Source organism: Dama dama, chromosome 12 (genome assembly GCF_033118175.1).
Source record: "Dama dama isolate Ldn47 chromosome 12, ASM3311817v1, whole genome shotgun sequence".
NCBI classification, from domain to species: Eukaryota; Metazoa; Chordata; class Mammalia; order Artiodactyla; family Cervidae; genus Dama; species Dama dama.
The window spans coordinates 85,632,837-85,921,194 of NC_083692.1; the positions used below are offsets into that span (position 1 = coordinate 85,632,837).

The following is a 288,358-nucleotide window of genomic DNA, read 5'->3' on the forward strand; positions in this document are numbered from 1 at the left end:
CATTTATTTAATTTCAAGATTTATTAAAGATAGTAATCAAGACTGTATGTTATTGGCAAAGGGATAAACACTAAACCAATAGAATAAAGTATTCAGAAATAAATAGATCTCTGCATACATGCCTAATTGATTTTTTAAAAAGATACAAAAGCAATTCAATGGCAGAAAGATAGACTTCTCAAAATATGGTGCTTAAGCAACTGAACATTCATAGATTAAAAACAAACAAACCCTCAACCTTAGCTTCACACCTTATATAAAAATTAACTCAAAATGGATCATAGACTTATAAGTAAAATGTAAAACTATAAAACTTTAGGATAAAAACATAGGAGAAAATCTTTTGGGTACAAGGCTACAGAGCTCTTAGTCTTGACACCAAAGGCATCATTCATAAAAGGATTAACTGGACTTCATCAAAATAAAACTTGTGCCCTACAAAAGACTATGTTAAAAGAATGAAATGAAGGGGGCAAAGTATTTGCAAACCACATATGCAACAAAAAAGACTAGTAACTAGTATGCATAAAGAGCTCTCAAAATTCAACAGGGGGAAAAAAGGAAAAGGAAATAAGAAAGAATCCAATGAGAAGACAAAATACACAAAGTGACATTTCACCAAAGAGAACATAGTGATGGCAGATAGGCACATGAAGACGATGAATAACCATTATGAAAATGCAAATTAAATCTACCATACCCATTATGAAAATGCAAATTAAATCTACAATACATACCCATTAGAATTTCTAAAAAAAAAAAAAGGATAACAGCACCAATGCTGACAAGGATAAAGAGAAACTGAATCGTTTACATATTCCTGGTGGGAATGTTAGATGGTATGACCTCTATGGAAAAGAGTTAAGAGAGTTTCTTTGAAAACTAAACACACAGCTTCCATACAATCTAGTTATTGCACTCCTGGGTATTTATCCCAGAGAAATTAAGACTTACGTTTACATAGAAAGCTATATAAGAATCTTATACAGCTTTATTTGTAATAGCCAAAAACTGGGAATAACTCCCATGTCCTAGAATGGGTGGAATGGTTAAACCCTGGTATACCTGTTTCATGAAATACTACCCAGCAATGAAAAGGAGGGAGCTATTGATACAGCAACCAGGGTGAGTCTACAGATAATTGTGCTGAGTGAAATTAGGCAATCTCAAACATTTACAATTACACAATTCCACTTATGCAAAATTCTTAAAAGACAAAATTATAGAAATGTAGAACACAATCATTGTGTCAGGGGTTAATGAAGGATTGGGGGCTGGAGAAAAGTGTGGCTATAAAAAAGGCAAGATGAAGGATCTTTGTGCTGATAGAAATGTTCTGAAGATTGACTGTATCAATGTTAATATCCTGGTTATGATATTTTACAATAGTTTTGTAAGATCTTACCATTGGGGGAACTGATGTAGGGTGTACAGAATTTCTCTGCATTATTTCTTACAACTACTGTGAATATACAAGTATCTCAAACTAAAAATTTCAGTTAAAAAAAAAGAGAATAAACTGGGGAAAATATCTGTAAGCAAGCATATAAGGCATAGGATAACAAAGTCATTTTACAAAAAGCTTTAAAATAAACATTTCTTAAAGTTTTAGTAAAAAGCTTTTTAAAAAGCTTTAGTAAATTAATAATTAAAATAGTAAAAGTTTTCCAGAATGATAGGGAAACAGATGTGTATATATAATTCAAAAAAGAAATACAAATTACTATTAGAATTTGGAAAAAGAAACATTTATCAGCATTCAAAGGAATACAAATTAAAACTTTAATAAAGTATAATCGTCTTTCTATGAAATTGGCAAAAAAATAAAACCCTAAATTTAAAAAATATATCCAAAGGTGACTAAGTTGCATGAAAAAGTGCTCTTGTATACTCCTTGGAGTATGTAAATTTGCTAGTGTTAACTGTAAAAAACGTTTCTAAATTTTGACTTAGTAACCCAAATTCAAGAATCCATCTGAAGAAACATAAAAATGTCGTCAAGGATGTACAATCAGTAATGCTCACCCCAGCTTTGTTTGCAGTAGAAAAACTTGGAAACAAGCCCATGTTTAACAATAGGGAATGATTTTACAATTTATATATAGCACATACAAATGGAATTATCTAAAAAATATGCTTTTAAGAACACTTACTGACAAGAAAATGTTCAAGATATATTAAGTAAGAAATATACACTAATTTGTCACTAAGTGATTCTCTTTGGGTCACGGGTTTACAGATTTAAATTTTTTTGTTTCTACTCTTGATATTCCAAATCTCAGAGTGGGAAGGGTAAGACACGAAGCATAAAGACTCTCAAAGAAAAATCTGTAAATTGGTTTTATAAATGTTTTAAATTTCTACATGGGAAATTCAAAATACAAACAGTAAGCCTGAAAAAAATATTTGTAAGACTATGACACAAAATTCTAATTTCCTTATTATATAAAAGGTTGTATGCATCACTAAGAAAGAGCAAACCATAGAGAAATAGACATGAACAGACTATTTCCACAGATAAAATATAAATAGGAAAAAATGTTCAACTCATAACTAAGAAATATACTATAATGTATATTATACAATAACTAGCTGGCATTTTTTCATTTATCAGATTGGACAAATGTAAAAATTTGACAAAGTATCTCACTTTCAAAGGTGTGAAAAAACCAGCACAACTGAAAGTGCATGTCTACCCAAAAAAACATGCACATGGATGTTTATAGCAGCTTTATTCATAACTGCCACATCTTGGAAACAGCCAAGATATCCCTTCAACAGGTGAATGGATAAACTGTGGTACATCTGTACAATGGAATACTATACAGTACTGAAAGAAATGAGTTGTCAAGCCACAAAAAGACATGGAGGGGCCTTAAATGCATATTGCTAAGTGAAAGAAGCCAATCTGAAATGGTTATGTACTATATGATTCTAATTATATGATATTCTGGAAGAGGCTAAAATATACAGTAAAGATACCAGTACTGCCATGGGCTGGAGCAGAAATATCACTTTGCCAGCAAAGGTCCATATAGTCAAAGCTATGTAGTCACGTAGGGATGTGAGAGCTGGACCACAAAGAAATTTCAACACTCAAGAATTGATGCTTTCGAATTATGGTGCTGAAGAAGACTCTTGAGAGTCCCTTGGACTGCAAGGAGATCAGATTAGTCAATCCTAAAGGAAATCAACCCTGAATATTCATTGGAAAGATCAGTGCTAAGCTCCAATACTTTGGCCACATGATGCAAAGAGCCGACTTATTGAAAAAGGTGGGATGCATGAGACAAGTGCTCGGGCCTGGTGCTGGGAAGTCCCAGAGGAATCGGGTGGAGAGGGAGCTGGGAGGGGGGATCGGGGGTGGAGAATACATGTAACTCCATGGCTGATTCATGTCAGTGTTTGACAAAACCCACTGCAATGTTGTGAAGTGGTTGGCTTCCGGCTGATAAAATAAATGAAAAAAATAATAATAAAATAAAAAAAAATAAAAACAAAACAAAAAACAAAAACAAAATAAAAGCAATGTGAAGATATTCGAAAAAAAAAAAAAAATAAAAAGACCCTGAAGCTGGGAAAGATTGAAGGCAAAAGGAGAAGGGGGCAGCAGAGGATGAGATAGTCCAATAGCATCACCGCCATGAATCTGAGCAAACTCTGGAATAGTGAAGGACAGAGGAGCCTGGCATGCTATAGTCCATGGTGTTGCTAAGAGTCAGACACTACTTAGCTACTGAAAAACAAATGGAGGGTTGGGAGAAGGAGAGATGAGCAGATGATGCACAGGCATTTTTTTAAGATAGTGAAACCATTGTGTATGATATTGTAATGGTGAATACGTGGCATTTTACATTTGTCAAAACTGAAAGAAAGTACAACACAAAGAGTGAAACTTAAGGTACTATGGACTTCAGTAATAATAACATATTAACATTGGTTCATCAATTGTAACAAATGTACCACATTAACATAAGCTATAAAAAATAGGGGAGATATGGGGGGATGAGAGCAAGGAATGTAGGAACTTTGTACTCTTTTTAAATTTTTTTGCAAGCCTACAACCGCTCTAACAGAATAAAGATCTGATTTTTTTTTAAAAGATCTGATTTTTAAAAACTGGTCCCATTGGAGGATTCTATGAACTAATTGTTCTGAAAATTATTAAACATAGAGGAAGATTCAAGCACGTGATGCCTTTTCAACACACTGGACCACTGGGGACTCAAACAACATATGGGAGGCACTTTCGCGTTATAAGACATATTTCAGCTAATAAAGGGAGGAATGACATCCCCTTTTTAAACACCTGATCGATTAATCTATCCATGTAATAATCATCAAAGGCTGCTAAAAATATAAAAACAGACATACCAGACTGACAACACATCTTGACAAGAAACAAAACAATCAACCTGAGTCTGACAAAGCCTCTCTAGATCTAACTACCAACTTACCAAAAACATACTAAATGGCACTATGGGGATACAATCAGCCAAATCCATGCTGTGTAAAACCACAGGTCCAATGACCAATTTCTTTGACAAATTTCAAGAAGGGGAAAAAGAAGAGGTGTAGGTTAAAAGAGGTTTAAGTCAACTAATCTCGATGTGTAAACGTTATTTGGATCTATTTAGTTTGTTTCAAACAAACTAAATTTTTTATTATAATTTTATTTATTTACTTATTTTTGATCTTCGTTGCTTTGCACAGGTGTCCTCTGTGACACGCAGGGGCTACTCTCTAGCTGTGCCTGCACTTCTCACTGTGGTGGCCTGTCTTGTTGCACAGTTTCACTAGCGAGCACACAGGCTCAGGAGCTGCAGCAGGTGGGCTCTAAGGCACGTGGGCTTTGCTTTAGTAGCTGTGGCACACAGCCTCAGCAGGTGCAGCTCATGGGCCCTAGACGGGGGCTCAGCAGTTGCGGCACACAGGCTTAGGTGCTCGGGGGCATGTGGGATTTTCCCAGACCGAGGATCAAATCCACGTCCCCTGCATTGGCAGGTGGATTCTTATCCACTGCACCACCAAAGTCCAGGCTGATAACATTTTAAAATTATTACGCAATCAGAAAGTTGAACATTGACTAGATTTGATGATGTAAAGAATTATTAAACTTTCATGTGTGGTATTTTTGGTAGTGTTTTTTTAAAAAGCTTATAGAGCTTCACACTGTCGTATTTACAAATAAAATGAAAACGTATCTGGTACTTAATCCAACATAAAATAGGAAAGAGAAAAGGGGGTTAGGTGAAATAAAATTAGTCATTAGTAGATAATTGTTGAAACTGGATGCTGGGTACATGGGTTTATTAATCTGTTTACTTTTGCACACGTTTAAAATTTTCCATAGCAAAATTATTTTAAAAAAATAAGCAACAGTGGACTTCCGTGGTGGTCCAGTGGTAAAGAAATCCCCTGCCAGTGCAGAGGACACAGCTTCAATCCCTGGTCCAGGGACATCCCACGGGCTGTAGAGAAGCAAAGCCCGAGTGCCACAAGTACTGAAGCCCTTGCACTCTAGGGCTCACACACCGAGACTACGAAGACCACATGTTGCAAATATTGAAACCCACTCTAGAGCCTGTACTCCACAACAGGAGAAGCCACTGCAATGAGCAGCTTTTGCACTGCAACTAGAGTAGTCCCGACTAGTCACAACTAGAGAAAGCCCTCACCCAGCAACGAAAAGCCAGCACAGTCAAGAGTAATAAACAAATCAATGATTTTATAAAATAAAATAAGCAACAGTAGCAAACAGTAAAAGTGTTATGAAACAAAAGTTTTATACTCCTTTTTATAATACAGGTAGCTGTGTGGGAGCTATTTTTGATCCCTCCTACTCCCCCAGTCACCATATCCATTCAATCACCAAATCCTGTTGATTCTACCTCTTAACTATCACTTCTTCCCATCCAGTCCAAGCTAAATTTGACCTGTGCAGAGTACACTTCTACTTCTGCCTACTTTCAAAACTGTAGCCAGAGTGGGGTTTTTTAAGAACACAAATCTGATCATATCTAGCCTTTGCTTAGAATCTACTGATGACTTCATACTATCAGATAAAGGCTAAAATTATTCAATATGCAATTTGAGGATTTGCAAGATCTAGTCCAGCCCCATGTACCTTACCAGCTCCATCTGGAGGTGCTCTCTCCTACCTTTCTTTCTTTCTTTTTTTAATTTCATTTATTTTAATTCTCCCCTACCTTTCTATACTCTGGCTGCTTCTTGAACTTGCCATTACTCATTCTCACCTCATAGCATTTACACATGCTCTTCCCTCTAGCTGGAATGCCCCCTTCTTCCTTACATACAACCTTATCCTACAGATCTCACTTTAAATGCTACTTTCTCTGGGTAGTTTTCCCATAGTTTTGATAACAACTTATCAAAATTGAAATTTAAAAACTGCTGAAGTTATGTCTCTTTGATGCTATAATTTCAAAGAGAGAAGGAACTAAACCCTACTGTTGCATTCCCAAAGTCTAGCATTTTGTCCTACACAAGGTCAATAAATGTTTATTAAACTATAAATGACTGGGTTGCACTCCCAAAGTCTAGCATTTTGTCCTGCACAAGGTCAATAAATGTTAATTAAACTATAAATGACTGTCCTGATAAATGAATAAATAAATTAAATACTTCGTAGCTCAGTCGGTAAAGAATCTGCCTGCAATGCAGGAGATCTGGACTCGATTCCAGGGTCAGGAAGATCCCCTGGAGAAGGAAATGGCAACCCACTCCAGTATTCTTGCCTGGACAATCCCATGGACAGAGGAACCTAGCAGGCGACAGTCCTTGAGGTCACAAGAGTCTGACATGACTTAATGATGAAACCACCACAAATCATGCAACAGAATTACCTGTACCATAATTACAAAATTACAGTTAACCTTAATGGTGTTAGTCATGTGTGTGTGCATGTGAAGTCACTTCAGCTCTGACTCTGTGCAACCCCATGAACTATATAGCCTGCCAGACTCCTCTGTCCATGGAATTCTCCAAGCAAGAATACTTGAGTGGGTTGCCATGCCCTCCTCCAGGGTATCTTCCTGACCCAGGGATCGGAACTGCATCTCCTGAAACTCTTGAACTGCTGGCGGATTCTTTACCATTGAGCCACCAGGGAAGACCATGTTAGTCATACTCCCAAATACAAAATTTGGAAAGCTTCCATGTATATGTGTATAAACTAACAAAAGGAGAAAATAAGTGAGAATGATCACATTACAAATCCAGGTTACAGTCCTTCACTGACACTTCAGAAGTATTTAACAACAAAGGAATAGGGATGTATCTTAATATATCATCCACCTTTCAAAGGTGGCACATATGTACTCAGATAGTAGTTTTGATACAAGCTCCAATTATGCTATTTAGACAGAATACTCAGATCCTCTAAAAGAGAAATAAGATAGCATATCCTAAAATTTTACATTTATATGCAATTATTTAAAGCCAGCTACTCTGGAGAAGGGAATGGCAACCAACTCCAGTATTCATGCCTGGAGAATCCCATGGACAGATACCTGGTAGGCTGCAGTGCAAGGGGTTGCAAAGAGTTGGACACGACTGAGTGACTAACACGACTACTACGACATATATAGTGGACTGCACAGTCTCTTAAGTCTTATAAAATGGAAGAATTTACTAACCTATCAACTAAAATCAAAGTTTAAACACTTTAAAGATTAGACACTCATAACTTTTAAAATTAATGAGAGAAACTACAAACTCCTGAATCAAATTTTTATTTTAAATTGTTAGGTTTCAGTGCATATGAAAATTTTTCATAACACATGACATATAAAGATGTTAACACAGTAAACTACAATAGAAAATATTTTCATACAACTTTTGAATCACTAATATGCTTATTTCTCCCACAAATGAATGCACAGTTAGCCTGAATCATCTTTGTCATGAGTATCAAGTATGTGTAAAATTTTTATATTATTATTTATTAACTGCTTAAGGAGGTTGTGAGTTTCTTCTCCATGACCAACACATAGTATTTTTTTCAATGTACGGACTACTACAGTAGCTTTCCCTCTCATCTCTGATGGAACATATTTTATATCTAAATATTCAGATAATTTATATCTAGAATTATACAGCATGTTAATAACAGTTACAATGTCATAAATTCCACCACTGCTTCGTCCTTGTGGTAACATCTGGGATTTATACATTTTTTCTAATTTATGTTCTGCTGCTACTGCTAGAGCAAGGCTTCGTTTTAGGTGTTCTTTAGAGGCTCGAATGTCCGCTCTATATTCTGGCTTGTAGCTCTCAGGAAGAGGTATGTGATGCAACTGTGAATTAATATCTGCAATTCTTTTCAAAACGTCTTCATTATACACATCATGTGATTCAAGATAATCCATTCCATTGTCACCTGAGAGCTGAGGAACATCTTCTTCTTCCATGACGGTATCAAAGTCAGTGCTCCTACTTAAAGAGGTGACGTCTTGGCTTGGTTCAGTAACACTTGGCACTTGCTTTGGTGCCTCAGTGCGACGTTCAGTTGGCTCTGGCTCTGGCTCTGGCTCTGGCTCTGGCTCTGGCTCTGGCTCGTCTTTCTCAATATAAGGCTCTTTTGCATGTAAAACAACAGAAACATTATTTGGTTTAATCGACCAGAATGCTGTGCTTTTAGTACGTTTTTTCTTGTCTATTTCCAGTGTGAAGCCCCTAGTAGGGAAAGTTGTAGTTTCTTCACTGACAGGATTGATTAAAACATCATTGTCACCTGGACTTACATCATGTGTATAATTTATCTCCTTAACTCTTGATACTCTCGGTCCTATGGAATTAACATTATTTGGAGACTTTGATTTTTTCTGACGACCTGGCTCCTTAGTGGGAACACTTAGTATTAGGTTCTGTAAAACTTGTACATAATGATTCAAGTTTTGTTCTTCATCAGGCGTCACAGTTACTCCTTAAGGAAAAAAAAAAAGTAACATTTATTATTATATATGACATACTGACAGTATTTACTCACCTAAATTTACTTCATATGCTATCACTTAAAAGTTGAGATAAAGAACCAAGAAATAAAGCACCTCTGACACCATCAACTCTCACCTAAATGAACAAAATTATTTTTTCAGATTCTTATTAAAATACATGAGCAAGATTACTGTAAAAGTTGCATATTAACACAATTCTGTATATCACTTTGCTTTTACTCTCTCATATAACTTGTGATTCAGTAGGTAGCTTATTAAAAAAAAAATTCTTGGTTATGTTCTCTTACACAGGGGTGGGTTATAGTAGACTCACAGTGGCTCATTAGAGCCAATTAAACTTTAATGAACTTCATGAGCCAGATGGTAAACATATACATCATTAAAAATTAAATTCTGTATTTACAATTAAGTAAATATATTCATCAAAACAAGGTAATAAATATTCAAAACTCATCCTTTCTTATTATTTTATCTTATCTTACTATTATTTATGCTCTTGAGGTTATTTATATCTCAGTTCAGTTCACGTCAGTCGCTCAGTCATGTCCGACTCTCTGCGACCCCATGAATCGCAGCACGCCAGGCCTCCCTGTCCATCACCAACTCCCGGAATTCACTCAAACTCATGTCCATCGAGTCAGTGATGCCATCCAGCCATCTCACTCTCTGTCATCCCCTTCTCCTCCTGCCCCCAATCCCTCCCAGCATCAGGGTCTTTTCCAATGAGTCAACTCTTCACATGAGGTGGCCAAAATATTGGAGTTTCAGCTTCAGCATCAGTCCTTCCAATGAACACTCAGGACTGATCTCCTTCAGGATGGACTGTTGGATCTCCTTGCAGTCCAAGGGACTCTCAAGAGTCTTCTCCAACATCACAGTTCAAAAGCACCAATTTTTCAGAGCTCCACTTTCTTCACAGTCCAACTCTCACATCCATACATGACCACTGGAAAAACCATAGCCTTGACTAGATGGACCTTTGTTGGCAAAGTAATGTCTCTGCTTTTTAATATGCTATCTAGGTTGGTCATAACTTTCCTTCAAAGGAGTAAACATCTTTTAATTTCATGGCTGCAGTCACCATCTGCAGTGATTTTGGAGCCTAAAAAAATAAAGTCTGACACTGTTTGCACTGTTTCCCCATCTATTTCCCATGAAGTGATGGGACCAGATGCCATGATCTTGGTTTTCTGAATGTTGACCTTTAAGCCAACTTTTTCACTCTCCTCTTTCACCTTCATCAAGAAGCTCTTCACTTTCTGCCATAAGGGTGGTGTCATCTGCATATCTGAGGTTATTGATATTTTCCCGGCAATCTTGATGTTATAAATGCTATATAGTGGTTGGCTTCCCAAGTCACTTAGTGGTAAAGAATTTGCTTTCCAATGTAGGAAACGTGGGTTCAATCCCTGGATCAGGAAGATCCCCTGGAGTAGGAAATAGCAACCTGCTCCAGTATTCTTGTCTGGAAAATTTGTATCTAGTACGTTATAAATCCTATATAATGGTATGCCTCTGTTTATCTCTTTCACCTCCGTGTTGAGTGATGTCAAGTAGGTCGAGTAGGTCATGTGAAATCGACCATGGTGAGAGTATTTATACCATGTAAATGGGCAAATGCTGTAAGTCAGGGTGTACTCATCTCTCAGAAAAGCCAGTTGTTAAACATTTACCAGTATATCAGTCGGACACAACTTAGCAACTAGAACATCACCACTCCTTTCAACCCAGAAAAGATCTAATTACAGCCTGTGAGTCATATCCACCCAAATGTTTTTATAAATAAAGTGTTTGTTTTTTTTAACTCAAGACAGTCTTGCTCCTTTGTTTATGTATTGTATACAGCTGCTTTTGGCTGTTCAGTAGAGCTGAATAGCTGGAACAGAGACTTTATGGCCTAGAAAACTATCTGGGCCTTTACAGAAAAAGTTTACTGATTTCTGGTTTAAATCATCAACATTTTACTCTTACAATAAAATGGCAGTCCTATTTACACTGGTATTTTGTAGCATCTTCTCATTTCCAATGTGGAAAACAGAAAAGATTACTGAATAATATACTCTGAAATTCTGTTCAACTCCCCTACTCTAGAGTCAGAAGTTTTTTAAGTGCTAGAATCTTGTATTACAAGTAATTTTGAATTTATTTTGCCACTATTATGGATATAAATTGATTTAATTCAAGGAGGTAAGTTACTTTTTCCCAGACACTAATGAATAAGTTCTAACTGAACATTCCCTCTGCAGGCAAATGAAATAGCAAACTTTCTGCCCAGGAGGCACTTTTATTCAGCTCTTTAGCAAGCACAAAGTAGTCCCCAAATGCTTTTCCTCCTCTCTTTCTTAACTCACCTGTTAAATTTAGACCAGATGGAATTTTAGTCAAACTTGAAAGCATATTTCTAAATTTAAAAAAAGTCTTAATCATAAGTTTAATAGGCAATGTCATAGTGGAAAGATATTAGACATGTCTGCTAGAGATCTAGATTCTAAAAGCAGACTCTGCATTTTATGTCATGTTTAGAAAAGTCTGGCATATTTCAAGATCCATTTGATGATAGGTGAAAAAAGAAAGAGAACATAGATTTATTTGTATATTATCCTCATAATTTTTTATGAACCAATGATATAGCATCATACATTTGTCTGGGAATTGAGAAATTTTAATGATTAGAAGGATAACATTATCAAATTCATGTGGGCATTTGCCCCTGAGGAGAGAGAATGGGACTGAAGTTGGACATTAAAGGGGTCTCTGGACTTATCTATAAACTTTTACTCTCTAAGCACAGACACCCAATCATTTAACACAGTAAACAATTAAAGGCCATACTTTTTAAAGAAAATAATTATTTATGTATTCTTATGTGTATAAATTAGATTAGGTCCAGTAGACAGAGTACCAGAAGAACTATGGATGGAGGTTAGTAATATTATACAGGAGGCAGTGACCAAAATCATTCCAAAGAAAAAGAAATGCAAGAAGGCAAAGTGGTTGTCTGAGGAACCTTTACAAATAGCTGAGGAAAGAAGAGAAAAAAGGCAAAGGACAAAGGGAAAGATATATCCAACTGAATGCAGAGTTCCAAAGAATAGCAAGGAGAGATAAGAAGGGCTTTTTCAATGAACAATGCAAATAAATAGAGGAAAACAACAGAATGGGAAAGACTAGAGAACTCTTCAAGAAAACTGAAGCTATCAAGGGACTATTTCATGCAAGAACGGGCACAATAAAGGACAGAAACAGGAAGGACCTAACAGAAAAAGAAGAGATTAAGAAGAGGTGGCAAGAATACACAGGAGAATTATACAAAAAAAAAAAAAAAACTTAGTGACTCAGATAACCACAATGGTGTGGCCACTCACCTAGAGCCAGACATCCTGAAGTGTGAAGTCAAGTGGGCCTTAGGAAGTATTACTACCAAGAAAGCTAGCAGAGGTGATGGAATTCCAGCTAAACTATTTAAAATCCTAAAAGATGATGCTGTTAAAGTATTGTACTCAATATGCCAGCAAATTTGGAAAACACAGCCATGGCCCCAGGACTGGAAAAGATCAGTTTTCATTCCAATCTCAAAGAAGAGCAATGGCAAAGAATGTTCAAACTACCATATAATTGTGCTCATTTCACATGCCAGTAAGGTTATACTCAAAATTCTTCAAGCCAGGCTGGAGCAGTGTGTGAACCAAGAATTTCCAGATATACAACCTGGGTTTAGAAAAGGCAGAGGAATCAGAGATCAAATTGCCAAAATGCTTTGGATCATAGAGAAAGCAAGGGAATTCCAGAAAAAAAAATCTACCTGTGCTTCACTGACTAGGCTAAAGCCTTTGACCTTGTGGATCACAACAAACCATGGAAAATTCTTAAAGAGTAATACCAGACCACCTTACCTGTCTCCTGAGAAACCTGTTTGTAGGTCAAGAAGCAAACAGTTAGAACTAGACATGGAACAGCTGACTGGTTCAAAATTGGGAAAGGAGTATGACAAGGCTGTATATTATCACCCTGCTTATCTAACTTAAATGCAAAATACATCATGTGAAATGTCAGATTGGATGAATCACAAGCTGTAATCAAGACTGCCCATAGAAATATCAACAACCTCATATACGCAGATGATACCACTCTAATGGCAGAAAGTAAAGAGGAATTAGAGAGTATCTTGATAAGGGTGAAAGAGGAGAGCCAAAAAGCTGGCTTGAAACTCGACATTCATAAACCTAAGATCATGCCTGCACATCCCATCACTTCATGCCAAATAGAAGGGGGAAGAGGAAGCACTAACAGATCTTAACTTCTTGGGAACAAAATCACTGCATGGTGACTGCAGCCATGAAATTAAAAGGCACTTGTTTCTTGGAAGGCAAGTTAAGACAAATCTAGACAGTATATTAAAAACCAAAGACCTCACTTTGCAGACAAAGGTCCATTTAGTCAAGGCTATAGTTTTCCCAGTAGTCATGTATGGATGTGAGAGTTGGACCATAAAGAAGGCTGAGTGGTGAAGAATTGATGTTTTCAAATTGTGGTGCTGGAGAAGACTCTTGAGAGTCCCTTGGACTGCAAGGAGATCAAACTAGTCGTCAATCCTAAAGAAAATCAACCCTGAGTATTTATTGGAAGGACTGATGCTAAAGCTGAAGCTCCAATACTTGGACCACCTGATGCAAAGAGCTGACTCAATGGGAAAGACCCTGATGCTGGGAAAGATTGAGGGCAGGAGGAGAAGGACAAGATGGTTGAATGGCATCACTAACTCAATTGACATGAGTTTGAGCAAATTCCAGGAGATAGTGGAGGACAGAGGAGCCTAGTGAGCTGCAGTCATGGGGGTACCAAAGTTGGACCCAACCTGGTGATTGAACAACAGCAAATATTTATAAAATGCATTGTCCTGAATCTAGGGGTTTTTCTGAAGGAAAATGCTAAGGAAAATTAACTTGTGACCTAGTGCAGTGAAAAATTATCTTTCATTCTGGTTCTGGTTCTACCACTTTCTAGTATTACGACCTTATTTCTCTACTACTAAATTACTACCTACTAAATTTCTCTTAATATTTACTTAACTATAAAATTAAGATACTAAATCTGCCCTTTATCTCATAGGCTTAAAAATATTGGTCATTTGAAAACACTTTAGGGGGCAGTCCTAAGATGGCACAGGAATAGGACGGGGAGACCACTTTCTCCCCCACAAATTCATCAAAAGAACATTTGAATGCTGAGCAAATTCCACAAAACAACTTCTGAATGTTTGCAGAGGACATCAGGCACCCAGAAAGGCAGCCCATTTTCTTCGAAAGGAGATGGAGAAGTCTTGAGGCTACTGTAAGAATCAGACTGAAAACCAGAGGCAGGAGGCTTGAATCCAAAATCTGAGAACACCAGAGAACTCCTGACTCCAGAGAACATTAATCGATAGGAGCTCATCAAAAACCTCCATACCTACACTGAAACCAGGCACCACCCAAGGGCCAACAAGTTCCAGAGCAAGACATACCACACAAATTCTCCAGCAACATAGGAACATGGCCCTGAGCTTCAAATACAGGCTGCCCAAAGTCACACCAAACCCACTGACATCTCAAAACTCACTACTGGACACTTCATTGCAATCCAGAGAGAAAAAATCCAGCTCCACCCACCAGAACACTGACACAAGCTTCTCTAACCAGGAAACCTTGACAAGCCACCCGTCCAACCCCACCCACAGCGAGGAACCTCCACAATAAAGAGGAACCACAAACTGCCAGAATACAGAAAGACCACCTCAAACACAGCAATATAAACAAGATGAAAAGGAAGAGAAATACTCAGAAGGTAAAGGAACAGGATAAATGCCCACCAAACCAAACAAAAGAGGAAGAGATGAGGAACCTACCTGATAAAGAATTCAGAATAATGAGAGTGAAAATGATCCAAAATCTTGAAAACAAAATGGAGTTACAGATAAATAGCCTGGAGACAAGGATTGAGAAGATGCAAGAAATATTTAATAAGGACCTAGAAGAAATAAAAAAGAGTCAATATATAATGAATAATGCAATAAATGAGATCAAAAACACTCTGGAGGAAACCAACAGTAGAATAATGGAGGCAGAAGATAGGATAAGTGAGGTAGAAAATAGAATGGTAGAAATAAATGAAGCAGAAAGGAAAAAAGAAAAAAGAATTAAAAGAAATGAGTACAACCTCAGAGACCTCTGGGACAATGTTAAATGCCCCAACATTCGAATCATAGGAGTCCCAGAAGAAGACGACAAAAAGAAAGACCATGAGAAAATACTTGAGGAGGTAATAGTTGAAAACTTCCCTAAAATGGGAAAGGAAATAGTCACCCAAGTCCAAGAAACCCAGAGGGTCCCAAACAGGATAAACCCAAGGTAAAACACCCCAAGACACATATTAGTCAAATTAACAAAGATCAAACACAAGGAACAAATATTAAAAGCAGCAAGGGAAAAACAACAAATAACATACAAGGGGATTCCCATAAGGATAACAGCTGATCTTTAAATAGAAACTCTTCAGGCCAGAAGGGAATGGCAGGACATACTTAAAGTGATGAAAGAGAAAAACTTACAGCCCAGATTACTATACCCAGCAAGGATCTCATTCAAATATGAAGGAGAAATCAAAAGCTTTACAGACAAGCAAAAGCTGAGAGAATTCAGCACCACCAAACCAGCTCTCCTACAAATGCTACAGGATCTTCTCTAGACAGGAAACACAGAAAGGGTGTATAAACTCAAACCCAAAACCACAAAGTAAATGGTAACAGGATCATAGTTATCAATAATTACCTTAAATGTAAATGGGTTGAATGCCCCAGCCAAAAGACAAAGACTGGCTGAATGGATACAAAAATAAGACCCCCATATATGTTGTCTACAAGAGACCCACCTTGAAACAAGGGACACATATAGACTGAAAGTGAAGGGCTGGAAAAAGATATTCCACACAAACAGAGACCAAAAGAAAGCAGGAGTAGAAATACTTATATCAGAAAACACAGACTTTAAAATAAAGGCTGTGAAAAGAGACAAAGAAGGACACTACATCATGAACAAAGGATCAATCCAAGAAGAAGATATAAGAATTATAAATATATATATGCACCCAACATAGGAGCACATCAATATGTAAGACAAAAGCTAACAAGTATGAAAGGGGAAATTAACAATAACACAATAATAGTGGGAGACTTTAATACCCCACTCACACCTATGGACAGATCAACTAAGCAGAAAATTAACAAGGAAACACAAACTTTAAATGATACAATAGACCAGTTAGACCTAATTGATATCTATAGGACATTTCACCCCAAAACAATGAATTTCACCTTTTTCTCAAGTGCACATGGAACCTTCTCCAGGATAGATCACATCCTGGGCCATAAATCTAGCCTTGGTAAATTCAAAAAAATTGAAATCATTCCAAGCATCTTTTCTGACCACCATGCAGTAAGATTAGATTTCAATTACAGGAGAAAAACTATTAAAAATCCCAACATACGGAGGCTGAACAACACATTACTGAATAACCAACAAATCACAGAAGAAATTAAAAAATAAATCAAAATATGCATAGAAATGAATGAAAATGAAAACAACCCAAAACCTATGGGACACTGTAAAAGCAGTTGTAAGGGGAAGGTTCATAGCAATACAGGCTTACCTCAAGAAACAAGAAAAAAGTCAAATAAATAACCTAACTCTACACCTAAAGCAACTAGAAAAGGAAGAAATTAAGAACCCCAGGGTTAGTAGAAGGAAAGAAATCTTAAAAATTAGGGCAGAAATAAATGAAAAAGAAACAAAAGAGACAATGGCAAAAATCAACAAAGCCAAAGGCTGGTTCGTTGAGAAGATAAATAAAATTGACAAACTATTAGCCAGACTCATCAAGAAACAAAGGGAGAAGAATCAAATCAACAAAATTAGAAATGAAAATGGAGAGATCACAACAGACAACACAGAAATCCAAAGGATCATAAGAGACTACTATCAGCAACTATATGCCAATAAAATGGACAACTTGGAAGAAATGGACAAACTCTTAGAAAAGGACAACTTTCCAAAATTAAACCAGGAAGAAATAGAAAATCTTAACAGACTCCTCACAAGCACAGAAATTGAAACTGTAGTCAGAAATCTTCCAGCAAACAAAAGCCCAGGACCGGACAACTTCACAGCTGAATTCTACCAAAAATGTAGAGAAGAGCAAACAACTATCTTACTCAAACTCTTCCAGAAAACTGCAGAAGAAGGTAAACTTCCAAACTCATTCTATGAGGCCACCATCACCCTAATACCAAAACCAAACAAAGATGCCACAAAAAAAGAAAACTACAGGCCAATATCACTGATGAACATAGATGCAGAAATCCTTAACAAAATTACAGCAAACAGAATCCAACAACATATTAAAAAGATCCTACATCATGACCAAGTGGGCTTTATCCCAGGGATGCAAGGATTCTTCAGTATCCACAAATCAATCAATGTAACACACCACATTAACAAATCAAAAGATAAAAACCATATGATTATCTCAATAGATACAGAGAAAGCCTTTGACAAAATTCAACATCCATTTATGATAAAAACCCTCCAGAAAGCAGGAATAGAAGGAACATACTTCAACATAATAAAAGCTATATATGACAAACCCACAGCAAACATTATCCTCAATGGTGAAAAATTGAAAGCATTTCCCCTAAAGTCAGGAACAAGACAAGGGTGCCCACTCTCACCACCACTATTCAACATAGTTTTGGAAGTTTTGGCCACATCAATCAGAGCAGAAAAAGAAATAAAAGGAACCCAGACTGGGAAAGAAGTAAAACTCTCACTGTTTGCAGATGACATGATCCTCTACATAGAAAACCCTAAAGACTTCACCAGAAAATTACTAGAGCTAATCAATGAATACACTAAAGTTGCAGGATATAAAATTAACACATAGAAATCCCTTGCATTCCTATAGACTAACAATGAGAAATCAGAAAGAGAAATTAAGAAAACAATTCCATTCACCATTGCAACGAAAAGAATAAAATACTTAGGAATATATCTACCTAAAGAAACAAAAGACCTATATATAGAGAACTATAAAACACTGATGAAAGAAATCAAAGAGTACACAAATAGATGGAGAAATATACCGTGTTGATTGGAAGAATCAATATAGTGAAAATGAGTATACTACCCAAAGCAATCTATAGATTCGATGCAGGCTATCAACAGTATTTTTCACAGAACTAGAACAAACAGTTTCACAATTTGTATGGAAATACAAAAAACCTCGAATAGCCAAAGCAATCCTGAGAAAGAAGAATGGAACTGGAGGGATCAACCTGCCTGACTTCGGACTATACTACAAAGCCACAGTCATCAAGACAGTATGGTATTGGCACAAAGACAGAAATATAGATCAATGGAACAAAATAGAAAGCCCTAAATCCACACACCTATGGACACCTTATCTTTGACAAAGGAGGCAAGAATATACAATGGAGAAAATTATATTTAAAATCTCATATTATATATTTAAAATCTCTTTAACAAGTGGTGCTGGGAAAACTGGTCGACCACTTGCAAAAGAATGAAACTAGAACACTTTCTAACACCATACACAAAAATAAACTTAAAATGGATTAAAGATCTAAACATAAGACCAGAAACTATAAAATTCCTAGAGGAAAACATAGGCAAAACACTCTCCGACATAAATCACAGCAGGATCCTCTATGACCCACCTCCCAGAATATTGGAAATAAAAGCAAAAATAAACAAATGGGACCTAATTAAACTTTAAAGCTTTTGCACAATGAAGGAAACTATTAGCAAGGTGAAAAAACAGCCTTCAGAATGGGAGAAAATAATAGCAAATGAAGCAACTGACAAAGAATTAATCTCAAAAATACACAAGCAACTCCTGCAGCTCAATTTCAGAAAAGTAAATGACCCAATCCAAAAATGGGCCAAAGAACTAAACATTTCTCCAAAGAAGACATACAGATGTCTAACAAACACATGAAAAGATGCTCAACATCACTCATAATCAGAGAAATGGAAATCAGGACCACAGTGAGGTACCATTTCATGCCAGTCAGAATGGCTGCTATCCAAAAGTCTACAAGCAATAAGTGCTGAAGAGGGTGTGGAGAAAAGGGAACCCTCTTACACTGTTGGTGGGAATACAAACTAGTACAGCCACCATGGAGAACAGTGTGGAGATTCCTTAAAAAACTGGAACTGCCATATGACCCAGCAATCTCACTGCTGGGCACACACACCGAGGAAACCAGAATCGAAAGAGGCACATGTCCCCCAATGTTCATCGCAGCACTGTTTATAATAGCCAGGACATGGAAGCAACCTAGATGCCCATCAGCAGACGAATGGATAAGGAAGCTGTGGTACATATACACAATCGAATATTACTCAGCCATTAAAAAGAATATATTTGAATCAGTTCTAGTGAGGTGGATGAAACTGGAGCCTATTATACAGAGTTAAGTAAGCCAGAAAGAAAAACACCAATACAGTATACTAATGCATATATATGGAATTTTAAAAGATGGCAATGATAACCCTACATGCAAGACAGCAAAAGAGACACGGGTATATAGAACAGTCTTTTTGGACTCTGTGGGAGAGGGCGAGGGTGGAATGATTTGAGAGAACAGCACTGAAACATGTATATTATCATATGTGAAACAGATCACCAGTCCAGGTTCAAGGCATCAGACAGGGTGCTCGGGGCTGGTGCACTGGGATGACCCAGAGGGATGGGATGGGGAGGGAGGGAGGAGGGGGGGGTTCAGGATGGGGAACACATGTACACCCATGGCTGACTCATGTCAGTGTATGACAAAACCACTACAATATTGTAAAGTAATTAGCCTCCAATTAAAATAAATTTTAAAAAATAAAAAATAATAAATTTCTATGTAAGACTTCAACTATTTCTATATGTTAAAATATAATGTTTGCAAACTAAACTAGTTGGAAATATTTTGTTTCTTGGTTTACGCATTGGTTACCCAGAAACATTAACTATAAAAATTAATTAAACTATGCATTAGACTGTGCACTTTATTCTATGTAGATTATATATTTAAAATCTCATATTGGTAACTGGTTTGCATTACACTTACTGAACATTAACACAAAGGTTTTAAAAATCATTTTAAAAGAATTAGAATTAATAAAATTTAATTTTATCAATAGACGTTATTTTCATTTTAGTTAGCAGAGCTAACTGAAGGCATACATAAACCAAGAGTTTTATTTACCAGTTTAATTATGCTATCTCTTTTCATTATGCCATTATGCCATAATATATGCCAAATTTTACTATTTTAAAGCACGAGGAAGTTAATATAAAATTGCATGAATCTATCTAATTGAATGAAAACTTCAACTCATAATAGGTGTAAAAACAATTTCTTCCACAATATCCATTTAAAAGAATGGAAATATATAAATGTATTGTTTTGTAAAAACCTCAATGGTTATACCTTTATCTGTTCCTGGAGAGATTTCCTACTTAGTAATACTAAAGTGCATTAATTGTTGTAACAAATTTTTCTGGAAACCTTACACTAAAAAGGGGGGTGGGGCAAGAGTTTCTATGCAACTAAAAAGTGACTGCATGCCAAAAATAACAATAAAAAGCAATGACACTAATGCTAACGTTAAAAGGCTTATTAGAAAGATATCTAATTCTTTACTTCCTTTGAGACTAAAGTTTTAAGAAATAAAAAAAAGTCACCCTAAATCTTGATCAAAGAACCAATAGCTTCTAAGCTGAATAAAAAGGAAAACTAAACCAAAAACTCCAGCTTTTTGGTTAAAAAAAAGGAAAGAAGCTACAATTTTTAAAAGATGTATAACCTCAAATTTGGAAGCTTTAATATGAAAAATCTTTACTTCAAAGGGTAATAAAATGTAGGACTATAAGAAAACTAGGCAATTTTAATATTTCTTTGGTTAGTTCCTTATTTAATGTAACAATTTAAAATCTCAAAAGAAAAGTGGTAAATCTTAAGACTTTTTTTTAAAGACTTTTTAAAAAACTTACTTTTAGAAATGTATTCTTATGTGTTTTATTTATGTGGTCATTGTGTAGTTATCGCAGAATACAAAACTGGAAAGTAAGGACACATCCAAATCTATATGCAGAATTTGGATTTTTGCACTTGAGGTCCATATAGCTAAACTTTTCAAGAACGGTATCAAACACCACATACATAAAATGTGAATATGGGATTTCACTTGAAATGTATTATAAACCAAACACTTGGAATCTCAAAAACTGGTTATTATAAAACACACAATTCTGTAAAATCATAAGGACCAATAGAATTTTTCCATTAAAATGTTCTATATATAGTCTTTAACTGCTATAATTCTCTGGCAACATTTAATATGAATTGTATTTTATTTTGACATTAACTTGGTTATAATTCCTGACATTCTTAATTATGAACCTGCAAACTAAAACAATTTTAAATTAATAGCATATATATTAATCTAAAGACTTTTAAAAGGCAAAAGCTTGAGGTTTGGTATCAAACATTTTAAAGTAAAAAGAATATTGCTAGTAAAATAAAGTATACTGGTTAATTGCTTATAATAATAAAAAATTAAAGGACAATTTTAAACAAACTCTCAAAATACTGAGTTTATTTACAGTCTCTTTCTAATTTAGAGTACTATGAATCAATACTCAGATAAAATTTTATCTAAATAACTTAAATACATATCTGATAGTCAATTAAGACTTCTCTCTTCTTTCCAATAACTAGTACCTATCAACTACAAATTGGCATTTGCCACTGGCATTTGCCATCCACCTCTACAAGGATTAGATCATGTGCTGCTGTAGCTGCTGATTTTCAAATCCTACCCCCCTCAAAAGGTGTTCAGGGTGGAGAACAGAAATGAGGCACCCTACTCAGGGAAAAACTGGCAAGACAGGTCTTCAAATAGTTAGATATTTTCAGGAGCCGATTTTATGAGCCCAATTCTTGTATCTACTCATATTTTAAAAAGCACTAAAATCCTCCATGGTGATGAATGACCCTCATGACAGGCAGAAAGCTTCACAAGACTAGCAGAAACTTTCTGGAAAAATATGTGTCTGGTTGCATATATTCCTCCTTCACCAAAATCACATATATACTAACCATCCCTCCTGCCTCTTTGGAGCAATTACTCCAAAATCTGAGGTGCTGTCTCCCGGGCTGCACGCCTCATTTTTTCCCAAATAAAACTTAACTCACAACACTTACATTGTGCATTTTTTTAAGTCGACATACTTTATACACAAACTGGAAAATAATATAGACAAAAACGACTGTAAACTTAATTCCAACATATTTTGACCAAAATGAAAAGTAGGGCATCACAGTCATCACAGTGTGTTCTACTTAGGTAATCTTGTTTACTTGTAAAACATAATGCCTCTTCCATAAGCCCCAAATAAAATGTTTTAAAACAATATATTTGGACTTCTACTTCCAAACAGATAGACAATATATATTTTTCCTCTATCCTTCCTACTAAAACAGTTAAAAATCCTGAACACTATATGTAAGACAAGCATGAGATGAGAAGACTCTGAAAGGTAGATCAATGAAGGCAGACCAACTAGGGACTTCAGGACCTGAGTAACGACACAGCAGTGAGTTCCCTGGGTTTTCTTTTTGCCATATACATCCTAGACTGGGAACTGGAGATGCTGGCAATGCAAAAACACCAAGGACACAGACAAAAAAGGCTCAAAGAAAAAGACTGCTCTCTTCATGGCCAAAGGACCAGGAAAAGAGTAAACTAACAAGACAGAAAAGGGAGGGGATATATGTATACCTATGGCTGATTTCATGTTGAGGTTTGACAGAAAACAACAAAATTATGTAAAGCAATTATCCTTCAATTAAAAAAAAAAAAAAAAAAAAAGGCAAAAGCACAGAAAACCCTGCAATCCTACCCCCACCAGCAAAGGCTGAGTGGAGAACATAGACTTTCACCCTCATCAAGTTTCATTAAGCTTCCCCAATTCCTCTGCCCTTATCCCACAAAGTGCTGCAACAAATATGAATACCTCTTCTTTTCAAGTAGAGAAGGCCAAATAAGGAGCAAGGACTTTCAGCTCCTTCCTGTGGTAACAAAGCAACACCCCCCATCCACCACTAAAGTGGTGTCAGAGATCTATTTAAATCTGTAGCAAAAGAGTTAAATAAGGTCCAGAGTCTTACAACATAATACCCAAAATATCCAGGTTTTAATCAAAGGCCACTGGTCATTGTAAGAACCAGGAAAAATCTCAATTTGATTAAGAAAAAAAACCCAACAGATGCCAACACTGAAATGATGCAGATGTTAGAATTATCTGACAGGGATTTAGAAGTAGCCATCATAAAAATGCTTCAACAAGCAATTATGGAGTGCTTAAAACAAATGAAAAATAAAAGTCTTAATAAACAAGTAGAAAATCTCAGCAAAGAAATAGAATATATAAGGATGAATTAAGTTTTAGAATTGAATAACACAATAACTGAACTGAAAAACTCAGTGGGTAGGTTCAACAGCAGAATGGAGGGGAAAGAGGAAATAAGCAGTGAACTGGAAGATAGAATAACAGCAATTATCCAATCTGAATAAAAGAGAGAAAATGAAATGCAAACAAATGAAAAGAGCCTCAGGGTCCTGTGAGACTGTAACAAAAAGATCTAACATTCATATCACCTGAGCCTTGGAAAGAGAAAAGAAAAAGGATAAACAGAAAAGGTATTCAAAAACGTAATGACTGAAAATTTCCCAAATTTGGCAAAAGACATGAATTTACACATTCAAGAATCTGAATCTCAAAACAGAATAAATCCAAAGAAATCCATGTTAAGATATATCATGGTCAAACTTCTGAAAACTCTAAAGACAAAGAAAAAAATCTTGAAAGAAGCAGGTTAAATTACAATTATAATTCTCAAGAGAAATCATGAATGTCAGAAGGAAATGGCATAGTATTTTTCAAGTGATAAAAGGAAAGGACTATCAATCTAGAATTCTTTATCAAGGGAAAATATCCTTCAGCAATGAAAGGATAATCAAGACCTCTCAGATGAAGGGGAATTAAGATAGGTTGTTGCCAGAAGACCCATTCTAAAAGAATAACTAAATTAAGCTCATAAAACAGAAAGGAGGGCATCCCTAGTGGGTCAGCAGTAAAGAATTCGCCTGCAATGCAGGATACACAGGTCCAGTTTCTAGGTCAGGAAGATTCCCTGGAGAAGGAAATGGCAACCCACTCCAGTATTCCCAAAAGACTGTAATAAGTTATGTATACATAATGTAATACCCAGGCAGTACAAAGAAATATGCTCAAAAACCATACAAGTCAAGATAGAATCCTAAAAGATCCTAAATCCTAAAAAGAAAAAAAATCTCTCTCTCTCAATATAAGAGGAGTTCCCTTGCAATCCCATAGAAGAAATGGAGTAGCCCTCATAATTAACAAGAGTCCAAAATGCAGTACTTGGATGCAATCTCAAAAACAGAATGACCTCAGTTCATTTCCAAGGCAAACCATTCAACATCACAGTGATCCAAGTCTATGCCCCAACCACTGATGCTGAAGAAGCTGAAGTTGACCAGTTCTATGAAGACCTAAAAGACTTATGGAACTAATACGAACAAAAAATGTTCTATTCATCATAGGGAATTGAAATGCAAACATAGGAAGTCAAGAAATACCTGAAGTAACAGGCAAGTTTGGCCTTGAAGTACAAAACGAAGCAAGGCAAAGGCTAACAAAATTCTGCCAAGAGAACACACTGATCATAGCAAATACCCTTTCCAACAACACAAGAGACGACTTTACACGTGGATATCACCAAATGGTCAATACTGAAATCAGATTGATTATGCATTCTTTGCAGCTGAAGATGGAGAAGCTCTATACAGTCAGCAAAAACAAGACTGTGAGCTGACTGTGGCTCAGAACTTCAGATCCTTATAGCAAAATTCAAGCTTAAACTAAAGAAAACTGGGAAAACCACTAGGCCATTCAGGTATGACCTGAATCAAACCCTATCTAAATCAAATCCCCTATGATTATACAGTGGATATGATGAATAGATTCAAGGGATTAGATCTGGTAAGCAGAGTACCTGAAGAACTACAGACAGAGATTTGTAATACTGTACAGGAGGCACTGACCAAAACCATCCCAAAGATAAAGAAATGCAAGAAGGCAAAGCAGTTATCTGAGGAGGCCTTACAAACAGCTGAGAAAAGAAGAGAAGTGAAAAGCAAGGGAGAAAGAGAAAGGTACACCTAACTGAATGCAGAGTTCCAGAGAATAGCGAGAGACAAGAAGGCCTTCTTCAATGAACAATGCAAAGAAAGAGAGTGAAACAATGGACGGGAAAAGACTAGAGATCTCTTTAAGAAAATTGGAGATATCAAAGTAACATTTCATGCAAAGATGGGCACAATAAAGGACAGAAAGGGTAAAGACCTAATAGAAGCAGAAGAGATCAAGAAGAGATGGCAAGAATACATAGAAGAACTGTACAGAAAAAGATCCCAATGACCCAGATAACGATGATGGTATGATCACTCACCTAAAGCCAGACATCCTGGAGTGTGAAGTCAAGTGGGCCTTAGGAAGCACTGCTGCCAATAAAGCTAGTGGAGGTGATGAAATTCCAGCAGAGCTACTTAAAAATCTTTAAAAAAAAAAAAAAATGATGCTATTAAAGTACTACACTCTAAATGTCAGCAAATTTGGAAAACTCAGCAGTGGCCACAGGACTGGAAAAGGTCATTCTTCATCCCAATTTCCAAGAATGGCAGTACTAAAGAATGTTCAAACTATCAGACAATTGTGCTCACTTGCCATGCTAATAAGGTTATGCTCAAAATTCTTCAAGCCAGGCTTCCATAGTACTTGAATCAAGAACTTCCAGACATACAAGGTGGGTTTAGAAAAGGCAGAGGAACTAGAGACCAAATTGCCAACATTTGCTGGATCACAGAGAAAGCAAGGGAATTCCAGAAAAACATATACTTCTATCTCATTGATGATTGTGAAGCCTTTGACTGTGTAAAAAACTCTCAAAGAGATGGTAATATCAGCCCATCTTACCTGTCTTCTGAGACACAACTGTATACAGGTCAAGAACCTTATATGGAAAAGCTGACTGGTTCACAATCGAGAAAGGAATATGACAAGGTTGTATATTGTCACCCCGTTTATTTAACTTATATGCAGAGTACATCATGTGAAATGCTGGGCTGGATGAGTTATAAGCTGGAATCAAGACAGCCAGGAGAAATATCAACAACCTCAGATATGCAGATGACACCACTCCAATGGCAGAAAGCGGAGAACTAAAGAGTTTCTTGATGAGGATAAAACAAGAGTGTGAAAAAGCCAGTTTAAAACTCATTACTAAAAAAACTAAGATCATGGCATCTGGTCCCATCACTTCATGGCAAATAGATGGGGCAAAGGTCGAAGTAGTGGCAGATTTCCTCTTTTTGGGCTCTAAAATCACTACTGATGGTAACTTCAGCCATGAAATTCGAAGATGACTACTTCTTCGAAGGAAAGCTATGACAAACCCAGACAGCGTATAAAAAGCAAAGACATCACTTTGCCGACAAAGGTCCATATAGTTAAAGCTATGGTCTTTCCAGTAATCACATATGGATGTGAGAGTTGGACCATAAAGAAGGCTGAGGGCCAAAGAATTGATGCTTTCAAACTATGGTGCTAGAGAAGACTCTTGAGAGCCCTTTGGACAGCAAGGAGATCAAACCAGTCAACCCTAAAGGAAATTAACCCTGAATATTCATTGGAAGGACTAATGCTCAAGTTGAAACTTCAATACTTTGGCCACCTGATACATTGGAAAAATCCTGATGCTGGGAAAGATTGAAGGCAGAAGGAGAAAAGGGCAACAGAGGATGAGGTGGTTGGATGTATCACCGATTCAGTGGACATGAACTAGGGAAAACTCTGGGAGATGGTGAGGGACAGGGAGGCCTAGCGTGCTGCAGTCCACAGGGTCACAAAGAGTCACACACAACTTGGTGACTGAGCAACAACAAAATAAGATGAGTGCTATCTGATCATGTGCTTAAAATGCAATTTATGTTTTTAAAAACTAAGGCCTTAAAGCCCAATAATATTATTAATTTAAATTAAAAATACTGGCATAACAATAAATACCTGGTAAGTTAAAGGTAACAACAAAATGTTCTATATAACTGGGGGAAACATAGTAGCTCAGTAAAGAGGGAAAGATAAATTTTTAAACTTCTCAGATACAGACAAAAGTAGTTAAAGTTCAACGGAATATGATTGGTCATTGTGCTTTAGAACTCATATGTTTTTACTGTAATCTTAACATAGTACTTGGTGATTGCACCCAATTTAAAACAAGAACCGTGGATGCTCATCTTTTAAAAAATTCAAATATAACTAGGATTTGTATTACCACAAGTGTGAATGGCTTTGTCAACAAAGAATTCATGTATATAAAGCTTAACATATACCCACGCATTGAATCATTTATAGATGGGCCAGACTCTGCCTGAATGTCTTAGCTCTGGAGAACAAATTGCTTTTATTTTCCATCCAAGTCATGTAATGAGCTCATAAAGAACAGACTTCCCATACTCTACAGAAGTGTTGCAAGTAAGAATTAATACCTGAAAGCTGTCAGCAGGTAAGAACTTCCATCTAAAACACCAACACCTTCAAATTAAAAGAAACTTGAATAACTGAGCTGAAGTACTTCCAATTCAAAGCTGTAATAACTATGCTTCATTAGTAGGGTATACTCAAAGAATGATGAGAAAAGGAAATGTTGCATCTTGTTATTCATGCAGCAGTTTTCCTATAATTTGTTCATTCAAATTTTAACTTTTGGTAGCAGGTAAAACAAACAAGTAACTATGTTTATATTAATTAAGTGTTCATGTTAAGGAAACATAACTTCAGGGTTAGGGATGGGGGAAATGGGGAGAAAGACTGGTTAAAAAAAAAAATACAAACTTTCAGTTATAAGAAAAATAAAGCCTGAGGATCTAATGTATAATATGATGATGATAGTTGATGAAACACACAAAAAGGTAAAGATGTGAGGTGACATGTGTTAATTAATTCAATGGTGGGAGTTAATATATATATTAATACATATGTCAAATTATCATATTGTACACTTTAAATATAATTTTATTAATCAATTATGTCTCAATGAAGCTGAAAACAGAAGAAACATAACTTTATGGCTTTGCTCTTCTTGATATTTATGTTCTGGGTTAATGTGTCTCTTCCCACACTGAATATAGGCTCTTCCCATGTGACTGTCTTGGCCTATTATAGGACACTAACAAATCTGACGTGGCATAGGCTTTATAAAAACTTGCATATTGAGGGCTTATAAAGTTCTGTCTTGGAATCAAGCTCCCATGATATAAGGACACTTGGGCTAGATTACTGAAAAATGAGAAGTCATGTAGAGAAAGACCCTGAAAGATGAGCAGCCATGTTGGATGTTCTCATCCAAACTGAGCTTCTTCAGTTCCACCACATGAAGCAGAACTGTTCAGCTGAGTGCAGACAACTCACAGAATCGTGAGAAATGATAAAATTTGAGGGTGGTCTTTTATGCTGCAACAGAAAACCAAAATAACTATGCTAAATTATATTTTGAAAAAGGAATACAAATTTAGTTAAGGTGAAGAGTCAAAAATCAGAACATTATCTTATGAGTCATGTTAAAGTTTAATCAGAACCCAAATAAATTCATGACCATGAAATATATCTCTTCTAGTTCTGTTGAGTAAAATGACCTAAATAATAATATTACCTCAGCATTGATATATATCCCAAGTACTCGGGTCTCTAACACCATGTACTATTTTGTCTTCTCAGAAGGGTGGTTAATCCCATTCAGAACACAGAATATACAAAGTGGTCTTGGTACAACTGGTTACTGTCAGAAAACAAGAAGTCTTAAAAAACACAAGACCCTATCAAAAGAACATGGACAACAGCTCCAAAGAACAGAAAGACAGAATTTTTCCCGTAAAATATTAATAGGCTAATGAAACTACTATACCCCCAGAGGCCATCCTCTGACGTCTGCATTAGAAGACACACTCCTCATTATCTAAAACATTAATGAAGAGTGTCATAACATTCCATTCACAAGTTTGAAAGACTCTCCCAAGTGCCATGGCCTTGAGCCTTGAAATAGTGAAAAATGAACTTGCAGCACCAGAACCAAGTGAATTTCACCTTCTCAGTGTTCTTGAAATAAAAGCAATTTGCTTTCCCTTTCAATTCCAATCAGTCGCCAATAGATATGAATATTTATTGCCTTACTACTTCCCTTGCCTTCTATGGTCTATTAGGACTAAAGCCTTCCTAAAGACAAAGACAGATGCCAAAGAAGTACTGATGTTTTCAACAAATATAATAATTCCTGTGATGTTTGCATAAGATAACCTCAAAACTATCTTGTATTCCAAAAAAATTGTTAAAGAGGCACTTTTCCTTAAAAAAACCAGTGTGTCTTTTATCTGGCATGAGAGAGCAGTTTTTTATATGGCTCTCTTGACAATACTGTTGGAAGAGTAGACATACAAAACAGGGTACATACCTGATTTAAATCGAACGCAATGATAAACCTGGTTTCACAAGAAAAGTAGCCATGTTAGCACTGCCCTACATATCCCTTAATCTACTTCTATGGAAAATATGTAAATTACACTTTCTAAGATATCTTTGTGATCTATGACCTGTATATATATATTTCCTTTTCTCTTGTATCATCTGTATCTTCAACACAATATCATTCCTTTGTCTGAGAAGTATCTTTTCATTTCTTACAAGCCTTAAGAAAGTTTAGGTTAAGAGGGTACAAAGAAAGTGCACAGGCCATGAAGTTTTGGAGTTAGACAAGAGATCGAACTGAGTATCCAGGTATTGCTCTCAAGCAGTCTCAGAGAGTGCTGTGTGACAGTATTAATTTCACTTCAGCTGAAGTCTGCATACGTATTAGTCAGTTGTGACCTACTGCTCTACAACTACCAAAATTCAATCTCTGGTGTTAGTAACAATGACCACTAGTAACAGCAAGAAAAGACAATTATCATCTTCAGTATGCTCTGTTCTTTACAGCAAAAAAAAAAAAAAGAAAGAATTTTACAAAGACTTTTGTTTAAAACAACTAACAATCATTAAGTGCTAGTATTGAAAAGGCTAACTTTAGTTACCTAGGGCAATTTATCCAGAACTTTATCCACTACTATTTATGACTTCGATTGTGCTGTGTTTTCATTCTAGAAATTTAATTGTTAACTAAGAGCTTTTAACAAGTCTGAAATACAGCTCTGCATGACTAGCATGCACTTTAGTACTTTTTTCACACCTACTTGTTAAATTTTATTTAGTTAGTTAAACCAAACCCCAACATCACTAGATACTACAATGAACTAAAGTTAAGCTAGATGAATAGACCGCATGGTCTATCTGGAATACCAGATATCAGACACTTAAATACCTCAAGGTGTTCATGTGATATTAATTTAGTAGTCTCAGCACCCCTGAATATGACCTTATTAGTTTTCAGCCATCGGAGAGGGACAAGTAATTAAGTCATAATCCTGCTCTACTAAGGTTTTGAATCCTGTGCGCCTGAGGATGCTCCGTGGGCGTGCATAGGAGGTCAGCGAGTGTCCTAGACAGCCGTCCACAATTCACACACTCTCCTTGTTTAAACATGGGCTCAAAGTCTTTCTATCAAGGGCCAGAGAGAGAATAGTTCAGGCTTTGCAGCCCATCCTGTCTCCGTAGCAACTACTGAACTCTGCTGTTAAACGGTGGGAAAGCAACCTGGACAACAGGCTGGCTGTGTTTCAAGAAAACACGACGAACGATGAAATTGGAATTTATGCTTTTGCACATGTCACGAAAGATTACATTTACAGCAAAAAAGGTAACGAACAATGTAAAAAAACCATGCCCAGCCAGCCAGGCAGCCATCCAAAACGCGGGCGCCCCGACCTACTGGCCGCAGGTGCTCCCATCCTGCTTTACCACACCTGCAGCGACTCTCCGGCAAACGACGCCAGGTGAACAAGGGTTGTCTCTGCCCAGGGTGAGGTCACTTGCACAGTCCCAGGTGCCCAGCCCGGTTCACCCCAGCCACGCTTGGGACCCAAAGCCTTGATCACTGCCTCACCGTGCGCAGGTGGGGCGGACCAGAACTGGGACACAACTTGGCACCTGAGGCCGAGCCCCTGGAGAATAGGGTTTGGGTGGCATGTAGGGCCAAGAAAAGGAAGAGCTGGGTCTCAGGCGGGCCCGGGAACCCATGGAGGTTCCCCCACAAGTGTCCCCTGGAGTGGCAGCCGCCTCTGGCCAGTCACTCACTTCGATACGCTGGCATGGATGAAGGCCATAGCAGCAGCGCAACTATAAGGACTAAGAACTTCATGGGCATCATCCACAGCACTCCGCCATGCGTCGGGAACGTCCTGGGGCCACCAGGCCGGGTACCTCAGTCCGAAAGGGGAGGGGTTGGCAGGACGACCGTCCTTCCTCAGGGCCCCATGCGCCCCGCAACGGTTGTCCCCAGCACGCAAGCGCAGAAGCCCTGGGTGGGGTAAAGGGGTCGCGAACGGCCGTGGCCCCGCCCCCTATTAGCGCCACACACAGGGGGTGGGGCCACGGCGCCTGGCCCCGCCCTCCTAAACACAGTTGCTAAGCCTTGGAAGCCCTTATCAAGAGAAAGTTAGAAAGTTAAGTCGCTCAGTCGTGTTCGACTCTTTGCGACCCCGTGGACTATAGCCCACCAGGCTCCTCCGTCCATGGGATTCTCCAGGCAACAATACTGAAGTGGGTTGCCAAGGGAAGGAAGGGGAAAATCTTGATGCCCAGGGGAATACTGAGGCTTTAAAGGGTGGGTGTGGTGGCCTTGGCCTATTCCAGGAACTGGACTTGCTGTGCCTAAAACACTGTCGCTGTGCAGAAGGAAGTGACTGGGGAAAGACAGACAAATAACCTGGCCGTTACAACAACTTGGAAGTGTCATAATGGGGGAAGCATAGTGGCCAGCCATCTGAAGTTAACAACTGACCAGCTGCGAGCAGTCATTGAAGATGATCCTCTTATAGCTACAGGAGAAGTTGTCAAAGAACTCAGTGTCAATCATTCTACTGTCATTTGGCATTTGAAGCAAATAGGATAGGTGAAGCTAAAGCTAAAGGCAAAGGAGAAAAGGAAAGATAAACCCATTGGAATGCAGAGTTCCAAAGAATAGCAAGGAGAGATAAGAAAGTCTTCCTCCATGATCAGTGCAAAGAAATAGAGGAAAACAATAGAATGGGAAAGACTAGAGATTTCTTCAAGAAAATTAGAGATACCAAGGGAATATTTCATGCAAAGATGGGCACAATAAAGGACAAGAAACAGTATGGACCTAACTGAAGCTGACAATATTAAGAAGACGTGGCAAGAATACACAGAAGAACTATACAAAAAAGTTCATCATGACCCAGGTAACCATGATGGTGTGATCACTCACCTAGAGCCAGACATCCTGGAGTGCCAACTCAAGTGAGCCTGAGGAAGCATCACTACGAACAAAGCTAGTGGAGATGATGGAATTCCAGCTGAGCTATTTCAAATCCCAAAAGATGATGCTGTGAAAGTACATTCAATATGCCAGCAAATTTGGAAAACTCTGCAGTGGCCACAGGACTGATAAAGGTCAGTTTTCATTCCAATCCCAAAGAAAGGCAATGCCAAAGAATGTTCAAACTACCACACAATTGCACTCATCTCACATGCCAGCAAAGTAGTGCTCAAAATTCTCCCATCAGGCTTCAACAGTATGTGAATCATGAACTTGCAGATGTTCAAGCTGGATTTAGAAAAGGCAGAGGAACCAGAGATCAAATTGCCTACATCTGTTGGATCATTGAAAAAGCAAGAGACTTCCAGAAAAACATCTATTTATGCTTTATTGACTATGCCAAAGCCTTTGACTGTGTGGATCACAACAGACTGTGGAGATTCTTAAAGAGATGGGAATACCAGACCACCTTATCTGCCTCCTGAAAAATCTGAGTGCAGGTCAAGAAGCAACAGTTAAAACCATACATGGAACAATGGACTGGTTCCAAATTGGGGAAGGAGTATGTCAAGCTGTATATTGTCACCCTGCTTATTTAACTTATATGAAGAGTACATCATGCGAAATGCCAGGCTGGATGAAGCACAAGCTGGAATCAAGATTGCAGGGAGAAACATTATCAATAACCTCAGATATGCAGATGACACCACCCTTATGGCAGAAAGCAAAGAACTAAAGAGCCTCTTGATGAAAGTGAAAGAGGAGCGTGAAAACACTGGCTTGGAAACTCAACATTCAAAAAATGAAGCTCATGACATCCGGTTCCATCACTTCATGGCAAATAGATGGGGAAACAATGGAAACAGTGACAGACTTTCTTTTCTTGGGCTCCAAAATCACTGCAGATGGTGACTGTAGCCATGAAGTTAAAAGACGCTTGCTCCTCGGAAGAAAAGCTATGACCAACCTAGACAGCATATTAAAGAGCAGAGACATTACTTTGCTGACAAAGATCCATCTAGTCAAAGCTATGGTTTTTCCAATAGTCATGTATGGATGTGAGAGCTGGACTATAAAGAGAGCTGAGTGCAGAACTGATGCTTTTGAACTGTGGTGTTGGAGAAGACTCTTGAGGGTCCCTTGGACTGCAAGGAGATCCAACCAGTTCTTTCTAAAGAAAATCAGTCCTGAATATTCATTGGAAGGACTGATGCTGAAGCTGAAACTCCAATTCTTTGGCCACCTGATGCAAAGAACGGTCTCATTGGAAAAGACCCTGATGCTTGGGAAGATTGAAGGCAGGAGGAGAAGGGGATGATAGAGGATGAGATGGTTGGATGGCATCACTGACTCAATGGACACGAATTTGAGCAAGCTCTGGGAGTTGGTGATGGACAGGGAAGCCTGGCATGCTGGAGTCCATGGGGGTTGCAAAGAGTTGGACACGACTGAGTGACTGAACTGACTAACTGACGATTGTGTAAATTATACAAATTCAGGGTGAGGGGGAATATGTCATAAGATAATCATAATAGATCATCTATAATATAATTTTTTAAAATAAGAGAATAGTAAATTATATTTGTTGGTTAGAATGCTGGGCAACCATTAAAATGATGCTTACAAAGTATACTTAATTTGGGAAAATGTTCAAGTTCTAGTAGATCATATTTGAGATATCATCTGGGCTTCCTTGTCCTGTTCCCTTTCATTCCACCATTGAGATATCAACGTACTTGCCTTAGGGAAGGCCAGCTAGAATCTCAGAGAGTTAAAAGAGGACCTGAGTTTTTACCAATTCATGGTGGGATTGAAAGTCAAAACACAGTTGTAGGAGCTACTGCTTAGGTAAAAAGTTTTGTTTTGTAAACTTGTTTTGTTGGTGTTTTAGTGGACATACTTGCTTTGGATATCAAAAATCAAGGAAATTGGACAGTGGGAGAGCAAAATGCATAGATTGGGGTGGATTCCAGTGATGGAGGGTCTACTTCCCCCATGCAGAGTAAAATTTCTTGGAGTAGAGAAGAGGGTTTGCAGTTTGCAGACAGAACCCTGGACAGGTTTGGAGGTTGCGAAGATTGTGTCTCTCTTTCTAGGTAGAGTTCAAGGAAATTGGGTGAGGAGCTTTAAGTGAGAGTTTAAAATAAGATATCTATTTGAGAGACATGGATAAAGAAAATGTGGTATATTATGTATACAATGGAATACTACTCAGCCATAAAAAGAATGAAATAATGCCATTCACAGCAACATGGTTGGACCTAGAAATTATCATACTGAGTGAAGTAAATCAGACAAAGATAAATATCACATGATATCTCTTATATATCTAAAATATTATACAAGTGAACTTATTTAAAAAACAGAAACAGACTCAGACATAGAAAAGAAACTTATGGTGACCAAAGAGGAAAAGTGTGGGGGAGGGATAAATTAGAAGTTTGGGATTAGCAGATACAAACTACTATATATAAAGTAGATAAAAGCAAGGTCATATAATATGTCACAGGGAGCCATGTTCAATATTTTGTGATAAACTATAGTGAAAAAGGAATATAAATATATATATAACTGAATCACTGTGCTGTACACCAAGAATTAACACATTTCAAATCAACTATACTTCAATAAAAATAAATATGAAAAAAAAGATGTCTGTTAGGTCCAGAGTGGAGGTGGGTTCTTTTGCTTGCTTTGTTTATGCAAATAAGATAAGACCTTAGTTGCTCTCACTTTATGGACCACCAAAATGGACATGGTGAAAGAGCCTTACTGTGAAATTCTAGTTAAGGAGGAGTTTAAACTGTATGTACTAACATTAAAAAATCTCCAAAATATGGTACTGAGTTTTTTCTGAAGTGCAGAAAAACACATATATCCATTTACGTAAAATCACAGCAGACTTATATATTCACATAAATACAGCAGAGATCATTCTGAAAAAAACACAGTAAGCTGAGCGTTGTTTGCTTTTAGGAAAAGAAATGAGATTGGCCAGGGAACCACCGATTTTAAAGGGAGAATTTTACTCTATTTTTCTTATCCCTTGGATTTTTCCACATGTGCATTGCTCATATAATAGAAAATAAAAACAAGAACTTTTTTTTTTCCAAAGTCTGGAAGCTTAGAGGAGGTGGGGGCAGTGGTGTGTGTGTGTGTGCTCACTCAGTCATGTCCAACTCTTTGTGACCCCGTGGACTGTAGCCCTCTATGCTCCTCTGTCCACAGCACTTCCCAGGCATGAGTACTGGAGCAGGTTGCCATTTCCAACTCCAGGGGATCTTCCTGATTCAGGAATCAAACCCACATCTCTTGTGTCTCCTGCATTGGCACGCAGATTCTTTACCACAGTGCCACCTGACTCAAATATTTCAAGTCTCAAATATAACATCTACTAGGAATGCACCCCTCCCTTATCTCTCTAATTAGAATGAACTGTATCTTCCTTGGAGAAGGCAATGGCACCCCACTCCAGTACTCTTGCCTGGAAAACTCCATGGACGGAGGAGCCTGGTAGGCTGCAGTCCATGGGGTCGCTAAGAGTCAGACACGACTGAACGACTTCACTTTCACTTTTCACTTTCATGCATTGGAGAAGGAAATGGCAACCCACTCCAGTATTCTTGCCTGGAGAATCCCAGGGACCGGGGAGCCTGCTGGGCTGCTGTTTATGGGGTCGCACAGAGTCGGACACGACTGAAGTGACTTAGCAGCAGTATCTTCCTTATGACATATTTCCATAATGCTGTGTTATAGCCATTATTTTACTGAATTACTGTAGCTTATGTTTTTACAAGTCAAACTTCTCTAGACCAAGGTCTTTGAGTGCAAGGAACCAAATCTAAATCATCCCTTCATTGTTCTTCCCAACGAGCCAAAGTCTTAATTCAACAGGAGCTCAGCAAATGAATGTTTGAGGTCAACTGAAATTAAAAGGTTGGGGATTTTATAAACGTTTTTACAGAATCATAACAGGAGATAAGAGTAGTAACCAGCCACAGAGACAACTGCCAACACAATTTCAATCTCAAAAAGGAACCCCTGAGGAACTCTAAGCATCTGTGATGCCATCTTTTAAGCCTAGGTGAAATGAAGGGCACGTGGTCTTATCATCTGCTCTTTTCTCTACCTACCTCTACAAGTAGTTCTGGACAATGAATTCCTAATGCTGGATTTGCTATGTCAAATGGAATGCGCCAGTTTCCATACCCATCAATACTACAGTGACTTACTAACACTGGCTGTCATAATCTCTGAGGATAAGCCATGTTAAATATGGTATCCTGTTTTTTTTTTAATCTGTTTTGCTTATTTTTTTCAGTGAAGCAAAGGGTTTTGCCTATTCTCTCTTCCTGTCCCCACCTCAAACTTTCCCTGTATAAACCTTCTAGTGTATATCTAACGCTCACATTTACCTACTTTCTATTCTTTCCCTTGTTAACCCAGTGGATTTCAATTATTAATAATAGTCTATAAGATACGCTTGTGCCCCTGGGGGAAGAAACATATTTGGAAAATCCTGCCTCCATTATCATCGGTCACTTCCCCAGTACTTGCTACCTCCTACTGTTCTCCTGAGACCAATGCCCGGAGCAGCCCTGAGCATGGCCCTTGACTTCTTAATGATGAGGCAGTTTCCAGATCTTGGATCTCAAATGTCATTTCCTAACAGCACTTGGCACAGTTCCTGGCAATATAGTTGAAATTCTATATTTATTAATTGAATAAATAAATGAACGAATCCCAGTCATCACCGTATCCATCCATTCTCTCCTCCATTCAAAAAATCACTCTTCTGCACTAGAGCACTAACTAGAGTTGTCAGAGACAGGCTTCAGCCACCTGGGGGCAGCAGAGCCCCACCAATGGTTAGGATGGTATTCTACTTGGCAGTTGTTTCCAAATATCCCTCCAGCTAAGAGTCTAGGAACAGGATTCTGATCTTGTTGCGCGGAAGCACGTTTTGCTATTGTGTGTTTTATTTTATGCTCATGCTTTGTTTTCTAAATGCACCAAGTATCATGTAAAAACACTTTCAATGACAATAGCCTTTATTCTCCAAGTGAGATTTTCTTTATTGCAGGCTGTCTAGAGGAATGATGCATACCAGTCTTTCTCTGACTGTTAAAACTACTTCATTTTACAAACTGATTTCAGCAATGTACAGTGCAGACAAGGGACTGAAGTCAATTTGTAAAATGGGACATGGGAAAATAGACATGAGGCAGGCTGACCCTTTCAACAGGTTCTGTCTTATTTGAGGTAGGCAAAATGTGTTTTTTATTCACAGCGTACAGGACTCTAAATTGGCTCCATGAGATGTTTTCGTTTCATTTTAATAAATGCATGGCAAAGAAATGGAACTAGAGATGGAACTAGCTGGAAAGGGTGACAAGAATGTGAGCCTCAGAGTGTTTTTACTTTTGTCCAGGAAAACCCTCCCCCTTTCCTTTTGGCTCCACCAAGGTCAGTGTGCAGCCCCTGAAAATATGAGGATGGTGTATAATTTGTATTAAATATGCTGTGAATTTGGCTTCCTAGTATTTTGTTGAGAATTTTTATGTCTATGTTTATATACTGTTCTATAGTCTTTCCTGTGACATCGTTGTCTGGATTTGGCATCAAGGTAATACTGGCTCTGTAGAATGAATGAGGAAGTATTCCCTCCTATTCTATTTTTTGGAAGAGTTTGAGAAGAATTAGTATTAATTCTTCTTTGGAGTTTCATAGAATTCACTATGATTTTTTGCTCCATGGATCCATCCACCTAGAAAGGTCCCAGAATTCTAAAGAAGTGCTCAACATACATTTAATTTGAATTCACTTAACTTTTGAAAAATGGAATACGTTCCCACAAAAAAGGAAAATTCGTAAGGACAGGACTATGTATTTTTGTATCTATGTCCCACAGACTTTTCACAGTGTCTGGAAGAATGTATCTGTTGAATAACAAGTGAAACTTTCTGGCTAATGCTACCTAACCAAATTGAAGATGACCTTAGGTAAGAAGGACCTTAATGTCTATTGTCCTTATCCCTCAAATAATAACCCTTTTATTTGAATACTGGATTTAGTCTAAACCTTATAGACTCTATATTTTCTTTTATGCTCACAAGGATACTGGGAGGGTAGGCTACCCAGGTATTAGCATCTCAATTCTATGGATGAGAAAAATGAGTCTCAGACTAAATGATTTGGCCAGGTCACCCAGTCACATCCCGATGCAATAAGACTACAAAACCCAAGACTTTTGAATCTAAGTGCAGCAAACTTTTCATCAAATGTTATATCTCTTGGGACCTTTTATCCAACTCCAGCAGTCCTTACTGCACTTTATAATTAGTGCAGAGCTTTAAAAATGTTAACCAGTAATCAAGACTATGTGGTACTGGCAGAACAGAAAAATCTAGAAATAGGCTCAGACATATCTGCACAACTGATTTTTTCCAAAATGCAAAAACAATTCAATGGAAAAGGATAATTTTTTTTTTTTTTAGAAATGGTGCTGAAGCAATTGGACATTCATAGTTTTAAAAAAATGAAATTCGACCCAAACATCACACCTTGTGTAAAAATTAACTTCAAATGAATTACAGATATAAGTATAAAACTTATAAGGAAAAAAAACTGGATAAAGTGAAAAATTCTTAAACTTGACGCTAAAAGCATGACCTACACAAGAAAAAAATTTGATAAGTTAGACAACATAAAAATTAATAACATCTGCTCCAAGAAAGACCCTGTTGAAAAGATGAAAAGCTACCAACTTAGAGAAAATATCTGCAAACCACAAATCTGACAAAGGACTAGTATCTAGAATATATAAAGAGTTCTCAAAACTCAAGATTAAAAGAAAAAAATTCAATTAGAAAATAAACAAAAGATATAAACAGACATGTCACTGAAGAGGATATAGAGGTGACAAATAATACATATGAAAAGATGTTCAACATAATTGGTCATTAGAGAACTGCTAATTAAAATCACTATGAGATACCACTGCCCACACATCAGAATAGCTAAAATAAAAATAGTGACACCATCAAATGTTACTGATGATGAGAGATACAGGATCACTATGAATTGCTGGTGGGATGTAAAATGATGAAGCCATTCTAGAAGACAGCTAGGCATTTTCTTATAAAACTAAATATGAAACAATTATATGACTCAGGAATTTCAGTCTTGGGCACTCATCCAAGATACTTAAGAACGTATTTATACAAAAACTGAATGTGAATAACAACTTTGTTCATAATAATCAAAAAATTAGAAACAACTCGATTGTCATTCAATGGATAAATGGTTAAACAAACTCTGGTACATCTATGCCACAGAATATTACTCAGCAATAAAAAGAGTTATTGATGTGACAACTTGGATGAATCTCCAAAGAATTCTGAATGAAAAAAACCAACCCACACTTGATCATGGTGCATAGTCCTTATTAAATATGCTGCGAATTTGGTTTCCTAGTATTTTGTTGAGAATTTTTATATCTATATTTACATACTGTTCTATAGTTTTCTTTCTTATGACATCTTTGTCTGGAATTGGCATCAAGGTAATACTGGCTTTGTAGAATGATTGAGGAAGTGTTCCCCCCTCTTCTATTTTTTTGAAGAGTTTGAGAAGAATTAGTATTAATTATTCTTTAGAGTTTCACAGAATTCACTATTGAAACCATCTTGTTCTGGACTTTTCTGTATTGAGAATTTTTTTTTTTTAATTACTGATGCAGTCTTTTTCGGAGAAGGCAATGGCAACCCACTCCAGTACTCTTGCCTGGAAAATCTCGTGGATGGAGGAGCCAGGTAGGCTGCAGTCCATGGGGTCGCTAAGAGTTGGACATGACTGAACGACTTCACTTTCACTTTTCACTTCCCACTTTCATGCGTTGGAGAAGGAAATGGCAACCCACTCCAGTGTTCTTGCCTGGAGAATCCCAGGGACGGGGGAGCCTGGTGGGCTGCCATCTATGGGGTCACACAGAGTCGGACATGACTGAAGTGACTTAGCTGCAGCAGCAGCAGTCTTTTTACTTGTTGATGCTCTGCTGAGATTTTCTATTTCTTCTTAAGCCAGTTTTGGTGGGAGTTTGTCCATGAGTTTGGGTGCACTCCGGGAGTTGGTGATGGACAGGGAGGCCTGGCATGCTGCAGTTCATAGGGTCGCAAAGAGTCGGACACAACTGAGCGACTGAACTGAACTGAACTGTCCATTTCATCTAGGTTATACTATTTGTTGGCATAGAGTTGTTTACAATATTCTCTTACAATCTTTTTTATTCACGTAAGATCAGTATTAATGTCCCACTTCCATTTACGATTTTAGTTGTTTAAATTAATTCTTCTCTTTTTTTTTTTCTTGGTAATTTTAGCTAAAAATCTGTAAATTTTATTGATCTTTTCTAAGAACCAACTTTGGATTTCATTGATAATCTCTGTAAAAATAGGTAATTCTATTTTCTATTTTGCTTATCTCCTCTCTAATCTTTATAACTTAATTCATTCTGCTTGTTTTGGGTTTAATTTTCTATGCCTTTTCTAGTTTCTTAAGTTGTAAATTTAGGTTATTGATTTGAGATTGTTCTTCTTTTTTAACACGGCATTTACAGCTATAGATTTTTCCTCCAGGTACTGTTTTCACTGCATTCCATATGTTTTGGTATATGGTGTTTTCATTTTCACTCATCTCTAAATATTTTGTGATTTTCCTTTCTTCTTTGACCCTTGGTTGTTTAAGACTACATTGTTTAATTTGCACACAGTTTTTTTTTTTTTTTCCATTTATTTTTATTAGTTGGAGGCTAATTATTTTACAATATTGTAGTGGTTTTTGCCATACACTGACATGAATCAGCCATGGATTTACATGTGTTCCCCATCCTGATCCCCCCTCCCACCTCCCTCCCCATCCCATCCCTCTGAGTCTTCCCAGTGCACCAGCCCTGAGCATTTGTCTCATGCATCCAACCTGGGCTGGCGACCTGTTTCACACTTGATAATACACATGTTTCAATGCTATTCTCTCAGATCATCCCACCCTCGCCTTCTCCCACAGAGTCCAAAAGTCTGTTCTATATATCTGTGTCTCTTTTTCTGTCCTGCATATAGGGTTATCGTTACCATCTTTTTAAATTCCATATATATGCGTTAGTATACTGTATTGGTGTTTATCTTTCTGGCTTACTTCACTCTGTATAATGGGCTCCAGTTTCATCCATCTCATTAGAACTGATTCAAATGTATTCTTTTTAATGGCTGAGTAATATTCCATTGTGTATATGTACCATAGCTTTCTTATCCATTCATCTGCTGATGGGCATAAGAAATACAGATGGCTAACAAACACATGAAAAGATGCTCAACATCACTCATTATCAGAGAAATGCAAATCAAAACCACAGTTAGGTACTACTACACACCAGTCAGAATGGCTGCTATCCAAAAGTCTACAAGAAATAAGTGCTGGAGAGGGTGTGGAGAAAAGGGAACCCTCTTACATTGTTGGTGGGAATGCAAACTAGTACAGCCACTATGGAGAACAGTGTGGAGATTCCTTAAAAAACTAGAAACAGAACTGCCATATGACCCAGCAATCCCACTCCTGGGCATACACACTGAGGAAACCAGATCTGAAAGAGACACGTGTACCCCAGTGTTCATCGCAGCACTGTTTATAATAGCCAGGACATGGAAGCAACCCAGATGCACACAGTTTAAAACTTTTCAGTTTTCCTTACATTGCTCAGCTCTAGTTTCATTCCATGGTGGTTGAAAAAGATACTTCAGAGGACTTCAGCCTTTTTAAATGTACTGAGATTTTTCTGTGGCCTAATACTTGGGCTATGCTGGAGAACGTTCCATGTGCCCTTTAGTGGAATGTGTATTCTGCTGCTATTGGGTAGACTGTCCAATATGTCTGTCAAATCTATTTGGTGTATAGTGTTGCTCTATTATTATATTGTCGTTCTATTTTCTTATGACCTTCTGTTTAGATGTTCTATTCATTATTGAAAGTTGAATATTGAAGTCTCCAACTACTATTGTAGAACTATTTCTTCCGTTGCTGTTCACTTCATATATTTCGGGGGCCCTGTCGTATGTTTATTTTGGCTGTGTTGGATCTTAGTTGCAGTACACAGGATCTCGTTGAAGCATGCAGGATCTTTCCCTGTGGCACATGGGCTTCTCTCTAGCTCTGGCCTGGGCTGTATAGTATGTAGGCTTAGTTGCCTGCAGCATATGGGATCTTAGTTCCCCAGCCAGGTATTGAACCAGCATCTCTTACATTGGAAGGTAGATTCTTAACCACTGAACCACCAGGGAAGTCCCTGTAATTTCTTGATGAATTAACCCTTTTACAAATAATATATAATGTCCTTCTTTGTCTCCGGTAATAGTGTTTAACTTAAAGTCTATTTCAGTTTAGTTACTCTGATTTCAGTTTAGTTCAGTTTCAGTTCAGTTTAGTTACTCCAGTTCTTTTGGTTAGCATTTGCATGGAATATCTTTTTATGTCCTTTTACGTTCAATCCATGCATGTTTTCAGAGTTGAAGTACCTCTGTTATAGACAACATATAGCTGGATCATTTTTTAAAAGTTCTGCCAATCTCTGCCTTTTTTAAGAGTCATTTCATTCATTTACACTTAAAGTAACTACTAATAAGGATGGACTTATTTCTGCCCTTTGCTATTTGTTTTCTGTATGTCTTATACCTTTTTGCTCCTCATTTTCTCTATTACTGCCTTCTTCTGCACTTAATTTTTGTAGTGTGCCATTTTTACCTCCTTCTCATTTGCTTTTGTCTGTAACTTTTAGATATTTTCTCAGTAGTTTCCATGGGGATTACAATGAATGTTCTAAATTTATAACAATGTAGCTTGAATTTATTCCAACTTAATTTCATTAGTGTACAAAATTGTTCCTATACAGCCCCATTTCCCCCTTTATATTGTTGTTTTCACAAAATATACCTTTATATGTTTGCACCCTCTGACACAAATTTATAATTGTCTTATGCATTTGTCTTTATTCATGTAAAATGTGGAGTTAGAAACCAATAATACTGGCTTTTATATTTACCTATGTAGTTATTTTTACAAAAGATATTTCTTTTCATATGGCTTTGGGTTACTGCTAGTGCCCTTTTTTTTTCAACCTAAAGAACACCTTCAGTGTTTCTGGTATGGCAGTTCTATTACCAATAAATTATCTTATCTTGTATCCATCTAAGGATGTCCTAGGGCTTCCCCAGTGGCTTAGTGGTAAAAAATCTGCCTGCAATGCAGGAGCTGCAGGAGACATGGGTTCATTCCCTGGTTCTGGAAGATCCCCTGGAGTAGGGCACGTCAACCCACTCCAATATTCTTGATTGGAGAATTCCATTGACTGAGAAGCTTGGTGGGCTACAGTCCATAGGGTCACAAAGAGCCAGACACGACTGAAGTGACTTCACACACACACAGGGATGTTCCAATTTCTCCTTTCAGTTCAGTTCTGTCGCTCAGTCATATAGGACTCTTTGCGACCCCATGGACTGCAGCATGCCAGGGTTCCTGGCCCATCTCCAGCTCCAGGACTTTGCTCAAACTCATGTCCATCGAGTCGGTGATGCCATCCAACCATCTCATCCTCTGTCGTCCCCTTCTCCTCATGCCTTCAATCGTTCCAAGCATCAGGGTCTTTTCAAATGAGACCATTCTTCGCATCAGGTGGCCAAATATTGGAGCTTCAGCTTCAGCGTCAGTCCTTCCAATGAATATTCAGGACTGATTTCCTTTAGGATGGACTAGTTGGATCTCCTTACTGCCCAAGGGACTCTCAAGAGTCTTCTTCAACACCACAGTTCAAAAGCATCAATTCTTCGGCGCTCAGCTTTCTTTATAGTCCAACTCTCATATCCATACATGAGTCCTGGAAAAACCATAGCTTTGACCAGATGGACCTTTGTCGGCGAGGTAATGTCTCTGCTTTTTAATATGCTGTCTAGGTTGGTCATAGCTTTTCTTTCAAGGAGCAAGAGTCTTTTAACTTCATGGCTGCAGTCACCATCTACAGTGATTTTGGAGCCCAAGAAAAGAAAGTCTGTCACTGTTTCTATTGTTTCCCCATCTATTTGCCATGAAGTGATGGGACCAGATGTCATGATCTTCATTTTTTGAATGTTGAGTTTCAAACCAGCTTTTTCACTCTCCTCTTTCACTTTCTTCAAGAGGCTCTTCAGTTCCTCTTCACTTTCTGCCATAAGGGTGGTGTCATCTGCATATCTGAAGTTATTGATATTTCTCCCTGCAATCTTGATTCCAGCTTGTGCTTCATCCAGCCTGGCATTTCACATGATGTACTCTGCATATAAATTAAATAAACAGGGTGACAATATACAGCCTTGATGCACTCCTTCCTGACTTGGAACCAGTCCATTGTTCAATGTCCACTTCTAACTGTTGCCTCTTGACCTGCATACAGATTTCTCAGGAGGCAGGTAAGGTAGTCTGATATTCCCATTTCTTTAAGAATTTTCCACAGTTTTTTGTGATCCACACAGGATCCACACATCTTTCTTGGAATTTATTGAGTTTCTTGAATGTGTAGATTCACATGTTATATCAAATTTGGGGAGTTTTGGACCATTATTTCTTCAAATATTCTCTGTGTACCTTTCTCTCTCTTCTCTCACTATACATACATTGGTATGATAGATGGTGTCCAAAAGGTCTCTTCAGCTCTGTTAGATTTTATTCATTCTTTTTTCTTTCTGTCCCTAAAAATGGGTATTTTCAATTGATCTATTTTCAAGTTTACCATTTTTTTCTTCTTCCTGCTCAAGTCTGCTTTTGAAATCTTCTAGTGAGTTTCCATTTCAATTATAGTAATTTTCAGCTCCAGAACTTCTGCTTGGCTCTTTTTAGCATTTCTGTTTCTGTGTTAATATTTCATATTTTGTCATATTGTTCTCCAGCTTTCCTTTATCTATTTGTTCATGGTTTCTGTTACCTCTTTGAGAATAATAAAGACAATTGATTTAAGTCTTTTAAGTTCAATAACTTCCCTAGGGACAGTTTCTGTTAACATCTTCTGTGAATGGGCTATATTTTCTTGTTTCTTTTCATGCTTCATAATTTTTGAAAAACTGAGCATTTTGAATATTATAATGTAGCAACTCTAGAAATTCAGATTGTTCTTTTTTTCAGTGTTTGTTTTCATTGTTTGCTGTAGGCTTTAGGTGTTTGTTTGCTGAATTGCTTTTCTAAATTAGTTTTGTAAAGTCTGTAATCTCATTATATGTGGTCTCTGAAGTCTTATATGGAATTCCATCACCTCCATTAGCTGTGTTCAGCTAGCATTTAACTTACATTCAGCTAACATTTTGACAGATTTCCTTGGATACCACAAACTGAATGGGAGACAGACATAGAGAGATACACAGAGAGAAAAACCTTTCTTAACCCTTTCACTCTGGCTTCATCCTAGGGCACTCCTCCAATGCTTCCTCCACTTGTTTCAACTCCTAATTGCTCTGGCCAGAACTTCCAGTATAATGTTGAATAGCAGTGATGAAAGAGGACATTCTTGCCTTGCTTTGGTTCTGATCTTAAGGATCAAACTTTCAGGAGAAAGGGAGAAAACTGTCAGTCTTTCACCATTGAATACGATGTTAGCCATGGGATTTTCATAAATTCCCTTCTTGGGACTTTTCTGTTGTTTTGTTTCTGTTTTCTTGTTAAGTTCATACAAAACCACTGATCTGGTTACCCAAAAAAAATTAAGTGGAAAGGACCTCAAATTTAAATCTCCCGTTGTACAGAGAGAGAAGCTGAGGCCCAAAGAGGACAAATGTCTTATCCAAGGTTACTAGTGTTATTAAGGCTTCCGTGGTAGCTCAGCAGTAGAGAATTAGCCTGCCTATGCAGGGGACTCAGATTCGATCCCTGAATCAGAAAGATCCCTTGGAGTAGGAAACGGCAACCCACTCCAGTGTTCTTGCCTGGGAAATCCCATGGACAGAGGAGCCTGGTGAGCCACAGTCCGTGGGGTCGCGAAGAGTCAGACACAGCCGAGCAAGTAAACAGCAAGAACACTAATGGTGTTAAAGGCAGAGCTTGGACCAGTAATGACAAAAGATGCTGCAACTCCTTACCTGCCTACTGAGTGTCAGTTTTCATGCTGAACAACACTACCTCATTTATTCTTCATATCAATCCTATGAGGTAGGTACCACTACTAGTATCTTATAAATGAAGGTGCTGGAGCTTGGAAAGTTTAAGAAACTTGTTCAAGCTGATGAACTGGTGAGCCTGGGTGATCGTGTCATGTCAGAAAGTAAAGAACTTTCGAAGCCTTTTAAGTTTGTCAAAGGAATAAGCCAGCTTGAAGGGGTTTTCCTGGCCAAAAGTATAACAATGTGAACGCCAAAAACTACTTAATGTTATTGTTTGAAATATTTAGAATCCATAATGATATCATACTAAAAATCCACAAAAATATTCAAATAAGAATAAAACAACAAACTTACTTCTTATCAGTGGTGGTGGCTATAACAGTAACTTTGAAAATTGGTAATTACTTTCTTCTTTTGAAAACAGGTTTTTAAAAGAAAGTAATTAGGCATTTACTCCACTTTCCATTAGGAATTATTATCAGCATAATCAACTAAACCTTGCTGATGAGAGAGAGTCTTAGTAATGGAAGAATGTTAGATAATAAATGTAAAAGATAATAGAATTAGGAAATCAATTTACAATCCCTTAGTGATATAGTTTATTCAGGCAAGGATCAACAAAGATGTGAAAAGCGTTATGTGAAAGATCAATGGGGAACCAGTGTTTTACATATTTGCAAAATTTCACCTCAAAGATTACTTGCTATGCACAAGCAAGAAAATGTAATTTTATAATCCTAGGATCAGGCTGTTATCATCTTAATCCAAGGATCAATCTTAGCATTGCAAATATTAAGAAAATCAGATTCATGTGCCTTCTAATATGATGAAATAGAAAGTATATATCACCTCTCCTATGAAGTATTTTCTGCCGAAAAATGTTTAACTTCTAGCTAAAAGGAAGTAGAAGAGATGAAGAAGCAATTCACACTGCTGAGGAAGCAAACAGACAAATCTAGACGGTGCTTCAACAAGTGAATGGTAAGGTAGTTCAAGGTGAAACAGACAGGGACTTCCCTGGTGGTCCAGTGGTTAAGACTTTGCCCTCTAATGCAGAGAGTGAAGGTTTGATCCCTGGTCAGGGAACAAAGATCCTATAGGCCTTGTGGCCAAAAAAAAACCAAAAACATAAAAATCAGAAGCAATGTTATAACAAATTCAATAAAGACTTTTAAAATGGTCCACATAAAAAAGATACAATGAAAAAACATACAATGAAATAACATGAATAAACCAGGTATAAAGATATTTTGAAAACAGTTGGAAAATCTTAAGTAACTTCTAGATATTAGATTATATGAAGAAATTATTGTTAATATTGTTAGAGGTGATAATGTTTTCTGGTTATGTAGGAAAAGGTATTAACTTTAGAGATGCCTTCTGATATTTAGGGTAAAATATGATAATATCTGTATTTACAACATCTTAACAAGATCAGTGTGGCAAATATGGTCAACATTAACAGTTGTTAACTCTAGCTTATTTGATGAACTATTCAATTTTTTCTTTTTTTATGTTAAAAATTTTATCATGGAAATTAGGGGGAAGTATTTCAGGTTAAGAATGTATCCCTTTTGGCTCATAGAGTTCAGCATAAAAATAACAAACAACCCAATAAAAAAAATGGGCAGTAGACCTCAATAGACACTTTTTTCAAAGAGGAAATGCAGATGTCCAACCTGCACATGAAGAGATGTTCAACATCACTAATCATTAGAGAAATGCAGAACAAAACCATGATGGGATATCATCTCATACCTGTCAGAATGGCTATCATCCAAAAGAACACAAATAACAAATGTTGAGAAGAGGTGGAGAAAAGGGCACCATTGTATACTGTTGGTAGGAATATAAACTGGTACAGCCACTGTGGAAAACAATATGGTAGTTTCCCAAAAAACTAAAAATAGAACTACCATATGACCCAGCAATTTCACTCCTGCATATAGATCCACTTATAGCTATATCTACAGATATAGAAAATAAACTTATGGTTACCTTGGGAAGAAGGAGAAGGGATAAACTGGGAGATTGGAATTTACATACACACACTACTATATAAAATAGATAACTAATAATGACCTACTGTATAGCACTGGAAACTCCACTCAGTACTCTGTAGTGGCCTATATGGAGAAAGAATCTAAAAAAGATGGATATATGTATTTGTATAACAGATTCACTTTGCTCTACACCCAAAACTAACACAACATTGTAAATCAACTACACTCCAATAAAAATTAAAAGACTAATTCAAAAAGATACATGCACCCCAATATTCAGAGCAGCATTATTTACAATTGCCAAGATATGGCACATGGAACATGCCAAGATATTTGTTGACATCCATCAACAAATAAATGTATAAAGAAGATGTGGTATACATATGCACAGTGCTATACTACCCAGCCATAAAAAAAAAAAAAAGAATGAAATGTTGCCATTTGCAGGAACATGGATGGACATGGAGGGCATTATGCTAAGTGAAATAAGTCAGACAGAGAAAGACGAATACTGTATGGTATCACTTATATATGGAATCTAAAAATATACAAGCTAGTGAATACTATAAGAAAAAGGACAGACTGACAGACATAGAGAATAAACTAGTGGTTACCCATGGGGAGAGAGAAGAAGGGAGGGGCAATATGGGGTAGGGGTTAAGAGGTACAAACCATTAGGTATAAATTAAGCTACAAGGATATATTATACCACACAGGGAATACAGGCAATCTTTCATAATAACTATAAGTGGAGTGGAACCTTTAATAGTTGTGCATGCTATGTTGTATACCTGTGACTTATATTGTGCATCAAGTATACTTCTACAAAAAATAAGAATATATCCCTGTTTGCCCTGAACACATACTTGTATGAGGAACACATTTAGGAAAGCTCCTGGATAGGAGGTCAAAACCCACAGGAAACAGCCAGCAGCATCACTAGAATGACCGGCAAAGCAGGAGGCTGGACCAAGAGCCCCACACTGAGATGGAAGATCACCCAAGTGCGTTGCTCTGAGCCAACCTAAACATTCTCGGCAGAGGAAATGGAGGGCATAAGATGATGGAGTATGTTCTGTGCATGGAGGAAGACAATGAACACCTGCAGTGACTGGGATGGTAAAATGAGAGCGATGGCTAGAAAACTGGAGGCTCCACCTGGCAAGTCTACCCATACCATGAAGACAGGAGCATATCCATATCCTTCCTGGAGGAAGCAGTGAAGCAGGACATCTTCCTGCAGGGACTCTCAGAAGAAACTGAAGAACTTAGTCACTCTTCCTGATTTTCCAGCATTTCCCAGAAAGGCTGTTAAATTACAAAGCTTCCCTTTTTAAGAGATAAACCACCTTCATAAATTGGAGAATTCAATATTGTGACATTGATCTTTCCCAAGACAATCCAAAAACAGGCCCACGAATTTATTGTCCCCTGACATTTAAAAAAAATTAGGTGTTTCTGGGGTATTGATAATGTACTGTTTCTTAACCTGGATGCTGCCTATATGGAAGTGTTGCATTTGTGAAAATTTAACAAGCTGTTCATTTATTATATGTGTAATTTTGTGTTTAAATACTGCAATGAACATTTTTTAATCCCTTTAAAAGAGTTCAAATGATGTTTTCCAAGATTAAACTGCTATTATTCAAAGTAACTGAGAAATATGTTTTTAATACTTTCTGTTAGCTCTTGGGTTGCTTTCACAGGTACTAAATTGATAGACAGGCATTGTTAACAGGTGGAGATACAAGTGCCATATTGGTGAGTTACTCTTGGTCTTTGGTCTTTGGGTAGTTGCTCTTCAGTCTCTTAATAATTGTTGGGTTACTTGTTGGATCCCACAAGTATGTGCTGACCCACTCTATTCCCTTAGCCCATTTGGAAACTTCCAGAAATAAGACTTCTTTTAGAACCATTCGTGAGATAGCTTCTGCCTCCTGTTTTAAAATATCTTAAAATTTATTTTAATTGAGTAGTGTCTAGAGAGAGACAGATGTAGGCCTGGGAAGAGAAATAAATTGGGTAAGAAGAAAAAGCATCCTTCATCCTCCAAACTTGAAATAGAGCAATATAAATAGATACAAATAGATAAATTTAACTCCTTAAATAATATATTATCTTTATTTGATAAGTGATTTTAGTATATTACCTGGTTGAAGCCTTTTGCCAGAAGTACTGTAAGATAGAGCAGCTCTCTCTTTAGATGGAGAGGACTGATTTTACCTACTGTCCACGGTGTCTTTTTATATCCAGTCACCACTGCCATTTGTCTCTGATATGGTCAGTGCAAGAAAGAAGTACAATGCTTTTCAGTCAGGACCTAACTGACAACATGCTTCCTTGTTATTAAAAGAAACAAAAAGGAAATTCTGCCTTCAAACAGAAAAAGTAATGTAAGTACATCCTAAAAAATTCAAATGAAGCACCTCTGTTCCCATTTCTAAGCATTAACCACTCAACAGTTTGCCATGAACATATTTCCTAAATGATTTATGAGTGTACACACAAATATGTATTCAGATTGTTTTCTTATATTTATTTTACAAAATAAAATCACATGATGCATGCTGCTTTGCAACTTGTCATCTTCTCCCCAGTATATTCCAGCCTTATTCCCAAGCCAATGCACATAACCTACCTCCTTCTTCCTGGTGCCTAAATAGTATTCTTCAGTGTGGAATGCCAATAAAGTTGTTTTTCTTCCAGTTTAATTGACATGCAATTAACATACAGCACTGTATAAATTTAAGGTGAGGCAGCTCAATGATTTGACTTTCATACATATGAAATGATTATCACAATAAACTTAGTGATCATAAGGGCAACAATAGTAGAGATAGAAAAAATAATATTTTTCATATGATGAGAACTCTTTGGATTTACTCTCTAAACTCTTATATAAATTAAAGCAGTGTTAATGACATTTATTACATCCCTAGTACATTACATCTCTAGTACTTTATAACTGAAAGTGTCTACCTTTTGACTATCTTCATCCTATCCTTCCTACCCATACCTCTGCCTCTGGTAACTACAATAAAGTTCTTAACTCTACTGTTAGATTTAGATTGTCTAGATGGACAACTGTCACAAATATTATCAATGTTCAGCAATAAGCTTTCCTTGTTTTGCAGATCTGTGCCATTATGTCAGTGTACCAAATTCTTAGAAATGGCCTTGCTCAATCAGAGGACATTGCATTTAAAATTTTGTTTATAAGGTCAAAGCACCTTCCAAAAATTTGTACCAATATACCATCCAACAAACACAGATGCTAGTGTTCTAGTAGTGGGACCTTCCTATCTGGTGCTCCAATTTCACAAAGCTAATGCATGTTCAATCATTCATCAACAACTGCCTTTGTTTTGACTGACCTTGCAGTTTAAGTCTCACAGGTGTGGCAAAAGGCCAAATTTTAAGTAGTCAGTTGATGAATTTTCTGTAACCTAGTCTTTTTTTTTTTTTTTTTTTGAGCTTACATCATGGCAATTTAACAGAGAACAATAATAATTTGAGGAGTCCTGTTCACAGATGGCAATCAGAGCAACCCTTCTGGTGAGTGCTGTCAGAGGGGATGGGTGTGACATCCTCAATCTGCCCAGTCTTCATTGCTGAGCAAGCAGGCTTCTGAGGGCTGGTTGAGACCCCTGTCCAGGAGTCTTGGTCCTATTTCCTCCTGTGGCCTGGAGCTTGATGTGGACAGCAATGATGCCCAGCTCCTTGACCTCTGGGCTACATCCTGGGCAGCCAACATAGCAGCATATGGAGATGATTCATCTCAGTCGGTCTTCACCTTCATCCCACCAGTTACACAGTAGATGGTTTCCTTGCCAGAAGCATCAGTGACATGGACAAAAGTGTCATTGAAGGATGCAAAGATGTGGCACATACCGTATACATTTTCTCTTCAGCCACCTGAGGGCCAAACCTGAAGGAGAAAATGGCCTGTTCTTCCTTCTTTTCATTCCCCTTGTGAAGTATCATTTCTACACATCTTTTCCAGACTCTGCCACCAGAAAGCTGTAACCTATTCTTTAAACATTATCTTTCAAGCTTAGATGTCTTTTATTTTACTGTTTTGAAAATAAAAACAGGCAAAGATGTTCATCAAACTTTCACAAATGACTTTATTTCAATGCTTAAGTCCTGCCACAAATCATTATTTATAGATCATGCTGTTGGTTTGAGGGCAACATATGATGCATGAAAAACACCATCATTCTCTTTTACAACTATCTGTTTCAGCACAAAATCACCAAAAGACAATAGCTTGGTTGTCAGTAACACTATGTATTGATTTTTTAGTTATTTAGCTCACATGGGGTACAGTTTTAGCAGGATAATACGCTCTCCAAGCCTCTTATTTCATTATATATTCAAGGGTTTGGGTCCCCCATCTTGGACACTTCAAATTTCAACTCTGGAACCCCAAATCTAGGGCTTTCTGATTTACATCACACAGGTGTGGCAGCAGCCTCGGGGATCTTCAGAAACCTAAGTCTCTGCTACATTCTTTAAAAATTGCAAAATTTCTACATTCACTGTGTGTTTAGTTATAAAACACTCTACGGTGACTTATATAAAGGACATTCCATAATAGCATTTGCTGTTGTCATCAAACAAATGCTCTGTTTGAGTCAGAGAGAGGTGGTCAGTTTAGGGAGGAAAGGACATTGGTATATAGAGGCGGCCATGCTTCTAGGCTGAAGCCTCCTAGTCTGAGAGCCTGTTTCAGCATCAAGGAGAAATGTCTGGCTTCTCCATCCCTCCAGAAAAAACTCAGTCAGTGAGAAACCAGTCTTCTATGAGATCACGGTGTGCTGCTCTCTGAGGGGCTCAGGTAGGGTGGCTAACCACCTGGGTTTGCCTGAACTGTCCCAATTTTAGCACTGAAGTTCCTATATCCTGGAAAACCCCTTAGTCCCTGGAAAACTCATAGAATTGGTCACTTTAGCAGTGCTTACAGGCTCAATACGCCTATTACTTTGTCACTTTGTAGAAATGACAAAATGGTTATTAAAAATTGTGGTACATTTTAATATTTACTTATAACATTTTTCAAAAGTTTTATTGGAGTATAGTTGATTTACAGTGTGGTATTAGGTTATGCAGAGAAGGCAATGGCACCCCACTCCAGTACTCTTGCCTGGAAAATCCCATGGACGGAGGAGCTTGGTAGGCTACAGTCCATGGGGTTGCGAAGAGTCCGACACGACTGAGTGACTTCACTTTCACTTTTCACTTTCATGCACTGGAGAAGGAAATGGCAGCCCACTCCAGTATTCTTGCCTGGAGAATCCCAGGGACATGAGCCTGGTGGGCTGCCGTCTATGGGGTCACACAGAGTTGGACACGACTGACGTGACTTAGCAGCAGCAGCATTAGGTTATGCTTTGGGTAGTATGCCTATTTTAAATACCTCAAATGTACAATCCATTATGCCTGTGCTAATCACAAGAAAATTTCAGATTTTTAAACAAAATTAATGTACATGTAGCAGTCCAATAATGACACAAGTCAAATATTGTAAGGTGAATATCTTCCTTCCTTCTTGCTGGTCTATCTCTGTGGCCACAAGTGTAGCCTCATATAGATGGCACATCTAAATGTAAAAGTCTCTGTGAATATGAGGTCTGGGCCATGATAGGCTGGCTGATGGGTGAGGGTGGGAGTGAGTCAGTGGTTATCTCACCATTAAAGTCACAAAATGCAAGTAACTTGGGAGGGTGGATTACCAAGAGCAAAAGAAGCAGGCAACAGGGAAACACTGAAGAGAATTTTAAAATAATAAAACTGACTAAAAGCTGATCTGTTTTTTGTAATCACTACTTCTGACAATTCTAAAAAATGTCAATGATAAAATACTCTTCTCCAGGGGGAGAGAAGCCTTGGGAGCTTGGGATTGCCAGATTCAAACTATTACCTTAATATCTAGGATGGATAAACAACAAGTTCCTACAGTATAGCACAGAGAACTATATTTAGTATCCTGTGATAAACTAATGGAAAAGAATCTGAATTATATCTATATAGTGGTGGTGATGGTGGTTTATTCACCAAGTCATATCTGACTTGCAACCCCATGGACTGTAGTCCGTCAGGCTCCTCTGTCCATGGGATTTCCCAGTCAAGAATACTGGAGTGGGTTGCCATTTCTTCTCCAGGGATCTTGCTGACCCAAGAAGACTATATATATATATTCATATATTTATTTTTATTTATATATGTATAAATATATTTATATATATTTATATTTATATATATGCTTCAGATATATATATATATATATGACTCAGATATTTATCTGAGTCACTTTACTGTATAGCAGAAATGAACACAACATTGTAAATCAACTATACTTCAATAAATTTTTTTTTAAAAATACTCTTCCCTCCCCCCCCCCAAAAAAATGTTATTGGTCTACATTCTAAACAGTAGTAGTTATTGTTGAATTTTAAGAACATACATGTAAGCTATGAATTAGCACACCTGTTTATCATATACTTTGGTAAGCATCATACTTTATGTGGAGACTAATTTGAAGAACTCTCAGTTATATAGTTGACCCCAACACTCACCTAAGCACTTTTGGTTTGAGGTTCAGTTCAAACCATTCATGATTCTTCAAATTCTCTTTGATGTTGTATGTACCCACAGAGCTTGTGATGTGATTTTAGGTGCATTTAGATGGTAAATTTGACATAAGCAAAGATGACACAAGTTATAAAGATGAAGAAGCAGAGCCTGAGGTACTGCAATTTCATCACTCTTCATGATCTCTGAGTTTTTTCCTTGTTATTCAGTGGCTCAGCCATGTCTGAATCTTTCAGACACCATGGACTGCAGTATTCCAGGCTTACCTGTCCCTCACTATCTCCTGGAGCTTGCTCAAACTCATGTCCATCGAGTCGGTGATGCCATCCAACCATCTCATCCTCTGTCATCCCCTTCTCCTGCCCTCAATCTTACCCAGCATCAGGGTCTTTTCCAAAGAGTTGGCTCTTCTCATCAGGTGACTAAAGTATTGGAGATTCAGCTTCAGCATCAGTCCTTGAATGTTCAGGGTTGATTTCCTTTAGGATTGATTGGTTTGACTTGGAGTTTTTACTTGTGTTTAAAATTGAAAATTGAAATAGTGTGTCCATTGTGAAATATATTTTTTATTGATAAGTGCACATTTTACTTCACGTGTGAAATTTCTTTAAGGTTTATATTGATTATTCTTTTTAAATAGTTGTTATAAAGCTAAAGAACAAATCAAAAAAATATTATTACTGATTATTACAGAAAACAATCTTGTAAAGGTTATTTAGAGGATATGGGATGTTAAATACATTAGTGTGTATCTGTTAATGTTAACTTTTTCTTCTATTTTGTTTATGTCTTTTATGGGTCAAGTGGCTTGCTCAAGATCACACAGTTAGAAACTAAATGAACAGAAATTTAAACTCTGTTCTTCTGACTCTGACGTCAGTACTTTCCACAACCTTGCAGACATCTCTCACCATCTGTTCTTGTTCATTTTTCAAGTGTAATTCAAGGTCTAAAAAATGTGGGTCTAGAAGTTCAGCAAAAGAATCTATTGTTTAAAAGGCAAAACATCATTTTGTGCAAAATTTTATTCTGCACACAAAAGTAGTCATGGTTCTCCCAAATGTTTTCTTTTCCTTTTTTTCTAAATATAAATGAATGTCTGTGAGACCTTCCAGACAGCGTCTCTGTAAACTGTGGGCCCCTCTGGAATGCTCTCAGTGAGTGCGTAGAGAGTTTGCTGGGAGCTAGACCAGAAGCAAGAATATTCAGGGGCTAGTGCCCCATCCCTGTCAGTTCATGGGCAAAGTGAGCCCCACAAAGGGTCCCAGGAGTTAATGGTTGTGGCTGGGGAGAGACCTGTAGCATACACTTGAAGACGCTGCGTTGTATCACTCGTCCGCATGGCCAATTCCACCTTGGTCCAATATATAAACAGACCTGAGGCGCTGTCAGAGAGTATTCCATTATGCTGTTAATGACATCAGGTGGAGATGTTTTACATGTCCAATGAAGGCACAGGTTATTCCAAAGCTTTCCATTTTCTTCCCAGGCTACCCTTCAGTGATGAGTCATACAGATATCATTAATACTCTCTGCTTCTAAGGACAGACATTTATGGGGTTTTTTTACCCCCCGTGGGGAGAGAACGTAAAATACAATGTCAGTACAAACACTTATATTTATTATGGAAGCATGGTAAACTAAAGTGCATCTTTAATTTATTTAGGCATTCCGGTCTAGCTGGGTGTGTGCCCTCAATGAACATTTTCTGCTCTTACCTTTGAAAAGTTTGTATAACTTAGCTTGAACAACTTGACTTATTTGTTTACTAATGTGCAAAGGAATGCACTCAGAATGTCAGGTGTGTGAAGAGTGAAATATTTTAATACTGTATTAATAATTCAATGGATGACACAGCTCCACTGTCTTCACAGGATGGTTTCTCTACTCAGCCCCTCTGCTCAATTCTGACACGCAGGGGTGGCTGTAGAAGGTGCATATAAACTTGGCATATGCTCTGTCTTTGGCATCATTTAGTATATCTAAACCCAGTGGTATATCTGAGGCAGACAGTGTTTTCACCATGGGCTTTTAAATATATTAAAGGACGTCTTCCAGCAGCATACCAGAATGCAGCCCTGCTGGGTTCTCCCTGGATCTCCCAGCGACTCTGGAATGTCTGGGCAGCCCGCTCTGCCCTGGCGCTGTCCCCAGGCAGCCAGCCCTCTTCTCCCCTCCTCCCATGACAAAATTCACCTTCTCTTTATTTCCTATGGTCCTTTAATTCAATAGACATGCTGGCTGTTATTTATTCTCACTGTGAATTGATTTTTTTTTTATTTTGAACTTCCCTTTAGGAGTATATTTTAAAGCCAGAATCAGTCAGGATCTCACCTTTAGAGATTTAAGAAACTGACTTTCCTAACTTTAGACTAGTGCATGCAAACAGAAATCAAAATGTGATTGCTACCAGTGAAAATTAAATGATATTAACTTACAAAATGTGAAACAGGCAAAAATATTCACTAAGATACAGTGCCAATGAGTTGATTTCCTTATTTGTTAGTCAGTAATATAAGGGAGGAAAAAGCTAGTCCCCATTTCCACCTTAAAGAAACAATAAAATAGAGCAAAATATATTCAGACAAAAGCCATTCAGGTTTCGGCAAAACTGCTCTTTCTAGATCAATAATATAGAAGGAACATGGGGTCTTAATAACATTATAACTTCACTTACTAATAATTACATGAAAATAGGAATTATTCAATATAGTATTTAAGCCTCTGGTTTTTTATTTGAGGGGAAATAAGCTATTTTCATACCTATTTCATATCTTATGGCAAAAAATGTGTAGGTAGATCAAGGAGTTAAATATATAAGCATCAAGCCATAAGTAGAAAAAAGAGTTGCATATCTAAAGAGCAAAATTCAAAGGAAAGTAGCAACATATTTAACAACATTAAAATGTTTGAAATCTATATGAGACTATAAACAAAATTAAAAGACCAACTAGAAGCTAGAAAAAGATTGCAACAAATATGATGAATAACAAATGTCTTTACCAAATAAAGAAATCATGTAGAAATAAGAAAACCATCAAGGATCAAACAGATCAACAGGCAAAAAATAGAAATAGTTCCAAAAAAGGAAAAAATAGCTAATTAATAGGTAAAAATATATTTAGCCTCAACTGTATGCAAATTAATATAATAACAAATGCCATTTTGCTTAATTCAAATAGTGTACATATTAAAAATTAATTACAATAAGCAATTCTAGTCAAGGTGCAGTAAGATGAATTCTTGTTGACTATAGTGAATTAACATTTTTTTTAATTTTCTGAAACTAGTTCAAATGTGTATACCAATTATCTGAAAGGTAGCGATATTCTTTATCATAAAAGTAGCTTTAGGCCGATTATATCCTTGTGATGTTGTTTAAAGTGTTGTTGGATCCACTGGTTGATTAAATTCAGGTTCAAGATTGTTTCTTTTTTAGGCAAGAGTACTGCCTATGTGCATGCTGCATCTCTTCAAGAGACACAGGACAACTGGTTGTCCCATTCTTAATAATGCCAAGTAGCATGGCATAAACCACTCAGCCTTTATATGTGGGATGTAACTCTATTTCTTTTTGATACATGAAAAATAATCAAAATTATATAAAAAGTTATCTTAAAAAGGAATTAAAAATATAAGTTCTATTTGTAAAATATGGAGGGGAGTGTTTTTTCTAATGTGTACTGTAAAAAATTGTTTTTTAAAAATTTTATTGAAGTATAATTGATTTATAATGTTGTGTTAATTTCCACTGTACAGCAAAGTGATTCAGCTATACACATATATTCTTTTTCATTATAGTATAGTTCCCTGGGCTATACAGTAGGACCTCGTTATTTATCCACTCTATATGTGACAATTCACATCGCTAATCCCAAACCCCCAATCCTTCCCTCCCCCTCCCTCCTCCCCCTCTGGCAACCACAAGTCTGCTCTCTATGTCTGAGTCTGTTTCTGTTTCGTAGATAGACTCACTTGTGTTGTATTTTAGATTTCACATATAAGTGATATCATAAGGTATTTGCCTTTCTCTTTGTGACTTTGCTCAGTATGATAGCCTCTACGTCCATCCATGTTGCTGCAAATACATTGTTTTACTCAGAAAAAATAAATCTTGATGTTAAGCATGCAGTTGGTCATATGTACCTTTTAAATAATTCAACTTATGAAGTGGTTAATTCAAATTTGGTACAATTAAAATGCCATCCAGGGAAGTCTTCTTTCAATGTTCTAGAACACATGGAAGAATCATCACCAGGATGGGTGAAGCCAGGACGCTTCTAAAAACAGAACTATTATGCATTGGCTTCTGATTTGATTATCAGTCTAGGAATTTTCCAACACCAAATTCTACCACTCAGACTAAGGAAGGACTCTGTGCATTTATTCCATTTATCCTCATTTACTCTCTATATCGGGAGTTCCAGCTCCTAGGTAACCCTCTCCAATCTTTTTACTACATGAAATAAGCTGTTTGCCTCTGCTGAGAAGAGGGAACTGGTAGGGTTTTAATAGATTTCTCTTTTGGGAAAGGCACACTATCCTACATCACATTATAAGCTCCATGGTCCTAGGCATAACTTTAAAAGTGTTCTTAAGGATGTACATTCACCATCAAAGAGACTACAATTATGAGACAATACCTTAAGGGCTACCGGGCTACAAAAATTCCACATACCATATTGAATTATAGCATTTGTGAGGGTCAACAAAACTCACCCTGTGGACATACAATGGATGGAATTTAGGGAGAATCAAATCATTTTATGGCACAAGATGGCTAAAATCTAGTTAGTAATGTTAGGTTGTCTAATACAAACCTATTTTGAAAATTTGAGGTTGCAATTTCAGTCTTTAGTTTCCTCCCCAACACCCTCCATGCCCCTATCCTCCCCCTTCCAACATCATATGTTGAAGGGGCAGAAAGTCTCATGAGCATCGTCACTGACAATCTATGGGAAGAGTCTTAACCTTTTGTAAGGGTATAATGAAAACATCCTGAGAATATCCTTTCAGTTGATATTTTTCTTTTTCATTATGCTTTATTACCTACAGTTAAATTTAAACAAAATATTTTTGACCTGAATAAAATTAACCTGAGTATAGGACTATTTATTTGAAAATAAAAGAACTTCTCTATTTGGAGTCATTAGGGTCTCATGGCTTTTTAAATAGACTTCAGTTCAGTTCAGTCGCTCAGTTGTGTCCGACTCTTTGTGACCCCATGAACTGCAGCAGGCCAGGCCTCCCTGTCCATCACCAACTCCCGGTGTTTACTCAAACTCATGTCCATCGAGTCGGTGATGCCATCCAGCCATCTCATCCTCTGTCGTCCCCTTCTCCTCCTGCCCCCAATCCCTCCCAGCATCAGGGTCTTTTCCAATGAGTCAACTCTTTGCATGAGGTGGCCAAAGTATTGGAGCTTCAGCTTCAGCATCCGTCCTTCCAGTGAACACAAAGGACTGATCTCCTTTAGGATGGACTGGCTGGATCTCCTTGCAGTCCAAGGGACTCTCAAGAGTCTTCTCCAACACCACAGTTCAAAAGCATCAATTCTTCAGCACTCAGCTTTCTTCACAGTCCAACTCTCACATCCATACATGACCACTGGAAAAACCATAGCCTTGAATAGACAAATCTTTGTTGGCAAAGTAATGTTTCTTCCCTGATAGCTCAGTTGGTAAATAGACTTAGCTTGTTTTAATAAACTACAATTTTTTTCTGAAGCTTGAATTGTCACATGTTAGAAATGGTGATTCAATGTGAGATCAAAAACCTTATTTGAATTACTTTATGAAACTTGATAAGCTCACTCAAAAACTCACCTGGAAAATCAAATGTACAAGAGTGTTCAGGAAATTTTTTTAAGAGCAATGAGGAAAAATTTGACTTTCAAGAGAGCAGAAGATACTATAAAGAGATCAAAACTCAAATCTCTGGGGTACCTTATTTTGTTTGTTTCTTTGTTTGTTTTGCTGTGTAGGGTCTTAGTTTTGGCACTCAGAATCTTTGTTGCATCCTGCAAGATCTTTTGTTATGGGGCAAAAACTCAAGTTTCGGTGAGTGGGCTCAGGAGTTACGGCATGCGGGCTTAGTTGCTCTGTGGTGTGTGGGATCTTAGTTTCCCAAGCAGGGATTGAACCCATGTTCCCTGCATTGCAAGACAGATTCTTAACCACTAGACCACCAGGGAAGTCCCCTTGGGTACACTGGAGCAAATTCACAGAGACAGTAAGTAGAATGGTGGTTGCCAGGGGCTAGAGGAATAGGCAATGGAAGTGATTATTTAAGGATACAGAGTTTTAGTTGTGCAAAATGAAAAAAAGTTTTGGGGCTGGATGGCTGCATAATGAGGTGAATGTAAATAATAGCACTAAACTGTATACTTAAAACGGTTAACATGGTAAATTTCATGTTATCTATATTTTACACAATTAAAATTTTTCTTAAAATATTAAGAATAACAACAAAAAGCCTGTGGTAACAGCCCAGAAAAGTTACAGTTACAGAAATATTAGGCTATGTAAACAGTAGCCTTCACACTGCTTGTCCTAGGCACTTCATAGCCCAGTTTTCCACAGACACAGCATCGTCGAATATGCTGGGCCAGAAAGGCTAGGTGGCAGATTACTTTCCTTGCAGCCTGGTTAGCTTGAGAAGTGTTCCATCTCCCCAGGCCTCTCTCAAAGTTGGCAAGGTTTTGCTTATCCAAAAACGTCCTATAAAGTATAGTATCTCAGTGTGTACATGCCCATCCTAAACTCCCTAAGTATTCCTCATTGCTATTTTTAAAATGGATAACCAACAAGGTCAGATTTGTATAGCACTTGGAGCTCTGTTCAATGTTATGTGGCAGCCTGGATGGGAAGGGACTTTGAGGGAGAAAGGATACATGCATATGTATGGCTGAGTCCCTTCGCTGTTCACCTAAAATTATCACAACATTGTTTAATTAGCTATGTGTGAGTGTTCCGTTGCTCATTCATGGGAATGAGTCATGTCCCATTCTTTGCGACACTCTGGACTGTAGCCTGTGAGGCTTCTCTGTTCGTGGAATTTTCCAGGCAAGAATACTGGAGTGGGTTTCCATTTCTTCCTCCAGAGAATCTTCACAACCCAGGGATCGAACCCATGTCTCCCGCATCTCCTGCATTGCAGGTGGATTCTTTACCAATGAGCCACGTGGGAAGCCCCCATTGGCTATACCACAATACAAAGTAAAGTGTGTTTTTGTTTGTTTGTTTGTTTGTTTTTAGAAGTATGGTGTCTCTGTCAAGATTGTAGAAGGGTACAAGATGAAGAGACTAATCTTTCACTCTGGAGCAAGTATCCATCATGACTCAGACTACTGGACTCCCTGAAACTTTACTGACATGGTTGTTTCCTGATTTTTCTTGGTATTTATCTGCCACATTTGGTATGCCTGCATCTTCCAAAGCGACCAGCAGACCTATTCCTTCCCACTCACCAGGCCCTCTTAGCATGATGACATCTATGTAGAGGACCAGGACTGTATCCTGTGGATTGGTGAGATGCTCAAAGTTTCTAAATACAACTCTTTGCAACCCCATGGATTATACAGTCCACAGAATTCTCCAGGCCAGAATACTGGAGTGGGTGGCCTTTCCCTCCTCCAGGGGATCTTCCCAATCCAGGGATCAAACCCAGGTCTCCCGCGTTGCAGGCAGATTCTTTACCAGCTGAGCCACAAGGGAAGCCCTCTAAATACAAAACTGAATCACAAAACCATGGAGCTGATACAAGTCTAAGGCAAGATGTTGAAAATATTCTGCAGTCCCTGCCATGTAAAAGCAAGCTGCTTCTGGTATCACTGTTTCTTGAGATGGAGAAAGAAGTACTTGCCAAATTGATAATACATATCAGGGGCCATGAAAGAGACAGCAGCTATAAAAGCAGATGCAATTGAAGTCACTGTCATTACATTCTCCAAATTCTTCTAAACTGTCAGGTAAATTGCAAGCTGGGATAGAAATCATCACTTCTGCATCTTTCAAGTTTTAGACAGTGGTACTAATTGCTACAGTTTTCCCAGGGATACCATATTACTCTCTAACTTGTTTTAAAAAAGGGGCAGCCTGGGTTTTCCAACTGTAATAGTTCTAACTCCATGCTTCAGGGATCCAGTGTGAAGATTCTGCTAATTTCTAAGTATATCAGTTTCAACTATACACTCAGGAATTTGGGAAATAATTACCAAATAGGTTCAAAACATCTTACCTCAGAGGTTGTTTAATCCCAAGGTATAAGTAAAATAGATGTTTACCAGCTTCTTTCAGGTTCTTCTATGCATCAGTGAAGGTAATTCTAAGGGATAATTCCTAAAAGTGAGGATGCTGGGTCAAAGGGAAACTATCAATTTCCATTCCATAAACAACGTATTAAATTAGCAATCAGCTTGGGGATCTTGTTTTAATCTTCATTTCCTTAATTTTTAGTGAGGCAAAGAGCTCCATCTAGCTCTCCCTTCCCCAACCCAAACACTTTTGAATATCTTTAAAGTCCATGTCCCAGTCAGCCTACTGTGAGATGGGATCAAATCAAAGCATCATTTATTCCCTTGCCCACTAGGAGTCCCCACCCTCACTGGTGGACAACGATGGCAGATAAGCTCTTGGTATTTCCCTTTCCTCAGTCCTCTGTTACTTAGCCAATGGCCACTAGTTTCTTTGGGGATGGCTTGAAGTAAGATTCTCAGTTCACTCTCTTAGCACCATCACTGGGATCTTATTCAGGGGTCCCCAGCTTCCCCTCCTCCTGGGATCTGTGAATTGATTCAGATCTTGGGATCAACAATGGGTCCATGACTCTCTGGAATGGTGGCTTAAGACAAGACTCCATTTACTAAATCCAGACTAGGATTAGTTGTGGTTGTTGTTGTATACATCAAGAAGAGCCTGAATGGGTTGCCCGTTTTGTGGTTGATCAGATGGAAATACTTAAGTAACTAAGTCAGATGCGCCATACCACGGAGTGCCAGTTTTAAAAAACAAGGTGTATATAAATGGAACAACACATAGAGTTCCCTAAATATACTGGAATAAAAAAACAGTTGATGAAAATGTTCAGAATATTACCATTTCTATAAAACACAGATACAAAAAACTATATATATTTTTATATACACATAATTGTATGTAAATGCATAGACAAAGTTCTGGGAGGATCCATACCAAACTCAATGGTAGTTATATCTGCAGAGAGATGTGGGCTTGGAGGGAGTTGGAAATGATAAAGGGAGATTCTGATTTTTTTTTTTTTGTACTTTTTATGCTTGAATTTTTTGCCAAAAACATTTTCAGATATAATTCATAAACATTAAGAAATAATGATACATTTTAACCCAAAACCTGAGAAGAGGTAATGATAACAATGTACCTCTCATCTTGCCCTTTGCCCTCAGCAAGCTGTTTCCACTATGCTGCAAATATTTAGGGCAATGGCTCTATCTCATTCCTGGATCCTGCTGACAATATAACTGTCACTGTAATTACACACTGTAATTTAACATCATACCTTTTTTCTCCTTGTGATGTGTTTTGGCTCCTTTCATGGTAGAAGGTCCTCCTACTTCTACACCCCACACAGTATCTATACCATGTTCAGTATGAGCGCAGCAAACACTTTTCAAGTAAAAAAGGCCTCGTGCAGTTCTTAAAGCAGAAGCTCCTTCCCCTCTCCACTACTCCTATGCCAAATCTATCAAAATCCAATTAATTCTTCAAAATCTGTTCAAATATCATGTCTTCTGGGAATCATCCTCACTCACATTTCTTCAATTACAATTTATTGTGCTTTTCTTTTTGTATAACACATGTAAACACATATTCTCATACCTAGGACTTCCCTGGTGGCTCAGACGGTAAAGCGTCTGCCTAAGGTGTGGGAGACCCAGGTTCAATCCCTGGGTTGGGAAGATCCTCTGGAGACGGAAAGGGCAACCCACTCCAGGACTCTTGCCTGGAAAATCCCATGGACGGAGGAGCCTGGTAGGCTACAGCCCATAGGGTCGCAAAGATCCGGACACAACTGAGCAACTAAACTTTCCCTTTTCACTTTCTCATATCTGTAATATACCAAGTGTTCTGGGCTCAGTCGTGTCCAACTCTTTGTGATCCTTTGGACTGTAGTCCACCAGGCTCCTGTGTCCAAGGGACTTTTCAGGTAAGAATACTGGAGCGGGTTGCCATTTCCTCCTCTAGAGGATCTTCCCGATCCAGGGATCAAACCTGTGTCTCCTGTATCATAGGCAGATTCTTAACCGCTGAGCCACTGGGGAAGCCCTGATTATTGTACTGTAATCACTGTATTTAGATTTCTCACATGTCAGCCTTCCTTTCTAGACCATGTTCCTGGAGCACAGGAAGCCAGGTGTTACCCTTCTCATAAAATACAGTTCTTTATCCCTGCCAAAGCCTTGTATCAGCAGGCACTCAATAAGTGCATTGAATTGAACTGAAACTAAAAGGATAAGATAGATTGTTATATAGAAATGTTTCTGCACATGAATCTGCTTTTACATAATCCCACATGGAGCAATCAATGGTAATTCAGCCACTGAGACAACCTCCCACACAATAGTTTTCCTCTCTCAAAAAGAAACCTCTCTCCTAGACTGGGCTACCATCCTATTATTTAAGCCCAGCCACGCTCTCTTTCTCTGCTAGACTCTTCACAGAGCAATGCCCATAATCCCGTAGGCTAATTTTCTAACAGTGAGTTTGCTGTGTCAGAGAGATTTTCCATTCTCACCAGCACTGTGCATTTATCTGCCTTTGCCAATCGGTTTCACGAAATATGGCATCTTTATATTTTAGGTTGCATTTCTTTATTTTCAGTGCTCTGTCTTCCTCATCCACATACTTGTAGCTGTCCCTAGAGACAACACTTTCCTACATTATTGCTTTCTTATGTTAACTCAATGAAATAAATATATAATTGTCTTCAATTATCCAGGGACATGATTGTCCACTTAGGGAGAGATCAGAGTCAGATCAGGAAAAGCCTGCCTCCTCCAACTTCATGGGCCATTTGCCCAAAAGGGCAAGGACATCTGAGGCAATTACCTAAGTAGTTCAGTACATCACCCTTACCTAGTTAATTCCAACTCAATTTTCAGAACTCACTTCAAAAGTCAATTCCTTAGGTAAACCTTTGCTAACCCCTAGATGAGTTCAGGCTGCCCAGTTGGAAACTTATTTTATTGAGATCTGTAATCTACGTGAGAACAGGGGACTGGTCTTTTTTGGCTCATCATCTCTTATCAGAGTGCTTAGCACCTGGTGAGAGCTCAATAACAATATTTTGTGAAATAAATCAAAGAAAACTACCCATCAGTAATTAAAAATGAAATCCTCACACAGTGGTTCTCAACCCTGGCTGCACATTAGAATTATCTGTGAAGTTGTTCTTTTAAACAAGACTAATGTCCCTCCCTACCAAATTGTTCTTTAGCCACTAAGTCGTGTCTGACCCTTTTGTGATCCTATGGACTGGAGCATATCAGGCTCCTCTGTCCGTGGGATTCTCCAGGTGAGTATACTGGAATGGGTTGCCATTTCCCTCTCCAGGGGATCTTCTCAACCCAGGGATTGAACCCACATCTTCTGCACTGTAGGCAGATTCTTTACCATTGAGCCGTTTGGGAATGACCCCCACAGACTTTAAAAAAAATGACCGTAGACTTAAAAAAAAAAAAAAAAAAAACCTCTGCTTTTTCAGAACAGTTTTAGCTTTTCAGGAAAATTAAGAGGAAGGTACAGAGATTTTCCATAAACCATTTCATTTATATATAAGCATTCAGTTTAGTTCAGTTTGGTCACTCAGTCGTGTCCGACTCTTTGCGACCCCAGGAACCACAGCACACCAAGCCTTCCGATCCATCACCAACGCCCGGAGTTTACCCAAACTCATGTCCATCGAGTCGGTGATACCATCTAGCCATCTCATCCTCTGTCGTCCCCTTCTCCTCCTGCCCTCAATCTTTCCCAGCATCAGGGTCTTTTCCGATGAGTCAGATCTTTGCTTTAGGTGGCCAAAGTATTGGAGTTTCAGCTTCAACATCAGTCCTTCCAATGAACACCCAGGACTGATCTTTAGGATGGACTAGTTGGATCTCCTTGAAGTCCAAGAGACTCTCAAGAGTCTTTTCCAACAGCACAGTTCAAAAGCATCAATTCTTCGACGCTCAGCTTTCTTTATAGTCCAACTCTCACATGCATACATGACCACTGGAAAAACCATAGCCTTGACTAGATGGACCTTTGTTGGCAAAGTAATGTCTCTGCTTTTTAATATGCTGTCTAGGTTGGTCATAACTTTTCTTCCAAGGAGTAAGCATCTTTTAATTTCATGGCTGCAATCACCATCTGCAGTGATTTTGGAGCCCAAAAAAATAAAGTCAGCCTCTGTTTGCCCATCTATTTGCCATGAAGTGATGGGACCAGATGCCATGATCTTGGTTTTCTGAATGTTGAGCTTTAAGCCAACTTTTTCACTCTCCTCTTTCACTTTCATCAAGAGGCTCTTTAGTTCTTCTTTGCTTTCTGCCATAAGGGTGGTGTCATCTGCATATCTGAGGTTATTGATATTTCTCCCGGCAATCTTGATTCCAGCTTGAGCTTCCTCCAGCCCAGCATTTCTCATGATGTACTCTGCATATTAGTTAAATATATAAGCATACATAAATGTAAATATATATATAATCATAATTGAATATATTTTGCCATTATTATTCTGAACAAACTATTAAACAATTAAGAATAAGAAAATTATAATAATATTATTTAATGATAAGTAATAAATTTTTAAAAATAAGAAAAATGAGAGTTTTTGTTTTACCATTATTGAATCCTTCTTTGATGTTCTTCCTTTCTTAATGTTGATCATGTTTCTGTCCTATATTATTTTCACTCTCTCTAAAGAACTTTTTAAACATTTTTTGAAGGAAAATCTACTGGCAGCAAATTCCCTCAGTTGTGTTGGCCCAAGAAAGCCTTTATCTACCCTTCACTTTTGAAGAATAATTTCACACAGTACAGAATTCTAGGGTGGTGGGAGTTTTCACTCAACGCTGTAAACGTTTCCCTCCATTCTCGTCTTGCTTTCCTGGGTTCTGAAGAGATATTAGGTGTAATTCTTACCTTTCATCCTCTATAGATAAGATCACTCCCCCAGTTCCTTTCGGGATTTTTTCTTTATCTTTGATTTTTGTAATGAGAAAATCATGTGCCCAGGTGTAGGGTGTTTTGTTTAATATTTACTTATTTATATATTTATTTTGCTGCATCGACTCAGTTGCAGCACTCAAGATCTTGCGTTGTGGTGTGCTGGCTTCTCTCTAGATGTGGTGCGTGGGCTTAGCTGCCCTGCGGCACGTGGGATCTCAGCTCCCTGCGGCATGTGGGATCCTCAGCTCTTCCAGGGACGAAACCTGCAATCCTTCACTGGAAGGTGGCTTCTTAACCACTGGACCACCAGGGAAGGCCCTGTAGGCTGTTTTTTTTTTTTTTTTTTTTTTTGGCATTTATCCTCTGTGGTTTGATGTCTGACATTAATTGGGGGAAATTCCCTGTCATGGTTTCAAGAATTTCTTCTGTTCTTCTCTCCCTTTCCTCTCCTTCTGGTGTTTCCATTAGGTGTATTACACCTTTCAGAGTTGCCCCCACAGCCTTTGAATATTCTGTTCTGTTTCCTAGTCTCTGTTCTCTTTGCTTTTCATCTCAGAGGATTCTATTGAGAGATCCTCAAACTCAGAGATCCTCTCCTCAGCTGTGTCCAGTCTACTAATGAGCCCATCAGAGACATTCTTCATCCCCATAAAAGTGTTTTCTATCTCTAGCGTTTCTTTCTGGTTCTTTCTTAGGATTCCCATCTCTCTGCTTACGTTGCCCATCTGTTTTTGCATGCTGATTACTTTATCCATTAGAGCCCCTAACATATTAATTATAGTTATTTTAAATTCCTGAACTGATAATGCCAACATTCCTGCCATGTCTGGCTCTGATGCTTGCTCAGTCTCTTCAAATTTTTGCCTTTTGGGGTGGTTTGTAAGCTTTTTCTTGATAGCTGGAGATGATGTACCAGGTAGAAGGAACTGCAGGGCCTTTAGTGATATGAGGGGAAGTTGTGGGCATATTAGAAGATTTCTATAGTCCTGTGATTATGTCTCGGTCTCTTGTGAGCCTCTGCTTCTGGACTGTGAATTTCACAAGTGTTTCTCATTCCTGCTCCCAACCCTCTTAGGTGGAACAGGCTGCCTAGACTGGACTGGAGTTGGGTTCTCCCATAACTGAGCAGGCTCAGCTATGCCCTGCTTAAGTAGTTTCTCCTGAGGACAGGTGTTAAGAAGCACAGAGTGCTCTGGTATATTTCAGAACGGTCCCTTTTCCTGTCCCCCTCCAGGAAGCGTGAGGGGATTTTTCTGTGCTGTTTACTGTGGGAACCTGATCCAGCTCCTGGAAGCACATCTCAAAATATTGTGGCAATCGCCCTATGACTGGGTCATCCGTTCATCAGTTACAGTTCAGGTTTTCCTGGCCAGCACTGGTTCCTGTAGCTATTTTGGCTGGTGAATCTCTGCTCCGTTAAGCTATTATTCTCTGTATTTGCCTGTTGGTCTCTGTAATCTTGGGAGCGGTGGTTTACTGTGTCCTACCTCTCTTAGGGATCCTAAAAGAATTGTTGGTCGTTCAATCTGTTCAGCTTTTTACATGTTGTCAGGACAGAGTAATGCTTATATGCAGAACTAGCAACTGGAAGTCCTGTGAGAATCTCGGGGCGATCCTTAACAGGTAGCCAGGGCTAGGAAAACTGATGACCTCGCCAACAGAGAAGATCATTGGCCACCAGGTGGCGCCCAAACAACACCAATGGCTCCAAGAACACCGGGCTAGATTCTCCCAGATTAACAAATTCACCTCTTCAGTGCAAAGTTTAGACACACACATCAGTGCTTTAAATGCAGATCCATCAAAGAGCATGATGGCTATATGCATAGTGATTCAAATATAAAAAAGAATAAAGAATAGCTCTCACTCTGAGATTTGCCTCAGTCCAGGATACCTCGTTTTTCTGTTGACCATTTTCTGATAAAGTTTACTGAGCTAGGCTGAGGATGGGTCTTAGGCTTGAAACTGCTTTGTTATATGGAAAAACTGGAAGGGAGGCTTGGAGGCAGGGTGTTCCCTTGTGGCTACTGCCTTGCCTGGATGAGGCAACATGAGGTTTTTCTATTCTTCTCCAACAGACAGCAGAATGAGCTCTGTGGACTGCATTGTTTTGTCTTAACACAGTGGATGGTGGGAAATTCTTGGTTAGAAGTGGGTGGGATGGATAGGCCTGGGAGGCAATAGCCATCTTTCCTTTTGCTTACCACAAAATCAAGTCCATCCTTCAGTCTTAACTGCTTGCTCTCAAAGTTTAAGGCAAGTACTACTCTGCTTGTCACCTTCAAGACATAGCTATATGCCCAAAGGTTTATGTCCCCAATACCAGCCATCATTTTGCTGGCAAAAGTATTGTGCCAGAATACCCAACTTTATGCCTTATTATTTTATTATCATATCTTCAGTGCCTTCCATGGGCCAGGCCTAAGTGAAAGATTTGAGTATGCCCACACATTAACTCCCTAGATTGTGAATACCAACCTGCAAAATAACTATCACTAGCCCATTTTACAGATGAGGAAGCTTAAGCTCAGAGATGCCTAGTAATTTGACTGCAGGCACATGCATCTTCTGATTCTGAGGCCATGGATATAACCAAGTCAGAGAGACCTGGGATCAAATCCCAGCCATGCCACTGACAGGCTGTATAAACTTGGCACACCTGTCATCTTCCTGAGGTTTCATTTCTTCATCTGTAGGATGGATTGTTATAGAAATCAAACAACGCACAGGAAAGTAGCTAAACATGGTACCCAAACATGGTAGGCACTTCATAAATTATCTGTTCATTTTCCCTTCCTCCCTTACTCTTTCCAGCTGGAATAAGGTGGGCAATCAGATGTGAGCTCAAAAAGGGAGTGAGGTCCACCATTCCAGCACCTTGGGAGTACTCTGAGCGCTCACTGCTACATGGTGACACTCCTTTCCTGATTGGACAATCAAGCCCTTCCTCACATGTGCCTTCTATTAGATAAAAGGGGAAGTATCAGAAAATTCCACATGGTAATTGTGCTGAGCTACTGAAACACTTTTACCAAGGGAGGAAACTTCTTCCCAGGAAATCCATGGTTTTTCAAATGTCCGGCATGATTTGAATGCCCAGAGGCAGGAGATGAACTAGGCCAACATGAGGTCAGGGTCTTCCACCGTGCTCTGCTTGCAAACCCCTAAAAGAACTGTACACTTTTAAAAAGTTGATCTCAAAAACTTTTGTTATCTCTTGCATATCACAGAAATTGACATTTCAACAAAAAACTTTCACATTCTTTTAAATACACACAATGGAAAATAAATACTATGCAATTTGATTCCCATTGTTGTCCATTTAAAACATGAATGAACTCATCTTTAACAGTCAAAAATTCCACATAAGTTTTTTTCTTGAACTCAGAATTTTGCATAAAAATAGCTTTATATCTCAAAGTTTTAAAAACTGATTACCTTATCACCCTTATCTGCAACTAAGACATGGGAAAATTGATTTAAATTTTTTAGTTTCAAATGACCATGGAGCTCTAAATGTTAAAAAAGCAATCTAGATTGAGTTATCATTGCCATTAATATCAGTATGTGCTATGCTATGCTTAGCTGCTCAGTCGTGTCTGACTCTTTGCAACCCCATGGACTGTAGCCCGCCAGGCTCCTCTGTCCATGGGGATTCTCTAGGCAAGAATACTGGAGTGGGTTTCCTAAGCCCTCCTCCAGGGGATCTTCCCAACCCAGGGATCCAACCCAGGATTCTCGCATTGCAGGCAGATTCTTTACCAACTGAGCCAGCAGGGAAGCCCAAGAGTACTGGAGTGGGTAGCCTATCCCTTCTCCAGGGGGAATTCCCAAACTGGGGTCTCTCACACTGCAGGCAGATTCTTTACCAGCTGAGCTACCTGGGAAGCCCCTAATATTAGTAAGAGCCTGGCAGGCTACAGTCCACGGGGTTGCAAAGAGTCAGACATGACTGAGCAACTAAGCATAGCACAGCACATGCTAATATTAATGGCAATGACAACTCAATCTAGAACTCAAACTGTGGACAAGAATCCCTTAGAAGAAATACAGCAGCCCTCATAGTCAACAAAAGAGTCCAAAATGCAGTACGTGGGTGCAATCTCCCATCCAAGTACTAACCAGGCCTGACCCTGCTTAGCTTCCGAGATCAGACGAGATCAGGCGCGTTCAGGGTGGTATGGCCATAGACCGTGGGTGCAATCTCAAAAACGACAGAATGATCTCTGTTCGTTTCCAAGACAAACCACTCAATATCACAGTAATCCAAGTCTATGCCCCAACTGGTTGGGGTATGTGCCAACCAGTAATGCTGAAGAAGCTGAAGTTGAATAACTCTATGAAGATCTACAAGACCTTCTAGAACTAACACCCAAAAAAGATGTCCTTTTCATCACAGGGGACTGGAACGCAAAAGTAGGAAGTCAAGAGATACCTGGAGTAACAGGCAAATTTGGCATCAGAGTACAGAATGAAGCAGGACAAAGGCTAACAGAGTTTTGCCAAGAGAATGCACTGGTCATAGCAAACACCCTCTTCCAGCAACACAGGAGAAGACTCTACACATGGACATCACCAGATGGTCAATACTGAAATCAGACTGACTATATCTTTGCAGCCAAAGATGGAGAAGCTCTGTACAGTCAGCAAAAACAAGACTGGGAGCAGACTGTGGCTCAGATCATGAACTCCTTATTTACATATTCAGACTTATTGAGAAAAGTAGGGTAAACCACTAGGCATTTCAGGTATGCTCTAAATCAAGTCCCTTATAATTATACAGTGGAAATGACAAATAGATTCAAGGGATTAGATCTGATAGAGTGCCTGAAGAACTGTGGATGGAGGTTCATGACACTGTACAGGAGGCAGTGATCAAGACCATCACCAAGAAAAAGAAATGCAAAGAAAGCAAATGGTTGTCTGAGGAGGCATTACAAATAGCTGAGAAAAGAAGAGAAGTGAAAGGCAAAGGAGAAAAGGAAAGATATTCCCATTTGAATGCAGAGTTCCAAAGAATAGCAAGGAGAGATAAGAAAGCCTTCCTCAGTGATCAATGCAAAGAAATAGAGGAAAACAATAGAATGGGAAAGACTAGAGGTCTCTTTAAGAAAATTAGAGATATCAAGGGAACATTTTATGCAAAGATGGGCACAATAAAGGACAGAAATGGTATGGACCTAACAGAAGCAGAAGATATTAAGAAGTGGCAAGAATACACAGAAGAGCTATACAAAAAAAGATCTTCATGACCCAGATAACCACAATGGTGTGATCACTAACTGAGAGCCAGACATCCTGGAATGCGAAGTCAAGTGGGCCTTAGTATTCATCACTATGAACAACGCTAGTGGAGGTGATGGAATTCCAGTTAAGCTATTTCAAATTCTAAAAGATGATGCTGTGAAAGTGCTGCAGTCAATATGCCAGCAAATTTGGAAAACTCAGCAGTGGCCACAGGATTGGAAAAGGTCAGTTTTCATTCCAATCCCAAAGTAGGACAATGCCAAAGAATGTTCATACTAGCACACAATTGCACTCATCTCACACACTAGCAAAGTAATGCTCAAAATTCTCCAAGCCAGGCTTCAACAGTACATGAACTGTGAACTTTCAGATGTTCAGGCTGGATTTAGAAAAGGCAATGGAACCAGAGATCAAATTGCCAGCATCTGCTGGATCACAGAAAAAGCAAGAGAATTCCAGAAAAACATCTACTTCTGCTTTATTGACTACACCAAAACTTCTGACTGTGTAGATCACAACAAACTGTGGAAAATTCTTCAAGAGATGGGAATACCAGACTGCCTTACCTGCCTCCTGCAAAAACTGCATGCAGGTCAAGAAGCAAGAGTTAGAACTGGACATGGAACAACAGACTGGTTCCAAATAGGGAAAGGATTACATCAAGGCTGTATATTGTCACCCCGCTTATTTAACTTAGATGCAGAGTACATCACGCAAAATGCCAGGCTGGATGAACCACAAGCTGGAATCAAGATTGCAGGGAGAAATATCAATAACCTCAGATATGCAGATGACACCTCCCTTATGGCAGAAAGTGAAGAAGAACTAAAGAGCCACTTGATGAAAGTGAAAGAGGAGAGTGAAAAGTTGGCTTAAAACTCAACATTCAGAAAACAAAGATCATAGCAACCAGTTCCATCACTTCATGGCAAATAGATGGGGAAACAACGGAAACAGTGACAGACTTTCTTTTCTTAGGCTCCAAAATCACTGCAGATGGTGACTGCAGCCATGAAATTAAAAGACATTTGCTCCTTGGAAGAAAAGTTATGACCAACCTAGACAGCATATTAAAAAGCAGAGACATTACTTTGCCGACAAAGGTTCATCTGGTCAAAGCTATGATTTTTCCAGTAGTCATGTATGGATATGAGAGTTGGACTATGTGAAAGCTGAGCACCAAAGAATTGATGCTTTTGAACTGTGGTGTTGGAGAAGACTCTTGAGAGTCCCTAGGACTGCAAGGAGATCCAACCAGTCCATCCTAAAGGAGATCAGTCCTGAATATTGATTGGAAGGACTGATGCTGAAGCTGAAACTCCAATCCTTTGGCCACCTGATGCGAAGAACAGACTCATTAGAAAAGACCCTGATGCTTGGAAAGATTGAAGGCAGGAGAAGAAGGGGACGACAGAGGATGAGATGGTTGGATGTCATCACTGACTCGATGGGCATGAATTTGAGCAAGCTCTGGGAGTTTGTGATGGACAGGGAAGCCTGGCATGCTGCAGTCCATGAGGTTGCAAAGAGTTGGACATAACTGACAGACTGAATTGAACTGATTAGACTGAGACAAGGATCAGCACAACTTCTGTTCCTCTTTCCATCTCTATATATGTAAATCATTAGAAAATATGTTTATATATATATATCAGTGGGTGGAAATGGGAGAAATTTTACTACATAATGTCATGGAGCTTTTTAAACAGTCTTAACTTATATATCAAAATCCCATCATAATCTAATGCCATGCTGTGTCCCTAACACATATATGTCTAACTAATGAAAAACACAAAGCCTTGACGTCAATTTATGGGTTCTTGATTAATATTAATAACTAATATTTCAGAGTACCCTTTGGTGCTCTGGAGGCAAAGAACCATAGTAAGAAGGGAAAAGGGTGTATAAAGTCCCTTTCTTCTATAAAGTGAGTGAGGCAGGATTATAAAGGAAGATGAAAGGAAAAGATTCATGATGCAGGGGTTGTGGCCACACTACAAGGCAGATATAGGGGCTCTGTTTTCCTGTTGACAATGAACCAGACTAACGACATGGACTTGTACTATGGAAAGTGAAATAGACCGAAACAGTCTTATGTAAAGCAAAAGTGGGCAGAACTACAATGATAAATAGACAAATCTTTTACTTCAATGGAATATTTTAGTATATTCATCTCAGTAATTAATAGGACAAGCAGACAAAAAAAATCGACAAGGGATACAGATTTGAATAGCTCATGTAACACACTTGACCTAATGCACATGTATAGACCCACAACAACCATCTGCAAAATATACATCCTTCACATCACACCTGGAATATTTAGAAAAATTGCCTATACAGTAAGGCCATAAGTTGATTTCAAAAGGATTAGCTATAATGCCATTAAGCTAGGAATCAGTAATAAAAACATAATGGAAAATCCATCCTCCCCTGTGACACGTTGAGAGAAGCAGCACAGCTGGTGACCTCAGAGATGTCAAAGCTGTAACTTCTTCCCAAGGGAACATATTAGAATGTGAGTATTTGTCCACTCAGAGTCCCAGAATTCTTAAGTAAGCCTCAATCCAAATCAATAAGAAAACAAAAACACAGTAGGGAAATGGGCAAAGCCTTGAGGAAGGAGTTCTCAAAAGAAGAAATCCAAAAGTCCAGTACACATAGGTTCAATGTGAGGAAAATGCAAAGTAACATCACAATTAGATATCACAGAACACTGGTCAGATTGGCAAAAATTCTAATGACTATCAAGCAAACCTATGCCAGAATTCTTGCCTGGAAAATCCCATGGACAGAGGAGTCTGGCGGGCTATATAGTCCATGGGGTTGCAACAGTTGGACACGACTTGGCAACTAAACCACCACCACCATCGAGCCAATGAGAGTAATCTCATACAGTTCTGGTGGGGAGGAGGACTGGAGCTTACCTTCAAACACCAGTTTAGCATGATCTAGTAAACCTGAAAATGCCCACAGACAATGATTCAGTTTTTCCACTCCCTGAGCAACTTGTGCTCATGTGTCCTAGGAGACACGCACAAGCATTGCTCATGAACGCCCCATACCAGAAACAACTCAAATGTCCATCACCAGGAGAAGAAGCAAATAAATTGTATTGGAATATCTGATAAAATGTAATGCTACACTGAAATCTATGAATGCATATTACAAAGTTCAAATGAATCCAGTTTACTTTTCAGTAACCTCTACTGAACCTAACATACATACAGAAAGGTACACACGTTATCCTTGTACAGCTCAATGGATTTTCACAAAGTGAACATAGTCATGTAATCAACACCCCAAAAGCTATATATTACCGCATTAGATGATGAGTTTCTTTAGAACAGAGATAATAATCCCTTGTATTTTCATTACCTTTTGACTTTACTAATACCTTTTGTACACTCTATCTCATTTAACCCTCATAATAATCCTAAATGTAGACCAAGCAGGCATTATCAATACATATCCCTCTGTTGTGGAAATTGAAAAAAGCTGAACGTCTTGGCCTGTCAGGTGGATACCAGATGGGCCAAGATGAGGATGCCCAGATCTCCTTGGCCTTAATACATCATTCTTTCTCCTACATGATATTTATATGGTCAACTGGACTCCTTAGCCTCCCATAGACTTCAAAAAGGAGTTAAAAGTGACCTATCTGGGACCAGAGGGAGGCAATGCAATACAGTTTCCCTGCTGGCTCAGCAGTCAAGAATTCACCTTTCAATGCAGGAGATGCACATTTGATCCCTGGGTCCAGAAGATCCTCTGCAGAAGAAAATGGCAACTCACTCCAGTATTCTTGCCTAGGGAAATTCTATGGACAGAGAAACCTGGCTGGCTGCAATCCATGGGGTCGCAGAGAGTTGAACAAAAGAAAGCTGAGTACTGAAGAACTGCTGCTTTTGAACTGAGGTGTTGGAGAAGACTCTTGAGAGACCCTTGGACTGCAAGGAGATCCAACCAGTCCATCCTAAAGGAGATCAGTCCTGGGCGTTCATTGGAAGGACTGAAACTCCAATACTTTGGCCACCTGATGTGAAGAGCTGACTCATTGGAAAAGACCCTAATGATGGGAAGGATTGAGGGCAGGAGGAAAAGGGGATGACAGAGGATGAGATGGTTGGATGGCATCACCGACTCGATGGACATGGGTTTGGGTGGACTCTGGGAGTTGGTGATGGACAGGGAGGCCTGGCGTGCTGAGGTTCATGGGGTCACAAAGAGTTGGACACGACTGAGCGACTGAACTGAACTGAGTATTCCAGTGTCTCTGTGTGTGTGTGTGTGTGTGTACATACACATACCACATCTTTTTTATCTATTCATATATTGATGGATACATAGGTTATTTCTGTATCTTGACTGTTGCGGATAATGCTGCAGTGAACATAAGGGAACACATGTCTTTTCAAATTAGTGTTTTGGCAGGGGGTGAGGGGGGTTGAAAAATACCCAGAAGTGGAATTGCTGGACTATATGGTAGTTCTACCTCTAATTTTTTGAGATATCTCCATACTGTTTTCCATAGTGGCTGCACCAATTTACATTCCCAACAGTACATGAAGGTTCTCTCTTCTCCATATCCTTTCCAACATTTGTCATTTGTTGTCTTTCTGACTATAGCCTTTCTGAAAGTTGTGGAATGATATCTCATTGTGGTGAACAAAGTTTTTTTACATGTTATGTTTTGAGTAAAAATTCGTGAATAATATATAATTTATTGTATGTAAATTATACCTCAATTAAGATGATTTTCTAAAAAAATGATTCAAACCACTGGTAGTCCCTTGGGTGGTTAATGCAGTCTGGACCCTTCTCACTGGTTCAGCAGTGGCCACACGATGGTAGACTTGAAGTCCAGGGCAAGATCTATGACATGAGAACTTTAACTGTGAGGCTCAAGAAAATACTTGAATAAATGTAAGTTTACCACATGCATGAGAAGAATCAATCAATATGTCAAAGATGTCAATATTCTTTGAGATAACATAGGGTTTTTCATCTTTTATGTGTATATGAACAGGCTGGTTCTAGTTTTTTTTTTTTTTTGGCTGCACTGGTCTTCATTGCTGCTCATGGGCTTTCTCTAGCTGCAGCAAGCAGGAGCTACTCTTTCGTTGCAGTGTGCGGTCCTCTCATTACAGTGGCTTCTCTTGTTGCGGAGTATGGGCTCTAGGGTGTGCAGCCCTCAGTAGTTGTGGCTCAGAGACCCAGAGCATCGGGTTCAGTAGCTGTGGCGCACAGGTTTTGTTACCCAGCAGCATGTCTGATCTTCACTGACCAGGGATCGAACCTGTGGCCCCTGCATTGCAAGGTGGATCACCAGGGAAGCCCTTAGTTCTTATTTTTAACAATAAGGCAATAAATAAGCAATAATATTCAGAAGAATTCTGATAAAAATAATGAGGGACCAACATTCCTTTCACTTATTTTAATATAGTCATTTAAAAGGTGGTACTGAAATCAATGGAAAATAATAGAAGATTCAGGAGATCTAAATAAAAATTAAAAATGTGGTAATAATTATAGTTTATAAATTTAAATATAAATAATTATAGGTTATAGTTCTAATCAGTGGGAAAAAGATGAATTATTTAATAAATGGTATTGCAACATCTGGGTAACCGTGCAGCTTACATAAGGACAAATGACAAGTGGATCAAAATGTATGTATATAAATGGAAGAAACAATCAAAGTACTAGAATAAATAAAGATGAAAAACTTTCAGTATAAGAGTGAGGAATCCTTTTCTAAAACACAAATCCAGAAGCCATGCAAAAAGCAGGGGGAGATATATATACATGTGCATACATATATGCATATATGATAAATTTGACTACACACACACTCAAAATACCATGAGGAAAATAAACATGCAAGTGCCAGAAATACTCAAAGCACAACCCAAAGGAACACATAAAGCACTGGTAGACAAATAACTCAGCAGAAAAACGGATGAAAGATCTGAACAGACAGTTCACAGATAAATAAAAATGCATTCATCTTAGACATAGGAATCTATGCTTAACTTCACTCTTATTAAGGAAAACCAAATTAAAATTCCACCAAGATATCATTTTTAATCTAGTAGGCTGGCAAAAATAAAAAAGATTGATAATACACTGGGATGGTAAAGATTTAAAAAAAAAAACCCAGTTCTTTCACACAGTCTTTGAGGGACTGAAAACTGGTATGTCATTTATGGTGGATAATTTGGCAGTATCTATAAAAATCATGAATATTCATACTTTTTGACTTAGGATTTTTCTCTTCTCAGAATTAATCCTTGTAAATATTTTCACACATGGGAATTATACTGTACCACGTCATTCTATACAACACAGTAATACCAAAAGATCAGAAACCATCTAAATATCCATCAATAGGTGATGGGTTAAATAAAATATGATACATACATACAGAGGAAAATCATGTAATTGTCAAAAATAATAACAAAGCTTTTAATGTACTAATATGAAAACAAACCTCTCCAAGATAAATTAAGTGAAAAAAGTGTAAGACGATGTACACAGTATTCTACCACGAGTCTGCCAGGGACATAAAATAGATACTTGTTGAGACACACATACATGTATGCACATAAAATCTCAGATAGTCACAAGGATCTGACAATAACAGTTGCCTCTGGAGAGAAGGATGGACTGGGGGATGGAAGGGAAGAGTTTTCACTGTATATAACCATTTATTGCTGTTTAATTCTGGACTACGTCATTGTATCACTTACTCATAAACATTTGTTGCCATCATTGTTTAGTCGCTAAGTCATGTTCCACTCTTTTGCAACCCTATGGACTGTAGCCCCTCCAGGGTCCTCTGTCCATGGGATTTCTCCAGGCAAGAATACTGGAGTGGTTGCCATTTCTGACTCCAGGGGATCTTCCCCACCCAGGGACTGAATCCACATCTCCTGCATTGGCAGGAAGATACTTTACCCTTGAGCCACTTGGGAAGCCCTCATAAACATTTAAATATATGAAAATAAACATAAACCAAAGAGAACACAGGAGGTCAGTGAACAGAACAGAACCTACGAAATTCAACCAGTAGCCCCTACCTAAGGCTGAGACTGAGTCGGGGGTGAAGATAATGAGGTCTGGTTGCATGTCAGAGAGGGTCCCCTGCCAGTCTCAAGTTGGAGGGGGCTCTCCTAGAGATTGACTGAATGTTCCTGATCTGCCACCAGACCCCTGGGCTGGAGAAGCCACCACTCACTGTCTGTGCCCTGCCAAGTAGGACCCTGTGGGCCTGGTCATCCCTCCTCCACAGCACGGGCCAGGTGCAGGGGTGACAGGCTCTCGGGCAGGGGTCCTGACACCTGAAGTGGGCACTCCCCCTCCGGCGGCTCTGGGCCTCTGTAGTATAACCCCCCCTCCCCGAAGAGGACTGTGCAGCCAAGGCCTGCACTCCTGGACCTCACCAGCCTCTGACTGGTGCCACTTGATTCCTCCTTCTTGGCAAAGGTCACCCACGAGAAGACCCGCTTCTTTGGTGTGGTGAGAGCACTTATTATCTAGCCGTTTTTATTTTTTAATTTTTATTGGAATAGAGCTGCTTTATAATGTGCTCGTTTCTGCCGTACAGCAGAGTGAACCAGCTATGCGCGTGTGCGCGTGCTAAGTCACTTCAGTTGTGTCTGACTCTGTGCGACCCTATGGACTGCAGCCCACCAGGCTCCTCTGTCCATGGGATTCTCCAGGAAGGAATACTGGAGTGGGTTGCCATGCCCTCCTCCAGGGGATTTTCCCAACCCAGGGATCAAATCCGCATCTCTTATGTCTCCTGCATTGGCAGGCGGGTTCTTTACCACTAGCGCCACTGCTTCTTTTTAGCTTTCCTTCCCATTTAGGTCACCACAGAGCACTGAGTGGAGTTCTCTGGCTATACAGTGGTTCTTATTAGTAATCTTTCTTACACACAGGATCAAGAGTGTATATATGTCAATCCCAATCTCCCAATTCATCCCACCCCACCTACCCCCTTGGTAAGATCTAGTCTTTTAGCCTCCTTCCAACTGCACCCCTGCAGTGGTCTCCAAGGGGCTGACACTTGCGGGGTGGGGTGCGGGGTGGGTCTGGCTCACCGAATCACGCAGCAGACTCCCCATCATCCAGCCTCAAAGGCTCGCTCTTTCAGGCCAGATGCAAAGCGGCCTTCGTTTTACCCCATACAGGGTACATAGAGAAATCTGACTGCCTCCTGGAATAGCCCTGGCCTAAACCACCCACCAGGGGAGCTGCTGCAGAGGGGGTTGCCCAGCATCACAAGCTCTGTCACCTCTGCTAGAAGCAGGGGAGTCCATCTGTAGACACTGCTGATGGACCCCAGTCCTCAGACTTCACCCACCTCACTGGGCCCTAAATCCTTTTACTGTCAAATTTCAGAGACACAGAATTAGATTAGTGATAATATTCAGCTCATATCACACTGATACCATGACATCCATGTGTTCTCCAGGGGAATCCCAGGAGGTGAGGGATGAGAGGTGTCCCCATGACCTGGAGCAGCTGACAACTGTGCCCTTGATGGTTTCCTTGCTTCCAGCTCACAGCAATGCACTGAAGTTTACAGACACTGGGCTACATGGATTTACAGACTATATTATCTCATTTTGGCTTAAGTAACCTGCCCAAAATGTGGAAAAATTGGGCCTACAAAAGGACCTTGGATCAAAGATAACACTAACAAAGCAAGCACAACTGAATAACAACAAAAAAAAGAGGCAAACCTGACATACCTCCTGTGAATTTACAAGGTTTGAATCAGCAACCATCCAATAATCGGGTCTGACAGTCAGCCAAAAAGGCTTGAATTCATCAAATTTATCTAATTTATACTATTAGAGGTATATTAATTTACACACATTATTGTTAACTATCAACATCATCTCAAGTACACAAATTTAAAGCAAGACATTTCAATAGCTGTGTGCATGTTGGTTTAGGGGAAAATAGGCATCAGAAAATTTCCTTTTTTAAAAAAATCTCAAAATATCTTTCATGTTAATAGCAAAATATAAATTATTCAATCTTGATTACATTTGACTTAAGAGTATATGATATATTGTATATAGATTGTTGCTCCAAGTTGCTAAACTTTTCCTGATTTTATTTCCAAAAAGACTTCCTAGTTAAAAAAGAAAAACTTTAGAAATAGTAAATGAGAATTAATGCCAGGGTGTTCTGAATATCTTGCATATGATTCATGAAACAAAAGAAAGGCTGTGTTCAACTCTCAAAATTTGGTGCCAATATTGCATATTCAACAATCTACTTAGAACATCCATTTAGCACATAATCTATAATTAAGTGTATAGTTTTTTAATCATTGTTCAATGCCAGGCCATGAGCAGAAAATTAAAATAGTGAGAATTATATTGTTGTTTTGAAGAGAAGAAATTATCTTAATTATTTTTAAATTACCCCTTCAACAAAGTAGAAACAGAAATTCATTCTGTTGTATTTTTTAGGATCCAAACCCAGAAAACAAATTTATATGATAGGTGAATTATGTACTTAGAAACAGCTTAAATCTCAGAATCATTAAATTTAAATCATTAAATCTCATAAATCATATAAACACCTTTAATATCTGGCTTCAGAAAAGTATTTTGCTGTTCATTGAGCTGATCAGTCCACAGTTTAATATGACCAGATATCACCTCCTCGTCCTATTCAGCCTGCCAGGGTAGGAATGATGACTCTCTTCTTGCATGCTCATGACACTTCATACATAAATATAATATGGCACTGCCCACAAAGAGCCATCATCATGGCTCATTTTGCTTTGCAATTGACTAGATGAAATTCTTCTAAGGCTGAATCCACTTTTCATTTTTTCCCTACGTCTCCCAGAGTGACTGATGTACAGTAGACATCAGCGAGTATATGTAAAATTAATGTATCTTACTGAGCTATCTGTACCATTTCTGAGGGTATATATTCTGTACTTGGGTATGATGGTCCAACCTATCTACCAAGTGATCTGCAAGACTTAGTCTTCAAGTAGGGCTTGGAGTAAGAGCAGATTCTTTAGTGGGTACAGGCTGTCACCCAGGCTTATGACCCAACAGATTCAGTGGTACTCAAAAGCTTTTTTTAAGTTAATTAATTAATTTATTTTTGGCTGTGCTGGGTCTTCATTGCCGCATGCAGGCTTTCTCTAGCTGCGGTGAGCGGAGGCTACTCTCTAGTTGCGGGGCTCAGGCTGATTGTGGTGGCTTATCTTGTTGCGGAGCACAGACGCAGTAGTTGTGGTGCATGGGCTTCGTTGCCCCACAGCGTGTAGGATTTTCCCGGACCAGGGATTGAACCCATGTCCCCTGCATTGGCAGGTGGCTACTTAACCACTGGGCCACCAGAGAAGTCCTCAAAGTTGTGTGGAATAGGAAATTCCAGCAAGAGAATCACAGCACAGTCCCACAGAGTTTTGAAGCAAAGCTGTGCCTTTCTGAGCTGATAACTGTTCTTCCCCGGAGAAGACCCTGACATGCCTCAAGGACATCACAGAGTTTAAACACTCGACTGTGTGTTCGGTTCCCCACAGAGTCAACTCTGAGATGCAGACTGCACCCAGGAGGCATACTGGGGACCGCACTTGGGCACAACTGTAAGAGACCGAAAGAGTCAGGACTGGGCAAGAGGAGAAGTTGAGTGGTGATGTGGTTGCAACAGAAGCCTCAACTGGTCACGCAGGGAGGTCTGGGTGTGAGCTGTCTCTGTAGAGTTGTCTTGCCTTGAAGAGAAAAGGGAGCCAGATATTGCTACAACAACCAGGTACTCCGTGTGGGCTTCCCCCAGAGAGGGGGGCAGAACTTTGAGCGAGTCTGCTTCCATAGGCTCTGGGAAATTTCCAAAGGGGGATCAGCTAGGATCATGTTCTTGCAGAAAGTGTTATTTCAGGAAGACAAGGACTGTCTCAGTCCTGGATCGGGGCAGGGTGCGACAGCATCTACCGTACCATGGACTCTGAGTGGCTTGGGCTTCCTACCATGAATTGAGTGCTCTCAACCCCACTGAGCCATGACGGTTGGTGTGAGCAGAAACAATTCTTTTCATTGGAAGTGCTGTCTGTGAGATTAGGTCCAAGTACATCTGGAAGAAACAAGCAAGTTACATCTATCACCATTTACTACGGTGCTGATCCTTCTTCAATTCACACTGCCGTATGAGGACTGCCCAGCTGATAGAGAAAGTCGGACAAGACTTAGTGACTAAACAACATCAACAACAGCTCGGAGTTAGCACCTACAAAGGTTGAAGTGCTGCCTGAAGGCTCTGGGAACTAAGGTGTAAAGCTGGGAGGGGCCACTTTCACTGTTACACCTGATAAATCACTGGGCAAGCTGTTGTTTCCCATCCCCAAACCTTGGGTGCTACTACTTTTGTGAACAAGGTCCTCAGGAAAAGTGTTATTTCTTCAGGAGATAAAATAATGGTCCCATTAAACTTGAAGTGGAGTAGGGGCTACTGACCATCCAGGATTCCTCAGGTCAAACTGAGAAAGCAGATCAGGGGTTATTGGTATTAATTATCATGGGAAAATTAAGTTGCTGCTACGCATCTGGCGCAGGAATGACCACATTGGGGACTTAGGATAGTCATTAGGGGGCCATTTAGAATCTGGAAATAGCTAAAGAACAGTAATTGCATGTCCAATATTAAAGTTTGATTAAAGAGGAAAGTAACCCAATAAAACCATAGAAAAATAAAGATTCAGACCATTTAGGTATGAAGATATTTTTCATAAAGTAAATAATCCCAAATAACCAATGGACTGACTAACAGCCAAGGCTACATGGAACAGGTGATGGAATCTCAATGAAAAAGTTATATTTTATCAGTGAGAAAATATCAGTGATGATCTTTGTGCCCAGTTAGAGAAATAAGAACTGAAGGGTCTGTACATATTTTTATGAACCTATTATCTATTGATCATTTTTTTCTGCTTTTCCTCTCACCCTCATATTTTATGTGAAGAATGCTGTTGATGCTAATTTCACAGTGAATTCACTAGGCCACGAGAAGCCACATCCAAAGTAGATGGGGAGTGCTGAAATTTACCTGGAGATCTTGGATCCAAGATAAGTATGACGACTGATGGAATTTGCAGCTCCTCTTGTCAGAGGGAAGATGGAGAAGGCTTTTGTAGAAGAGAGGTGTTTCACATCTGACATTAAATATAGGTGGGAGCATAAGAATGAATGCTGGATATTAAAAGGGGTGGACTATGCTGGTCCTGAGTCTGTTACCATCAGATCCACTCCATCCACATTCTCTTCCTCTGCTCTGCTCTGTATCTCAAGGCTGATCCCTGAAGACTCCATTTCTGGGTGCCTTGATGGGTCTGCAACGGGAAGTTCTGGAGGGAGAGAATCCAGCCCTCTTCATGTCAGGTGGCATCTCCAGAAGTAGGTGAATTTCCTCCCTGGTTTGAGCTCCCATAGGAAAGGTCTGCCATGATTGTAGCTTCTACCAGTGACCCTGGCCCTGGGCTCTGGTTACTGCCCTTCCCTCTCTTCCACCTGACAGAAGTAGCGCCTTCTTGCTACTGGTAATCTTTGGGGTTTCTAATTTCCCCTGTTTTATTTCTCAGCTTTCTTATCACCTTTGTAACCAATTCTCTGTTACATTTCTTCTGTTCTAAGTTCTCCTGTGGTTTCCATTGCTTTCTTTTTTTAAATTGAACTCTAATTGATTGTCTATTTCTTAATTAGACCCTGACAGGTTAACTGCCCATGAAGAAGAAACTGATTAAAGAATGATAATGATAATCACAATAGTTTATATTTATTAAGAACTTACTGGGACGACTCTGGGGTCCAGTGGCTAAGACTCCATGCTTCCAATGGCCCGGGTTTGGTCCCTGACCAGGGAACTAGATCCCACACGCTACAGTTAAAGATCCTGCATGCTGCAACTAAGAACCTGTACAGTCAAATTAATGAATTAATTTTTTAAAAAACAACTTACCAAGATCTAGGCCTTGTGCTAGAGATTTTATATGCATTAACTAATTTAATCTTCCCAATAACTCCCATTTTGTTTCAAGAGGTGACACAACTTGCCAAAGTCACACAGTCAGTGGCCCAAGTGAGTCTTGACACACGAGTCAGCGTGAATCAAACTCATACTCATCACAGTCATTCATCACCATAATGCATATTATATGAACATCAAACAATATTTTGATATACAGTATTTTCAAAATAACAAATTTTCCAAACAGTATTTTCAAAAAATACATATATACAAAAATGTCAATGAAATAATATCAAGTTTTTAAAAGTAAAATAGAAAACTCCATGTATAGGATTGTAAGAGTTTTTTTTTCAATTTAATATGTATGTATTTATCTCATAAACGGTACTGGATTTTTACATGGTAGAATTACAGGTCATTTTTATTTTCCTTCATATGCACCAATATTCTTTTCTGAATTTTTCCCTTTAAAAAAATGGATGTGTATGACCTTGTGTTAGTGAGGACTAGGTGTGATACCTTCACGACTTCATCAGCTTCAGACTAATGCCCTCCTGGGGTTCCATCCACCTCAGCGTGCCACCCCAGAGGCTTCGCATTCCCACACCAGGAGCAGGAAAGAGGAAGGAAGCACCTAACCCTTTAAAGAAGTTTTCCTAGAAATATCATACCCTTTTTGCTTCCATAGCATTGACCAGGGTCACCCCAGCTACAAGGTAGGCAATAAATATAGCCATTCATCTGAGTGCTGACATGGGTTCAGCTAGTTAAGAATGGATGTGCAGCCAATTGATATTCTCTTGCACAGACCATTATAATCAGTATAAATAAATTATGTTGCTTTAATTGTTCAAATCTACTACATATTTTCTAACTAGGTTCCATTTATATCCAGAGATGTTTAACCTTTCAGCCTATTACAGAGGGTGTAGTACATGGGGAGTGATTTTTTGAAATAAACTTTTAATTTTGGAAAATTTTAGACCTACAGAAAACTGCAAATGCAGTACAGAGAGCTCCTCATTTACCCGGTTTTGGTTTCTCCAAATACTGTCATCATAAATTACCACGGTGCATTTGTCAGAACTAAAAAAGTAACATTGGTACATGGTACATTACTATTAACTAAACTCCAGATTTTATCAGATTTCACCAGTTTGTCGTTTTCCTGTTCCAGGATCCAAATCAAGATCCCACATTACATTTACTTATCATTTTTTCCTAGTTTTCTCTGGTCTGGGACAGTTTCTCAAGTCTTTCCTTTTAAAAGTTGTGTTTCTAATGACCTCGACAGTTTTGAGGAGTACAGACCAGGTATTTGTAGAATGCCCCCTGGTCTGGGTTTGTCAGATGTTTTCTCAAGGTTAGACTAAGGTTACAGGTTTGGGGGAAGTGTAGTGCAGAGGTGAAGTGCCTTTCTCATTGCATCCCATCAGGGGTGCCTGCTATCTATAAGACATCTTAAGGTACCCACTGACTATGTTAACCTTTGTCACTTGATAAAGGTGGTATTGGCAAGATATCTATACTGTAAAGTTATTATTTTTTCCTCTTCTATATGCTACTCTTTGGAAGTGAGTAACAGTCCAGGCCATACATGGAGTAGGAGGTGAAGGTGTCTACAAAGATTATTTGGGATTCCTCTGTAAAGAAATGTTGCCTCTTCTCAGTGAGGGCATAAAATGGACTGCTTTTGCTTCAAGACAATTAACAAGAGATGAGAACATCTTTACAGGCATTGTGGTCAACTCTGGGATACCCTGATGTATCCCTAGCTTCAAGGAATATGTGATCTTGTCAAGGACAAAATAATATAAGCAAAGAGTCATGGTCCAAAGTGAGAGGTGCTCTAAAAGGTATTTGTGCCATGGAGCCTGGATTGCCCAAGTGAGGGAAGGTTTATTCTCTGGGAGAGAGATGGTCAGGAAAAGCCTCTAGGAAGAAATGAAATACAAGGTTATGTACATTTATCTGGTTAAGTAAACTGGAGATCCCATTAACCATTACCCCAAAAAAGGACAAAAGCTGGCTTGCAGGCTGTGAAACTGGCAGTGTTTGGTTTGCTGAATTTGAGGTGGGAATGTCCAATAGACATTTGGAAATTATGACATGGGTCCTGGGAAGAGGAAGGAGTTTAAGAGAGAGATTTGGAAATTTCCCCTGGGATGGGCAGAGTCTCAGAGGGGCCCAAGAGGGGTCAAGTCTTATCAGAGAGCATGAAGAATGAAAAGGGGGATAAAGGAGAAAGTTAAAGGATACCAAGGTCCCTCCTACTTTTAAGGTTTCTCAAGGTACCCACTCTCCTAGAGAGACTCAGGCAAAGACTTGCACCTCCATTACGATGTGAAGCAAGACCACATTTACTGCAAGAATGAAGTGGGTATGGATGGAAATCAGTTAGCACCCAATCTCAAAGCAAATACACCACACAGGGATTTTTCAATGACTTAATGATTGTGTGATGGATGACAGATGCTGAGCATGACTTCTATCTCCCTGAACCCTTGCGATAAGATCTCCAGCAAGATTAAAACCAAGGAAAGATGTCTTTTTCTTGACTTTAAAATGTTCAGGTATGTATTTCTGCTGATTATGTTATATCTGTTCAACAAAGACAATAAATAAAATTAAGAAACAAGTAGTAAAAGTTACTCACAATTAAAAAAAAAAAAGTTACTCACAATTGTATTTCACAAAATAACTAACTAGAAGTTTTACATATGAACATACACACACATATACATACAACAAATAGATATCATAATATATTTACACTGTGGACAATTTTTAAATGATAGATAGTTATATGTAAAAATTAATGTTTATAATCTTCTGGAAATTTTCTAATACCTATCTTTGCATACCTTATTTTTTTAACCAAAATAAATGGAATCATACTGTGCACATTGCTCTATACCTCTCTTTTAAAAATATTATTATTAAATTATCATTATTACTATCAGGAACATTACTAGTTATTGAAACATGTACTTTTAGGGAAGCATCACTATTCTCAGTTTACAGATAAAGAAACTGAGAATGACAGACATTAAGTAAGTTATGACCCAGAGTCATTTTAACCCAGTCTTACAAGAATCCAAATCCATGGACTTTATATCAATAAATACTCATTTAGAATATTGGTTTAAAATTAATTGCCCAATATCGTAAAATTGCAAATACACTGTATAGCACAGAGAATTTTATTCAATACTCTGTAATGACTTATATGGGAATAGAATCTTTAAAAAGAGAGGATATATGTATAACTGATTCACTTTGCTATACAGAAAAAACTAAAACAACATTGTAAATCAACTATACTCCAATAAAAATTAATTTTAAAAATAAATAAAATAAAATTACAAATACAATATTCAACTTATGATATTAATCACTATCTTATTTTCCTTGTAAATGTAGAAAATTTTAATAGTCTTTAATAAGGAGTTAGTATTAATTCTGGTCCTATTTACAAATCTAATTAAATGCTTTAATCATTTCAAATTGAATTTTGAATCAAATATAGTCTATTACCTTTTTAGGTATTTCAATATCTGATTTACAGGGAGACCTCTCTCAAGTATTTAAGAATATCTGTATATCCAATAAGTTAAATATACATAAGAATCTAAAATGCCTTTCACTCTTCCCATATGTTTATAAAAATAAGTGAGATTTAAACACTAAACCACAGACTTAAACAAATTATTTAACTACACATTATAAGTTAGGACTGCAAATCTAGCATGTCAAATTCTTTTAAATATCACAAACACCCAAAATACCAAACAGAAATTAACCCATTAAAATATAAATATTATTGCCATTTGTTTCATTTACTTCTTCATCTTTATAGTGAATTCTAAATAACCTTGAATCAAAACACACCTATCCAGTTCTACTGACTGGAGGAGTAGCCTGTATTAGACAAACTCTCTTGCCAATAACAATTATAAATCTTCCATAAGATATAAAAAACAACTGTATGAAGACACTAGAGACCAACACAAAGTAGGGAGAAATGGAAAGGATATTATCCTTTCAGAAGATAAGCTTTCTGGGGGAAAATGAAAGTCACTCAGTCGTGTCTGACTCTTTGGGGCCCCATGGACTGTAGCTTGCCAGGCTCCTCTGCCCTTGGAATTCTTCAGGCAAGAGCACTGGAGTGGCTAGCCATTCCCTTCTCCAGAGGATCTTCCTGACCCAGGGATTGAACCCTGATCTTCTGCAATGCAGGTGATTCTTTGCCATCTAAGCCACCATGAGGCCCACATTTAATAAGCTTTCCCCTGGGAACATTTCATAGTTTATTGCAGTGTGTGGGCAAGTTGAGCTCAAGCAGAGAGTAGCACCACCTTACCTGCCTCCTGAGAAATCTGTATGCAGGTCAAGAAGCAACAGTTAAAACCGGACATGGAACAATGGACTGGTTCCAAATAGGGAAAGGAGTATATCAATGTTGTATATTATCACCCTGCTTATTTAACTTACATGCAGAGTACATCATGTGAAATGCCAGGAGGGATGAACCACAAGTTGGAATCAAGATTGCAGGGAGAAATATCAATAACCTCATATATGCAGATGACACCACCCTTATGGCAGAAAGTGAAGAAAAACTAAAGAGCCTCTTGATGAAAGTGAAAGAGGAGAGTGAAAAGGTTGGCTTAAAACTCAACATTCAAAAAATGAAGATCATGGCATCTGGTCCCATCACTTCATGGCAAATAGATGGGGAAACAATGGAAACAGTGACAGGCTTTCTTTTCTTGGGCTCCAAAATCACTGCAGATGGTGATTGCAGCCATGAAATTAAAATACATTTGCTCCTTGGAAGAAAAGTTATAACCAACCTAGACGGCATATTAAAAAACAGAGACATTACTTTGCCAACAAAAGTCCATCTAGTCAAAGCTATGGTTCTTCCAGGGGTCATGCATGCATGTGAGAGTTGGATCATAAAGAAAACTGAGCACCAAAGAACTGATGCTTTCAAACTGTGGTGTTGGAGAAGACTCTTGAGAGTTGCTTGGACTGCAAGGAGATCAAACCAGTCAAACATAAAGGAAATCAGCCTTGAATATTCATTGGAAGGACTGATGCTGAAGCTGAAGCTCCAATACTTTGGCCACCTGATGCAAAGAAATGACTCATTAGAAAAGACCCTGATGCTGGGAAAGATTGAAGGCAGGAGGAGAAGAGGATGACAGAGGATGAGATGGTTGGATGGCATCACCGACTCAATGGACATGAATGTGAGCAAGCTCTGGGAGTTGGTGATGGACAGGGAAGCCTGGCGTGCTGTGCTCCATGGGGTCACAAAGAGTCAGACACGACTGAGCGACTGAATTGACTGACTGAGAGAGCAGCAGTTTTACTAGAATGTGGAGACAGAAGTTGGAGTTTTAGAAATGATCCAGAAGCACTGGAAATCAGGGAGCAAGAAGTCAGGGCGGGGAACTCAGAAAGGAAAACGTCACACAAGAAGGCAATCCAATCATTGTTTTATGGCAGAAACCAATACAACATTGTAAAGCAATTCTCCTCTGATTAAAAAATAAATAAATAAAATAAGTAAATCCAAAATGTTCATAGATACCTCTTTATTCCTTGACTAATTCCTAAATTGTGTATGCACAGGACAAGACCTCTGTCCATGAAATTCTCCAGGCAAGAATACTGGAGTGGGTAGCCAGTCCCTTCTCCAGGAGATCTTTCTGACCCAGGGATCGAACCCAGGTCTCCCGCATTGCAAGCAGATTCTTTTTCTTTTTTTAAAAAAAAATATTTATTTATTTTAATTGGAGGCTAATTACTTGACAACATTGTAGTGATTTTTGCCATACATTGACATGAATCAGTCATGGGTGTACATGTGTCCCCATCCTGAACCCCCCTCCCCATCCCATCCCTCAGGGTTGTCCCAGTGCACCGGCTTTGAGTGCCCTGTTTCATGCATCGAACTTGGACTGGCGATCTATTTCACATGTGGTAATATACATGTTTCAATGCTATTCTCTCAAATCATCCCACCCTCGCCTTCTCCCACAGCGTCCAAAAGTTTGTTCTTTATATCTGTGTCTCTTTTGCAGTCTTGCATATAGGGTCATCATTACCATCTTTCTAAATTCCATATATATGCGTTAATATACTGTATTGGTGTCTTTCTTTCTAACTTACTTCACTATGTATAATAGGCTCTAGTTTCATCCACCTCATTAGAACTGATTCAAATGCGTTCTTTTTAATAGCTGAGTAATATTCCATTGTGTATATGTACCACAGCTTTCTTATCCATTCGTCACTGATGGACATCTAGGTTGCTTCCATGTCCTAGCTATTGTAAACAGTGCTGCAATGAACACTGGGTTACACGTGTCTCTTTTAATTCTGGTTTCCTCAGTGAGTATGCGCAGCAGTGGGATTGCTGGGTTGTATGGCAGTTCTACCTCATTTCTGAGGGAATCTCTGCACTGTTCTCCATAGTGGCTGTACTAGTTTGTATTCCCACTAACAGTGTAAGAGGGTTCCCTTTTCTCTGCACCCTCTCCAGCATTTATTGCTGGTAGACTTTTTGATAGCAGCCATTCTGACTGGCATGAGATGGTAGCTCATTGTGGTTTTGATTTGCATTTCTCTGATAGAGTGATGTTTAGCATCTTTTTATGTGTTTGTTAGCCATCTATATGTCTTCTTTGGAGAAATGTCTGTTTAGTTCTTTGGCCCATTTTTTGATTGGGTCATTTATTTTTCTGGTATTGAGCTACATGAGCTGCTTGTATATTTTTGAGATTAATTCTTTATCAGTTGCTTCTTTCGCTATTATTTTCTCCCATTCTGAAGGCTGTCTTTTCACCTTGCTTGTAGTTTCCTTCAGTGTGCAAAACTTTTAAGCTTAATTAGGTCCCATTTGTTTATTTTTGCTTTTATTTCCATTACTCTGGAAGGTGGGCCATAGAGCATCCTGCAGGCAGATTCTTTACCACATGAGCCATGAAGGAAGCCCAAACAAATAAATAAAAGAAGGCAATCCAAAATTTTCATATAGATATCCCTTTAATTCTTGACTAATTACTAAACTGTGTATGCACAGGACAAGGCCTCAAGAAACCCAGCCAAAAGGAGGCTAAGGAACTGAACTGGGATTTTAGCAGCTGCCTAGGACACAGGATTTTAAGGCTGGCATTTAAGTCCATCCAAAATAGAGGAAGTTGCAAAAATCTAGGGCTTTCCTCTGACCTTTCTGAAGAACTACACCTATGAAATAAAGACCACATCTGAGGAAAAAAACTGAATATGCTTTTCTTAATGAAAGTTAAAACTAAGCCCCCAAGGATCCAGATAATCTGCCAGTAAATTAACTGTTACCACAACAAAATTCTTTAGAAGAAGATAACTTAACCCAGATTTTCTGCAATATTATCCTCAATGACTAATATATAATAATAAAAAATTAGATATGAAATGAAGCAAACAAATTTGATCTATAATTAAGAGGTCAGTAGAAGCAGACCTGTAAGTGACTCACGAAATGGAATTACTTGAAACGGATATAATAAATATGATAGAGAATCTATAGGAAAATATGGCCAAGGTGGATGAAGAGACAGGGAATCTCAATGGACAAATGAAAAAAGTTGTTTTAAAAAACCATACAGAAATTCCAGAATTCTAGAAATTCTAGATGTACAACCTAAATCTTATCATGAGAAATTATCAGACAAACTCAATTGACTGATATCCTGCAAAATACATGCCCTATAATCTTTAAAAATATCAAAGCCATGAAAATTAAGGAAACACACAAAAAAACCTGTTTTATAATGTTCAGCATACAGATTCTATATATTATTCAACAGATTAATACTCATCATAGTCATTTTTCACCATAATTCATATTAAAAGCCACCAAACTATTTTGAAGAATATATACAGAAAAGTGTTTATAACACTAGTTTATTAAAGATACAATTAAAAACTCAATGCACAGAATCCTAAGAGTTTTACTTTTTAATCTAATAGCTATCTATCTAGCTATCTTATAAATATACTAGATAGGACTATAAAGAACACCCTTCTTTACACAAGATTGCCAGCTAACAAACATAAACATAATGATAAAAATGATCATTTTACCACAACTGAAAAAAATTAATTCAGACAGACTTGTCAATGGATGCCAAAGCCTTTGAGTGAAAGATTGGTGGGGAACCCACTGTTCACATAGTTCAGGAGTCTTACACACCGGTGTGATAACCACAGGAGGGAAAAATTTACATGGGAGGAATCAAGTTGTCAACACATTAACTCACTGATCAACCCTGTCATCCTTCATGATAAGACAGAAAGATATACTTTGTTCCTGGTGTGATATAATATGAACAACACAGTAGTACCTGTGAATATTCTTGCCAAAAATATTTACCAGAGTTTGGCTGATTATTTACATCTAATTTTCATTTAATGAGAAATCTGGGGATGGAGGAACAGGTTAAATTGACCCTATGAGGGGTGAACCAAACAAATCCAGAAGGTAGAAGATATTGCTGGACAAATGCCCAATTCCCTTGAAAAAGCATCCTATAATGAAAAAAAAATGCAGTCGCCTGACCGTCCTTAATTTTAAAAAGACTGTAAGACACATAACCATGTTACATCGGTCCTTGATTGAATTTTGGTTTGAATAAATTAAGTTTTAAGTATACTTTTGGGATAACTGGAAAATTTTAAATGTAGACTATTAGATCATATTAAGGAAGTGTTAATTTGGTTAGATGTGACAATGGGTTGTGATTAAGTAAGAAAATGTCCTTACTCTTTGGAAATGCTTTGTAATGTATTACTGTCCTCAGTTATTTGACCCTTCTTTTCTGGATAAGAATTACATATCCTCTCCTTCCCTCACCTCTCGCCATGAGATTTGCAGGCCTTCCTCGAGAAGGAGTATATCTTCCCAGCCACTGACATCAGGCTGGTCTTTGGTCAGTGAAATATAAGCAGGAGTGACACTTTGCCAGTCTGACAGAAACTTGAAGTGGCACTGCAAATTTCTGTCTGCTCTCTTATTCTTTTCCCTCTTCCATGGGAATGGCATGACCTAATTAAGGACTGCTCCTTCATCCTGGGTCCCAGGACGAAGAGAAAGATGACGTTAGACTCATAGCCTATCCATCCTCTGAGTATAGTCACTGGTGATTAACAGCTCACATGCAATGCGAAGGAAGAGGAACTTCATTGTATGCTGCTGAGATCTGGGCTTGCTCTTTATAGCAGCATCCCTTAGTGGAAGTTGAGCTTCCACTCTGATACAGAGACATACTGGAGTATTCAGGGATGATGTATTTTTAATTATTTAGCAAATATTCAAAGAAATACAATATATGAAAAGAATCAAATGAAAATTTTAGAATTTAAAAAGCAACAGCTGAAATTAAAAAAAAATAAATAAACTTACTGGATGGTCTCAAGAAAACAGTGCAGGTGACAGAGGAGCGAACCTAAAGCTAAAAGGATAGAAATGAACCAACCTGAGCAACAAAGAGAAAACAGATTGGAAAACTAAACAGAAACTCAGGATCCTGCTGTACGATATCATGCCTATAATTAATTAACAATACTCTATCACACACCTAAAATTTTGTTCAGAGGGTAGATCTCATGTTAATGTTCTTACTACAATAAAAACACAAAAAATCATTATTATCAACGATGACAAAGCTAGGTAAGAAGCTATTTCAAATCTTAAAAGATGATGCGAAAGTGCTGCACTCAATATGTCAGCAAATTTGGAAAACAGCAGTGGCCACAGGACTGGAAAAGGTCAGTTTTCATTTCAATCCCAAAGAAAGGCAAAGCCCAAGAATGTTCAAACTACCACACAATTGCATTCATCTCACACGCTAGCAAAGTTATGCTCAAGATTCTCCAAGCCAGGCTTCAACAGTATGTGAACCATGAAGTTGCAGATGTTCAAGCTGGATTTAGAAAAGGCAGAGGAACCAGAAATCAAATGGCCAACATCCGTTGGATCATAGAAAAAGCAAGAGAATTCCAGAAAACCATCTACTTCTGCTTTATTGACTACACCAAAGCCTTTGATTGTGTGCATCACAACAAACTGTGGAAAATTCTTCAAGAGATGGGAATACCAGACTGCCTTACCTGCCTCTTGAGAAATCTGTATGCAGGTCAAGAAGCAATGGTTAGAATCAGACATGGAACAACAGACTGGTTCCAAATTAGGAAAGGAGTACGTCAAGGCTGTACATTGTCACCCTGCTTATTTAACTTATATGCAGACTATATCATGCGAAATGCCAGGCTGGATGAAGCACAAGTTGGAATCAAGATTGCAGGGAGAAATATCAATAACCTCATATATGCAGATGACACCACCCTTATGGCAGAAAGTGAAGAAAAACTAAAGAGCCTCTTGATGAAAGTGAAAGAGAGTGAAAAAGCTGGCTTAAAGCTCAACATTCAGAAAACTAAGATCATGGCATCTGGTCACATCACTTCATGGCAAATAGATGGGGAAACAATAGAAACAGTGACAGACTTTCTTTTCTTGGGCTCCAAAATCACTGCAGATGGTGACTGCAGCCATGAAATTAAAAGACATTTACTTCTTGGAAGAAAAGCTATGACCAACGTAGACAGCATATTAAAAAGCAGAGACATTACTTTGCCGACAAAGGTCCATCTGGTCAAAGCTATGATTTTTCCAGTAATCATGTATGGATGTGAGAGTTGGATCATAAAGAAAGTTGAGTGCCAAAGAATTGATGCTTTCGAACTGTGGTGTTGGAGAAGACTCTTGAGAGTCCCTTGGACTGCAAGGAGATCAAACCAGTCAAACGTAAAGGAAATCAGCCTTGAATATTCATTGGAAGGACTGATGCTGAAGCTCCAATACTTTGGCCACCTGATGCGAAGAACGGACTCATCAGAAAAGACCCTGATGCTGGGAAAGATTGAAAGCAGGAAGAGAAGGAGAATGACAGAGGATGAGATGGTTGGATGGCATCACCGACTCGATGGACATGAGTTTGAGCAAGCTCTGAGAGTTGGTGATGGACAGGGAACCCTGGTGTGCTGCAGTCCATGGGGTCACAAAGAGTCTGACACGACTGAACTGACTAAAGCTAAGATGTGGTACTGAGAAGCAAGAACTATTAAAAATAAATGAATTTACTACTCTGAAAAAAGCTCACAGTGTATAAAATAAATAAGCCATGGTAATACAGCATAAGGAATATGGTGAATAATATTGTTAAGTTTGTATGGAAACATATGGCTGCTAGACTTATCTTGTGATCCCTTCATCATCTATGCAAATATCAAATCTCTATGTAGTATACCTGAAACTAACATAAAATTTTATGCCAACTATATTTCAATTTTTAAAAAATTTGAGTAGAGAGGTCAATTGGGATTCTAAAGTATAATCAAGAAAAAGCCTGAGAGATAACACTTCAGCAGGGTTTCATGCTACAAAATCAACACACAAAACTCAAACATTCTTTGATGTACCAGCAACAAAGATGTGCAAAACAAGATTAAAAACACAAGACCATTTATAACCATCCAAAAGCAAATGAAATACCAAGACATGAATCTAACAAAACATGTATAGGATCTGTAGGCTGAAAATCATAAAAAGAGTTTCTCATGCTGCCATGATTTTCCTGGCTTTGTCACTTTTGCTTTCTTTGTGGCCTTACAATGCGGCATGTGGGATCTTAGTTCCCCAACAAGGGATGGAACCTGTGACACTTGCAATGGAAGCGTAGAATCTTAACCACTGGCCCACCCAGAAGAAGACTGGCTTTGTTACCTTTAAAGGTCACAGGGCAGGTATTCTGCTGAATGTGGGTCAGTTGGGATTAGTATGATGATCCCTCATGATTAGATTCAGTTTATGCATCTTTAGAATGTGAGAGTGAACTGCCTGCGCCATCTGTCACCCTATTGATGGCCAGGGTCAATCTGATCTGGCTGGCTAGGCAGGTGTCCCCTTCCTCCATCATTGCTCCACATGCTTCCTCTGAAAGCTGCACACTGGGTCAAAGAGGATGAGCTTCCCTGAAGAAGGAGGATGATCTTCCATCAAGGATATAACTGTGTTCCCTTGCTAGAACCTCCAAACAAGGTCTTAGGTTATGCATTGTCGACAGGAATAGCATAAAAGTGATGCTGCATTCTTCTCATTGCATCCCCTCAGGGATCACAGGGCTTCAAATTGTCCCATTACTGATGATGTTAACTTTGACTGCCTGATTAAGGTGTTGTCTCTCAGGCTTTTCCACTGTAAAGTTACTCCATTAATTAAAAAAAAAAATAGACACAGTAAAATCTGCTCCTTTGGGTGCACAGTTCTATGAGATTGGACAAACAGAATTGCACAACCACTACCACAGACGAGATGCAGAACAGTTTCATCATACTGTAAACACATCATGTGCATGTTCAGTCGTGTCCAACTCTTTGCAGCCCTACAGACTGTGACCCTCCAGGCTCCTCTGTCCATCTCTGTGTCTCATTAGGAGCCATCCCAACTGTTGCAGGACAATGTGGTCTAGTGGGGACTTGCCTGGTGGCTCAGCAGTAAAGAATACACCTGCAGTGCAGGAGACGTGGGTTGGATCCCTGGGTGGGGAAAATCCCCTGGAGGACGGCATGATAACCCACTGCAGTATTCTTGGCTGGAGAATCCCATGGACAGAGGAGCCTGGAGAGTTACAGTCCATGGAGTTGCCAAGAGTCAGACATGACTGAAGCTTGACTTAGCAGCACATACACGGTCTAGTGGGGGAGGGCCCCAACTCTGGGTAGGACCAACGTCTAAATGAGCTCCACCCACCATCCATCCACTAACTGTGTGACCTCGGGAGGCTGCTTAACCTACATAGGATTGTATTTCCCCAAAGAAAGAGAAATCATCCATCTTACAGAGTTGTGAGCATTCGAGGGTACACAGAAGAACCTGGCAAACAGCAGTTGCTTTTTCAGTGACTATTTCCAAAGATGGTTTAAGATTTTATTAATGACTGCTTAGACTGTGTAGACACTGTCTCAATTATCTGTTGCATGTATAGGACATTCCCATTTTCCACAATGGTTGGCAAAATTTTAATTTAGTAGTCTTGTTGGGTGAGAGCAGTTGTATATAATATACATATATTCATCATTTTCATGAATATGCAATGATAAAGATCTAGGAGACTCTGTAGGATGATCCTGGTTAGAACCCTTTATTGCATAGACGAGAAAATGGAAGCCCAAGAAGTGAAGCATCTTGCTCTAGTATCCTTGTCAGTTACTGGTAGAGCTGGACCAGAATGGGGGGGCTCTCCTCTCTACTCCTGTGTCCTCACTGAACATGTTTATCTGGAGGCCCTGGGTCATAACTGGTACTTTGTCTCTTCTGCCTCATCCTCATGGCCAAAGCAAGCCATAGAGCCAGCTCAGATTAAAGGCCAGGGAAGTGGGGTCCGCCTCTTGGTAGAAGAACTGCAAAATCTCAGAACAGGTATGGATACAGGACAGGTGGAAGAATTGAGGATATTTTGGCAATCAATCTGCCACAAAATGCAGATGTCTCCCACGGCCCTGATATTTTCTCCCAACCAAAGCAGCCTCAGGTCTCACACATGTTTTTTTCAGGTACAAGCATTATGCATCTCTTTTGACTTTCTAGACATCTTGGAACTGTGGAGAAGCCTTGGGAAGGCAGTTCTGTGAGTAACTGCAAAGAGCCTCTTATGGGCTCAGCCCTGTGTAGGGTGCTGGGTGGAGAACAAAGAGACTGCAATCTGCTGGAGTCAGGGACCTGGCCCTGCAGCTGGGCGAGCCAGGTAAGGCACACATGGGGACACTCACAAGACAGTAAACGGCATGCAGGTCAGGTGACTCCACGTGGTAGAAGGGGAAAGCAGACTGCCGACAGTCTGTACAACAAAATTTCCTTAATAGAAATGAAATGTACACCAAGCAGGGGAATACTCAAATGTCTTTTAATCCATATTAGTCTTCCAGGTGTTGCTGATTTTCTTTTTCTTCCTGGCATTGACTTTTCGAAGATTTTAGGTCACTGCCTTATGAAATATCCTACATGATATCCTTTCACTTATCCCACTATCCTCTGAATTCCTTATCTAGACAAGCTTGATTATGTTCAGGCCACACATTTTAGTAAGAATACTTAATGTTGCATACTTAGTATTGCACCATATTAGGAAGCACAAATATCAAACTTTTCTACAATTTGCCATGTTGAATTTGATCACTTATTTAAAGTTGTAATCACCAGATTTCTCCATTGCAAAGGTATGTGATTCTATTTGCAATTAATATGTAATCTGGGGATGATGCCATGTGGATATTTGGTTTCCTAATAACCATTCACCTAACAGCTATAGCATCTATTACCAACCCTTGCTTGAACCAATTATTTCATTAGGAGCTGCAAAAAAATGGTGATTTTAAAATTCTATCATTCTTTGCATTCTTCTATAAAAAAGTCACTTTTTTCTTTCTCTCCTTTTTATTATCATGAATTCATAGGTTGTTATTTATGCATATTACAATCAATTACAGTCATTCATTTTGATGCTCAAATTGTTCCAAATTTGGCTGGTGTCCTTTAGACATACCCCATCATTATTTGAGGTCTTCCTTGCTTTTTGACACAATGAAATGTCCCAGATTCACCTTCTACCTTCTCTGCCCCAAACTGGGGCTGCTTTAGTGAAGAAAGATTTGGAAGCCAAGATCTGGACATTAAGCATGCTCAATTAGTGTAGGGTCCAGTGGTGAACAGTTTTTTCAGTATGAGATATAATTAATATATGATAAGAAGACTATCATTTAAAACACTTTTTTTTCTTTAAACAGAAAATAATAAGTGTTGGGAAGAATGTGGAGAAACTGGAACCCATGTGCATTGCTACTGGGGATGTAAGATAGTGCAGCAATTAATAAAAACAGTGTGGAGGTTCCTCAAAACATGAAAAATAGAATTTCTCTATGACCCAGCAATTTCACTCCTAGGTATATACCTAAAAGTACTGAAAGCAGGATTTAGAAAAGATATTTGAACACCTGTGTTCATAACAACATTATTCAAAATAGCCAAAAAGCAGAAGCAACCTGAGTGCCTATCAACAGACAAATGGATAAGCAAAGTGTTTTAGATATAATTTTAGAACACCTTTATCATCCCCCCTCAAAGAAACCTGGTATTAACAATTACGATTAACAATCACTCCTCAGTCCCAATTTTTCCCAGATCCTAATTGACTTTCTATTTCTATATATTTGCCTATTCTGGACATTTAGTAGAAATGAAATCACGAACTGTGTGGCCTTTGTGTCTTTTACTTGGCATATTATTTTCAAGATTCATCCATGTTGTATCAGTAATTCATTTCTTCTCATGGCCAAATGATATTCCATTGTATAGATATACAACCTATGTTTATTCATTCATTAGTTGGTGGATATTTCGATTGCTTCCATGTTTTGACTATTAATACTTAAAGTGGACAACATAGAGGAAATAGACAAATTCCTAGAAATGTACAATCTCCTAAGGCTGAGTCAGGAAGAAATGGAAAACATGAGCAGACCAATTGCCAGTCTGAAATTGGGTTAGTTAAAAAGAATAAACTCCCAACAAACAAAACTCCAGGACCAGATGGTTTTACAAATGAATTCTACCATACATTTAGAGAAGAGTTAACACTTATCCTTCTGAAAGTATTCAAAAAAATTGCAGAGGGAACACTTCCAAACTCATTCTATGAAGCCACCACTACCCTCAAAACCAAAACCAGACAAAGATATCACACAAAATAGGAAATTACAAGCCAATATCACTGATGAACATAGATGCAGGAATCTTCAACAAAATACTAGCAAACCTACTCCAGCAATACATTAAAAGAATCATACACCATGATCATGTGGGAATCATCACAGGGATGCAAGAATTTTTCAATATCTGCAAATCAATCAATGTGATACACTGCATTAACAAATTAAAGAATTTTAAAAATATATGGTCATTTCAACAGATGCAAAAAAAGCTTTTGATAAAATTCAACATCCATCTGTGATTAAAAAAAAAACTCTTCAGAAAGTGGGCAGAGAGGGAACATGCATGCATGCGAAGTTGCTTCAGTTGTGTCTGACTCTGCAACCCTTATGGACTGTAGCCCACCAGGCTCCTCTATCCATGGGATTCTCCAGGCAAGAATACTGCAGTGGATTACCATGCCAACCTCCAGGGATCTTCCTGACCCAGGGATTGAACCCGTGTCTCATGTCTCCTGCATTGGCAGGTGAATTCTTTACCACCAGCACCACTTGGGAAATCCATAGAGGGAACATACCTCAAAAAAATAAATGCTATATATGACAAATCCCTGAAGAAGGAAATGGCAACCTACTCCAGTATTCTTGCCAGGAGAATTCTGTGGACAGAGGAGCCTGGTGGACTGTAGTCCATGGGGTTGCAAAGAGTTGAACACGACTGACTGACTAACACACACACATGACAAACCCACAACTAACATTGTACTCAATGCCAAAATGCTGAAAGCATTTCCTGCAAGATCAAGAACAAGACAAAAATGTCCATGCTCACCACTGTTATTCAACATAGTATTCAAAGTCCTAGTGACAGCAATCAGACAAGAAAAAGAAATAAGAGGAATCTAAATAGGTAAGAGAGAAGTAAAACCATCACTGTTTGAAGATGACATAATACTATATACTATACATAGCAAATCTTAAAGATGCTACCAAAAAACTACTAGAGCTCATCAATGAATTCTGTAAAGTTGCAAGATATAAAGTAAATATACAGAAATCTGTTGAATTTCTATACATTAACAACAAACTATCAGAAAGAGAAACTGGGGAAACAACGCATTTATATTCACTTCAAAAAGAATAAAATACCTAGGAACAAACCTACCTACAGAGGCAAAAGACTTGTACTTAGAAAACTATATGATGCTGATGAAAGAAATTAAAGATGACACAAACAGATGGAAAGATGTACCATGTTCATGGATTGGAAGAATTAATATTAGACCATACTACCAAAGGCAAGCTACAGATTCAATATAATCCCTATCACACTATTAAGGGCATTTTTCACAAAATTAGAACAAATAATTTTAAAATTTGTACAAAAACAAAAAAGACCCTGAGTAGCCAAAACAATACTTAGAACAAAGAACAGAGCTGGAGGTATCACACTCCTTGACTTCAGACAATGTTATAAAGTCACAGTAATTAAAACAGTGTGGTACTGGCACAAATACAGACACACAGACCAGTGGGACACAAGAGAGAGCCCAGAAATAAATCCACACACTCAAGGTGAATTAATCTACAACAAAGGAGGCGAGAATAGACAACGGAGAAGAGAAAGTCTCTTCAACAAGTGGTGCTGGGAAAACTGGACAGCTACCTGGAAAAGAAGGGAATTACAACATTCCCTAACACTAGGTAACAAAAATAAATGCAAACTGTAAGACCAGAAACCATACAACTCCTTGAGGAAAACAGGTGGAACACTCTTTGACATAAACTGTAGCAATATTTTTTTATGTGTCTCCTAAAGCAAGGGAAATAAAAGCAAAACTTTTAAAATGGAACCTAATTAAACATAAAAGCTTTTGCACGGCAAAGGAAACCATCAACAAAATTAAAAGACAACCTACTGAATAGGAGAAAATATTTGCAAATAATAAGACCAATAAGGGGTTAATATCTGAGATATATAAACAGTTCATACAGCTCACCATCAAAAAACAACAACAACAAAAAAGTTTAAAAAATGGGCAGAAGGCTTGAATAGACATTTTTTCAAATAAGATATACAGATAGCCAACAAATACATGAAAAGGTGCTCAACATCACTAACAATCAGGGAAATCCAAGTTCAAACCACAAGGAGATTTCACCTCATATGTCAGAATGGCTATCATCAAAAAGAACATAAACAACAAATGTCGGGAGGATGTGGAGAGAAGGGAGCCCTCATATACTATCGGTAGGAATATAAATTGATATAGCCACTGTGGGAAAAGAATAGGGAGTTTTCTCAAAAACTAAAAATAGAACTACCCTTCTGTATGGCCCAGCAAATCCACCCCTGGGTAGACAGCCACAAAACCCACTAATTTCAAAAGATACATGCAGCCCAATGTTCACAATTGCCAAGATATGGAGACAACTGAAGTGTCCACCAGCAGATGAATAAAGAAGATGCAGTATATATAAATGGAATGCTACTAAGCCATGAAAAGAACTAAACTTTGCCACTTACAACAATGTGAATGGATTTGGAGGGTATTATGCTAAGCGAAATAAGTCAAATACAGAAAGATAAATGCCATATGATACCACTCATATGTGGAATCTAAAGAACAAAACAAACCGGTGAATACAACAAAAAAGAAACAGACTCACAGATATAAAGAATAAACTAGTGGTTACTGGTGGAGACAGGGAATCAAGGAGGGCAAGATACCAATAGGGGATTAAGAGGAACAAACTACTATGTATAAAATAAAAAAGCTAGCAAATTCCCTGGCAGTCCAGTGGTTAGGACTTTCACCTAACCTAGGACTTTCAGGATTGATCCCTGGTCAGGGAACTAAGATCTCACAAGCTGCACAGTGTGCAGCTAAATAAATAAATAAAAATTTTAAAAGCTGTAATAATATAGTGCACAACACAGGGAACATAGCCAATACTTTGTAATAACTATAAACGGAGTATAACCTTTGAAAATTGTGAATCACGTTGTACACCTGAAACATATTGTACATCAATTATATGTACATGCATGCTTAGTCACTTCAGTGGTGTTTGACTCTTTACGATCCCATGGACTGTAGCCCACCAGGCTCCTCTGTCCTTGGGATTTCCCAGGCAAGAATACTGGAGTGGGTTGCCATTTCCTTATCCAACATCAATTAAAACTATACCTCAATTTAAAAAAGAGAGAGTAATGTTGCTATGAACGTTAGTGTACAAGGTTTTGTGTGAACACACATTTAACATTGTTATCGAGAATATACCTGGGAGTGGAATTGGTAAGTTATAAGGTAACTCTATTGTTTAACATTTTGAGGAACTGTCAGATTTCACACAGTGGATGCACCATTTCACATTCTTGCCAGTGTGTGAAGGTTTCAGGTGAAGTTTTTTAATGCTGTCATTTTTGAAGCTTTCTAAAAAGGTTGTATAACTGGGTTCAAGTTATACAGTTTATGTTTTGCTTTGCAAATTTGTAATAAGCTGGGAATGCCACACGTGGGAAAAAACTATCTCAATAATAAAAATGTCGCACTACCTCTGATATCTATAAACCATATTATTTTTCTCTTCAGCCCTAACACCTGTAGTCTCCTGAGCAACAGGAAAATATGGGGATGAGTCTCAGACCTTGCGTGCGGCGCGGGCTAGACTGTCTCAGCAATCAGCGTCACTCCCACCCGTCCTCCGCAATGCAGAGCAGCGGGGAACTACATTTCCCAGAATACCCCCTCCCCAACTCTCCCCCACCTCCGCTTCCAGGTTGGCGTTTGCACGAAGGGAATTCGGGGGAAATTTGGAAAGCAGAAAGGAAAGGAATCTATCATTCTCCAGAGGTGGCGAAAGCCAGATGCTGCACAGATGTGAGAGTGACCGAGGCTTCCCCCAGCAAGCTCTCAAGAGCTAACCACTTACTTCAGGCTCTGACACCTTCCACATCCACTTCTACCTTCGCAGCAGCTGCCCCGAGTTCCGCTCCCTCCGCTCGCCAACAATCCTGTAAGCCCCTAAAGCTACATTAAGCCCCTTTTATCCAAAGACGTACGTAAAGTGGCTTATGTTTTCCTGAACAAACCCTGAACAAGACACATATATATTGGGACAGTGGTACCATTTAACGTTTGAAATATTTAAAATATAACGAAGGTAGGGAAATGTGATGTGTCTAGACAGACAGTGTTTTTTGTTTTTCACCAACGGGGAATTTCTGTTTCAGAGCCAAACCGGAGTCCTGGCTTGCTATTCTTAATTTATCATGAACATTTTTTATTTCTTATTTATTTTTTTTTTTTGGACATTACATTTTTATTTAAGTAGTCAAATGTTGTCAAGTAGACTTAAATTTAATGCATCACTATACATCCTAAATCAGGTAAATGTTTTTTTCTTAGATTAATTTTGGTTATAAGAATAATCAAAATAGATATTGGCCTAAACTTTCTTTTTTTGTTGTTGTTGTTGTCTCTGCTTTTTATTTTATTTTATTTTATTTATTTATTTATTTATTTATTTTTTTATTAGTTGGAGGCTAATTACTTCAAAACATTTCAGTGGGTTTTGTCATACATTGATATGAATCAGCCATAGATTTACACGTATTCCCCATCCCGATCCCCCCTCCCACTATCATGAACATTTTTTAAAAAGTGACATTAAAAACTCATTGTAAGCACCATTTAATGGTGGAATAATTATCAGATATCACGTGACTTAACGAATTAGTTCCATAATGTTTTACCTTTTTATTATTTTGGCTATTATGAATAATCCTAAAAAGAGCAACTTCTTCGATTATCTCTTTTAGACAGATTACAAAAAGATATTTCTTATTCAAAGAACAGAAACATTAAAGATTATGGATACACATTGCTAGAGTGGTTTCCAGAAATGTAGTAATTTACACTCCTACACGCAGTGACCAAGTATTCCTCTTGCCACTCTATGACTGCCATCAGATACTATAATGTAACAATAATGTGTGCTAATTTGAAAGGTAAAATTTCAGGTTTATTTCTTATTCACTTGTTGATTAGCCATTTCTGTTCTCTCCAGCCCCCCCACTTCCTTTCTTTCTGTCCTGACTTCCTTCGCCTTCTCCCCTCTCTCCTCCCTTTAGCTCTCTTTTCCTTTCCTTCTCTTTTTTCTGACTTTCATTCCTCCTTTTTTTCTCCCTCCCTCCTTTCTTCCCTCCATTCTTCCTTCCTTTCTAGAATTCATATACTTTGCCTATAAGTCTATCAAATGTTTTTTATAAATCCTCACAATTTCTGTTACATTTCATTTTTTTTAATATTTTATTATATAGCCGTATTTTTATGTAGCAGAAATCTATTCTTTTAGAGTTTCTGACATTGTTTTTAATATTAAATAATTTATCTGCCATTCAGAAGTCAAATAAGTATTAACTTCTATTTTCTATTATTTATGGCTTGATTTAAAATTATGGCTTGGTTTTATACATTAACTCTTTGACTTACCTGAACTTTTTTGGGGGGTTATATTTTAAAAGGAGAAGAACTAACTTAATTTTCCCCCATAACAACTAGTTGCTTGAGTACCCTTTGGACAAATTCTTACTCTTATATAATTATATATATTTATTTTTAGACTGTAGATGTGCCTGTTTTAGATAAGTAGGACAGACTTGTTGAAAAAAGTCCAAAAGTCTTACCCTCTAGAGCTAACCATTGATAATGATTTAGTGAATATTTTAAAATTAGCCTTTTAAGTTGAAGTATACAAATAACATGTGTATAGTGTATAGTTTGATGAATTTTGACAAATACATACACTCAAATAACCCTCATCCAGTCAAAATATAAAAATTTCCACAACGTTCCCTCTCATCCTTTTCCATTCAATCCCTATTTCCCTAAAGCAACAACTATTCTAATTTCAATCTCTAGATTTTTAAAAATTTTAAATGGAGGAGAATTGCTTTACAATGTTGTGTTAGTCAACACTGTTGTGTTAGTTGTGTTGTACAACAGTGTGAAACGTCTGTGGTTTTGTTTTAGCTTTTCCTTAACTTCATATAAATGGAATCGTAAGTATAAATTCATCTAGGTCTGGCTTTGACATAATTTTTTGAGAATAAACCATTTGCTCTGTGTAATAGCAGTTCCTCTCTGTTACTGTGAGATAAACAACACAGCTTATCCGTTACCTTACTGATGGACATTTGGGTTATTTCCAGTTGGAGACTGTGTCAACTGAATCTGCTAAGAACAGGCTAGTGCAAGCTCTTTAGTGGATCTTTCTAGGAGTGAAATTACTAAGTCATAAAGTAGAGGTAACTTTAATTTTATAAGAAACTGACATATAATTTTCTGAAGTGGTTGTACCATTTAACCATCAACCAGGGCCAGCTGCTCTACATCCTCACCATACTCGGTATTATCTTTTTAGTGTCATTATAATTTTAATTTTTTTAAAAAAAGCACAATCACAAAAGTTACAAGTACAATACAAAGAATATTTTTCTTTCACCATTTTAGAATAAGTGGCCAACCTGGTGCCCCAACTCCCCCTAATTCTTCAGTGTGCATTTAGTCCAAATAAGGACATCCTCCTACTTAAACATCATAATTAGTAAGTTATTGGCCTGTGATTCTCCTTTTTTGTGTATGATATCTTTGTTTTGGTATCAGGGTAATTGTCACTTCATAGAATGAGTTTGAAAGCGTTTCTGGCTCTGCAATTTTTGGGAATAGTCTCTGAAGTATAGGTGTTAGCGCTTCTCTGAATGTATGGTAAAAGTCAACTATGAAGCCACCTGGTTCTGAACTTTTGCTTTCAGGACATTTTAAAATTACTGATCCAATTTCAGTACTGGTAATTGGTCTTTTCATACTTTCTATTTCTTCCTGGTTCAGCCTCACAAGATTGTACCTCTCTAAGGTACAATGGTACCATTGTACATTGTAATTGTACCATTTCTTCTAGGTTGTCCATTTTATTGACATACAGTTGTTCATAGTAGACTCTTATCCTTTATATTTCTGTGGTGTTGATTGTTCACTTCAGTTCAGTCGCTCAGTCGTGTCTGACACTTTGCAACCCCGTGGACCGCAGCACGCCAGGCCTCCCTGTCCATCACCAACTCCCGGAGTCTACCCAAACTCATGTCCATTGAGTCGGTGATGCCATCCAGCCATCTCATTCTATGTCGTCCCCTTCTCCTCCTGCCCTCAATCTTTCACAGCATCAGGGTCTTTTCTAATGAGTCAGCTCTTTGCTTCAGGTGGCCAAAGTATTGGAGTTTCAGCTTCAGCATCAATCCTTCCAATGAACACTCAGGACTGATCTCCTTTAGGATGGACTGGTTGGATCTCCTTGCAGTCCAAGGGACTCTCAAGCGTCTTCTCCAACACCACAGTTCAAAAGCATCAATTCTTCAGTGCTCAACTTTCTTTATAGTCCAACTCTCAACATCCATACATGACCACTGGAAAAACCATAGCCTTGACTAGATGGACCTTTGTTGGCAAAGTAGAGTCCCTTGAACTGCAAGGAGATCCAACCAGTCCATCCTAAAGGAGATAAGTCCTGGGTGTTCATTGGAAGGACTGATGCTGAAGCTGAAACTCCAATACTTTGGCCACCTCATGCGAAGAGTTGACTCATTGGAAAAGACCCTGATGCTGGGAGGGATTGGGGGCAGGAGGAGAAGGGGACGACAGAGGATGAGATGGCTGGATGGCATCACTGACTCAATGGATATGAGTTTGGGTAGACTCCGGGAGTTGGTGATGGACAGGGAGGCCTGGCGTGCTGCGATTCATGGGGTCGCAAAGAGTCGGACACGACTGAGCGACTGAACTGAACTGAACTGAATGCCTCTGCTTTTTAATATGCTGTCTAGGTTGGCCATAGCTTTTCTTCCATGGAGTAAGCGTCTTTTAATTTCATGGCTGCAGTCACCATCTGCAGTGATTTTGAAGGCCCCCCAAAATAAAGTCAGCCACTGTTTCCACTGTTTCTCCATCTATTTGATGTGTTGATTGTAACTTCTTCTTTTTAACTTCCAATTTGATTCATTTGGGCCCTTTTCCATTTTCTGTTGATGAGTCTGGCTAAAGGCTTATCAATTTCATTTATTTATTTTTTAAGTTTAGTTTTAAATTTTTTTTAATTGGAGGAAAACTACTTTACAATGTTATGTTGGTAATTATACATATATCACCTCCCTCTTGAGCCTCCCTCCCCTCCTGCAGCCCACCCCTCTAAGTCATCAAAGAGGGCCAGGCTGGACTCCCTGTTTCATATAGCAACTTCTCACCAGCTCTCTATTTTACACATGGTAGTGTATATATGTCAATGCTACTTTCTCCATTCATCCCACTCTTTCCTTCTGTCACTATGTCCACAAGTCCATTCTCTATATCTGCGTCTCCATCTCTTTCCTGTAAATAGGATCAATGCCATTTTTCTAGATTCCACATATATGCATTAGTATAATATATGTGTTTTTCTCTTTCTGACTTACTTACTCTGTATAGCAGGCTCTCGGTTCATCTACCACACTAGAACTGACTCAAATTTGTTTTTTTTTATGGCTGAGTACTATTCCATTGCATATATGTACATGTTCTTTACCCATTCACGTGTTGATGGACATCTACATTATCCTAGCTATTGTAAATAGTGCTGCCATGAACATTGGGGTACATATGAATTTTTCACTTACAGTTTTCTCAGGGTATATGCCCAGTCACGGGATTGCTGATCACATGGTAATTTTGGGCTTCCCTGGTGGCTCAGATGGTAAAGAATCTACCTGCAATCTACAGGAAACCTGGGTTCGATTCCTGGGTCAGGAATATCCTCTAGAAAAAGGAATGGCTCCCCACTCCAGTATTCTTGCCTGGAGAATTCCATGGACAGAGGAGCCTGGGCGGCTACAGTCCATAGGGTTGGAAAAAGTCAAACATGACTGAACAACTAATGCACACACACATGGTAGTTTTATTCCTAGTTATTTATTTTTTCAAAGAACCAGCTTTTAGTTTCATTGATATTTTTATTTTATTAGTGTCTATTCCATTTATTTCTGTTCTAATCTTTATGATTTCATTAAATTTAGGTTTTGTTTCTTCTTTCCCTAGTTGCTTTAGGTGTAAATTTAGGTTGTTTATTTGAGACTTTTCTAATTTCTTTTTTTTTCCATTTATTTTTATTAGTTGGAGGCTAATTACTTTACAATATTGCAGTGGTTTTTGCCATACATTGACATGAATCAGCCATGGATTTACATGTGTTCCCCATCCCGATCCCCCCTCCCACCTCCCTCTCCATCCCATCCCTCTGGGTCTTCCCAGTGCACCAGCCCTGAGCACTTGTCTCATGCATCCAACCTGGGCTGGTGATCTGTTTCACCCATGATGGTATACTTGTTTCAATGCTATTCTCTCAGAACATCCCACCCTCGCCTTCTCCCACAGAGTCTCAAAGTCTGTTCTGTACATCTGTGTCTCTTTTTCTGTTTTGCATATAGGGTTATCGTTACCATCTTTTAAAATTCCATATATATGCTTTAGTATACTGTATTGGTCTTTATCTTTCTGTCTTACTTCACTCTGTATAATGGGCTCCAGTTTCATCCATCTCATCAGAACTGATTCAAATGAATTCTTTTTAATGGCTGAGTAATATTCCATGGTGTATATGTACCACAGCTTCCTTATCCATTCGTCTGCTGATGGGCATCTAGGTTGCTTCCATGTCCTGGCTATTATAAACAGTGCTGTGATGAACATTGGGGTGCACGTGTCTCTTTCAGATCTGGTTTCCTCGGTGTGTATGCCCAGGAATGGGATTGCTGGGTCATATGGCAGTTCTATTTCCAGTTTTTTAAGGAATCTCCACACTGTTCTCCATAGTGGCTGTACTAGTTTGCATTCCCACCAACAGTGTAAGAGGGTCCCTTTTCTCCACAACCTCTCTAGCATTTATTGCTTGTAGACTTTTGGATAGCAGTCATCCTGACTGGCGTGTAATGGTACCTCATTGAGGTTTTGATTTGCATTTCTCTGATAATGAGTGATGTTGAACATCTTTTCATGTGTTTGTTAGCCATCTGTATGTCTTCTTTGGAGAAATGTCTGTTTAGTTCTTTGGCCCATTTTTTGATTGGGTCATTTATTTTTCTGGAATTGAGCTGCAGGAGCTGCTTGTATATTTTTGAGGTTAATCCTTTGTCTGTTTCTTCATTTGCTATTATTTCTCCCATTCTGAAGGCTGTCTTTTCACCTTGCTTATAGTTTCCTTTGTTGTGCAAAAGCTTTTAAGTTTAATTAGGTCCCATTTGTTTATTTTTGCTTTTATTTCCAATATTCTGGGAGGTGGGTCATAGAGGATCTTGCTGTGATTTATGTCGGAGAGTGTTTTGCCTATGTTCTCCTCTAGGAGTTTTATAGTTTCTGGTCTTACATTTAGATCTTTAATCCATTTTAAGTTTATTTTTGTGTATGGTGTTAGAAAGTGTTCTAGTTTCATTCTCTTACAAGTGGTTGACCAGTTTTCCCAGCACCACTTGTTAAAGAGGTTGAGACTTTTCTAATTTCTTAAGGTGAGCTTGTTTTGCTGTTAGCTTCTCTCTTAGAATTGCTATTGCTATATCCCAAAAGTTTTGGATCATTATGTTTTCGTTTTCATGTGTTTCTAGGTATTTTTTAATTTCCTCTTTGATTTCTTCAGTGATCCATTGGTTGTTTAGTACCATATTTTTTGGTCACCACGTGTTTGTAATTTTGGCAGTTTTTTCCTTGTAGCCAGCGTTGCGGTTGAAAAGGATGCTTGATATGATTTCAGTTTTCTTAAATGTACTGAAACTTGCTTTGTAACCCAACATTTGATCTACCTGGGAGATGTTCTACGTGCACGTGAAAAATGTGTATTCTGCTGCTTTCGGATGCAATGCTCTATAAATATCAATTAAGTCCATTTAGTCTAATGTATCATTTAAGGCCTGTGTTTCCTTATTGATTTTCTGTCTGCATGATCTGTCCGTTGTTGTAACTGGGATATTAATGTCTCCTACTCTTATTGTGTTACTATCAATTTTTCTGTTTTTGTCTGTTAACATTTGCCTTACATATTGAGGTGTTTCTATGTTCGGTGCATATGTATTTACAGTTGTTATATCTTTTTCTTGGATTGATCTTTTGATCATTATGTAGTGCTCTTCTTTGTTTCTTGTTAACAGTCTTTATTTTAAACTCTATTTTGTCTGATGTATTGCTACTCCAGCTTTCTTTTGATTTCCATTTGTGTGGAATACCTTTTTCCATTGTCTTACTTTCAGTCTGTATATGTCTCTAGATCTGAAGTGAGTCTCTTGTAGGCAGCAAATATTTGGCTCTTGTTTTTATATCCATTCAGCCAGTCTGTGTCTTTTGGATGAAGCGTTTAATACATTTACGTTTAAGGTAATGATCAATACATAGGTAATTATTGACATTTTGTGAATTGTTTCTTGTTTTTGTAGGTCTTTTCCCCCTTCTTTTCTTCTCTTGTGATTTGATGACTATCTTTAGTGTTATATTTGGATTCATTTTTCTTTTCTGTATGTATATCTATTATATATCTTTATTTTGCAGTTACCATGAAATATTTTTTAAGGGGTCTGTATTTTTATGTGTTTTATGTGTTTTAAGTTGCCAATCTCTTAATTTCAAATGCAGTTTGGATACCGTGCAGTTGTACTCTTCTCCCCTATGATTACTGCTTTGATACTATATCTTACATCTAATTATTTTTTGTGCATCCCTTAGCTGCTTATTGTGGATACAGATGATTTTACTACTTTTGTCTTTTAACCTCCCTACTAGCTTTGTGTGTGATTTCCTACTTTTATTCTATGTTTGCCTTTACCAGTGAGCTTTTCCATTTTGAAATTTTCTTGTTTATAGTTGTGACCTTTTCTTCTGTTTTTTGTTTCTGTATTTATTGATTGGTTGCACTGGGTCTTCGTCACTGCACGAGGGCTTTCTCTAGTTGTGACAAGTGGGGTGCACTTGTCATTCACCAACAGGTGTCAGTGACTGCACCACCGCCGTTGCGGTGCTCGGGCTTCTCATTGGAGCGGTTTCTCTTGTTGCAGAGCACAGGCTCCAGGTGTAGGGGCTTCAGCGGTTGTAGCTCATGTACTCTAGCGTGAGTGCTTATGGCACATGGGCTTACTTGCTCCATGGCATGTGGAATCCTCCCAGACCAGAGATCAAGCCCATGTCCTCTGCACTGGCAGGCCTGGGACCCCTGACCAAAATAACAGAAGGTGAAGGAGTTGCATTAAGAAAAACCTGGAGGGGAGATCGACCAAGATGGTAGAGTAGAAGGACCCTAAGCTCACCTCCTCTCATGAGAACACCAAAATCACAACAATTTGCTGAACAACCATCAATGAAAAAGACTGAAAACCTACCATAAAGGATCCTCTACAAATAATGACATAAAGACAGAAACAAAACAGATGGGTATGAGAGGCAGACTTGTGATATAGTCAAACCCCATACCCCCTGGGAAGGCCACCCACAAGCTGGAGAATAATTATATTACCGAAGTTCTCCCACAGGAGTGAGAGTTCTGAGCCCCATGTCAGACCTGCCCCCCGATCCAGCGTGGAGGTCTAGAAATGGTTAGAGGAATCCTCAGAGCATTTGATTGTGAAGGCTAGTAAGGCTTGACTGCAGAGACAGGCAGCCTACCTGAGCAGTTCAGAGTAATGATTATAAAGATGATCAGAGGGGTCTTCCTGGACAGTCCAGTGGCTAAGACTACACTTCCACTGCAGGGTTCAATCCCTGGTCAGAAAACTAGATACCGCTTGCCACTGCACCATGTGGTAAGGTCAAAAAAAAATTTAAAAACAAACAAAATAATGGTAAAAAAGAAAAAAAAAGGATCAAAGAATTCAGAAGAGTGGATGCACAGAATGAGAAACTAGAGGTTTTTTTTTTACCAAAGAATTTGAAAATATTAAGAATAACCAAACATAATTAAAGAATACAATAGCTGAAATGAAAAATAAACTAGAAGGAATAAATAGACTACATTAGACAGAAGAACGGATCAGTGAGCTGGAAGACAGAGTAGTGGAAATCACTGCCACCAAACAGATAAAAGAAAAAAAAGAATGAAACAAAATGAAGGAAGTTTAAGAGAACTTTGGGACAACATCAAGCAAACTGATACTTGCATTGTAGGGGTCCCAGAAAAAGAAGAGAAAGAGAAAGGTCCAGAGAAAATATTTTAAGAGGTAATAGCTGAAAACTTCCCTAACCTAGGAAAGGAAACAATTAACCTCGTCCAGGAGCTACATATAGTCCTATACTGGATTAACCCACAGAGGACTATTATTGTATGACACATTATAATCAAAATGACAAAAGTTAAAGAGAGAATATTAAAAGCAACAAGGGAAAAGCAATAAATATCATACAGTTCAGTTCAGTTTAGTTGCTCAGTCGTGTCCAACTTTTTGCGACTCCATGAGCTGCAGCACGCCAAGCTTCCCTATCCATCACCAACTCCCGGAGCTTGCTCAAACTCATGTCCATCGAGTGGGTGAGAGTCCATTTGGTGGCAGACCCAACCGTCTCATCCTCTGTTGTTCTCTTCTTCTCCTATCTTCAGTCTTTCCCAGCATCAGGGTCTTTTCCTACGAGTCAGTTCTTTGCATCAGGTGGCCAAAGTATTGGAGCTTCAGCTTTAACATCAGTCCTTCCAATGAATATTCAGGACGGATTTCCTTTAGGATTGACTGGTTTGATCTCCTTGCTGTCCAGGGACTCCAACACCACAATTCAAAAGCATCGATTCTTTGGTATTCAGCTTTCTTTATGGTCTAACTCTCACATCTATACGTTACTACTGGAAAAACCATAGCATTGATTTTACGGACCTTTGTCAGTAAGGGGAACTCCTTTAAGGCTATCAGCTGATTTTTTAGCAGAAACTGCAGACCATAAGGGAGTGACACGATATACTTAAAATGCTCAGTTGCTTCAGTCGTATCTGACTCTTTGCGACCCCATGGACCATAGACTGCTAGGCTCCTCTGTCCATGGGATTCTCCAGGCAAGAATACTGGAGTGGGTTGCCATTTCCTCCTCCAGGTATATGTAAAGTGATGAAAGTGAAAAAAACCTATCACCAAGAATGTTCATAAAGATAAGTTGCTCAGTTGTGTCCAACTCTTTGCGACCCCATGGACTATTGCCTACCAGGTTCCTCCATCCATGGGATTTTCCAGGCAAGAGTACTGGAGTGGGTTGCCATGAATGTTCATACAATGTTCTTAAATTCACACTTCAATTTTAGTATTTTTTTTCATAGATTGAAAAAGAGTTTTCAGTGTAAACTATCATATTTTCTGTAGTAAAGACAGTTGTACTTCAACCTTTTACAATCTGTATTCCTGTGTCTTTTGGCTAGGACATCCAATACAATGTCAAACAGAAGTGGCAATAGTGAAAATACTTGCCCTTTTCTGACTTTAAGGCAATATTTTTTCAACATTTCACCATAATTGTATCATGTTAGCTCTGGGATTTTCTTAGATGGCCTTTATCAGGTTGAAGAAACTCCCTGCCATGCCAGTTTAAGGTGTTTTAGTTGTGAACTGATGCTCCCTTTTACTGAATGCTTTTTCTGAATCTACTGAGACTATGATATGGGTTTTTACCTATACCTTATTATTGTGACCAGTTTCTTTGACTGATTTTCTCATGGTAAACTGTCCTTGTCACCATGGAATAGATCTCATTGGCTAAATTTTGTTTAGGAATATGTACCTATGTTCCTGAAAGATGTTGATCTGTGATTTCCTTTTTTGTAATATCCTTGTAAAGTTTTATATCCAGGATATGCTGAATTCATAAATGCATTAGAGAATATTCTCTTATCCTTTATTTACTGAAAGAATTTATATAAATTAGTATCTTTTCTTCTCTAAATATGTGATAGATTTCATCAGTGAAGCCACCTGTGCTTGGAGTTTACTTTGTGAAAATGTTTGTTATTAGAAAGGTTTGCTACAATTTACTTAATAGATATAAGACTATTCAGATTTTCTATTTCTTCTTGATTGTATTTTGGTAAACTGTGTTTCAAGCAATTTGTCCATTCATGTAAATATTCATAACTGGTGGCATAAAGTTATTCATAATATTATCTTTCTCTTTTTTTAAATTTATTTATTTGTTGGCTGTGCGCACAGGCTTTCCCTGGTTTTGGCGAGCCGGGCCTACTCTTCCTTGCGGAGCGCAGGCTTCTCACTGCCGTGGCTTCTCTTGTTGCAGAGCACAGGCTCTAGGTACATGGGCTTCAATAGCTGAGGCTCGCAGGCTCAAGGGTGTGGGCTCAATAGCTGTGGCATGCGGGTTTAGTCACTCCGTGGCATGTGGGAATTGTATTGTATTGAACTCTCCAAGTATGACTGGGGATTTGTCTGTCCTTTTCCTCTGCCAACTGCTGCTTTATGCATTTTATAGCTATATTCTTAGGTGCATTGTTATTACTTCCTGTTAACTCTCATCAATTTGGAATTTCTCTTTATTTCAAGTTATAGCTTCTTGGCTTAAATTTTACTTTCGCTGATTATTTGGTTACATATGATAATATTAATGTGATCATACTTGCTTGCTTTGATTAGTTGTTTAAATGACATGTTTGATTTGTCTTTTCACACAAAACTTATTTGTGTTTTCGTACTTTTGTGCATTTTGGCATGTCTTGTGTAAGCAGCCTGTAATGGGTCTTTTTTTAAGATTTATTTATTCATTCACTTTTGACAGTGCTGGGGCTTCATTGCTACATGCAGGCTTTCTCCAGCTGTGGTGAGCAGGGGTCACTCTTCGTTTCGGGGCGCAGGCTTCTCATCGTGGCGGTTTCTCTTGTTGCTGAGTGTGGGCTCTAGGCATGCAGGCTTCAGCAGTTGCAGCTCACGCATGGGCTTCGCAGTTGCGGCACATGCCCTGTGCCGTGTGGGATTTTCCCAGACCAGGGATCACACCCATGTCCCCTGAATTGGCAGGCGGATTCTTAACCACTGGACCACCAGGGAAGCCCCAGGTCTTTCCTTTTTTGAATCTTCTGCCAATCTGTTTTTTATTGGTTGTTTTGTTCCTTGACATTTACACGTACTCTCATGATGACATAATTAAATTGGGGTTAAGTCTGCCTGCCTGCCTAAGTCGCATCAGTTGTGTCTGACTCTTTGTGACCCTGTGGACTGCAGCCAGGGTTAAGTGTACTATATTTTTTTTTCCAATTTTTCCCATCTGTTCTTTTCTTCTTCCCTTCATATCTTCTTTTTATTAATCAGGTATTTTAGTATCCTATTTTATCTTTTTGTTTCCCTTTAACTGTCAGTCTTTTCAGCAGTTAATCCTAGAATCTTTTTAAAAAAGTGTATTCTTATTGCAGTATACAAATAATGGAAGAATCTTACAACAGTTTATCTTCATCTCCACGCACATATTTTTATTGATTTTGTTTGATTTCCTACTTATGTTATAAACCCCACAAATATTTGTCATTATTGTTACTATTCAATAGTCTTATATTTACTCAGTATGATGATGTAGGATCTTTTCCTTTTAACCTGATTTTTTTTTTAAAATCATGTAAGCCTGCTAAGGATACAACTCTGCAGCTCTTACTTATCTGAGAACATTTTTTTAACTCTCATATTTGAAGTATTTTTTTCTTCATATGGAATAGTTTGACAAGTTGTTTTGTTGTTTTTGTTTGTTTGACCCTTTAGCAGTTTAAAAGTGAAAGTGAAGTCGCTCAGTCCTGTCCAACTCTTTTCGACCCTATGGACTATAGACCACCATTCTCCTCTGTCCGTGGGATTTTCCAGGCAAGAACCCACTGGAGTGGGTTGCATGTCCTTCTCTAGGGGATCTTCCTGACCCAGGGATCAAACCCCGTCTCCCGCATTGCAGGCAGACTCTTTACCATCTGAGCCACCAGGGAATCCCTTTTAGCAGTTTAAGGATGTTATTTCATTGTTTTTCAGTGTCCATAGATTTTTGCTCAGACATCAACTATTATATTTAAAATAGTTTCCCCAGGAGGTATTGTGGCTTTTTTTGACCACTTTAAAGATTTTCTTTGTAAGTTAACTTTTCAGAAGTTTGACTGTCGTATCCTTAAGCATGGTTTTCTTTTATTATCCTGCTTGGTGTTTATGAAGCTTTCTGAATGTGTGTGCTTTATCATTCATTAAATTAGGAACATCTCAGCCACCAATCTTCAAATGTCACATATGTCTTGACTCTCTCTCCTCTCTGTTTGGGACTCCAGTTACATGTTTGTTAAGCCTTTTGCCTGTGATCCAAATCTCTGTGATACTCTGTTCTTTTTCAATACTTTTTCTTTCTGTCTTCAGTTTAAGTATTTTATATGACTATATTTGAATCTAGACTCATACTGTAACCATTCAATTAGCTCTTAATTGCAGATGTTTCAACTTGCATTTCTAGAATGCCCATTTGATTCTTATTCCTCGATTTAAATTCTCTACTGAAGTACTCTTTTTATCAATTTTGTTCATCTTTTCCTCCAATTTATTTAACATACTAAATATAGCTGTTTGAAGTTTTTGTCTGATAACTCTAATTTATGAATCATCTCTGGGTCTGTTTCTTTTATTGCTTTATCTCATGATGATTTGTGGGTTTTTTTTTTTTCTGTCTACACATTCAGGGATTGGGCATGTATATGTGTGTGTGTATCCACTAGTTAATACAGTGGTTAACAAAATGAAGAGGTTCTAGATTATATTGTTTCCCTCTAAGGTTGAATCTTGTTCTGGAAACAAGTGTCTATTTAAGTCTAGTCCTTACTCCTGCTGGTAACACTGCTAGTTCGAGGTCTTTAATGCTACGCTGTAGCCTTTCTGGGGCCTTCATTAGTGTGGAGGAATTTGTGAAGCTTTATACATTCTGCAGGGCTTCCCAGGTGGCACTAGTGGTAATGAATCCACCTGCCAATGCAGGAGATGTAAGAGATGCAGATTCAATCCCTGGGTCAAGATCTCCTGGAGTAGGAAATGGCACGCCACTCCAGTATTCTTGCCTGGAAAATTCGACACTAAAGCCTTTGATTGTGTGGATCACAACAAACTGTGGAAAATTCTTAAAGAGATGAGAATACCAGACTACCATATCTGCCTCTGGAGAAACCTGTATGCAGGTCAAGAAGCAACAGTTAGAACTAGACATGGAACAACAGACTGGTTCAAAATTGGGAACGGAGTACATCAAGGCTGTATATTGTCACCCTGCTTATTTAACTTATATGCAGAGTTCAGTTCAGTTCAGATCAGTCGCTCAGTCATGTCCGACTCTTTGCGACCCCATGGACTGCAGACCAGCATTGGGATTCCCTGTCCATCACCAACTCCCGGAGCTTGCTCAAACTCATGTCCATTGTGTCAGTGATGCCATCCAACCATCTCATCCTCTGTCATCCCCTTCTCCTCTTGCCTTCAATCTTTCCCAGCATCAGGGTCTTTTCCAGTGAGTCAGTTCTTTGCATCAGGTGGCCAAAGTATTGGAGCTTCAACTTCAGCATCAGTCCTTCCAATGAATATTCAAGACTGATTTCCTTTAGGATTGACTAGTTGGATCTCCTTGCAGTCCAAGGGACTTTCAAGAGTCTTCTCCAACACCACAGTTCAAAAGCATCAATTCTTCAGCACTCAGCTTTCTTTATAGTCCAACTCTCACATCCATACATGACTACTAGAAAAACCATACGTTTGATTAGACGGACCTTTGTCAGCAAAGTAATGTTTCTGCTTTTTAATATGCTGTCTAGGTTGGTCATAGCTTTTCTTCCAAGGAGCAAGCATCTTTTAATTTCATTCACCATCGACAGTGATTTTGGAGCCCAGGAAAATAAAGTCTCTCACTGTTTCCATTGTTTCCCCATGTATTTGCCATGAAGTGAGTTCAGTTCAGTTCACTCAGTCATGTCCAGCTCTTTGCGACCCCATGAACCACAGCACGCCAGGCCTCCCTGTCCATCACCAGCTCCCGGAGTCCACCCAAACCCATGTCCATTGAGTCAGTGATGCCATCCAACCATCTCATCCTCTGTCATCCCCTTCTCCTCCTGCCCTCAATCATTCCCAGCATCAGGGTCTTTTCCAATGAGTCACCTCTTCTCATCAGGTAGCCAAAATATTGGAGTTTCAGCTTCAACATCAGTCCTACCAATGAACATTCAGGACTGATCTCCTTTAGGATGGACTCGTTGGATCTCCTTGCAGTCTAATAGACTCTCAAGAGTCTTCTCCAACACCACAGTACAAAAGCATCAATTCTTCGGTGCTCAGCTTTCCTTATAGCCCAACTCTCATATCCATACATGACCACTGGAAAAATCATAGCCTTGACTAGAGGAACCTTTATTGACAAAGTAACGTCTCTGCTTTTTAATATGCTGTCTAGGTTGGTCATAACTTTTCTTCCAAGGAGTAAGTGTCTTTTAATTTCATGGCTGCAGTCACCATCTGCAGTGACTTTGGAGCCCAGAAAAATAAAGTCAGCCACTGTTTCTACTGTTTCTCCATCTATTTGCATCATGCAAAATGCAGGCGGGATGACTCACAAGCTGGAATCAAGATTACTGGGAGAAATATCAACAACCTCAGATATGCAGGTGATACCATGATAATGGCAGAAAGGAAAGAAGAACTAAAGAGCCTCTTGATGAAGGTGAAAGAGTAGAATGAAAAAGCTGTCTTAAAACTCAGCATTGAAAAGACAAAGTTTATGGCATCTGGTCCCACGGCAAGTAGATAGGGAAAAAAATGAAAACAGTGACAGATTTTATTTTCTTAGGCTCCAAAAATCACTGTGGATGATGACTGCAGCATGAAATTAAAAGGCACTTGCTCCTTGAAAGACAAGCTATGACCAACCTAGACAGCATATTAAAAAAGCAGAGACATCACTTTGCCTTCAAAGGTCCATCTAGTCAAATCTATGGTTTTTTCAGTAGTCATGTATGGATGTGAGAGTTGGACCATAAAGAAGGCTGAGTGCCGAAGAATTGATGCTTTTGAACTTGAGAGTCCCTTGGACTGCAAGGAGATCAAACCAGTCAATCCTAAAGGAAATAAGTCCTGAATATTTATTGAAAGGGCTGATGCTGAAGCTGAAGCTCCAGTACTTTGGCCACCTGATGGGAAGAGCCAACTCATGGGAAAAGACCCTGATTGTGGGAAAGGTTGAGGGCAAGAGGAGAAGGTGGGTGACAGAGGATGAGATGGTTGGAGGGCATCACTGACTCAATGGACATGAATTTGAGCAAACTCTGGGAGATAGTGCAGGATAAGCACTGGTGTGCTGCAGTCCATAGGGTCGCAGAGTTGGACACAACTGCGTGACTGAGCTGAACTGAACCTCTCATGTCTCCCCATATTGTGAAACCTCTGAAATCTCTGTTCAGCTCTTAGCCTCCCAGAAATTGTTCTCTGCTAGGTCTCCTAGAGTCTTGCCTTGCTCATTCACATCTCAACAGTGGGCCAAGTAACTGAGGGAAATTTTTATGCAATTTTGGAGGGCTTCTTCTCTGCAGCTCCCTTCTTTAAGGCACCTTGCTCTCCAAACCCAGCTGGGTTAGCAGGTCTTATGTTTGATCTCTTTCCTGTGCCCCGAGACACTCCTGTTCTCTGCTTGGGCTCTGCATCCTTGGGGTAGGAAGAACATGCAGCTGAGCTCAAGTGCTTCCTTCTGCCTTGTTGCTGTCCATTGTCATCAAGCATTGTTTTATACCATCCGTCTAACTTCTATTGTTTATAGCAGGCAGGTGGGTCAAATATCAGGTACTCAATCACAGCCGGAGCTGGAAATCAGGAGATTCATTTTTGTAAAGGGAATGAATTTAAGGGACATTTATTTTTTTCTCATCTGTAACCATAGAGAAAGGCTAAGCATAAAGATCCTCTTATTAACTGCTGCCATTCAAATTCAAATTCCAAAGTGAAAGTCTTATAATTTTAGAGTTCTCGCCTTTATTTTCATGCCTCCCTTAACATAATTAATAGCTTAATAAAATAAATTCATTCTAATCTTTGCTAAATTTTCTATTCATAAAATTGGAGTGAAACAAAAACATTTGCATATTGATTTTCATATTTATAGAGCATTACAGGCAAAAAGTTAGATTTCTTAGGTCAAAGATAGAATACAATAGTACAAGTGCTAAAACAGATTTCCTTAGTTTTAGTTGTGGAACATGATGCTTTGATATATGTATATATTGCAAAACGACTACCACAATAAGTTTAGCTAACTAACATCCATCACCACAAATAGTTTTGTGGGTTATTTTTTCATGTTATAAGAACTTCTAAGATCTACTCTCTTAGCAGCTTTCAAACATACAACACAGTATTGTCAGCTTTGGTCACCATGCTGTACGTTGCATCCCCAGGACTTATAACTGGAAGTTTGTACCAAAAGGTAAAAAACTGCCTTTCCCCATTTTCTCCACCTGCTGTCCCCCATGTCTGGCAACATCAGTCTGTTCTCTGCACCTATGAGTTCAGTTTTTTAAGATTTCACTTAACAGTGAGATTACACAGTGTTTATATTGCTCTGACTTCTTTCATTTAGGATAATGCTCTCAAGGTCGATCCATGTTGTTGCAATGCACTCATCCATCAGTGTATACTTAGGTTGTTTCTATATCTTGGCTATTGTAAATAATGCTGCAGTGGACATGGAGGTGCAGATATCTTTTCCAGGCAGTGATTTTTTTTCCTTCAGCTGTATGCCCAGCAGTAAAATTTCTGGATCATATGATAGTCCTATTTTTCATCTTTTGAGGAAACTCCATACTGTTTTCTATAGCAGGTGCACCAGTGTACATCCTCACCAGCAGTACACAAGTGTTCCCTTTTCTCCAAATCTTTGACAACACTTGTTGACTCTTGTATTTCTGATCAAAGACATTTTAATAAGTGTGAGATGATAGACCACTGAGGTTTTGATTTGTATTTCCCTGATATTTAGTGATGCTGAGCACCTTTTCAGGTACCTGTTGGCCATTTATATGTCTTCTTCAGAAAAAAAATGTCTGTTCAGTTCCTCTATACATTTTTTTCATTGGATTCTTTTTGTTTTTGTTATTATGGAATTATTGTTTATATATTTTGACTATTAACCCCTTACCAGATAAATGATTTGCAGAAAATTTCTCCCATTCTGTAGGCTGATTTTTCATTTTATTGATAGTATCTTTTGCTGTGCAGTTTTTTAATTTGATGTAGTCTTACCCATTTATTTTTAATTTTGTTGCCTGTGTTTTTGGTATCAAATCCAAAAAATCACAGTGAAAATCAGTGTTAAGGAGTTAACCCCTACGTTTTCGTCTAGAAATGTTGTAGTTTCAGGTCTTTGAGCTTTGTCGTATCATTCTGTCTTGCTTTTTGATGAATGTAAAACCCAAAGGAATAAATATTGTATACTTTCATTAAAACTCGCAGAGACACAAAATTAGAGTTAGGGAGCTCTGTAATTCCCATCTCTCCTACAAATTGTCTTTTAAGACAATTCAATCCCTGGGTAGGAGCCTAAAATAAAAGACAATTCCTGAGTAGGAATGTAAAATAAAAATTTTATAGTAGAAAAGCTTCTGTGTTATGGTCATAGAAACAAGAATTTGTTTTTGTTTCCCTCATGTTGGAAAGAATAAAGAAGTTGCTTAGCCATCTTTGTTTCTTCAATACCCTATTGCTATTTATGTGACACTGAAGATCAAAGTTATTTAAATCAAGGGTCCCTGATCCCTGGGATCTAATGCCTGATGATCTGTAATGAAGCTGATGTAACAATAATAGAAATAAAGCATGCAATAAGCGTAATGCCCTTGAATCATCCCAAAACCATCCTCCCACCACCCCCAGTCCATGGAAAAATAGTTTTATATGAAATCAGTCCCTGGTGCCAAAAAGGTTGGGGACCACTGATTTAAATGTTTCAAAGAAACTTTTAAAAGTAGAGTGCCAACTATGCTCAAAGCATTCATTTAGCGGTGTGTGTGTGTGTGTGTGTGTGTGTCTCTGTGTGTGTGTGTGTGTCTGTGTGTGTCTGTGTGTGTGTGTGTGTGTCTGTGTGTGTGTCTCTGTGTGTGTGTGTGTGTGTGTCTGTGTGTGTGTGTCTGTGTGTGTGTCTCTGTGTGTGTGTGTGTCTCTGTGTGTGTGTGTGTGTGTGTGTCTGTGTGTGTCTCTGTGTGTGTGTGTGTGTGTGTGTGTGTCTCTGTGTGTGTGTCTGTGTGTGTGTGTCTCTGTGTGTGTGTGTGTCTGTCTGTGTGTGTGTCTCTGTGTGTGTGTGTGTGTGTGTGTGTGTGTGTGTCTGTGTGTGTCTCTGTGTGTGTGTGTGTCTCTGTGTGTGTGTGTGTCTGTCTGTGTGTGTGTCTCTGTGTGTGTGTGTCTGTGTGTGTGTGTGTCTGTGTGTGTGTGTGTCTCTGTGTGTGTGTGTGTCTGTGTGTGTCTGTGTGTGTGTGTGTGTTACGCTGTGCTAAGTTGCTTCAGCTGTGTCCAACTCTGTTTGACCCTTTGAACTGCAGCCCTCCAGGCTCCTCTGTCCATGGATTTCTCCAGGCAAGAATACTTCAGTGAGTTACCATGCCCTCCTGCAGGACATCTTCTCGACCCAGGAATCAAACTTGTATCTCACTGTGTCTCTTGCGTTGGCAGACAGATTCTTTACCACTAGCACCACCTGGGAAGCTCTAGACATATGTAAATATATATAATGTTTGACACATTTTTGTTACCCCCTCCATTATGTCAGATCCTCCAAATGTGTCAAACATTCTCACCTTCAGAGTTACTGTGGGAGGGGTAATTGAACATAGTACATGGAAGTAAGTGGTCTCTTGATAACTTTTGTAGTGTTAAAAAAGCTCAAGGAAGGAAAGACCTTATTTGTTTGGGTGGGTCATAAAAGGTTAAATGATGCAGTGCTATCAAAATTGATCTTAAATTTTGGGTAGAACTTTGGTAAGGATAAAAAGGAAAGGGCATATCACATCGAAGTGATACAAAGGGAGAGTCACATCAAAGGTAGAAAAGGGGAATAGCAGATGATCTGATTTGTCTAGAAATTAGAGATAACAATGGGAAGGTAGTGTGGGGTCTTCTCATTGGGGGACCAAATGCTAGTTTGTGGGGTGTAAGCCACCTGGAACCAAAGAGGCTACTGTTGATGGAAGGAACACTGTGACCAGAGCTCAGAAATACTCATCTGGTCGTGGGAGGACGTCAGGCCCGCAGGGCCAGTGCTGGTCCACACAAGTTTCCAACTACATGAGTAGAAAACCTTGGAGAATGTCATGATTTGCATAAAATCTCATTTACTTAAGGTAAAAGACTTTCCTATATTCTGAAATTAGCCCTCTCTATTCTACTATTTAAAAAATAGTCTATAGAAAATATATGATAAATCCCCATGTTCATTGCAGCATTATTTACAGTAGAAAAGACATGGAAACAAACTGTCAGTGTATGAATGGATAAATTATGATATATACTTATTTATAAATGTTAATATATGTGATACATATAAGTTTGATATATTTATATATGAATATTATCCAGCCATAAAAAGGAAGTTTTTAAAATAGCATTCTTATTTGGTGAAATTAAAAGTTGGCAATCATATATTTGTCCTTAAAACTTTTTTTTTTAAAATATTATTGGTCAGAAAACTAAAAGCCTGGGAGCTACTGTCATATAGGGTCAATTAGAGCTGGTTGAGTACTCTTGGACAGAATGGAGAAAGTGGGCTGAAAGGAGGAAAGATATTTGGGGAATAAAACTTAGAAGATGAAGCAACCATTTGGCTATGTGAGTCAACAGAGGACAGTTCGAAAGGTGCCCTAATAAAAACAGGAGTGAGGAAATGATGGTATTTTGGTAGAGGCAAAGCAGGCAGAATCAGGCTTCCCTGATAGCTCAGTTGGTAAAGAATCCGCCTGCAATGTGGGAGACCTAGGTTTGATCCCTGGGTTGGGAAGATCCCCTGAAGAAGGAAACAGCTACCCACTCCAGTATTCTGGCCTGGAGAATTCCATGGACTATATAGTCCATGGGGTTACAAACAGGCAGACACGACTGAGCAACTTTCACTCGCTCAAAGCAGGCAGAGGCTAACAGGGCATATCATTTTAGTTGTGGCAATGTTCTGTGGATGATCCTGTAGGAAACTTGAAAAATGTCCGTTGGGCAACTGAAATGTCAGTCTGGAGCTTGGAAGAGAGATTTCTTGATGAAAGAACATATTTATTTTATACCTACTATGAGCTAAGCACTAAATTTGGGGGGAAAAGATATATTTATGTGTCATTTATACAGACTCCCTTACAATGATCTTTTCTTCTTTAAGTACTTGTTTCTTAATACAGTCATACTTGGGGGTCCATGGGGGTTTGGTTCTAGGACCCACTGCAGATACCAAAATCTGAGGATGCTTGAGTCCCCGTGTTGGCCTCTGAAGCTTTCCCTCTGCATCCATGGATTCAACCAACCTCGGTTGTGTTCTACTGCCTTAATTTTTTTAAATCTGCATGTTAGTGGACCTACACAGTTCAAACTCATATTGTTCAACAGTCAACAATATAGCTATTTTATTTCTCTTTATGGTGCTTTAGAACCTCTAATTCAAACATATATCACAAATACAGTAATAAATATCTAAAATTTACAACTGATCTACAAAATCATAAATGAATCAAAAACTAAGACTGAAAAAAAGTTTTATTAGTGTATTAGTTAGCCGAGGCTTCAGTAACAAATAAACAAACATGTAACAGCACAGTACCATAAAGTCTCTAATTTGGTCACACTCTACCTCTTGATGAGCAAGTGAATAGGTTGGTAGAATGGCTCTCCAGGGAGACCCAGGCAGATCAGGGGATCCACATTCATGAACAACACATGGCTTCTAAAGTCACTCTGTCACTTCCATCTCAGTCAGCATGCATTCAAGATTTCATCCCTCAAAGTGGCAAACATTACTTCTACTCACACTGTACTGGCTAGAACTCAGATATATGGCTGAATCTAACATGGGCAGCTGGGAGGCACAGTCAAGCTTTATGTCCAGGAAGAAGAGGAAATGGATTTGGTTGAATAATTAGCTGTCTGCCATGGTTTGTATTATTAATAAATTGCCTGAGAAAGAGTTAAATTCTAATAAGTGACACACTTGATCATGAAGAGCATTTAGTCTGTCAATGAATAGAATCTTGAGCACTGCATCTCTGGAGAGAAGTTACTGCCATTTATAAGGAATGTCTATTCATGTAAGAGTTAAACCATGCTTTAATAGTTGTAAAAATAAAACAGTTGAATTCCTATAAGGTTGTGCAGAGTCCTTGCCAGGGTATCATTTGCCTTTTCCAGCTGAAAAGCAATCTAAGCTAAGTGACCTGAGATGATGGGGGGCAAGAGGAAAAAGGACAGCATCCCAAGATTAATATGTTTTCTATAAGCAGATCCTTTCTGACCTTCCTTTTTGTTCCCAGGAACGTGGGCCTCTTTGATGTGTTTGTGGTTTTTGCATTTCTTTCCCCATCAGCATTTTTTCTTCAAAATTGTCCTTAAGGCGACTGCATCCTATTGTGAACCCTTACTTAGCCTGTGACCACTTGCCTATTTCAAATAAATTTTTACTACAAATCTCATACTCTTCAGCTTAGTTCTGCACCTGAACCTGAACATACGTTCAGAGAAGTAGACAGAAATCCAACAGCAGTAAAAACATCACTACTCATGATCTTATATCACCTGATATCCAGAGATCTCTGCATTTATTCATGATGTATAACTTGTAGATTACTCCTATCTTTAGCATAGCCCTTAGGACTAAATTCTTTGTGACTTAAAATCAATTATCTCTACTGCAGATCCTTCTTCTCAATGTCTTAGTTATTACCAGCTCAGCTTTGTTAAGTAGTTTGTTGACATCACATTGTTTCTTGTGGCCTCAGGTTTGGAGAGAGAAGCATTTGAAAGAAAATTAGAGTTCAGCTATTAGTTCTGTTTTAGGTTGATCCTAGATAGGTGATGCAATCTTGTCTTAGTCTCTTTGGGTTGCTTTAACAAAATGCCACAGGTTGAATGGTTTATAAGTTAAAAGAAATGTGTTTAACAGTTCTGGAGGCTAGGAGTTCAAGGTCAGGTGCCAGCATGGTTGGGTGAAGGTTGTCTTCCAGGTTGCAGACTTCTAACTATGGGGCCTCTTTAATAAGGCCACAAATCTCAATCATGAGGGCTTACAATTTAGTCACGTCCTGTGGGAGGAGGCCCCACTTCCTAAGACCAACACTTTGGGGATTAGGATTTCAACACATGAATTGTAGGGGAAGGTGCACAAACATTCAGACCATAGCAAGTCTCTTCCTGGTAAATAGTAGTTAGCAGGGGAGGAGCTCAGACAAGGCTAATTTGGATTTTTAGGAAAATTTCACAGTATTATTTCATCAAAACATTTCAGTGGATTTTGCTTTTGGTCATCTAGCATCAGAATACTGTTTGGCCAGGATTCTTAAATAGATGGGAAGCAGCACTGTAGAAGCTACAGGGGGCAGATAATCTTTTCCTCCGATAGCTGGGGCATCTGCAAATGGTCGTGCCCAGGGCTTTAAACCTTGAAGGTGTGACACAAAAATGAAGGCTTGTGAAAAATCATTCACAGCAGTGGAGGGGTGTAGAGTCCGCAGGCTAGAGCTGACTTCTGCCATACCTAGAGTACCACATTAACTGCTCCAGATCACTCAGCTTTACTGCTATTTTCCTCCACCTTGGTCTTTGGTTATGTGGTATAAGAGATTGCCTACTGCTTCTTCAGTCAGGGAAAGTTTCTATTGTCTGCAACTAAGAATTCCTATTAGCACAAACATCCCCCAAATCTGCTATATTTCCTATAAAAATAATGTTTTCTTCTTGCAAAAATTACTTATCAACTGAAAACCTTAGAAACTATATAGACAGGAACAAAAAACAGTGTAACCTCATCACCCACAGAGAACCTCTGTAAAAAGTTTTAAGCATGTTCTAGTGCATACTCTCCTAGACTTTTCCCTGGATATGTGAACCTATTCTGTTTATTTAGCTATTACCAAAAAATGCTGCCACACTCTGATCAACATGGTTGTTATTTACCTGCTATTCTGCCTCGTTTATAATACTGCTTCTCCCTATGAACTTGAATATAGACATCATGAGTTGGTCCAGCCTTGTGAAAAGTATCTGTCACCCTTAGGCAAGTTGCCTTTGAATAAACATATGTAGAAGTGACATAATTATCCTACACAAGAAGGCATATAAAATGATTTCAGACAACAGTTTTCCTCTGCTGGGTAAAAATCCTCATATGACTCTTGGTGAGGTCAAGTGATATGTAATTTTTATATTCAAGTTGCTACAATTCAGAATTTCAGAGTAAGTTCAGGTTATAGGTATACTCTTCTGAGGACCTAATATTTCCATGAAATAACTTAAAAATTACTAATTTCTTGGAGTGTATTATATTGATCTCTAAGAAGAATTATAGAATATACATTTTTAAGTAATTACTTGTATATACAAATAACTGCCATTACAAAGTAGTTAAGCTGAGAGGACAACTTTACCAAGCAGGCTTAAACTTAGAAACTATTTGCAGATAGTAAATATATTAAGATTTCTTAAGAAAGTCTGTTCTCTACCTCTTCCCTCTTAATAGACTTCAGTACTCTTCTTCAAAGAGATAACTTCAACCCCAGATAGATTAAGATGAATTAGTAGATTCTAAATGCATTTTTATTTTTTCAACCTCTGTTGCCCTCAGCCTTGTTCTGTGGCTCTTCATTCCATTATTTGCCTTTAACGCATCTTTTTTTTTTTTTTCTCATGGCACTGTTGTTTAGTCAGTAAGTCCAGGCTGACTCTTTGCGACCCCATGGACTGTAGCCCGCCAGGCTCCTCTGTCCATGGAATTCTCTAGGCCATTCCGTTCTCCAGGGATCTTCCCAACCCAGGGATCGAACCCAGGTCTCCTCCATTGGCAGGCAGATTCTTTACCTCTAAGCCATAGGGAAGCCCTTTTATAGCCATATTTAATACTAAAAATAAGAGCCTATAGCTATGGTTTTCTTCCCAGTGAATGGTAAACAAACTTTCCTTATTGCTACTCTCAAACTACCTTTAACAAATATATTAAAGAAACAGACTCACAAAATTTCTAGTGAGTTCTTAACAAGTATATAGGTGATAGTTCTTTTTTTCTTTTCAAAATAAACTACCTTTAAGCTGCTTTTGTGATTTTTTACTATTTTAAAAATCATATATAATGACTATTTTCATTATATATTGCATAATGACTGCTTTTTCTCCATAACCAACACAATGATAAGGTGTCAATAATTTAATAAAATTCAGTAATTCTGAAATTCAGTAATTTGAATGATAAAATCATCCAGTGCTTTATTAAGCAAAAGAATTAAGAATGTTTAACTTTTTAGATCCTGAACCTCAACATGCCTTTGCTATTCAAATCAAAATGCAGTAGCCTCCACATTTGTTACCATGAATTTCGAAAGAATTTACATTTCTAAAAAAAAAGGGGGGGGGGAATAATCTGCATTTGTAAAAGCTATTTATATAGAAAGACAAAAGAAAACATAACTAAGCTGGAGTCTTTCCATATCATTGTCTTTTGGGGTCCAGGGAGCAAAACCATGATGTAGGTGAAAAAGTACTATGGCCAGGTTCCAGTGTATGTGATTCAAGCTGAAGAACAAGAAGTTGAACTGTGAATATGTTAACTTGACTCATAAAAGGATGCTAACCAGAGGGTCTCCACTTTTAGAGACCGGGCAAGGGTAAATGAGTTAAAATGGTGGCAGCAGCATCAACGTGGGTTACTTATAAAACAGTGCTTTTCAAAATGTATCAAGAGGCTAAGGACACCGGTTGCTCATACCTCTTAGAGAATAAGATTGCTCATTTGCTGAGAATGGTTCTTGAAGGAAAATATCCTTCCTGTTCTGGAAGGCAGGATGGTATCTTTCCTTACTTGAAGGCCATCTTTCTCCCTAGGGGCTCAAACTTTTGAATTGTATCTCATTTATTTTTCTCAAGGTGAATCAAATCCAGTTCCAGAAGTTACAAACTCTGTATCTTTCATAACCTAACTCCCATTGTAGAATCATTCAAGAGTTAGGAACTCATCTTCCCACTCCAAAATTCAGCCACATTCCTTGATATGGGGCTTCTCTTCTTACTATGTCTGATATTCAGAGCCATTAAGGGAACATTTATTTCCTGTAATATGCAATGAAGTCCAATTTAAGAAACAACTCTGTAAAATAGGGACTATAAGGACAGCGGTGGTGGTGGTTTGTTTTGATGTTTGGTTAAGTAGCCTGGGGCAAATGGCTTAGCTTTGGCTGAGCTATATCATTTCTTTTTGGTAACAAAAATCAAAATCACTAAAATTTTCTGAGAAATAAACTACAAACAAATCTGTTTGTGAGTGACAGAAAAATCCCTTCTTTCAAAGTATGCTGGAAGTTAAGTATTCAATTGGCTAAATACACTTTTTGGATATTTTAACTTTTGTAATGACTGACATCCAGTAAAGCCTTCAATTTTCTAAAACCAGTACAAAAGCTGTTATAAGTTTAATATTTTGATTAGTAATCAAGTCAGGACTTTTTCAATTCTGATTTGGTCCTGTACACTCTTTTTAACAGGGGTTTGGGCTTCCAAGTCCTCCTCTCCAGTCTTTGTATGTTAAAGTGAGCTATTTGTTTCAGTTTAGCAGAGCTGGATGGTGGGTAGCTCTGCATTTGACTGGTTGACTTTTAAAGGATTACTTCTCTGGAAAGATACTGTCTCATACCACATTGCTAGTGGAGTAGACTTAGCTGCAGTTAAAATTTTAAATTGAAGATGAGCATTTACCATCAGAGAGAACATAAACTTCAGGTCTCTTGTGTTACAAAGACTCTACATATCATATTTCAGCATTATGTGTTTGTGATAAAGAGCTCTGTTTTCAAGCAACCTTAAATACCATATCCAGAAATAACTGACTCTAGCAAAGAAAGGTAATTTGGGGTCCCTGTATGTTTTATAATGAAACCAATATATTTTAAAATGATAAATTCCAACTACACAAATTGATGTCAATAAGATTAGCAAAACTGATGAATGACATCTGCTAACACAAGTCAAATAAAACACCCCGTAATACTTATACACAGATGAAATAAAACAATGGCTTTCCAGTTTTATTTTGCATCTCCCAGTTACTCAAAAAGTAAACATGACCCCTTTTCAAATTCCACTTAATATTTTACCTTAAAGAACTTACTGAGTAAAATGCTTAGTTGCAGGATTTCACATTTGCAATCCATCAGGTTACAATTTTAAAGTTACAGTTTCTTCCGCGGTGTAGGCATTCTATAGTGCCTTTTATTTACATTGTCACTTTTTATTTCCTCTTAAATTTTGTATGTTCAAGAATATAACTGTATAGGAGTTATGTAAAAATATTTCAAACTTGCAACATACATACATATTGGTTTATCTATCCCTTGAACCCATGTCTCTGAAAAATAAATACAATGTATCCAAAAGAACTACCTTGGAGCACATGAGGAAGAGTGTAGAGGTGTAGAAATAAAAGAATCTAAAAATACTTGTGTGGAGATGTATTTGTCCTGTTGACAGCAGTCCCTATGATCTGTTAACAGACATAGGCAGCCAACTTAGTACACAATATATGTTCTAGAACTGGCCACAATACGTTGGTAACCAAGTGAGAATTAAGGCTTTAAGATCTCTCACAACAACTGTGATTCAAAAACCCCAAAGCAAGCAAACCCTAAAACCTGGAGAAAGTGCTCCAAATAGAGCCTCTTTGGCAGTCCAAATTGAACCAAATGACTCAGGTGGACAATTAAAAACCGTGCGCCGTTTTCTTTCACTAGGTCAATAAAGCCCATAAATAATGTTTGGTCCAGAAAACCAGACTTACTAGCACCTTCCTTTTCCATTTTAAAAATATTCAGAATATTCAGCATCAATTAATACATGGTCTTCACTCATTTATTGACTAAACAAGACTGCCGGTGCCTCTAGATCCCTCTTTCCAAGCTGACCTTATATGACAACAAACTGAAATGTTGTCTAAGCAGACCCTCTAAGTAGAGGGTCTAGACCGCGAGGTAAGTCATTCAAAGGTGGACGCATCTTGCTTATTTACTTATGTATTCAAGGGGCTGCGATGGCCACGGCTGGACGACGAGGAGGGAGGCGAAGGGTCGCGCGGATTGTGAGCCGCAGACCCGGAGTGGGAACCCGCGGAGGAGATGGGGGCAGCAGCCTCGCTCCGCTAGCTCGGTCCTCTGGACCCAGAAAATGACCAGCCCCTCCCCCAACTGCACCCTTGACCCCTCCCCCCTCTTTCCAGGGCTTTCATCTGCCCGCCCGCCCGCCGGGCAGTCCGCGCCCCCAGACCTCTCGCCGCCTGCCTCCTTCCACGGCCCAGTCGTGCGGCGCGGACAGACCCGGGGCGAAGCCCACGGCCCGGCGAGGACCCCTACCCCCGGCCCCTCCGGCCGCACCCCTCCCTTTCGTGTAACGCACCTGCGGCCCCGCCCCCGGCCAAAAGCTGAGGCGGCGGCGGGCTGGCGAGGCCGGGCGGCTCGGCCCTCCAGGCACAGTCGCCTTCCCTTCCCCCGCCATTCCGCCCACCCCCCTCGCTCAGCCACCGAGCTGCCGCCGCGCTCCTCAGCCGCCCCGAAATCTAAAGGGGTCCGTCTCCGGCACCACAACCAAATGGCTGAGCCTCCCTGGCCGGCTGCGCAGCCCGCCCATTGGTCCCTTCCCCCCCCGCCTCCACCACCATTCGCTGTTGCCCCGAGATCGGCGGCGGCAATTGGCTAACGCTGCTGCCACTCATTCGCGGGGCCGCCGATCCCGCCTCCACGGTGATCAGGTTAGTGTGCGCCGCGGGTGCTGGGGGCTCGAGAACCGAGCGGAGCTGGTTGAGCCTTCAAAGTCCTAAAACGCGCGGCCGTGGGTTCGGGGTTTATTGATTGAATTCCGCCGGCGCGGGAGCCTCTGCAGAGAGAGAGCGCGAGAGATGGACATGGACAAACGGATTCATTTAGAGCTGCGGAACAGGACGCCCTCTGATGTGAGCATTTGCCAAAAATATCTCTGTCGGTCCATTCTCCTACTTTGTGTGTGTGCGCGTTAGGGGGAGGCACTTTTTTTTTGAGGGGGGGCGCCCGGGAGATGTGGGTTTGGGGGTCGGACTGCAAATGAATTGCAAGGTTGGGGGGTTGCAATGCCATCCAAGCATGTTCCGGCTGCCGCCGCCGCTGCCCTTGGTGTGTGACTACCTGTGCGTGTGCTCCCGCGTGTGCGAATGTGGGTGCGAGAGTGTGCGTGCGAGTGTGCACCCATCGGGGGCCAGCGGGCGCACGCGTTTGGGTCGGAGAGAATGAGGCAAAATAACCCTCTGAGCTTTCTGCTCCCGTGACTCCGTCTGGGGGAAAGATTAACGAGGGAGGAGGAGGAGAGGGGCTGCCTCCTGGATTTAACAACAAAAAAAGGGGGTTTTATATTTTATAAATGAATCCCCCTTTCCGCCCCCCTCCCGCGCCTTCCCCCTCCCTTTCTCTCTCTCTCTCTCTCTCTCTCGTACACACACAATAAGTTTTGGGCTTCGCGAGTCCGGTTTAGTTTCTGATAAATGTGGGCCGAGGCCCCTAGGGAGAGCGCGTGGGGAGGGGGCTGCAGCGGAGTTGGGAATGGCTCGAGTTTAAAGTGCGTCTTCATTTCTTTGCAGTGATGAGGCGAGAGACGGGGGAGCCATATTTGTAACTTTGTAGTGTTCGTGAACGCGCCCTTTCTCTCCCTCCCTCCCTTTCTCTGCCTCCCTTCCTCTCCTCCTCTGTCTCCCTCACTCTTTCCACCCCACCTTCGGGCCAGATGCTGATGTTTCTTCCTTTCCTTCCGAAGGGAGGATAAATGGAAAGAAGGGGGGGTGGGGAGGGATTTTCGAACGTGCAAAGGCACAGATAATCCCCGCGCCTCCCCACCTCGCGCGATCGCTACTGCAAGTTACCCAAAGGCTACGTCCCGGTCCCCCTCGCCCCTGTTCCTTCCGGCCTCCCTAAGATGCCAGCCTTTGAGCCCTGACGCCCCCCGGCCCCGACCCCCGGCCCGTCTTTCTCTAGGGTGGGCTCCTTGGCAGCCATTCGGTGCCCGATTAATAAATGGGCCCGGGAAACTTTGTCAGGACGCGAGCTGCCCAGAGCTGGTGCCCGTGGTGGGTATTGGCTGGGTCCAGATTTATGCGGGCATAGCAGACACGCAGCTCGGGGATGGGAGTTTGCCTTCCCGTCGCCGTTATTGATTGGGCAGCAGCGGGAGTACAGCCGGAGGAAACTTACATGGATGGGAACTGGGAGGCTCGGGCGAAAGCTCACCCCCAAGGAGGGGAAAGGTGAGGGTGGGTTACTCGGACGCCCGTTTTTATTTCTGTCTCCCTCTCGCTTTCAAACACTGTTTTATGTGAGTTGGCGGCTCAGCGGAGAAGACCCCGGGTCTGGGGCGGAGACGCTGGCTGACTCCTCTGGTGGCCCCTCCGGGACCAGCGGAGCGCGGGCGAGTGGACACCCCCACCCCAGCCCCGGTGGCCAGGGTTCCACAGAGTTGGGACTTTGGGGAGCACTGTGCGCTGACCTGTCGCCCCTCCAACCCGTTAAAGCCCGAATCCCTGGCGGAGGCAGGCCTTGCTTCCTCTTTTCTCTAGTTCCTCCCCCAAACCTGAGTGAGACTTTTGAAAACAAGATCCTTTTTGTGCCCCCCCCCCCCCCCCCCCCCATCATAACGCAGCTGTGGACTGTAGACGTGCAGTGCCTTATGGCGCGCAGGGCGGGGAGGGGGTGGCGGAGGGAGGGGAGGGGTTGCCCGCCGAAGGACGCTGGAGTTTCCGCGAACAATTTGCCGGCGGTTTGCGTTTCTCTGGCCAGTTTCATCCCAGCTTGGACCCCGAGCCAGAGGATTGGGGGGCTGGGTGTGGTGATGGGGGAGGGGGCCGGAGCCGCGGGCTTCCCGCGTACTTTCCGGAAGCCCCCTGTGCGGAGGGGGAAGGGCGCCAAGTAGGGGGCCGGGGTCGCGGCGGGAGGGTGTGGAGGCGCGGTTCGCGCGGCCAACCCTACCCCCGCTGCTGGCCAACTGGGAGCGAGATCGAAAGCGGGTCGAACCGGCTCTTTAAACTTCCCGAGTGTGTGCTGGGGGAGGGGAACGCGCCGCGCCGAGCAGATCTGGGAGCGATTTCTCACGCTTCGCCCCCTCGCCTCCCGGCCCACACGCCTGCCCCCTGCCTTGAGGCGGGGTGGGGGTGGAGGGGGCACTTTCTGCCCGTTTGGGGAGGAGAGGGAGAAAGCTAGCTAATGAGGGACAAAAGGGGCGGGGGAGGAGGGGCTCGTTTTTTTAACGTTCTTAAAATAAATAGCTCCCGGAGAGCGCCCCCTGCACCCCTCCCCGCCCTGCTCCCCCCAGGACCCCCCATCACACCCACCTTGGGAGCCTCTCCCAACTCTGATCCGGGGGCTGGTGGCCACGCCGCGAAGCCGAAATAGGACGAGCAGCCATGTTTCCCGGGTCTCGCGCGGCCCGCCCCGCCCCTCCCCCATGGCGCGGCCGGCGCCGAGCGCGGGGCTCCGAATGCGGGCGCCGGGCTCCATGCGGCGCGGGGCGCGGGCCGGCGGCCGGGCGACGGGGCGGCCGGGCCTCGTGCGCGCGAGCCGGGCCGCGGGCGCGCGGAGCTGGCCCTCGGGCGGGCCTTTTGGCTTCCCGAGCTGGTTTGGAGCTCGAGGTGTTTTATTATTATTGTATTTTTAACGGCTAGGCCCGCCGGAGACCGAACCCGAAGGGCGCCGAGGCGTTATTGGGGGCCAGGGGCGGCCGCCAGGGCCCTGCACGCCTGTGGCAGGACTGCCGGGCGCCGGGCTGCCATTTTGTCACCGTGGCTGTTGTCGCTGTGGGGGGGTGGGGGCGCAGACTTGCGCCATCGCCCCGACGGCCCCGGACGTGGAAGCAGCAAGGGGAACGGGCTGCGGGGACCCGTAGTCGTGCTCTGGGCCCCGATGTCGGGGGGGGGGGTCCCCTCCCCTTGCCAACGGCGTGAGGCTCTTCTGGAGCGTCGCGGCGGCCGTTGCTCCGGGAGGGCGACGATCCTCCCTGCGAGTGCTCCCCCCACCCCCCAGCGCGCTCCCTGCCTCCCCCGCCCCCCTTCTCTCCAGTATTTCGTCCTTCCTCCGGCAGGCGTTTTAGAGGTAGTTCAGTGTGACCCTAAAGACGAACGGATCGACCCAGTGTTTGCTTTTTCGGCGGAACTGATAGGAGGGTAGGGGGAGAAATGAAATACGAGGTTTCTTTGGAGGGTTGGGGTGGAGGGGTGGGCGGCGATGCGGACGCGACTCTAGCGGCCCTGACTGGAGCCAAGGACAGCAGCCGCTTACCCGGGAGGGACGAGTTGATGCGCTGGGGAAACGCCCTCGGGGCTGGGCTCTCCGGGAAGGTAGGTCGCGCTCCGTGTTTTCAGGTGGGTGTTGCAGCGCCCTGCTGGCTGCTAGGGGAGGCCCTCTCGGTCTTCCTCGGCTTCTCCCCCTTTTATTTTTGCCCGCGGGAGGGCGGCTACAGTAGTAAATGTAATCCTAAACCGAGAAGAGTAGGGAATGAGGCTTGGTTTTTAAAAAGTCAATGTTATCTTTTTCCAACTGCCTTTCTTTGGCTGTTGACTGCGGAGCCAGGCAAGTCATCCGCGTCGCCAACATCTCTCTGGGACTTTTTAAAGCTGATACCCATGCTGGTTAAGCACCTCACTGGTTAAACCCTGGTACACGTCTGCATGGAGACTAGCTTTCATGGCAGTGGCCGGCCAAGGCTGCCCAGGAAGCCGGGTTTAACTTTGACCTTTGGAATACATCGCATGATGTTTTCCAGACTGACTTACTGCCTAATTGGGTTCAAGTAGCCTGATACTAACTCCAGTTTGTGCAAGCCTACCAGGGATCCGGGGGCAGAAAATTGAGCGTGAGTTCTGTATGGTCATGGTCAGTTATGTTTTGTTACTGGGTTGTTGCTGCTGATGGCAGTTTTGAGCCTAAGCTTCACGGGGGTGGTGGCTAGTAGAACCACACAGGCCTGAGTTTAAATTCCTCCTGCCACAGAAGTAAGATAAGTTTACCTGCCCCTGTGATCTCAGGCAGGTTAACTTAACCTCTTTGATCCTTGGTTTTCTCACCTGTAAAATGGGAATAATCCTATTTAATAAGTCAGTGACAAAACTGGCCTGATCTGGCCCTCAGGTGCTCAGTATGTGATAGTTTTATTTCTCAGATATTGGGGTACAATGAGGTACAACTTTGTGTTTCTATAGAGTTTACAGAACAATAATAATAACTAATGCTTGTATAGCACCCATCTATGCCTGGCACAGTTCTGAGTGGATTACACAAATCAATTAATTTAGTCCCCACAGCAGCATTGTGAGACAGGTACTATTACTATCCTTATATAAACACAGGAAATCGAGGCATAAAGATGTTATCACAGCCAAACTTCAAACTCCATCCCTAATCTCTACTGCCTCCTCAGAAGCACCCTTACTTGTAAGGTACAGTGAGGAAAAGCTTTGAAATGGTGCTACCCTATGTGAAAGTTTGAAGACTGGACAGCTTCCTAGTTGAAGATACTGAGGTGGGTGGGCAGGATCGGAGGTGCTCTGGATTTTATGGGGGTTGGGTTGGGGAGGGGAGAGGAGGAGTCAAACATCTACTTCCCTAGATTGGGTTAGCACATCACATCTGGTTAGGCTGAAAGAAATCTGGGCTTTTAGGTGTTGGGGGACACATTTTGAGTAATGAGAGGATAAGCAGGAGCCAGTCATGTGGTGGTGTGTGGGGGATTGTGCCTGTAATGCTTCCCCACTTTTATTAGTCTCTTTCTGCAGACACAAAGCTAAACAGAATTGGCACGTCCTTGGTTTCCAAGACCTAGTTTACCAATAACACTTCTTGGATCATCTCACTTAATCACTTGGCTCCTTAAGGGTAAGCCAAGGAGGGTGACATCCTCTCCTGTGAGGGTGAATCATTCAGATTGAAAGAAAGTCAAACAGCTGGTACGTAGCAGAATTGGGTTCTCCTCCTACTGTAAAACCAGAGATCCTTTAGTTAGAAGGAAGAACTTTGAATTTTGTTTAATTGATTGGGTCTCAAATGTGACCCATCACCAGAATCATCTGGGGAGCATGTAGAATGCAGATTCCTGGCCCCACCCCTAGACTCTGATTTAAGCACATGCGTGCATGCTCAGTCCTGTATGACTCTGGGAGCCTGTGGACTGTAACCTGCCAGGCTCCTCTGTCCATGGGATTTTCCAGGCAAGAATACGGGAGTGGGTTGCTATACCCTCCTCAAGGGGATCTTCCCAACCCAGGGATTGAACCTGGGTCTCCTGCCTTGGTTTAGTACAGGTGTTGCCAAGTTTGGGGTGAGCTGCCTGTTTTTGTATTGTGAGCTAAGAATACTTTGTACATGTAAACACTGCAGTCAGTTTGATAATGTGGAACACTTTGAATCCCAATTAAGTGAAATGTTATCCCCATTTCCCCCTTGCAAAGAATTCCACTTGTCTCCTTGGACCTTTATTACCAAAAGAATTGTACTCATTATATATTTTGAATTTTATCAATAAAAGAATTGTGGAAATTTGTTTTCTTTCATTATAAAAAAGTGCCTATGTAGTATTGTCAGTTTTGCCTTTAGGTGAAGTTTACTATCTGGCCCCGTACAGAAAAGATTTGGTAATCCCTGGTTTAACAGATTGTTGGTAAGGACCTTTTGATCTGGGTGTTTCAAATTTTTTTTTAATTCTTAAGTTTTTTAATTTTATGTGGGTGGTGCTTTAGGGGTCTTTACAAGTCCTTTTACATGTGCCATTAATGTCTAGTAGAAATCTGCCTCGATCTATAAGCATGCAAAAGAAGAGAAATCCTACTTGTTGCTGGTGTAAAATTGAGCATCCCTTCTATCCATAAGTTGTTCAGTGTAACCAACCAAAATTCTTTATCTTGCCTATTCAGGATATATCAAAAGGCTTTTGCATGTCTTGTAGTTAAATAGTTACTCTTAAGTTTTAGATGTCTTCTTAGAGGTAGAAGGAAGGAACTTTAATTGCAGTGGTTTGAGTTTTGAGACCTGGAAGGTACCACAGCTGTGTACTTGGTGGCTGACATCAGACCCTCAGAGCACAGTTTACTGAAAAGCACAGATAATCCTGGAATCTCTAGTTTGGGCCTGTGCTGCTCTTCCATCATGCGTGTTGCCTGGGGATAGACCAGCAGCAAAGTGGTTTTGAGTTCCAGAACCCTTCTTTGTACCTATAGCCTCTTGTGCCTGAGCTGATGAAGATATGGCTAGATTGGCCAGACCTCGGGAGGAGGTGATAAATCTTAAGAGCGCAGATCCCAGTCCCCGTTAACTGTGGCCTGTACTTTAAGAACGGCAGACCCAGTTTCCTCTCTGGGCAGCTGCTGCACCACCAGCCTCTCAAGATGACTTGCTCTGGACTTACACAATCCTTCAGCCACCTGATTGAACTCTGGGGGCTGGTCATCCAGAGTTTTATTTAATATTAATCTTACCACATTGAAGTAAAAAACCTCAGAACTATTGGATATCCTTTATGGAGATTGTATAGGATGTTCATCAGATGTGTCCTTTCCACGTGCCTGCCCTCTACTCTAGTGTATCACTTAGGAAAAGGGCAGAGAGCTTGTTGCTGAGTGGTTACAAGCCCTGGTTGAAAGATTTTGACCCAATTGTTTAGTCTGTCTTCTGACTTGGTGAAGAGAAGGCCTATTACTCTTGGTGTCCAGACAGGGTCCTCCCTTCCAGATGTTCACTGCCATGCCCTCCCTGGCAACACACACACATTTTGACCTGTCTGCCCTCTATTCTAGCTAGTACTCTAATCTCCTGGAAAGTACCCTTCCCTGGTACCCCATCACACTGCCTTCCTCCCACAAGCAAGTAAAGAAATAGTGACCTGAGTCTGAATCTTATATTACATATATTGAAATAATGACAGATGATAAATACCCAGCAGTGATGTTTTCATTAAAGAAATGGAGTGTGCCAGAGATGGAGAATTGTGAAGGCATCTGTTATACCAAACTTCTCATTTAATAAAATGGGTTGAAGGTAGATGAGCAAAGTGGCCCTGGGCCCCTTCCCAGACTGGAAGCAGCTTGCATAGAACCAGTTGTCCTGATGACATTTGTTACCGTGAAGCCTGTGAAGTCAGATAAGATGTATCTGTTCACCAGCAGTGGGCCCCATCCAGCGTCTATTGGCCACACCCTGCAACCTTTGTGTTTTCCCGCAAATTTGTTTCGACTCAGCAGATGCCCTGGTGCACCCATCTGTTGCTTTCTTTACCAAAACTTCTCTCCGGCAGCAGATCTAAGAGATCAGTTTACTTACCCCACTATGACTTTAATGTGGATTAAAGTCTGGGCTGTCTTTCCCAGAGAAATTTGCCTTTGGAGATTCCGGTTTGGTGAGGAAATTACCAGAGAACTATTAGAGTCTTGGGTGCTATTCTCAGCTTTGGTATTAACTAACTTGAACAAGTTGTTTGTCCTCTCTGGGCCTCTGTTTTCTCCACTCTAAAATGGGGATTTTGAGTGAGATCAGTGACTTTCAAGCTTTTCATTCCTATAGTAAATGTTTTATAGTATATGTGTACATATACAGGCTATCTGAAAAGCTGACAGTATACTCCTTTATGGATAAAACACTTCTCTATTCATTAAAAAAAAAAGTGCTGGCTTTAACCCGTAAATTGATTTCATTACTTGTTAATGTTTGAAAGACGGTTAAAGATGAATATTAAGTTTCCTTCACACAAATATTTTGTGGTTTGATTTTGGGGGAAGGTGATGGGAATGCCATTTGCAGCTTTGTAAAATCTCTCCACCAAGAGTCAGTAGTGATTCCTCCTGCTCTTAAGCCAGCTCATCTTGGGTCCCATGTTCTCAAGCTGCTCTCCTTAACTCGTTCCCAACCCTCACCTTCTCCCAGCGTTATGGAGTCACTATCCTAAATTGACTCAGTGGTAAAGAACCCACCTGCCAATGCAGGAGACATAGGTTCGATCCCTGGGTCAGGAAGATCCTGAGAAGGAAGTGGCTGCCCGCTCCAGAATTCTTGCCTGGGAAATTCCATGGACAGAGGAGCCTGGCTGGCTACAGTCCATGGGGTCACAAAAAGTCAGAGACAACTAAGTGACTAGACAATAGCAGTCCTAAGTTCCCGCCTGGATGGATGCCTCCCAAGTGTCCTGAATGTGCCAGCGACCCTCCGCCAAGCATGCTCCTCCACCCCATTCTCTCTGCTTACCTGCTGCTGCCCTCCACCACTCCAGTGTGCGGCACTGGGTGCCTGGGGGCTCGAACATTTCCAGGGTGAGGGGTGCATTTGACCCCTGCTCTCCCCAAGATGGCCTGGGTGTGTACTCGTAGCCCCCACTTCCAGCCCTTGGGCAAGCCCTCCACGTCACAGTACTTTCCCTGCTCGTCTCTGTAAATGATGATGTAATAGCACCTACCACCCAGTCTGGCACACAGTAAGCATACAATAAACGTTAGATGTCATTGTTGTTATGGTCTGTTCTGCTGGAACACCACAGTTGGCGTTCACTTAGGAAAAAAAAAAAGCTTACGTTATCAACAGACATATCAAAGAGTAACATTTGTTTCTATGGGAAAAGAGGTTAGATGCTAGAGATTCAAACTTGCCAGAAGTTGTTTTTCCCGACAAGCAGTTCAACAGAGAATGTGTTGTTTCTCTGTGTAGTTATAGCATCTACATGTCAAGGAACAGCCCCAGCACTGAATTCCAAGTAGTTTCAACTTGCCCTTTTCCTGGACACGCCTGGTCATTACCACCAGCAACTGTTTCAGACTGTCCTCCACAAACTGCCCACCGACCCTCCACTCTGTGCCTCCCAGCCAGCAGAAAAGTATGTCTACTTTCCTCTCAGAGAAAGTGGAAACCTCCAGGTTTCCCAAGAAATTTCTAGACCGAACCTGTGCCCAGCTCAGCTGTGCTTTGGGTCTCACCTGGGCCTGCCCTTCAGTTACCGTTTTTTCCCTCCTGGGTGCCTAGCTACTCCTTTGGATCCTTCTCAAGCTTGGGATGTTTCTCCCGTCTTAGCAAACATCCCTTGATCTTTTGTCTCACTCTTGCTGCTGGCCATCTCTCTTCCATTTGACATTCAAACTTCCTGAATTGTCTCTACCTTCTCTCACACCTCAGCCTCCTCAGTCTGGTTGGCTTTCTAAACAGCTCCCCCAATCCCAGAAGCCTTCACTGTCGTCTTTTCTATGATTCCTCAGCAGCAGTATTCCCACCCTTGATGTTCATGAGGTATGTTCCCCATTACCTCTCCGTTTCTCCAATATCCCTCCTATGGCTTTGGCCACTCCTCAGTTTCTGGGGTCCTTTCGCTCTCTGCAGACATGAAGTATTGGATCCAGTCAAGCCCAGGCCCTGAGTGCTCTCTCGTTTTGTGTTCCCTGTCCTCACAAAAATCTTGTTCTTCCCCACTGACAGCTACAGGTGCTTTGTCCTTCTGGGGTCTGGTGTTTACTGTTAACATCTCTGATCTGACCCCTTGGCTGAGCTCAGGATGCACCTAGTGTCTCCCCCTGAGTGTCCCCACCGCACCCCACATTCAGCATGTCCAGTGGAAACCCATGACCTCTGCAGCCTCCTCCATCCCCCCACATGCACACATGTGATCTTTATATCCATCACAGATCCTGTCGATTCAAAATAGCACTCTCTACTGGTTACCAGCAGATTGCCCCTGCACACAGCCCTCTTGAAGCCAGGCCTCAAATTTGTCAGAATGATCTTAGCAAAATGCAGCTGTAATCGTGTCACCCTGTACTTAACAGTACACCGTTCTCTTTAGGATAAAGCCCAAAAGCTTTAGTAAGACCTGTGAGGGTCCTGTGTGGTCTGCCTCTTGCTCTCATCTTTTTCCTCACCTGCCCCCCACCCCCGCTTGCACTGCACTGGCCCCACTTGCCACCGTTTATGCCCTCAAATCTACTCATGGGGACTGCCCCCATCACTTCCTCAGCAGCTAATCATCTCTCCAACCCTCCTCAGCTGTCGGTCTCGTTCTTTTGTTCTAAAACTCTTACAGAAATTGCCTTCAAAGAGCTTCAGTTTGTAATTAGGCATTCCTGCATGTGAGTGTTCAAAATAGCATCTCTGTCCCCTTGTAGCCGGTAGACTGCATGCTTGAAGGGGCCTGTTTGGGCTCAGCACTGCGCTTGGCACGTGTCGGGCATTGTAGAAGTGCTGGTTGAGAGAAGGAGCCGTGGTCCTTGCACGTTCTTGTCATCTTCATCACCCACGGTCTGGTGAGTCAAGCACGGAGCCGCTGAAACAAAGCATCTGAAACATCACCAGGTTTGGTGTCAGGTTTTCTTGGGTCGCTGTGAGCTCCTGCCTCTGCAGGGCTGATTCACACTTTCTCAGCCCAGCGGTCCTCACATTTTTCTGGGTTTTATATCCTGTGTCAGTAAAATCTGAACCTGAGTCCCGGCCCCGGTATGTCTGCCTTTTAGTTAGGAATTATTCACATACACTGGACTTCCCCGGTGGCTCAGCGGTTAAGAGTCCACCTGCAGTGCAGGAGACGCAGGTTCGATCCCTGGGTCTGGAAGATCCCCTGGAGAAGGAAATGGCAACCCATTTGAGTATTCATGTCTGGAGAACTCCGTGGACAGAGGAGCGTGGTGGGCTACGTTCAGTAGGGTTGCAAAGAGTCAGATATCACTGCAGGGCCTGAGCACGCATTCACTACACTACCTATAAATATGTACATTGTAAAATAACACCAAAAAATTAAAAAGTTAAAATATATTAAAACCCCAAGTACCCCAGTGGAATGTCTGAGGATCGTCCACTTAGGAGACCACTCCTCCAATCGATTGCTTACTTTATTTGTAATTTTGGTTACCAAGGTTCACACCATACAAGAAATGCATGTGTCTGTGTGCTCGGGGATCTATTGTTGCGTGTAACCTGGGTTCTGCCTGCCCAGACCGTGTGCACAGGCCCATCCAGGCTCCCTCGGGTCTTCTTGGTTCTGTAAAACACCCCTGGGCTGCTCCTGCAGATGCTTAGAAAAGCCCGCAAGTGTCTGAGGTGAGAGAATTTTTATCAGCCATAGATTTCAGCTGGTCAGTGCAGGGGAGGGAGGCTTTCTCCTACCTACCCGCAGGCTGGAAATGAGTCAAAGAAGCAGCAGGCAGGAAGAGCAGGCTTGGAGGACCGAGGGAACCCTGGAGGAGAGAGGTCTGCCGGTGTTCCTGTGTGTTTCTGGGGAACACTTCAGTAGGGTTGGGTGGGACTGTACAGTCAGAAGTGCCCTGAAGGTCTGCATCGGTGGATTCTAATGCCTCTTGCAGAAGGTGCAAGAGATGCCTGAGCGAGAGAGAGGGCTGGTGGGGAGCGCAACTCTTACAGTAAATTTAAAGGGATTACTTGTAGATTTCTTGCGGGGCGTGCATCCTGGGGAGAGACTCATCCATGTAATGTAACCAGCTTCCACCTGAGCTACTGTCTGACCCACAGGTGTATATGGTGTGGCTGTGGAGGGGAGGATGAGGGGAGCCCACTGGCATGGGCTCTGTCCACAGCATCCAGAATGATGCAGGGGTAGAGTTGGGAGGTGTATGTAACACAGCCCATTAGGCAGGAGGAAAGGTGTGTGGTTGGTAAGGCTGATTTCAGCCCCAGCTGTGTATCAGAACCACCAGGGGAGCATTTTGAGAAATTCCTAGAGTCTACCCCATTACAGAATCAGTCTCTGAGGGTGGTGCCCAGTCTGTGTATTTTTAGAGTCCTCTAAAGGGGCTTTGAAATGAGCTACCACATTGAGGCAGGGTGTGGAGCTTCACAGCAGGTGGGAAGAGGTAAACTTAAGTGGTTGAAAGAGAGCAATATGGAGCGCGGAAAACAGGAAAGAGGGTGCAGGATTTAAGCTACTGGAGTGTTGGTACCCAGTCCTTGCCCTGCTAATCTTCCCCCCGCCCCCGCCCCCGGCCACCCACCGTGGCCACACAAATCTCACACGTGCCCACATTCCTGCTCATCACACTTGTGAGTTTTCATTTACTTGTACTCATGAGGCTGCTGAGTGCTAAGTGGAATTTATTGTGCAAGGCTGGACTTGGCCCATCCTTGATCTCCAGGGACCAAGGCCAGTGGGCATTTTGTAAAGAGAGAACCAGAGGGCCATCAGTCAGATGCACTGAGCCGCATGGGGATTGCTGAGCCCAGTGGCTGGAGGATCGATCGCAGGGCACGTTTTTGAGCCTCAGTTGCCTCATATATAAATGGGACTAACACTTTCTTCCCAGGGGCTATTGTCAGGACCAAAAGAAATAAGGTTTATGCCAGGTGGGCCACCCCTAAAGGTTCGTAGATTCTAACCAGCCTGGGCTTGATTGAGCTGCTGGAACGAGGGGGGCCAGCCATCCTTGCTTGGTGTCTGAGCTTGTGTGTGGTGGGAGTACTTGGGAGCGCTGTCTTTGCCCGCCTCAGAAGGAGACCTTACTTGGAGCTGTCAGGCAGTGGGCGAGGGCAGGAGGGGCCCCAGGCAAGGGACCAAGCCCCCAGTTTCTTGTTGAGGTGGAGTAGAGTGACATCCCCTGCTCCAGGCTCCCCCTTCCCATCTCAGGGGTTGGGGTTAGGGGCTCTCTACACGGAGTGCTGTGTGTCAGCAGCCCCTCCCGCCTCTCACCTTCCATCCTGGCTACAGACCTCTGGGTCAGGCCTTCATCTTTCCTTCAAACAGCTCCTGAGAAGTCTCCTCCAGGAAGTCTTCCTTGGCTCACTGGAAGCAGGGGAGGAAGTTGTGTCCATCCCAGGTGATGTCGAGATGTACAAGTCCCCAGGATTTCTAGGTCATGCAGCAGTGTTTGGCTTTCCACTAAGTCTGGAATCACCTTGGGGTGCACATGGTGGCCCTTCTCTCCTTGGATTGGTCAGTGTCTTTTTAGTCCCCCTGTTGGAGGGCAGCACTGAGGGTTTGCAGAGCCCAGCACAGCCCGCCTGCAGCTGGGTGCATTGGGAAGGCGCTGTGATGATGTCATATGGCCTCCAGCCTCCCGCCTGGCAGCTGGTGGGAGGATCTGTCTGTTCTGGCACAGGGGCCTGTTCCACATGGAGGGCGAGGAACAGGCCATCGCAGTCACCGGGGCATTCCTTGCCCTGCTGCTTGTCTCCCCTTCCCCGTGGGGATTCGGGTGTACCCTGGTGCCCAGGGAGAGTGGGCAGGCGTGGACTTGAGTGGAGCTCCTCCGCTGTCTGGGAGGCCTGATCCTTCAGCCTCTGCAGAGGCTGGCCTGCTGCCATAATGAGTGGTTCTCCTCTGAGCCCCCGTCTAGCTTGCGGCTCTGTTGCAGACATGCCTCTGTGTGTCTTGGAGACGAGCGCTGTACGTTGAGGCGTGGTCTAGGAGCCTGGGGAGGCTTCTCAGGTAGGACCCTCCGAGGTTGCAGTGTTGGGGGGAAAGCAGCCGGTCCGGGAGCAGAAGTGGCACTCTGGCTTTTTAAAACCAAGGGAGTACTTGGTTCAGAGCAGACAGCTGGCCTCTGCAGCACTCGGCCATCTCCTCTCAGTTCCCGTGGCCAGTGTGGTCATTGTCAGGAGTGGCCACCCAGGAAAGTCAGAGGTGAAAGTGAAAAAGCACCTCTGAGCCATACCCTTGGCCTTAAACTCCAGTGGGATCTGGATCCTGGTCTAAGGTGTCCACTGTGCTGGAAGCCAGACTTGTATTGGGCACATGGCTTGCTAGCCCCTGGAGGCTCGCTGTGGCTCCAGATATCTCTGATGGTGAGCAGTGCTGGCTGGCTAGTCCCTGTTAACAAGAGTTGTGAGAGAGAGATCTGCAGATGGAAAACACTGCAGGGTCATTCATTTTCACTTACAGTGTTGATGGCATGCCTACCGTGTGCTGGGTTCCATCCTGAGCATTCTGGATACAGCAGTGAACAGGAGAAGGACATTATCTGGGCTGCCCACGTCAGGCTTCCACTCCATAGAGGGAGACCATCAGTAAGCCAGACAAAGGTGTGACTGCTCCTGTGACAGGTCCCATGGAGACAGATAAAGCTGTATTAAAGGAGATAAGTAATCCAGGAAGGCTTCCCTGAGGAGGTGGCATTTGACAGAGACTCAGGTAACCTACACTAGACTTCTGGCCCCCAGGAGCCGGAACCTTAGAATGTTCCATCTGAAAGTATCTATGAATCATCTTGCTAGAAGCAAGCTGAGACCTAGTGAGGTTAAGATGCCAATTCACGAGCTAATGACATGATACAAAAGAGTGACAACCTTAGGCCTTTCCCCAAGCCAGCTGACCCTCATACTTTGAAAAATTGGTACTTCCAAATCATGTTTATTAACAGTAGTAGATTGATTTCCTCATTCATGGCTGGGGTGGGGGGGGGGGTGGGAAACAGAAACATCTGTAAGCACCAGTCAGCCTCCCAGGCACGGGCTCACCACCTGGAACTGGTCTTATTCCTGTCTCGGCATAGATGTGGCCCTGTTTGGGTAGCCACAAGCTCTCCCTGCCTAGCACACCTTCTCTCCATCCTTCTGAAATAGTTTCTTGAGGGGCCCTATTGCTACGTTTTGGATTCCATTTGGACCTCTCAGGCCCTCCCACTTGATTTGTTGGGCCAGATGCCTTTGGGTGGGAGAAGGAGACCCTGCCAAACCCTCTGATGAAGGGTGGTAAGGCAGGACTCACAGGTCCCGGGGCTTATTTTAGATCGCGAAACCCACAGTTAGGTCACAAATCCAGCTGTGACCCACCTCTCCCAAGGACCGTGATGAGCTTTAATTGGCTGAGAGTTTTCATCTGGAAGCAGGCGTCTTGCATGAATATGAAAGGAGCTTCTGGTGAAGTAAGACTTCATTAATCAGCCTGTTAGGAGCCTGGCGTCCCAGTATTAGGGGGGCTGGATAATTTGATGCCTACTGTTCTGCTTTAAGCTTCCAAATTAAAGGCACTAGATTTTCATCTTTTTTTGCTAAGTATTGAAAGTAATATCTTTTCTATGTGTTTTGTTTGCTTTTAACTGTTAACGGTGTCTGGTACATAGATACTCATTTATTCTTATTTAATCTGTAAAGAAACACTGCAAAATGAGGTTATTCCCACTTTAGCAGAGGAGGGGAGTGAGGCTCAGAAAGCTAGTGAACTAGCTCAAGGTCACATAGTACTGAGGAGCTGTGCTGGGTGCAAAGCCAGGTCATTGGCGTCACAGTAGTGCATGAAACCTTGCATCTTAACTTTGACCTCTTGCCTCCTCTTAGCTGCTGCTAATATGGAAATACTCTAGACTCCTGACTTCCATTTATTTTTCTGTTATAAAGTCTGCTGCATTTGTTCCCCCAGGAAAGCAAAACAGATGATGCCAGAATTTCTGATTTTTTTTTAAAGTGTATTATTGTGAAAGAGAACACATTTCAGAGTAAACAAAACAAATGTGAGTTTCAGTGGTTTTCCTCCTCAGATTTTTTTCTGTTTAAATGATTATTTTATATCACTGTCAGTGAAATCCCAGGAAAATCCTTTCCACATGCCTATCCTTGCCTTTCTGTGCCAGGGCCTTAACAAATATGTGTCTGGCCACTCTGAATGTACTTCAGACAGGAGAGCTTGTGCACACAAATGAGGGCCATACCCAGGAGACCTCAAACTATGAAAGAGAGTCTGGAAAGTGGGAGAAAGCCAAACCATTTTCCAAGAAAAGTGGGCTAAGACATAATTAGGGGCCTGAGTGCTGCCTCAGAAACTAATAGTGCCTTCCAGCCTCCTGTAAGGCAAGTGTGGTGAACGGCATGGCAGTGCCGTGTTTTTTGCCTAGAACACCTTGCTGTCCTTGCCATCAGCAAGACTCCTCCTGTGACAGGAGTTAGACTTGTCCTTTGTTGAGCACCTGCTCCAAGCCTTGCTTCATGTCAGGTACTTGGCAGATACTATGTTTTAATCCTTTAAATATTCCCTAAGGTGCAGATGTGGCCACCCCGTTACCAGATAGCGAGATAAGTACACAGAGGTCAGATGGCCTTTGAGGCACACTAAACTTGCTTCTGGGTGCTGTAGTGGTCCCTTCTGCCTGTCCATCCCACACTGGACACTGGGGGCAAAAGGGAAGGATACCTTTACCACTGGAGCCTGGTGCAACTAGTAGCATTTGGCAGGTTCTAAGTAGTAGTATTGAGTGGCTGGAGGCGAGATAACTTGTCCACATGGGTACAGTGGTGAGCCCATTAGATTCTAGAACTCCCAAGTCTCCACGACTGCTGCCCTGCAGATCAGAAGTGGGGTCTTGATTCCATCTCATTTGTTAATAAGCTGGATGAATGCAAAATGACATGTGCCAGCTTATCTATATTGCAACATTACAGCAAAAGATATAACAAACTTCATGGAAAAGGGCAAGGCAAAGATCAATATATAATATGCTAATTTGGGAGAGAAAAATAAGATTCTGAATTTGTACGTATGTAAACAAACTCTGGAAGGATACTTAATAGTTAATTGGACAGGATGGAAGGGAGAATGAACTGTGTATCTTATGTTTTTTGGTTTTGAGACCTTTAGAATGAATGTGTTACTTATTGAAAAAGAAAGAATGGAAATGACTTCAGCTGTTCTGTGTATCTGGTCTTCTCTCTCCCTGTCTGCATCAAGGCAGTTTGATTAGATCAAGGCTTCATCTGGATGGCATGTTGTATATGTTGTGTGTCTCTGGTTTTCATGGGCTTTTCCAAGAGCTGCCGACCCTATCCTAGTCTGCAGTCCCTTCTTTCATTGGTGGCCTGGACCTGGATCAGCTCAAGCTGTTGGAGAAAGCCTGGGGTGACACAGAGAGCCAGGAGCCTTCTGCAGAGGAGTCAGACCTGTTCCCGTCCCCATCCTGGGACTTTATCCTCTGAACACTCTGCCCTGATGTGACTCAGTTGGTTCTTCCCCCAAAGTGAAGGATCTCCGAGAAGAGAGACTGTTCTGAGCATTCTGGCAAAGTGCTACCATTTAATAGGAAGGGAAAAATGGCAGAATGTTTTCCCAGGTTATTTTTATGCTTTTCAGTTCAGCAAACATTTATTGCTAGCTAAGTGAAAGGCAGTGTGGGGAAATCAGAGCTACATAACACCTCCTCTCAGCTCCCTGGGGTGCCAAGTTCTGGGTACAAAACTTGCTTGTAAAATTCCTCCCTGTGCCCTCCGGGACACCACAGTTTACCTCATCTGGTCCCACAGAGACCTGTGGGGTTTTTAGGGATATTCTTCTCCCCATTTTACAGATGAGGAAATTAAGCCACACAGTTCTGAATGGTAAAGCCTGGAACGAAACCACATTTTCTAACTACTTCTTATGCACCCACACGCTCATAAGCAAAACCTTCTGCCATAGGCTATTTCCCAGGGGTGTAGCCAAGGCAGCAGGTATACTGGAGACATTGGGTGAGCACAATCCTGACTAACACTCTGTTTTTCCTCTAAGGAAGAGCAAAAGAAATCTTGGCTTATGGTCAGCTCTTGGGTCTTACTGCCATTGCTGTGGTTCAGACAGTTCTAGTTCTGCCTTCTGTTGCTTGTGAAATCTATCATCCTTCACCAGTTAGGTGTAGAATGTCCATGGGTGTGCATGAGTGCGTGTGACAGTGGCTTTCTTCCCACCACTTTCCTTCTCTTTCACAAATTCTGTTCCCACCACCTGTTGTCCTAGCTGTTCCCCAAAAGGACCAAGCAAGCCCCCTGCTTGGGTTCTTTTCCCAGGCTGTTCCCTCTGCCCTCTTTTCACTTGGCTTCAAGTCCCCAGTGAACGCTCAGCTCGGATAGGCCTTCCCTGGTAGACTTTGTAAACTTCTCCCTCATCACGGTTGTGGTTCTTTCTTTTTTTCCCCCTTTGGAGCATTTATATATGTTGTATATGGACATATAGGCTTCCCAAGTGGCTCCCTGGTAAAGAATTCACCTGCCAATCCAGGAGACATGGGTTCAATCCCTAGTCCAGGAAAATCCCCTGGAGAAGGAAATGGCAACCCACTCCAGTATTCTTGCCTGGGAAATCCCATGGACAGAGGAACCTGGAGGGCTGCAGTCCATGGATTCCCAAAAGAGTCAGACACAACTTAACGACTGAGCAACAACAGTGAGTATAGACATATACACATATTGTCTTATTATCTCACTTCCCGCTAGATGGTAAATCCATGTGCTAGGCACCCAGGTTTGGCCACTGCTGTCTGGGCACTGCCTACGACGGGTGCCCAGCATCTGACAGATACTCTGTAAATATTGTTGAATGAGTAAATCGGGCCTATACATTAAGTAATAGCATTTTAAGAGGTGAAAAGACCCGAGGCTCATCTCTTTGCAGAGCTTCGTTACACAATATTATTAATTCATTTAATAATTGTTCAGTGCTGTTTATGTGTACAGTTCTTTGCAGTCACTGAGCAGCCTCCAACGTGTATGCATACACAGTGGAGGGGACAGGGGACTCACTGATTTTTTTTTTTTTTTTTTTTCTTTTAGAGCAGCCCTTTCTTTTGTGGGACAGCTGTAAAGATTTAAATACTCTCTTGTGTTTTACGCTGGGCTTGAAAACTGCCTGTTTGTAGTTCCTGCACACTGATCTTGGCTCTTGAGCCGCTGGAGAACACAGAATAAATGTATTTGCAGAGGACTCACTCCTTTAAACAGTTGGAGAGTCAGCTATCATAAGTCTACCTCAGCTCTGGCCTAAACATCACCGATTCCTTCCATTGTTCTTCCAGTGTCATGGTTTTCAGAAGGCTCCCCACCCTTGTCGCCTTCCTCAGGTTTGTTTCAGGCGTTGGAACTTAAGGTTTGGTCCCGTCAGAGCAGAATGTTCTGGGACCCTGACCGAGGACCCTCAGTCCACCTGCCTTGTTTCTGTCACCACAACCAGGGGCGGCCTTGTCTGTGTTAACTGCCTTGGCAGGGAGCTTCTTTATGACCTTGTGATGAAGAGTAAAATCTCTAGGCTCTTTTTTTTTAAATATTATTCTGTTTGTTTGTTTATTTTGGGCCACATCGAGTCTTGGTTGGCACATGTGTGCTCTGTTGCAGCGCCCGGACTTTCTCGTCGTGGCATTCAGGCTCAGTAGTCGCAGCATGCAGGCTCACTTGACTTACAGCAAGTGGGATCTTAGTTCCCCTAGCAGAGGTGAAATCCAGGTCCGCTGTATGGAAAGGCAGGTTCTTAGCCCCTGAACCACTATGGAAGTCCCTAGACTTTTTTTTTTTTTCTTCTTTTTACATCGTCTCTTTGTCCAGCCCCTCCCTAACTCTTTAAGAATCATAAAGGTTTTTAGGTTTTGTCTTTGTTTTTGGCATTTCGAGATTAAAGCAGCTATAAATCTGTGAAAAGCAGTGAATTCAACCTGTACTGTATTTTTTTAAAAAAGCAGTCAATACGGGCAAAGTTCTACCACCAAGATCGAGGTGAAGAGGCTGGAACTCTGGAAGTAAAGAAAAACCCACGGAGCCTTTGATTTCTTCCTCTCTGCCTTTCTTGGCTGCCCGTGTCCTCTTCCCAGTGTCTGTCTTTCTCCTCCTCTCCCTCCATGATCCAGCCCTCTCGCCTCCTCCCACCCGCCGCTCGGCTCCCATTCCGTCCTTGCTCTTCCGTGTTCCCCCTTCCAGCTAGTGGCATATGGAACTAACATTACTCCTTAGCCTTTCCTGCACTTCGGTCACCAATACTTTTACCACAAGTGCTTAATTTCCAGACTAAGGCAAGCTGCCATTTCTCTAAGGGAGAAAGAGATTAGATCGCTTCTTATGTGTGACCCTTGGCTAATTTGCTTTGTGGTCTTGGATAGAGAAAACTTTCGGTCCTCAGCCTCAGGTTTTCTTGCATGATTGGTGCCCATTTCTGCCCAAATCAGCGGTTTCCGATCGGTGGTTGGACGCGAGGCCCTCCGTGCCTCGGTGTTTGCTCGGCTCCTGTCGTTGCCAATGCGGCTGTCGTTTGGGTAGAGGTGGCAGGGAAGGAGGCCAAGGTCGAGGGCTTCTTCTCCGAGTCTACTGAGCCTCCCCCACCTCTTCTGCCCTGCCAGCCCTCCTGGGCCACGTGGGGAGGCAGGCCAGGCACAAAGAGGGTCAGGTTCAGGCCTGGGGCTCTTTTCCTAACAGCTGTTCTCTTTCTCCTCCTCTGTTTCCTCTTGCTGCAAGGAGATCACCATGGAGAAACCTGCGACTTTGGGGTGTGGGCCCTAAGTTAGGAGGATAAGAATGGTCCAGGGTTCAGTTCCATGGTGGGCTCTGTGACCCTGGGTAAGTCACAGGGCTGGTTTCCACCTGGCTTTGTCAGTTGCCCGAGGAGCTGGATTAGATCCAGTGGTTCCCCAGAGGTGTGATGATGGGTCCTTTGGTTCTCTGAAGCACTTTTCTAAAGCCAGCTGGAAGTTAGGCAGAGGCCCATACAAGGGCTGTGGGAGGCGGCTAGCCCTGTGTCTGAAGGTGTGGTGTCGTCTTAGGTGGGCTGTGCTGCTCGCCAGGGCTGGGCGGCAGGAGCTGTGAACTGCCGGCCTATGGATCACCGTGTGATGAAGCTAAGGAAATGAATTATTTTCTGTTTGCAGACCATTCACCCACTTGGTACCTGGGGGGTGGGTAGCTGTCACTGTCCACACCAGACCCATGGCAGAGACCCTGAGCCGTGTTCTCTTTTCAGACCCTGCTGACTGAGGACTTGGTGGGATTTCCACAAGTGGTCCCAGCCCAGCAGGGCTGAAATCCCTGGAAATTGGTTTGGGGCCCAGGAAGCCATTTTTGTACCTTTTGTTGATTTGCCCCAGTGGAGTTAGCCGGGTGCTTTGCTTTCAAAAGTGAATGAAGGGTCAGAACTATTTCCCTCCCCTACTCCGCCCTTTCCTCTCAAGTGACCCAGTCCAGTTTGACTACTTAGCCAGCCCCTCTGGGCAGGGCACCAGCAGGGGACACTGGGACGTCAGACCTCAGCAAGACTGTTGAGAGGAGAGACCACAGGAGGAGAGACGGCCAGGCATCCTGTGGCCGAGCTGCGGCTCCCGGAGGACCCTGGTGGGTGGACGGGCGCGGGGGCGGGTGTCCCTGGGGTGGGACCCAGTTGCCAGCGGGTTCAGTGAAGTGTAATACCTGGAGAGCCCTTTGTAAAGTGTAACATGGGAAGGGAGCAGCAGGTGGTGTCACCGTATTGCGGGAAGTCAGGGAGGCTGGCAGAGGGGGAGGCAGGGACGCGCCTGGAAGAGGCACAGGGTTTTAGTCGGAGGCGTTGATGTTCGGGGGGCTGGGGATCCTCCTCTGGATTTGACACTGGACTCCCATGACCATTAGAGGCTTGTGGACAAGGAGTGACAGGACTTGACGTGATCAAAGCAGCGTTTTGGGAAGGTCGTGTCAGATGTACCCCTCTGCCCTCTGGGCCTTGCTCTTGTCTCCTCGGGGTCTTCTGTTGCACAGGGCCAGTGCTGTGGCTGTTGGATAATCGTGGAAGTTTTATGAACCACAGGACTGTAGAGCAGGCCGAACAACTCCATGAGTTGAGATGCCTGCTCCCAGCTGTCCTGTGAGGTGGCAGGCGTCAGACGGGTGGTGCCAGTCTCCCACATTGGAAATCCAACACCTTCAGCCCTGGGGGCTGTTTTTATGATCCTGGTGTGTTATAAGAGACAACATGATTGATTTTCGAATTTCAATAATTATCCCGGTAATTGCCTGGCAGTCCAGATTTCCTTTTTGGCATCTCAGTGATGAATACTGGGCTTCTCTGGCCCATAAAATCTCCCACCTCCTTTTGGGGACCAGTGACTGAGTTTTGATGTGGGCTAAGACTAAAAGTGGACAGACCCTCAAAATTTTGTAATTAGAAGGGATCTTGTGTCTGTCAGTCCAGTGTGCGAGTTAGGGTACTGCAGCAGCCCAGAGAGTCGGACACGACTCCCCTCGGGGCCCATAGCAAGTAGTGGCGAAGTGGGCCCCAGAGTCCAGGTCATCAGGCCTCCTGACCAGCATCCTGGGCACTGTACCTCTCTGCATCTTGCCACCCTTCCTTCTCCCGGTCTCCATTCAAACACAGCCCAGCAGGACCAAGCCTTCACTGGGGTCTGCTTCCAACTCCTACTTCTCACACCTTCCAGTACCCACTGAAGGTAGCAAGGGACAGCTACTTAAAAGATGCAGCCTGTTAAATTTTCACTTGATTGTGTCATTTACCAGTTCTAAAACCTTCAGCTCCCCCATTCCCACTGCGCTGTCCCCCCACCACACACACATACACACACCCACACACACTAAAGTCAGACCCAGCTTGACTCCTCCCCACTTCCTGTCTCCCAAACAGCCTTCTGGGCCTCCCCCCCCCGCCCCAACCCCTGTTCTGGGAATTGTTCACCTGCTCTTAAATTAAGCATGGGTAGTTCAAGGGGTGGACAGTCAGGGAAGGCTTCCTGCAGGAGGGGAAACTGACTGGCTGGAAGGAAAGAGTGAGGCTTAGGGGAGGAAAGCAAAGGCTTGACACGAGAAGGGCCGCTGCCCAGCCAGGCCCCTCTGCTGAGCCCACAGCCCAGGTCCTGCACCAACTGTGCCAGTCATCACTTTACCGCCGAGTCCGATCTTCTGGCCGGGAAGCATCTGCAGTGGCACCAGCTCCTCCGTCTTTGCCTTGCTGAGGCAGAAGCCCAGTCCTCCCCACGCTTGGGGGAGGAGGTAGGAAGCCGGTTCCAGGCGGCGAGGGAGCCAGTCACAGGGTTTATGTTAATGCAGGCCCTCCCCCAGCCAGCGCTTAGCCTATTACCCGGGCCCTGCCGATAGCTTCATTAGTGGCGCAGCGAGCCTCAGCCTGCCTTCCATGGTTCCCTAAAATAATAAGGATGGCGTCACCGACTTCCCGCGGCCATGTGCTCCCACCCAGTGCCTTCAGAGCTCTATTGTAGGAAACAAACAAAATCCAGAGACCTAGATGCTTTTTTCTGGGAGAGATTTTTTTGTATTAAAGTAAGGTAGGACCCTGCCCCTTAGTTAAGAATTTAAAAGATCTTTATGCAGTGTGGAGATCCCAGTCTTAGCTACCATTAAGGCTGAAGAATAACCTCCTGTTAGCAGAAGTGAGAGAGCTTCATGGTTGGTTCCAGGGTCTTCCACTGGGGACTGTGATTTCTGATCAGAGCAGTGGTGTGCTGTGGCTGGAGAAGCACCCAGCTTGGGGTTCCTGGGCTCTCAGCCAACTCTGGACCTTACTGCTTCCTCTAGAAAAAGAGAGCTAAACTAGAGCAACATTTTGAAAACTGTGGATCAGGTTAATTTTTTTCTTTTAATGTAATAGAAAAGGAAAATTGTAACAGGGTAAGTTTTGTTTCTCTGTGTGTGCATGTAAACACACGAAAATACATGTGTGCTGAGCCAAGGTGTCGATGTCTTTTTTACTGTGGGTTGTGGTCAGAAAGCCACTGACCTAGATGATCCTGAAGGCCTTTCTAAGCTTTTGAAATCGATGTCCAACTTTTCCCCCAGAGCCTGATGGTTCCCCCATGGAACTTGACTGATTTTTGCAGGTTTTGCCACACTGATTGTTAAGCAAAACTAGAGACTTTATGGCTAAAAGGACAAAACCAGTCACCCATCATCCGTATGGAGCACCTCTAGGAAGAAGCCCCTTTCGCTGCTGCCTTGGTGTCTTAGGTTGGCCTTCGAGCTAGAAATGGGATCTGCAACAGGGGATGGCCCATTTAAAAGGTGACCTACTTAAAACCCATGAGCAGCAAAAAAACACGGGGTCAATCTGATTTAAGTCTTCTTCTGTGGCAAGGTTGGGACCTGAAAACTAGATTGGTCAGGGACTGACAAGGTTGAAACCATAGTTACAAATATTTGTTGCGTGCCCATGTGGAGAAAGGAGAGATCAGACTTCGAGGCGAGTGGGAAAAACTAAAGAAAACGAGGTGTAGCTGTAAAATCCAGAGGCCTGTCTTCGGGGCACACCATTCTCAGCTCTCTAGAACCTGGAGAGGCCTTCATTCCATGAAAGGGCCCTGCGGGCGGCAGAGGGGACTCAGAGCTGCAGGTCTCCCTTGATGCCCATTCTTGTCCCTTGACCGTGGACAGCAGTGAAGGTGGCTGGGGGTCAAGGAGCTTGGCTTTTTCCAAGCTGGGGGTGCTTTCTGCGCATTATTTCATCTAATCCAACCCCGGGTGATGGCACTATTGTCGTTGGAGGAAACAGAAGCTCAGGAGAAGTGAGGTGATGAGCTTGCGAAGGGAAATTTGGACTTGAGCCAGGTCGGTTTGCCTCCAGAGCCTGCCTTCTGTCCACCTCTCTATGTTGCCTCAGGAAGTGCTGGAAAAATAAAGAGCAGTCCTCTCTTGAGCTTCCTTCTCTCTAGTTCTAGCCTTGAGAGGGCTTTGCTTTAGGCCCAAGCTGTCCATTTAAACCCAGGCCAGCTCCACGGGCCTGTGGCCTGTGTGACCACACAGGCCACATGTTTAGAAGGTCCTTCCCCACTCTTGGGTTTAATGCGCTGCTGTCAGTGTCTGGGGAGCTGTCAGTGTCTGGGGATTCTTATCTTCCAGTTTCATCTTGCACTGGGCCCTGCAGATTGTCTGGCCAGCCCTGGCGTTGCTAGAGTGCATCCTGATTCTTGGTCTCGCTGGGTCCCTCCTGCCTGTGCTCAACGTGTCCGTCCTGTCCGGGCAGAGGCATGTGCAGCATGCACCCTGTTCCAGCCTCGGGCCTGCTCCCTGGCACACTGGACCGGAGTTGTTTACTGGCTGTCTGTCTCCTAGCCTGCCCCCAACACCTCCTGCTGGCAGGGGCCCCAGCTGTGGATCGTTACTGGCTCCGCGTCCCCTCCGCTGCTTAGGTGGACAGTGTCACAGGAGCTTGCTGGGTGGGGAGAGGGGGTTTCTTACAGGCAAGAGAACCTGCTTGCAGAGCACTGGGTCAGGTCAAGAGGAGGGTGCACTGTTGACCAAGCTCCTCACGGGGCTTGCCTGGCAGATGCAAGACACACCAGAACATGTTGTTATTGTTTATAAAACGGAGGGCTTGTTCAACCTGTGTCAGACCAGTTGCACTGTTAATTTCACAATGGTGTGTCTCCTTTTGCATGCCTGGCACCGAGTGCTGTGGCCGGCACGATAAACAGGACATTTGTTAAGCAGTTGCTCGGCTGTCCGCTCCCCACTAGGCTGATTACGGAGAAGGACAGTCCCTGACCTCTAGGAGGATCGGATGCTTAATACACGATTAAATGATTCATGTGGCAGCTGCCCTCGGTGCCCGGGGATGCTCAGAGCTGGGCGCTGAAGGTTTCCTGGGGAGGGGGGCTTAACTTGGTCTGTAGGCAAGGGTGAGAGGTGGGGTGGGGAGCAATGAGATTGGAGGAAGTTGGCTGAGGTTGAGAGTAGAAGGCCTCCTTAGGTCAGTTTAGGACCTTGATTTTTTTTTCCCGGAGGCGGCGGGAAGCCAAGAATGTTTTCTAGGCCAGAGTTTGTGCTTTATAGGCTAAACAGATATCATTGTCCCTTTTCTGCAAGGCAGAGCCTGAGACCTCAGGGATAGAGTCAGGGTCATTCAGCCAGCTGGGCTGGGCCTCCGGGTAGAGGTCTGTTCCCAGTAGTCCAGTATTCCTGCTGTCACAGAGACCCCATTTGGAAGCAGAATCAAATCTAGAGTGACTTAGACTACCGTGAACAGGACCACATTGCTGGCAGTAGAGAAGAATGGTCAAATTTGAGAGATCTGTGAAGACAAGATTCACAGTTTTGAAACAAGCAACGGGTTCTTCCTTAGAGTAATAATGTGTTCATGTTTATCACGGACGGTTCAGCTCCCCTTGGTGAGAAATGACTGCCGCGTCTTGCTTTGGGGACACATTTTTCAGGAAATGCCAGAGCCGGGCAGTCTGATTTCTTAGGAACCTTCAGTGCCCTGCTGTCATCTCCAGGGGGGCCCGAGTATGAATATGCATACACCTCTTAGGTGTTAACACTTGAGGAATGAGCCAAAGGCTCCTGTGGAAGGTTGTCATTGGAGTGACTGAAAAGCTCCTGATAGAAGCAGAGTAAGTCCAGTCGTTGGTTCTAGAGAGAGTAACCACATTTTGGTATTTTTAAACGGCCAGTGGGATTGGGAGAGAGTTTAAACCCAAAGTACAAATTTTCAGTTTAATTTTAACTTTGCACTTAGCTCACACCCAGGGTTTGGCAGGGGGGAATGGGCCTTACTTTTTTTTTTTTCTGTTTTAAGCAGAACACACCCTGGATGTAACAAGGATGTTCTCTTCACATGGAGGAAGGGTTTGCAGCAGCAGCACTAAGGAGAGACGGGAGGAAGTGGGCTGGAATTGCAGCAGGATTTCTAAGAGTCAATTTAAGGAAGCTTGGGGTGGGTTGGACGTTTTGAAACATGCCCTGGAGCTGTAAGAAAGCGTGGCCCTGCGTGGAAGCAGGTGGAACAGGGCTGGATGCCATGCCTTCGACAGGTCAGCTGTTGGACTGGACCTTTTGTTTTTTCCTGTTTGGTCCATTACAGACACGTCACAGTCTGCTTACCTGCCATCCCCAATGTGACTCATCACCCCACAAAGAAACTGTGGGTTTCCCCCGTGGTTTGGGCTTTCTGGTGATATCAGCAACCTCAGGGTGTAAGCCTCAGCCCACCTACCCCACCCACTTTGATCTCTCCCCAGACTGTGCTGAAACCCCACCAGGAAGGAAATGCAGAAACCGTGGGGATCCCAAAGGCCCCACAGACCTGGAGCAGCCACTTGGCCTTCCAGACACCGTAGGCTCTCCCTTCCGAGTGATGGGAAGCAGCTTTTTGCTCCTTGGGGAGGAGCGGGGTCTCAGGCCCCCGGCCTTTGTCCAGATCCTTGCTCCTGACTGCAGTGTCATTGGAATGGGGGTTGGGTTAGGTTTTGTGCTTTGGTTACCGAGGAAGTGTAACCAGGGTGGGGACAGCTGGGAGTAGCCCCCATCCCACCAGTGGAACAGCTAGAAAAGGGGCTGAAGGGGGTTTAGTGCAGTCAGGGTAGTTTGTAGGATTGGATTCGGGGGTCTGGGAGAACCTGTACCCTGCTTGGGAACAGCAAGGAAAGCCTCCTCATCGGTGGCAACACTGACCATCGGGGCCTGTTCCTGCAGCTTTAGGATCAGTGGTTCTGATCTGGCTGTACAAGAGGACAGCACCCCAGGAGCACGCCATGGGGCGATTATGAGGATCAGATGAGACAGCGCCTGCAAAGAGTGCCTGCTGAGGGCTCAGGAAAGAGCCCTTGATTGTTGTTAATGAAGAAACAATCATTGTTGTTAGTAGTGGTGTCTTGCATATTGTCCCCAAGAGGAATGGCCACCCGTTTGGGCATGGTGCTGGGACTGGAACCTTGGGTCTATCTGGAGAATCCCCAGGCAGCACTGAGCCGTTCTGGGAGAGGCAGACTTCCCGGAGGAACTCCCTTGGCTCCGCAGCACCGCCCCCTGGCCCCCCTTACTGAGGCCTCCTCCTTGGCTGCTGGCCACAAGAAGAGGAGCCCTGACCCCTCTAGAGAGCCACATGTCTGAAATCTTTGAAGGTGGACTGGAAAGCCTCCTCATATTTGTCTTTCCGTAATGGAACTTAAAGAATTCCCAGGGCCTTCCAAGGAAAGGAGTGACTGAAGGAGCCTAGTCGTGTGACCCCAGCAAGAGCTGCCCACGAAGGAGGTGGCACTCGCTCCCCAAAGACCTGGCTTCCTGGCTCTGCACTGACCTGCCCTGGGGCAGAAGGCCTCACGGGGTTTCCTCCCCGTCTCTTGCCGGTGACCTTGAGAAGGGGGCTTGACCCGGACATCTGTCCTCCCCTGAAGAGGGGGAAAGGACTTAACTTCCCCCATCTCAGATCCAAGGGAAAGGTGGGCCTTGGCGCCGGTTCCTGGCTGGGAGCTTGCTGGCTCTGGATAGGAGCTGCTGCACCTGGCTTCACCCCTCCTGCCAAATTGCTCCTGTCCTGAGTTGAGCAGGCCACCTCTCTCCACCAAGGAAGAAGACAGCAGGGCACCTGCAGGGCGCTGTGGCCCAAACAGGCCCTGAGCTCTCCTAGTCTGACCTCTGGCAAGGGCAGACTGAGGGAGGGGCGCAACACCTGCTGGGGATTCTCTTCTCCCATGTGGACATATGTCCCAGTGATGCCCGAGTAAGAGGACCACTGTGGTGGACAGTCACCCTGGGCAGATGGACCTGCCCAGAGGTGGGGAGCAGCCCTGGACAGTGACTGGTTAGGATAGGCCTTGTTCGCTTATCCAGGAGGAAAAAAGGCTGTGAGGGGCAGGAATGATAATGCAGGACTGCTGTCGACAGGACAGGCCTGGTTCAAGTGACCCATGGGTGAGAAATCTAAACCTAGGGATGGAAGTCCCAGGGAGCATCAGATCCAGGCAACATCAGTACACGTTTCCTGGAGGTTGCAGAGACCAGGCAGGTGGGAGTGCAGTGTCAAGCCACCAGCTGCAGCCAGGAGGAATCACCTTTAAGGCACCCACCGTCCATGGAAGGCTGGGGAGCAGCCCCCTATCAGCTTAGGACAGGAGTGGAGAGCTCCGGGCATCTGCTGGCAGGCCAGGCACCCTGGCATCCCTTACTGACACCCCTGGGTCATGGCAGGCTTGAGAGCTGATGACTCTTCCTCAGACTGTCTCCCTACCATCTGTGCTGGAGCCTGGACCCTCTCCTGTAGCCAAATCTGCCTTTTAAAAACCCAGTGAGATTGTAGCTCTTTATCAGTTCTTTCTCCCTCATTCGAAATAAAGGGCTTAGGGCCCAATTTCTGGATAAGAAGATAAGAGAGGGGTTCTAAGGTCTCTTAACAGGGCAGAACCACCTCCAGGGAGGCAGGAGGCCTGCAGGGCCACAGAGGTATCTCCAAAGACCAACTTCTGGACATTGCCAAGCCCAGCATTTCTGTGTGGGTTCATCCTGGGCTTGTGGATGTCCATTTTCCTTGCACATTGGCTCTCAGGACCTGAAGAGCAAAGTTTAGAACTGTGGTATTCCATGTGGTAACTTTAATGTATCTCTTTGCATTTTGATTGATTAAAGCTGAATAAAGTTTAAAGCTTAGCTCCTCAGTCTCAGCTTACCGGGCCACATGTGACTGGTGGCTCCTCTCCTGGATGGGTTTCCATCGTCACAGGAAGTTCTGTTTGACAGCACTGGTCTACAGAATGGAGAGTCTGCTGGGCCCCTGGCCTGCAGCCCTTACTGTGGGGTAGGCCAAGCCAGTGGCCAGGTGATGACTGCCAGGCTGGGTGGGCTGGCTCTGACTGTGGCAGCAGGGTAGGGTTCAGGTACATCCCGGGGCCCATCCGCACGCAGAGGGTCATGGACTCAGAGGTGAAAAGACGGTGGAGACTGAGGAGGGGAAGGTGGTCAGGCTGGGACCATGGTGGACCCTGGGGTGAGGGGCTCAGAAGGAATGTCAAGCCCCAGAGGTTCCCTAACAGCATTGTGGCTGGTGCAGTGGGGAGCCTGGGGGCTGAGGTGCGGCAGCGGGGTTGGAAAGAAACTCCCAACCTTGCTGTCAGCAGTGGGGTTATTGGATTTGTCTTCTCCGGTCCAGCCAAGATGCCTGTCCAGAAGGGTCCCCTGGTTCTGCAGTTCCAGTCACCCCAGCACCTCTCCCCACCCTGCCTCAGTGTTGCTAAAAGCAGAGAAAGACCAGGGTGGGTGCTGGCGCTGAAAGGCTTCCTGGTCTGCCTCCTGTCCTCCCCCCATCCCCGGCCTCAACCCCCGTTCCTCACCCCGATTGATTCATTCCCTCCTTCCCTTCCCAGGTAAAAGAGCTTGTCCTGGACAACTGTCGGTCGAATGAAGGCAAAATCGAAGGCCTCACAGATGAATTTGAAGAACTGGAGTTCTTGAGTACAATCAACGTCGGCCTCACCTCAGTCGCAAACTTACCAAAGTTAAACAAACTTAAGAAGGTAAATAGAACGGAGGCGCAGGTGTGCCTGGGAGCTGGGCTAGGGAGGAGGACCCGGTCATTTCTCCAGGTTGAGGGAGCATAACTGCAGGGGGGCCAGGCCAAGCTCCAGCACATCTGCCCCTTCCCTGAGCTGACTCCCTTCCTGGCCCGTCTGTAAAGAGCTGAACGCCTGAGCCCAGAGCCTTCATTTTAAGAGTCATTTCTGCTTTTTCTCTCCCTGCCTCGTTTAGCTTGAACTAAGTGATAACAGAATCTCAGGGGGCCTGGAAGTATTGGCAGAAAAGTGTCCGAACCTCACGCATCTAAATTTAAGTGGCAACAAAATTAAAGACCTCAGCACAATAGAGCCACTGGTGAGTCATCGGGGCCTCCCCTCTCCTCTGGGATGGGAGGGGTTGATACCAGGAAATGCTACTTTTACATTTGTGTGACATGCTTTTTGTGTTTAATTATGTGCTATGAGATAGAATTCTGCTTTGTCTATAGAGAAACTGAGGCCTCTAGAAGTTAAGAGAGCTTAACCCAGAGCCTGAGGGTGTGAAGGATGCTGTAGGACCCAGGCCTCAGTTTCTGGTCTTGGTGCTTTTCCTCTTAGAGTTCCCACTCAGCTTTGGAAACCCGAGCTGTCGTTTCTTTGGGCTTAGAGCCTGGCTTGTGCCTCTCACTGGGGGAGAGAGGGGCCATCCAGGAACTCAGCCGGCCCTGAAGGTGGCTGCCTGTTTTCTCCTTGGGTCACTGCCCAGAGGTTGGTGCCTCTGAAGGTGGGTTGGGCCTGATGCAGGTGCCCTGGGATAACAGAACGCTGTATGGTACTGGAGCCCCATGCACTTCTCTAAAGGGTGTAGAGAAGAGTGACCCTGGTCAGCAGTCCTGGCTATGATGGTGACCATGGACTCAAAGACCTGGGCAGCGTGTCCTCCTTTGCTTGTCCACATAGAGCTGAGCACACCCAGACTTCAGGATACACTCACCAGAAAAGGTCAGGTCATGGTCAGAATAGCAGTTTCTGTGTTACCCATATCCGAATGAAAGTATTCACTTGACTTTAAGGAAATCAACTGTAAGATGTACCATTGATTAATTTTTGATTAATTAATCATTGATTTCTATTTTTTGAAATATAGAGATACTACTGCATTAAACTGACACTTAGCATAAATATATACGTAAGAATTACTTCGTTAAGTTGGCCACCTTAGAATCAGGAAAGGGCCATAAGGATATTTGGCTAAGTTTGCACGTTTCCTTTTTCTGGGTATAGAAGGTGGCAGTTGGGGCATCTCTCAGTTTTTGGTTCTTGTCCAAAAAGCATTCCTTGTACTTTGTGGGTACTTGAGGGGCTGGTTGATGTGCCTGTGTGGCAGAATGGGAGGCTGGCATTTCTCCTCCAAACTCAGGCTTTACCTGCCAATCTGTGGCATGGGGTCAACTATGAGAATAGATTTCCCATAGAACTTTCTTTTAGGACTTCTTCTGATCTCCTAGGGGAAAGCAGCTATATTTATCTACCTAGAAACTTCGATTTCATAATTTTATTATAAACTGAAAAAAAATCTTCGAAGTTCTGTGTATGTGTATTTTGGGAGGCAAGTTATGGAGACTGTGTATGCACATGTGTGCACACACACACACAGTGTTCCTTTGGCCTAGAATACTCGTGTCTTTGTAGTTTCCTCCCTGGTTATCGGTGTGATTATTGTGTTTCACTCACTCCTGAGAGTGGGGAACTGCATTTGGTTGGGAGAGGTGGGCCTCACCCACCCAGCCCACAGCCCAAACTCCCTCCCTACCCTTGACCTTCTGCTGAAAATGACCAGGTCTCAAATCAGGAAATCTCAAGAGAATGACCTTGTTGCTGACATTGACCTTGAGGGACAGTTTCTTCAATCACCAGTTAGGCCTGGACCCACTGGAGCAGGGACTTGGCCTGAGGTGGGATACCTCTCCTGGAAGATGAGGGAACTGGAAAGATGTAGCTGTTTCTTGCCAGCTCTGTGACCCTTCACTTCCCGGGCATCAGAATCCAGCTCCCAACAAGTGTGACGTGGACCAGAGCCGGTCAGCTAAACCCATCGGTATTAAGTACTGTGGACAAAATCTGGATCCTTCATTGGTTTTTCTCTTGTCCTTTTTGACAGGCAGTACTGCAGAGTGTAAGAACACAGGTCTGAAGTTGGACTGCCTGATCAAAACCCAATTCTCTGCCCTCTGCTTCCTCTTCTATAAAATGAACTAATAATTATTTCTGCTTTATTGGTGTGTTGAGGATTAACTGAGTTAATACACAAAGTGCAGTATTAATTGCCATTATTATTATTCCCAGAAGGAGGTAGTTTGCATTCCTGTGGCCTTTTCAGTTCCTCTCTGGCTCCTTAGACACAGGGCAGGCTCCAGAGCTCTTGGCTTGTGCAACAAGAGAGCCCCAGGTTAATTTCAAACTTGTCTGTGTTATGGCAAAGGCTGTGGTTGCAGAACAGAAGTGCTGGCATTGGGTGAGGCTTTGAAGATCCTCAGTTCCAGCCCCCCATCTTTCACATGAATGAACAGGAGGCTCCCCGCCAGGGGTGACACAACCAAGCGGAGCCAAACCAGGGTTTGCTCCTCTCCCATGAGTTCTGCATGCTGTCTCACATCAGCCCACCTGTCTCCTCATCCTGCTCACCGGCTGACTTTGCTGTTTTCTTGCAGAAAAAGTTAGAAAACCTCAAGAGCTTAGACCTTTTCAATTGTGAGGTGACCAACCTGAACGACTACCGAGAAAACGTGTTCAAGCTCCTTCCGCAGCTCACGTATCTTGATGGCTACGACCGGGACGACAAGGAGGCCCCCGACTCAGACGCCGAGGGCTACGTGGAGGGCCTGGACGACGACGAGGAGGACGAGGATGGTGGGTGGCGCCAGGGGAGGCCAGGCTGGGTCTTACAGGGGGCAGACTGGGCGTCGCTGGTCCCTGAGAGCAGTCGACCTCTTTCTCGAGCTGTGGAGGGGAGCAGGCTGTCCACTTTGCTGTTGTGGTCTGTCTAATTAACTGACACCCCTGTAATAACAGGGCCTGAGCCCAGAGAAACATCCGAGATTCTCCAACTGCATGGTAACTCCTTAGAAACCATCTGAGGGACGTCCCTGGTCAGGGAACTAAGATCCCACATGCCTTGCAGCCAAAAAAGAAAAGATGTGACAGATTAAAAGACTTTAAAATTGGTCCACACCAAAAAAAAAAAAATTGAATCCTCCTTTCAGTTTTTTTCCCTTTTCCAAAGTCCTCCCCAAAATGAGATCCTATGGTGTCTCTCTAGTGTGACACTGGACTTGGATTTGCTTCCGGGGAGGAGATGAGCAGGTGGAGGAAGGTGGGGCAAGGCCTGAGGGTCCCCTCTTCTCATGTGGAGGAGATGAGGTCATGGCCGGTGAGATTGTGGGGCCCCCTGGTGGCTGCTGCCCATAGGACCCCATGGCAGGACCTGGGGGTGAGGACTCGGGAGCCCCAGGGATTTTGGAAGCAGAGGAGGTTGTAGGCAGTACCCTGGGCTCCCTAGTAGTGCAGTAAGGAGTCAGGGACTTACAGGAAGGAGAGAAGGAAAAAGAAGGAGGACCTCCCGTCTCCTCTCCTCTCCACACTGCCAGCTCAGCGCCACTTCCCTGCAGGCCTTCGTGGCAGAAGTTGAGGGTTGAGATCTTGCCTGAATAATTCACAGATGAGAGTGCTTTTCCCTTCTTAGGTAGGAGTATTTTACTAGGTATTCAGACATCCTGTTTGCCTTAGTTTGTTCTATCTTGTGCTGGGACAGAAAAGTCTCAGGACTGGAATCCTGAGACCAGGCTTCTAAGCCCAGCTCTGCAGCTGACTCCTTGTGTGACCTTGAACAAGTCACTTCTCCCCTCTGGGACTCGACTTCCTCACTTGTAGAATTTGGCTCGATGCTCTCTCTGAATGCATTGACTTCTTGGCTTTCCTAGGCTCTGTAACTTGGCTCTCTGATCTGGCATTTTCTCTGCCATCTTAGCTTCCATGTGGGATCTTTCCTTTTCAGAATACTTGGGAAGAGGGCTTACCTTTGAGGTCATTCTAGGATGCTTATCTTTTGGATGACTTCAGGCTGTGTTCAGTCACATTAAAGCATCCAGGCTGTGAGCTGGGTGGGTGTGGGAGTTGTGGCCCCTTTATCAAGGAGTGCATCTCCTGTGCCAGGCCCAGCAACCTGGGGCCTGTACTGTGGGAAAGAGGGGTCAGCTCACCACCCCTTTGTCCTTGTCCCCATTTCCACTCGCAGAGGAAGAGTACGATGAAGATGCTCAGGTAGTGGAAGACGAGGAGGACGAGGAGGAGGAGGAGGAAGGGGAAGAAGAGGACGTGAGTGGAGAGGAAGAGGTAAGAGGCTGGGCTGGGCTGGGGGGACCATCTCTTGGAGTCCCCCTTATTTGCTTTGCTGCGTCTGAATCTGTCCCACTAACTGTCTCACTGATGGGCCTTAGCAGCCAGGAACCCTGAATGTGTATTGAATCATTTTAGGGCTTGTTACTGGGCTGATTTGGGCGAGGCAAGCCTTGCAGTCGGCCCTGGAAAAGAGGGGATTCTGGAGGCCAGTAAGGAGGGGACTCTTCTGGGACAGCCTGGCATTTGTTTCCATGTGAGAATCAGTTCTCGTAGAATCCACATCCCCATTTTCCACCTTTTTGCATTCGTGTGTTATTTCAGATACTCAGTGAGCACTTACAGTATGCTGGGGAAAAATCAAGGACTGCCTTGAACTGGTGGGTAATAGGATAAGACACTGCTGGATTCCACATCAGAGGGTGGCAAGGGTCCCCTGCACACAGCGGATAAAGTGCCATTATCCTAACACACTGGCTGGCATTCTTTTTTAACAAGGTCTGGGATGTGTCTGTGACAGGGTGCAGCCCATTTCTACCACTTGCTAGCTGTGTGTCTCTGGGCAAGTTGCTTGACCTTCTGAGCCCGTTTCTTCATAGGTGTCATTTTACAGCTGGGTTGTAAATAGGGATCAACTCACTGGATTGTTTAGAGGATAAAATAATTTGTAAGTAAAACCCCTAAGGACAGGGAGTGTTTACTATTTTCGGTTTTCACACCCTTCAAGGTCCTGGCTCTGTGTGCCTGGTTTTGTACTTGGATGGATGTTCTGAGTCTTTCTAGAGCACAGTCATTTTCCCTGACTTTTCAGCTTTCTAAATCTGACTGCCAAAGTTAGAGAGAGAGGTTTAAAATGGTGACAGCACAGACAAGGTACCTGCCTTCTCCCTTAACTTCCTATCTCTCCCCGTCAAGGGCATGGACACCTGTCTGCCACACAGGCCCTCTCAGGTGGGACCTCCTGGCTGGTCCCTCATGCTGGGGAGAGGCAGCTCCGGGTCAGAGGAAAAGCTGGTGACGTAGGTTTGGTTCCCCATGAGTGGTGCTTCTGGGTGTCTCTGCCCAGGTGCAGGCTGCTAAGTTCACCTCTAAAGAATATTGTGTCTTTTAAAAATAGAGATAGCAAAACGGGTTCCCCCCTCTCCCCCGCCAGGACAGGGCAATAAGGCATTTTGGCTAATGGACTTGCTGTTCCTGTCACAGGCACCTCCAGAATGCAGGTTTTTGTTTTGGGATTGGGTGGTGGTGGTGTGTTGTTTTTTCTTCTTCTTCTGTAATCTCATTGACCATCTGCAGATTTCCAGCTTCCAGTAAAGGAGAGCTTACACACACGCACAGTCTTAGCAAACAGACTGATTAAGGAACTATTTGGTGACATTATGAAAGGATATTTCCCTTGACAAAAAGAAGTCTATTGCCAAGTTCTTTTTAAACAATGGGTTGCCTGGTGCTTCAGGAACAGTATCATGCAGATTCAACTAGCCTGGACCCCCAGGAGCAGCATAAAGTGTGGTCCTGGGTTGAGGGTGAATTCACACCCCTTGCTGAATCTCAAGGAGCTGGAAGTGATTTTCTTCAAGGAGAGGGGAGGACATGGCATTTTCCCTCTCCTCCCAAGTGATCCAAGTTTGTAAGAAAGTGAAGGGGCTGGGTAGGGTGAGGCTGGACCCACCCACGGAATCTGGATTGGGGTTTTCCCTTGAACCAAAACTAGATTGAGGGCAGATGAAAGTTCAGCCCACTTCATGTGATGGAGAGTCGGCAGGGGAACTTGTTCCCCTGGGCGGGCACACTGCAGAGCTGCCCGAGTTGCAAGGACTTCAGTTCAGGAATTCTTAACCTGGGCGTCGAATCCACCCCACTCCCCACTCTTGCAGGTATTGTATGTGATACCGGTGTTCTCCGGAAAGGGGGTTCAAAGCTTTCTACAGATTCATAAAAGGTTGTCCTTCATGTAAAAGAACCTCTGCTTTAGATTCACCTGACCAAGCCTTGGGGATGCTGAGAGGCTGGCCCTCACCTTTCTGAGCTCAGGGTCGGGGAAAGTGGCTTCTTCCCCATGTTCGAGTCCAGGGCATTCCTGAAATCCAATGTCTTCTTCTCTTCTAGGAGGATGAGGAAGGTTATAACGACGGGGAAGTAGACGATGAGGAAGATGAAGAGGAGCTTGGTGGTATGGCAGCCTTTTTACTGTCCGAGGGTAGCAGGCTGACCCCTTCGGTCACAGTAGATTGCTGGGCCCTGAGGACCTGGCCTCAGTTTGCCAGGGACGGCAAAGCGTCCTAGACTTGGGATCCCTGCTTTCCCGGCGGGTGGACAGAGTCAGAGGCGAGATCCATGTCTAACCTGAATGCCTTTTCCTTACTCTTCCAGAAGAAGAAAGGGGTCAGAAGCGAAAACGAGAACCTGAAGATGAGGGAGAAGACGATGACTAAGTGGAATAACCTATTTTGAAAAATTCCTATTGTGATTTGACTGTTTTTACCCGTACCCCCCCAAATCCCGCCCCCCGAAACTTATTTTTTTCTGATTGTAACGTTGCTGTGGGAACGAGAGGGGAAAGTGTCCTGGGGGTTGTGGGGGGAGGGAGGGTGGGAGGGGGTGGAATAAAATACTATTTTTACTGCCACTCTTTATTTTTTTCCCCTAATTTTTCTTTGTGTCTGGTTCTGTCCCTGTAAATGCAATAGCTGAGTACACACAAGTGAACATTTGTTCCTTACCCTCAAAGAGGACGATTTGGAGATCTCTGACATTTCCTGATACTTCCCAAGTCTCTTGAGTTGATTGGAAGGCCAGGGCTGGCCTCAGTTTGGTTTCTCAAAGCCCAGGAGGGCTGAGCACCAGCCGCGTCTTACCTCTTGTTCCGGATCCCATGATTTTCACGTTTCTTCGGCCTGCTAGAGGCAGCAAGCGCCTTGGCTTGTAAATAGCAACCTAAAGGCGAATCTTGGCACTGGTTGGGGGACCTTCCCCGTCTTCCATCCCCTTTCTCTCTTCCCAGACGGTGGTGGGCTTTGCTCTCCTGAGAAGACTCTGATGTCACTCTTGAGTGATGAGCCAGAGAGCTGGAAACAGCAGGCTTCAGAGTTTAGGAGTAAAATGGATTCGGTAATTCTAATTAAAAGAGAAGAAGCAAACCCTCAAACCTCAACCTCTTTCAAAGATATAATAAAACAAAACTGTCCCTATCTTGTTCTGTAAAATATTAGAACGCTTTGTTTTACAAAATGACAGGAGAATTCTTCTGTGTGTCCTGCTCAGCCTAGACCATTTTTACAGACCTAGGCACGGGAGACACTGCTGCATGTCGGCTGGGTTTTTTTTTCATACACCTGAGCACGGAAAAACTTAATGCAAAATTGTATTTTCTTACCTAGTGGAAATCTGAAATGACTGCAAATTCCTAGTGAATGTACAGGTTTGCTTTCCTGTCCCTCTTCTGGATTGCTTTCCAAGTGACGTGACTTCCTAGCCCATGTTTCATCTGTATAAAAGAACATCTGCACCGGTTTTCCTCCCCCTCAGAAGAGCCAAACTTTGAGTTTTATGTCTGTTTGTCATTGATAAATTTCAATAAATCTTTTTATACAATTTTTTTGGGGGTGGCTTCTTTGAATCCAACAGGCCATTGGTCTACGATGCTGTCTAAATAACCTGCTAGCTGATGGGGCAGTGAGGGTAGGGGACAGGAAGCTTCACGTTGGTTACCTGATAAAATAGTTTTTCTTAAAAGATCTGTAACCTGATATACTAAGTTTGGCTACTTTGGGTCTCAACTCAAGACTTGGTGTGCAGTCTTCATTAAAGACTGGATTTGGGCAGGGAAGTGGTGGGGGATGGGGGTTTAAAAAGATAAAGATATAAAAAGGTTTATTAAACACCAAAAAGCCAGCCTTGGGACCTTATTTTTAGTTTATTGTTTTGTTGTTCAGACTGTAAAAAGAATACAGGAAAACCAAAGGAACATACAAAACAGATTTGTTCCTTTTCATTTAGAGTTAAGTATGATAGTTTCTCCCTCTAAAGAGGCTTCAAAAGCATATGCCTGAAATGGCTATGCAGTAGTCCATTAATTTACTTAATTCTAACCAAATAGTAAGATATTCAGGTTATTTTCAGCTTAACCACTAGACATTGTGTTACACTCTTTGTGGATTTTATAGTCCAAATGCTTAGGAGTCATTGTACCAAAAATTGACGTTTGTAAGTCTCGTGCAAGGTTCTGTGTTTTCCAGAAAGATCATACCACATCCTGTGGTAGTTGATACATATACACATAAATTCATTCTCAGCCATAAGGGCTTGAACCTCACAGCAAGCCCTAGATCCTACGCGATTCCAGCAGAAAGAGGTGCTTCTCAGGAGAGACTGACCCACCCCACCCTCTGGGTGGTGCCCGGAGACCTACTGCCCCCTTCTTTGGAGCAGATGGACATTTTCTGGCTCCAGGCGTAGGTTGGGGAGGTGGCCTCCCAGAGGCCAGGTGCTACGCCTGGCATCAGGACTGTGAGAATGAACTGGCCAGGTGTGCTCTGGCCTCCCAGAGCTGGTAAGGGAACGTGGGAGTGGAGTGAGATTCAGAGACACAAGCCTGGTCTCAGGTTTTCTGATATTGACCCCTTCTATAAGGGCTTTTAAGAAATCAGTTAATTTCATATAGATTGAAAATAAATTGTAAAATGGATGATGGTGGGTGGGTTACTGACAATGAGACCCAGGGAGGAAAGCCCTGTCTGTGTCAGTCATGCTAAGCAGTCACATCAGCCCTTGAGATAAGGTCTTACTGTGCCCGTTTTACTAATGAGGAAAACAGGTCCAGTGACTTGGAGGTATGAAGAGCAGGAGGCAGGGTGAAACCTCGGTCTCTTTGGTCTATTTCCATTTCATCTAACTTAGTCATGTATGGCAAGTAGGAAGAGGAAGCTCCATCAGAGGGAGGGAGGCAGTAAGCTCCTTACTGTGCTCTTGCTGAATACCTGGGATCGCATCTCATTGACCTGATTGAATCCTCACAGCCATCTTAGGTAGGTGCCATAAACCTTGTTGCCATAATCCTTGGCTCAGAGAGTGACAGGCCCAGGGTCATGCAGTCAGATAAAAACAACATCAAGGATAAACCAGGGATGTATGCTTCCAGCACCAGCCTTCTTATCAGGTGGTGGTGGTTTGGTCGCTAAGTCGTGTCTGACTCTCAGGACTCCCTGGACTGTAGCCCTCCAGTCTCCTACGTCCATGGAATTCTCCAGGCAAGAATACTGGAATGGGTTGCCGTTTCCTTTTCCAGAGGATCTTTCCCACCCAGGAATCGAACCCCGGTCTCCTGCATTGCAGGCATTCTTTACACCTGAGCTACAAGGGAATCCCTCTTACCAAGTAGCTCAGTAAGTGCAGAAGATCCCTGGGTCAGGAAGAAATGGAAATTTATTAAAGGAGGAAATGATATACTTTCCCAGCCGTGGACAGAAGACCCTGGCTGGCTACAGTCCAGGAAGTCATAGAGTTGGACCCAACTTAGCACACGCACACACACCAGAGTACCTCCAGTCTCCTCCTCCCCCAAGCTGCAACCACCTGTGTGAGCCAGCTGTGTTGAAGCAGTTACCCCTGTTCACCCTTGGTGCCAGGTTTCCCCACCAGGGAAACCACAGGATGGACCCTTGAGACAGAAGGGCCCTTAGAAATCACCTAGTCCTCAACCAACCCTCTCATTTGATGGAAGAGGAAACCAAACCCAGGGAAGGTAAGTGATGTGCCCAAGGTCATCCTGCAGGGCAGTGGCAGAGCGCAAGCTCCCATTCCTGGCTTCTGAAGAGCCACGTCTCACAGCTACACCCTGTGGGTGCAGGGAAGCCAGCTGTCATGAGATGTAGAATGTACACAGTGTAACGTCTTCCAGGGCACAGCCAAGTCTTGGGGGGACAGGATGTAGTGAATGCGTGACGCATCTGTTTCATGTGACTTTGGAGTTCACCTATGTGTTTAAATATTCACAGTGGGTTTGCCTTCCTGGTAGTGTCTGAGGTTGATCATCCTAGAAAAGGGTGTGAATTTCTTGATGGAGAGAGTAATGTGATGATTCTTGATCATGAGCTCCTTCTTTGTGTCATGTGCTGTGTCTACTGCCTCCCTCAATCCTCGTACAGATTTCAGAGATAAAACCAAGGCTTAGAGAGGTGAAACAGCTAGCCTCAAACTTGTCTTTCTGATGCAAGAGACCTTGTTCTCATGCACTACATTGAAAGAGCCAGGCAGATGAGGGAAGAGGGGGTAAGCAGTTCAGTTTGCCTCATTTGCTGACTTGCAAAGGCTGTTTTTATCCTCATTCAGAAACTCATTGTTCTTGGTTGGAAAGATTCCCACAGTGGGTCCCTAATAAGCAGCTTTGGACAATGGCAGCCCTGAGTCCCGGGACCAGCCCTTGGACAGGCCCCTGTGGCCGGCTGGACCAGGGGTGAGCGGGGCCAAGGACTGGAGATGGTGAGACAGATGAGGGCAGGTCTGAGGCTTCATCTGCCTGATTGAGGCCCTCAAGGTAGCCACAAATATGCCAGCAGATGGAAAGACCGGAGACAGATTCAAACCTGATGGGGCTTCCGTGGACTGCTAACGGTCTGTGATTGTAGGGGCTAATGCAGGGGACATCAATGGAGTTGCCCACCAAGCATCAGCTGCTATTGGTCAAGGGACCAATGAAAGGACTCACACAGATATGGACCACTCCCATTCCTGAAGTTCAGATGGGGCTGACCCTCACTTCTGTGGTTCCTAGGATGAGCAAGTGACCCTGTCCTGGCCAATCAGCATATTCCAAACTTTGACCATAGTGACTGGTCCGAGGAGAGCCTGGAAACCAAATTGGTTAAATGAGGCTTGGTCCTTGGGATTTGGAAAATTGAGAAACCTACTACTAGGGGTAATGGGCTGGGAGGATGGAGGGACATCCCTTGGGGAGAGCCTCTGGATGTTTCCATTTTGGCCTGAGAGAGTCCTGATGAATTCAGAGAAGTGAAGATACCAGCATACCGGCATACATATAACTTATTGTTCACTGGACTTTGTACCTCATTTTGCCCGTTTCTCAGAATAATCCTGATGGTCGTCATTATCCTCATTTCAAAGACTGAACACATACAAGTACTTGATAAATATTAGCTGCTCCGTGCCAATCAGCCTGGTGTTTCCCAAATTTCCCTAGAAAGGATACTTGGGGCTTGACAGACTGCCAGGTGTTACCCCTGGGAATTCTGGTCAAGGAGCTCTGGATGAGGGCCCAGGAATCTGTATTTTAACAAGTGCCCTGAGGATTCTCAGCATCAAGGACATTTGGGAAATGCATTCGACTCAATCCCCACCACAGCCTACTGAGGAAGGTTATTACAGCCATTTTTATTTAAAGTTGAGGCAAGCAAGGCTCCGGAGAGGTTAGGTAACCGGCCCAAGCTGACACAGGTGGCAAGTGACAGAGCTGGGGTTTGAACCTGGATCTACCTGACTTTCACACTCCTTGTGGAAAGGGGGTGATAACAACTGCCTGTATGTTTCACGGGTCATAAGAGACTCAAAAGATGGAAAGAACATCACAAAGTGGAAAGTGAAAACCACTACCAAGAGAGAGAAGGGTGATTTATGAAAAAGAAGCCCAAGTGACAAGAGAAAAACAAAAGACCTAAAAGTGAAATTTGCTTTGCGACCCCATGGAATTCTCTAGGCCAGAATACTGGAGTGGGTAGCCTTACCCTTCTCCAGGGGATCTTCCCAACCCAGGGATCAAACCCAGGTCTCCCGCATTGCAGGCAAATTCTTTACCAACTGAGCTACTAGGGAAACCCAAGAATACTGGAGTGGGTAGGCTATACCTTCTCCAGTGGATCTTCCTGACCCAGAAATCGAACTGGGGTCTCCTGCATTGCAGGCAGATTCTTTACCAACTGAGCTATCAGGGAAGCCCTAAACCACTTGGTAAATGAGATGACCTACATGGAAGTTTTTCCGCCCTTTTAAAATTTGCATATAATAAAATTCGCTCTTGTGTCAACCACCAGATAGACTAGATTTTAGTTCATAGATCTTAGTTGTAAAAAGAAATGGATCAACTCTCTGGGAATGTCCTAAGTCTTGTGGATGGACTTCTGAAAGTGTTACGAGTCTTGGCTGGGACTCAGAGGAGACTGGACTTACGTCCTAGCTCTGAGACTAACAGTTTGGATGACTGTGGACAAGTCACCTTTATGTCCTATAAGAAGAATGACATGGGCTGTGAGTCTTCTGACAGCCTTAGTTGATAGTTTGTTACATTCTTTCCCTCTCTGCCCTGAGGCTCCAGTTTAGGCTTTGTTGAATGGGAAGTTTAGAAAAGGCATTCATGGTAAGAACTCTGGGATAACAAAAGGGTTAAATGTGGGAGAAGCAGTCTTTCCGCTGAGGTAGGAGCTCTTTTGATGAGAAATTAGCAAAATGTCTTTGAGGTCCCAACCTATAAATAGCCCAGTTTTTACACACCCACTATTGCCTGGGTCGTCCAGCTGGGCCAATAAGGAAGCAGAGAGAAAACCAGTCTGAACTGAGTGTTCGCCAGGTGCCCAGAGCTTGACACAGGTGCTCTGATTTCATTCTCGCAGCAGAATCCGCTTGGAGGTACTTAGGATTCTTTTCACTTTCCAGATGAAGACACTGAGGTTCAGAGACACTATGTCATTTACTCAAGATCACACAGCCCAGGAAGGCATGAGCTGGTATCAGAACCCATGGCTTCCTGGCCTGAAGGATGGAGGTGTTTCCTCACTTCTCAGATCCTGAGAAGCCTACACTGAAGGGCAGTGAGATTCATCTTCTCCAGATCTTGGTTTGACTAACTTCACATCTTTTCTCAAGAATCTAGCTCTCAGAACCAGTGCGCTCCTCCCACTCATCTCTGCGGCTCTCCAGACTTCTAAGTTTGTGACAAAAACAGCCTCTCCATGGTCCGTGGAAATAGATGTCTTAAAACACAAGTGATCAGAAGCTCAGGAACAAGGAGGATGGATGGCTACCTCTGGAGAGAGCGACACTAGAGGTTTTGAAGGATAAATAGCAACCCCTTCTGGAACTTGCCTGGTGGTCTAGTAATTAAGACTTTGTGCTTCCAATGCAGGGGGCTTGGGTTCAATCCTTGGTCAGGAAACTAGGATTCCACATGGCCAATGACAAAAACAAGCAAACCACAACTGCCCCCCTCCCCCAACAACTCTTTCTAATGCTTTAAAAATAGGAGGAGACAGCATGGCTGATGGTACCATCCTGAGCTAGAGCTGGGAAGCCTCTGTGATCAGGGTAGAGCCACCTCTCTGAAGTGTGTATCCTCCCAGAAGTGTCAGGAGACACAGAGCATGTCTGTGTTCTGATAGAACTGGTCCAGAGGAGAGGGAGGCACGTAAGATGGAGAAGAGACAGAATATGGGAGAAAATCAAAGGCCTGGGGTCCTGTAATAGAGGCTTAGTCTTCAGTACAGGAAAGGACACTTCTTCCTTTATGACCGAAGAGAAGGGAAAAAAGGTGATAGGTAAAGTTAGATGGGTAGCTTTGGTGGAGGGGACATCTGCTTTTGAGGGAAATATGAGGCAAGGTCACCAGTAGGAGCAGAATGGCTGTTGAGATTTGAGGAGAGACCAGGAAGTATGAAATGTTGTTCTGAAGGGTGGGAAAACCACTACCTCTGGAAAGCCTGTTGTTACCTGCAAGAGATGACCATAGCTTTAAAGTGGGACCTGTCAGCATGGCTCAGCGGCTCGGTGCAGGCATCAAGGTTGCAGACAGTTGGATTTAACTAGCCGGATGATTATAATGCATAGAATGTGGGGGCAAGGAAGATGGGGGTGTTTAGAAAGTTGTAAGACTGGACCATGCATTCTAAGTTGGCTAAAGAGGGAAGTGAGTCATGACTGAGAGTGAAAAAGCAGGAGATGGTTGGTAGACTAGAGAATGGCTGGAATTGAATGACTGTTGGGATGGGAGTACCACAGTAGGTTACCAAATGGACTTAACTGATGCTTATAGAGCATTCCATCCAAAAGCAGCAGGATACATATTCTTTGCAAGTGCACATGAAACATTTTCTGTGATAGATCACATGCTGGATCACAAAATAAGCATTTGTAAATGTAAGAAACTTGAAGTCATATTAAACATCTTTTCCAACCACAGTGCTATGAGGCAAGAAATCAGCTACAAGAAAAAAACTGAAAAAAAAAGTGGATGCTAAACAATATGCTACTAAACAACTAATGGATCACTGAATAAATCAAAGAGGAAATAAATAATCTAAAGACAAACGAAAATGAAAACTCGATGATCCAAAACCTATGGGACTCAGCAAGAGCAGTTTGAAGAGGAGACTTAATAGCAATACAAGCTTACCTCAGGGAAAAAGAAAAATCTTACATAACTGCCTAACTTTACATCTAAAGCAACTAGAGAAAGAAGAAACAATACCTAAAGTTAGTAGAAAGGAAGAAATCATAAAGATTAGAGCAGAAACAAATGAAATAGATGCTTAAAAAAAAAAACCTATACAAAAGATCAATGAAACAAAAAGCTGCTTCTTTGAAAAAGTAAAAACTGATAAGCCTTTAGCTAGACTCATCAATTAAAAAAAAGAGAATCAATAAAATGAGAAGTTAAAAAGAAGTTACAATTGATAACACAGAAATACAGAGAATCATAAAAGTCTACTATGAATAGCTATATGCCAACAAAATGGACAACCTAGAAGAAATGGACAGTCTTTAGAAGAATGGACATTGGGTGCAATGGAGAAGGAAATGGCAACCCACTCCAGTATTCTTGCCTGGAGAATTCCATGGACAGAGGAGGCTGGCGGACTACAGTTCATGGGGTCATAAAGAGTCAGACATGACTGAGCAACTTCACACACACTGGGTATAAATTTCTACTAAAAAAATTAGAACAATAAATAAATATTGAATGTTGGCTAAGGATATGCATGCTGGAGTATTTAGAGGTGAAAGGCACTGATTTCTGAAACTTAATTTTAAATGCATGAAAAAAATAAGATGGATTGATGGATACGTGATCAAGTGAATAAACAAAATGTTAATGCTAGAAATTAAATGGCAAATATGTGAGTGATTATTGTACAATTTTTTCAGGTTGTATGTACAAAAAAATTCAGGATGAGATAATGATGTAGAAGACAACATGCAAAAACAAAGATATTATAGAATTAAGATTATGAATGACTTTTTTTTAAAAAAGTTATTTACTTTTATTTCTTGGCTTTGCAGCACGGCCATGTGAGATTTTAGTTCCCTGACCAAGGATTGAACTCACACCCCTTGCATTGGAAGCATGGAGTCTTAACCACTAGACCACGAGGGAAGTCCCCATGAATGCCTTTTTTAAATCACCTAAAATATTAAACAGTGTTTTATATTCAATTTAAATAGTAGTAACATCATTCTTGTGTTACCAAATTTTGAAAACAAACTTATTTTAGAAATTTTGAAATATATAGAAAAGTAGAAACCAAATTTTTTAAATCTGTAAACCTGTGACCCTCAGAGAATTACTCAGTGACATATTAGTATAGTTTTTTGCTTATTAATAATATCTTGAACATTTTCTTATTAGTGAATATTCTTAAAACCATGATTTTTAGATAGTATATTCCATTGTATGTATGTACTATATAAACTGTAAAAACATTCCCCGTTGTTAAACATTGGCTTGTTTCCAAGTTTTTCTATTGCAGATGAAGCTGGGGTGAACAGTGCTGGGCATACATCTTTGACCACATTTTGATTTTTCTTCAAATGGATTCCTTGAAGTTGGGTTACTAGGTCAAAAGTTAGAAACATTTTTTACAGTTAAAACTAGCAAATTTACATACTCCAACAAGTGTACAAGAGCACTTTTTCCGTGCAATTTAGTCACCTTTGGATACATATTTTTTTAATTTAGTTTTTTTTTTTTTCCAATTTCATAGGAGGAAGATTGTACCTTATAGTTTTAATCCATATTCCTTTGAATGCTACTAAACATTTCTTTTCCCAAATTCAAATAGTGATTTGTATTCCTTTTTTGAATTATCTATCCACATCTATTTTCCTGTCATTCTGGGGGATTTTTACTATTTTAATTATTGATTTACTAAAACTTTAAAAAATATTTATATTAAAACTTCTTGTAAAATGACTGTTATTCCGTGCCTCACATGTTTGCTACAGACATTTTCCCTAGCTCATTACTTCTCTTTTTTTAACTGAAAGTTTTAGTTTGAGATACTTGTCTATTTGGGTTTCCCAGCTGGCACTGGTGGTGAAGAACCCGCCTATGAGTACAGGAGACATGAGACATGGTTCAACCCCTGGGTTGGGAAGATCCCCTGGAGGAGGGCATGGCAACCCACTCCAGTACTGTCACCCGGAGAATCCCATGGACAGAGGAGACTGGTGGGCTACTGTCCATAGGGTCGCAAAGAGTCAGACACGACTGAAGTGACTGAGCACTCACACGTGTATATTTACATGTAGCTGTAAGAAATAATGCAGAGAAATTCTGCACACCCTTCACCCAGGTCCCCCAGTGGTTTAAGATCTTATGAACTTACAGTAAAATATCATAATCAGGATATTAACATTGACACAGTCAATATACAGAACATTTCTATCACCACAAAGATCCCTTCTGTTGGCTTTTTTATAGCCACTCTTTTCTCCAGGCCCCAGTCCCTCATTAACCCCTGGCACAATTGTGTTCTACATTTCTATAATTTTGTCTTTTAGGAATTTTGTATAAGTAGAATCATGTAATATGTAAATGTTTGAGATTGTCTAATTTAACTCAGTACAGTTCTCTGCAGACTCACCCCAGTTGTTGTATCAATAACTCCCTCCTTTTCATTGCTGGGTAGTATTTCATGATACAGATGTACCAGGGTTTAACTATTCCACCCATTCTAGGACATGGAGGATTATTTCTAGTTTTTGGCTATTATGAATAAAGCTGTAAAAGAATTCTTATATAGCTCTCTATGTAAACATAAGTCTTCATTTCTCTGGGATAAATGCCCAGGGATGCAATAACTAGATTGTATGGAAGCTGTGTGTTTAGTTTTCAAAGGAACTCTCTCTTTTCCAGAGTGGCCATACCATCTTACATTTCCACCAGGAATATGTAAATAATTGAGTTTCTCTTTATCCTTGGTAGCATTGGTGTTGTCATTTTTTTTTTTCCAGAAATTCTAATGGGTATGTATTATAGGAGTAGCTTAATGGTGGGCTTCCCTGATAGCTCAGTTGGTAAAGAATCTGCCTGCAATACAGCGATTTGATTCCTGGGTCAGGAAGATCCCCTGGAGAAGGGATAGGCTACCCACTCCACTATTCTGACCTGGAGAACTCCATGGACTGTATAGTCCATGGGGTAGCAAAGAGTCGGACACAACTGAGTGACTTTCACTTCACTACGGTGGATTTAATTTGCATTTCCCTTATGGTTAATGATATTCTATATGTCTATCTGCCATTGCTACATCCTCTTCGGTGAAATGTCACTTCATGCATTTTGTCTGTTTTCTCTTTGAATACTTTCTTATTTCCTTTTCTCTTTTTATTTCCTATTGAATTTTGAGAGCTCTTTATGCATGCTAGTTACTAGTCTTTTGTCATATATGCAGACTTTGGTAGAGCACATGTTTTTCATTTTGATGAAGGTCAATTAATCCTTTTATAGATGATGCCTTTGGTGACAAGACTAAGAACTCTGGGTTTAGCCTTATGTCTGGAAAATTTTCTCCAATGTTTCTATCCAAAAGTTTTATAGTTTTACATTTTACTTTTAAGTCCATGATCCATTTTAAATTAATTTTTACATAAGCTATGAGGCTAAGGTTGAGAGTTTGTTTTTAACCTATGAATGTCCAGTTGCTCCAGTACCATATTTTGAGAAGTCTATCTTTCCTCCATTGAATTGCTTTTGTACCTTTGTAAAAAATTATTTAGGTGTATATGTGGAGATCTATCTGTCTATTTCTGGATACTCTATTCTGTTGATCTAATGTTTATCCCTCTTTCAATAGCACACAGGCTTGATTAATGTAGCTATTTAATAAATCTTGAAATTAAGTAGATGAATTCCTCCAATTTTTTCCTTTTTTTTTTTTGGCCATGCCATGAGTAATGTGGGATCTTAGTTCCCTGACCAGGGATTGAACTCATGCCCCCTCCACTGGAAGCATGGAGTCACAACCCCTGGACTGCCAGGGCAGTCCCCCTCCCACTTTTTTCTCATTTAAAATTGTTTTAATTATTCTAGCTTCTTGGCCTTTTCATAGAAATTTTATAAAAACCTTGCCTATGTCTACAAAAAAATCTTTGTGGGGCTTTGATAGGAACTGCATTAAGCTTAGATATTAGTTTAAAAATGAGTGGCATCCTTACCACGCTGAACCTTCCAATCCATTCACACAATCTGTCTCTCCATTTATTTAAATTTTTTTCTTTCACTAGTGTTTTGAGTTTCAGCATACAAGTCTTCTCATATTTTGTTAGATTTGTACTTAAGTATCTCATTTTTTGAACAATTTAAAATGGCATTTTAATTTCAGTGTTCACATGGTTGTTACTAGAATGAAAAATGAAAGTGCTAGTTGCTCAGTTCTGTCTGACTCTTTGCGACTCCATGGACTGCAGCCTCCCAGGAATCCTCTTTCCATGGAATTCTCCAGGCAAGATCACTGCAGTGGGTAGCCATTCTCTTCTCCAGGGGATCTTTCCAACCCAGGGATCAAACTCATATCTCCTGCATAGCAGGCAGATTCTTCACCTTCTGAGCCACCAGGGAAGCCCATATAGAGGTATAACTGATTTTACTATGTGGATCTTGTATACTATAATATTGATGAACTTACTTTTTAATTTTAGGAGGGTTTTTTGGGTAGATTTCCTGGGGTTTTAGGCAGACAAACATGCCATTTGCTAATAGTGCCATTTTTGTTTCTTTCTTCCAATCATTATGCCTTTAATTATCTTTTCCTGCCTTAATACTCTCACTAGAACTTCTGCATTATGTTGACTAAGAGTGATCAAAGTGGAAATACTTGCTGTGTTACTGAAATCTGGGAGAAAGCATTCAGTCTTTCTCCAGTGAGTAAAATGGTAGCTGTAGATTTTCTGTATCGAGTTGAAGTTCCCTTCTCTTCCTTTTTTCTAAGAGTCTTTATCAAGAATGGATGTTGAATTCTGTCAAATGCTTTTCCTGGAATAACTGATAGGACTGAGTGAGTGATTTTTTTCCTTTAGACTTTAAAGTGGATTATAGTAACTGATTTTCAAATGTTGACTTAACCTTGCATCCTGGGAATAATATTCATTTTGCTGTAGTGTATGATTCTTTTTATATAGTGCTGAATTCTATTTGCTAATATTTTGTTAAGGATTTTTTCGTGTATAGTCATGATAAGAACTGATTTGTAGTTTTCTTTTTTTGTACTATTTTTATTTGGTTTTGGTATCAGGGAAATACTAGTTTAATATGTTATGAAAATTCTTTTTGTCCTCTCTGGAAGAGATTGTGTAGAATTGGTGTCAATTCTTTAAATGTTTCATAGGCTTTTCCAGTGAAACCATCTGGGTCTGATGCTTTCTTTTGGGGTGAGTTTTTAAGTTATGAATTCAGTTTCCTTAGTAGTTATAGGATCAGCTACTCAAGTTATCTGTTTCATCTTAAGTAAGCTGTGACAGTTGGTGTTTTGGGGGAATTGGTCTTTTTCATCTAAGTTGTCAAATGTGTGTAGAGTTGTTCTTAGTACTTCCTTATTTTCCTTTTGATCTCTGCAGGGTCTGTATGAAAATTCAATTTCATTCAATTTCATGAAACCTCAATTTCACTCCTGACATTGATAATTCAAGGCTTCTCTCATTTTTTCTTTGTCTTCCTAGTTTTGTAATTTTATTGATTTTTTCAAAGAATCAGCTCTTTGTTTCATTGATTTTTTTCTATTGCTTTTCTGTTTTCAATTCTATTGATTTCTCTTCTTATCCTCATTATTTCCCTTCTTCTTCCATTATGTTCAAAGAAGAAACTCTTTATGATATCAATCTTCAATTCATTGAGGCTTGTTTTATGGCCCAGGATACAGTCTATCATCATATACCAAGCTAATTGTATACCAAGATGTACGTATACCAAGATATATTCTGTTAGGGTGTGAAAAGACTGTGTAATTCTTCTGTTATTGGGTGGAGTGTTCTAAAAATGTCAATGAGATCCTGTTGGTCATTGTTTTCTTCTATATCCTTGCTGATTTTCTGTCTAGTTCTATCACTTGTTGAAAAGGGAATATTGAAGTCTTCAGCTCTAAGTGTGGGTTTGTTTATTTCTCCTCTCAGGTCTGGCACTTGTTACCACATCTATTTTGCAGCTTTGTTGTTGGTGTATATATGTTTAGGACTGCCGTGCTTTCTTGGTAGAAATGTCCTGTTATTACTGTGTAACGTCCCTCTTTGTCCCTAGTAAAATTATTTGCTCTGAAGTTTGCTTTGACATTAATATAGCCATTCTTGCTTTATTTTTATTGCTATTTGCATGGGAGTTATATTTTCTAAAGAGCCTCTTTAAAATGGGAAATAGATGATGAGAATTATAGTTAAATACTTTTAAAAGGTAGACTAAACTTTTAGCTATACATAGAGAAAAGACACAACTGAGTGACTGAACTGAACTGAACTGAAAGAGAAGAATCCAAATGTTCAGAGACCAAGCAGCATTGCTGAATTCACTTATTTTATTCCCAGTGTGCTTTCTTATGGGTGAACAAATTAATAAAAGAATAATGTGTTCTAGTAACTTTGATATGCCTAATTCAAAGCTGGCTTATACCAATCCTCGTAGAACTTATGCCAAAGAACAGAACTATAATCAAAGGTCTTCTCCTAATTTGGATTTTCTGAGGACAATTCTCCCAACCTCTAGAATTTTGCTTGATTCCCTCAGGCCTCACATTCACAAAAGATCTCTTAGATATAAGATTTTAATATTTTTCCAAATGAAATCATATGTGTGCCCACAGAGGCATGCCAACAAGACTGAAAGAGGTTTATCGAACAACTTTAAACTTGTGACCCATTAGTGGACCCACAACTGCTGATTGTGTCCTGTGACTTAATATTTTTACAAATTCTGTAATTATCTTCTAATTAGCACCAGTAAATTTTGTTATGTCTGTTTTTTTGTATTAAAATTGCCAGTTTTAAAAATGTAGATATTTAAAATATGCTTTGATTTTTGTGGCCTCATTCAGATATTTCTTCATTTTTAACTTACTAGGAATCTGAAAAAAAAAAAAAAAAAGCCATTAACAGAGTTTTCTTTTGATGGTTCAGTGAGCTCTGCGTCCTTTGAGTATAGTATACCCTTATCTAGGATGACTGGATTCGTATTAGCTGATTATTTAGGCTTTTACCTAGAAACAGAACTCAAGTATTTTCCACTTGTGCTAGAACAACACTTCTGAAAGAATCAACACTAGAAGGGTTGCTTTCCATCCATGAAACATATGGGGGGGATGCTGATCTACCAACTCAAATAAATAGTTTAATATAACCACAATGTATATCTTGTCCTTTATGTATGTAATAGCAGGCAAGCTTCCCAAAGTAAATACAAATACAAAGTAGCCATTTTATCACCTTTTCTGAAAAGTCAAAATCTTTCTCAAAATCTGCTTAAAAACTGATGCCACAACTGTGTAATATAAATGCAAGCCAAAGACTAAGCCCCAGTCCTTTAAGATGGGATTTGTTGGTGAATTTAGATACTAAAAAAAAAAAAAAAAAAATCCAATCCTCCAAATCATGGAGGCTATAAGAAAATGTCAGGAAAGTTAATGGCCTAACTAACTTGAACACTATCATGGGTTAAAAGACTTTAAAAAAATCAACCATAACACAATGGATGTTCATGCCATTCCACCGTTCACTCACTGGGGTGACAGCCCGAGGCCATACTGTGGTCAAAGAGAAAGGTGGATTATGTGTGGGTCATATGTTACCATCCTCATATTGAGCTTCCCTGATAGCTCAGTTGGGAAAGAATCTGCCTGCAATGCAGGAGATCCCAGTTCGATTCCTGGGTTGGCAAGATCTGCAGGAGAAGGAATATGTTACCTACTCCAGTGTTCTTGGGCTTCCATTGTGGCTCATTTGGTAAAGAATCGGCCTGCAATGCAGGAGACCTGGGTTTGACCCCTCGGTTGGGAAGATCCCCTGGAGAAGGGAAAGGCTACCCACTCCAGTATTCTGGCCTGGAGAATTCCATGGACTTTATAGTCCAAGGGGTCACAGAGAGTCGGACACGACTGAGTGACTTTCACTTTCTTATCCTCATACTGGTGTGGTCTGACAGAGCCATATATAGGTATTACAGTGGAATTCAAGCTTTGAAATCATGGTATATGTAATCAGAATTAACATAGATTTTTGTCTGTTATCCATTGCTATTTTAACAATAAAAGCGGTCCTTCTGAGGCTTAAAAGATAAATATTAAAAGAGCAAATAGATACAGAAATCTCATTAACTGATGACTTAGGATCATTTCTTTCAAACCACTTATACATTCATTTGGAGCAAAGTTTAAACTGTTCTTTTGTTATGATTTAAATAGGTAATACACTCACATGTCTTAAAAATCAAACAAAGAAGTGTGCAATAAGAATACAATATTTAGAAATAAACCTACCCAAGGAGGCAAAAGGCCTGTACTCTAAAAACTGTAAGACTCTGATGAAAGAAATTGAAGATGACACAAACAGATGGAAACATATACCATGTCCTTGGACTGGAAGAATCAATCTTGTTAAAATGACCATACTACCCAAGGCAATCTACAGATTCAGTGCAATTCCTATCAAATTACCAGTGTCATTTTTCACAGAACTAGAATAATTTTAAATTTGTATGGAAACACAAAAGACCCCAAATAGCCAAAACAATTCTGAGAAAGAATGGAGCTACAGTAATTATGCTCTGTCACTTCAGACTATACTACAAAGCTACACTCATCAAAACAGTATGGTAACTGGCACAAAAACAGACACATAGATAAGTGGGACAGGATAGAAAGCCCAGAAATAAACCCACATGCCTGTGGTCAATTAATCTATGACAAGCAAGACAAGAATATATAATGGAGAAAAGACAGTCTCTTCAATAAATTGTACTGGGGAGACTGGGTAGCTACACATAAGATAATGAAATTAGGACATTCTTTTAACAGTTTATACAAAAATAAACTCAAAATGTATTAAATATCTAAATATAAGATGGGATACCATAAAACTCCTAGAGGAAAACATAGGCAGAACACTCTTTGATATAAATCACAGTAATAGTTTTTCAGATCTGTCTCCTGGAGTAATGAAAAGTAAAAACAAACCAATGGGACCTAATTAAACTTAAATGCTTTTGCACAGCAAAAGAAACTGTCAGTACAATAAAAGACAACCTAAACAATGGGAGAAAATATTTGCAAATGATGCGACTGATGGAGATTAATTTCCAAAGTAACCAGACACCTCATAGAGCTCAATGTCAAACAAGCAAAAAAAAACAACCAGACAATCTGATCAAAAAATGGGCAGACCTAAATAGACATGTCTCCAAAGAAGACATACAGATGACCAACAAGCATATGAAAAGATGCTCACTATTTCTATTTATTAGAGAAGTGAAAATCAAAACTACGGTGAGTTATCACCTCATACCAGGCAGAATAGCCATCATCAAAAAATTTACAAACACTCTTTCCCTTCAGCAGGCCACTGAAGATTCTGGTGTTGCCATGGGCTGCTGCCCCGCCCTGTATTACTGGTATGATAAGAACAAGCCATACCTCAAGTCCTGCTTCTGCTGAGGTGTCCCTGATGCTAAGATCCGCATCTTTGACCAGAGGCGAAAGAAGGCAAAGTGAATGAGTTCCCACTCTGTGGCCACATAGTATCAGATGAGTATAAGCAGCTCTCCTCTGATGCTCTGGAGGCTGCCCCTATTTGTGCCAACAAGTACATGGCAAAAAGTTATGGCAAAGATGATTTTCACATCCAAGTGTGGCTCCACCCCTTCCTCATCTGCATCAACAAGATGCTGTCCTGTGCTAGAGCTCATAGGCTCCAGACAGGTATGTGCTGTGACTTTGGAAAGCCCCAGGGCCCGGTCGCCAGGGCCCACACCAGCCAGGTCATAATGTCCATCCACAACAACCTGTAGAACAAAGAGCATGTGACTGAGGCCCTCCACAGGGCCAAGTTCAAGTTCCTTGGCCACCAGAAACCCACATCTCCAAGAAGCAGGGATTTACTAAGTTTAACGTGGATGAATCTGAAAACATGGTGGTAGAAAATCAGCTCATCCCAGATGGCTGTGGGGTCAAATACATGCCGCTGGACAAATGGTGGGCCCTGCACTCATGAGAGACTTGGCAAGGTCCCCTCCTTACTCATGCCCACCAATGAATCCTACTTCCTTACCAAGAAAAAAAAAAATCCACAAACAATAAATGCTGGAGAGTGAAGTGAAAGTTGCTCAGTTGTGCCCGACTCTTTGCAACCCCATGGACTGTCCATAGAATTCTCTAGGCCAGAATACTGGAGTGGGTAGCCTTTCCCTTCTCCAGGGTAGCTCCCCAACCCAGGGATTGAACCCAGGTCTCCCACATTGCAGGTGGATTCTTTACCAGCTGAGCTATCAGGGAAGCCCTGTAAATGCTGGAGAGGGTGTGGAGAAAAGGAGACCCTCCTACACTGTTTGTGGGAATGTACACTGGTACAGCCTGTATGGAAAACAGTGTGAAGGTTTCTTTAAAAACTAAACATTGAGCTACCAAATGATCCAGCAATCCCACTTCTGGGCGTATATCTGGAAAAGACAAAAACTCTAATTTGAAAACACATTCACATATATAAAATAGATAACTAATAAGGACCTGCTGTGTAACACAGAAAACTCTACGCAATATTCTGTAATGACCTGTATGGGGGAAGAATCTAAAAAAGAATGGATATAATGTAGAACTGATTCACTTTGGTGTACACCTAAAACTAACACAACATTGTAAATCAACTAAACTCCAATAAAATATTTTTAAAAAATGAAAAAAAAAAAAAAAAAAAAAAGATGCACCCCAAGGTTCATAGCAGCCCTATTTACAATAGCCAAGACATGTAAGGAACCTAAATGTCCATCAACAGATAAATAGATAAAGAAAGTGTGGTACAGTGAGATATTACTCAGCCATAAAAAATGAAATAATGCCATTTGCAGCAAAATGGATGAATCTGGAGATTACCATCCTAAGTGAAGTCAGAAGACAAATATAAAATTACATTTATATGAGTAATCTAAAAAAAATAATACAAGTAAACTCACTGATAATACAGAAACACACTCACAGACATAGAAAAGAAATTTATGGTTACTAAAGGCTAACAAGGGGAAGGGATAAATTGGGAGTTCGGAATTAAAAGACATATACTACTATGTATACAATAATAAACAAGGTTCTGTATGGCACAGGCAACTATATTCAATATTTTGTAAAAGCCTATAATGGAAAAGAATCTGAAAAACAATGTATGTGCATATATATATATGGAATTGCCATGCCTTCCTCCAGGGGAGTTTCCTGACCCAGGGACTGAACCTTCGTCTCTTACATCTTCTGCATTGGCAGGTGGGTTCTTTACCACTAGCGCCACCTGGGAAGCCCCATGTTTATACACATACATACATATATACACACACACGTATATATGAATTACTTTTCTGTACACCTGAAGCTAACACAATATTGTAAGTCAACTACACGTTAATTAAATGAAATTTAAAAATAAAAAGGCATGCAATAAAAACTTTCATCCCCATTGCATCCTCCAATCACTCAGTTCCTATGTGTTACCCTACTGATACACTTGTACTTTTTAAATTACTTCTAAGACGCCATTTTGTAAATATGAATGTATCACAACTTCCCTCCCTTTTTACACAAAAGGTATCATGAAGAGCATGATCTCTAAAGCCAGACTGCCCATGTTCAAACCCCAGTTCTTCCACAGATCAGCTGTGTCTTTAAGCAAGTTTCATAACCTCTTAGTGTCTCAGTTTCCTCAGCTGTATAATGAGGATAAGAGTGGCCACTGTCTCCTCCAGTTATTTGCGGATCAGATGAACAAACACATGCACAAAGCACTTAGAACCGGGCCTGGTGCACTGTGAGCCGTCTACATGTGATGTGTGGTGTTGCAGGATCAGAGGTCTAAGTGCGCGGGCTCTGGAGTGAGACTGCCCGAGGTCAAATCTTAACTTCCTCACATGTGAAGTGTAAAAAATAATAGTACTTACCCTCACAGGGTTGTTGTGAGATTGAAATGGACAGTGCCTCACACTGGGTAAGCATGGCTGTATTTCATCAAATCCAAAATGCCATGTATTCTAAGACATGTCATTATTTTATGGACTAGGAAAGGAAAAAAATTCCAATTAAATTATGACACACCTTTGACTACAACACATCCTCATTTCAAGTGCATCACAAAGTGAAAAAATGCACATCTTAGAATTGATGAAATAAGGGATACAAGTGTTAGCTATTACACTCTTATTTTCACTTAAAAATACAACTTGGATATCACTCTGTATCGGTACAAAGGCTTCTCTTTTTTTTTTAAGTGGCTATATAGTAATCCATTGTGTGGTTGAGCCATAAATTATTTAACCGATCTCCTATTAGTTTCCAGTCTATTGCTGTTACAAACAATACCGCAATGAATAACCTTGTAGACATGTCATTTTGCAAGCCTGCTAGTCTATCTGTAGGATAAATTCCCGAATTGGCATTGCTGGGTCAAAGAGTACACATATTTGCAACGTTGGCAGGTATTCTAAGCTCCAGTTTAAATGGCCAGGTTACTTTCAGCTAAGGAATCGTGGATTGAGGCCATTTGAAAAGGATCAACCTCATGGAAGCGGAGAGCAGGATGACAAGAGTCACAGCACACAGGAATGGGAGAAAGGAAATTTTTGTATGCTGCTGGTGGCCACCTAAATGGGTCAGACTTTTTGAAAGACATTTTGGCTCTATCTTTTAAATTCTCATTCTGGGAAACTATCTCACTGAAATTCTAGCACAAGTTGCAAAAACATGTGTAACAATTATGGCAAGAATGGAGAAACAGTGCAAAATGCTTACTCTATAAACTCATCAAAATCTCACAGTGCTATAAGTCTGGGCTAATTCTTCCCATTCTACAGACACGGACACTTGAGATGGAGGAGAAGGCTGCAGAGAGAGGATGGTACTCAGGCAGCCTGCTCCTAATCTGTGCTCTTAGTATTATACAAGTAGACTCTTTGAAATAGTTAAAAGAAAAAAAATAAAAGACACCTGAAAGTCCCAGAGTGAATTAGTTAATATTATTATGGTGGTGGGGGGGGAATAAATTAGGAATTTGGGATTAACATTTACATATTACTACAAATATAATAGGTAACCAACAAAGACTTACTGTATAGCACAGAGAACTATACTCAATATTTTGTAATAAACTACAGGTGGAAAGAATATGAAAAAGAATATATAACTGGATTCACTTTTCTGTACACCTGAAACTAATATAACGTTGTAAATCAATTATATGTCAATAATATATATATTACAAATTTACACTTTAGGAAACTGTATAACCATGATAAAGAATGAAGTAAACCTTTATACAGCAACCTTAACTCATGTCTACAAGGTACTGTCTTAAAAAAATTAACACAGTCTGAGTACACTCCAATAGATGCCAATAGTCATGTATCAATCTGACAGGTAGATAATAAAAGGTCTAGAACAGGATCTAGTGCTTGATGATCTGAGGTGGGGTTGATGTAATAACAGAAATAAAGTGCACAATAAATGTAACGCGCTTGAATCATCCTGAAACCACCCCATCACTCCGTTTTGTCTTCCATAGAACTGGTCCCTGGTGGCAAAAACGTTGGGGACTGCTGGTCTAGAAGGATAATTCAACAACTAAGGGTATTTTCTCCAAATCCCCCTGATTATGAGCAAGTAGTAGAGATTTCACTTTGTATACTTCCAAATTATTTTAATCGTTTCACTGAGCCTATTGTTACTAAGAGCTCATTTAACTCCAGACAAAATGTTACTTCATCCCTGCACCAGTGTCATCAGAAACACCAAGAAATGATTGGGTATACAAGGCCACTATGGACCCTGTGAGTTAAAAAGAAAAAAGAACCCACATTTAGAGAAATATAGCACTGACCCGCACAACGTAAGAGATTCAGGTTCGATCCTTGGGTTGGGAAGTCACAACTTAGTGACTGAACAAGGACAATTACTTCGGAAATGACTCAGCACAATCTTCTACTAAAGTCACTTATCAAATACTGTGCTGTTGTGCGCTGGGCTCAGTCGCTCGGTTGTGTCTGACTTTTTGCAACCCCGTAGACTGTAGTCCGCCAGACTCCTCTGTCCATGGGATTTTTTTCCAGGCAAGAATACTGGAGTGGGTTGCCATTTCCTCCTCCAGGGGATCTTGGACCCAAGGATTGGACTGCATCTCTTGTGTCTCCTGCATTGGCAGGCAGAGTCTTTACCACTGAGCTCACCGGGGAAGCCCTTATCAAATACTAATATCAAATATTAATAGTCTTTAAATAACTAAAAGACAGTTCAATTTCCTTTAGCACTTTTTTGTATTGTTTCCTCCATTTTTAAGTTCTTTGACTCCCTAGAATCTTCCTGAGCTCACTTAAATTTCTCTCTCACCAGATACCAATTAAAGTAAAATTTAAGATCTCTTACATCAGGATGTGCAAGGGACGGCGGGGGGGGGGGGGGGGGGGGGGGGGTGTGGTGTCTATGAATGATCCTAAAGGGATTTCCTTTTTTGAAAGGTCCAGTCTAGGCTGAGATGGTGGAGTAGGTCTGGGCACCCAGAGCAAAGTCACTGATGATTTCAGGAGAGGGAATACCCTGGTGGCCCAGTGGTTTGGGCTCTGCAATTCCACTCACACATTTGATTCCTGGTTGGGGAGTTAAGATCCCACAAGGAGAGCCAGGCACAGCTGTCTAAAGAGGGAGGCAGTTTCACCCCCAAGACAGCTCATGAGGGAACCCTGCCCTATCCACTCAGTCCCTCAATGATGGAGGTGGACAATGAGTTCACAGCTGCTCAAGAAAAGAGACTTGCTCTCAAGGAAGAAGGAGAATCACTGAAAAAAAAAAAATGGTTTGATCTTTGGAGAAAGTCATTTGAAATCATAAAAAGGCAATTCTTAAGGAACTCTCTACTAGGAAAGCCAAGAAGAAGACTAAAGTTTCATCTTCTTTAAAGAGCTAGGCTGCCAAGGTTCTCAGCAGGAAGCATCTCTTCCAGCCCACCAGACCCTCTGAGGTTCAAGTTGTTCCACTCACTTGAGGCTCTGGATAAGTTCCCATCAGGAGATCCTAATGTTTCATGCCTCTCTTCTATCACCCTTTTCATACTTCTTCAAGTGGTCAGCTCTCCTTCCTCTTAGCTTCTTTTTTTTGGTTAGATTTTTTTTTTCCCTTTCATTCTTCTATTGAGAGTTTTCCTAGAAAACTCTAGGAAAGAAATATTTTGCCTTCTTTCTTGATCTAAAAATGTGATGTTCACTGTATCCTGGGAACCCTGTTTCACTGTCCTGTCGCTCACTTTCCCATTATTATTCTTTCCTGGTATCTTGCAGGTGACTGGGAGGGGCTCCTGAATTTGTAAACTTCCTTTGTGTCCCGAAGTCAGAGGAATCCGCAGTCTCTGGCCATGGCTGGAGCCCCAAAGTTAGAAGTCATATTTATAGGCTTTACAACAAAAAGGAACAGAATATACCTTCTTATTTGAGATCTTTCCCAGCACAGCTCATCCTGACCGGTGGAGATTTACCACTGATGCTTTGGGGTTTGTGTTTCCTTTCCTTTTTTCCTTACTTTCCTTATTTAACTAAAACATTGTCTTGGTTTTCTTCTGCTTCACAGCAGCACTCAAAATGTCTATTCTTTTCTGCTGTTCTTCCTTCATAATGAAAGCAGCGGGGGTGGGGGCAACTGTGGAGCCTGGAAGAAGCCTGCTTTCTGATTCTGCTTCATTTCAAGAAGATGCTTGCAGATGGGGCGCCCCTCAGGGGTGGTCCATACCTCTCTGCCTTTCTTCTTTCTCCACTGTCCTTGCTTCTTTTGCAAATCTCAGTATTCTACCTCAAGCCATTTGCTCAAGAAGCTCTCTGTGCAGCCTCAGCAACAATGTCTGCTTCCCATGCTTTCCACTGGAACTAAAGCACCTCTTCCTGGTTGTGTCTTTATGTGAAAAAATAACTTCCTGGATTGCGTCACTTCCTGGAGTTGAGCATTTTACTGAACCAACAACTTCCCTATTCAATTTTGTCCTTGTCACTGCCTGTCTTCAGTCCCTGGTTCAAAATTTAAGAGGGTGTTAAGTGTTCTTAACACAAACAGAGGGACATAAAGAAACTTTGAATGGTAAGGGATGTCTATTACCCTAGTGGTTATGGTAAGGGTATCTCAGCCTGTATATGTGTCCAAACTCATAAATTATACACATAATCAATTATACACATGATCAATACACTTTATCAATTATGCCATAATAGACCCTCTTTAAAATAACTCCAATCTTTTGTAATGTTCTGCAATATCGAGGGTTTTTCCCTATGTTTCTCAACCAACTCCTGTTTTTTGGATTTGTGTGTGCACACACATACTCAGCGGGCAAAACTGAAGCATATCTCTGGTGGGTCAAAGGTTGAAGCTCTTGGGCTCCTGTGAAGGATTTGGGGGATACAAATACAGTGGTTAAATACAGTGATTACTAGTCACATCAAATAGGTACCTGCCATAGGCCTGAGATCATTTCCTTACATCTTAGTCTTGCTATTTGCTGTAAGTGTTCTCTCAGCCTTGATTTCTGTATAAGTTAGTTGGGCATAAAAATAGTTCCCATATTTTATCAGTGTTTTTTTATCACTTAGAATTTTTCATTTTGTACTTATTGAAAGTGCTCTTTTAGACTTGTGTTTTTATCATTCATCTGTCTTGTACACACATTAAAAAAAGAAAAATTGGTTGTGGCATCACTAAAACTTGTCCACATTTAGAGTCTAGCCCTTCTGAGTCATCATTGCTGTCTGTTTTTCTGCATGAGGTTATCTTCTGAGCTCTGAGAAGTTGAAGAGATAGCTTTTCTTAAAAGGATACTTCACTAGTCAATAGTCTTTGGAATTTTCTTTTCAACCACTGACACTAATTTTGCAAGTGCAGGCAATAAAACTGCCTCAGGACTCCTGCCTGGCCAATATAAGACACATCTCAATATCGGAGAACTAAAATGGGAAACATGAGAGTTTTTGAACTGGAGTAGTATGGAATGTATTTTTCATCATGTGCTGTAATGATTAATAACCTGCCTATTGTTTCTTCATAATGTTTTGTGATGAAGATCATTTTTTTTTTTTTTTTTTTTTAGGTTTGGAAACTCAACCTCAGAAAGGTAAGGTAACCTATGAAAGCACTGGGAGGAAAAGTTAGCACCTAGCTGTGTCTGACCAAGCCACCCCCTCTCTATGCTCCTGCCTCTTGCATCCTGCTCCATCTGTCTGACATTTCAAAGCCTCTTATTTTGCCCTTGGAGGTTAACTGATCTTGGGGCATTCTGTTTCTCTGGGCCACGCCAGTTTGGGGGGCAGAGGGTGTAACTGCATCATAAATAACGTGAATAAATCAATGTTGCTCTGACGCCTCTACCACAGAACTACAGAAATCCCAGAGGCTCTCATACCCCTCCCGAATATCCAGGTGGGTCTCATATGCCCTTCTCAGTCAGTCCCCAGGGTCTTAACTCAGTAGGCTGCCTTTACCCCATTTGTCCTTCTGTGGGCCAAAGGTCACTGGCCAGAACTACCACAGGGAGGACCTCCCATCTACTCTAAATACCCTCCAAGTGGGACTCTAATTTTTGTTCCCTGTTCTCAGAACTGGGTCCTTGTACCAAGTTTGTGGGTTGGGTATCTCTCTTGAAAGAGGCTCTCTGATCTAACCTCTATGGAAACTGATTCTCTTCGCTTCAATCATTCTGTCTATGGCCTACCCACAACCCCCAACTTTCCAGACATGGTCAGATGCCTAGGAATTCACAGCTGTGGCAGCTTAAGGCTAAGCTCTAGATTGAAAGACCCCAAGACACAAACCCTGTCTCCCTGTATTAGTTTTCTGTTGCTATGGTAACAAATCACCACAAATGTACTGGCTTAAAACAGCACACTTACTGTCTCACAGTTCTGTAGGTCAGAAGTCCAAGGAGTCTTGGTTGAGTTCTCTGCTTGTGGTTTTTATAAGGCTGAAATTAAAGTGTCAGGACTAGGCTCTTGTCTGAAGGCTCTGGGGGAGAATCCACTTCCAGGCTCTTTCAGGTTGTTGATAGAATTCAGTTTCTCATGGTTGTAGGACTGAGGTCCCTGTTTGCTCTCAGCTGGGGGCTGGTCTTTGGTTCTACATGCTGCCTTATTCCTTCTCATGCTTTCCATGTACCCCCTCCACCACCCCTACAGTAAGTCAGTTGCCTTCTCATGCTTTGAGTCTCCAACTTCCTCATCTTCCTCCTCTGATTCCAGCATGATAAAGTGCTCTAACTTTAAGGGCTCATGTGATTAGATTGGCCTCACCCAAGTAATACATGACATCTCCCTATAATCATAAGATCCAAAACCTTGATTACATCTGTGAAGTTGCTTACCATGTAACAAAACATATTTATAGGTTTCAGGGATAAGTGCACGGTTATTTTTGGTGGGGGGCATGATTTGGCCTACCATACCCCTAATTAGTTTGGAATCTCCTTGCAGAGTGGGGGCAGTAAACAACCCTAACCTTGCAGGCACCTAATAAATTCTGTTGCTCAGAGGACTTGGAGGCCTTTTGTCTAACAAAGAAGATTAAAGAGAAGAGTTCAAATTCTAAAGAATTTTAAAAGTTCTTTACTCAAAAATTATAGGGGAAGACATACTACCTCCTTGTGGGCGGAAAATGCCTTTAAGTCAGTGGCTCTGGCTGGTGGCACTCCTAAAGCTTGGTGTGAGAGAGGCTATGGATACCGTCTGCTGTTTCTGGGTTGGACAGAGCAGATGGCCAAGCTCCTGTTGGTGATCAGACTGGGCAGAGTGGGTTTGTTCAGGGGCAGGAAGCTGGCCTTAGAGATGCCGGCTTTTCCCAGGCTGGCTTTCAGCCAGTGCCTTGGAAAATCTTGGACGGAGAGGCTGTGTGAAAACAAATTCACATGCGTTTGGTCAGGAACGCTTTGTGCTGGGGACTTAAACATTCTGGACCGCCCTGAGCCTCACAGAAACCCACCAGTAGCCTGTAGGGGCCCCATTTTACAAATGAGGAAACTCAGATTCTGAGAGGTTAAATGACGGGCTCAAAGTCATGCAGTGAGGACACAGAGGCAACACTAGAACCTGCTCTTCTCTCAGAGTTCAGCCTCTTCCATTCTGCAGGTGCTCCCTGGGGAGGTAAGGAGCCATGGTTTATCACCAATGTATTCACGATGGAAACACACTGACTGAAACCACCCACCATGGCCAGGCACCACAGTAGCCATTTGCGTGAATTATTTTACGAAGGGAGGTCCTAGTAAGGAACACAGCAGTAATAAGTCACCACCAACCAGAAGAGCTTGAGAAAGGTCAGAAGGAAAAGCCACATGTCCTACCACCTCCCAGAATCCCTCTCACTGGCATCCATGTTAGCTGAGCATGTGTGTACCACCAGGAAGGACCCTGAGTCAGAATGATTGGCCAAAGACAACCTAGAGGCTAATCCCAATCACCATAAAATCTGAGACTTTGAGCCACGTGGCAGAGCAGTTCTCCTGGGTTCCTTTACCCTCCTGCTCTCCCTTCCTGGGCCTCACTTCCAATAAAGCCTCTTGCTTTGTCTGCACGTGTGTCTCCTCAGACAATTCATTTCTGAGTGTTAGACAAGAGCCCACTCTCGTACCCTGGAGGGGGTTCCCCTGCTTGCAACATATTGGGTGACTATGGAAGCTTCTTCATTTGTCATTCTAGTCCTAGCCTACCTTTTTCCTGACCACCTCAACCTTTTTTTCCCCTTAGAGTTCCGACAATATCCATTCATTCATTCTGAACTCAACACACTTAAGTACCTGAGACACACTAGGCATGATGTTGGGTGCTGGAAATGAAGGTGAGCAAGACAGATCATTCAGTCCACCCATCAATGAGCTCACAGAGCATTCTTCACTCTTGGGGAAGACAATTATATAAGTAACAGCTGTGAAGTGTGCTGAGCATTAGGGTGAGGAAGTCAAGGATGTTGTGAGTAGCAGGGTGTAGCTTCTAACCTATTCTAGAGATAGGAAGAACCTCTCAGGAGGGATTATCAAAGTCAAGACATGAAGAAAAGGAAGAAATTAGCTAGATCAGGGGAGTGGGCAGGAGCCATGCAAGTGGAAGGGACATGGCATACAAAGACCAGGAGGCAAGAGTACGTGGAAAAATACTACATGAAATCAGGAAGACTAAGTGAAATTGAGCAGGACCCTGTGGGGGCCCTTCCAAGTACAAATCCTTTCCATGGTTCTTGTTTCTTGTTTGTAGGAAATAGGCTTCATTCATCCTTCTAGACCTTCTCTCAGTACCAAAGAGCAGATTTAAATAGTTATTAATCAGGGTTCAATCCCTGGGGGTGGGAAGATCCCCTGGAGAAGGGAAAGGCTACCCACTTCAGTGTTCTTGCCTGGGAAATCCCATGGACAGAGAAGCCTGGCTACAGTCCATAGGGTCATAAAGAGTTGGACACGACTTAGCACTAAACCACCACAGGGAAGGAAGGGAATACAGAAACAAGGGAGAAGTAGTCAAGAAAAATAGTGCAGCAATGGGACTGGGTCCCAGTTCCTCCAGGAGGAATATATATAACAATATTTTTGAGTTCTTCTCCAGGAACTAAGACACCCCACCCCTTCACCACCACCCCCACCCAGGTGGAGGATGGTAGTAACTTCAGGTTGAGCACAAGACTCGCGGAACACCACTCTCTTACCCCATTACCAACCAATAGGGGAAAATCACACACCCTGTAGCCCTCACCCCAAGTTTGCCTATAAAAACATCTCCCCAAAAACCATTGAGGAGTGTGGGGTTATTGAGCAGAGGCCACCCATTCTCTTTCCTTGGCCTTGCGATAAATTTGTCTCTGCTCCCAACTCCAACTTTTTGGTGTGTTTGGCCTGAGTGTGTATTGGGCAAATGAACTTGGGTTCGGTAACAAAACCAAAACAAAAAGTATCCATCTGAGATGCTTTTGGACAACAACCAATTCTGCAACACCAGCTGGGTGTTCAACAATTCAATATAACAAACTACACAAGAGTTAGTAACACCCCATAGCTTAAGCTCAGTCCCACAAAACAACCTCTATTTCAGATGCCAGCTGTAAGTTGTAAGCTGCACAAACCTCTGACCTACTGGCTATAAATAAGGGGCTCCCAGGACACCCTCCTTGGGTTGTATAATTTACTAGATCAGTTCACCAAACTCAAGAAGGCATTTTACTTACGCTTACCAGTTGATCATAAAGGATACAAATCAACAGCCAGATAAGAAGTACACAGGTAGAGTTAAGGAAGGGTCCTGAGCAGAAGAACTTCTGTCTCTGTGAAATTGGGGTGCACCATCCTCCTGGCACGTCCATGTGCTTACCAACTCCGAAGCTCGAAGCTCTCGGGATCTTGTTGTTCAAGGGTTTTCGCAGATCTCAACCTCCAGCATTGCCTCCCCAGCTCCCAGCGGGCAGTTCTCACCATTTAATCACTGGGTCCTTCTGTTAAGCAGCCCCATCTGGAGTCTCTCTAGGGGCCCCGCCCTAAGTCACTTCTTTAGCATAAACTCAGGATAGAAAGGGATTCCTCATGAATAACAAAAGACATTCCTATCAGTCCGGAAATCCCAAGGGTTTCAGGAGCACTGCGCCAGGAAAAAGCAGAGACCAGATATTTATTTAATAACATAGCAGTCTCTAAGAAGCAGAGTTTTAGGCAGCAAATGGCAACAGCTGAGGCCCAAGAGATAAGAGGACCAGATCAAGAAAGATCTTGTTGATGACGTTAAAGAATTCTACTTTTAGGGCAGTGGGGTGCCACTATGGGTTTAAATAGGGGAGTGATAAGGTGAGATTTATCATACTATAAAGATGTTATTTTGAGAACTGATTATAGAGACAAAGCTGGAGTCAGAGAGACTAGTAAGGAAGATATTATGGTAATCCTGGTGGAGACAATGATGGCTTTGGGAGGCCAAGAAGATGGAAAGAAGTGGGTGGGGTCATGAGAAGGTTGAGCTGGACTGACTTTGATGTTGAATGCATTGTGATCTCTATCATCCTTTCAGAAATTGTGCTCTCACTTACAACATTTATTTTTACATTTATTCCTCCTTTTGTGTATAAATTTTATTTATTTATGTTTAATATTACATTTTAATTATTTATTATCCATGCTGAGCAGGATGGGGATCTTAGCTCCCTGACCAGGGATGGAATCTGTGCCCCCTGCAGTGGAAGAAAGTGAAGTCAAAGTGTTGCTCAGTCGTGTCACTCTTTGTGACCCCATGGACTATAACCCGGCTTCTCTGTCCTTGGAATTCTCCAGGCAAGAACACTGGAGTAGATTGCCATTCATCTTCTCCGGGGATCTTCCTGACCCAGCGATTGAATCCTGGTCTCAGAATTGCAAGCAGATTCTTTACTGTCTTAGCCACCAGGGAAGCCTGAGTGGGGTCTTAACCAATGAACCACCAGTGATGTACCTATTACATTTTAATTTTTATTTATTTATATTTACTTCTTTAATGTTGTTTGACTTTTCACGCATTCATATCTATGATTCCAACATTCCTTAAGATCTGAGATTATCTCTCATATCTAATCAAAATGTAATTTTTAATTCTTTGGGCCTCAGTTTCCTTATTGTTAACATGTGGTTGAGAACCCAGGCTTTTCCTGCTTCATAAAGTTATTTTGAAGACATAGCCTTCAGTGAGATGATGATAAAGATGCTCTAAATAGCATGCAGCTGCAATAGATGATTATCAGAAAGGAGTTACCTATCTGTATTAGATTAGCACTGCCCACAGCACAAATATATTGGTCAGGATACAGTCAGAAAAGAGAAAACCTGGTTTACTGTCTCTTGTATGTTTGATTCATAAATTATGACTGAAGTTCAATCAATAATAGCCACATAATATTGACTTCAGCAAGAGAGAAGCCTGGAAAAATGTTTATTGTGATAATTGAGTTGGGTAGTCAATGGTTTCTTGTGTCTACTGGGGTAATCCTGACATAGGAAATAGAGGGACTTTAGCTAGACATTTATATATATACATATATTTATATATATCCTGTTTCCATTTCCTGAGTCAAGTGATAGGTGGGTTCCAGTTGAGACATTTACAATCAGCCTCCTGTTTGTCCTCCAAAATGGAAGTAACAACAAAAACAGGGTAAATAGCCAGCATTTGTCTCTTGTTAACACTTTTAGGTAATAGTCATGGCAAGAACAAAGAGGGACAAAACCCTGTTTGAATAAAGGATTAAGGGATCTCCCTCCCCCCCTATTTTGGGACAAAGGAGAAACCACACACATGCAGAAAGGCTCCTTGTGGATCAAAAGTCAAGGGATAATGCTAGGCCATAATGAATCTTGCTCTTCCCAGAAGCCTTCACTTCAAAATCCATCTTTGTCCCCCAGGGGAGAGTTGCAGGGTAGGTCAGGTGTGAAAAGCGAAAACAGATGATTGGCCTGGAGGAAGACAAAGACCCAGAAGAACTGCCTTATATAAATGACTTAACAGCCTCTTTGCTGCGTCCCTCCTCACTAGAGGGAACGCCCACAACCTTTCTCTCCAGTTGTGCATCTCTGCCTTTCTTCTGTCTCAACTAAATTTTCTCTATGTGTTGCCCCACTTCTTGTTTGATGCTGTATCTCTAATAATAAACTTTGTACCCGCGTTTACAGTTTCTGCCTCAGTGATAAATGCATTTTTCACTGGGTGCAAAGATTCAGGGGAAAATTACCTTCTAGCCTCTAGCCCTTGCTGGTTTCATGGCTAGGATTCCTGGTTTTCATTCCTGGTTTTCCCAAGATCAATTCCTGGGCAGGGAATTAAGATCTCGCTTCATGCTACCTTTCACTGCTGCCTCGCTGAGATCTATCCTAACATCTCAACTGTACAAGTGATTGGCTTGAACCCCATCTCACAAGATAGGGAAAACTTAGGTCTTCTCCAAGATTTCTATGACTTCCCTGTGAAACAGGAGGTAGGGCACAACCTTTAAAAGAATGGCATAGCCCAAGGATATGACATAAACAGTTTAGAACAAAATAGGTCCAAGAGGCAGACAAGTCATTTCCACTAGACCTTGAGCCTCAGTATACATTCACTGAAACACATCAGCAAGTTAAATGATGTGCCCACAGGCACCAAGATAGATCTAAGTCTGACCATAAAGGTCTTGAAATGGGCAGTGGCCCAATTCCTGGAAATCCCCACCCTTTCAACCAAATAGCTGGAATAATCTTCCCACTCATTAGCCTGTGAAATTATCCACCCCTATAAAACTGAAAAGACCCCGATGCTGGAAAAGATTGAAGGCAGGAGGAAAAGAGGATGACAGAGGGTGAGATCATTGGACGGCATCACCAACTCGATGGATGTGAGTTTGAGCAAGCTCCGGGAATTGCTGTTGGACAGGAAAGCCCAGCGTGCTGCAGTCCATGGGGTTGCCAAGAGTCAGACATGACTGAACAACTGAACTGATAAAAACTGACAACCCCATACCCTGGTGCTGCTCTTGTCTTCTGAGATGGCCCACACCCTGTCTGTGGACTATGTTTCTCTCTAAATAAATCCACTTTTTACGTATCACTTTGTCTCTCACTGAGTTCTTTCTGCTCTGAGACATCAAGAACCCGAGCGTCATTAAGTCCTGAGACCAGGTGTGCTCTCACTTAAAAGACTACGGTTCAAGTCCCAATCTGAGTTGCACAGTTTCACCTGGACCTATGTTTCTCAGTGTCACCTGACTCTAAATTTCTTTCTTTGCTGTCTGTGGACACACCTTTATCTCTATCCTAGAATTGTCCCCCAAGTTGAACACAGTTCCTACTCTGCTGCCCACTGGTCATGTTCCCACAAGGCAGCTTTGTGTAACAGACATTATTGGAGATTTGGGAAATAGATTACATTGGAGAGAGGATTGAATTTCAGGACTGCAGTCCAGAGATCTCTTTGTTCTTAAAAATCTTCCCCAATTTTTTACAGACTAGGGCATTAGTCTCTGGTCAGATTACTTGGTTTTCCCTTTTGCCTCTCTCCTTTGTTCTTCCTCATCCCCAAATTCTTCATTTACTTATTTATTTTTGCCTCACCATGCAGCATATGGGATCTTAGTTCCCTGATTAGTGATTGAACCCAAGCCCCTGCAGTGGAAGAGTGGAATCCTAACCACTGGTCTGCCAGTGAATACCTCCTGAATTTTTGTTCAATTCTTCGGCAGAGCTATTTAGCTATCTTTGTTTTTTTCCTCCCCACCCATGTCCTTAGGGCCTCACCTTCTATCCCCAAAGGGCCTATCAAGGTATTTTCCTAAACAATGACACTTCCTTCCTGGAAAGGAACTCTGGGGCCAGCTGATAAAATAATGACTTCTCTTATCTGCTACAAGTATGACAAGGTTGCCAGATCATGTTTATTCGTCAGAGGATCTGACATTAGTTGGGCCTTCTGGCAAATGGGAAAAGTAATCTGTCTGCATCCCTGGTAATTTAGGTTTGCACCCCTTATGTCATTTGATTTGATGCTCACAAGTTTGGGAGAAAGAGTAGGTAGCTCTGATTAGCTCATTTTATGATGGGCAAAAACAGCATTTAGAAATGACAAGTGACTGGATGAATGCACTTTTAGACTCAATCTTGAACCCAGATCCAGCTCATTCAGTCGTCTTTCCCCTAAGAGTTTTCATGAAAATTGAAAATGTCCCTGGTTTATTAGCCAAGTAAGCTCTTTTGAGAATGAACTTGGTGTCCCTGCAAAGAAGGTCAAAAGAGACATGGGTTATTTGACAGATAGGTTTTACATAAGTGCTGGAAGAAAAGATAAGCTGTCAGCAGATGCTCTTCTGTGCTAAGACTGAAATGTTAGCCTCCTCAAGATAACCATCTTCAGGCCGTTAGGAAAGACTAAGGCTACGGAGGAATCCAGCCAGATTGCTAGGTATGCGCCTCCTTCTCCCTGCCTTGGGTACCTTGCCCTCTTCTCTCCCACCCCTACCCTATCCTTCTTCAAGCCCACTTCCCACTCCTCAGAATCCTCTGGGAAGCCATCCTGAACAGCCTCACACAGATGGAATCTTTCTTTCCTGGAAATCCCATTGGCAACTACTCTCTGCTTTGCACCAATTAGTGGGTTCTAGATCAGTGGCTTCCAAACTTGGCTGATTGCGACCCACGGTGAAAAACACATATTTTTTCATTTCAGTACACTCCCCCTCCTCCAACACACAAAGCAATACACACATTAGCAATGAACAAAATTTCATGCACAGATGTTCTGTGCTGTGCCAAGGCACTTCAGTCATGTCCTACTCTGAGACCCCAGGGACTGCAGCCTGCAAGGCTCCTCTGTCCATAGGATTTCCCAGGCAAGAATACTAGAGTGGGTTGCCATTTCCTTCTCCGGGAATCTTCCTCTTCCAGATATTGAAGTGGGGTCTCCCGCGTTGTAGGCAGACTCTACTGTCTGAGGCACCAGGGAAGCCCATCTTATTTCATGTGGTGCACACTAATATTTTCTTTCTGTTCTACTTAGTGCTCTCTTATTCTATGATACTAAAAAAAAAAAAAAAAAATGCTGGTTGTAACACAGTAAATTGATTTCAAGACCCACTAAGAATAATCATTCCTTTGTTCATGAGTGCTAAGTCACTTCAGTCGTGTCTGATTCTGAGCCGCTCTGTAGACTGTAGCCCGCCAGGCTCCTCCGTCCATGGGATTCTCCAGGCAAGAATACTGGAGTGGGTTGCTGTGTCCTTCTCCAAGGGATCTTCCCGACCCAGAGATCGAACCCACATCTCCTCGATCTCCTGCATTGGCAGGCAGGTTGTTTACCACTAGCTCCACCTGGGAAGCCCAGTCATTCCTTTGATCTCTCTGCGATTCAGTGTGATATTTTATCATGTTCTGCAGCCTCCCTCCACCTCCTGATTTTCGATCTGATTCTCCAGGTCAGCTCACCTGAGTACTCCCAGAAGCTCCTCACAGCCTCTTGCCCAACGTGTCTCTCTTTTCCATCCTCCTCATGGATTTTTCAAAAATGCAAATTCCATCTGATCATTCCGATGCTTCTAAGGCTTTCCATTGCTTAAAACAGCCTACCGAATAAATAGCCCAAGGAGAAGGCCCTTTGCCAGACGGTCCCCTTGCCAACCTTTTCCTTAGCTTCAGCAACTCAAGGCCCCCTCAAGTCTGCTGTTTCCTTCCTCCGTGACTTTGCACACACTGTTCCCTGATGGGAAGGCACCTCTCTCTCTTCTCTAGTGGAAAACTACTTTCACTTTAAGAACTCAGATTACTAGAAAGAAGGAAATCCTGTCATCTGTGACAACGCGAATGGACCCTGAGCGCACTATGCTAGGTGAGATAAGCCAGACAAAGGCAAATATTGTTTGTGGAATCAAAAAAAGCCAAATTTGTAGAAATAGAGACTAGAATGGTAGTTACCAGAATGTGGGGGCTGGGGGGTGGAGGTGGGGCGGGACAGGGGTTTTAGGAGATGCTGATCAAAGGGTACCAACTTGTAAGTAGAAGATGGGGATCTAATGTACATCTAGTGATTATAGTTAATAATACTGTATCATGTACTTCAAAGTTGCCACAATTTTTTTTTAAGATTAAAAAAATATATTTGACTGCACTGGGTCTTAGTTGCGGCATGCAGGATCTTTAGTTGTGGCATGAGGGATGTGATTGAACCTTGGGCCCCTGCATTGGGAGTACAAAGTCTTAGCCACTGGACCACCAGGGAAGTCCTGCTAATAGATCTTAAATGTGCTCACTACAAAAAAGAAATGGCAGGTTTGATCCCTGGTCAAGGAAATGGCAACTCACTCCAGTATTCTTGCTTGGAGAATCCCATGGACAGAGGAGCCTGGCAGGCCATGGTCCATATGGGCACAGAGAGTTGGACAAGACTGAAGTGACTAAGCAAGCAGTGGAACTAAGACCTTGCATGCTGCATAGCGGCAAAAAAAGAATAGCAATGGTAATGACTTGATTGGACTTCCCGAATGATTCAGTGGGTAAAGAATCTGCCTGCAATGCAGGAGACATAGGAGACGTGGGTTTGATCCCTGGGTTGGGAAGATCCCCTGGAGAAGGGCATGGCAACCCACTCTAGTATTCTCTCCTGGAGAATCCCATGGACAGATTAGTCTGATGGACTACAGTCCATGGGGTCACCAAGAGTTGGACACCACTGAGTGATGTAAGCACACATAAACAGTGACTTAATACAGGTGTTAGCTAACACTACGGTGGTAGACATATGCAATACACAAACACATCAAATCCTTGGGCACCGTAAACTTACACAATGTTATATGTCAATTATATCTCAATAAATAAAAAATAAAACTCAGATTACCTATCACCATGAGGTTGGTGTTTTGATTGTTCCTATATAGTGCTCTGATCTATTATGTATTATACTGAATTATAATTACTCATTCACATGTCTGCATCTTGAGAGATGTGGGCCAGGAATTTGTGTATCTCAGTTGGTTTTATATCACTGGCACCTAATGTAATGCCATTATCCAGCAAATGCTAACTGAAAATTAGCAAAAGAACACTGTTCTCCAGGGACTTCCCTAGTGGTCTGGTGGCTAAGTCTCCTAGCACCCAATGCAGGGGCCTGGGTTTGATCCCCGGTGGGGGAACTAGGTCCCGCATGCTGTAACTAAGACTCAGAGCAGCCAAATAAATAAAAATCAAGATTAGAAAGAAAGAAATTATTTGTATAAGAAAAAGAACACTGTTCTCCACTTCCATGTCATTAATTAAATTTCTCCAGTTCGATATTATCTTAATCTGTGGCCATTTTAATGATCCTGTTGTGTGTGTGTGTGTGTGCACGCGTGGGTACACATATGTGTGCACACATGAATGTTGGTGAGGTGGGGGGCAGGTGAGAGGATGGATTTTGTAAACAGCTGTTCATCTTATGGTGTCTGATGTATCTTCTCCCCATCCCAGTCAGAGATATTCACTGCCTCAGGTAAAACTAAGATTCTGATAGCAGGAATGTGTAACAAATAAACAATCAATAATCAGATTTTGACTTTCCAAATGTAATTTCAAAAATTCGTGGTTGAAACAATAGTTTTGACAGCCTAGGGTTTTGATTTGAAGAGGAGAAAGGGCTCAGTGCCAGAAGAAGCAGGTCACAGGGTTTATGCCACAAACAGTGGATTGGGAAGAGGCAAGATTAGGGATTGGGGACACCTGGGGTAGGGTAGGAGGAGATCAGTGGGTGGCACCAGACGTAAAGGGATCAGGGAAGGCCAAGTCAGCATCAAGAGGATCCAGGGAAGGCTGAGCCAAAGCCTGGTGAAAATCTGTTGCCACCTTTGTGCAGGAATCCATGTGAGCAGCGTGCATCTCAGTGGCAGGGATTCTCCTATGAGGGCTTCCTCCCATCAAGTGTCCAAGAGAAGTGACACCTGGCCGTATCTGAGTTGCTTACACCATCCAGCTACCCACATGGGCAATCTCCTCCTCTGGTCTGGAGGGGCCATGATGATGTGGGAAGAGAAGTCCCAGTTCCTGCACCTGGTGAACTGAGCCCAAGGTTTCATTCAAAGGGAAACAGTGGCAAACCCTACGCTTTTACATGTATTTAAAATATCTTCCAAACTAAAAAAATAACTTTTCTCTCTCACTGAGAAAAATTGTTTATTGTAGAAAAATGTAACTATTCAAAAAGGAGAGTGTTAACCTGTTATCTCATCATCCTGAGAAAATCACTGTTAGTCCTCTCGGTCCTCCCAAGCATTCTTTTCTGCACTGTATGTGAATTTTAATTGTAAATTAGAGTGGAATCTCTTTGCAAACAAGAACTATATCCTGTTCATCTTTTTCATCCTCGCACCTAGGATAATACTTGATGCAGAAAAGATGCTTGATAAATATTTTATAAAACAAATATTTTGTAAAATACCTTTGGAATGAAAATAGTCTACTTGCTTCCTAGAAGGTGAAGAGAGACAAAAAAGCTATTTTCATTATCATTACAAACGACTTCACCGTTGGACAAATAGGTGAATGTCAGGCATCCTGAGGGGCAGGTGGGACAGGTATGGTGGGAAACCCTAGGGTGCATGGGGCCGTGTCATTTCACGGGACAGTCTCAAGCAGCCCCAAGGGGAAGACAGTTTTTCTGGTGATAAAAAGAACCCAACAGAGCTCTCTAAGAACAGCCATTCCTCTGTGAGCTAGTCTGAAGGACAATTGCTAAGAAGGGTGCAGCCAACAACGCCCGCTCTTGGAAGTTCCCCCCTTCCTCCCCTCCCCTACATCCCCACCCCAGATGACCATCCTGAAGTCTGCCCTAACCTATGCACCAGCCACCCTTTCCCCATCTCCTCTCTTACCCACCACTAGCCTACCAGTCCCTACCTGGCTTCCTGCTTCAGGGCCGCCCCCTAATCCTTCCTTTTGCAGTAGTCAGAAGGAAGTGTTCACTCCGGCTTCAACAGAGTGGAGTCCAGCCTCCCAGGGCACCGATTCAGGGCTTCCATGGCTTGGCTGAGACCCCTCTTTCTCTGCCCCCGGGCTGTATCTCTGCCTGGGATGCAGCTCAGGTTTCTCTCATCAGCAACTTCCTGGAGACCGTGTGGGGCTGAAGCTGGTGAGCCACAGGCCCGGGCTGGGCTGTGACCAGGGCTGCAGAGGTCTGGCCTGGACCCCTGCTCCTCCTTCTCTGGCGTTTCTTCCCTCCCCTCAGGTTCCTGGCTCTTCCTTCTGCCATCTCATCAGCTCCAGGCCTCTTTGAATTGCACTCTCCAGGCCCCTCCCTGCCATTGTCCCTTGGGCAGGACAGGAAGTGGGGAGCTGCTAAAGGTCACAGAATCAGGGGCTCAGCTGGGAAGGCAACCCTGATTCAGCGTCTTTCCAGCTACTCAGGACAGGCAGCCTCAGAGGGTGGTGAGGTGAGCGCCCCACTCTGGCTCTCTCCAGATAACTCCTCCAGCTGTCTGTTGACAGCAACTTGGGGCAGCTAGGGTCCTGCTGTCCCCCATTGAGCCTTCCTTCTTCTGTACTTGGGGCGTTTCAGATCCTGGCTGTTCTGTGTGCCTGCTTTGCCATGAGGCCCTTGTGCCTATATCTAGGTCATTCATTCTGGGGTGGGATGGGAGGTGGCAGAAGGGACTCAGCACAGGAAAAATGGGCTCGATAAGAAGGCCATAATCTGCCACCTGCTGGCTGGATTCAAGCTCCTAGCAAACTCTTCCTGGTCTTTGAATCTTGCCTTAATCACTGTGACCTTGAAATCCAAAATCTTAACTCTTCAGTGTTCCCATCGCCCTCCTTCCACTTGAGCCCGCCCCTTTTTCATTGCCCGCTTGTTTCCTTCCTCAATCTGTCAACCGTCTTCACAATAGCATCTGAATACTCGAGGGAATCTGTTATAGGTAGAGGGATTTGGTAAGGGCAAAGCTTTGCCCCAAAGGACTGTGCTTAATGGGGGGATTCCAGGCAGTGGGACAGCCAGGTATAAGGACTGGGACAGGAACTTCGTAGAACTCTGCAGACCCAACCCTGTAGCTGCTCACCTTCTCTAAGTAAGGCTGATCCAATGGAGTTTGTCACTGAATTAAAATTCTAAGGGAAGACAGTCTGCAGGTTGCTCTCAAATAGAAACACAGAGGCACAGAGAACAAGAAGCTTCTGCCAGCATCGCCCCCTTCCCCTCCCTGATCTAAGGGTCTGCATTCCCCTCCTCCTCCGGCTGGCAGACCTGGGTTGGTGGGGATAGAGGAGAGGAGTCTGGTAAGGCTTCCTGTGGTGGAGTGGAGCGTCTGTTCCTGCTCTAGGCAGCCCAGTCAGCACAGCCTTCCAAGCTGAGGGGCAGGGCCCTTGCGGTGGAGGTGTTTGCAATATGAAATCATTTCCCACAGTGAAGAAGCAGCCATGTTCTGCACGGTCCACTGGCAGTCTGGGATGTGTGCCCAGCACCAAGAGAGAGTCTAAAAATGCTCAAGCCCATCTTGGGATCTCAGGAGGCTGACTGAAGGGAATCCAGGAGTCTGTAAATCCCCAAACAACTGCCTATTTCACCCGGAACCCGGCAGACGGTGGAACTCACTCCAGCCTCCAGGGGGTTCCACATCCTGCTGGGTGACATGATGCCTATTGATGGGCCACTGGTTGGCACCCTTCAAGGGCAAGCCTGGTTCTTTCCCGTCTCTGGGTCCCCAGAGCCCAGTACTGAGTAGATTCAGCCACTCAAGGTGAATTAGGCTGAGCTGAAAATCCAAGTAGGTGTTTGTATGTGGGGGATGTGTGACCAGAGTTCTAGGCGTGCCCAGAGGGACCTCTCCATAAAGGAAAGGGTCTGGAGTTTAGCCTCAGACGTTCTCACCTGGAGAAAAGAAGGGAGCAAGCGCCTGGTGGGGAACATGGCGCTGGGAAAAGGTATGAAAAGCCAGATGGGCTTGTTCTCCTACACGGTTACACTAATCCGAGCAACGTGGTAGGTGAGGCCGTAACTGGCTGCAGGATCAGTGTAATGAATGAGGAGGCATGGAGCATATTCTAGTAGGTGAAGAACTAAAGGACCTATGTGGACAACCAATGAGCAAGCAATGTGTTCATCAACAAATGCACCTGGGAAACGGGCTGCTTGGAGAGAAATCACATTCACCCCTGACCTTGAACAACCTTCCATAATAAGTGATAATTAAAGAGCTGCCCAAAAAAAAAAAAAAAAAAAGAGCTGCTCAATTGGACTGGGAATTGGGGATCCCATGGGACAGAGGCATACATGAGACAGATCACCGTGTGTGTTCACCTGCCCAGCCTGGGAGAAGCCTTGGTGAAAGACCCAGCTTCACCCACCTTCTCCTGCATCCCTGGAGAAGGAACTTTGGAGGCCAAACTCTCAATGACCTTAGCATTTCTTTCAAGCCCAGAAATGTGAATTGATCCACATCAGAAGCTCTAGGGGTGTCTTTTTCAAATGCATGTTTAGCTAGAGTATATTTCTCCACCCAAGCCCTGTCGGAAGCCACCCTACTACTTCCCTTCTGATAATATTGGGTTGGCCAAAAAGTTTGTTTGGATTTTTCCATAACATCTTACGGAAACTATTTCTTGTTTGCACTACTCGTCCTAGACAATTGGTGATCTTGGGGCTTTGTCCCATTCTCCTAGTTGCTAGGAGAAACTCGCGGAAACTCAAGTGTCAGACCATTAAAGGACCCTCCAATTGTCCTACACCCTCATTTTATAGAGAAAGTGAAGCCCAGAGAGGAGCAGTGAATCACTTCAGGTCACACAGCCCGTCAGAGGTGGAGCTGGGCCTGGACCACGCCCTACCTACCCCAGGTCACGCCCCCTGCTCTTCCACTGCCCTTTATCATTTCCTCTCCAGCCCTCTTTTCTGAGATTTTCATTGCTTTTCTCTCTTCAGGGTTTCTTGTGGTATCCACACTGTCACATGACTATCCACTTTGTAGACTGACAGCTCTGCTCCACGACAACCCTGGCTCGGTGAGACAGTGAGGGTGTCCCAGCAGCCTGGCAGCCCCTTGTCTCATGATGGGCCCTAGCCCTCCTTCCAGAAGAGACCCTGCCCAGTGCTGAGACTGGCTGAGGACTGGGAGCATGTGCCTCCTCTGACTCTGGGCCCAGGAGGTCTGTGTCCCCGTGTGTCTTCCCCATTACACCAGCTAAATGACCTTGATTGAGCAGGTCACATTCTGGACCTGACTACTCTTTTTGAAAATGGGAAAAATTAGAACACACCACTTAGAGCAGCTGTGAAGATCAAAGGAGTCAAGTACATGGACTAGTTCTTTGTAAACTGTGAAGCAGCATTCCAGTGTGAAATGTAGGTGTCCTCTAGACCCCAACACAGGGCTGGACGTGGAGCAGCTGCCTACTGAATAACCATGGAATAGTGGTTCTCAACTGGGGACAATTTTGACATTCCAGGGGGGACACTGGGTGATATCTGGAGACATTTTTGTTTACCACGATGGGGCTGGGGTTGCCGTGGCATCTGGCTGGCGGAGGCCAGGGATGCTGCTAAATAGCTGATGGTGCTCAGGATAGCCTTCACAGCCAAGAATCATCTGGCCCCAGATGTCAACAGTGCTGAGGTGTGAAGTCACACCTGTAGATACAGACATGGTTTGTTGTTGCAGAAAAGCAACAGAGCTGTGGCTGGGGAGTTGGCCATCAAGATACCATGGTGACCAACAGGAGGAACCACCCAGGTTAAATGAGCCGGCCGTGCCCAGGTCTGATAACTTGAAAACATTTTATTTCAATTCTATCCTTGGGAGGCAGCATAAATAATCACAGAAGACCACAACGGTCAGTGGGGAAGAAAAAAAGCTTCAGAAGTGTGGGGAGGAGGAGATGTGAGCTGACGCAGTCTAGCTGCGGAGTCTGGGGGGTGAGGAGACCCTGCTTTAGCTGGCTGTGAGGGTAGAAGGCTCTTGGAGGAAAAGCCTGAGGGTTTGGGGGGGCCTTCCCTGCCCAGGTCACTCGGAGGGGCTTAGGGAGCTCCCCCTGTGTGGATAGAAGTTCTGCAGGGTGGCCGTGGGACAAGCAGGTGCAGAGCACAATGCGTCTAGTAGGTTCAAGCTAATGAGAGAGAGGTGTAGACACCCATTTCTTGATCCCCAAACCAGATCTCCCCCCTCAAACTGTGACTTTTCTGAGAACAGTGTTCACACACTCTGTGAGTAATGAGAAATGGAGGAAGAAAAGGAGGAAAAAAAGAAAATGGTAGAAGACCAAGTGAAATGTGGCATCTCCCAGGGTCCTGTGACCTTGAGCGGCTTCTCAGTTTTCTCATCTGCAACGTGGGGAGAATGCTCCCTGCCTCTGGGAGCTGAGATGAGGCTCAAAGGGGATCCTATATGTCGAAGGGCTGTGTAAACTTTAAAGTGCTACACCAGTGTAAGGGGCTGTGGTTGTTCTACAAGCGTAAGGCTGACCGTGGCTGAGAGCAGGGAGCAGGCACACGCACGCAGAGCAGCCCTCGGGGCCGGCAGGCCACTTCATGGCCTTCCCAGGGCCAGCGCCACCCGTCTCGGCCTCAGCCTCCAGGAGGACGAGGCCTCATCTCGGAGTGAGTCACCTGGGGGGTCAGAGCAAAGGGTGGGGGCCAGGAGGTCGAAGGGATACTGAGTGCGGGCGAGGGGTGTGGCACATTGGCACTAGTGGTGTTGGGAGGCTCCCAGTCCTTCTCCTGCTCCACGGAGACTTGGGCCTTGGTGATGCCCCCGTGGGATTAGCATCTTGATGCAGTGGGAAGCACCTGGGCCTGCAGTTTGCACACCACTGGTCCTGGGTCCACTGTCCACCTGCTGGGTGACTCAGTGATGTCACTTCCCCAAAGCAACCCTCAGTTCTGTCATCTGTAAAATGGGGACACTATTCCCTACCCTGACTGCCTCACAAAGTGAACGGGGAGAAGGGCGTTGCCAGAGCTTTGAAGAGCATCAGGGGAGGGCAAGGGGTCATTATGGCCTTGGTGAAGGATCCTCTTAATTCCCTGAAGATAAGAGAGAAGGGGCAAGAGACAGGAAGGAGCTGGGCTGCTTGCAACCCTGGTCAGGTGAATGGGCTTCCGGGGCTGCCCAGGGTGAGGGAGGTGGAGGAGGGGAGAGAGACCGCTGATGCCTGCAATCCAGCCCTTACTGCGCGTCCATCAGGGCCACCGTGAGCCCCAGCAGGGAGCGCGATGTCCCGGCAGCCCCCTCTGCTGGGGACAAGTTCAACCTCTGGTCTACTGGAGTTCTGGCTTCCCCCTCCCCTCCTTGGTCCACAGAGGGCACTCGTCGTGGGGAGTCCATGGCCTTTGCCCAGCCGAGGGGAAGCCGAGGCTCCGGGGCTGTCAGGGAAAGGGGCTGCCAGCCTGGACTCTGGGAGAGGCTGGGGACTTGTATTAGCATGAGGTTGAGAGGTCAAAGGTCAGCTTCCAGTTCTTGAGGTGGCAGGTGGGGGGTTCCTCAGGCTCTCCCCCAGCTCCAGTCCTGGCGCTCTCTCTGGGGTCACCGGAGAAGGGGAAGTTAAGGGACGAGTAGAAACAACGGAGAGATTGGCTTAGAAAGCAGCCCAGCCGGGGAGCTAACAGTTCTTGGGGCTATTGCGCAAGTTTTTCAGTTCCAGCTGAAGCTGCCGAATGCGGATGTCTTTCTGGGCCAGCTCCTCTTTCAATCTCCGAATCTCATCCTGCTGCCGGAAGAACATTCGGAGGAGCTGGTGTGGATGAGAGAAGGGGCCAGAAGGGTGGGAGAGAACAGGTGAGAAGGTGACCTTCGCGGGGGGCGGTGGGGGGTATCCGTACCCCCGCCCCTCCCCCCATGCAGCCGCTGTTCTTCTGACTCAGGCCTCCCACCCCTTCCCCACTCCCGGGTCTGAGGTGACTCAGGTGGCCGCTCTCCCATCTCTAGACTCAGCTCACCCATGCCCTCTCCTGCTCCTACCCATGCCCATCCCCACCCTACCCTGTGAGGCAGAAAAGAAAGGACCCTGATCCAGGATCACCAAGGAAGGGCCCAGTCCACACAGGCCAGATATCCTAAGCTTACCCGTTTAGGGCTTCAAGTCTTAATACTTTATTTACTTACCATTCAGAATGGAAAGCTTTCTGAAATGTTTTGTATCCGGCTCTCTCTTTTTGTTTTTAAATTGGAGTATAGTTGCTTTGGGGGTTTCCAGGGCGACATTAGTGGTAAAGAACCCACCTGCCAATGCAGGAGATGTAAGAGATGCTGGTTCAATCCCTGGGTTAGGAAGATCCCCTGGAGGAGGGCATGACAACCCACTCCAGTATTCTGGCCTGGAGAATCCCATGGACAGAGGAGCCTGGGGGGCTATGGTCCAGAGGGTCGCAAAGAGTTGGACGTGACTGAAGTGACAGTATGCACACATGCACACAGTTACTTTACACTGCTGTGTTGATTTCTGCAGCACATTGAAGTGACTCAGCTATATGTGTACATATACCCCCTCCTCTGTGGATTTCCTTGGCATTTACGTTGCCACAGAGCACGGAGTAGAGCTCCTTCTACTTTACAGTAGGTTCTCATTAGTTATCCATGTTATACAGAATCTCCTTCTCTTTTTAAAAAAAATTATTTATTTTTGTCCAGGTCTTCGTTGCTCCCTGGGCTTTTTCCCTCTAGTTTCGAAGCGCGGGGGCTGCTTCCTAGTTGCGGTGTGCAGGCTTCTCATTGCAGTGGCTTCCCTTGTTGCGGAGTACAGGCTCTAGGCTCGTGAGCGTCAGCAGCTGTGGCACATGGGTTCAACAGCTGCAGCGCCAGGGCTCTCGAGTGCTGGCTCAGTAGTTGTGGAGCACTGGCTTAGTTGCTCCAAGGCATGTGGGATCTTCCTGGACCAGGGATCGAACCCGTGTATCCCGCATGGGCAGGCGGATTCTTTATCACTGACCCACCACGGAAGTTAAGAATATCTAATTCCTAAGATTCATATAGTTCCCTTTCTATTCATATAGTCCTCCCCCTACTCTTCTCTTTTCCTTAAGGTCAGGATATAGAATGGTATTTTTCCTGCTGATGGGGGACTGGCACCACAGCACCCCAAAGTTTGCACTGGGCATTGCTGGAGTGGCCATGAGCAAAGCATAGGAATCGACAACACCATTGCTGAGATGACTTCCTGGATTAAACCGCCTCTCCACGGCTTCCATAAAACAGAACACACAACACAGTGTCTGCAGGCTCCGGAAGGACCCCACACACTTGAGTTGAATGTTGCCAACAGACAGTTGTGTTGGTCCTCCGACTGCCCATTGTGAGTTGCGGCTGTCTTTGTAATTGCATCATTTTAATACTACATAAACTGATGAAATAGAAATACATCATTCTATAAAAACTAAGTTGAATGCATTTGAGAATCTTGATGAAGAGGGGGTGCTAAAAAGTTGCTACTGATAGGTATGGATGATATACACATAAAAGATTGAGGAATATTCTGTATCTTGATTGTACGGTAGTGGTTACATGGCTATAGGCATGTGTCAAAACTCATGGAACTGTACACTACAAAGGATGAATTGCACACTAGGTCAATTATACCTCAATAAACCTGTCTTAAAAAAAAAAACACTGGGGAAAACTTTCAAAAAACAAAAGCTTTGTTTTCAGCTTGATTTTAAGTTCTCATTCCACCTAAAAAAACACTGAAAATGGAAATTGGAGTTAAAGTGTGATTTATTTGACAAACACACAGAAGATCCCAACTGGGATGTCCTGAGAGAAAAGGAAGGTCTTGATGCTCCATCAAAACATGTGGAATGAATGTATATGTTTTATATTTTAAACAACAAGAAATTGTTTAAAGAATGTATATATCATTTATATGATTCCTTTCTTTAACTGACTTGGAAAAAATTTATATTAACCAACAAACCAGTCCTGGTTACCTCTGTGCAGAGAGATATTATGCTATATGCCCCACACTAAATAATTCTACATACACCTATGCCTTCCAAGTTCTCAAAGTTTCCTTGTATAATCTTTTTGGATCAGCTTTTGTTTAAAAAACATATTTATTGAGGTATACTTCACATGCCATAAATTTCACTCATTTTAAGGGTCAATTCAGTGAGTTTTAGTAAAATTACAGAGCCGTACAACCATGTTTCTCCCGTGTGTCAAGCTACCCGTGGTCTCTTCACTCTTGAACCAATTTCTCATTCGCTGTTTCTAGTTTTCTCTATTAAAATTGTGGGTAAAAGGTAAAACAAGAGTTACCAGCCTCTGAGCAAAAATTTTTTTCCCCCAGAGAGGAAAGAATACAAGCTGTAGTGTATAGATGGTGGCATTTGTGTTGTTTGCTTAGAGACCCTTTAAAATATTTCTCCAGGTCCTCTGTTCTGATTCATATAGACAAGTCCACTCCATGTAACTGCTATTCAACCCTGCCTTCTCCACACCCAGTACTAGAACAAACTTCAGGCTCTTATTAAGGCCCTAGGCTCATAGCAATTCAACTATGCCTACCTTGTCAGGGTACATAAAAAAACCTTTTTTAAAGAAAACACCAAATATATACAAAAGTGGAAAGAAAAGCACCATGAACCTCCAAGTACCCGACATCCAATTTCAGCAAATAACATGTAACCACTCTTGCTTCATATTTATTTTTACTACTTCCCCTGTACCACTCTCCTTGGTGATTATTTTGAAGTGAATCCCATTGATCATAGTTTCATCCAGCCTTAGAAATCTGAGCATCCCTCTATAATGGCACATAAACATTTTATAGCAATTAAAAATTTACCTGTCAATTTTACCTTTAAGACTAAGCCTCAGAGGTCAGGAATGAGCATACTTTTATAAATAACAGTGACAATTATAAGCTGGTGTGACAAGAAACCTGTAAGATGGCCCCCATGTAATCCACTCCTTTCAAGGATGGACTGAACCCAGTAACTTGCTTCTAATGAACAGAATATGGCAGATGTGATGGGATGCCATTTGCAAGGTGAGTTTACAAAAAGACTGTGGTTTCCACCTTTGACACCCTCTCTTCCTCAAGACCATGCTGTGAGCTGCCCTGTTTTGAGGTCCATGTGGCAAGGACCTGAAGGAGGCCTTTGGCTGACAGCTCTTGAGGGAATGAGACCCTTTGTCTAACAACCTATGAGGAAATGGGTCTTGCCAGCAACCAACTGAGGAAAGCCAGAAGCAGATCTTTCCGCAGGTGAGTCTTCAGATGTGACTGCAGCCCTGGCTGACAGTTGACACCTTCACGAGAGACCTTGAGTCACAGGCACCCACAGACATTATGAGATAATAAAACATTTGTGGGATTTAAGCCCCTAAGTCTCAGGGTAATTTGTTACATGGTTCTTGTTCAGTTGCTCAGTCGTGTCCAGCTCTTTGCAACCCCATGGGCTGCAGCACGCCAGGCCTCCCTGTCCTTCACTGTCTCCTGGAGCTTGCTCAGATTCATGTCCATTGAGTTGGTGATGCCACCCAACCATCTCATCCTGTCACCCCCTTCTCAAGGGCTAATGCAGTTAGCCTCTCTGTGCATTTCATGTGAGCAGGAAAAGTGCTAGACACTTAGGGATGATCTCTTTAACTCTCACAGCATTTCATATCCCCATATTGCTGTGAGGAAGTGGACTTAGGAAGGTCAGGAAACATGTTCAGGCACAGCCAGGAAATGAGAAAGCCAGATGCAGGTGACTCCCTGTAGCATCTCCACTTCAGCTGCATCCAGCCCAGCGCCTGGCACACAGTGGGCATTCCATGAATCCTGGCTGAGCTGAACTGTATTTGTGCCAGGGACCAAGGGTGTGGTGGAAGGCAAGGCCTCTGGGGGGTGTGGACAAGGCCCAGCTCTGGTTGCCCTGAGAGAGCTGCTCCCTTTCCAAATGGTACAAAGAGTACTTTCATAAATGCTCAGCCTCTTCCACAAAAACAGGAAATCATCAGACCTCGCGGCAGCTGCCATGCCAGGGAGGAAGGCAGTGCTGTAACACATGAGGCTGGCTTTCCCTCGTGAGCCAGGAATTTACAACTCCAGATGACAGCTACATTCTGATATGGATTCACAAGGGGACATGTAACTCCAGGTTCTGGGATTTGTGGGGATGGGGAGGGGCATCAATATCCCTACCATAGCCCAGCCTCTATTTATTGGGGTCAGAGGCAACAGAAGCCCATAGCAGGCTACTTATGGTATTTGTCACAGAAAGAAAAATGCCTCAGAACCGAGCTGGCCTCAAGGCCTGAAGCTCATAATTGAAATGCAAAGGTCTCGCTCTGCCAGTGTGTGTGGAGGCAATAACTTATTTTTCTTACCTCATTCTCTGTCCTGGGTGGGACGTTTTCTAGTAAATCTATTCCGTTGACCACCACACTCTTCTTTTCTTTGATGGGAGCCTTGAATACCATTTTGGGGGACTTCTTATAGCCTTCTTTCAAAGACATCAACACAGGATCTAAGAAAGGCAAGGCATGGATTCTCACCGACTATCCTGTGGCCTGTCCGGTGATGGTGGCTCTCATTACACCAGGCCTAACAGTTGGCTGAGTGTGAGGGCGAGCTCAACGAGGAGGATATGCAAGGGGAAGGGGGTGGGCTAGACTGAAGGCCAAGATTGCAGTCTCCCATTCTCTTCTGGGAAGCCCACCCCTGGTGGTACCTCGGTTGATGCCTCCCAGCCACTCATCAGGGGTCAGAGCTGGCTCCGTGCCCGGCGTCATGGGGTAAATGTCTTCCTGGTAGGAATCCGACTGCAGTGGGGTGGGGCAGAAGGGTGGACAGGTGGGGGACTGCTGAGAAGGCCCCTTCTCTCCAATCAGATTCTCCCCTTCTCTGACCTCCAGCCACATACCTGCTCTCTCCCCTCCAAGTCTTTGCACTCGGCGTCTCCCACTTGGAATTCCCACCTTGCCTTTGTTAGCAAGCCAGACTGTCCTTACCTTGGAGTGGCCCCCCCCTGCACCCCAAATTAGGTCTGAAGACCCCAATCCACAGGAAACCACCTTCTCCTTCTGAGCTCCTTCAGGCTTATAGTCCCAGTAGTGAGGAAGTTAGCCTTCAATGCCAGGGGCCCTTTGCAGCCAGCCCAGCCCCACTCACCCTCCGGGGCACGATCATGGAGATGGGCTCTATGAGGCCCTTGAGAGTCACCAGCTTGTAGAATCGGAACACCTCGCAGGCAGACACGTCCAGCCCATGCTTGGGCATGACCCCTGCAGACAGGCACACACATGGCTGCATGGGGTCCCAGGAATCTCCCCCAGTACCCTCCTTCCTGATGACCTTGGCCAGGGGAAAGGTGCAGCTGGAGGGCACTAGGTTTGGAGGCAAGGACCCATACAGTGGACAGGAAGGGGCTGGGGGCTTCTTGAGTCAGGCTTTGACTCTGGGGGTAACTTCTCAAATAAGCCCCATGGACCAGACCTGTTTGACCAAGGTGCATACTGTAGAACTGGGGGCCTTTGAGGACTGCGAGGGGCTGTGCAACTACTTGGATCTAACCCATTCTCTTTGTAGGTGAGACTCTTGAGGGGCAGAGGGAAAGGGGCTTTTCCCCACAGTTACACAGTGCTGTCAATCTATATACCCCAGAGCCCATCACCTTCTGAAATGAACTGGTTTCCCGAAGCCTCTGTGCTCCCAGTCTTCATAGAGAAAGAAAGAGGGAGAGGACTTCCCTGGGAGTCCAGTGGTTAAAAGTCTGCCTACCAATGCAGGGGACATGGGTTCGATCCCTCCCTGGTCTGGAAGGACCCCACATGCCTCAGGGCAACTAAGCCCATGTGCCCCAACTACTGAGCCTGCCCTCTAGAGCCCATGAACTGCAACTAATGAGCCAGTGCTCTGCGGCAAGAGAAGTCGCCGCGATGAGAAGTCTGCGCACCACAACCAGAGAGTAGCCCCGGCTTGCTGCAACTAGAGAAAGCCCATCAGTAGCAACGAAGACTCAGCACAGCCAAAAATAAATAAAATACTGGAAGGAAGAAGAAGGAGAACGCTTTCCTGTGCACCTCAGGGGTTTAAATGCAGCCCAAGACTGCTGTTCCGTCATGTGTTTTCTAGGACTGACAGGCATATGTGCACGCATGTATGTCTGCGTGTGTTCATGTGTGTCTGTGTGGGCACCAGACGCAACATTCCTAACAGCTGCATCAGCTGAACACCTGCGGGGGGAGCAGTTTGGTGTGGGGTTAGACACACCAGCTTTGGGGTGGGACAGGATCCTGAGTTTGAATCTCGATTCTCCCCTCTTTCTGGGTGGGAGTCCTTGGGCAAATCACTGCCTCTCTAAGCCTTAGCTTCCCTGGTTGCCTAGAGGAGTCCAGTGGTCGCCCCTCATGAGACTGAGTGTGAAGATGCTTGTTAACTGCCCAGCAGTGATGAGCACAGACAACATGAATTTCTTTCTCCAGGATGTGAATGACTTAAGGTTCTACCTTTCCTCATCTGGAATGGAAGGATGCTCTACCAGAACTGAGAATTCCAGAACCTGGAGGGCAGTGGCTTCGTGGTACTGTGAGAAGCCAGGAGACTTGGGTTTGAGTCCTGGCTCTGCCACTTAGAGCTATGTTACCCGCCCAGGGTGAGTTAAGTAGCCACCCAGAGCCTGCAGAAAGTGCCTGGCTCATGGTCAGTGCTCAACAGTGACCACAGGTGAGGAGGACAAACAGCAATAGTTATCCTCAGTACCCCCTCTCTCCCCCCTCCCCAAGTCCTAATGACCCAACTTTCTAAACATCCCCTGGATCCATCCTCATCTCCATGCCATCCCCCTAGTTACCATCCTCTTTTGCCTAGAAGTCCACAGCAGACTCCTAACTGGTCTCTGCCTGCCTCCTGCCCTCTCAAGATCCAATCTCCCAAATCCATTCTTCCTACAGGAGCCACAGCAATCTCAAACTAACATTTCAGATCATGTCACACTGTCCCACTCTCACCTACCCACCAGCCCAAGAAGAATAAAATTCTACAAAGAGTTCCCAATGAAATCCCAACTCCTCCCCCTGTGTGATGGTTAATGTTATAAGTCAGTGGGCTCAGTAAAGTGGATGGCCCTCCCCAGTGAGGGTGGGTGGTGGGCATCTCCCTATCCATTCTGGGCCTGCATGGAGCAACAGGCAGAGGAAGGAGGAATTTGCCCTTTTTTCCTGCCTCGCTGCTTAAGCTGGGACATCTCATCTCATCTCATCTCCTGCCCTTGAACTGGGGTTTGTAGCATTGGTTCCCCTGGGTCTCAGGCCTTCACACTTGAACTGAATTATATCGCTGGCTTTCCTGGGGCTCCAGCTTGTAGAGCATAGATGGTGAGACTTCTCAGCCTCTGTAATTATGAGCCAAATTCTTGCAATTCCTCTTTTATAAATACACTTGGTTGTTTCTCTGGAGAACTCTAATACACCCTGTCTAATGCATCCCATGGGATCTGGCCCCTGCCCACCTCTCCAACTTAATCTCCTAACACTTTCCCCATCTGCCACCTGTTCCACAGTCGACTCTACGCTGAGCTACACTGACTTCCCTTCTGCTCCTAGAGCATGCCAGGCTCTTTCTGGCCTCAGGACCTTTGCACTAACTGTTTTTTCTGCTGACACTACTCTTCCCCCTTCCTGCCTTTCAGATCACAGTTTAAAATGTCACTTCCACGCAAGGTTTCCCCCAGTCACCTGGTCTAAAACAGTCCTTGTCATTCTCTGTTCTACGATCCCATTTGATTCTCTTCTTAGAACTTACTACCATACAATATTTTCCTTACGTATTTGTTTATTGTCTGTCTTCCCTTCAGTGGGCAGTGAGAGAGGCCGTGTTCTATTTATCATGGTACCCTTGGGCTAAGCTAGGGTCTGGGCACACAGTTGTAGCCAACAAACGTTTGTTGAATGACTGTGTGAAGGAGCAGAAGGAGCCAGGTACTCTGCTAAGTGTTTTGTGTACATGATCTCTAAGCTTTACAAGAGCCCTTCAGAGTAGGTTTAATCCCATTTTACAGATGAGGAAACTAAGACTCAAAGGGGTTAAGGACACAGCTGAATCAGAGTATAAACCTAGTTTGGACTCCAAAGTCCAGGCTGCTTGTTATACTAATTGATGATGGGGTGACTGTGAGGGAGGTGGGGGTGACAGAGCCCTGGGGAAGGGTGAAATCAGTGGAATGGTCATCAGGACCTCAGGCATATCTCTAGGCTTCCACTTTGCTGTTGGTCACTGGGGTGGGGGGGCCCTTGGGCCCCTGCAGCCCTGATGTCTCTGAAGCTGGCACTCAGGCCCTGTTCATAACACCAGATCCTCAGAAGGATGAAGCCAGACTCAAGCTCTAAGGAGAGAAGGGAAGAGAGCCACTCCAGAGATTTCTTCCACTGGGTGATCTGGACCCCACATGGCGGATTGCTGAGTCGGATGCCCTGTCAGCGTGAGTCCCCGGGCACAAAGACTTCACAGCAAGGCTTTAGTGGTGGGAGAGAGTGGGTGTGAAAAACAGACTCACTACACTCGTCAGTCCTGCAGTCCTCTCGGGGATTTGCCTGAGAACCTGGGGAGCCTGGGGAGGTGGTGAGGGGACCCCTGGAATTCCTCTCATCTTCTCAGGCAAGGACAGAGCTGCTTCAGGGGGCTGGGGGTCCTGGCTTCCCAGCAGCTTCAGGAAGGGGCCTGCACTTGGACCTGGTTCTGAGCTGTAGTTACTGAACCTCCTCCCACCATGTCAGATACACAATGGGCTTCAGCCTCCCCATTTGCAGACAGGAATGCAGGGACCATGCGCACCCCTGCAGGCTCCTGATGGCCAGAGATGGCGGAGGACGCCAAGCACCGTGGATGTATGGAACTGGTCGAATGGGCAGTGACAGGCTGGCTGAAGAAGAGTAGGCTGACCTTCACAGGGCAGAACTTGAAGGTTCTATTCTGACTGGTCCATGAGTTGACCTTCAGAGGCTGATTTTCATTGTGGGGGAGAGGTGACCCAAGAGCTAAATTCCAGTCTCTCCTCTCCTAGTGTAACAGCCATGGCGGCCCCGGGGCCCCCTTACCAAGACCTTTCTGCGGGGCCGGGGAGCGGAACTCCATGAGGTAACTCAGGTAGGGCTTCTCCGTGCTGATCTCGTAGTACCGGATGTTTCCATCACCCTGGGGGCCAGGGGAGAGGGAGGGGAGGAAGAAGGAGGGCCAGGGGTGGGGTCAGCAGACCCTGGTCCAGGAGGCCACTGAAGAGAGCCTCCACCAACCTCCAAGATGCTCAAAAGACCAGGGAAGCCTGGCTTCTAGGCCCCAGTGGGGATGCCATGGGGGACTCGCTGGGGGTGGGGTGGGGTGGTGTGTGTGTGTGGGGTGTGTGTGTATGTTGGTGGGCATATAGACAGTCTTCTCGACAAATAAGATCTCCTGGCAGATGCCTCGAATCCTATCATTAGGGATGATGCACTCCAGGCTCTGATCCGTATTCCCCTGTAAAATCTGGTGCCAGTCCACCCCCAAGGGATTCTCAGTCACTGACACCTGAATAAAATGAATGTCCAATGCAAGGGTAGGTTCTGATAGAAGATGGTGGGACCGTTTGGGTCGGGAGAAGGGCAGAGGTTAGGCTCTTCTTGGGAGGTAGGGAGAGACTGAGGGCCCGATAGGGGCAGAGGTCTCCCACAGGCTGCCCCCGTCCCTCCCCCACCTTCCACTACCTTTCCAGCCAGGTAGAGCATGTGGGTGTCAGCGTCGTAGAAGGGGAACAGCAGGCCAGAGAGCCCATCAATTTCCTCCTCGATCAGGGGCATGGACAGGTCCTCCTGCAGGCGGGGGCCCAGGATCAGTATCCAGGCAGGATGGCAGCTCACCTTCCCCAACCCCAGCAAGGCCCCGGGGCTACAACCCTTTGACGTCACCCTCCTCCCTGCCTCCTGCGGCTGACCTGGTCCCAGAGGGCGATCTGTCTCGTGTTCCACCTGGAGACCCCCGTGGTGAGAAGCCGCTTCATGTTCCCCAGGAAGACCACGCGGTTCACTCTGTGGTTTTTGCAGTTCGCCTCCTGATGGAATCAGAGAGCTGGTGAGCCAGGCCCCAGACACCAGGGTACGGGGCTGGGCTGCCTGAAGGACCCCAGACACATATCCGTGTCCCCACTCCCCGAACCTGTGAATGTTCCCTTGTTTGGAAAATGGTCTTCACGTGTGATTTTAAGGGAAGGACCTCGATATGGGCAGATTCCCCCTGGATCATCCTCAGGGGTCCTAAATGCCATCACTAGTGTCCTTATTTAGAAGAGAGAGGCAGAGGGAGAGTCCACAGATGCAGAAAGGAGTAGGTGGCGTGACTGTGGAGGCAGAGACTGGAATGGGGGGCCACCAGCCAAGGGAGCCACCGGAAGCTGGTGACACCTTCACGTGGACTTCTGGCCTCCAGAACTGTGCGAGAGGATCGATTTCTGCTGTAAGACTCCCCGCCTACAGTAGTTGGTTATAGCAGCCACAGGAAATGAATACAGGTGCTGTGGAGCTCGGAGCCCTGGGACCAGGAAACCAGACCACTGGCCATATCCCAGAGCGGATGGGGACATGGACCAAGTCCCAGGCAGGGCTGGCGCTGGGCCGGGTGCCAAGTGCCCTCACTGAGGCATCTCTCAGCCGTCACCACAATGCCCACGGCAAGGGCTTTCTGAGGATGCCGAGCTTGAGGCTCAGGACGACCGGGACTCACGCTGGATCACCGCTGGCTGCCTCACCTCACCAGGACCTCCTTCTAACTGGGCCGTCCTCTGCCTCTGCTCCTGCCTCTGGGCACCTCCTTTTCCCTCCTAACACACGGAGGCCCTTTGCCAGGATGAGTCAGCGTCAGGTAGGAACCAGAGGCTGGTGGGGCAGTGCAGAGAGCCGGGCTGGCGTCACTCACTCCAAGTTCTGCCAGAAAGTGGAACCATGGAGGAGTCCCTCACCCTCTCTGGGTGTGAGATGGAGGTTGGAGGTCTCTGCTGTTTTATATCTTTTCTGCTCAGCAGGGGCTCTGGGGTCCAGCTGGCTGGGTTTGAATTCTAGCTCCTCCTGTAACTCTGAGATTCAGGTCTGTCACTCTCCAAGAAGCAGTATTCCCACGAGGGAAACGGACAGGAGGAGTAACAGTGTCCACCTCAGAGGACCGTCACAAGGATTAAATGGGTGGGGGGAGGGTGACGTGGAGCCCAGAGTATAGTGCATGCCACAGTGAGCTCTGAGTAAATACTAATGACGCTAATAACTATGGTGATTATTGTTTGTAATAGCAGGTGTTGTAGATGACTTTCTGGTCCTGCAGTATTGGGTTTTTCCAAGATAAACATAAACACAATATTGGGTTTTTCCAAGATAAATGCATTAGTCTTGCTGGTGTTAGGAGGTAAACCTCAGATCCCATCCAAATTTTCCAACCCATCTAGTGCCACTACTAGCATGTAGTTGGTACTCATGAAATGTAAATTTCTTACTCCCAAATGGCACCTGATCCCTTCCTCGGAATCAAGACCCAGAATCAAAGACCAAAACTGGAGCTTAGTTCACCATCCACCTCTCCACTTGGAACTGCCCCTGAGGCTGGCACCCTGAGCCACTTCTACCATCTTATCCCATGCAGGTGGCTGGGCAGTGAGTCCAAAGTCCCCTCCTCCCGTGCCCACGATGAGCACCCCGGGATTCATGTGCAGAAGGGGGTCACCACTTTGGCCTCCAGAGCAGGCAGAAGAATCCCATCTGGGGAGAGGAGTGGAGTCCGTGGGGGTGAGAGAGGATACTGAGGTCCCTCTGCACCCAGAACAAGGCAGAGCTCCTATGAGCAGAGAAGGGCCCAGAACAAATGGGCTGGTCCCCAGAGGTGCAGGGCGGGTACATGGAAGAGGGGAGCCGGCACAGTCTTTCCTTCCAGGACTGGCTGACAGCAGAGCCCCAGGTCCCAATACCTTTCCTACCCCTCAAGAAAGATGCGGGGCTTCACCTGCAGAACACGGCCAGAGCGCGGCTCGATCACGCGCAGTTTCTTATCCTTGCACGTGGTGGTGAGCAGGCTGCCGTCAGTGTTGAAGGACATGCAGAGGATCACGTCCGAGTGGCAGTCTATCATCTTCACCGGCTCACCCACGTCCAGGTTCCAGATGAGGACCTGGGAGGGCAGAGACGCAGGAGGCAGGCTCAGCCCTGCTGGGAGAGACGCCCTGTGCAGGGTCACGTGCGCTGGGATGGGGGACCATGTCGGTGGGTTCTACATCAAAGATGGATGTGTTCCTGTCACACAAATCCACCACTGTCCTTGGGCAGGTCCAAGCCCCGGCCGGGGCTCAGTTCCTACTTCTAGCAATAAGTATGAGTGTTCCTGGCTGGGTCCCAGTGGTTGGCACATCTATTTTGAGGGCATACCTGGGGTTGGGGCTCCATTCTCCCCACCAGCAGCTTTGGGTTCTTCTTTTTCCTACTAGGAGGGCAGAGACTACTTCTTGGTTAAGAAGCAGTCAGGTAGGGAGTGTGGGCATAGAGTGGGCATCTTTTTCTCTTGTTTTTAATTTTTATTAGAGAATAGTTGAGTTCCAGTATTGTGTTAGTTTCAGGTGTGGAGAGGGTATGCTTCTCTGGTGTATCAGGGCTGGAGAAGGCAGTCAAGATGCCTCCAGCTTCTGTGGACCGCAGGAATGATGGGCACACAGAAGATGCTCAGCTGTGTGCATGTCAAATGAGCGAATGAATGAGTGACTGAATGGATGCGACACTGGCTAACAGGCTTGGGGAAGTAGCAGTGCCCCCTACAGCCCCCTAAAGATGCCCGTCTCTCTCCCTCTGCCTCCCTGCTGAGCTGGCTCTGGCCACCGTGCCCACTGGCTGCCCACCTTGTAATCATAGCCAGCACTGAAGAGGATGTTGTTGGTGGTGGGGTGCCACTCGACCAGTCCCACACGCCGGCTGTGCCCGTGCAACTCCAGGAGAGCCTCCGTCATGTTCCGCTTCAGCCCGCCCTCGGGGATCTCCCAGATCCGCACCTGCAGAGCGGATGGAGGGCCAAGGCTGGTGGGGGCAGGGCCAGGAGAAGCCCCTGCTGCCCCTTCCTTGGACACCAGATCTGCCTAGTAAGACATCTCCTGGCCAGGGCAGTGGGCAGAGCCTGGCTGAGGCTGGGGGGCGGGGGAAGGTTGCAAGGGCTGGTTAGAGAGAAAAGAGACCATCTTCTCTGGGCCTTTGGGAGGATCTTCTCTAAGAAGTCTCTGCAGATCTTGGCAACTATTAACCCTGGCATGTTTGTTATTCTTTCAGTCTAGCCAGGGCCAGAGGACCACACGTTGAGCAACTTTTAACAAGTGCTGTGTTCAAAGCCTATCTCTGCTTCCCTTCCCACGCCCTTCTATGAATGCCTTCAGCCTCAGCGCCTCTGTCTGTACCACGTGGCCTGCCCTTCACTCTGTCCCCCACCCAGAATGGACACTTGAGCAGAGGGAAACTCATCTGGGAGGCCCAGGGCCTCTCCTGAAGATGATGAACTACGGGGCACAGAAGGGTGAGGTGCTGGACCCTGAGCTGAAAGCATGTAGAGCCTGGATGTAGTCTTGCAGATGCTGATAAGCAAGTGGGAAGAAAGAGGAAGGTGGAATTCAGAGAGAGGGGTGACCATGTAACCCCAGAGAGAGAAACTGAGCAATTTCTGTCATCTTTGAATTGCATGCATGCATGCTCAGTTGCTAAATCATGTCTGACTCTTTTGGGACCCCATGGACTGTAGCCTGCCAGGCTCCTCTGTCCATGAGATTTCCCAGGCAAGAATACTACAGTGGGTCACCATCTCGTTCTCCAGGGGATCTTCCTGACCCAGGGATTGAATCTGTATCTCCTGCATTGGTAGGTAGATTCTTTACCACTGAGCTACCAGGGAAGTTCGATCTTTGAATTACCCCTTGATTATTATGTTAATGTTGGCAGGCTTCCGTTTCTCAAGTCAAACATACTTTGCATAGTTTCAACTGTTTCATCTATAAATGGGGGGGTGGGGGAAGTTTTTACTTTGCCTTGCCTAGTGGCAGAATAAAATAAGCTACTGATTGTAAAAACTTGTAAAGTATAAAATGCTCTAAAGACCTATGGGATTATAGTTCTTGTTATAATTATCATTATCATCATCATCATTAATACTATTTATTATGATCTGAGTGGAGAGGAAAAAGCACATGTGATTACAGTCTAGGACACCTTTAAAACAAACGTTTTGAAAATCTTAACTCCACCCTTCCTAGAAAGGAGAAAAACAGGGAAAACAGCTTTGAGATGCCATTTATAATCTTCTATTAATAAAATGGCCAATTGAAAGAAACAGTGTTGACAAGATTATACTGGAGCTTATGGATTCAATTGGTGTTGGTAGTATTATAAATCAGAGTAACTCTATTTTGGAAACAATTTGGCACTCTTTAGTAGATTGTTCCCCCTTTAGTAGGAACTATAGAGACATTTGTATTATATTCTTCGACCTAGTAATTTTGCTTTTACATTTCAATATAAGCAAAAATCTCCATGCATGAGGATGTTCATTGCAATGTAGAAAATTCAGAAACACTCTAAGTGACCACCATTAGGGAAATAATTTAATATGTCATAGCAATATGCAATATTAGCCATGCAAAGATAATCATGATGGCTCAGAACAAATATGGGAAGTATGTTAAAGGAAGCCAAAGGCAATCCCAAAAACAGGGGAGCAAGGCTGGCAACTAGGGGTGTCCCTAAGGGAATTCCCTTGATGTGGTTTCCTTTCTTGGCACTTTATCCTGAGTACAGAAATGAGTATTTCCCACACATGTGTTCCCCTGAAGACCCAGCTCTGAACATATAGACCATGGGAGGCTCCAGGTCTAGCCAGGGATTTATGGTCACTCTTGGGAGCACCATCCTCGGCTTCAAAAAACATATTTGAGAGAAAGTTTATAATTAGGGGACAGTTTGATGTTTTTCCATCCTCAATGTTATAATCTCCTGTGGTTGTCCCAGCTCTCTAGGAAAGCCCAACACCCCACACAGCCCGGCATGCTGGCGGCAGCTGGGGGGAGGGAGGTGACAGAAAGTGGACCCAGTGTGCTCCATGGTTTTCCCTGACAGCTCTGCGCAAAGGCCTTACGAGATGAGGTCTCACACAGAAACAGCAGAGAGGGTGGAGTGGGGACCAGGGTAGATGATTCAGTAGTCATCAGTAAGACACACATTCTTGGGACTTCCCTGGTGGTCCAGTGGCTAAGACTCTGTGCTCCCAGTGCAGAGGGCCAGGGTTCAATCCCTGGTCAAGGAACTAGATACCACATGCAGCAACCAAGCGTTCGGGTATAAGACCTGGTATAGCCAAAAAAAAAAAAAAAAAAGACACACATTCTTCTTGTCGTCCAATGTCCCAGAGGAAGGTGACTGTTGAAAAGTGGAAACTAAAAAATGCTTGTGCTACACACATACACACACATCACGCATTCAATACCTTCCCCTTTCTTTCTTTTTTCTCCAAAGGGATGCTATGATCCATATACTTCAGCGGCTTGCTTTTCTCATGTAACGAGAGCTGGTGGGCATCTTTCTACACCACTACATGTGGCTCTACCTTAGCTTTTTAAGTGGCCAGAAGGACAGCTGTTTTGTGGCCGTGCCATGATGGAGTTAATCAACTTGTGTGAATGGACACCTGGGCTCTGCCCATTTTTCTCACTGTTACAGTTCATTCTGTGATGATGAGGCCTGACATACAAGTTTGGCCAAGCCAGAAGTATTCCTGTAAGACACATGCCTAGAAGTGTTTCACTTTTTTAGTCACTGTAAAATTGTCCTTCAAAGCTGCCTCAGGTTTCACCAGCAGAGTCTGTGTTTCTTTACCTATGTCTCTAAAACTGTACCTTCAAAAACAGGTTTTGGGGACTTCCCTTGTGGTCCAGTGGTAGAAAATCTGCCTGCCAATGCAAGGGATACAGGTTCAATCCCTAGTCTGGGAAGATTTCACATGCCACAGGGCAACTAAATCTGCCCACCACAACTATGGAGCCTGTGCAGCCTAGAGCCCGTGCACCACAATAAGAGAAGCCATTGCAATGAGAAGCCCCCGGTGCAGTGTAACTAGAGAATAGCCCTCATGCTGTATCAAGAAAAACAAATATTAAAAAGCCCATAGGTTTTTGTCCTTGGATCAAGAAGGGCTTCCCTGGTAGCTCAGCTGGTGAAGAATCTGCCTGCAATGTGGGAGACCTGGGTTCAATCTGTGGATTGGGAAGATCCCCTGGAAAAGTGAATGGCTATCCACTCCAGTATTCTGCCCTGGAGAATTCCATGGACTGTACAGTCCATGGCCTCACAAAGAGTCGGACACGACAGAGCAACTTTTACTTTCAAGAATTCCATCTCCCTGCTGTTGGATTTGCAGGTCTTTGATTCTTAGCAACACTGGGCATCTTTTTCCGTCTTGATAGGCTACCTTTGTTTGCACTTGAGCAGGAAGTTTGAGATGCTTTCAGAGTCAAGGGGATGAAACTTTAATGGGCAGGAAGATAGGCCAATGTGGAAGTATATGGGGGCAAAAGATCTTGTCTACAGACACGTCATACTGTATCTTGAGGACAGCAGACAAGCACATACACAAGGAACCCATGGCATTCAGAGCATACACATCTCACAGACTGAGACAAGAGAGAAAATCTGGCCTTTAAGAAAATCTTTGAAACAGAAAGTTAAGCCTCACTCATTCCATATACACCTCTTAGGAGCCAGGCCCTGGGTACCAAAGGGATGGATGCAGAGGCCACCCCATGCCTGCTCTTGATTGGCACACAGTAGGGTCACAGGGCAGAGAGCCCATGGGAGCACAGGGATGGGGGAGCCCGAATTCAGTCTGGAGGGTGATGGGGGTGGGAAGATCCACAAGGCAGGGTTAGGAGAGGAGATGTTGACCCACATTTGAAAAGACAGGTTGGGAATGTGGGGAAAGACGAGGAGACAGAAAAACGACTCCTGTGTGTGGGTGTAGGCACAGTGGGTGGAAAATTACATTTTGGGCCAGCCTGGCTGGTGTGGAGCAGGCCAGCCGGTGACAGAGGAAGCCAGAGGTGGGACCTGAGGAGCCCTGCTTGGGCTGAGTCTCAGAAGAAACCCTTTTTCCAGAACAGCCTGATTCCAGCTACCTGAGGCATCCCGGACTCGCATCACGGGCAGGGATACCAGGGAAGCTGTGAAAGGGGGGTCCATTCAGGCTGTAATCCCAGGGCCCAACTAGATGACCTGAGACAAGCCAGTTAACCTCTCTGAGGCTCAGGCTCCTCATCCGGATGATAAATCGAGAGATACACACCTTTTAGAGGCTAGGGTTGAATGAATCTGGACTTCAGGGTCCTTGTGAGTCTGAGGCTTTCTAGCCGCTCACACAGGTTGGTTTGTTGGCGTGACAGCTCTGCCTGGTAATGAAGGGGCTAAAAGGGGAGGGGGAGGGCACGTGGTGTCTATGCCCAGGCACAGCCTCTGGACTGACTCCAAGTCCAGGGGAATGAAGGGCTGCGGGGGGGAAGCCAAGAGTTGTTTTCACCAATAACTGCTAGAATTGGGTCTCAGATGGAAAATGTCCCACAGGGAAGGAAAGGGGAGTCTTGCCTTAAAACCCCATTTGACTCCAACCACTTTGCTTCCTGGGGTCCAGTTTCTTCTGCTGCATAAAGTAAAATGAAAGTCGCTCAGTCGTGTCCAACTCTTTGCGACCCCATGGACTACACAGTCCATGGAATTCTCCAGGCCAGAATACTGGAGTGGGTAGCCTTTCCCTTCTTCAGGGGATCTTCCCAGTCCAGGCATTACAGGCGGATTCTTTACCAGCTGAGCCAACAAGGGAAGCCCTGCTGCATATTGAGACAGTATTAGTTAACCTTCCAGACTTCTCTGCTTTTGACACCACTGAATGTTATCACTGGGGAAAAGAGACTACCTCTATTTGATCCACCACAACAGCTAACAGCTGGCAGCATACGCAAGGGGAGCTCAGAGGAGGAGCTGGAGTTCACAAAGGCCCCAAGTAGCTGGAAAGGAATTCCAATCCCTAAACATTCAAGGGATTTGCTGGGAACAAAGAGTGGATGGGCGCGGTAGGTAGATCTGCTCAGAGGTTGCTCTGGAAGAGGTTACTTCAACAGGAAACCCAGTAGAGTCTGCCAAATCGGATTTCTGGAAGTAAGGGGAGGGGAGAAGTGGCAAAGCGCTTTCTCCAGCTAAGCCAGCTGTGTCTGGGACTGTCCCTTTCATAAGTCCCTGGGTCAGAACCCCGTTTAGTTAAACTCAGTTACAACCAAGCCAACGAGATGTACCTAGCCACTCCCTGGGTCACAATGCTGGACACACTGGGGGCCAGTCCTCAGCCAGTAGCTCACAGTCTTGTGGGGTCGACGGCAGACACGGCTAAGGCCAGGTGGGTGAAAGGCACACCGTTTATAAAGCTGCAAAACCAAGTGTCCTTGTGCACAGGGGAGGGAGCAGCTGGCTGAGAACGAGAGAGCTTTGTGGCCCAACACACGCCATTCCAACCCAGGCTCTGACCTTATCAGCTCTGAGACTTCAGCCAACGTTCAACCTCTCTGAATGTCAGTCTTCTCAACTGTAAGAATAATTACACCTACCATTATCGTTGTTATGAGGACGAAATAAACTATATACCCTACCAAGCAGATGACTAACACGTTAGTAACACTTAACAATGCTTTGTTGTTTAGTCGCTAAGTCGTGTCCAACTCTTTGAGACTCCTGAACTGTAGCCCGCCAGGCTCCTCTGTCCATGGGATTTCCCAGACAAGAATACTGGAGTGGGTTGCCATTTCCTTCTCCATAACAATGCTTGCTTAATATTAATTAAAGATTATATACAAATTTTAGACAGGTCACATTTTAGATGTGATTTCTATTTCTCATAGGTGCTTTGTGGCCCCCTGCGTAGTCAATGAATGTGGTATAAAGTCTGTCTCCATTTTACGCAACGCAAATACATTTCCTCTTTAAAATTATTATGTGATTATGAAGGTGTCTGGCTGGATCTCTCTGCTTTCTGATACATTGAGGACTGTGGCTGCTAGTGACTTAGGCCCAGGGCCTACTCAGCCCCTCTGAGAACACTGTTACTAAGTGAAAGAATGCTCTGGTTAGGGGAACTGTTGTTACATAGCCATGGCAAATAGTACTTCCTGTCTACATCTGTGGTATAGGAGCTCAGAGGAGGAGCCGAAGTTCATAGTGGTCCTAAGTAGCTGGGAAAAGATATGGATTCCAACTCCTTAATATTTACTTAAAAAACAACTCTTTTCGGAGTAGTGTGGGGAGGAATGGGCACATATAAGGTATAGTCTCTGCCTTCTGATAGTATCCAATTAAGCTGTACTACATTACATAGTCATGAGCCCAGGATTTCCATCCAGCAAATCCACAGATACACTGCCTAGAGCTGAGGTCAGAGCAACTCTTTTCTCTTGTCTTTTCTGCAGTAAGAAATAAAATCATGAGGGTCTTGCCCAGAAGGTCTTGGAACACCCACCTCCTTATTTCTTCCCAACTATTTGGTTTACCACTAGAAATGGAGTACATCGTCACTATCCTAAACAAGAGGTAAAGCCTCCAAGTCCGCCTTAATGTTGATATCTTCTGACCATGTAACTGTTTCCTAACATGGGAAACAGATCACTCCAAAGAGAAGGAGGAGAGAAAGGCCACCTGAGGGTCCAGAAGAGAGCACGACTGACCATCTGCTGTTGAGAATCTTATGAAGGGGTTGCCAGCAGATTAAATGAAATGGTAAACATGAGGTTGGACACAGGAAAGGATATGTGTTACTTATCATCATTATTATTGTTACTATTAATGACTCTCCTTACATAGGTAAGGAAATGAGCCACAGAGAGGTTAGGAAACTTGCCCAGGTTGCACAGCTAGGAAGGGAGCAGCTGGGATTCAAATTCTGGATATGAATCAGGCAAACTGCCCTGTTTCTCTCCTCTGAACCCCTACCCCTGCTCATCCCTTCCTTCTTCCCTGGACGGAATCTGACAAGCTAGAGAGGGTGTGGTCTGTCCTTCTGCTCATCTATTCCAAGAAAGAGGTGCTACTCCCTGGCCCCAAGAATCTAAAAATCACCCCATCTGGGGCACAGACAACCTTCCAGGCCTCCCACTGATAGTCAACTCCTCCATTCAAGGATGGGGTCTTTAAATCCACTGCCCTATTTCTAGGACAAGGAACAGTGCCTGGCACATCATAGACATCTAAGACGTACTTGTTAAATGAATGAACCAACAGAAGAACCTGAGAAGCCCAGAAACCTTCTGACCATCAGAAGCAATGAGTCTTAATCTTAAGCAATGAGTCACCCATAAGGAAGCATGCTAGCTCCCGCTTTGGCCGGTAGTGAGCTGGATAGGTGGCAAAACACCCCTTTAGTCCTGATTTGGAAGGGGGACCTGGTGGGGATTTCTTTCCTAGATTTTAAGGCTTAGCATTCAGCTTAGTCCTTTTGGGAAACCAATGATAAAAGGCCTATTGGGGCCTCAAGAAGCACAGAGTGAGATACATAATGGAAAGAATTTTGGAAGAAAAAAAAAAGAGTCTGGGTCTCTCTCTCCCAGGCCTCCAGCCTGCCCTCACTGGGTAAGGTTATCTAAATGCCTTGGTCCCCACATTAATGGTTATAAAGTTCTTAGTAGCCAAGAAACACTAGATTCATTTTGTTCTCATGATAAACCATTTTACAGCAGGGCAACCAGGGCCCAGAGAGGTTAAAGAAGCTGGTAAGATCACAGATCTGGGAAGCGGAAGAGCCAGGATCTGAACCTAGGCCCATGGCCTCCCAAGCCTGGCTGCCTAATGATTGAGCCACTCCTCCACACTGGTGGAGTCTCTGCAGCTGCCAGGCACATTGGTGAGGCCTCTCAGGGCTATGTGCTTCCATTTCTAAAAGGAGTGTGATGCTCCCTTCCAGCTCCAAGAGGTATTGGTTCTCAAGTTTATATGTGTGTGTAGGAGGGCAGGGTGGTGGGTGGCTTCCGGCTGCTTCCAGCAGGGCTGACATCCTGCCCCAGCCCACCCCCAGCTCTGGAGGGGTGGAGAGCATCACCTCTCCTGGGTGGGGGGGATGAGGACAGCTGCTGGATGGAAGAGCAGTGGAATAGAAGGGAAGAAAGATGCTGAGCCCAGGAGAGGGGCCTGTCTCCCTCCCCGTCCTCCCACTCTCCTGGGATTGCTCTCTCCTCTCCTTGAGATGTCAGAAACCTCTCTCTGTGGCTGCTGGAGAAGGGCTGGGAGCATGAGGCTTGGAAACCCATAGCGCCCTTCCCTGCCGCCTGCCAGCCGCCCTCCCTAGCTGCGGCAGAAGCTATAAAAAGCACAGCCCTTCAACAATAGGTGACATCACCCAGCGGCGGAAAGAACTGGATTCTGCCAGATGCCAGGGAGAGTTACAGCCCCCAGCCTTCCCTCAGGACGGGAGCCCCTTGGGGAAGGGCTTGGTATGCTCTTGGATCCCTGAAAGGAAGGGCTTAGACTCTTGAAGACCTCCTCATGCCCTAAGGGAGAGGAGACTGGGGGGAGGGGGGACCTGGGGGATGGACTTCACTGGAGATTTTTCAAGGGATGGGGATATGGAAACAGAGCTGGGAGCGGGGTGGAGGCCAGCTGGATCCCCTGTGTCCTCTGAATGTTGTGAGACAAGCAGAGGGTGGGGAGTGGGTGTGCAGGGCCTGTCAGGGTCTCTCTGGGTCCCTTCAGGAGCTGGTTCCCTCCCCAGCTCTGGCACGGCCCACAGTGCCTGGCATACAGTATGTGTGCTGACTGACCTCTTAACCTTGGCTCTGGGCGTGGTGTCTGAGGTGCAGTAAGTTGACTATGTGATCTGGAGTGGGTTAAAGGGTGCCTGACCCTGGAGGGGGCAATGGCAGAGAGGGGAAGGTCAATCAGAGCGGTCCTGGCAGCACTGACCAGCCTCCTCTCCTCACCCTGGGGGCGGCTGGTCCTCTGCCTTTCCAGCCCCCATCCCAGGACCCAGGCAGGGATGCCCTGCTTCATGTGCCCCCAGCGGCCTGCGCAGGCTCTGCATAGAGAGCTCGCTGAGTCGGAGAGACTGAGATCAGATGGATCTGAACTGTCAGCCCCTCCAGGGTCTAAGCCTCAGTTTCCTCACCTAAAACCAGGGCTGTGGGTAGTTGCTCAGGGTACCGGCTGGGAGTCAGGGGACCTGGGTTCCAGGTCTGTCTGGGACGTGAGCCCCTGTGTGATCCTGGGCCCTCGGTGTGCCCTTCACCAGGAGGGGCTTGTTTCCAGCCATGGCAGGGGCAGGGGGGATACTGACTCCCATGCCAAGACCTCTGGCCCTGAGGCTGGGGAGGGGCAGAGACATGAGGGTCACTGTGCGGGCTCCGAGCTGGCAGGACTGGCAGCCAGAGCCAGGGCTGAGTTCCTCTCTGTTCTGAAGACTTAATCCCCTTCTCTCTGGTGAGCAGCCCCGGACCAACCCCTCTCTCCCTGTGCCCTCAAGCCCCATCCTTTCTGTTTATACCCTCAACACGTACACGAGTCACACCCCGCTCCTGGGCACTCCCTTTCTCTCTGCTGAGCCACATTCCAGCACCAGCCCAGCTGGCTGGGGTTCTGCTTCTTCCACAAAGCCGCTGTGACCCATCCAGCCCCTTCCCTGACCCCAGAGCATGCAGTGTCTTCACACTGCACAGGTGTAGGGGTTCCTGTTCAGACGGCTTGAGAAGCACAAGTCTCACTTCAAAGTTCAGCTGCTCATCCTGGCGTCCCGAGCCTTCCCTCTCTGCTCCTGACCTCCGTTCACAGCCTCCCTTCCTGCCCAGTCACCATCTCCATCTTGCTGCAGAAAGTAGACAAACCTGATGGACTGCCCGTCACAAATTCTTGCCCTCCTTTCTTATGTTGCGCCCTGCCCTTGATGTTGCTGCTCTCAGGAATCCTCTTGAGTTGACTCAGGGCTCTGACTTTTAGGAGCTGGTCAAGCCCATTCTACTCTATTAGCTCCCTCCACAACACTCTGTTTTACTAGACACTGTGCCAGCTGACCTCCTCCCTACCCCCTAATTTATTAACCAATGGGGACTTATTTACTGTGAATCTTTTTCTTTGGATAATTCATTAGATGGACTATATTCATTCTCATGTATTCATTTATCTTTTTATTCAATTCATCTACCTATTCACCTTTATCTTGTCATCTTTCCTTCCTTCCATTCATCTATCTATCCATTATCCATCCATGCAGTGATCTATCCATTAGTTTAGTCATCCACCCAAAGATCCATTTATCTAGCCATCTGTTTGTCCATTCTTTCATCCATCCATCCATCCATCCAACCAACCATCCCATCAAATGCCTACTAAGCATCTACTAGGTACTAGGCTCCGTGCTGGATGCTTGGGATTCAGAACCAAAAAGGCCATGAGCTCTGTTCTCAGGAGCTCTCAGGCCAGTCTGGAAAGACAGGAGACATGAGCCTCAAAGTTTCTTCTAGTTCCAACATCCTGGGAGTCTATGACCTGCCCCCAGACTACGCCAGTGAGCACTAGAGAGATGCCCGTGGTCTGATCTCCCCTCGTCTGGGAACACCAGGGGCCAGAGCAGTCCCTCCTCCCCAGCTCAGCTGAGGCTCTGAAATCCCCTCTTGCTCCCAGGCTGGTGTGTTGACATTGCTGAAGGGCAATTGAGGAAAGGCACGGGGCCCTTCTCCAGAAACACAGACTCTGCTGCCAACACCTGACTCTGCCTCCACGTGCGCAAGTCAGCAGAGCCTGGGGAAAGGGCGACCAGAAAGCAGCTTCACATGTTGCTCTCCCTGGATTCTTTATCTCCCCTTTCCAAATTATCTGCCTCCTTTCTTCCCTTGTTTCATCCCTCCTACCTGTTCTCTCTCCTTCACTCTATCTCCCTGTTCCCTCCTCCTCACTTTCCTTCCCCTATTTCTTCTTTCTCTTCATTACGTGGTAGGATGCATGGTGTTCAAATTCTGGGCCACCATTGTAGGTCCCTGGACAAGTCATGACAAACCTCAGCCCAGTGTCTATCCCTAAAACCATGGCTCACAGAGGACAGAACTTCACCCAGCCTGCAAGAACAGGGTCTCTTTTCCTCATGGCTCATCCATTTCATCCCCTTCCCCCTTCTTCCTTGCCCAAGTTCCTCTTCTGATCCTTCTCCTTTTGCGGTCACAGATGAGTGCCAGATCACAGATTTAATCTTTTTGTTCTATTCTCACCTACAAAGTCAACACCTCCGAATGAAATCACGGTAAAGGCACCAGACCTGCCATACAGTTCATGGCTTTGCTCCCTGTCCCCTTCCTAACTCCCTGTCCCGGGGCTAGCTGAAGGGATGACCAAGAGGACAGAGAGGGGCAAAGAAGGGAGAAGGAGGAAATTTAGAGAGGAAGGCCTCCAGGAGGAAGCAGGAGGAGTCGCCATGCGCCCACCCTCCCCAGGGAGCACCCCTCCTGCTCACCGATGTGTCCTCTGAGCACGAGGCAATGATGTTGTCAATGAAGGGGTTCCACTTGATGTCCAGCACATTGCCCTGGTGACCGCAGACCTTGGGGTAGTTGGGTTCGATCCTGCCCGTCTGCCAAGGGGAGAGAGAGAGAAAGAGAAGAGAGAAGGGGATTAGTTTGATGGCCCTGGGATGACCTGAAAGAAGAGCCAGAGGTCCTAGAGGGTCCACTAATGTTTTTGGATCCCTGCATCCGGCTGGGCCATACTGCTCTGGGGCTGCATCCTCCCAACACTGAACGGAGGTGGGAGGGTCCCAGAGCAGGGTGGGTGGGGCCATGCTGGTCCACACGGCATCTGAGTGCAACTTAGAGAAAGGTGTCCCTTCCTCAAGTAAAAACATCTAAAGTTAAGATGTAACTATCCACCTGAACCACCAAAGCCTGGTGGGCAGCAGCCCTGGCAGTTCATGGGCCATATGTCTGTACTCCCGCCTCATCTCTAGGAGGAGCTGACCCGGACAGGTCTGGATCAAAAGGAGGCTCTTTCCTGCTGCTCCAGGAATCGGTGGAGAGGTCTGAATCTCGGGGTCCATCCACACACATTCATGTTATTCTGCCTGGGATGTGAACGGTGCTATTCCCAGATGTGGCACATGCTTGTTCAGTCTGCATCTTAAACACCTGCACCCGGTGCCCTGTGGCTGAAAGCACCATCTCTGGAACCACGCGGGCCTGTGTTTGAATCACAGCTCTGCTGCCTTTGAGCTTGGAGGCCTTCGGAAAGTCAATGAACTGCTCTGGGCCTCGGTTTCCTCATTTTTTTTTTTCTTTCTTTCTTCTTTTCACTGCTTCAGCAACTTTATTTTCAGACATGTGGGTATAAAATCAGCTGGAAAGCTTGAAAGTGCAGCTGTCATAAGAGAGGTTCCTCATTAGTATTGCTGTGAAGATTAAATGAGCGAATGTGCTTAACAAAGTACTTAGTGTGGAGATTATCACCATAGTGAACGCTCCATACCCGATACTAGTTATTATCATACAGGTTAGATGACACCTCCTCCAGGAAGTCTTCCTTCAATGGATTAAGCATTCCTTCTCTGTGAGCTCATTGTATTCTGTGCGTCCCTCTATGACAGGCACCATCACAAAGAACTGCAGTTTGTTTCTGTCTGTTTATAAGCAACTGAGGACTGGCTTGTCTCTGAATCTCCAGCAACTTACAAGTCTGGCAAACAGTAGGTGTTCAGTACATGACTTGAAAGACATCCTGCAGTGGCGATGTGGTCCACAAAAGATGGAGCAAGGGGAGTCGGGGTGAGGGGTAGTTCCATGCCTACTGGCTGCAAAGGTGGCAGGGAAGAGAGAAGAAATTGGAGACAGAGGCTGTGTCTCTGTCCCCAGGTGTTTTAATATTAGCTTTTTTGGTGTGTGGAGGGAACAGGAAGGGTTTTCCCAGTCACTGCCCATCTGCTAATAGTGGTTAGGTGATCAGAGGCACCTGAGGCAGGTCAAACCTCACGCTCCTTTAAGTTCCTCAACTGAATAAGGAGGAGATCAACCAGTTTCAGGCAACCCCCGCTATACATGTCTTATAGTTCACCAGTGTGATGGGGCAAGAGTTATTTCAGAGTATGCGTCCTGCCGTAACCTGTTCCCCACCCACTTCTTGTCTGAATGTGTATCTCCAGGTTGTCTGATTTTTTTTTTTTATGACACAGCAATGGCAGTGGTATGGAGGGTGAGGGATGAGGTAGAGAAAGAGAGAGGAAAAAGGCCTTGGAGATTGTACTTGGGAGAACTTCACTGACACTGTATGCTGGGGGAAATTAGAGAGTTAAGGAAAAGGATTTGGGGGATATGGCTCTCAGTTAAGAATGGGATCCTCTTTTGCATCCTATGAGGGACACAATATGAATTGGAATACCCTTTTCAATTACTTTTAGGCTGTTGGACTACGTTTCTTTAATTGAGATTCTGAGCAGAGACTGAGCCACACATAGCCCTAGGATTTACTAGGGTTACAAAGTAGCTTCTTTAACTCTCACAAAACCCTGGGAATTAGGCATGAGGAAATGAATGCCCAGAAATGTTAAGCAACTTGTCCAAGGTCACCCAGCTGAAAGCAAAGCTAGGATTCCCACACAGGGGTGACCCTCAAAGCCGAGCTGAACCCCACTGCTTATTGACAGCCAACTCCCCTCCTCCAGTTCTGATGTCCATGGGCTGACAGGCCCTGCATCACCTGTTTCCACAGCTCACGTGCTCTCTGCCAGAGCCTTCTCTCCTTACATCTGATCCTGAAGGCTGCCCTGAGTGGTCCCTGAGTAAAGCTGTCTGCATTCAGCTTTCGGTGCCCAGGCAGATCTCAGGGCACTGAATCAGTCAGTCAGTAGGTAGCCAGCAGCTAGCAGCAGCTTCTGAGCAGCCGCCTGCAGGTGATGTCCTGGAGGGACAGGTGAAGCCGCATCACTGGAATGTATTCAGAATGGGGAGAGGTCAAGGGTCTACGCTGGGGGGTCGGGAGAGGGTGGGTCTCCCAGGTGGTGCAGTGGTAAAGAACCCGCCTGCCAACGCAAAAGACGCTGGAGATGCGGGTTCGATCCCTGGGTCAGGAAGATCCCCTGGAGAAGGAAATGGCAACCCACTCCAGTATTCTTGCCTGGGAAATCTCATGGACAGAGGAGCCTGGTGGGTTCTAGTCCATGGGGTTGCAAAGAGTCAGACACAACTGAGCACGCACCCACACGCCATCCTGACAGAGCGCATCCTTCCAGGTGGACTTTCCTTTTCAAAAGGGATGCCTTCCCCAAAGGGATGGTTAACGTTGATTTTCATGACTGAATCATATTGTTGCTCTTGTAAATGGTGACCTGCAGAGTTCTGCAGTGTACAACCTGCTCGACTGTACACAGCGCCCTCAATGGGAGGGACCTCTTTTCAAACTGGCAGCTCTGATTTTCCCGTTTTATATAGTAGGGTTCACATAATTTTTTTTTTTTTTGGCCATGCCATGCGCCTTGTGGGATCTTAGTTCCCCAACCAGGGATCAAACTCTGGCCCACGGCAGTGAAACTACCGAATCCTAAACCACTGGACTGCCAGGGAATTCCCCAAATTTTGTTTGAACGACAAAGATTCATTGCTAAGAAGAAAAGTTTGAAAACCACAGTTTTATAGAGAAATCAAGCAAATTTTAAAATATAATTATTAACACCAAGAGAAGAACTGCATAAGAAATCTTATAAATCATAGTGATAATGTCTTATGGACAATATTTACATCGTGGTAATAATGTAAATCCTGAATACTTATTTTTTTCTTATCTGAATATCTATTTAAACATGAGTTGTGCTATAATATACTGGGCAGGCAGAGGTAGGAAAAATGTATGCGTATAGAGTTAAGAGGGGAGACCGAGCTGCTAGAGAGCCAGATCCTCATCTTCCATAATAGGAAGTCAATAGACAATGTCTAAGATTTAAAAAAAAATCAAGACATTGAAGAGAAAGCATGTAATTAAGAAATACAAAGAAAAGTACAAAAAGAAACAGCTCAAAACATTGGAAGCAGCTAAGGAGTAGGAAATGAGGGGTGTAGCAAAGTAGGGTAAAGATCGAGGGTTACAGGGCCTGGTGTGCTAGTAAGTGTTTAACAACTGATTTTCCAGGAAAGAAAGGCTGTGGTTTGGCACATTTGCCAATTTCAGTGGCAAATGCCCATCATTTCAAACTACCAGGGTGCTATCACCAGAAGCAGAGTTAAAAGAGACTTAGGAGGCTTCCCTGGTGGGGACAGGGGATAAGAACCTACCTGCCAGTGAGGAGGACACAGGTTTGATCCCTGGTCCAGGAAGATTCCACAGGCCAAGGAGCAACTAAGCCCATGAGCCACAACTACTGAGCTTATGTGCTGCAATTACCAAAGCTGGCATACTGCCAATGCTGAAGCCTGTGCATCCGGAGCCTGGGCTCTGCAACAAGGGAGGCCGTTGCAGTGAGAAGCCCACACACCGCATCTAGAAAGGAGCCCCCACTCACCACAGCTAGAGAAAATCCGTGTGTAGCAACGAAGACCCAGCACGGCCAGGAAATGAATAAATAAAATAAATAAGATGCATTTATTAGAAAAAAAGAGACAGTAGCACACCGGACAGTAGTAAAATAATTAGGAAGGAATAAATTTTTAATATTTGGTACTTATGTTTTTAACATAATTCATTTAATTTAAAGTTGCATAACTTTAATTTTTAATAATTGTGCTTAAAAACTGGCAGAGAAAACTCCTAAATATTTAACAGTAAGCAAAAATTAAACAAAAATTTAAACATGAGCTGGGGTAAGCCAACCCCAGCACATCCCTTGCAGTGTTACAGGCCTCAGGACTATTAGACTTCATGACCCTTTACAATTATTACTCTTAGAGACCTAAGAACAAACAAATAAAATGCATATATCAGGTGTTCTAAAGGAAGCTTGTTTTGAAATTGTTTTCCTGAATTTGTAATAAATATGAACAATCCTCTCCCCAGACCCTTCAAATGCCTCTGTTTTCTGTTCTACTTTCTGGATGGGGGTGTGGCTAGAGACCAAATGCCGATCTGGTTCTTCACAGCAACCCAACACTGCCTTCTCATACTTGTGCTCATGGCAACGCTAATAGCTTTTATTACTACAGCAATATAATCAAACATATTAATTTACAGATATCATCACATTTAATCCTCATAGCAACCCCAGCTTATATCTGAGAAAATAGTTGTGCAAAGAGCTTCTCCCAGGTGGCGCTAGTGGTACAGAACCTGCTTGCCAATGCAGGAGATGTAAGAGTCGTGGGTTTGATCCCTGGGTCAGGAAGATTCCCTGGAGGAAGACACGGCAACCAACTCCAGTATTCTTGCCTGCATGTCCCATGGGCAGAGGAGCCTGGTGGGCTACAGTCCATAGGGTTGCACAGAGTTGGACGCAACTAAAGTGACTTAGCACAGTGCAAAGAGCTTCTAAGGAGTGAAGTCAAAGTTTCTCACTGTTTCATAACTTTAGAATCACTGTTGAGACAGTCAGCTGACAGAACTGTTCCAGCAGGAGGGTTCCCCGGGGTCCCGGGGTCTAACCTGCCATCTGAACCTCAAAGGGAGCTTGAGCCTCAACAGAGCTGGGACAGAAGTCTTGCTGCATGGGGTGGGGAAGGGGGTGCCTGTTACACAATGTCCATAATCTTCCGGGAGATCTTCAGGCTGAATTTTAGGATGCCAATATAATGGAATATTATGAAGTCACTTAAAATCATAAAATCTCCTGGCTACCTCGAAGGACAAATCCAGCCCCCTTCGCTGGGACAGACCTTCGATGTCAGATGGCAGCTGTCGTGCACCCTGAGTCTTCTCAAGGAGGAGCCCAGAGCTGGAGATCAGGTTGCAGCTCAAATACACCTGAGCTGCCAAAAGACAGAGCTGGGAGGAGCTGGGACACGGCCTCTACAGGGTGCAGGGGCGTGCCAAGCAGGGCAACTTTCCCACAGATCCGTTTGACCGGGGCTTGGGCTTCCCCGGTGGCACAGAGGGTAAAGAATCAGCCGGCAATGCAGGAGACCTGGGTTCGATCCTTGGCTTGGGAAGATCCCCTGGAGGAGGGCATGGCAACCCACTCCAGTATTCTTGCCTAGAGAATCCCCATGGACAGAGGAGCCTGGGTGGGCTACAGTCCATGGGGTCGCAAAGAGTTGGGCACGACTGAGTGACTAAGCACAGCACAGAGATTTTTGTTTTTATTTGTATTTTTTATATTTTGGCCGTGCCACTCAGCATGTGGGACCTCAGTTTCCAGACCAGGGATTGAATCTGGGCCACCGCAGTGACAACACGGCATCCTAACTACTAGGTCACCAGGAAACTCCCGCGAAGACTTCTAAGTTTCTTAGCATTTGATCAGTAGCTCCACTTTGGGAATGCATCCCAGAGAAATGAACAGGGAAGCATACTAAGACATTCACTGCCCTGTTATTTCTAAGAAGGAACAAAAATAAAAGCTCAACAATGGCACATTGTGGAAATGAATTTTAGGATGCCAATATAATGGAATATTATGAAGTCACTTAAAATCATATTTTCAAAAAATATTTAATGACATGGGAATTACTCAAGGGCTAATGGTAAGTGAAACAGTCAGAATCAAGTTTATACCTAAAATGATCCCAAGCTATTAAAAAAAAAACACAGTCTGTAAGAAAATGCATCAAAAGGTTAATAGTGACACTCTCCCATTAGTTGGATATTAGTGTTTCTAAGTTTTCTGCAATGAACATTTATAATTTCTAATAAAAATATAAATGTCATTTAAAACACTCACTCACCATAGTGTTTTGTTTCTGGTACCCCAGGTGGGAGATGATCACCATAGATTTGATTGAAAACCATCCCTCTCTGGTTTTGGTTAAGCAGGTCTTAAGAAAATGAGATGCAGACTCATACTGACCAGATTTACATGTTTCAGAAGCTTTGGTGGAACATAGATATGGCTTGTTCATACAGGTTTCTTTACTCGTTGCCACACAGTTTAGGGGAAAATAAGATTCTTGACATTGAATAAAATTATATAGCTAATTGAAAATATGTTTTGGCGTGTGTGTGTGTGGTGCATGTGTGTAGGCAGGCCAGGCTCTCCCTTGGATAGGCTGGAGGGTGTGGCTCACCCAGCAGATTGCCAGGGGAACGGCGGGTGCCCTGGGCCCCAGTCCAGGCTTTATTTGAACCCAGTGAACTGACTGAGATATTTTCAAAACAACCTGCATTGCAGCTTTAGCTTCCTAGAATTTCCCATGGTTGCAAAGCTGAATTTTGTACACAGAAGCAAAATGTTTTCTTACCTGGGGAATCAGCTTAGTGAGGCAGAAAAAAAAGACTAAGCAGGAGGTAGGGTTTCTAGGCCCAGCCTCAGTTCACCTCATCAACTGAATGACCTTGAATGTGCCCCTGGGCTTCTTTGGGCTTCCCAGATTCCTGGACCCTGGGCAAATTCCTTTCTGCTTCTTCCTGGCTGCCCATTTTACTGTATGAAGCCAGGCATGCCTGCAACCTGAGGGCCTAGCTTCTGGCACACCAGGACAGAAGGCATGGACGAACATCAAGTCCCGGGGATGGCATTATTAGAGATAACAATGAAAAAGACAAGGATGGTGATAAAGACCATTTGACAAGTGCTCACAAATTGTCTTGTGCTCAGCAATTTGCATACATTATTTTATTTAGGTCTTGTGACAAAGTTTTAGCAACTCCAACAAGGACCTACTGTATAGCACAGGGGACTCTGCTCAGTATTCTGTAATAACCTAAATGGGAAAAGAATTGGAAAAAAAAATAGATACGCGTACACATATCACTGAATCACTTCGCTGTATCCCTAAAACTAACACAAAATTGTTAACCAACTACGCTCCAATATAAATTTTAAAAAAATTAAATTTACTAAATCCTACAACTCCCCTATAACAATCCATTTTATGGATGAGAAAACCAAACTCTGGTCAATGATTTGCCGAAGGTGATACAGCTGGGCAATGAGAAGCTGCAATTTGCCCTGGGTGCTGTCTGGCTCTGAGGCACCTCGGCTACGCTGCCCTCCTATTTCAGAATGTAGGTGAGGGCCTCCCTGGTGGTCCAGGGGTTAAGAATCTGCCTGCCAATGCAGGGGACACGGGTTCGACCCCTGGTCTGGGAAGACCCCGCGTGCCACAGGTCAACTACGCCCATGTGCCACAAATATGGAACCCATGCTCTCAAGCTGTGCTCCAGAGCCCGTGCTCTGCCACAAGAGAAGCCACCGCAACGAGAAACCCGTGCACTGCAATGAAGAGCAGCTCCCGCTCGCTGCAACTAGAGAAAGCCGGCACACAGCCACGGAGACCCAGTGCAGCCAAAGACAAATAAATAATTTAAAAAAAGAATGTAGGTGAGACACGTGACAAGTAAGTGGTGGTGGTTGTTCCGTCGCTCAGTCGTGTCCAACTGTTTGTGACGCCACAGACTGCAGCACACCAGGCTTCCCTGCCCTTCACCATCTCCCAGAGCTTGCTCAAACTCACGTCCACTGAGTCGGTGAAGCCATTCAACCATCTCATCTTCTGTCACCCCCTTTTCCTCTTTTGTCTTCAACCTCTCCCAAAAGTAGAGTCTTTACCAATGAGTTGGCTCTTTGCATCAGGTGACCAAAGTGTTAGAGCTTCAGCATCAGTCCTTCCAATGAATGTTCAGGGTTGATTTCCTTTAGGATGGACTGGTTTGATCTCCTTGTGGCCCGAGAGACTCTGAAGAGTCTTCTCCGGGAATCACAATTCAGAAGCATCAATTCTTTGGCACTCGGTCTTCTTCATGGTCCAACTCTCACATCCGTAAATTAGGGGGGAAAGTCATGAATCAGAAGTAGGCCTTCGGAATTTCTCATAAGGTTATCAGAAGGGACTGACTGGCAACTCAGTTGTGAAAACCCATATGCTTGCTCCCGAAGACCCTCCTTTCCCCGACTCCATCATTCCTCTCCCTCTCCCTAGAGGTTCTCAAACTTTGCTTTTGTTTTAGAATCACATGGGAAGTTTTAAAAATTCCAGTGCCCAGGTGGGCATCCCGTATCAATTTAATCCCAGTGTCTGGGAAGGGGGAGCCAGGCATCAGTGTATTTTAAAGATTTCCAACTGATTCCCTGGGGCAGTGAAGTTTGGGAGCCACTACCCGAAAGGCTCCATATTCTGCTGGGCCCTCAGGGAAGTACCTGCAATGCTCACTCCTTCTGGCACAGAAGCAGGGACTATCAGTGGTGCCAGATGTAGATGCCAGGGGTGAGAAGTCAAAAAACAGTATTGCATGTTTAGTGCAGGTCCAGATAAAGCAAACAGGAAGAAAAATGGTCACATCAGGTGATGTGCAATTTAAAAGAAGCCCCAGGGCAATAGATAACCCTGACCCAGGAGATGGGTGAGCTCACAGTGGAACCCCAAGATTCTGCATGAGAGATATTTTGGGCTCCACACCCTTTTGCCTCTGTCATCACACTTCCTCCTCCACGTGCTGCCCCAGGAGGCTCAGACTATCCGAGTAGGCTGCCTATCGCTGTCTTCTCTGGATGGACGTGGACATTGAGAGAGTTATTATAAACCAGGCAGTGTAGCCTTTCTCTCTAAAGCTCTGGGCAGAGTCAGGCCCCCTGTGTCCAAGCCTCCTGGGTGTGAAGGTGGCCTCGGCCTCCAGCTCTCAGCCCTGACACTTCATGAAGCACTTGCACCCGCATTATCTGATTATTAAGGCCCAGGGAAGGGGTGACCCAAGGGAACTTGCTCCTGGTCATCCCCCTGTGGCAGTGACACCAGAACGAGTTTGTGCAGCCTCAGAGCTCCGGGTACCACCACGGCCTCCTCAGCAGGGCCTAAGCATTGCGTGTCCTTCGTCCAAAGCAGGGGTCCCCAGTGTCCAGCATCTAAGGCTGATGATCTGAGGTGGGGCTCATGTAATAATAATAGAAATAGAGTGCACAATAAATGGAATGTGCTTGAACCACCCCCAAAACATTCCCCTCCGCCCTGGTCTGTGGAAAAATTGTCTTTCATGAAACTGGCCCCTGGTCCCCAAAAGGTTGGGGACTGCCAGTCCAAAGTGTGGGTACCGCCAACCCAGGGTGTGCCCAATCTGCCAGCGGCTGTCCCCAACACACGAGCACACGCAGGCACGCACGCTCACACTTTATACATGCCCCCTCCCTCCATTTAAACTACTCTCCACACCACTTCTTCCCAGGCCTCCAGCTGCACTCCTTCCTTCCCTCCCTCCCAACCAGAACTTCCTGGCCTCATGTCCTACACCTCAGGGCCCTGGGGTCTTCGGCCTGTTCATCTGAAATAATATGTATAATAAACGAGAGCCTGCTAAGGAGGACACTGGAGGGTCAGTCCATTTCTCCCTGTGAGTCATCTATGTGCATGTTCAGAGCGACTTTTTAGAGAAGGCCATTTAGCCCAGAGGTGGTCTCTCCTGGGTGTCCAGACCCCTGGGCAGTCCTCCGGGAGCTCTGTTTTGGGTGGAGGCTTTGTTCGTGCTAGAGCTCACAGCGGGTCCACTGATTTGCCCCCTTGTCTCTAGTGTCTGCCCTCTGCCAATTCTCTCTGATCCAGCTTACATACTGTTGTCTAATTTTTCCAGAGTACAGCTCTGCGGCAGTAACTCTTCCACTCTGAAATTTTCAATGGCTCCCTACTCTCCTTACTATCTTGACTGTCAAAGCCAAATTCCTTATGAGACATCAGAACTGCTGTGGTCCCGGCCTGACCCTGCCTTGATACAATCGCCCACCCTCCTACTCTTGCCACGCACGTGACTATCCACACCCCTGACCTCCCATGCTCCCACCACCCGATAACCTTTGGTTCCTGGCTCACCCCTGCCACCAGCTGGTGAGCGCCCCGAGGCCAGTGACCTTGGCCCACCACCTTCAGAGCATCATTTAGTGCCCTGCTCATAACAAGAACTTGAGCTGGGTCAATGACTATCACCCTGTTTCCTACCTCTGAGTCTTTGCTCATGCTGTTCCTTCAGCCCAGACGCCCTTCCCTTCTAGTGCACGTCTATCCTCAGCACCCAGAAAACACCGTCCAGGGACCAGACATATCTCTCGACCTTTCCCATGCTGGGAGATAATTCTGGATCCTGTTCTTTTGACCTTGAGAAATTCTAGGTCTGGGGCTGAGCTTCAGGGTAGATTCACCGTCAAAGGGCAGAGTGTCTAACAAAGGCTGTGCTGCTCTGAAGGCTGTCACCCTGTCAGACAAAAGTTCATGGAGAGACCTCAGGAAGCCTCCCAACTTCATGACTTCCTGTTTTGATTTTTCCCCTTGGTCTTTTATCTTTGTGTTTTTCAAGCTGGAAAGGGTTTGCTGGTTTTTCCAGTTAAAATCCCTAGTGAGCATGTGTGCTTATGTTCTGGGGGAAAATGGTGGGAGCGGGTCCCCTGGGGGGCGGGGGGAGAGGGTTTGTTTGGGGAAGAGATGTAAGGAATTCTCTTTCTCCTGGTATGCATTTGAACACTTGGAGATGAACCCGGTTTTCCCAGGCTCCAGCAGGAAGAGGTAATAAGGCCACCTTTGTCCTCAGTCCTGGGCTGTGTCATGCGGCAGACCCCAGGGGAAGAGATAAGAGACTCCTTGAGGCTGAAATGGGAAAAAATTGAGTAACAATGGGCGTGTAAGTGAGTGTGAGTGTGTGTGTGTTGGGGAGAAGGATGCCTGGGACCTCAGTGTTCAGACTAGCCCCTGCAGTTTCCTGATTACTGGCCCCTTTTTATTAAGATAAAATCCCATGCTAAAACATAAAGAAAATAAGAAAACTCCAAACTTACTGTGCCTGATGAGTCTACACAGAGTGGGGTTTTTAAGGGGGTTCCTGGGGGTGTGGGTTTCTGGCCCTGGCTGTTCATAGTCTCCTGGGGAGACAAAGAGCTGGACAGGTGCAGGGTGGGCTGTGCTTCGGTCGGGGAAATGCCGGGGCTGTGGGAGTGCAGGAGAGGGGCAAGTAGCTGAGGCTCTGAAATCCAGAAAGGCTTCCCAGAGGAAGCGTGGGAGGCCTGAAAGATTGATAGCACACAGCCAAGGACGGCGTGGGGGGATGCTTACGACACAGAAGGACCAGTCCCTGCCGGATAAGTGGAGAGAAAGACCAGAGAAGAAGGGCCAGTTTAGATGGTTCGGGGGACTTGCTGGCCTCATGAAGGGGTGTCGGCTTCACCCCATAGGCGTTAAGTATGATGGGGCTGCGGACCACAGAGAGGAGAGCCCCTCACACCCCGGTCCTCCCTTCATGCTCCAGTGTCCCATTGAAGGGAAGAAGGGGAGTGAGCCAAAATCTGTGTCTACTGGAAATGGAAAAGAATTGGCAAAAAAACGAAAACAGCATCTATGCAAATTGTGGGGGAAACCTTAGTTTTGCTTGTTTTACAAGGGGCAGAAAAGCAAGAGTAAAGGAGAGTGCTTGCACCATCTCGAGGCTGTCCACACCAGCCCTGCCCTTCCTCCCTGCCGCAGAGCCAAGAGGACAAAAATCCCCCTTTTCCATTTGCCATCTGGCCCAGGGAAAAAGGACAGAAAGGTGGACCCTCCTGCCTGAAGCTCTTCCTGCAACCTCCCCACACACCTATTTCTCCTGCAGAGTGAAAGGAAAATCATTAGGGGCCGTTATTTTGGGCCAGCCCACCCGGGGTTTGGCGAGCATCTCTAAAGCTCTGTTCCAGTGGACAGGGCAGCAGCCCCGAGTCAGGGCTCCGGCAGATGATGTTAATTGCTTCCTGTGTCCCTCCTGAGTCTCACCATCTTTGGAGATCTGAGCTGGACATGGATGAGATGAAGTCTGAATGTCTGCCTGGGGCCACGTGACCCCCTAGAGCTCTGACAGCTGTCTGCTAAGCTTTTGAGACCCCCGGTACCTCTCTGCATTCACAGGAGATTCCCAGAGGCCTCGGGTAAGTTAATCCTCACAAATGTCTTCACATCCGCCCCTTTCTCTCCAGGCCCACCCTGCCTCCCACCTCTAGGCACTCCATACTCTCCCAGCCTCTCTCCTTCATGTCTGCCTTTTCCCAAACCCCACTGTGACATCGGCATTCTATTAATATAATGATTTGCATTGTGCGGCCCCTCCAGAACTTTCCACGGTTTCTGGGGACCCTCCTGCTGTGGGCTGCATTGATGAGACGCAGTGCCTCACCTCCCATTGTGAAGCTGAAATGGGTCTCCTCCGACCTGGGGTCTCCTGCTGGCCAAGCAGGGACATGTAGCTGGACTTGGCCAATCAGACCTTCCGCCCAGGATGGCCAAACTCTGATTTAACTTGGTGCTCACTTGTGTTCCAGTTCGATTTGCCAGCACCCAGCCCCTTGGATCTATGAAGGCCCCCAACCCCCTTTTGCTCAGGAAGATCAAGGTTGACTTTTATGGCCAGCCAGGGATCCTGACTGAGTCAGCGCCCTTGTCCCTACCTGATTATATCCAGCTCATCTGCTTGGCCTTTGAGGGACTCACACACCCTGTTCCACACCCTCCACCAACTTACCAACCAGTTTCTTCAATGCTACTGGTGGTCACACTTCTCAATTTTAAATATTATATCTCGGGTCCTTATAAAATACTGCAATCTCCCTACATCCCAATATTTTGATGACCATATTTTTTTTTCTCAGACTGCTTCTCACATCTAGAAGAAGCACAGAACTTCTTTGCCAGGTCATGTGTGTCCTAACCCTTGAATTCGGAAAATATGGTCCCCAAACAGGGTGTTCCTCACTGGCCCATGACAGCCTCACCCCCCCTCCCCACCTTCCTCATAACACACGTCTTTCCCAGGCTGGGCCGCTGGGCCTGTGCAAGCCTTAGCCATCCTTTCCCTTAGCTTTCACAATTCTCCCCATAACTCACCACTTGTGATAATACTGATGATCACTGAGGGGCTTCTACATGTCAGGCTTGAAACCAAATGTTATTTCAATTATTTATCAAGATAACTGTATAAAGTACATATCATTGTGTCCATTTTACAGAGGAGGAAACTGAAGCTCAGTGAAATTAACACAGTGTAAGGCCAGGACGCAAGTCTCAGTCTGTGTGACTTCTCAATTAGAATGTAATCTACCTGAGAGGTAGTGCTTGGTCTAGTTTTCTGCTATAAGTCCAGTGTCTGGAATTGTGCCCGACTGATGGTAGGCTCTCAGTAAATTCAGTAAATTTTTGTTGAATGGCTTAATGATGCCATAAACTTTGGGCCTCATCAGGTCCCCTGTACAGTTGCATGGGTTGTGCACTGCACAACTCAAGGGGCTCTAATTCACATGGTGTGGAGCCTCCTGTGATGCTCTGGGCTTAACCATGATGCTGCCCTGCTTCTTCACTTAGTACTGCCTTGTGTTTGCTTTGTTTCATGGTTGTTGGTTGCCTCTCCCGAGAGATTATCAGTACCGTCATCTTAAATGAGATAATGATGGAGGTTTCTCAGCAGAGTGTGGGACAAAAGGGAAACCTAAGACATAAGAGACCTGTTTCTTATGCCCTCTGGCTACAAATACAAGGTCAGGTCTGTATTTAAGATGGAATGACTCCCCAACCTCATGCTGCCAGTTGTACCAAAGCTGCTTTTGTCAGCAGTGGCGGTGGGTCACAGGGCATCACCCACACTCCCCGGGGCTGGCCCACTCCTCTGCCTTATCTGCAGAGTGAACCCACCATCCGCCAAGAGCATGCTGACTGTGCAGAGGGAGGCCGAATGCCCACCATCTCCCTTGCTTCAACACCACCAAGGCTCAGCCCTGGGCTACCACTGGCCCCTGGAAGCTGTGAAATGCATGGGCAGAGCCGGGAACCTCTGGCTCAGACCCTCAGCCTTGCTCCATCAGGGACATCTAAGAGACCAGAGAAAGGGACGCACCACCTCCGAGGCAAGGGCCCTGGGACCTCAATGACCTTGAAAACTCCCTTTAAATAGTGAGTGAGCAGCCCAATCCTTAGATGGCCCTCCCTCTCCAAGCCTGCTCCTGGCTGACTCTGTGGAGGCTAGTGATCCTCAGGGGTCGGGGCTGGGCTGGTGAGAGCAGGAACCTACTGCAGCACTTTAAGCTCTGAGGCTCTGGGGTCCAGTTTCGACTCCGCTCTCACTGATGGTGACTGAGCAAGTTCCTTCCTCCTGGGCTTCGGTTTCCTCATGACAATAAACGCACGCTCACGCGGCACAGCGCCTGGCACTAAGTAAGCCCTCAATCAGTATCAGTTATCATCATCATCTCCAAAATGGGGGTCTGCATTCCCCTTCTACCCCTGTGCCCTGCACAGCAACCCAGGCCCGGACCACTCCCACCCCTGCCTGTGCTCCGTCGCCTACCCAACAGTGAGCCCTCCAGGGCCGGGTGTGTGTCTAACCCATCCTCACACCCCAGACCGAGCGCAGCCCCACCCGGCACGCATGCCCAGAAGTGACTGGTGAACAGAACCGAAACCTCAGGGTCCTTCCAGCTCTGTCTATGGCTACAAGTTGAACCTCCCCCCATACGCTCATCAAACACAGACAAGGACCCTCCCTGGGTTTGGCACTGGCCACCTAGAGATGGAATCCTTTCTCTGAATGCCAGCTCCACGACAATGTGTGTTTTCCTCACTGTTGTAACCACAACACCTAGCACAGTGCCAGGCACAGAGTAGACTCTACTGATGAATATTTATGGAATGAACGCAAGAGTGAGAAGCAGGTGACGTTTCCAGGAAGGTGCACACCCTCCCTCACCCACCTAGAGGCCCAGGGCAGGCTTTTGCTCTTCTGCTCCTCTTGTCAAGCTGAGTTGGGCTGTCAGAGGGGCAGGGAGGGGAACACACCCCCTGTTTACACCTGCCATCTGGCCTCTAGCCAGATCCATTATCTTTCCAGTGACTTGGGGCTACTCTAATTCTCAAAAGATAAATGAGATGTGATGCCTGGCCTGGGTTGAGCGCTGGGGGAGGCAGCCGTGAAAGCCTGAGTCTGGGTGTGTGGTGCTTGTGTGTCTGGAGGCTCCGCATGGGAGACGGCGTGGGCCGCTCCTCTGCGCCTGGCCCTGGCTGCCCCACCTGCCAATCCCTGGCACACTCAGGTTGGTCAGTGGCCCCATGGCCACGTTCTGGGGGCTCTGTGTGGGGGAGGGCAGAGAGGGCTTCCATCAGTGTAGAAATTTGGGCTTCCTGATCCTTCAGAACCCACCCTCTGAGCTGTGGAGCCCTTGGCCATGCCTGGCTTGGTGGTCTCCCCAGACTGGGTGGCGCAGGGTTAACCCACCTGCATTGCAGGATGAACAAACAGCAGTGACATGGGCGCTGAGCAATTCTCCCGGGGGGATGTCAAGTGCATGATCAGCCTCAGGAAGGGATAGTGGCACTTGGAGTGCAAAGTGGAGGCTCTTGTCAGTTACCGAAGGCCGAGCTCAGTCTCCCTGGGCAGGCCTTTGGGCCTCACTGGGCCCCAGGAGGCAAGGGTTTTCATGGAGCCTGATCTCTGCTTGGGAGGGGAAGGAAGCCCTGGTCCAGTCCAGCCTCATGTCTAGTTGCAAAGACCCTGTGGCCAGTGGGGTCAGAGACCAGGATCTGTTCTTGACATGATGGTAGAGGAGACCATGAAGGCAGGAGGCAGGCCCAAGAGAAGGGGAGGGGAAATGTCACCCTCTGACCCCTCAGTCCCGACAGCTGAAGACTAGCTGAAGACTTTCAGCTAGTTAAGGTGGGCCAGGAGGAGCAGAGAGAGGTTCCACTTGAATTCAGGGTCCTCCCTTGGAGTGTCTACCTAGCTCATGATGACTCCCTTACCAAGACTTTTACTCATAGATGTTGAGGCTCAAAGCTATGCTAATCCCCAACGCACACTCACACTCACACACACATACAAAGCTGACTGGATCAGAATGAACATCTATTGATAATTCAAGTTTAGCCAATCAGATTCTCTGATCTTTCCCTCCCCCCCACCCCCACCTTTCCAATACACCTGTACATTCAGCTGATTGGACCAAGATGGACATCTAATTCAAGTGTTGAGCCAATCAGATTCCTCGATCACCCTATTTAAAGTTATAACCCCCTCCTTCCTCCCACACCTCTGTCATCTTCCCTATTTTATTTCTCTTCCTAGCATTAGTTACCTTCTATTATACTCTATGATTTACTTAATCGTCTGTCTCCCCTACTAGAACGTAGGTTCCACAAAGGCCAGAAATCTGTTTTGTTCTCTGCTGGGTCCCCACTGCTTCCAACAGTGCCTGGCACTTAGTAGGGGCTCAGCAAAAACTGGATGAGTAAGTGAATTCTTCCCAGATAATATAATAATGGCTTACATTTACAGAACACCTACTGTGTATTCATGCTTTCTAAGCACCGTAAATATGTATTAACTTGTTATAATCTCCATTTTACAGATGACTTGCCTAAGGTCACATAGGGAAAGCTATCTCACAAGTGCTGTGTATCTCTGTGTGTGTATTAATTACTCTATTAATGACCTTGGTTTTATGGTTTACAAACATGTTTATTAACATCTTACTTGAGTCTCACCACTCCCCTGCAGGAGGCATTATTTTCTTAATTTTAGAAATGAGAGAATAAAGGCTCAGAAAGGTTAACTGACTTGCTCAAAAAAGTGAAACTTTTTTTCACCAAAAAAGTGCCAGAGCTGAAACTACAACCTAGGATTATCACCCTCCCCTCAAGTCCCCAGGTCTTTCCAGACATCAAGGCACCCTGCCTGCATCTAGAAGATGCTGTTCCAGCCTCAGAAGCTTATGCTTTCCCTGGGAAGATGAGCAAGAGGAAGGGACAGATCTGTAGGCCCAGGCAGAGGTGGAACTCATCGAGGAGGGCGAATTGGCACGAGCTCGTTTCCCTTCAGTTACTGTGAAATCCTCAGAGGCCTGACAGCAAAGCAAAAGGCAGACGCTGGAAGGGGACCTCCAGAACAGACTGAAGCGGGTACAAACACTCCAGCTCACGCTGGACCAGAGGTATTCTCAGCATCATGGCTGCCTTCTTCAGATTACCTTCTGCTCCAGTTCCCAATTAAAGCATGGCTCACAGAGCCGGGAACAATACTGGACTTCCAGCCTGTGGTCTGACCAGTACCAAAGGGAGGGGGAGAGACTTCCTTCTTCTTTCTTGACCACGAGGTTTTGCTACCTTTTTATAAAAAGAACTCTGATGCTCTCAGCTCTGAAATTCCACCATTAGGGATTCATTCCTTACACTTCGCAGCTCTTAACATATAGATACTATTGATTAGAGCACAGTGGTAGGAGATAATGTTGGTCATTGTCAACTCATTCTGAATGAGCTTTGGGAAGTTTCCTCAGAAAATTAGGCAGAACTAAGGGGAAAAGAGCATGAGGCCACTGGAGGAAAGGTTGGAGAGGGGGAGGAAAAAAAGAGGAAAAGGTGACTGGGGTCAGTGTGAGCTCTTAACCTCAGAACTGTCGGGTCCCACAGGGGAGCCCCTATCCATGAGCCTGTCTCTGGCAGTCAGAGGCCCTGCCCCTCCACCTACCACCGGTATGGGACCCAGAGAGGAGAGGCATTTGTTCAAGGCCATGTAGGAAACAGTAGATGATGCTATGCCCAGGTTTCCAGACACACAGTCTCCAGTCCCAGCCCTGTCAGTTTTGGAGGCACCACTCACAAAAACAGGGCAGTAAGGTCACCCCAAGAAGACACAGGGCACACATCAGTTACCTGAGTGCAGGGTACTGGCTTCACTCTATATCAGACACCGGCGGGGCATTCTGCTGACCCTTCTCGCCTTCCTGGCACATATGTACAGGGGCTATCCCTCCACTGCCTTCCTGAAGCCCTCTCATCAGGGAGCTCTAGGACCCCAAAGCGTTGCTTCTTTTCTGGAAAGCCTACCCGAGCCTGGGGAACAGCATAGAGGCCGAGCCGGAGGAGCTGTGCTACCGGCATTCCACCAGCAGAGGGCGGTGGCTGCGCTGCTCTCAGCTGGAGCCAAAGTTTTAACGGCATAGGAGGAAATTGATCCCACCAGCCCTTCCTAAGGCTCTGGTTCCTGAGACACACTCTTGCCTTCGCTTAAATGTTTCCAGGCAACTCTAGCTCACTACTGTGCTATATTCACTAGAAACTTCTATATATTGAGATGAAAATCTGCCTTCTTGTAATTCTCACTGTGAGCACCTAGCTATGCTTCTGGGCCACACAGAAAAAGTCAACCACTTTTTTATCTGCCAGGTCTTGAGAGTTGGAGTTGGCTGCCTGCAGTGCTGTGAAACTTTCAGCAAGGAACTTTTCTTCTCTGGGTCTTTATTTCTTATCTATGAGACAAAGGGAAGGATCCTGATAAATCTAAGGCTCCTTCCAACTCTGATGTTTCAAATGACACTCCTTTCACAGTGACCACGGAAGGACAGAAGAGGGGGTGCTCTGCACACCGTCTTGGGGGAAATTTCTGGTATTCACGGTGCCTTCCAGGCACTGTGTTACCACCTTCCAAGCTACAGCCTGTTCTTAGACCCTTTCCTGAGGACTTGGGTTGTCCTGGCCACTACACGCTCACCCGCTTCCACCTGAGCTCATCTGCGGCCCCGGCCACACCTGACACCTTCAGTAAGTGCAGCTGATCCAGCTGCCACGCAGGGGGCTGCTCCTGAGTGCTGGAGCTCACACCCCGGTCTCCTCATTCTGCCTGGCATCCCCTGGCCACTTGGTAGGGAGGGAGAAGGACAGGCTCACGGGTGGCGGGTCCCCACCTCATAACCTGGAAGCACCTCAATGTTTTCTTTCCCTTTCCGCCTCTCCTTGGGCCTCTCATCCTGGATCAGGATTCTTCTTGGTTCTCACAGTGCCTTTTCTCATCCCAAAGCTCAGTCACTGCATCATTTGTGGTTTCCTTTGAGAGTCAGATGAACTCACTGTCCTTAGACATTTTTGCTTTAATTTCAAAAGTTATCCATACTCAAAGGAGACAACTTGAAAACACCCCAGAAATACACACACAGACACACACATACACACATATACACATACACACATAGCCCAACTCCAGATTCCCAGGTTGTTCTACTATCCTCAGGAATAATCACTATTATTTTTGGTGTAAGTGTTCCCCTAATCTGCACTCAATGAACAAGTGGAATAAGGGCCTTTTGTTCCTGTTCACTATCCCTGTGGACCTCCCATCAGGCTCTCCTGGGCTCCCCCAAAAGTCAGGCATAATCAGAATTTTGTGAGTTGATGCACAGCCGCCCACAGCCCCCCTGGGACACTCTGTGTTCCTATGAAGTACTTTAATCCTGGGATGCGGTGGGAGGCAGCCTCCAGGTGGCCTCCTGCAGTCTCCACGTTCTGGGGTACACACTGCACCCTCCCACATTGTACTGGGCTCAGTGTGTGATGCTAAGAAATGCAGTGAAGGCTATAGAAGCTGTGGCTTCTGCCTTGGGCTCTCTTCTTCTCTTGGATCACCACTCAGAGGAGGCCAGCTGCCATGCGTGGGGCCATTTAGCTTGTGGAGAGGCCTGGGTGGTGAGGAAGGAAGACCTCCTACCAACAGCCATGTGAGAGTGAGCTTGAAAATGAGTTTCCCCAACTGAGCCTTCAGATGACTGCAGTCCCAGTCAATTGCTTAACCTCATGAGAGATTCCGAGCCAGAACTACCCAGCTAAGTTTGGGGGTCGTTTGTTATGCAGCAGTAGAAAGTCATACAGTTTTCATCTGTTGTGAGGGAAGCATGACAGGCACGAGCATCATGAGAAAATGAAGCACAGAACAAATAAGCCATGGAGGTGAGACCTTCACCCACACGTTTGTCCACAGCCAGAGAGGAGCAAATCTGATGCATGAACTTTCTTGGGTCTCCAGTTTGAGCTCCAACCCCTGATATTTCAGAGGTCCCCTCCTCACTTAAAAAAAAAGGCAGTAATAAAAAAAAAGGAAAGTTGGGAAATACAGATGAGAGATAACTACTATTCTACCCTGGTGAATATTAGCTTCATTTAATACCCAGCTGGAGAGTTTTTTTTTCCTGTGCCATTACATATTCTTTGACATGACCATTTTTAATGGCTGTATGGTATTTCATAGTAAGGCTGTACCACAGAATAGAACATAATCCCATACTTTTGGATCCATAAGAGGTTTATAATTTCCATCACTTTAAAAAGGCCATGGTCAACACAGCAGAATCTTTGTACACATTTGTAGTATTTTTTTAGAAGGAAAATTCTGGTAAGTGTAATTGCTGGGTTAACAAGACTGCACTAAAAAGTGCTTTTGTTATGGGTTTTTAAATGTCCTTCAAAACAGCTGTCCTAATTTATATTCCTATCAGCAACTCAAGAGGATGACTGTTGGCCTCGTATCTCTAATAGCATAGGATGTTGTAATATCTTTAACTTGCTTATTTTTAGATTAAAAAAATAAGATCTCATTGTTTTCATTTGCAAGTCTTTGATGTCTAGTAGGATTGATTATGTCTCCATTTGCTTATTGGACAGTTGCATATCTTTCCTTGTGAATTACCTCATTATATGAGGTACAGAAATTTTTTCTCATGGGATGCTTCCCTTTTTCTTAATGAGCGCTCTTTGTATTAGTTCTTCTTCACATTTAGTGTCCCTTCTCACTTTTGATCCATCTGCTAAAATGCGTGATACTAAATGCCTCTACTTTGTCTCTTGGTCCTTACATGGTCCCATATCTAGTTGGTTATCTATAAATAATTTTTCAAAAAAATTATTTATTCACTTGGCTGAGCTTGGTCTTCACTGTTGCGCATGGGCTTTCTCTCACTGTGTCTCGCGGGATCAGCAGTCATGGCACACAGGCCCAGCTGTCCCGAGGCCTGAGGAATCTTCCCGGAGCAGGGATCGAACCTGTGTCCCCTGCACTGACAGGTAGATTCTCAACCACTGTACCACCAGGGAAGTCCATAAATAATCTTTTTATTAGCAGGATTTCTTCGTAGAACCCAAAGAACCACCCTTGAGGTGATCTTTCCAGTAAGTTCAGATTTATTCCTGGCCCAGGGGCACAGAATCATAGCTAGCTCAGAGGTAGTTTTGCTCACTGTTCTCAGTGATACGCCAAAAGTCAGAGCCAGTCACGGGGATGGGTTCCTCTTGTTAGCTCTCCTGGCCCCAGCCCACGCCTGTGTTTATGCAAAGCACTGCGACTGCTTTTAGAGTACATGCCCCACCCACTGGGCCAGAAAACTCTACCACAGGCCTCACACCAATACCCACGTTGCCAGAGAGATGCCCAGTCACGGTTCCCATTATGGAGTTCACCCATCTGTAGGTTGGCAAAGGGACCGGGACGGATTTCAGACACTCAGATGCAAATAAGCTATCGTCCAGGAGTAAACAAGATGCCTCACTTCTCAAGGTCAAGTCCTGTCTCCAGGCTTCCTAAGGAATCTATTATTGTGTGTATCTCTTCGTCAGCTCGAGTAAGAGGCAACCTTGAGCTTGAAATCCTCCAGTGGCTTCCCATCGCACTTAGGTGAAAATCCTAACTGTCGCGAGGTCTCCAGAGTTCTAGGTAATCTAGTCCTGCCTCTCTCTCCACTGCTCTCCTGCTAACCTGCGATGCTCCCCCTGCGTCAGCCTTCTTTTCTGTGTTGGGCCTTACATGGACTATTCCCTCAGCTGAGACATTTTTTCCTGTGATCTTTTAAAAATTTATTCAATTTTACTTTTTGGTTGCATCATGCAGCACGTGGGATCTTAGTTCCCCGATCAGGGATGGATCCCATGACCCCTGAAGTGGAAGCGTGGAGTCTTAACCACTGGGAGTCCCTTTTGCTGTCTGTGGTCTTTATATGACTGGCTCCTTCCCATCCAAGTTTTCAAAGAGATCTTTCTTGACCATCTTATCCTATACATACCTCCCAAGTCTCTATTGCATTGCTAAGATGTTGTTGTTATTTTCACAGCACGTAGCCCTATCTGAAACTATTGTAAGACTGGATTGTTCCTAGTCTGTGTCCTTATATTGTTTGTGACTGGCCCACATAGCTCCTGAGAACAGGGACCCTGTCTGTACACTCTATCTGCAATGTATTCACAATCCAGACAGTTCTCTGATCTCCTGTAGCTTCCCTTGCTGCACTCCCCTCCCATCCCAAGCCATGCCTGCAGATTGCCAAATCTGGGCATTTAGGGGACAGGCAGACACAACCCAGGCCATCTTGCTGACCGAGGCTTGCTCTGTACCAGGTACTGCTAACCTCTTGACTTACATACATCATCATTTTTCTTCTGGTTCTGTCATTATCCAGCTGAGTGACTCTAAATAAGTTACATAACTCTCTTGTGCCTCAGTTTCCTCATCTGTAAAATGGGGCAGGCCCTGTTTCACAGGGTTGCCGTGAGCATTCAGTAGACAGGGAACAGTCCCTGGCGCACTCCACATGCTTCACAGGCATGTCAGTGATTACTGTTCTCATAATAACCCTACCACGTAGGGTTTGTTAGTTCCAGTTTCTAAATAAGAAAACCAAGGTTTTAAGGTCTATAGCTCAGCTGGGAAGTGGCTCAGTCAGGATTCTAAGCCCCAAGGCCTATGACTTCATGGCCACATGGTCTTCTTAAAGAGACAGACCTAACTGGTCTGCAGTCTCCCTTTCCAGCGACTGCCTCCACACAAGAACAGAACAGGCTCTTTCTGCATTTTTGCAGTGTGAGGCAAGGCCACATTACCCCAGGCTTCAGTGCACTCTCCCATCTCACAGATGAGGCAACCTGAGGCTGAGAAGGAGCATGTGGATGAGCAGAGAAGCCTGGTGCAAAGTTGGTTCACCGAATTCTGCTCCCAGACACTCAAGCAGGCTGTCATGTGGGGGGCCTGACTGGGACCTGCTGGAAACTTTTGCCTTGTCCATGGGAGCTCACCCATTATATCCCTGGTCCAGAAGTTTAATTTCAAAGATCTGTAGTCAGGCAGCCTTGGAGCTTTGGCTAAGACACGGCACCACCCTGAGCCTCAAAAGATTTCCTCATCCAAAAAGATCTCGGTCTAGTGTCCTGGTGGAACCCTGGCTGCTGGGAAGAGAAGGATGACTGGGAACTGTCCCCAGCCTCAAGGAGCCCAGCAGGTAGTAGCAGGAACAGGTGTGAAACAGACGGAGGCCCTGGGAGTGGCAGGGGTGGGTGTGAGCATAACCAGCTGGCAGATCAGAGGGAGAAGCAACACAGCTCCGGGAGGTTTCTCCAAGGTGGTGCCCTGGAGCTGAGTGGGCAGGACAGGCAGGCGTCAGCCATGTGAGAAGTGGGGCAAGGGCATGGAGGTGGAAAAGGCCAGGGTGGCTCAGGGCTAGGATGGAGGATGTGGTGAATCTCAAAGGAGGAGCGGGAGATTCAGTGGAGCCAGGGAGGTGAGGACTTAATCCGGAAAGGGAGGGGAAGCCTTAGGAGAATTCAGGGCCCCAAGAGAGTGGGAGGAGATTCAGAAGGGGTGAGGCTGGAGAGAAGGACCTCAGTGCCTGCTTGTCATGCAGACTGGCCCTTCCATTGTGACTGTGGATCCTCTCATGAACCCCAGGAGGAGCTGAGACTCGTAACTTGCCCAAAGTCACATAGCCAGTTTCTGGCGCCAAGATTTGGATGCAAGTCTTTCAACCATAAAGCTGTGTATTACTTATGTATAATCTCTCAAGGAGGTGATCCCAGTAGTATAAGTTTAAAAAGACAATGCAGAAGCCTCCTGCCCGCCATGGAGTTGAGAGAGACACAAGCCCCTTTGGCCCCTTCCTCACCCACTCCCCATCCCCCAACCCCCAGCCCCACATGCCTCACCTTGATGCCCACTCCAGCTGTCCAGGAAGAACTCATTCAGGGAGAAGGGAAGCACCTTCTCAGGCCATTTCCCTTTCTTTGTCTGGGGCTCAGCCTGGAGGGCTCAGCTGGGCAGATCAGGAGAGGGAGAAAAAGGAAGAAAGGAAATTCCCACCAGCTGTCAGGAAAGAGACTGTCTCTTAGAAATGCTACCAGCCCCTCCCTGGGTGCTATAGAAGATGGAACACTAGTGGTGGGGGAGGCTGTCACCTTTTGCTTTCACATGAGCATCACCACACCCAGTTCATGTCCTAAAATCTCAGCTCCCCTCTCCTTCACTTTCAGAATGTCTGAGATCATCTGATGACTTAGCGTATGCCGGGTCTTGTGCCAGCTGCCCAGAATGTCACCAAGGGATTCTCTGTCTGAAGTCTCTTCTCTACCTCAAACTGGGACACCTAGTTTTGGCAAGTAGAGTAAGTTGTTAATAGTAGAATCTAGGTGGTGTTCACTGCAAAACTATTTAAACTCTGACGTATGTTTGAAAAGTTACATAATAAAATGTTGGCAGAAAAAAGCTATCTTTCCCAACCCGAAGTATGTAACAGATAAACATCTGACATATCACCACCATTATCTCAGGATAAGACACCGCCATTATTTAACACTTTCCTGGAGATACTAGCCAATGAAATTAGAAAAGAAAAAGATACTAGAGGTATAAAAATTATAAAGAGGTAAAATTATCACTACTCACAAATGATAAGATAATACTCCCAGAAAACCCAAGAGAACCACTAAAAAACTACTGTAAACAGCGAATTTAGGAACATGGGGGGATAAAAAAAATGAATATAGAGAAACTGGTGGCTTTCAAATGTTTAATCACCAATTAGCAGATACGATGGAAACAGGGCCCTACATTACCATAGCAGAGAAAAAAGTTAAATACGTGTAACAAGTATAAGATGTAGGAAAAATTTTAACACACTACAAAAGCCTAGAAAAGACTAGAACAAGTGAACTATGTTCATAGATAAATTCAACATTTTAAGGCTGTCTATACTCTTTAATTTATTCTATGAATTGAATATAAGCCTGATAAAATAGCAGAGGGTTTTTGTATCTATACAAGCAGATTCTAAAATTAAATACTAAAATAAACAAGCAATGAGGGCTAGCCAACATTTGAGAAAAGACCTTGAAGAATGATGACTAGCTTACATATTATAAAGCCTTAGTAACACAGCCTATGACACTGGTACATGAACAGACAGACAGATCTGTAGAAAAGAATTGACGGTCCATAAAAAAAACCCCAGTACAATTCAGAAATGTAGAAAGGAGTAAAAACTCCATTTCAAATCAGCAGAGGAAAGATGGATTTTTCATTAAGCAGTATTAAGACAACTAGATAACCACCTGGAAAAAAATTAAATTGAATCTATATCTCCTACTTTACACCAAGATAAATTTCAAATCAAGCAAAAATTTAAATATAAAAATGAAATTATCAAAGTATTGGAATGCCTGGTAGGAAGACTACTTTATAAACTCAGAGAAGGAAAAGACTCTAATCATAGTCCAAGATACAGAAGACACAAAAGATTGGTAAATTGGAATTCTTGAAGTTTAAAAGAGGAAATCTCCAGTGCAAAAAGCACCACTTATAACGTATATTTGCAACTTATATCCTAAAAAAGGGACTAATTTCCCTAATATATAAAGAACTTTTAAAATCAATAAGAAAGGAATCAATTGTCCTGTAGAAAAAAAGGGTAAAGGATACAGATAGACAATTCACACAAAGAGGAAATGTAAATAGATTTTAAACATATAAAGATGTTTCAACCTCATTTTTGATCAAATGTTAAATGAAGTTACTCCGGTAAAGTTTCCCACTCATCATCTTCACAAAAATTTTAAAAGTATGGTAACATTCCATTTTCAAGGGGTGTAGGAAAATATACACATGTATACTTTGCTGGTTAGAATATAAATTGTTACAACCTCAATAAAAGACAATTTTGTAAATGTCTATCAAAATTTTAAAAGCACATATCTTTTCCCTCTTAATTTAAAAATTTTAACTATGGCATATTTATATCCAATAAAAAACAGAGATCTCAGCTGTATAACTTCTTAAATTGGTACATAGGTACACACTCACGTAATTACCTCTGAAATTAAGATTTCTATCACCCAAAAAGTTTCTTCATGCCAACCCAAAATGCAGCCCCTGCTTTGACTTCCAATGCCACAGGTCGATTTTGCCTATTTCTGAACTGTACATAAATGAAGTCATACACCATGTATAGTTTTGTGTCTGGCTTCTTCTCAGCATATTTTAAAGATCCATCATCGCTGCTGTGAGTAACAGGAATCATTCCTTTTTACTGCTGTGTACTGCTCTATTGTATGAATCTATCACAATTTGTTTATCCTGCTGAAGGGTATTTATTGTTTCTAGTTTAGGGCTATTATGAATAAAGGTGCTATGGACATGCTTCTACGAGTCTTTTTTTGTCTTTTTGTGGATACGTGTATTCTTTTTTTCTTGGGTATAAACCTATGAATGGGATTGGTTAGTCATAGCATGGAGATTTGCTTAACTTTATCAGACAAGGTTGAACAGTTTTCCACAGTAGATGTAACATTTTACACCCTCACCAGCAAAGTAGAATTCTAGTTGCTCCTCACCAACACTTGACATCGTCAATCCTTTAAATTTTGGCCATTCTGGTGGGTATATAGTAATAACTTATGGTTTTCATTTGCATCTTCCTGGGTAACAATGGGCACATCATGAGGATAAACAATCTACACAAAAATGAAGGGCAAATAATTGTTAAACAGAGATTTTCGGCCTCAGTCTTGATAAACCATGCTAATTAAACCTACTCTGAGAAAGTGGCACCTTTCATAGGTTTAGTGGTCATTAGAGGTTTATTGGTCATCGCACTTGCATGCAATGCCCATTCGAGTCTTACACACCCCATTTTTTGACCATTTTTAAATTCAGTCATGTATTAGAGGTACCAGTCCTTCCTCAGATACATGCATTACAGACATTGTCCCCATGCCTGTGGTTTGCCTTTTCACTTTCTTCATGAGACCTTTTGATGAGCAAAAGTTTTTAATTTTAATAAGGTCTAATTTATCAAATGTTTTATAATTACTTTTTTTAATATCTATTTTTTATTTGGCTTAATCAGGTCTTAGTGGCAGCACTTGGGATCTTTAGTTTCAGCATGTGGGATCTAGTTCCCCCACCAGGGATCAAACCTGGAGCCCCCTGCATTGGGAGTGCAGAGTCCTAGCCACTGAACCACCAGGGAAGCCCCTACAGTGGTTGTTTTTTGTGTCCCATTTAACAATCTACGCCCACTACCATGTCAGGAAGAAACTCTCATGTGTGTGTGCTTCCTGAGAGAAAGCACGTACCTCTTGAACCACCAATTCAACTTCTAGGAGTTTATTCTACACATATATGTGAAACAAGGTATGTCCATAGTTCTCTGTAGCACTGTTTGTGAAACTGAAGTTTGGAAACAATCTAGACACTCCTCGGCAGGAAATATGTGGTTCAACAAATGGTGGTACGTCCAAACAAGGGAATATTGTGTAGCTGCAAAAACAAGTGAGGAAACTTTCTGTATTTGACATGGAAAGATCTCCAAGATACATAATTACAGGAAAAAAGCAAGATACACAGAGAACAACATAAGTACTGTGCTATCTTTGTGTAAAAAGGGATACGTGCCTGTGTGAATGCATATACATATTTCAGGAAAGACATTTGAGAAACAGCACTGGTTGCCTCCTGGTAGAAGAACTGAGTGACTGGAAGCTAAGCACGAGAGGCACACTTCTCACTGTAGGTCCTTTGCTTCTTCAAGTTTATGGAGATTTTACCTATCTGAAAAGAAATACTTACAGACACACGTTATTCCAAGTAGGTAAGATTTTCTATATGTGGATATTGGTGAGAAGGGGCAGCCCAGAGAGGGGAAGGGCTGGAGCAAAGCTGTGGAGGAAAGTCAAGTCCGCCAGGCCTGGGGAGGTGAGAGCACTCACAGACTGTGTTGCCAGCCTCAGCACAGCCTCAGGGTTACCTTCCAATCAGCAGGAGTTTTCACTGTCTCAGGTGTAAACCCTCAGGTACAAGCCCTCTGGATGGCTGGTAGCACTGAGCCACAGGGAAGTATCTACCACTATCAGTACCGTTTTGGGGTACATGATCTGCCCTGTGCTATTTAAACCTTGTTCCTTATTTATTTATTTATTTTTTAAACCTTGTTCCTATCTAATGAGCAGTCTTAGGGATTATGTCTCTTGTTGGACAGAGGAGGAAAGGGAAGCTCAGAGAGGTTGAGTAACTTGTCCAAGGTCACACAGCAATGACGTAGCCTAACTGGACCCTGGCCTATATATCCTCCCTTCTCTGGAACTCTGGAAGAGGAGATGGGGAAAGGGAGGGTGGAAAGAGTTAAGCACCCAAGACGAAGCAACCGGGCTCTTCCCTGGCTCTTTCTCAGGCAGCCCCTCCCCCGCCCACCAGGTTGCTGTTTGGCCTTGGGCCCCATCTGCACCCCCCAGCCTCCCCCCACCCCCCCCTGCCGATCACAGGAAGGAGGCACAGATGGCAGGCGAGGATGAGGCCCCCAGCCAGGCTCACCCAGCTGTCACTTTGGAGAGCACCATGCATCTCCTCCTCCTCCTCTCCTGAACAATTGGGAGCTGGCCAGCCTGGCCCCAGCTGTTCCCTCTTCCTGGTCCAGGGCTCCTGCAGAACCACGCTTCTGAGGCCTTTGTCTCCAGGGGAGGAGAGACACAGACTCCCGGGATGTGAGAGCCAGACAAGACAGACCTCAGAGGACAATGGGTTTGACATCTCATTTTAGAGATGGGGAAAGTGAGGTCCAGGAAGGCAGCAGGACTTGCCCAAGGTCACAAAGAACAGTCAGAGAAGTCAGGCTTCCCCACTGCCAGCAAAGCTTAGGATTTGGGGGTGCCTCACAGGGGTGCTCGGGCAGGTTGTACTTCCCCCTCCCCACGAAGCTTCCACCAGAGCAGTTCTGCTTGTCTCAATTTTAATACAGTTATCATCTACCTGTGATTTTATGTCAGGGGTCTTTATCCTGGGTCCACAGACCCTTTAGGAAGTCAGCGAGCTTGGCTAGGAGGAAAATCATGTCTACATTTCCACTAGCTTCTAACTGAAATTTAGTATGTCCTTTGTTTATAAATGAAGCAACAAACCCAGAAGCATTAGCTGAACCTGTAACTTTTTCATCAATAGACTTCACAGGTATTTTCAGATCACCTTAGTCTATTAGAGTTATCTCAAATATTGTTTACGCTCATCACTGCTCTGAAACTACAGTACTGATTAGGCTGTCCACTTGAGCATGTTATTTAATGTACTAATATAAAAGCACATTGACTACTAGATCACAATTCTGGTATATATTTTGATAACTAAATTTCAATATAATTGGTTTTCTTTACAATCTTGTATATTTTATTTTATGTACTGAAAATCTCTGTTCTGTGAAGGGGTCCGTGTGTGTGTGCACTTAGTCGCTCAGTTGTGTCTGACTCTTTGCAAGCCCGTGGACTGTAACCAGCCAGGCTCCTCTGTCCATGAGATTCTCTAGGCAAGAATACTGGAGTGGGTAGCTATTCCCTTCTTCAGGGGATCTTCCTGACCCAGGGATTGAACCTGGGCCTCTTGCATTGCAGGCAGATTCTTTACCATCTGAGCCACTGAGGAAGCCCCTGAAAGGGTCCACAGGCTTTTCCAAAGAGCCAAAAGTGTCTAGGCCTGCTGTCCTCAGAAGTTAAGAATGTTTTGTTTGAACAAAATATTCCAGGGTTGAAAATTAAAGTTTGAAACTTTTTGTACTAGATCTGTAACCTCATAAGACTGATAAAATTGGGACTGAATTCCCTTGAGATAAAGGAGTATGCCTGGGGGTGTGGGCATGGATGGCTGGTGCCCTACGTGGGAAGCCCACACACAGAGAGAGACTTGCTCTGTGCCAAGCACCCTCCCAGTCTTTATGTAACACATCACTAAATCCTCAGAACAGCCTTAGGGTAGACACTAGCATATCTCCCATTTTGCAGATGAGAAAACAGAGGCACAGAACAGTTAGGTCACTTGCCCAAAGCATGTGGCTAGGAAATGGTGGAGCTGGGACTTGAATTCAGACCAACCAATGCCAGAGCCTTTGTGCTTCATCACTGGGCATCCAGCATCCCTGTCTGGGTAGACGTGAGCCTCCAAGAAAAGTCCCTCTGGTGTGGCTGCTGCCAATTGGGTGCTTTACTTGGTGGGGGTGGGGTGATGGGAATGGGATCCTGAGGGTCTGCTGCCCCAGCTGATCATCTGACACAGGGGGCACTAACTGGCTATGCAACCTTGACCAAGTCCATCGACCTCTCTGGGCCTCAGTGTATCCATCTATAAAATGTGGAGTTCTAAGCACTGTCACCCCTACCTTCCCCCTCCTGTGTTCACTTGAGGGGTGACCCACTTGGAAACCTAGCATAGGTTGCTTAGCAACTAAAATCAAGGTCTTCGCTGAATAGAATGGAGAGTGGGGAGGACAGGCTAGCATGATGCTAGCTGGTGCCACAGAGCAGTCTCTTGTCTTAAGAGGCTCAGTGCTGTGACCTATCCCACCCCATCCTATCCCTCAGTCGAGGTGACCTGACCCTTTAAGAGTCTTGGGAATGGGGATGGAGGTGGGGGAGGGACTTGAGGAAGGCCTTCCTGAAGAGAAACCTGCCTAAGGACAGGGTCAGACCTGGAGTTTCTGGGGCTAACACTCATTGTTCTGGAAGGTACCAAAAGATGGCAGAATAGTAAGGGTCTTGGCCAAGGCCTCAGGGCCCCACCGGCCCCCAGGAAGATGCTCTGCTCCCAGTCAATCCATCTTAGTTCTATGCCCCATTCTCCTCCTGAGCCCTATACCACTTCTGCTCCTAAAGAGTGGGAACCCGTAGACCCAAGAAGAGGAAGCTTCTGAAACTACAGCCTCAGGCCTGACAGAATAGGGTGTGGGGAAGGCGGCCCTATGTGGACAGATCCCCCTGCGTGCTGTGAAATCCATGGTTAGCAACACATTCCTCTGGGTCTCAAGTGTTTGGTCTCCTTGAAACTCACTGTCACCTTAACCAAGCACAAACTCCCTGGTGAAGGAAGCCATCGTCATCACCCACAGCTTAGCAGGTGTGACTTTGGACTCAGGAGAGGCTAAGTGCAAGGATTTCTGGGAAGGGGACAGAGGGCAAGCAAGTAGAGCCGGGTAAGACACTTCTCCTTGGGGCCAAGATTTCTCCTGGTAGAACGAGGTGCTGGGTACAGTGTCCATGGAGACTGGAATCAGGGCCCTGGGGAGCTGGGCATGGGCTATTAGGATTGTGTGGCTCAGGGCACAGAATCTCACACTCATGCCTACACAGTGGGCCTGTGCCGCGAATCCAAGCCAACTGGATTTTAGAGTGCCTCTGTCCAAGTTCCCAGTGCCCTTGCCCTTGCCCACCCTCACCAACCTGACGCTTATTCTAAGTAGCTGCAATAATAGAAGCAGAATAGCACGGGTTTTCCTGAGTGGTGACTGTATACTGGGCGCCATGGTAAACCTCTTCATGCCTTACATCTCATTTGACCTGGTGGAGAGGAGGACCCCGAACAAGCAGGCAGGCTGACTTAGAGGTACAAGAAGTACATGCTCGGGCTCAGTAGCTCAGGCGTGTCCAATTCTTCATGGCCCCGTGGGCCACAGCCCACCAGGCTCCTCTGTCCACGGGGTTTCCAGGCAACAATATTGGAGTGGTTGCCATTTCCTACTCAGGGGATCTCGGGCCCCAAAGCAGGTGAGGCCCCTGCCCTCAGGCCCTTCCTCCAGGCACTCACCTGGGACATGAGTGTGTCCCTCCCCCACTCTGGGGGGCTCTGGGTGCCTCCCCTTCAGGCAGTGTGTGGAATGCTAGGAATGCTCACTGCTAGGAATGCTCAGGGGATTGTCTGGAGGCCAAAGACAAGCTTCCCCACTTGCTGACTGTGGATGCAGGAGCCCACGGGCTATTTCTGGGCCTGAGTGGACTGAGGAAGGCGAGGAGACGGGCAAAAACCTTGACATCACCACAGCTTTCAGCTCCGGAGCACACACTCCGGGCCAGGTGATGTGCTACGTCCCGATATAGAATCTTATTTAATCCTGGTGGCACCTGAGGAATAAAAACCATTATTATTTCACAAACAGGAAAAGGGAGGCATAGAGACGTTACATCCCTGGGGCTCCTAGCTAAAGGGATGGAGCTATGATTTCTAAAGGTATGTGAGTCTCCATTAGAGGGAAGATGGGAAGCAGACCAAGGTAACTGGTAAACTGGTTTTGTTAGGGGAAATACTGACTGAAACTGCCCACCCTGGCCGGGCACCCCTGTAGCCATTTGTATGAGTTATTTTACCACAGGAGGTCCTGGTAAGAACATGGAACTAACAAGCCACCACCAACTGGAAGAATTCGGGAAAGGTCACAAAGAGATATCACATGTCCTACCAACCTCCCAGGGTCCTCCCTGCTGGAATCCATCTTGGCTGAGCAAAGCTTGTGTCACCAGGAAGAGCCCTGAGTCAGAATGATCGGTCAGAGACAAGCCAGAAACTAATCCCATCACCATAAAACCCTAGGCTGGGAGTCATGGGTCAGAGAGGGCCTCCTGGGTTCCCTTACTCTATGTCCCTTCCCAATAAAGTCTCTTGCTTGTCAGCACATGAATGTCCTCAGACAATTCACTTCCGAGTGTTAGACAAGAGCCACTCTTGGGCCCAGGAAGGGGTTCCCCTTCCTGCAACAGTTTGGAATCGAGGGTGGTGCCTGTGGGCAGAGGCAGGGCCCGTGGCTCAAGTTCACGGAGTCCTAGTGGACCAGGTCCTATTACTTCCAGCTTCACTGACTCTGCTAGAAAAGAGAAGAGTGAATCAAATGGAGGCCCTGGCCCCAAAGCAGAGGGATGAACTCTTTGACCCCTCCAGGATACCCACCAGCCAGCCTGCATCCCTAGTCCATATCCCTTCCAGAGAGAGCACCCAGTCCATTATGGAGAAATAAAATCAGGGAGCGACACTTCCACTTTTGCTGAAGAGCCTGCCTTCACTTTTCTCAAAAATAAGCAGTCTTTCTTCCAAAAAAGGGAAAAACACCAAGCAAGGCTGTCAATCTCAGGCCTCAGACAAATGTAGTGAAGTTGAGGCTTCTCTCTCTTTCTCCCCCTTTCCCCCAAGTCACTTACTGTACACGCGGGCTGTCTGTCACAGGCTTTGAGATGCAAATTGCATCAAGCAGAAGGCAGCCTGAAGAACAAAGAACGACTGGAGAAAGATCTGAAAGATGGATCCGGAAAAGGTTTCCTTAATTCTTCGGGAGAGGGGAGACCTCTCCACACAGGGGAGCGGGGATGAAGATTTGGGACTTTTTTATGGGAGAGAGAAGGACTGAGAAGCCCAGGGCTGACAATGGGGAATGATGGGGAGGGATTTTTATAGAAATCATGCAAACCGAGGCTCTGGGCGGGTAAAAAAAGTCTGCTTTGATTACAGTCCTCAGCACTGACTCCTTCTTTTAATATCAGGCATCACACATATTACACACTTTGACTCATGGAGCTAACTTGTCTGCCAACATTCAGGTTTGATTTCAGAGCAGTTGGGTTGGGCAATACTGCTGTAAGGGCTTGAAGGGGAGGGTGCAGCCCTCTTCAGCCTGGGAAGCCCCTGCAGGGCACCACATGGTCTTTTGGGGCTTTGAGGTGAGGGGCTCCCAGGACCAGCAAAGAGAAAACCCCAGCTGGGAGATGTGGCATGGTGCCTCTGGGACCGAGCCTCAGGTCAGACCCATGCCCACTTGCTGAGCACCTACTGTGCGCAGGCCCTGTACACATCAGACACCTCCCTGCCTCAGGGGCTCTCAGCCTAATCAAGGTGGTGAGCTGGACTGAAAACTCCATGCAGATGGAGATTGGTCTTATTTACAGTGGCATCCCCAATTCTAGAACTATGACCGAAACAACAGGTACTCAATAAACATTTATAAGATGGACGGGTGAGTAAGTGGGTTGGTGGGTCTGTGGGTGAGTGTATAGGTGAATGGTTGAATGAATGAAGAGATAGGTGGCTAGATGGATGGATGAATGGATGCATGGATGGACAGATGGATGGACTAACCACGTAGAAAAGAAGGAAGCATATAGACAGTACTCTAAGCAATAGACACAAAGTGCCTCGGATGGGTACTGGGATGGGGAAAGCTTCATGGAGCTGGCCTCATTGGAACTGGTCCTTGAGAGGTGAGAAGGAACAGTGCCTACCAGCACACAAATGAGGACATATTTGCATTAAAGAAGGGAACGGAATGTGAGAGCTAAATTGAACTCTAGAGATCATGTGGTCCAACCCCATCGCTCTGCAGAAAGGAAAACTAGGGCACAGAAAGGTGAAGTGCTCACCTAAGGTCACTCGGCAACTAGTGGCATGGCGGAGATTCAAACAAGGTCTGCTCGTCCAGAGTCTGACCTCTCAGCCCTGGCCTATGCCGCTCTCTTACTCCAGGGCTCTGCTCTCCTCACTGAGGTGCCTGTGGATTTGTGCTGTGTCTTCTGCCCCAGCCCACCTCCACCACCCATCCCTGCAGGGCTGGGGAGACCCGGAGCAACTGTCCAGCCTTGGTTAGACCTCCACCCTTGAATAGCAGAGACAGGAGAAGAAGCAAGAGGAAGCCACATTGACGAGGTTGGGGAAGGACAATGCAGCACCCCATCCCAAGATCCAGGGGGAAATGTTCCACCACCAGATTGTGGAGACTGAGCAGACACGAGGGGGAAAGTGGAGGCCACAAAGCTTACACAGGAGATAGGAGTGACTCCTATCTGGAGACCAAATGCAGCATCCCAATCCCAGAATTCAGTTATTTGCATTATACACAGCTAAATCTGAACATAAATGAACCAGGGATTCCAGTTTCTGGAGAATGCAATTTTTTCTTTTTTTAGAATAAACATTTTATTTTTAATTTGATAACTCTACAGCCACATCTATTTAAATCAATAACTTTAAATTTGCTTTTATCTATTTATTTTTTTCATTTATTTTTATTAGTTGGAGGCTAATTACTTCACAATATTGTAGTGGTTTCTGCCATACATTGACGTGAATCAGCCATGGATTTACATGTGTTCCCATCCTGAACCCCCCTCCCACCTCCCTCCCCATCCCATCCCTCTGGGTCTTCCCAGTGCACCAGCCCCGAGCACTTGTCTCATGCATCCAACCTGGACTGGCGATCTGTTTCACAATTCATAATATACATGTTTCAATGCTATTCTCTCAGATCATCCCACCCTCGCCTTCTCCCACAGAGTCCAAAAGTCTGTTCTATACATCTGTGTCTCTTTTTCTGTCTTGCATATAGGGTTATCATTACCATTTTTCTAAATTCCATATATATGCGTTAGTATACTGTATTGGTATTTTTCTTTATGACTTACTTCACTCTGTATGATGGGCTCCAGTTTCATCCACCTCATTAGAACTGATTCAAATGAATTCTTTTTAATGGCTGAGTAATATTCCATGGTGTATATGTACCACAGCTTCCTTATCCATTCGTCTGCTGATGGGCATCTAGGTTGCTTCCATGTCCTGGCTATTATAAACAGTGCTGCGATGAACATTGGGGTGCACGTGTCTCTTTCAGTTCTGGTTTCCTCGGTGTGTATGGAGAATGCAATTAATGTCCATCATATTGAACTGCCAGCAGGATGAACAGTTAGGATGAACCTGTTCAACAGGGGCTTCCCTGGTGGTCCAATGGTTAAGAATCTGCCTGCCAATGCAGGAGACACGAACTCAATCCTTGGTCTGGGAAGCAGGATCCCACATGCCATGGGGCAATTAAGCTTGTGCGCCACAATTACTGAGCCCAAGCTCAAGAGCCCATGAGCTGCAACCACTGAACCTGTGTGCCACAACTACTGAAGCCCACATGCCCTAGAGCCCATGCTCCACAACAAGAGAAGCCACTGTAAACGGAAGACTGCACACTGCAACTAGAGAGTTGCTCCCACTTGCCACAACTAGAGAAAGCCTGGGCCTAGCAATGAAAATTCAGCACAGCCAAAAATAAATAAATGCATTAATAAAAATAGCTCCCTCCTTGAACCATGGAGTTGGTTCCTTGAGCAAGACATAGGTAGGACTCTCTCAGAGACCTCCAACCCACTGGTCCACCAATGAGATGCCCCTTGGACATATCAGAGAAAAGGCCTGATGCTACTTGGGTCTCCAGTGCCAGGCATGCGACTGGGTGCCCAGGGCACGCCCTATGAATGAAGGCGTGGTGCCCTCCTGTGTGGTCCTCTGCTCCAGCATGCCTCCCCCATCTCTCCTTGCTGACCGAGAGCGTTGCTTCTGTTCCTTAGAGACAAAGCTTCCCTACCTTCTAGCAAATACCTGTTCTCATGGCTTCGAGAAAAGATGGACACATGAGGTGTCAGTATATCACAGGAGTTTACAAAGTCCTGGCTGAATTAATGTTCAATGTTGAATTAATTCATAATGTTCATTCATTAACTCATAATTCATTAATTCATAATGTTCAATGAATGTCCAGCTCCACTTGGATGTGTGGAGATGTTCAAATGATGGTAATAATAATACAAGGCACCTCTAGACACATGCCTCTTCCGAGTCCTCTTACAGACGGGGCATGTGGCCAGGGGAGCCCTGGTTTTAAATTCTGCCACTCGTGTGCTGCACAAGTCTCCAAGAAGTCTCTTGACTTCACCAAGGTTCTGTTTCGTCATCTGTAAGATGAGATGAACAACTGTGCTTTCATCATAGGGCTGGAGATGAGATTCAAGAACAGCTGGTATGTGAGACCCCCAACAGCTCCCCAGAGCAAAGCACTGCTGGGCTGTAAGGAGAACCCAGACCCCTGATGTCCAGGTCAGGTTTCCTTCCTTTCTGCTATGTACCAAGTGGGTAGCAGGTAGCTGGCTAAAGCTTAGGTGTGCCAGGCCCGGCTTCCAGCTTCAGCCTGGATGTGGAGGCGGCAGGTGGGCAGCCCTGGTGGAGTACGTACAGCAGGAAAGGGGTGGTGTACCTGGGGAGGCCCGAGCAGTTAATCAGGCCTCTGGGCACCGTGCCTGCTCTCTGGAATATTCATAAGGCCCCTCCAGCTGTGCCAGAACAATCAGGGTGCTGATTGCTCCCCCATCTGCAGCTTAACATTCCACTCCAGAGAGGACAGAGCTGGTGGCTGAATGTTAACCAGAGGAAAAACCGGCCTTCACAACAGCCACCCGAACATGAGCCCGGCAAAGACAAATCCACCCCTTTCAGATCCGCCAACTCGGCCAGAACTTACCCGTCCACCAGCGTCATGGGCAGTGGAAAGAGTTTCAGGTTCAGAAATAAGTGGGCTGGTTTCTGGTCTGGTTCTGTAGCCTCAGTTTCCCCAACTGTAAAATGGGGATGGTTCTACCAAATCCCCTAAACTCAACATTCAAAGAACTAAGATCAGGGCATCCAGTCCCACCACTTCATGGCAAATAGATGGGGAAAAAAATGGAAACAGTGACAGACTTTATTTTCTTGGGCTCCAAAATCACTGACTGCAGCCATGAAATTAAAAGATGCCTTCTCCTTGGAAGAAAAGCTATGACAAACCTAGACAGTGTATTAAAAAGCAGAGACATTACTCTGCCAACAAAGGTCCGTCTAGTCAAAGCTATGGTTTTTCCAGTAGTCATGTATGGATGTGAAGCTTGAACCATAAAGAAAGTTGAGTGCCAAAGAACTGATGCTTTTGAAAGATGGTGTTGGAGAAGATTCTTGAGAGTCCCTTGGACTGCAAGGAGATCAAACCAGTCAATCCTCAAGGAAATCAGTCCTGAATATTCATTGCAAGCACTGATGCTGAAGTTGAACCTTCAATACTTTGGCCACTTGATGTGAAGAGCTGACTCATTAGAAAAGACCCTGATGCTGGGAAAGACTGAGGGCAGGAGGAGATGGGGGAGACAGAGGGTGAGATGGTTGGATGGCATCACTGATTCTACTGATATGAGTTTGAGCAAACTCCAGGAGATAGTGAAGGACGGGAAAGCCTGGCGTGCTACAGTCCACAGGGTCGAAAAGAGTTGGACATGACACAGCCACTGAACAACAACCGCCACCTAACCCCCAAGAGGGTTGATTAAGGCAGAGTTTGTTGGACTGGAGTGCTAGACAAAGGCAAGCCATCCTCACTGTTTGTTATTGTTGCGGGCATACTTCCTCCCTGGGGGAAAGCTTGTCATCACAAATATTGAAGTCTCAGCAAGCTGGCTTGGGGGTAAACTGAGGAAGGAAGAGAAGCTTCTGGAAGAGTCGGCCTCAGGCTTGGCCTCAGGGCAGGTGCCAATCTTGTTATTCTCATCTGCCCCAGACCTCTCAGAGAAGCAAGAAAAGAATGGGAAGGGCATTTGACAGTAGATGGCCAAAAACTCAGAAAAGAACTACAAAAGCAGACAGCGGCCTTCTGCGTGCTCAGGAAAACAGTCTGGAGCCACGCAGGGCAGGGACAAGAGTGTGCCGCTGTGAGTTCACAGCGCGTGAGTAACGTCCAAGCAACGATTAGGACTCGCCAAGAAACGGCCGGAATCTTTCCTGTGTTTCTGTTGGATAATACAGGAAACTGTTTTCAGAGAGATTTCTATCTAAACCAAGAAAATAAAAGACTGGAGCTAAAATAATAGAATCTTCTTCCTAGAAAACTGACCAATGAGGAACAGTTCATCCCTCCTACCGGCAGATCAGGAGGGGGTTCTGAACTGGACATTACTGTTATTGCTGATGTTAGGCCCTGTCCTCCCCACTCTCCCAAGTCCACAGGGGCAGGAGACTGACAGCTTTGACCGAGGCTGCTGGGAAGGCAGGCCCCTCTCTGGGCTTAGGACTCTGTTTCACAGAGTCTCAGACATCAGGGTCCTGCCTCGGACTAAACCAACTGCTCAGACCCAGGATCTGCCTTCCCCCCACCCTTCAGCGCCTTACCCTCACTCAGGGTACTTCCTTCTAGCATTCGCTCCAGCCAGTTCAGAAGCACGTGTTACTTTGGGGGGAAACGTTTGACAAAATACATAAAGGAAGGGCTGACCTAAGTCCCGACTCTGAGCTGTTTGTCTTCTGAAACCTCAGGGCTCCCTCTTTACATCAACCAATTGTTTTTCATTTCTTTCTTTCCCCCTAAAGTACAAAACATTGTGTTCATCTAAAATAAATTTAGAAGATATAGTTAAGGAAAAAGAAAAAAAATGAAAGAGCCAATGAGCCATCATGAGCCACTCATGAATCCAATACACAGAAATAACCACTTTTAAACCCGTAGGTGTATATAGAAAGTGAAGTCGCTCAGTTGTGTCTGACTCTTTGCAACCCCATGGACTGTAGCCTGCCAGGCTCCTCTGTCCATGGGATACTCCAGTATTCTTGCCTGGAGTATGAGCAAGATCACGCCTGGGATCTTCCTGACTGAGGAAGTGAACCAGGATCTCCCTCATTGCAGGCAGACCCTTTACCATCTGATCCACCAGAGAAGCTTAAAAAAGTGAAAGTAGCTCAGTTGTGTCCGACACTTTGCAACCTCATGGACTGTAGCCCGCCAGGCTCCTCTGTCCATGGAATTCTTCAGCCCAGAATACTGGAGTGGGTAGGCATTCTCTTCTCCAGGGGATCTTCCCAACCTGGAGATCAAACCCAGGTCTCCGCATTTCAGGCAGATTCTTTACCATCTGAGCCACCAGGGAAGCCCATATATTTTCCCAGTCTTTTCCAAAAAGGTGGATGGCTACATAGATATAATTTAATGGGATTAATTAGATTTTACCTTTTTTCCCCCAGCTAACAGTAGGTGATAAAATTTTCTTATTAAATATTCCACTGCATTGGTGGTTCTTGAAGTGTGGTCTGGGGACCCCTGGGGATCCCCAAGACTTTATCAGGGAGTCTATTGGGTAAAAACTATTTTCATAATAGGAGACATTATTTGCCTTTTCATTCTTGTTCTCTCAGGAGTATACAGTGAAGTTTTCCAGAGGTATATGATGTTTGATATATCAGCAGGCTGAATGTAGAAGCAGATATGCAAATTCAGCCATCTTTTATTAAGTCAGATTAATTTAAAGAGATTTGCAAAAGTGTAGAGCAATGTAATTCTCAATTTTTTTGAAAATATAATAATTTTTCATAAAATACAGTTTTTTGTGAGGATGTGAAATGGGTTTACTATTAGGCAAATAACAAATGCATATTGTTGAAATTCATTCATTTTTATTTTGAACATGCAAAATATATTTTTTAAAGTTTTATTTATATACTCCTCATTTATTTTTGGCTGTACTGGGTCTTCGTTGCTGCGGGCTTTCTCTAGTTACGGTGAGCAGGGGCTACTCTCTACTTGCAGTGTGCAGGCTTCTCATTGCAGTGGCTTCTCTTGTGACCGAGCACGGGCTCTAGGTATTCGGGCTTCAGTCGCTGCGGCACGTGGGTTCAGCAGCTGCAGCTCATGAGCTCTAAGGCACAGGTTTAATAGTTGTGGCACGCGGGCTTAGTCGCTCTGAGGAATGTGGGATCTTCCTGGACCAGGGATTGAACCCATGTCTCCTGCATTGGCAGGTGGATTCTTTATCATCAGGGAAGCCCCCTGAATATGCTAAATATCAATAGTCATATAGCGATATAAGCAAAAGCTCTTTGGGGTCCTCAATAATGTTTAATGTTTAAGCGCATAAAGTGATTCTGAGGCTGAACACGTGAGAACAACTACCCTACATCACCACCTTTGTGACTGTATAGCACCCCTTTGTGTGGATGGCCCCGAATTTGTTCACCCGTTTCTTTATTGATGGATCTGCAGGTTGCTTCCAATGTTCACTGTTATAAAAGTGCCACACAAAGCCTTGAGTACCTGGGACTTCTCTGGCAGTCCAGTGGTTAAGACTCTGTGCTTCTACAGTAGGGGCAGGGGTTGGATCCCTGGTGGGAGAACTAAGGCCTCACATGCCACATGCCATGTGCAGTGTGGCTCAAAAACCCCACTGCCACCAACAGAAAGCAAATGGCAGCCCACTCAAGTACTCTTGCTCCCACAGACAGATGTAGCCTGGCGGGCTACAGTCCCTGGGCTCACAAGGGTTGGACACGACTGAGTGAGTAAACAAACAAGCCAAAAAACCACCACCACCAAACAAACAAAAAAACTCCAACACCACCCCCTTCAAAAAACAGATTGAGTACCTACATAGAGTGAAAACTTCCTGAAATGAAACAAAACAAGAGAAACCAACTGGAAGACTGAGCCATCACTGTTAGTCTATTACTAAATTAAACAAAATGTATCACAGGATATGAACAAATAAAGCTGAAAAATTATGTGTACACTGAACATACATGTATGTGTACAGATACATATGTTTCCAAAGAGAGAAACTTATGCTCTATAAAGAGCCCTTTCTCCCCTTGCTGTCCATGAAGTGTTTATAGAAGCTGACCATATTCTAGAGCAGAGTTACAGACAACATGAAAGTCTTTGGTACCATTACAATAATGGAGAGGAGTTTAGAAACTTCTAAGCAATTTGAGAGAGAAATTTTATTCCTCTAGAAAATAATTTTAAAAAATGATACTTGCAAAAAAAAAAATGAGTACAAAAATGCCATAAACTTTAAAAAATATATATGCTTGAGAGTATTTCTATAGAATGCATTCCTAGAAGTGGAATCACTGGGCCAATGAACACATCTTTAAATGTTACTAGATATTGCCTAGTTACCTCTGTTTACACCTCACCAAGAGTAAGATGTTAGTCCATCAGATACTCAGAGCATATTTGAGTGCCTGCCCTCACATCTTTGGCAACACCAAAGATTATGACTCTTTTAAATCTTTTTCTGCTTCAGTTCAGTTCAGTTCAGTTGCTCGGTCGTGCCCGACTCTTTGCGGCCCCATGAATCGCAGCACGCCAGGCCTCCCTGTCCATCACCAACTCCCGGAGTCTACCCAAACCCATGCCCATCGAGTCGGTGGTGCCATCCAGCCATCTCATCCTCTGTCGTCCCCTTCTCCTGCCCCCACTCTCTCCCAGCATTGGGATCTTTTCCAATGAGTCAACTCTTCGCACGAAGTGGCCAAAGTATTGGAGTTTCAGCTTCAGCATCAGTCCTTCCAATGAACACCCAGGACTGATCTCCTGTAGGATGGGCTGGTTGGATCTCCTTGCAGTCCAAGGGACTCTCAAGAGTCTTCTCCAACACCATAGTTCAAAAGCATCAATTTTTCGGTGCTCAGCTTTCTTCACAGTCCAACTCTCACATCCATACATGACCACTGGAAAAACCATAGCCTTGACCAGACTTTTTCTACTTAGTAGGCTAAAAAATATATTCTGTCTTCTATAAATTGTTTATTCATAGCCTTTGCCCATTTTCTATTGGGTCCTCTTATTGATTTTTCTTAACTCTTTATATATATGTATATCCTGGACGTGCAACTTTTGTCTGTTATGCGTTGCAAATATTGTACTCAATTATGTTGCCTGCCTTTTAATTTTGCTTACATGTCTCACTAGAGTACAAAAATTACCTTTAAAAATATTATTATAAATTTATTCTAATCTACTAATCATTTCCTTTATGGTTTTATGGATTCTTAACTAGCTTAGGAAGCCTTTCCCTGTTTTATGCTTTTAAAAATACTCTCCATTTCCCTCTAATACCCTAGGAGCTTTTCTCTTTCTTTTTTAATGTTTAGATTTTCAATCCATCTGGAATTAATTTTTGTTTTGTTATGGTGTGAGGCATTGACTATTGACCTTTGCAAACCATGTAGTGGAGTGTGGCAGGGTGTCAGCAATGGACTTGAGCCCCAGTAAGAACCAGCCCATGTGTTTCTAGGGACCCGCAGGCCTGCCTACTGCAGCTGGAGGTGAGCTGGTCCCTGCCTGGACAAAGATCTGAGCCCATCTGGTTCAGGAGGGGAGACATTTCAGAATCCTTCCTAATGGGATAGAGCTGCTGTGGGCATCTGCAAAGTCGACAGGGAGAGCTGATAATGTTTCCAAGAAAGTACCAGAACATCTTTACCAGGTTGTTTGGTTCTCAAAGAGCTTTCTGCCCATCACCCTCTCAATGCCAACATCGCTATGGAAGTGGAAGGGGATTTAAGAGGTCCACTTTGCCATTACAGGAAAATAAGGTGCAGAGAGGTTAAGTGACACACCCAAGGTGACACTCCTGGTGAGTGACAGAGACCGACCAGAACCTAGACGTCCTGCCTCCAAGGCCACAGCTCCTCCGGCTCCGCGCACCAGGCGCCGCGTCACCATCACTGCGGCTTCCCTCTTCCATGGGAGGGAGGGTCTGGCCTGAGGCTTTCCCGAATCTGAGCCCCCACCACTGTGGGCAGGTGAGACTGGAAAAACCCATCCTCCACCACCAGCTCACAGGGGCTTTCCGGTCCCAAGGCTTCCTTGGGCACGCACCTCCTCCTCTCCCCAAGCGTTTGGCGGAGGATGGGAGAGACGATGAGTCAGGCTGGGGAGGGAGAGCTCAGCCATAAACAAGCGGGACTGACAGCCAGCGTTTTCCCTGAGGCACGTGACCTCCCACGGGCCTCCGGGGACTCCGCCTGAATGGCAGAGCTTCAAAATTTCATGATTGAGGCTCTGCAGATTGAATTTGCTAGATTCACGAAGGCGGCCACAGAAGGGAAGAAGCTTTTAGAGAGGAGGTGGGGGATGAGAGAGAAGGTAAATTACTTCTAGTCCCTCAGTGAAGAGCTTGAAATGTTGTTTTTAATGGGTGTGTCACTTTTGCAGATGCCCGCCTGATGTGGTTACGCTGGATCTTTAGCCCCTCCAGCTCCAGAACTAAAGGACACTCAGGAAGGACAATTGTAGAGCTGGATCTAGCCTGGAGATCAGATGATCCAATCTCTCAGGGTTAGTGGGAAGCCTGGGAACCCCAAAGCAAGTGACTTGTCCAAGTTGGGGGGTTCTGGGAACAGATCTCAGTCCGCCTAGAGAAACATGTTCTCTCCTGGATGTTCCTCAGGTTCCCCAGCTGCGCCTGTTCCAGTGACTCTTGGGGAGAACTTTGGGGAAAGTATAGCCACTGGACACATGATGAAAAAGTAAAAGGTGAGGCGCAGGGAGACATAGGGCAACAGGCCCAAGAATGACCAAGTGGGGTTTCCCTCCGTCCTGGGGTGGCAGCCAGGCCTAAGGAGGTGCGGGGGGCGCCTACCTGTTCCAGGGGGATGACGAGGAAGGAGCCACCCCCCGCGCTCTCGGTGACGATGGCCAGGAAGCGGGCATTGACGGCACAGAAATGGTTATCGTGCACATTCTTGGTGATGGGGATGCCGTCAAAGCAGTGCTCCCGGTTGGCCACCTTCCCGTAGACGTTCCGGAACTTGGAGCTGCGATACTGCGGACGCCAGGACATCTGTGAGAGGCCAGGAGAGACAAGGGTCAGGCCAGACTGTCCCTGAGGAGCTGAGCTGGGCATGGGCGGGAGGGAAGCTGCTCTCGGGAATTAAGGAGGTGAGGAAAGCCTGGTGCCTGCCCTCGGGCGGCAGAAGGGAAGGGACCTCCAAGAATCGGATGCCTGGCCCTGTGCTGGAGGACATTCTTTCAATAAAGTCCCGCAAGAGCAAAGGCTGGCACGAGGGCACTCACCCATTTCTTTGTTCAGTATACCCGCCCACTGTACCTTTCAGAAAGGATGGGGAAGCCTTTCACTTCCAAGGGATGTGCCATGTGATAAAGCCGACCATCCATCCAAAACATGTCTGGGCTGCCTCTTGCGTGTCAGAAACTGCTTAATTTAGTACGGGACGTGCAGACAGAGGAGGCTGGGTGTTCACAAAGACAGAGAACACTTCTGATGATGAGGGGTGGGGGAGGAAGACGGCCCCTCTATGTGCAAAAAGGCAAATGACCCTCCTCTGATTGTCTTTAGGGCTTCTAACCCACAAGTACACCCCAGAAATCTCAGTCCTATACATCATCATCAGGCCCAGAGAGGTTAAGTGACTTGTCCAAAGCCACACAGCTGATGAGCAGGGCCAGGAACACAAGTCTCCTGATTGGAAATCTGAGACTCTTTGCTATGCCAGATTATTCTTTGGAGCAAGGTTTCTCTACTTGTGGCCCACAGGTCACTTGTATTAAAAATCTTCCAGGATGGGGGAGGTTTCTAAGCCTCCCACATCATTTGTTAGAAATGCTGATTCCTGGGTCCCAATCCAGACCTACTGAATCTAATATATTGGGAATGGCACCCAGACATATGTATTTTAATCCAGCTTTCCTGCCCCAGTGAAACAGAAGCACGCTGAAGTTTGAGAGTCCCTGTTCTAGAGAATGGAACAGCACCCCTCCTCACCCCTCACTGCCCACCATTCACGAGACAGAGTCCAACCGACCAACCAGTTGGCCCTTACTGCATGCATGTCCTGTGCTAGGCACTGCAGAGAACACAGATGTGCATGGACGGATGTGCAGGTGAAGGACAGGATGGGCAGCCCACCGTGGAGTTCAACTTTGCTGTAGGATGACGCCCCTGTGGGAAACCCTACAAATGGGCACCATGGCAGGTGGAGTCCAAGTGGGTGCTCTCCTGGCAGACAGGCAGCCAAGCTCAAAGTACCCAGCTGCGGTCTGGCATTCAGTAGGAGCTCAATAAGAGTTTTGTAAATGTGAATATATGGGCTTCTCTGGTGGCTCAGTGCTAAAGAATCTGCCTGCCAATGCAGGAGACATGGGTTCGATCCCTAGTCCGGGAAGATCCCACATGCTACAGAGCAACTAACCCAGGGAGCCGCAACTACTGAAGTCTGCACACTCTAGAGCCTGTGCCCGGCAACAGGAGAAGCCACTGCAATGAGAAGCCTGTACATCACAATGAAGAGTAGGCCCTACTCGCCACAACTAGAGAAAAGTCTGCACAGCAACAAAGACCCAGCACAGCCAAAAATAAATGTTTAAAATTGTAAAAAAAAAAAAAAATGTGAACATGTTTCTGACCCGACTGCCATTATCTGCCATCATCCACCCCCTGCTCTTCCTGTCCAGTCCCCCGATATGCCTTGAGTCTCCCAACCCATCTCAGGACAGAAATTTCTTCAGATGAAATTCCCAAGGGGATGGAAGGCAAAAGGAAATAACCGCCACAGAATCAGGAAACCAACCCTGGGAATTTGCCCGAAAACAGAACTTTGCATTGGATTTAAATAAAGCCAGGAGCTCAGACACAAAGGCCTCTTTATTGAAGGAAGAAGTTCAGATCCAATGAGGAGAATCCCAGG

The 288,358-nt window shown here is 43.4% G+C and overlaps 3 protein-coding genes and 2 pseudogenes across 3 annotated transcripts in view; 2 read left to right on the forward strand and 3 right to left on the reverse strand.

The window, feature by feature from the left end:
• Window positions 1-7,904: 7,904 nt before the first annotated feature.
• Window positions 7,905-138,423, reverse strand: SPESP1 (sperm equatorial segment protein 1). Its single transcript, XM_061158324.1, has 2 exons — window positions 138,309-138,423; window positions 7,905-8,947 (listed from the first exon to the last, which is right to left on the reverse strand). Exons 1-2 carry the CDS (start codon window positions 138,421-138,423, stop codon window positions 7,905-7,907), a joined length of 1,158 nt encoding a protein of 385 aa, XP_061014307.1.
• LOC133065874 (small ribosomal subunit protein uS11-like) lies at window positions 52,346-52,816 on the reverse strand (annotated as a pseudogene).
• A 710-nt stretch (window positions 138,424-139,133) lies between the features above and the next one.
• Window positions 139,134-173,837, forward strand: ANP32A (acidic nuclear phosphoprotein 32 family member A). The gene is made up of 7 exons (XM_061157986.1): window positions 139,134-139,310; window positions 165,720-165,869; window positions 166,102-166,224; window positions 168,560-168,758; window positions 170,143-170,240; window positions 172,353-172,416; window positions 172,617-173,837. Exons 1-7 carry the CDS (start codon window positions 139,149-139,151, stop codon window positions 172,676-172,678), a joined length of 858 nt encoding a protein of 285 aa, XP_061013969.1. The 5' UTR covers window positions 139,134-139,148; the 3' UTR covers window positions 172,679-173,837.
• Window positions 173,838-190,081: 16,244 nt separating this feature from the next.
• LOC133067432 (large ribosomal subunit protein uL16-like) lies at window positions 190,082-190,709 on the forward strand (annotated as a pseudogene).
• Window positions 190,710-214,942: 24,233 nt separating this feature from the next.
• The window catches only part of CORO2B (coronin 2B), a 75,589-nt gene continuing 2,173 nt past the window's right edge, over window positions 214,943-288,358 (reverse strand). Inside the window, exons 2-12 of the mRNA XM_061157987.1 lie at window positions 286,294-286,494; window positions 241,647-241,763; window positions 229,999-230,148; window positions 229,116-229,280; window positions 227,068-227,184; window positions 226,841-226,945; window positions 226,199-226,295; window positions 222,276-222,388; window positions 221,836-221,926; window positions 221,492-221,631; window positions 214,943-216,911 (exon numbers count right to left, since the gene is read on the reverse strand). Of these exons, the coding sequence (XP_061013970.1) occupies window positions 216,780-216,911; window positions 221,492-221,631; window positions 221,836-221,926; window positions 222,276-222,388; window positions 226,199-226,295; window positions 226,841-226,945; window positions 227,068-227,184; window positions 229,116-229,280; window positions 229,999-230,148; window positions 241,647-241,763; window positions 286,294-286,494 (1,428 nt within the window). The 3' untranslated portion in view covers window positions 214,943-216,779. The remainder of the gene's footprint in view (window positions 216,912-221,491; window positions 221,632-221,835; window positions 221,927-222,275; window positions 222,389-226,198; window positions 226,296-226,840; window positions 226,946-227,067; window positions 227,185-229,115; window positions 229,281-229,998; window positions 230,149-241,646; window positions 241,764-286,293; window positions 286,495-288,358) is intronic.

What these genes read in the sequence shown, in the direction of transcription:
- ANP32A (XM_061157986.1), top strand. Translation starts at nt 139,149, where the DNA reads ATGAAATACGAGGTTTCTTTGGAGGGTTGGGGTGGAGGGGTGGGCGGC. An exon ending in CGACGAGGAGGACGAGGATG is followed by an intron (nt 168,759 to 170,142) that starts GTGGGTGGCGCC and finishes TTCCACTCGCAG; the next exon opens with AGGAAGAGTACGATGAAGAT. An exon ending in AGATGAAGAGGAGCTTGGTG is followed by an intron (nt 172,417 to 172,616) that starts GTATGGCAGCCT and finishes TTACTCTTCCAG; the next exon opens with AAGAAGAAAGGGGTCAGAAG.
- SPESP1 (XM_061158324.1), bottom strand. Translation starts at nt 138,423, where the DNA reads ATGGGGGAGGGGCGGGGCGGGCCGCGCGAGACCCGGGAAACATGGCTG. An exon ending in AGTTGGGAGAGGCTCCCAAG is followed by an intron (nt 8,948 to 138,308) that starts GTGGGTGTGATG and finishes TTTTTCCTTAAG; the next exon opens with GAGTAACTGTGACGCCTGAT.